General features: G+C 57.3%; 8 protein-coding genes across 26 annotated transcripts in view; 5 read left to right on the top strand and 3 right to left on the bottom strand.

The window, feature by feature from the left end:
- Positions 1-1,251, top strand: part of LOC133351797 (peregrin-like) — a 26,305-nt gene extending 25,054 nt beyond the window's left edge. The window contains exon 13 of the mRNA XM_061567331.1: positions 212-1,251. Within this exon, the coding sequence (XP_061423315.1) occupies positions 212-392 (181 nt within the window). The 3' untranslated portion in view covers positions 393-1,251. The remainder of the gene's footprint in view (positions 1-211) is intronic.
- A 1,503-nt stretch (positions 1,252-2,754) lies between these two features.
- On the top strand, positions 2,755-31,230 carry NCKIPSD (NCK interacting protein with SH3 domain). 4 transcript variants are annotated; one of them, XM_061567154.1, is made up of 15 exons: positions 2,755-3,102; positions 12,898-13,010; positions 14,566-14,776; positions 15,557-15,656; positions 16,839-17,690; positions 20,049-20,257; positions 21,284-21,322; positions 22,439-22,606; positions 23,362-23,448; positions 24,634-24,772; positions 25,710-25,790; positions 26,718-26,846; positions 27,611-27,703; positions 28,273-28,445; positions 29,147-31,230. In XM_061567154.1, exons 1-15 carry the CDS (start codon positions 2,935-2,937, stop codon positions 29,351-29,353), a joined length of 2,769 nt encoding a protein of 922 aa, XP_061423138.1. In that variant the 5' UTR covers positions 2,755-2,934; the 3' UTR covers positions 29,354-31,230. The 4 variants fall into 4 exon arrangements, with proteins under 4 accessions (XP_061423138.1, XP_061423135.1, XP_061423137.1 ...); XM_061567151.1 differs by having other exon boundaries at positions 18,927-20,257; XM_061567153.1 differs by lacking the exon at positions 16,839-17,690 and having other exon boundaries at positions 18,927-20,257.
- On the bottom strand, positions 31,184-46,739 carry HDAC10 (histone deacetylase 10). Of its 2 annotated transcripts, XR_009756216.1 has the most exons (21): positions 46,642-46,739; positions 44,144-44,204; positions 43,267-43,401; positions 41,119-41,215; positions 40,315-40,412; positions 39,345-39,449; positions 38,852-38,920; positions 37,971-38,097; positions 37,147-37,212; positions 36,750-36,809; positions 36,218-36,307; positions 35,188-35,294; positions 34,553-34,623; positions 34,158-34,443; positions 33,663-33,741; positions 33,455-33,540; positions 33,007-33,060; positions 32,576-32,669; positions 32,278-32,469; positions 31,418-31,938; positions 31,184-31,387 (listed from the first exon to the last, which is right to left on the bottom strand). XR_009756216.1 is itself a non-coding variant. In XM_061567155.1 (20 exons), the coding sequence occupies exons 1-20, from the start codon at positions 46,676-46,678 to the stop codon at positions 31,723-31,725; spliced, it is 2,130 nt and encodes a 709-aa protein (XP_061423139.1). In that variant the 5' UTR covers positions 46,679-46,739; the 3' UTR covers positions 31,184-31,722. The 2 variants fall into 2 exon arrangements, 1 of the variants encoding a protein (XP_061423139.1); XM_061567155.1 differs by having other exon boundaries at positions 31,184-31,938.
- A 9,227-nt stretch (positions 46,740-55,966) lies between these two features.
- Positions 55,967-178,126, top strand: LOC133351737 (cadherin EGF LAG seven-pass G-type receptor 2-like). 5 transcript variants are annotated; one of them, XM_061567197.1, is made up of 38 exons: positions 55,967-58,621; positions 62,171-63,389; positions 92,598-93,239; positions 108,576-108,798; positions 121,206-121,321; positions 123,814-123,902; positions 142,110-142,267; positions 145,643-145,806; positions 147,104-147,229; positions 147,947-148,116; positions 148,467-148,652; positions 150,468-150,587; positions 151,307-151,514; positions 151,920-152,061; positions 154,716-154,836; positions 156,386-156,569; positions 157,376-157,477; positions 158,406-158,420; positions 159,172-159,266; positions 159,551-159,760; positions 160,399-160,582; positions 161,349-161,495; positions 161,638-161,935; positions 162,202-162,369; positions 163,412-163,538; positions 164,296-164,496; positions 164,994-165,168; positions 165,566-165,678; positions 168,535-168,614; positions 169,435-169,561; positions 170,008-170,136; positions 170,781-170,905; positions 171,513-171,604; positions 171,960-172,166; positions 172,600-172,721; positions 173,578-173,704; positions 174,990-175,335; positions 176,573-178,126. In XM_061567197.1, exons 1-38 carry the CDS (start codon positions 56,303-56,305, stop codon positions 176,616-176,618), a joined length of 9,423 nt encoding a protein of 3,140 aa, XP_061423181.1. In that variant the 5' UTR covers positions 55,967-56,302; the 3' UTR covers positions 176,619-178,126. The 5 variants fall into 5 exon arrangements, with proteins under 5 accessions (XP_061423181.1, XP_061423177.1, XP_061423180.1 ...); XM_061567193.1 differs by having other exon boundaries at positions 92,598-93,269; XM_061567196.1 differs by having other exon boundaries at positions 92,598-93,269; positions 176,197-178,126.
- A 655-nt stretch (positions 178,127-178,781) lies between these two features.
- On the bottom strand, positions 178,782-184,315 carry LOC133351709 (putative Dol-P-Glc:Glc(2)Man(9)GlcNAc(2)-PP-Dol alpha-1,2-glucosyltransferase). The gene is made up of 4 exons (XM_061567122.1): positions 184,139-184,315; positions 182,518-182,712; positions 181,016-181,255; positions 178,782-180,441 (listed from the first exon to the last, which is right to left on the bottom strand). Exons 1-4 carry the CDS (start codon positions 184,292-184,294, stop codon positions 179,623-179,625), a joined length of 1,410 nt encoding a protein of 469 aa, XP_061423106.1. The 5' UTR covers positions 184,295-184,315; the 3' UTR covers positions 178,782-179,622.
- A 564-nt stretch (positions 184,316-184,879) lies between these two features.
- On the top strand, positions 184,880-190,461 carry TPRKB (TP53RK binding protein). Of its 4 annotated transcripts, none has more exons than XM_061567115.1 (7): positions 184,880-185,127; positions 186,166-186,234; positions 187,367-187,460; positions 187,870-188,088; positions 188,750-188,872; positions 189,334-189,513; positions 190,000-190,461. In XM_061567115.1, exons 4-7 carry the CDS (start codon positions 187,873-187,875, stop codon positions 190,084-190,086), a joined length of 606 nt encoding a protein of 201 aa, XP_061423099.1. In that variant the 5' UTR covers positions 184,880-185,127; positions 186,166-186,234; positions 187,367-187,460; positions 187,870-187,872; the 3' UTR covers positions 190,087-190,461. The 4 variants fall into 4 exon arrangements, with proteins under 4 accessions (XP_061423099.1, XP_061423100.1, XP_061423096.1 ...); XM_061567116.1 differs by having other exon boundaries at positions 184,880-185,145; XM_061567112.1 differs by lacking the exon at positions 187,367-187,460 and having other exon boundaries at positions 184,881-185,127.
- Positions 190,462-197,294: 6,833 nt separating this feature from the next.
- On the top strand, positions 197,295-208,781 carry GTSE1 (G2 and S-phase expressed 1). Of its 3 annotated transcripts, none has more exons than XM_061567090.1 (13): positions 197,295-197,357; positions 198,840-198,910; positions 202,175-202,285; positions 203,325-203,382; positions 204,427-204,601; positions 204,844-205,239; positions 205,364-205,474; positions 205,589-205,736; positions 205,845-206,421; positions 206,534-206,854; positions 207,108-207,342; positions 207,735-207,890; positions 208,414-208,781. In XM_061567090.1, exons 2-13 carry the CDS (start codon positions 198,892-198,894, stop codon positions 208,507-208,509), a joined length of 2,403 nt encoding a protein of 800 aa, XP_061423074.1. In that variant the 5' UTR covers positions 197,295-197,357; positions 198,840-198,891; the 3' UTR covers positions 208,510-208,781. The 3 variants fall into 3 exon arrangements, with proteins under 3 accessions (XP_061423074.1, XP_061423071.1, XP_061423072.1); XM_061567087.1 differs by having other exon boundaries at positions 197,299-197,729; XM_061567088.1 differs by having other exon boundaries at positions 197,299-197,979.
- Positions 208,782-208,957: 176 nt separating this feature from the next.
- KIF21A (kinesin family member 21A) lies at positions 208,958-272,279 on the bottom strand. Of its 6 annotated transcripts, none has more exons than XM_061567163.1 (37): positions 271,944-272,279; positions 255,038-255,260; positions 251,737-251,919; positions 250,764-250,913; positions 249,226-249,360; positions 247,436-247,609; positions 245,896-246,011; positions 245,157-245,352; positions 243,848-244,037; positions 242,742-242,805; positions 241,711-241,956; positions 241,401-241,442; positions 240,149-240,230; positions 239,443-239,566; positions 238,682-238,870; positions 236,907-237,106; positions 236,081-236,188; positions 235,338-235,406; positions 233,744-233,958; positions 233,289-233,442; positions 232,296-232,490; positions 232,002-232,106; positions 231,667-231,832; positions 228,623-228,643; positions 224,847-224,901; positions 224,156-224,216; positions 223,357-223,631; positions 219,794-219,907; positions 219,406-219,534; positions 218,814-218,852; positions 218,012-218,151; positions 217,221-217,401; positions 216,257-216,421; positions 214,858-214,975; positions 214,412-214,582; positions 212,791-212,990; positions 208,958-210,898 (listed from the first exon to the last, which is right to left on the bottom strand). In XM_061567163.1, exons 1-37 carry the CDS (start codon positions 271,979-271,981, stop codon positions 210,805-210,807), a joined length of 5,127 nt encoding a protein of 1,708 aa, XP_061423147.1. In that variant the 5' UTR covers positions 271,982-272,279; the 3' UTR covers positions 208,958-210,804. The 6 variants fall into 6 exon arrangements, with proteins under 6 accessions (XP_061423147.1, XP_061423145.1, XP_061423146.1 ...); XM_061567161.1 differs by having other exon boundaries at positions 219,794-219,910; positions 271,944-272,278; XM_061567162.1 differs by having other exon boundaries at positions 219,794-219,910; positions 233,289-233,439; positions 271,944-272,276.
- Positions 272,280-283,132: the final 10,853 nt, after the last annotated feature.

Genomic DNA, 283,132 nt, shown 5'->3' with positions numbered 1-283,132 from the left:
AACTAGAGGTCTGTCTAGGACACGTGGGTGGACTCACCTGCTCTGGGATATTTATGCATGTGTCCATTACGAGGACAGGGAATTCGAGTGCTGTGTGGCAAGCCCCAATTGCGTGTGACCACGCATGTTTACGTGCATCGACGATGTGTCGGCGTTGAGCCGTGTGGAGCGCACGTACTCAACAGCCCCGTGTGTGCGTCGGCGTTGGCAGGCAGTGGCTCCCACGCTCCAAGCTGATGCCGCTGGGCATCGAGGAGAGCCTGGACAAGCTGAAGATGATGGAGGGCCGCAAGTCCAACATCCGCAAGTCCGTGCAGATCGCCTACGACCGTGCCATGACCCACCGGAGCCGAGTGCAGGGAGAGAACAGTGACTCGAGCGACGTAGAGTGAGCGAGCGCCTTCCTGCGCTCCCCGACCCTGCGTATTTCCCCGCCTTACCTCAATCACTGATGAAAGTGAGCTCTGGCCGCGGCGCCACAGACTTCTGCCCCAGTAGTCGGGGAGGCTGCTCGGTGTGTGGTGGCCTGACTGTGCCGGGGCCCACACCGCTCCCTGGGTCCCACGCGGCAGCATCTCCCGACTACTGCCGCCACCGTCTGCCCGCCTCGCCTGATTTTAATGGACTTCAGCCAGTGAAGCCTGCGGGAGCACAGATGTGTTGTGCCGTCACGGCAACGCCACTTGTACTTGTTGCTGTACAAAGGTGTTTTAAATTCCCGCTTTTACGCGCTCTTTGTTTTCCAAGTGGCGACGCTGTAAAGATGCCTTCTTATGGATGGACTTTGGTTTTACAGAGTGTGTATATTATTCCTCACAGCCCTCTTAAACAGAAGGCGGCGCCCGCGTTATATCTGTGGTATCCGAACTATTCACTTGAACTCTCTGTTTTTTGACACATTGTCTAATGAAAAGTGATGTGACTTTTGTTAAATGTGCATGATCTGGTAAACTGTATTTTTATACCTGCATTATTTTTTACTGTCACCATCTGGCTGTACTCTGTTCTGGTCTTTTATTTTGTGAAGTACTGGGGACCTAAAGTAGAAATGTTAAATGTACTGTTCTGGCAGTCTGTACTTTATATTTATTGTAGAAACGAGTGCTTTGATTGATAGTAATTTTTATAAGGTGCTTGACTAGTTGGAAAGTGGTTTATGGAAATATCTCTATATTTGTTTCATGTTTTATTTCATCACAGTGCAGACTGTCAGTTTTGTTTCAAACCAATAAATGTGATGAAATCGTTTAATTTCGTACAGATGTGTGGTTTGCTCTCCAGCTCGTCTCCTGATATCTACACTTTTGTCAGTGAGATGAATATAAAGTGACTACTGTGCTATTAGTTTTCTATGTGTAGATAAGTGAACGACAGTTCGATAAAATTAAGCAATAACATAGCTGAGATGTTTCCAGTTTGCATTTTTTGTGGGAAGATAAAATATATAAGATATAAATATTAAAAATAAGTCTTTTGGACCGAGGGCCCTGAGAGTTTTGCCCAGTGTTCCAAGGATGGTAGGCTGACGCAAAGAAAAATCATCATGGTTGTCAAGTATCGTTTTAAGAATAACATGTTTAAACTTTTAAGGATTATGTAATAATAAAGTGCCATACATTAAAAGGAGCTCGCCGATTTAAAAAAACACCCGTTGTGGTATTTTCTCCTAGTTGTCTTATCCAAAGCAGTCGTAATTGAGGGCAAAATATTTAAAGTGTAATCGGATACGACAAGAATGGGGATTAAGCTGGGATGTCGTCAATCGATGGGTCATAGCAAAAGCCAATACCAACACCGGTCACAAAACTTGACCCATACCGATGTGTTCATATGGCCAATAAAAGTGATGTATTTCATAACCCACCCGAAATTAGTGGGGTTCTCTCAATTAACTTCTGAACCACATTAAGAAATTGGAACCGCTCAAGTTATGCCACCGCATGTCGTAGCGATGAGTGAAATAGCGTCCGAACTCGTGGATTAAGTGTCGGGGTTTGGTTATTTGGAATCTGGTTATTGTTATGAGTTGTAGAAATTGTTTTAGCAATGGTATTGTGAGTGCTCTAGCAGTTTCAAGTCGGGGTAGGGGAGGTGCGAGTGTTAAGGTTAGTGTTCTTCATACAGTTATGGTTCGTGTTTTATGGATGGAGGTGTCTTGCAGGATTCGTGTTGTGGATAGTTACTTTTAAGGGTGGTATTAGTATAAGTTGTATTGCTCAGGGTATAGTGGTTAATGTTTACGGGTGTATAGGTATTGTAAAATCCGTGATATGGGTATGGTTAGATGGGAGGCCTATCATTGATGTTTAATATTATGGTTTAGGTTGGTGTTAGAGATCGTGTTAGCGCAGTTGTGAGTGTTATTGATAGGGATATTGTTGCGTTCAGTTTCATGTTAGTTTGATCGGTAAGAGTAATATTGGTGTTGAGTTATGGTTAGGGGGTAGTTTCATGGGCTAGCTGGGTAGACTTAACCGTGCGTGACAAGTGCTCTCTGTCGTGTTGGTGTGAGAGCTGTGCTTCGCTTTATTGGAAGTCCTTAATGTGAGAAGCATCGTTGGTGTGGGGTGGGTGTCTGTCTGAGTAACGTGTTCGGCGGACGGCGCTGCGCTAACCACCGCGCCACCGCTCTCAATCTCAAATCTCCCGCGTTCGCGCGCGTGACGTCACCGCGCGAGCCACGCCCTCGCCACCGCGCGGTGGGGGCTGGGGGTTGGGCTGGGTGGGGTCAAAGGTTTCGCTTCCGGCCACTGAGAGGCGGGGGGCAGCAGCAGCAGCAGCGTGAGGAGCGGATCGAGCTGAGCGGTAGCTCCGTGAGACGCGGCGCGGGTGACGAGGACGACGACGAGGACGACAACGAGGAGAGAGAGAGACGAGGTGGAGTGACTGAGAGGAGACTCCGCCGCCGACGACGAGGAGGGAGGCGGCGGCGGGATGTACCGCGCGCTGTACGACTTTCGCTCGGCCGAGGCGAACTCGCTCGCGTTCGCGGCGGGCGAGGCGTTCGTGATCCTGGAGCGCAGCAATCAGTACTGGTGGCTGGCGAGCAAGAGCAGCGGCGACGTGGGATACGTGCCTGTCACCTACATCCGCAGGGACGAGGTGAGGCGGTGACGAGCGGGACGGGAGATGCGCCGAGGGCGAGGTTGGTGACGGTGGTTGTGGTGGGTGACGGTGGTGGTGAAGGTGGTGGTGGTGGTGGGTGAAGGTGGTGGTGGTTGTGGTGGGTGACGGTGGTGGTGGGTGGTGAAGGTGGTGGTGGTGGTGGGTGAAGGTGGTGGTGGTGGTGGTGGGTGAAGGTGGTGGTGGTGGTGGGTGAAGGTGGTGGTGGTGGTGGGTGAAGGTGGTGGTGGTGGTGGGTGAAGGTGGTGGTGGTGGTGGGTGAAGGTGGTGGTGGTGGGGTGAAGGTGGTGGTGGTGGTGGTGAAGGTGGTGTGGTGGTGGGTGAAGGTGGTGGTGGTGGTGGGTGAAGGTGGTGGTGGTGGTGGGTGAAGGTGGTGGTGGTGGTGGGTGAAGGTGGTGGTGGTGGTGGGTGAAGGTGGTGGTGGTGGTGGGTGAAGGTGGTGGTGGTGGTGGGTGAAGGTGGTGGTGGTGGTGGGTGAAGGTGGTGGTGGGGGTGAAGGTGGTGTGGTGGTGGGTGAAGGTGGTGGTGGTGGTGGGTGAGGTGGTGGTGGTGGTGGGTGAAGGTGGTGGTGGGTGAAGGTGGGGTGGGTGGTGGTGTGGTGAAGGTGAAGGTGGTGGTGTGGTGGGGTGAAGGTGGTGGTGGTGGTGGGGTGAAGGTGGTGGTGGTGGTGGTGAAGGTGGTGGTGGTGGGTGAAGGTGGTGGTGGTGGTGGTGGGTGAAGGTGGTGGTGGGTGAAGGTGGTGGTGGGTGAAGGTGGTGGTGGGTGAAGGTTGTGGTGGGTGAAGGTGAAGTGTGGTGGGTGAAGGTGTGGTGGTGGGTGAAGGTGGTGGTGGTGGGTGAAGGTGGGGTGGTGTGAAGGTGGTGGTGGTGGTGGGTGAAGGTGGTGGTGGTGGTGGGTGAAGGTGGTGGTGGTGGTGGGTGAAGGTGGTGGTGGTGGTGAGTGGGTGGTGGTGGGTGAAGGTGGTGGTGGTGGTGGTGAAGGTGGTGGTGGTGGTGGGTGAAGGTGGTGGTGGTGGTGGTGGGTGAAGGTGGTGGTGGTGGTGGGTGAAGGTGGTGGTGGTGGTGGGTGAAGGTGGTGGTGGTGGTGGGTGAAGGTGGTGGTGGTGGTGGGTGAAGGTGGTGGTGGTGGTGGGTGAAGGTGGTGGTGGTGGTGGGTGAAGGTGGTGGTGGTGGTGGGTGAAGGTGGTGGTGGTGGTGGGTGAAGGTGGTGGTGGTGGTGGGTGAAGGTGGTGGTGGTGGTGGGTGAAGGTGGTGGTGGTGGTGGGTGAAGGTGGTGGTGGTGGTGGGTGAAGGTGGTGGTGGTGGTGGGTGAAGGTGGTGGTGGTGGTGGGTGAAGGTGGTGGTGGTGGGTGAAGGTGGTGGTGGTGGGTGAAGGTGGTGGTGGTGGTGGGTGAAGGTGTGGTGGTGGTGGTGGGTGAAGGTGGTGTGGTGGGGTGAATGGGGTGGTGGTGGTGGGTGAAAGGTGGTGGGTGGTGGGTGAAGGTGGTGGTGGTGGGGTGGTGGAGGTGGTGGTGGTGGGGGTGAAGGTGGTGGTGGTGGTGGGTGAAGGTGGTGGTGGGGTGGGTGAAGGTGGTGGTGGTGTGGTGGGTGAGGGTGGTGGTGGTCGGTGAAGGTGGTGGTGGTGGTGGGTGAAGGTGGTGGTGGTGGTGGGTGAAGGTGGTGGTGGTGGGTGAAGGTGGTGGTGGTGGGTGAAGGTGGTGGTGGAAGGGTGAAGGTGGTGGTGGGGTGGGTGAAGGTGGTGAAGGTGGTGGGTGGTGGTGGTGAGGTGGTGCTGGTGGTGGTGGTGGGTGAAGGTGGTGCTGGTGGTGGTGGTGGGTGAAGGTGGTGCTGGTGTGGTGGTGGGTGAAGGTGGTGCTGTGGTGGTGGTGGGTGAAGGTGGTGCTGGTGGTGGTGGTGGGTGAAGGTGGTGCTGGTGGGTGGTCGGTGGGTGAAGGTGGTGCTGGTGGTGGTGCGTGGGTGAAGGTGGTGGTGGGTGAAGGTGTGGTGGTGGGTGAAGGGGTGGTGGTGGTGTGTGAAGGTGGTGGTGGTGGGTGACGTGGTGCTGGTGGTGGACGAAGGTGGTGCTGGTGGTGGACGAGGTGGTGGTGATGGGTGAAGGTGGTGGTGATGGTGGTGGGTGAAGGTGGTGGTGATGGTGGTGGGTGAAGGTGGTGGTGGTGGGTGAAGGTGGTGGTGTGGTGGGTGAAGGTGGTGGTGGTGGGTGAAGGTGGTGGTGGTGGGTGAAGGTGGTGGTGGTGGGTGAAGGTGGTGGTGGTGGGTGAAGGTGGTGGTGGGTGAAGGTGGTGGTGGTGGGTGAAGGTGGTGGTGGTGGTGGTGGGTGAAGGTGGTGGTGGTGGTGGTGGGTGAAGGTGGTGGTGGTGGTGGTGGTGGTGGGTGAAGGTGGTGGTGGTGGTGGTGGGTGAAGGTGGTGGTGGTGGTGGGTGAAGGTGGTGGTGGTGGTGGTGGGTGAAGGTGGTGGTGGTGGTGGGTGAAGGTGGTGGTGGTGGTGGGTGAAGGTGGTGGTGGTGGTGGGTGAAGGTGGTGGTGGTGGTGGTGGGTGAAGGTGGTGGTGGTGGTGGTGGGTGAAGGTGGTGGTGGTGGTGGTGGTGGTGGGTGGTGGTGGTGGTGGTGGTGGGTGAAGGTGGTGGTGGTGGTGGTGGGTGAAGGTGGTGGTGGTGGTGGTGGTGAAGGTGGTGGTGGTGGTGGTGGGTGAAGGTGGTGGTGGTGGTGGTGGGTGAAGGTGGTGGTGGTGGTGGGTGAAGGTGGTGGTGGTGGTGGTGGTGGGTGAAGGTGGTGGTGGTGGTGGTGGTGAAGGTGGTGGTGGTGGTGGTGAAGGTGGTGGTGGTGGTGGTGGGTGAAGGTGGTGGTGGTGGTGGTGGGTGAAGGTGGTGGTGGTGGTGGTGGGTGAAGGTGGTGGTGGTGGTGGTGGGTGAAGGTGGTGGTGGTGGTGGTGGGTGAAGGTGGTGGTGGTGGTGGTGGGTGAAGGTGGTGGTGGTGGTGGTGGGTGAAGGTGGTGGTGGTGGTGGTGGGTGAAGGTGGTGGTGGTGGTGTGGTGGGTGAAGGTGGTGGTGGTGGGTGAAGGTGGTGGTGGTGGTGGTGAAGGTGGTGGTGGTGGTGGTGGGTGAAGGTGGTGGTGGTGGTGGGTGAAGGTGGTGGTGAGGTGGTGGTGGTGAAGGTGGTGGGTGAAGGTGGTGGTGGTGGTGGGTGAAGGTGGTGGTGGTGGTGGTGGGTGAAGGTGGTGGTGGTGGTGGTGGGTGAAGGTGGTGGTGGTGGTGGTGGGTGAAGGTGGTGGTGGTGGTGGTGGGTGAAGGTGGTGGTGGTGGTGGGTGAAGGTGGTGGTGGTGGTGGGTGAAGGTGGTGGTGGTGGTGGTGGGTGAAGGTGGATGAGGAGGCAGTTAACGCGGTGAGGGATGGTGAGGTGAGGGAACGATACGGGTGAATGAGTGGGGGGGGGGTGTGCTGGACTCGGTGAGGGATAACCAGAGGACGAGGTGGGTGAGATGTTCGGCATGGGAGACACTGCTGTAAATAAATAATCATGGTTATGGTTATGATGTGGTAATTGGGATGTCAATGTAGGTGGAAGAGGATGAGTTTGCGGAGGTTGGTGGGGACGAGGTGCATTAGGAGGTGGATTAGTAAGAGGTGGATGAGGTGGACGAGGAGGTGGACGAGGCGGTGGAGGAGCCGGTGAGTGAGGCAGAGCGGAGGCGGTGGATGAATGGGCAATGCGGTGGTGCAGGAAGGAAGCTGGCGGGCCGCGTGATGTTGATGCCCGCTGAGCCGTGTTTACAAAGTCATTCTAGATTTGAAGCTTTCGTGACAAAGCCACTCGGGCCGAGAGACGAGCGGGGCGATGAGATGCTCTACAACCTCCTCTACCACCTCATTTACCGCCTCTCCCATGTTCACTTTACCCGTCTTATTCGCCTCCAAAACATCATCCCCCTTCCAATAGAACCTCGCCCGCCTCATCTACAACCTGATCCCCTTTCTCTTCAACGTCACCTACCTCCTCTACAACCACATCCATCTCGATAACCTCGTCCGCGTCATCCGACACCTCGACAACGTCCTCCCCTGCAACATCATCATCCACTGCCTCTTCTGCTGCGTTCATCCACCACCTTATACACCTCGTCTGCAGCCTCATTGTCCACTTCATCCACAATCGACCATTCACCATCTCTACCTTTTGGGCCACCTACTCCACCACCTCGTCAACCTCGTCAACCTCATCAGACACCTTTTCCTCCATTGCCCGGCCTATGCATTTCACCTGTCCTAGACCCAGACCTAGAGTCCAGACCCTGCCCAAGACCATTTCCCTTTTGCCTAGCTCTCGCTGTTGCCTCCTGTCGGGCCGAAGAAGCCACCACGGGCAATGCAATGTGACATGTGACATGCGGCAGTCGAACCGCCCTTGACACATCTGCATCTGAGCTCCCAAGAGTGGATTAATGGGGTGGTCCGGTCTCTCAGAGGGGGCCACATAGGGGGGGGGGGTGTGGTCAGGGTCCGGGTGTGCAAGGCGTCCAGGAGTGGTGAATTGGGGGGTTGAAGGGGCATCTCCCTCCACCCACTGGGTCTGGTCACGTTCAAACCAGTCACAGGGGTCCTCAGCGGGGACCCTTATTCCTCAGGGGTCCTGAGGTCCCCTCCTCCCAGGGAGTCTGTTAAGTCTGCACGATCGTTTCACCAGCTGTACCTAACGACTGGGATAGAGGATAGGGCACGGCTTACAGTCTCCATGGCAAGGTAATAACTGCGCCCTGTGTGCATTGTAATTATAACCGTCGCGCTTACATGCCAGGCGTTTAAATGCCTCGCAGCTGCGTGCCTTGCAAGCGTATTAAGCTTTGAGATGACAGACGGTGGTGATGCCCACCACTCTCCGCCTGAAATATCCACTGGAAAAAGCGTTCGGCGCTTGATGTGAATAATCCGGCGATCGATGCTTGGCCGGTGCTTGACGTGATACGTAATCCTCTGCGGCATGAAGAGGCAGGCCCCACGCTACCTCAGCCGCTCTTGCTCCGACGGTGTCCGTGGGCAGCAATTCCCTATAGTTGGGATCTGCTAGCCTCGTTGAGTCTCAAGACCCTCATGGCATGAAGTTCCTGCCAGGAGGTTCCTGCCATGGTGGCTTTTTAAACCGCACAGGAGGCGTAGGCGAAAGCTCAGAAAAGGCATGCTGTTGGGCATGGGCAGGGTTTGGACTAACAGAAGGGCTCTTCTCGAGGGAAATTAAACAAACGTTTGTGATGCTGCGTTGGCGGTAGTGCACAAGCACACATTATGTACATTTCACACTTTTGTCAATACCACTGCTGTACATAAGAAAACAAATATTATAGGTGGCTTCTTGGGCAATGACCGTTCTTCGTGAGTGAATAATGGTTGGAGATGGCACCATCGCACCATGGGGGCCTGATATAAATATGGTTTCATAATATTTCTAGCCGCAGTAGGTCATGTAAACAATTTCACGGTAGCCATGTATTGAGTAATAGACCCACAACTCTTCAATCATAATTTTAAAAAATGTCAGAATTAATGTGTTTTGCGTAAACTAATCTTGGCGCATCATCGGGGGCAGGGCGTCACGTGGCAGAGCGCTCGGGTAGAGAAGTGAGCCACGGTCCACAGAGCGGCGAGGGCCGCTGCGTCGCACGGCGCTCTTGGGGCCGCAGCCGCTGTCAGTGCAGATTTACGGCATCGGTAGCCGGGAGGGTGCGTGGGACACGACGATTCCGTGCGACGCTCTTTAACAAGGGGTGGCTCCCGGAGGAGTGCGATGCGCGGCACAGATGAGACAGGACAGAGAGCTCGGACAGGACAGCCTGGGTGAGGTGGACAGTACAGGGAGTACAGTTGAGAGTGTGGGCCAGACCAGAAGTCGGTTATAATTATAATTACGGCAGCATTGATAGCTGAAATTACCATTACATTTACATTGTGATTGACATTCATTACGAACCACACAACAATTACAATGGTGATTGACCCCAGGGTCCATGCGGACACCATAAAGACACGACGCAAAGCCTGAGCGAGGTGATTGGTACAGACAGGACGGACGGTATGAATGAGGCAGACAATCTGACGGAGACAGGGCTGTTCGTGTTGAGTCCTCACTGTCCGCCCAGATCTCCATTGCAGAAGACATCAGCCATCACGTCGGGCTGTCACCCTCTTTAAATATACAGCAGCGTACCAATCTAGCACGGCGTGTAAACAGGGTCTTGCACGGCTCGCTCGTGCCAAACATGTACATACAGGCGCCGCTCATTCAAAGCGGCCTAGCGCCTCTGGGGAGCCAGTGCTTTGAGGTTATCCTGTTATGCATCACAGCTGCTCTAATGCATTCATTGCTGTACCAACCCCGGGAAATTAGCATTTGAAAGAAAGCATAATTTCTTAATTGAGCACGAAAGCCGCTCGAGATGGTGAGCACTGTGATTTTTTTTTTCCGCAGAGCGAATTGAATATTAAGGAGTAAAAACAAACGCGCGAGCGGGGCTGCGGTGCCGCGCGTATTTACGGCGGACTTCACGGAGTGTGGAATCTCAATTGGCCTTGACGCTCACCCGGCCACAGAGAGCCGCAGGGATGGAGGGAGGGGATCTGGTGTCAGAGAGGCCACCCTGGGTTTTGCGTTCCTGTGCCTCCATCGTGCCACGGCTCCACGGGGCCCCGGGCTTGGCGCTGTCCTTCTGTTATTTTTGGTAAAGTGCTGCGACTCTTCTTATTGAATTTGCTGTCAGTCCCCGGCTCTGCGGCCTCGACTTTAACGAGCGGTGAGGATTTACGGCTCTCTGAATGTCCCAGGCACCCTGCGTCTCTGGCTCTGCGTGTGGCCCAAGACTCTGCCTCTTTTATTACTGCACGCTGCACGCCTCTGCAGTGGTTGGGGCAGGGGGTGCGAGAGCACCAGGAATGGCCGCAGCAGAAACATTTTTCCCTGTTCGAACCCGGGCAGATACAAAACAACAACTCCTCAGCGGGCTCTTCGGCACAAGTGGGAAAATCACCAGATTCCACTTCCAAGGACAATAAATCTGGGTGTTAAATAGGAGCGGGGAAACCTAAATCTCCCGCTCCGTCCCTGCGCGTGAATGAGCGCGACCTGCGAGGTTTTCTTGTTCGTGCTGGCGGCGTCGATAAACACTGCTCTCGCCGACGTTCGGAAGGGTTGTAGCGGTCATTGATTTGGCCGATTTGCAGGGCCAGCGTGGGGGTTTGGTGGGGGGGAGCCACGGGGTGGTGGTGGTTGGTGGCGGGGGGCTTGGACTGTCACAGTAATCTGACCCCGGGACAAAAAAACAACTGCGCAGAACGTGTGACATAACTCCACGTGCAACCCCCCACCCCCCTTCCCCGGGTTTCATCAGCGTAATGGAATTGCCCGCGGGAGGGTGCAGGAATAGGGGGGGGGGAGGTTGTGTCAAAACAAGCCGACACCTTATTGTTGCTGCATTCTGCGCCCTCCGTTTGGCTCATTGCGAGCGGTGTTCTTCGTGCGCAAAACCCACTGCTGCTGCGTTATCGCATAAGCGCCGCGTGGCAGCGAATCGTGCGAGCGAGGGAGGGGAGCGGTGATGAATTCCCATCGCTGTGATTTAACCTTGACTCAAATCGGGGACCTGTGCATCATCTTACCGGTTGATTTCTGCTGCATCTATTTTTAACTGGAAAATCGGTTGCCAAATCTTGGCTGTTCTGCGGATGACACAGCTGGCTTGAGGAAATGCAATGATGTGTGGGGCTTCCCTTACAGAACAGTCCATTCGGCAATTAGGACAAAGAGCTAAGCTTGGCACCTCTTTGTTTGTGATTACTCGGCCAGTAAAATCCATTTTCGGTGACAGCTATACAATATATAACTGTCAACAGTTGACTCGGTAAGGCGTTCCTGAAAATATAGAGGACGGTTACAGTGTTAGAGGGGAGCACAGTGACACAGTGGTTAGCACATTGTGCTTTGAACCCGGCTCGAATCTTGGCCACGGCTAAAATCAGTGGTGAGTGATATCTGAACTGATCCTGGTTCTCTCCTTGACCGACCTGCAGTAACCAGTGGTCAAACAAACTGCATGGCTGACAGGTCGTTGGGAGACCTTCATCCGACAGCGAATTGACGAAGGGCTGTACACATTGTTGAAGGACTGGAGTTTTGGAACTCCGTTCCTCAAGACTAACCTCAGGCCTGGTTTACCAGTTTTCATGCGTATGCAGTTTGTGACTATTTAATTTACATTTCAATGGTGGATAAGGATTTGCAAAAATGAAAAGGTGGAATGGAGTGGATCTCGTCATGAGGAATGGAGTTTGATCAGCACTGGTCTAGGCCATTAAATTGATTTTGGGAGCTCAGCAGGAAAGAGTTATTATTCCTTTTTTTTCAGGTCATCCAACCGAAGACAGAAATTCAGATTCCTTGCAGAGACTCATTGCGTTCATCTCCTGTACAGCGTGGAGTGTTGCTCAAAGTGCAGCTGCACTGCAGCGGAGCAGTAAATCACAGTGTTGTACAGCAAGGCCCTCTGGTAATGGGGGATATTATTATTAAGACTCCACAAAACGTTTGGACTTCATGTAGAGAACCTTATTGAAATAAAGTGAATTCCTGCTCAAATGAATGTTGAGGCATCGGTGCTCATCTCCTGTTCACGGCCCTGCAGTGCCAGTGGTGGAAATTCCACATTCCTTTTATTGTGGGCGAGTCTATCCATCGGACAAACAATGTTGACTTTCCTACAAAGCGGTCGCAATTTTATTGACCGTGGAGGGATGATGAGCTGAGTCAACCCTCAACTAGGATTAGGACTCTAGCAACCTTTCGATTGGGAGCCGCTCGCTCCACAACCTGAGCCACCAACGCCGGCTTACCTTTCCTACCTTGAGACACATGGACACACAACGCGCACACGCGTGCCCTCGGTACGAACGTTTGCTCGAGCAGGCATTGCATTCTTGTTTTGCTAAATTCAATCGGAGTGCATCGCTGTATTGTTCCTCTCTGTCTTTTCCAATTCTCTTTGCGTTTTTTTTGCGACGCAAATGAAAATCCATGCGGACGCACGACAAAAAACCAGGATGGCTCCGTTTGATTTTCCAATAGGTCATCTTAATTTAGCAGTGTTCCGCACACGGGTGCGCCGTGTCCACCGTGACCAGCCAGGCACACCGCGACGTGGTCGTGAACGCACAGCGGTTCAGCCACGACGGCGCCTTTAAAATGTGTTTTCCGTGACAGGAGTCAAAATCTGCGTAGAGTGGGACGACGACTAGAGCCGAGTCGAGTGTCTGATGGAAATTCTCTCCCTGCTCACACGAGGATCGCGGCAAAATTCGACGTTCTTATGGTTGGGTGCTTTTCTGTCAACTTATGAGTGCACGGACCGTCGGCTTTTTGGCAATCGACTTCTGGATGTGGGGGGTCTTTGACCTTGACGTCACCATGCTGGTCAGCGCGGTTTGATGAAGGTTGCGTTAGAGGTGGGAGCGCAGAAGTACAGGAAGATGGAAACTGTTTCTGCACTGCCTTCCACTTTCAAACAGGGAAGCCCCGTAGCCTGTAACATCTGTTATCACTCACGGTGGTCGCCCATCCAAGCTCTGTCCACGCTCTACCCTGGGCGGTGACGCGGCCCAGCGGTAACGCACTCGGCGCTTGTTGTCAAGAGGTTCACGGTTCGAATTCACAGGGCGACATAATTAATACTGCACTGTGCCCAGCCCGGCATGCGTGATTGACGTGAGCAGCCCCACCGTGTGCCCCCTCCCCCTTCAGACCGAGAACAAGGATGCGGTCATCCTGTCCATTGACCGCGCCATCGAGGCGATCCACAACATTGCCATGGAGCACAGCGGGAAGTACACGCTCGAGCAGAGGGAGGTGCTGCAGTAAGTACCGCGCACTCACTCGCTCTCACGCACCAACTCACACCCACACACACAAAGACAAACGTGCTCCGTATAGCCGTTAATGGACTGTTGGGCCAAGTGCTGGGGTGTGTGGCCATTACCACGCCCAGCCTCCATTGTCTCCCCAATGCGGATGTTTACAGACCACACGAGGTACTCATTAAAGGCCAAGTCGACCTAGGGGAGGCCCAGGACCAGTTGAAATATCACTCATGTTGGCTGTGAGCGGGAATGGAACTCGGTTCGCCGGGTTCGTATCACAGTTCGCTAACCAGTGCGCCATCGCTCCCAATGCTCACCCGGAATGGCGTGTGTGCCTCTACTATTGCTCAAACACACGCTTACCCATCAACACTTAAATGCAGCAACAACAACAGCCACTATTTTCCACAAAGCGATAGTGACGTAAACACAGCGTTTGTGCCAGGCTAGGTGCACTTTTGAGGCCATCACGTGAAGCTTCGAAGGCTGACTGCTGGCAGGAGGTCCCAGGACAGACCCACGAAAGCTTTAAATCGAAATTTGACTGAGATAACTCACATATGCACCACGTGTGATTCTCATTGTGCCACTTTACAAAATTTTAGCTGCCCAGCACTCTGCTTGTTGTTGTGAGAGTTGCTGCATTGTGTGTACGCGCACATACACATACACTCATGCATGTGTGTCTACATGCCCACTCGTGCAATGACACACAAACATGATTGGCCACTTGCTCGCTCGCACGCATGCAGCAAGCCCACCGCTCACTGGTGCGCGTGAACACACAACCTTGCACTGATGCATGCAATATGCACTCGCTCACACACGCACATCGTACGCTTGCTCGCGCACATTAACACATAGCTGCCCGCTCACGCACGCAGCGAACACTGCACACACGCAGCGAACACTGCACACACGCGCACACCCGCTTGCTCGTACACACATGCACACAGCGCCCCAACACACACACGTGCATACATTTGCATCCAGTTGATCATGAATGCATGCCACATGCCATGCGCTTGTGATCGCACCATGCTACACACACGCACGCTATTAAAGAAAAATGCGCAGGTTAATTGGGGCTTAATTTCTCACTCATTATTTTCTTGGTCATTATTTTCTCAGTCGCTAATTGGTCTGGCGTAGATGGCACGTGACCAGTATCAACTACAGCCACAGCCGTAGAGAGAGAGATGGAGGTTTATAGTGGATGTGATTTTCTGGGTGCGCAAATATTTTTCTGTTTTGCTGACCTGGACACGACCTGGTTGAAGTTAAGCCTCTCGGTGTGCTTTGTTCACCGAATGTGAGAGGATTGTTGATTGCATGCGTGCGTGCGTGTGTTTGACACAGATTACACTAGTGCGCGGTTTGCTGTCCTCACCCATTGAGCGTGACCTAGAAGAAGCACGAGTACGTGCGGATGCGCTGCACTGACTTGACGCTTCTTCCGCACGACACTGCGTTGTCTACCAGGGCCCTCGCGGCGGCTGACACGAAGCCCCCTTGGCGATTCTGTCTGTGCCGTGTCACCCACCCCCCGCAGGAAGCTGATCCACCACCGCAAGGAGACGCTGGCCAAGCAGGGCCAGGCCCGCGCGTCCCAGCGGCCGACCATCCTGACCCCGGCGTCGAGCGAGCACAAGCTGGCCGAGCGAGGGAGCGCACGGGGCTCCGACAGTGGGGGCGGCGGGGCAGGCACAGGCACCCCCTCCGCCGCCGGGTCCCTGGAGGACGACGAACTCAGCCCCTACCAGGTGAGAAGGGGGCCCGGCGGGGGGGGGTGGGGTCCCCGCGTAACGAGGTCATGCGGGGGTCGCGCTTTTGTTCACGCTCCTCTTAATCCGCGATTAAAGACCCTGTACGGAACGAGGCTCGGAGCGCCTCTCCCCTTAATTGGTCGTCGCTCAAGCAACTCTGAGGGCGGAGGTCACGCGAGTGAGAGTGAAGGGACGCCTGTCTGGTAGACGCGTGCTGCTGATTGGGGATTCGCGGGTCGCCGTCTCATCTGCGCCGCCGACGCAACGGTGAGACCGCGTGGCAGCAGCTGTGCGGTGCATCGCAGCGCCATGCAGCGTGGTGCTGTCACGTGGGCGACAGCAGTGGAGGGAGAGGTGGCGGGGTGGCAACCTGGCCCCGAGATAACTCCAGAGGCTCGTGTAGAGAATCTTCGTTAAAACAAGTCAGAGTGGCTTCCTTCTCAAATGAGTCATGGGGCAGTGCTCATCGCCGCCTGTTTGCAGCGTTGAATGCACAACGTTATGCTTGCGATCCCTTACCGATGTACGTGGCCACGACTGCGTTACTCGCGGCAATCATCATCCCTGACGCCGAGGGCACCGAGGGCACCGAGGGCACGTCCAAGCTTGCTCAAATGGTCACTTCTCCATCGCTTCTCCATCATAACTTCTCCATCAACGCTTGTCCCTCTCTTGCTGCCTCTCTCTGCGTCACCACCCCCCTGCTCTGCCGTTCACTGACCCCTGCACGCCACCTCTCTCTCTCTTCTCTCTTCCCCGCGGAATTCTCACGCACAGGTGCCACCCCAGCCACGCCGCGCGGCCCCGGTCGTCCCGGCCCAGCCCGAGAAGACGCGCAGCTACCCGCTCGATAAGCTCACGGACACCAATCAGAACGGTGAGGCCTTCTCCGCCAGCTGCCGGCCACGTCGCGGGCAGGCAGATGGGAAGGAGAACTCGCGATGACTGTCGCCGCAACGCCATCGGCCGAGTGGGAGTGGGGGGGGGGGTGGCTACCTTCGACTCCAGCAGATGCAGCAGGAGCAGCGGCGATAGTAGTGGTAGTGATGGCAACAGCAGCCGCTATGAGTCCATCTTGAGGACAGAAGCAGTCGTCTCTACGTTTCGCTGATGCCTGCAGAGGATGGCCGCGTGTTCAGCTCGATTTTGTTGGTGTGCTGTCAATATGAATAATAACTGTCCGGCCACACCTGTCGGCTCTCTCTTTGGAGCTGGTGGCCTGGCCAAGGCTGAGAGCATCGCTCACCCGTCGGGGTGGGCACCTGCCGCGTGCGTTCAGGGGCGCGTGGATAGGAGTCGCGCCCGCGTCCCTGGTGTCTGCGAGCAGCGCTGCCTCTGCGTGTAGCTCTTTTGTTTTTGTTCCCAGTCTGCAGCGTTGTCCGATTGTGTTGATGGCTTTTCTTATTATCTACAGAGGGTGCTGAATTTGAATTAGGTGCTCGCTGCTGCCCTGCTCCCCCCGCCCCCCCCATCCAGCCCCCCGCTCACACCAGGGAGCTGCTCCACGCTGGGGTGTGACAATTGGGGTGTTTAGAGTTCGTGGAAACGCGCACGCATGCCGAGTGGAGGAATTTTAACGAGGCACCATCACAACCACGATAAAAGCCAGATGCTCGTTAGTGTGAGATAAATCAGTATTATTTATTTTGACATTTAATTGGTAAGTCATTACTGGCATTGCTTGTTGATGTGTTCTGTAAGGCAGTGCTGGTTGATGAGACCGTGTGACAGATTCTGAGATGAATGCCCAAGCTTCAGGATTCTCTTCCTCCATTGTCACCGTTTTTTTCATTATTGAATTTTATTGAATTCTTCCAGTGCACTGGCGGGCAACGCTTCTAAGTTGAGCCATCCATACATCGTCTCTGCACGTGATTTGGATGTGTTCAGCTCCAGCATCGGTGTTTGAATCATGGGGGAGAGTGAAGTGGGAGGTGGAGTTCCCAATTGAATGGTGGAGGAGCCGCGGTTCTGGATTCGCGTTGGCCGTATAACCCTTGTTGTCATGTGCCTCTGCTGCGGCCACCATTGACCCCCCGTTCTGTTTTTCCGCCGGCAGGTGGAGTGGCACTAAAATCCCAGAAATCGCATCCCGCGCCCGCCCCTCCCCCCAGCCCCTCCCGCTCATCCGCGACCTCATCCGCATCGCCCGCCCCATCTCCCTGTGCCACCGCATCCATTTGCTCGAGCAGTGACGTCATCTCGAGGGACGCTGCGGACGAGGTGGCTAGGGGCAGAGGAGAACGGGTGGCGCCCGCGTTTAGCGACGGTTCTCGGTGGACCGCGGGGGGGAGCAGCGGTGGCGGCACCGGGCCCGAGCGGCCGTCGGCAGGCGTGAGCGCCGTGGCCTCGGTCTCATTCTCGGTGGGCGGCGAGGCCGTAGAGCGGCGCCTTCCGTCGCCACCGCTCAGAAACTCCGAGTCGCTCCAGGGCGGCCCGGCGATCCCGGAAGCGCCGACGGAACCGCGCCCGGTCCCGGCGCGGAACGCGGCGGCCTCGCCACCGGCGGGGGACGTTTGGCCCACGCTCTCGGCCTTCGGCGATTCCTCCTCCTCCCCCCCCTCATCCTCCTCCTCCGCCCGTTCGGCACCTCCTTCCGGACTGCCTCCCTCGCTGGCGTCGCAGCGGGACTCGCCCAGACCGCCGCCGGCACCTTCGGAGGCGCGGCGTGACAACTCGCGGCTCTTCCCGGGCGTGGCGAGCGCAGGAAACGGCGCCCGCCGCGGGCCGCCGGGTTTGCTGGCGGGGCTGGAGATGCGCGAGGCCCCGCCGCCTCCGCTGCCGGCACGGGTGACCGCCGCCGCCGGCGCGGGAGTCTCGGGCTCCACCGGGAGGCGGCCGCATTGGAACCCACCAAACTTCACGCAGTTAGTTCAGAAGCTGCTGTCGCCCGAGCGCCGGAAAAGGGCAGGTAACGACGCTGCTCCCGCTGACGGCTGGCGAGGCTTTGCTCCGGGCGAGCGCCTTCCCCCATAACAGCAATAACCGCGACGCTGACGCCGGAGCGCGATGATTCTCCGCGCTTGCTTGTTCGGGTACCGCGAGCCCGCGTGGCTGCGGTGCATTGCAACGAGCTCCAACAACTGAGATCGTTCGGTTGTTGAATTAGACAGAGGAGGGGGTGGGGCGGTGGGGGGGTGGTACGAGGGATGTAGAACTGGTGAGGGAGCGCATTACGGCCTTCGGCGTGCGGTTCGTCATGGGGGGGCTCGCTGGCTGGGCGGGGGGATGGGGGTGGTCCGGCCGCACGGAAGCAATTAACGTCGCCACCTGGAATGCGCGTGGCTCCACTCTCACCTTCAGCTCCCCCCCCCGCCTCTCACCCACTCACCCACTCACCCCACCCTCTCACCTCCTCGCCAAACCCCTTTTCCTGGGCCACGGCACAGCCAGACGGCTCACTTCCGTCGGACCGACGTTTTAATTGCAGCTTTGGATGGAATGAATGACTTGGATTGTAGCTCAGTTGCGGGTGAGCATGGCTCTTTGCTGCTTCATTTTTAAACATTACCAGATGTCTCCAAAGCCGAGTGACGTGAAGCTGGGCCTCTGGGCGTGTCTGTTGGCACGTGGTCCTTAACAAACACTCCCTTGTGTGACCACTCCCCACCACTCCCTCGTGCAACTGTGCAACCGCTTATCCCTGCTGCGCCTGCCTCCTCACTGGAACCCTCGTGCTCCTTGGCTCTCCGCTTGTGTGTGTCTTTGTGTACACCTTTGTGTGTGGGGTGCATGTGTGTGTGTGTGAGCTTGGTGTTGTGCTAGGTCTGTGTGGCGTCTGCAGTGGAAGTGCCACTAACCCAGCCCAGTCCCTCTCTCACTAGCTGCAGGCGCCCCAGCGCTTGCCCTGGCCGCACCCTTCCCACCAACACGGCCTCCACGTTCGGCGTGTTCCCCGAATCCTCCTCCAGGCTCCTCCGCTCCTCCTGGGATGGACGGTCCTCTCCGATTGCCCCCTCCCTCCTGCCATGACTTCCGACGTAGTCCTCCGTTGACTCCTGTTTTCCTGTCTCTCCCCGACCTGTCTCTGCCCCTTCTTTTCTCCCTCCGACAATCCCGCCTCCCTTGTCTCTCCCTCTCCTGTCCATCCTGCCCCCCACGAATCTCCTCGCCTTCCTCGCCGCCCACTGAACCCCCGGCCCTTCAGCCTGCGACGACACACAGGGCAACTCCCTCGCGGGTTCGTCCATCGCCCCCCCTTCCACACGCAATGCCTCCGGCTTCTTCCCCTCGATCTTCGCCGCCTCCACGGCCGGTGCCCCCGCCTCTCGCGCTCGCTCTCGTGACCGCTCCTTCTCTCTCCCCTCCGACGATGACGACGGCGCCGCCGCCGCTGCCACCGTCGCCGCCTCCCCGCGGCGGGAGCAGGAGCGGGCGTCGCAGCGCCACAACGGCACGCTGTTCAGCGAAATAGCCGGCAGGGACTTCCCGCGCGTGCACGCCAAGGACGTGCAGAGCTACAAGGCGGCCGAGAGCGACAGCTCCGACGCGTCCGGCCACTCTACCGGGTCGAACTCGTCTCGCGATGGCAACGAGAAGGTGCCGGCCGACAGCCGGTCGGACGAGAACTCGTGCGGCGACGACGACGACGACGATGATGGTGGTGGCGCCGCCGGTGCCGCCGCTCCCGAGCCCACGCCGGAAAACATGGATGCGGCCGTGGGCCCTGCGGGCGGTGGCAGAGGTGGCGACGCCACGGAGGAGCGGCTGGGCCCCGGTTCGCCGCTCGCTCGGCACGCGACGCCGGAGGTGGCGGCGGCGAACGGCGCCGAGTCCCCTTTGAGACGGAGAGACGCGCTGCTCCGGCGCCTCGACTCGCCGCTCAAGCGTTCAGAGTCGCTGTTTGACCGCTTGGATTCGCCGGTCCGGTCGTGCGGTTCCCCCGTGCGCTGCGCCGACTCCCCCGTGCGCTTCACCGACTCCCCCGCACGCTGCCACGGTTCCCCCGCTCACCGCCCCGGAGGCTCTCAGGCCCAGCGCCCCGCCTTCCCGGCACAGGCCACCAGCGGCGCCGGATCCCCGCTGCGCCGCAGCGTAGAGTCCCCCGGTCAGACGACGCCCGCGGCCTCCCCGCCCGTACGCGGTGACGCGTCGGTCAACGGCGCGAGCGAGCCGCCGTTGGGATCCCCCCCCCCGTCCTCCCCGCCATCGCACGAGGTAGCACGAGCGCAGGTAGGGCGGCGGTCGCCGGAGCGGGCGGAGCCCTCCGTGGCGCCGTCGGATAACGGTCGGGCACGGCTGAGCTCCGTGTCGCCCCCCTCGCCGGCAGCGGAGGACGGCGGCGGAGGAGGAGGCGGCACCGGCGCGGTTCCCCGCACCATGGGCGTGGAGCTGACGGAGCTGGTGCGGCGCAACACGGGGCTGAGCTACGAGCTGTCGCGCGTCGCCATCGGCACCGTGGTCGGGCACATCCGCGACACACTGCCCGACACCGCCGACATCATGGAGGACATCCTCCTGTCGCTGCTCACACAGCAGGTGGGGGGTCAGGGTGGGGCTCGGGAGGCTGGGGGTGAGCGGCACGAGATGAGGGGCTGAGGAAGGGAGGGGTGGTGGACGAGGGAACAGGAAGTGGGGAGTGGCAGCAACAGAGGTACAATTGGATGGAGGCCCCAAGGGTCAAAGGTCAGGGAGTTGGAAATGAAAGCTGAAAGATGAGTGGAGGGTGTGGAGCACGGTAGGGGGGAAGCCCTTTTCCCGACATCTGGACGTTGACACGTCGCATGTCAAGACGCTGAGACCTCCTTTCCCCACCGCTGTGCAGTTCCACTTCTGTGTGACCATCACACGCTCGATTATTCGCCAATTCAGCAGTTGGGTCGGGTCACGTTGTGCAGGGTTCGTGACGACGTTGGATTTTAACCTGACCGAGATTACGCTCGGATAGCCGGACGTGGCGGCTCAGAAGCTGACTTTAAACCCTGCTTTTTATTCCGGTTGGAGCCCTGACACCTCGCACATCTTCAAGCCAATTAATTTGATGCTGGGTGTTGGGAGCCATCTGTCCCTGAGCCCCCGCGCCCTTCGTAGAGGAAACAGATTTTCGCCGAATGGCAACGTGGTGAGGGCTTCTATCATCGATCGCACCTTGAGATGGATGCTGAACACATCTCTAAGGACGCGTTATGTAATGCCCGGCGACCGTTTCTCAGCTTTTTCCGTGAGATATTAAATGCCGCGAGCGCGGCGGATATTCGAAAGTCCTATAAATACGCGCTGTGATGTCAGTTTAAAAATAACAAATTGAAAAGCCAAGGTGACCCCCTCTCCAGCCGCGTACGCCAACGACGCCAACGACGCCAACGACGCCCGCACGAGGCTTGACGATGATGGTGGCCCCTTTGGCCCGATCGCTATCGAACAACAGGCCCCTCAGCTCAGTGGGCCTCGCCCGGAATAAACGGACCCAACTGACTGACGGTGACGAGTGAGGTCAGGGCCGACGGTGGGATCAGTGTCGTGTTGTTCACGCTGAGCTGCCTCGCCGCGGCTTTGGTTTTGTAGGCGGAGGAGGAAGAGGAGGAGAAGGCGCCCAGCGAGGCGGTAAGCCCCTCAACCGTTCTCTCTGCTGTTCCTGCCCTCTCCCAACTAATGTGTGCGGTGTCCCGATGCCTGTGGTATCCTAACGCGTGCAGTCTCCTAACCTGTGCGGTGTGCTCATGTGTGCAGTGTCCCAACATCTGTAGTGCCCTAACATATGCAGTGTCCCAACCTGTGGTGTCTTAACGTGTGCAGTGTCACAACAATTGCGGTGTGCTAATGTGTGCAGTATTCCAACACCTGTCGTGCCCTAACGCGTTCAGTGTGCTAACGCGTGTAGTGCCTTAACGTGTGCAGTGTTCTAACGCGTGCAGTGTTCTAACGCGTGCAGTGTCCAAATAAGTGCCGTATTCTAATCCAAGCCACGTTCTAACGCCGTGCCTTGTCTGAGCGCCTTGGCGAGGCTGCGCTGTTTGCATCCCTAGCATGGAGGGTGAGGTTCAGCCTCTCTTCTCTTCTCCACACTCTGCCTGCCACTAATGACAGCCTGTCGCTGCGTGTGTTCCCTGAGTCGGTTGGACGTTTGACGTGATTCCTCCTCTCTTAACCGCTCCGCTGCTTTTCTCAAATCAGTGATGTGTATTCAAGTGTAATAAGTATGGGAAATAAGTTTTTATACGGAGATTCTATAATCCAAAAAACATGTCACTGAAGACCAGAACAAATATTTATTTATCTATAATTATTTTATTTTCATGGATTTAGGATACAGGGAAATGGAATAAGCACCCGTAAGTGTTTTGTTTGTGCAAGTGGGATGTCTTCGAATTTGTGACTGGGCATACGCAGCGATTACCCCATTAGACTGCGCCGTGGGGAATGTAGTTGATGCACAAACACAGTCTCGGCAATTAACAGTCGAAGCTCTCTCGAGAGGCAACATCCCGTTCGCAAGGTATCAAGTGGCACGCATGCAGCCAACACGTCGTGGCACATACAGCGTGTACCGCGTGCGTCTACACGCAACGTGCAAGACTCTCGCACGTTGATAGACGCGACGCGAGCGGTCATGAAACCCGCAGAGCGGCCGCATCCACGACAGCGGTGGCGTCTGTGAGCACGGCTAGATACACTCCCTTCACCCCCCGCCCCCCACCCGCCCCCCCACCGGCCACCCAGGACCTGCAGGAGCTGCCGGAGGGGCTGGAGTGCCAGGACGTGACTCGGCTCAACGTGATCTTCACGGACCTCGCGCGGCACAAGGACGACGCCCAGCAGCGCAGCTGGGCTCTCCACGAGGACGAGGCCGTGATCTCGAGCTACCTGCAGGAGCTGCTCTCCATCCTGGTCTCGCACGCTCGCTCGCTTGCTCGCTCGCTCTCGATCGATTGAGCACTATCACTCGCCCACAGACCAGAGATCTGGGTGCCTCTGTGAAGGGCTGCTGAGCTGCCAACCTTGTGGCCTCCTGGGTTTAACCTCTGGCAGAATCAAGAATTGACCCCGGGATGTGACCTCATTAACGGATGAAAGGCTCCCCGTGTGCAACAAAGCAATTTGTCTTGTAACTGTCGCGGAGAGGTCAGTGGGCAATGCCAGCGATGGCACGATACGTAACCCTCACTCCTTTTCTTCTGCCAGATCCTATAGTCGCAAACTCAGCGCTCGCTTTCCAAGTCCACCCTTACAGCGTCCCCGCCACCTGGCTTTGGGTCTGCCTCTTAGCCTCCGAACTCCGGGTGCCACTCCGATGCCAGGCCCGTCTACCTGCCCTCCACCCGTGCGACCCTGGTGCCCGCTGTGCACATTACAGGCGAGCGCCGGGTTGGCCAAGGGCACCCACAGGAGGGCAGTAGTGGAACCGATAAACTGTGGAGTTAATTGATTGCGTGAACGAGCGGATATCCCAGCTCTGGACCTCACGGTTATGAGAGTGTCCCCTTCAGAGAGCGTTGCCAGTTACCGTGAACCGTCGCGAGCGGCCCACCCGAGCGGTTCCGGCGTGTCTCCCACCGAGCCGTTGGCGTCGGGTCGAGGCCACGCCGTGGTTACCCCTGGAAGTTGTGGCTACGCTCACACGGTTTTTGCCGTGCGCCCCGCAGACGGACGCCAACCCGGACGTGAGCCGCCGCATGTGCAAGAGGGATGACTGCGAGCCGGTGCTGTCGCTCGTCAGCTACTACCAGATGGTGCGTGGTGGTGAGCGGTGGTTCGGAGGGGTGGGCGTGGGGCTGCACCGGTCAGAGTATTCGTCACCGTCGTCATTGGCATCGTCACGGATTCATTAACGCACTTTAATGTTTGGGTGAGAGCCCGTTGAGTCGTCTCCTTTTCAAGGGAGCCTCAAGTCGAACACGGCAATACAAAAACAAATGTCGATTAAATCCCGATAACCATATTATCATCATTAATGTTCAGTTAATTGGCTGAAAACATCTGAATATATTGAGGATCACAGAGCTTGGGTAATTGTTGGTAGCACCGGTTCCACCGCCTGGCTTCTGCCTTTCTGTTCATCCGTGGCTCCTTGGCGATTGTGAGAGATGCAATTTGTGTGTATATTAATTTCAGCCACATGAGAGTTAAATGAGACTCACCGTGACATTTTCAATGTTAGTGATAGCATGTCAGTGATACAATAACTATCATCAACAGTATCACCACCACCATCGTGTTATTCACAATGCACAGCGCAGGTCTTCATCTGCAACCTGTTAACCTTGGACCAGTGATGTGATTAAATAAACATGCAGTACTAATTAGCAGTGCTTTAATGAGTACCTATGAAGGCTGGGACACCACACTAGGGGGTCCATGGCCTAAAACCCGCCCAGCCGCCTTTGTCTTCCCAGTGCTGATGCTTGCACACCGAACAAAGTGCTTTTTCAGGCTGAGTCGACCTAGGGAAGGCCCAGTATGGTTCAAATAATTTCCACTTACTGGTCTTGAGCGGGAATGAAGCTCGGGTCGCCGGATTCGAAGATCAGCGTGCTAACCACTGTCCCACCGCTCCCTACTATAATATATCAGTACACAATATAACAGACATTGAACATGGTACAAAACGCCACAATCACTGCAATTATATTTGAATTTCTGGAAACGTTACGTCCGACAACATGGCCAACTCCGTACATCAGGGTCAGTTGACTTGAAACATATTTCCTCACCCAGCACACCACATCCAGTATACCTCCCAGTGTGCCAGCAACCCAGAAAATACTCTGTACATGTGGTCAAAACATAATTGTATCGTGCGTGCCCATGCGTTACCGTACCACCGTCGCAATCGTCACCACCACCACTACTGCTGCAGAAGGCAATGAGTGCATTTCATGACCCCGCTGAGCCATTCCCCGTGTCCCCGTGACCAGGAACACCGCGTGTCGCTGCGGCTGCTGCTGCTCAAGGTGTTTGGCGCCATGTGCAGCCTTGACGCCAACATCATCTCGGCGCTGCTCAACTCCGTGCTGCCCATGGAGCTGGCGCGCGACATGCAGACCGACACCAAAGGTCAGCGGCCATGGCCGTGGGTGGCCACGTAGCGCCGGGAACGGCTCGTGTGAAAAGCGTTCGAAGAGCAGAAAAACCCAGATTTGACGATGATTGTGAAGGGGGGCAGAGCACATAAAACCAGCCAGGCCCGAGCCCGACTCCTATCCCCAACCACACAAGCTAATCAGACCACCAAGTCTGACTCGTAAACCCAAAAATGTACCAACCTCTCTCTAAATTCTCATCAAACTACCCAGCAAGACACTAGCCTTACTCCCACCCCTTACCACAGTAGCCAACCTGACCCTAACACTACCCCCATATTAATTACACTCGCCGATCAGATCCTAGCCATATTCCGAACCTCTACAAACGACCCAACCGGACCCGAGTCTTACCTCTTATCACGCTAGACCCACGAGCCTTATCCCAACCCATAACCACACCATCCGACCGACCCTATCACTATCCTTGCCGCTGACGCTAGCACCAGCTCTGCTGGTTAGCCCTGCCGTTTGGCTACTCTCGACACGCACGTTGCCGTAGCTCTGTCGCGGCAGACGCAGGCCCGTGGTGGGGCGGGGGCGTGCTGCGCACACGTGAGCTGGCGCTAGCTCATAACCCTCCCCTCCCGAGCTGCTTGTGGCGTGGGGCGGCAATTCCCAGCATCACAGCGCTAATTTTCACCGAAGAAGCCGCCACGGGCGCGCGCCGTGACTCAAACGCAGTCGTGTTAAACAACCCCCCACCTTCCCAATCCCCGAACGTTAGCGACAAGAGCGTCCCCCGAGGGGGTTGCCATGGCGACGTTGCCAAGGCGACGTGCCGCCGCACCCCGGGGTAGCGGCTCCCGCGAGACGGAAGAGCCTCCGCCCCGCACGCCCCCTTGCGTGCCGGGGCCGCGTGCGTAATTGTGAGCGACCGTCGTGCGCGCGTTGTGTCCGTTGTGCCGCAGAGCACCAGAAGCTGTGCTACTCCACGCTGCTGCTCACCATGGTGTTCAGCATGGGGGAGCCGCTGCCGTACCATCACTACGGTGCGTGGGTGACGCGTGGGAGCTGTGATTTTCGCACCGTTTCTTTGCTCCTCCCAGCGATGGTTATTTTCCTTTTCTAACTTTAGATCCCGATAACAAACATTGCAAGCGCGCCTCTCGGCTCATTCCGGGGCGAATTAGACACAGAGCAAGTTGTTAATTGCGAAAGTGAAGCGACAGTGAAATGCGTTCACGTAATCACCGGTGCGTGTTGAGCGTTTGTAATCGTCGCTACCGCCACACCACGGCAAGATGGAATGCCGGACACACGAGGCTCTCGCCCCCGGGTTCATGGCGCCCGTCCGGTGTGGCACCCGAACCCAGCGAGGGGCTGGTGGTGGCAGCGGCGGTGGCATCGTGAACCCACCGTGACCCCCACGCGCGCACGTTATCCAGTCCATGCGTGCCGGCCCTAATTTCCCAGCCGCTTGTCTTGACCGGTGCAGGCCCAGGAGGTGGCACGTGACGAGTAGTAAGCCACAAACATAGCGACATGTATACTGGGTGTCGTGTGCCGGGTGTGAGAATAATTTCCCGGGTCGCCGACTGGGACAGACCGAGCATAAATAATCACGTCAGCTTTGACCGTGCCACTGCACGGGACTCACTCGCTCAGAGGCGTGAAGACAGACCGACTCGGGGGCGTGGGGGCGAACCACAGAGGAGCGGGAAAGGCAGCCACGCGGCGAGTCGGCATCAATTTCCCCCCAAAGCTCTGCCATCCTCTATACATTAAGGCGTTATCGGCCAATTAGTAAGTGTTTGCATGTGGGGAAAAAAGCTGAGCACCCTGAGAAAACCCATGCATGCGAGAGGACACTTGTACCATACAGATGGAACAGGTGGAGTAAAAAATGTTCTCTACCGCATTCTGAAACGCAAAATGGATCCGTGCGTGCGTGCGCCTGTGCGTGCACGTGGATGCAGATCACCTGAACGAGAGCTTCATGGGCTTCGTGCTGGACGTGACGGAGAACGGGCTGCCGTCCGACACGAGCGACCAGCTCCCCGACCTCATGGTCAACCTGCTGCTGGCGTTCAACCTGCACTTCCAGGGTAACGGCTTCACGCCCACCGCGTTTCCACGTGAAGCCGCTGCGGATTCAAGTCGCGTCCCGAGCGACACGCCTCGGCCCACCCGTCAGGAGCGCTCGTGTTATTGTCGCCACTGCTACATTTTCACGTTCTCCATCCACGAGGACCTCGCTGGCGGGTGGGGGGGGACTAATGCCAATTTATCGGGGGTCTTCTAAACGTGGCCGCGGCTCGAGGCGCCGTGCAGACACGGTGGGCGTGTTTTATAAAGGCAGCCAGCCGGTCTTTGAAAAGAGAAAAAGGTCTCTGGTCTGGACTTGAACGGCTGCAGGGAGTCGACGGCGTGGACGGCTGGGAGAAGGGAGGAGAAGGGATTGACCACGAAGCGTTGGGCTGTTGGGACCCTGCTTGCGTCGTTGCTTGTAAAGCGCTTGGTTTGCTGAAGACAAAACATCGAGGCCCCCAGAGCCGCTTGGGCTCCGACTGACGCTGGGGGTGTGACTTGTGAACATTCTGGACGGTCCGTCCGCTGTGGTCGGGCGTGCGTATGTACAGTATGTATGTTGAACTTCTTTCGCACCGTACACAGTCATCCGTGCTAATCGGAGGTGCGGGGCCCCAGTGCAGTTTTCCCGCAGTCCCTGAAAACTCGATCAAGGTGTTTTATGCAACCAGCTGCTGGCCTCTCACTTGTCTCCACGCGACCGGAGCATCCGAGTGCGATGCCGTAGTAAAACCTGGGCGTGCTTCACCTTCCTGCCCCCCCCCTCCAAATCCCTCCCCAGTTCCGTCCAGCAACGTCATCATGGAGACCCTGGCGCGACGGCTGAACATCAAGACCTTCAGCGAGAAGCTGCTTCTGCTGCTCAACAGAGGAGGTGACGCTCGCCCGCCAGCACCTCTGTGCCACCGGGCCGCCATGGCCACGCGGCACCAGGCGGTGGCGTCGTCAGCGTTACGCCTTCAGTGTTTAGCATCACACACGACGGCGGCCTGGAAGGTTCCCGTGAGGCCTGCGCGTTTCATCGGCCGTCCGTTTTCCAACCGCACGCCACCCTGCAGCCGTTGTTTTAATTAATTCTGTAACACTTGGCGTAAAGAATTTCAGAATGGGGGGCAGGAGGGGCATAACCCTGGTCCTCCCGTACGCGGTGTTTTTATTTGTCTAGCCACTAGATGGCAGCAGCGACTCACGGTGGGTGTGTGTGTGGCCGCAAACAACCCACGTTCAATCACGTGCAATAAATAATACCACAGCAGGAGGGCGGCATGGTCGCTTGGTCCAGAGAATAGCTGGGGTCGGCTATGAAAGGGTTAACTTGACTAAGAGATGACAAATTCCACAGGTCAAGTTGACTAATATCAAATGAACAATTCTGTACCCTCCCTCTACTTCCTCCCCCTCATCCCTCCCCCATCCCCCCCCCCTCCCCTCCGGCTGCCGCAGAGGACCCGGTGGACATGTTTGAGCACGCGCCGCGGCCGCCGCACTCGGTGCTCAAGTTCCTGCAGGACATGTTCTGCGAGCGCGAGACGGCCGCCATTTTCTACCACACGGACATGCTCGTCATGATCGACATCATCGTGCGCCAGCTCTCCGACCTCTCCGCTGGCGACAAGGTCCGCTCGCGCCCAATCCCCCGCCGGGAGAATCCTCGTGCTAGCGGCGTGTGCACGTCGCGATCGCGGGTGGCACGTGGTGCCCGCGTCTTGCCGTCGTCGCGTTCGCGCGGGGCCAACGCACAACGTAGTGCAGAGGTCGCTCACGCAAAACCGCCCCGGTGTTTACATTTCTATCCCAGGGCCCTGAAAACACTTAGCAAAGTTTACCTGGCAGCAATTCGCATAGGCTCCAAGAGTGCTAAGCTTGGGCCGCAGACTCCGGCCTGAGCGAGTTGCAGTCGTTCGGGTTACCGTAGCGATGTTGCGTGTGCTGTTGCAACAGTGCGATGCCTTAAGGCAACGTTCAGCTGTGCGACGGTCGTGTGTTATCAGTCGCGCCTTCTGGATGTGTTGTTAGCTGAGCATCGTGTGTACGCTATGCATGTCGGCTGTTCGTGTTTTATCATGTGCGGTTGGCTGAACAAGTCAGCTGTGCTTGTCTGAGTGTGTTGTCCGAGCATGAGGTGGCTGTTGCCACGACATCCACTGCGTCGACTGCAGGCTTGACCGCGTGTTGACTGTGCATAGGCAGTGCTCGTTGACTACTGGATGACCGTCGACCGCGCTCGTCGACTGTTCCGCAACCGCTGTGCATTTTGAGCGCGTCGGCCGTACTAGACCCGCGCGTCAACGGCTGCTTGTGCGCGTGCCGGCTGCAGATGCGCATGGAGTACCTGTCGCTGATGCTGGCCATCATGCGCAGCACCGACTACGTGCAGCACTCGCACCGCGGCGGAGACCTGCGCGCCTGCTTCCGCCGCATCGCCGCCGAGGAGGGCGGGGAGGGCGACCAGCACTGCTGCATGGACCGCGACATCGTGTGCCAGATCTGCACCGAGTTCCCCGCCTTCGGCGAGAGCGCCTGACGCGCGCCGGAGCGGTGACGCACGCGGCCCCGCGCGTGGCAGCCGGAGGGCAGAGGAAGCGGTTGGGTTTGGTGTGCGGTGAGGCGCGTCGTCACGAGCCCAACGAGCATTGCTGCCAGATTGCGCTCGTGCAAGGTCAACCGGGTCTGGCACACCTCCCCCTCCGCTCCAATCCACACTAATCGCAGCTTCTTCACATCGCAAGGCAGTGCCATCGCTCCTCATCGAGGAACCTCCCTTTGAAATAACCAAACCCTTCCTAGCAGCGTTTGTGTAGTCACCCCACTGCATTCCCACTCAGCAGAAGCCTCCACCGCAGAAAAACTAATTAAAACATATCCTGGGATTCTAACGGCTGTAGGGACCGCCCACACCCCCCCCCCCCAACCTCCCACCGTGCATTCCTAGCAGTCGTCTCGGGGGCACTGGGCCAGGTCTCCCCTCTGGCTGTGGGACAGTGTAAAGTTCGCTGTAGGCCATGGGCCACAGCAGAAACTGGTACCGGCCAAGGTAGCAGAACCCTTAAGTCGGACGGCTTTATTCACGTGGGCCAGATAGCGTGATTAACTTGATAACCCCCACTCTTTTCAAACGGCTAGCGCATTATTCACCAGTATTGGCTGCATGGAGAAGCGCTAAAGCTGTGGTACCGACGAGTGACGTATCTACTCCAGGCTCGTGGGGGCGGTGCAGCGGTGCGAGCGCCGCGGCTCCTCGTGCTGCTTGGTGAGTGAGCGGCAGCATCGAGCCAGACGGACGGTGCCAACAACCCCCTGCGCTCGGTACCGTTAGGGTACGTTCGCCTAAAAGTATTTTGAGCTGTGTGCACTTTTGTTTCGTACTGGGCCGGTCAGTGTTCAGACTTACGGATCTTGGCCGGTAACAAAACCCTCTGTAAAAAATATATCCTTACGCCCTCCGCCCCCCTAGTGCTGCGTCATGTTCCCGCACGTGCGTGTAACGCGCCGCACGGCACGCCGCCAGGCCGACGCACCACCCTTTGAGCTGCAGCTGTGTCGACGGCGGCCGCCGTTTGTTGTTACCCCCCCCCCCCTAGCACGGAGACCCCCTGGCGCCCAGCCGCGTCCCCTGTGCAGATGTCGTCTGGGCCGCCCCGCGCTAAGTGATTTTTATTTGGGAACATTTGATTGGTGGAGGCGGTGTCGCCCAGTCCTCGGTCGTGGCGTGGCACCAACGATCGCAGCGGAGGGCGCCGTCGACCCCGCGCGGGGGCGGCATCGCCGTGCGGCTAGCGGTGCTGAAGGATTGGCACCTGCACGCGAAGGGAGCTGCTCGCCCACCGTGCGGAGTGCGTTGGCCGTGCCAAAACGGTCTTGAAAAACACTGCCGCAGGCCAAATGTGTTTGGGGTTTACGGGACGGTGTATTCGGGCCGACTGGGTGGGACGGTAGCCATGCATGGGGGAATAAAGGCTGCCGAGGGTTAGGGTTCCCGTTTGGCTGCGGCACTGTGCTTCAGAGCGGCGGTGACGAGCGCCACAACTCCAGCTGGGCCTCGTGGGGAATGGGATTCCCCTGAGGATGCGGTATTTTCACTTCCTGTTTATGTACATAGTCCCAGCGCTGCACGACTCGGTGCCAAACAGAGCGCGTTGCATGCTGCATGCAGTGTCCGTTGCTCCTCCCCCCTCGTGGCGTGATAGACATTGAGGCCAAATGCATCCCTCGACTTCACAGCAACGCTTGCTTGGCACAGCGGTTTTGCGCAAAAAACTGAGCGATAACATTTAAAACCGTACCACTACACACGAGCACCGTTGTGCCAAATGTTCTCGGGATGCTTTGTTGAAAAATACAAAGACGATCGCAAGAGTGTATATGTTCTGTAATGAAAATAAACAGTTGGCTTTAAAGGAATGTCCAGCGCACCGCGAGAATGTTTGGATTGGAGACCGGTCCTTCACAGCACTCGCTCACGTGTGGCGATTGTCCACATTCACATTCGCGCCCACACAGCGGCAACAGCCCCCTTTTGCCAATAAGATGCCGAGTGCAGGAGGCCAAAGAACATCGCCTGCAGCCTCGCACACATTCTCACACGTACATGCAGCCTCGCACACTCGCGCAGTCTGAACACTCATCCTCGCAAACATGCAACCACATGCGCTCGCGTGCACAGTGCACACACTGGTTGCGCCGATGTATGCACTGGCATGCATACACGTACAACTTCGACAGTTACGAGATTCCTTCTACTCAGTCGCATCACCAAGTGCATTTTTCAATTTGGAGGGTGCACGTGTGGACACTGTGTTTGGAGAACTTCATTTTTTTGCAGTTAAGAGTTCAAGGGTCGTCTGCCACCCATGGCTCGCCAACCCTTTTTCCTGTGTGGGCGACCGCACCACCTCAGGGAAGCTGCTTTTTGGCGCCGCTGCCGCTGCCCCAGCCGCGCAGCATCGTCCAGCACTCGCCGTGCGCCCGCACGGCGTCACGCAGGTGCCGCAGGTTGGCGGGAGTGGGCGGCGGCGACAGCCGGACGCCCGGTGTCGGCGGAGAGGGTGGGCGACCCTGCAGCGACCGTACGACGCTGCCCAGCGTGGAGCACGAGGGGTCACCGGCCTCCTGCACACGGGAGATGTGGTGCAAAGCACGGCTCGTCACGCCACACCGTGCTACCCTCTGCCACCACGGGCTGCACCCCACCAAACCAACTACACCACATCACACGGCCACACCACACCCTTGGAACGTACCCAACACACACTACACCACATCACACCCCACCGCATTACGCCACGCCACACAGTGCCACGCACTGCCACGCACTGCCACGCACTGTGCCCCAAACCCTAACACTACCATGTTCCAGCACAATCCCAACACGTGGCCACGCCGCACCATGCACACGACACCACTCGTGTTTTGGTTCCCCCGTAAATTTAACTCCAAGCACCCACTCACCGTCACCAGCGCGACCACGCGCCCTGCAGCCAGGGCCTGCAGCAGGAGGGTCACATGACCCATCATCCGAGCCGTCGCTTGGCAACGATCAGAGGCATCGCCCAAGACGAGCAGCAGGAGGTCCGGGCGGAACTCGTAGGCCACGGGCAGGACCAGGTGCAGCAGTGTCCACAGCAGCTCGCCCTCGCCGAGCTACGGGCAGCACAGGCGCGAGTCGGACGCTGTTCAGACGCGGGAACGTTCGCGCTCGCGTGGCCGTTACTGGCGGCTGATGTCGACCGCAGCCGGCGTCTCTCACCTCGGGCCAGCTGATGACGAGGTGGCGCTCGCCGCTCCGTGCCGGTTCCTCCGGCTCTGCCGCGGCGCCCTGCACGTCCAGCACCAGCACGTCCCTGCCCAACAGCGGCATTGTCACCATCGCCCTGGTTTGTCCTCCGCTAGATGAAGGCCTCCCCTCATGATGTAGCACCGGGATGGCCGTTGATGCACTGCCCTCTGTTACCCACGTCGTAGCTCCGCAGCAGCAGCAGCAGCACAACGGCTCCTCGGAGCAAGTCCCCCACATCGCGCCTTATCTCGTCACTTTTCAAAAGCTAAGCAGGGATGAGCTCGGACAATGCTCGAATGGGTGACCACCTCGAGTAGACATTGGCTACTTATAGACAATGCGTAACCACAAGACCCACATCAGCTGAACATTGCAGTCAGCGGCCGGCTGCCTATTCTCACCCTTCATCCGAAACGCTTGCTGGGACGTCCGCTCCAATGGACAGCAGCAGGGTCCTGCACGCACACAGGCACGCACACAGGCACACACACAGGCACGCTCACAGGCACGCACACAGGCACGCACACAGGCACGCTCACAGGCACGCTCACAGGCACGCTCACAGGGACGCACAGGCACGCACGCAGGCACGCACGCAGGCACGCGCAGGCACGCACGCAGGCACGCACGCAGGCACGCTCACAGGCACTCACAGGCACGCACAGGCACGCACGCAGGCACGCACACAGGCACGCACAGGCACGCACACAGGCACGCACGCAGGCACGCACGCAGGCACGCACACAGGCACGCACGCGCCGTCTCCATCACCAGCAAACCGCTCGTCGAGCCATGACGGCTCCATCGTGTGCTCCCTGGCGACCTCGACAGTGAGGCGGCACCGCTCACCGCTTGGCTCCCAGCTGGCGGGCGTAGTTGCTGGCGCAGGTGAGCAGGCCCTGGCTCAGGGGCACGCGGGCCGCCCCGTTTCGGACCTGCGCGGCCGAGCGGGGGGGCAACAGGATCGGCGTTGGCATGGGACGCGCGCACTGAGGTCGCGATCTTCCGCCATTAACGGTGTGCGGGAGGTCGTGAGTGAGGGTCGCGATTACCGTACCTGTCCCCGCAGCACCTGGTCTAGGAGGCCGCAGACTTGTGCGGCCGCCCCCTCGCCCGCCGACTCCGGGGAGGCTCCCCTGCGCGAGCGTCCGCACCGCAACAAACAAAATCAAACGGCGACGTCGCTCTCGACGCGTGGCCACCACGACCCAGGTCTCCCGACACCTCGTGCGCAAAAACCCAATAGTCGTAAGCGCTGCGAGCCGCACCACACAGCACCAGCAGTGGGGGGTGGGGGTAAGAATGTCCCTGCCTCGCATCCCCTCTCAGTCCTGCAACGTGTTTTGCGCTAACTAACTTGCGGTGGTAATTTTTCAAATGTTAGTCCACTCCTTTCGAACGACGCCACTGGACCATTAATGTCCGCCGTGAACCAGATGGTGCGGCCGTAGCGTGATATAGTTAATACACCACGCAGGATTAACCAGGGCAGCCTGCCGGATTCGAACCGCGAACCTCTACCAAAACCTACGGACGCACAAGGGCCCCGTACCTCAACAGAGCCGACAACTGCTCGGCCGAGAGACGTCTCGGCTGCACCGTCGCACATCCAGCCACCTCTGCCGCGCCATCGCTGCCTTCTGGGAAACCCGACACGGCCGTCCGGATTGGCGTCACGGCCACACGGAGGCCGGCCACGTGATCGCGCATCAGCCTATTGAAGTTTGGCGTCCCGATGGCAGCGGTGAGGCTCACGGAGGGATCGGCGAGGTCGGGCTGGTGGTGCCAGGGCAGATCCCCAGAGTCCGCTCCGAATGCGGCGGCCAGCTCCGGCGGATCTACGAAGGCGCACAAAGATCGGTGGTGCGAAGGTGGTCAAGGCAGCGGCAGGGTTAGCGCTGCCCTCTGCGCGAGATGCGGACCAGATGCAGACGAGCGAGGCAATACCTGCGTGGAGCCGGAAGCAGCCCCAGTGCGGCGCGTGTGAGGTCACCAGGTTGTGCACGCTTTCCATGGCGCTGCTCGCAACCCATAGTGTGATAGAGCAGACAACGCGAACATATGCAATAATCCCATGCAACACAATCCCATGCAACACGATCGCACGAAACTAGATTAAACACCATACTACGCAGCATGATCCCGCATGCACAACCTTGTGCAGCTCAATCCCGTTGAACGCGACCGGATGCAACAATCCTATTCAACACAATTCCACAGAAGACATTCCTGTGCATGCGTAGCATGCGTATCGGGGCAATGATTGCTATGTGCGATGTCATTTTCATATTTGGACCCTGACGCCGGCGTGTAATGGCCTACTCTTGCGATTGACGTCACAGGATCTTTGACGTCCGCTGTGAGTGAAGCAGACGGTGCGTGGTATCGTTGCGGTCAATGCACACCGCAGTATTAACCAGGGCGGTCGCCGCCGCATCATTCCAAACTGCGAACCTCCGCAACGAGTGGCGAACACCCAACCGCCAGGCGACGTCTCCGCAGCGCGAAATTCCAAATCTCCCTGCGTCTGCGCTTCACAGCTGAGGGCGGCGGGGGTGGGTGTGCAGGGCCCGTGCGATCACCTGACATGGGGGGCCATGCGGCCGGAGAGTGGGGGCACCGGGTCCCCCAGCATCGTCTGTACTGTGAAGCACACCGACTCGGCGAGCGAGGACAGGTTGTAGCCGCCCTGCGCGATGACACACGGCGCGATGACACACGGCGCGATGACACACGGCGCAAGCGATCGGCACAACACGAGAGGCTGCGTGGGTGCGTGAGGGGGGGTGCGGGGGGGTGCGGGGGGGTGCGGGGGGGTCACGTAGCCCCCTGCAGCAGCCCGTGGTTGCCCATCCAGGTGCTGTCCACTATCGACCCTGCCGCTTAGCGTCCGAGATCCGGCGAGATCCGGCGCTGGTCCGGGCGATCGGGTCATACCCGCGTGCGCGTGCCACGCAGTGGTGTCGGGGGAGCAGTGCACCAAATTGTATTCCGCTCGCACGCTACCCGCCTGCACCAGCCCACGCTGACCGGCGCGGTGAGGTATGGTCAAATCGTCCACACAGTGGATCATCCACAAAGGGGAAAGTCGCGGGGCCACGGATCGCGTCAACATGGCGGTGTTCACACAGCACAGCAACGAGTCGTCGTCACAGGCACGAGTGTCGTCGAATGGGACAGATGGGGTAGATTACTAATATTGTTATCACGACCCTTGTTAATCTTTCGGGAGGGTCCTGCCCAGTGCTCACAGTAGTGAGTGATGGGAGCTGCGTGATCCCAATTGAGTGATGGACCAAACGGTAACCCACTGTGGTCTTCGCTCCTTCAACGGAGGGAGAGCAGCAAAACGACGACACGAACTCTCTCCCTGCTGAAGGCCTCTCGTCGTGGCCTGCAGCAGACCTTGACCTCTAGATCCTGAACCATGCTGCTGCTGCCCTCACATGCAAGAATAGAATTGAGTTACTGAGTGGGTAGAAAATGGCGTTATCCCACTGTGGGATGGATCGCGGCGAGAGCGTCCGGTGTTAATTTGCCTATGCCGCTCGTTAGCCACCCCTCGAGGTCTCCATGGCGACGGTGGGGGGTCACGCCCCCACCCCCCCTCACCTCGAGGACGATGCACAGCCGCCCCCCGGCCAGGCCCCCCAGCAGCTGCGTCAGGTGGGCGAAGCACTCGGGGGTCGCGCTCATCTTGCCCTGAAATGGCACCCCCCCACGTGGAGGTTTCGGCTCAAAATATCGACACTGACGACACACCGGGGGAGGAAGTCAACGACGCGGGTGCATTGTGGCGGCTGCATTGTGGCGGCTGCATTGTGGCGGCTGCATTGTGGCGGGTGCATTGTGGCGGGTGCATTGTGGCGGGTGCATTGTGGCGGGTGCATTGTGGCGGGTGCATTGTGGCGGCTGCATTGTGGCGGCTGCATTGTGGCGGCTGCATTGTGGCGGGTGCATTGTGGCGGGTGCATTGTGGCGGGTGCATTGTGGCGGGTGCATTGTGGCGGGTGCATTGTGGCGGGTGCATTGTGGCGGGTGCATTGTGGCGGGTGCATTGTGGCGGCTGCATTGTGGCGGCTGCATTGTGGCGGGTGCATTGTGGCGGGTGCATTGTGGCGGGTGTCGCGGTGCAGACGCTCACCTCCGGGTCGCCGATAGCGGAGTCGAAACCCGCGGAGACGATCACCAGCTCGGGGTCAAACTACGGCACGCGGCACCACGCAGGACACACAACGCAGCGAGCATCATCATACAGCGGCAGCAACAGCAGAACAGCAGTAACGCTCGACGCTGTAAGAGCCGGGGATTAAATTCAGCCGGCTCTGTCTGGGTCGGCGAGCCCTAACATTTTTCCGCACCCGGCACACCGCATCCACCATACCTCTTGACTACGACTGCGGCTGTGACTATTCGTCACGCGCCACCCACTTCAGTCGACCGGCGGACAACCCAGAAAACACTCGGTGACAAATGACACCGTGGGCGGAGCGGCCGGCGGAGCGACAACGGAGCGATCGGCCGCGAGCGACGGGGCGCACCTCGTAAGCGACGGGCAGCAGCGTGCGCAGGAACGCGTAGAGGTAGTCTCCGTTGCCCATGCCCACCTGCGGCCGGAACGCACACACACGCACGGACGCACACGCGCACACACACACGGATGCACACGCGCACACACCCCGACCAGCACCGTTAGCGAGCCTAACGGGAGCCGCTCGGGGCTCATTGACCTCTCCAGATGGCTCGACGAGTTGATGAAAGTCAATGAGTGGCCACCGATTATATTTGTCGTTTACTCGGCCCATTCGGAAGTTGGCAGCCGCGCCCCCACATCTCTGCCACTCTGAAGGCAGGAAACCCCCCACGAGCCACGCCCTGCGTCCGATGGTGCCAATGATGTCGCCAAGCCCTGCCCATCACCTCCCGTCCAGCGGCACACTTGGGAACAACAAAGGCGACACTTTCTTCACCCAAATAAATGATAAACTATTTTTGATTTTACCAGGCAAGGCCCACTGAGCTACGTAGCTCTATTTCAGAAGCGACCTGGCCACAAATGATAACTCAACGAAGTGGCTTACCATTGTGCAAATTTATTGCAAGGACAAAATACTTTTGTGTTGTCAGCATTTAGTCGAGTGATGAAAACGATCGGTGAAAGTAAAGGCGCAGCCCTACAAGTGCTCGCTTTCGCCACTGCTGGCGAAAGTGTCTCCAACTGAGGGAGCTCTAGGATGACGAGGGTATCTTGGCCTACTCCACCGCGCTGGCAGGACATCTCGGAAGAGATGAGTGGAGCCGATCATCGGTCGAGCGAGCGTATTGACGAAGTAACCGGATTACTGGATCACACACGCACGCACACCTCGTTCCAGGGCAGGTTGAGGTTGAAACCGGTGCCGGGGCCATTCCCCACACAGTCGAATTCGGACTTGCGCAGGTTCGGCCAGAACTTGGCGTGCTCGTAGCGGTGCCACGAGAAGTAGAGAACGCTGCCACCGCAAACGACACAGAGGGGAGAGCACAGCGCCACTAGAGAACGGCGCCAGCAACCACGCCACGATGCGCAACTGTTAAACCTGGGACCAAGTCGTCGGGATTGCACCCGGACTCGCCAGATCTCGGAAGCTAAGCGAGGGATGAGTCTGCATAGTTCCGGGATGAGCGACAACCACTCACGACCCACCTCTGATTAGCACGGTTGGCTACATACGATGCGAAAGTTCAACATCCATACAGGTCGCGATACAGGCTGCTGCTGCTGCTACAGCTGCTGCGGGGCTACATCGTGGGCAGCAGAGGGCAGCACAGAAAAAAACCTACTGTTGTGCTCTGCTTGTGCGCTCCCACGTCCGTGTTCTCCCTCCTTCCTCTCACCTCCCCACGCACGCATCGTGGATGCCGAGATCGGCGTACGTGGACTCGCGGAGTGACGGACGACTGACGTCGCCAGCTCTGCGAAACGTCGCGAGCGCCACGGCTGCTCGCGGCAGTAAACGGTAGGTACGGCCACGTTTACTCACAACAGGTTCACCGTTGTACTGGGCTACGCTCCCACGTCTATGCTCCCCAAGTTCACTAACCCGTGCGGACCAGCGTGGCAAAGCACGGCCGTATGATCCGTGTGGGCCGTACCACGAGGGGGAGGGCGTCACCCAGCAGTGGTTTGGTAGTGGGGCTGCATGCGTCGACGTTTAACCACGAACGTACTTGCGAGTCAGACGGCGGGTGCTGCTTCGCGCATACCTGGGGTCGTCCTCAAAGATGAACTGGGTTCCTTGGCCGTGGTGGATGTCCCAGTCCACGATGAGGATCCTGCACACGCGGCCATGGGAGCGGCTTAGCCGTGCTCGCCCACACTCCCCCACACTCGCTCACTCGCATGTTCTCACGTTCTCACACCCAAAGATCAAAGATCCTCCATATAGCCTCAATAGACTGTTGGGGCAAGTGCTGTTAGCGAGCACCTATGAAGGCCAGAACGGTACACGAGGGGGTGGGTGGCCAGCACCACGCCCGACCGCCTTTGTCTCCCTAGTGGCGATGTTTACACACCGCACCAGGTACTCATTTGAGGCTGAGTCAACCTAGGGGAGGCCCGGGACTGGTTCAGATAATCGTCACCGATGTTGGCCGTGAGCAGGAATCGAACCCGGGTCGCCAGGATTATAGCGCAGCGCGCTAACCGCTACACTATCACACCCACACGCACGAACACACGCATGCTCTCGCCACGCACCGTTGCAGCCCGTGCGTGCGTTTGGCGCGCTCCGCTGCGATGGCCACGTTGTTGAAGATGCAGAATCCGTTTGCCTCGTTCCTCTGGCTGTGGTGGCCAGGGGGTCTGGGTGACAGGGGGGGGTAGGGAGGTGTGAGCGTGAACGTTTTCTATTCATCGGTTAACCATCGCGATCAGCGGTCTGACAATCTCAACGCCTCATCATTGTACGGTCCCCGGCCCTCTTCGCTGCTCAGAGCAGTTCAGTCCAACGCTGTACGACCGAAGCTGCGATCCGCTGGACACAGACAGCAGGACCGGCAAGTGTGGAGAAAGTTGACAGCCGCAGCATCGGTGACTCCCCCACAACCACTCAGGTTAAGGGGGAGATGATGATGATGATGATAAAGACCTCAATCCAGAAGCACTGTGCAAGTCGCCCAAAACTCGTTCGTAGAAGATGAGTGCTTTTGTGCGCGCGTTTGCATTTGGCGTGTGCTTGTACGTGCGTGTACGTGTGTGCGCGCACGTAAGCGCGCGTGTGCGTATGGACTTTAGCGCGCGTCTACACACGTGCGTGTACGTGCATGTACCGACATGTGAGCACATGCGTGTACACCTGCGTGTACGTATGTGCGTCTGTGCGCATGAGGAGCGTGTGCATAGCGCAGCGGTAAACGCACTGCGCTACAAACTCGGCAACTGCTCACGACCAATGGCTGCGACGAATGTGTGACCCGGTCATGGGCCTCTTTGAGGTTGGCTCAGCCTGAGATTAGTACCTGGTGCAGTGTGTGTGTGTGAACATCAGCACTGTTGGAGACAAACCACCCACTTCTTTGCGCGCCGTGGCGGCTTTCATAAGTGCTCGGTAGCAGCACTTGCTCCAATAGCCTGGAAAAGGCTGTTGGAAGGCTGTTGAAAAAGGGTGGGGGGGGGTGGGTTGTCTTCATTTGCATGGGTAAGTGTGTGTGCGTGCGTGCGGACTGACCTCACAAGCGCGACCCCGTTCCTCACCGCGCCTGTGACAACGGCATCCATAAGCTGCAGGGTGGCGCCCAGCGCTAGCCGTGCGCAGGCGTACGTGTCCTGGAGACAGCAACGCAGGGTCCCGCATCAGGGGTCACACACAGACTCCACCACAACCACCGCAAACCACCACCGCCAATGCCGCCACCGCATCCACAACCACCATGATCACCACAATGACCACCACCACCACTTGGCTCAAGTTCAAGTTAATTTATAAGGTATAGCCCTGTGAGCCATTCGGCTCTTGAATCGAGTGCAACTGCAACAAACAAAAACATCCTCCACAATTTAGCGGTTTGTCAGCACTTTGGCGCAAGGCCGGGATGTGTCCCCCCCCCCCCCCCAATATTAAAATATGCTCAAAATGTCCCCCCAACATATTGCTATAAAATAGATTTCTGGTTATATGATTGTGGTTATGGTTGTACTTTCTTAATCCCTAATCTCTGCCATTACATACAATGAAACAAGAAAAGGTAAAAAATTTAAACAGCAATGGAATACAATACACTATTAGATCCCATGTGTTAGTGAATTTTTAAAATATTTTAGGCAGAAAATGGCAGGAAATTATTTTCAAATTTAGATTATTTTCTGGGGGGGGACCCCCACACCCCCTGGAAGATTTGGTCCCCCCCAATGTTGACTCCATGGCTACGGCCTTGCGCCTTGCTTTGGCGAGACGAAACGGAGCACAGTTCCACGCGCGTGCGGTGGGTACGTGGGGATCGCGTGCGACACCAGGGACGCACGCGGAACGTACCGGGTGGAAGAATGCATCCATGGTTTTGTCGGAGAGGGCCTTCAGCTCCTCAAGCGACATCGACACCGTGGACTCCACCAATGCCAGATACTCGGCACTGTAGGGCCATAATAGCATCATCATCGTCGTCATTGTCAGATCGATCTTCAACACCATCATCAACATCGTCAAGAACAAAGATCCCCCGTAATAGCCTTAACAGTGCTCTTAGTGAGGTCCTACGAAGGCCAGCATGGCGCACGAGGGTGTGGGTGGTCAACACCAGGCCCGGCTGCCTTTGTCTCCCTCGTGGAGATGTTTACACACTGTACCAGGTACTCATTTGAGGCTGAGTCGACCTCGGGGAGGCCCACGACCAGTTTAGATAATCGTCACTGGTGTTGACCGTGAGCGGGAATCGAATGCGGGTTGCCGAGTTCGTAGCGCATAGAGACAGCACACTGGGGCTGACGCATGCGGAATGGGGACAGCTGCAGATGAAGGATGGTTCGGTATTGGCTTTGCGGCGTCGCGCGGAAACAAAGCCGGATACCCCTGCCTCAGCGGAAATCTCGCGGTTCGTTATTCACAACAGACTTTTGATGCGGTGGGATGGGGTCACCCAAAATTAGTACCTGGTGGTCCCCACTTCCCTACGGGGTAAGCTGACGCGTGCGGTGCATGACACGAAGCTACTGCACCTTGGACGTCGTAAGATGCAGTTGACCTTGCAGTGAGATTTTTACTGGCCTGGAATGTCGATCGATGTCCAGCACCTGGTCACGGGTTGCACGGAGTGCACGCGCCGGAAGCCCCCATTGCTAAAAATCTCAGACCCCCATTCAGTTCATCACGGTGTCCCGTATCAACGAATTGGTCGCGCTAGATATTCTGGGTCCCTTTTCCGTGTTCACAAAAGGATAACACATTTCTCCTTGTGGGGGTGGAATATTTTACCAGGTGGCCAATGCATTGGCTGTTACCGGACCAGACAGCTGCATCCATTGCGGACGCATTCCTACATGGCTACGTGTTGGACAAGAGTGCACCAGAACAGCTTCTCACTGACCAGGGTAAAAAATATTCATCTAAACTGCTGCGCGAGGTGTGTGACGCATTGAGTACTAAACAGATTAGAACGTCCCCATACCACCCTCAAACGGATAAAATGGTAGAACGCTTGAATAGGACGATAACATCTATGCTCTGTCAAGGAGTGAATGAGGCACAAACGGACTGGGGCTTGTATGTCCCAGGGGTGCTGGCAGCGTACAGGATGGCTCCACATGCCTCTACGGGGTTTTCCCCTTTTTTCTCATGTACGGGCAGGAGCATGAGCCCCCCATAGAGGCTCAACTGGGTACGGCTTCAAAGAAACAAATATGGGACGTATCCGTGCCGCTGCAGGTTACGCTCGGCCGGGTGTCGGAGGCACGTGCTGCGGCGAGGTAAAATACTGCCAGGGCACAAGCCGCTAACGAGAAGAACGCAGGGCGGCACGAGCGTGTGCTTCCTTGAGCTGTCGGTGACATAGAGCGTGGTTGCATTGTCTGCAGGTGCCGCTGCGGACATCACCTAAGTTGCACTGCCCGTGGTGGGGATTGGTCGAGATTGTGGAAGTGAAACGGCCGCAGTGCGTGTGTGTACAGGCGGGCTAGGGCAGTCGTCCAAAGTAATTGTGCGACCCAGGAGGTGCGTTGTGCCGTTGACAGAATGAGACCCTCTGAGTCTCCGAGGCCCACAAGACTCCGCCACGTGCGATGGACCGGCATCAAGGACCCGGCCGAGAACTTTACGACTGCGATTGTCGATTCCTAAGGCCAAGCGTTGTGTTTTTTTTGTGTGTGTACCCCGGTGCGGTTGCTGTTGTTTCGCGTGAGGTGGCTTGCACCACTCACTCGTCATGTGTTGATATATAAGGTAGATGCGTGGGAGACTCGGGGCTGTTGCAGTGGGATCTCCGCCTGATGTCAAGTGAACGTGTCTTCAATAAAGTGCCATCTCAAGAGAAGTGTGTCAAGTCGTCATGACACTGGTGCTGGTGTGGTGCCGGTGTGGTAGACTCACCCTTGTGGTGCTGGTGTGGTGCTGGTGTGGTGAACATACACCTGTTGTGCTGGTGTGGTGCTGGTGTGGTGCTGGTGTGGTGCCGGTGTGGTGGACTCACACCTGTGCACCAGCAGGATGTCCTCGGGCGTGGCGTGGCGAGGCTGCATGAGCAGGCAGCGCTCCGTGAGGCCCCGCTCGGCGAGCCGCTCCGCCACCACGCTCAGCCGCTCCGGGACCTCGATGGCGCACACCGGGCTGAGGAGGGGGGGGGGGGTGGTAAGGAGGGGGGGTGGTTCACATCAAATTATTCATACCCCCCCCCCACCCCGTGATTAGATTCTCACAGTCCTAGCTCTGTGCGGTTTTGTTCTCACCACTTAGCCTAATGGGCTCAATAGCATCTCATTTACCATCGGATGTCGGTCCAGGGGGTTGGCAGTGAAGGGTGTGAGAGCGTGCGACGTTCATCTGAGCCGGTTCTAGGCCTCCACGTGGTCGACTCAGCTTCAAATGAGTTCCTGGTGCGGTGTGTAAACATGGCCACTAGGGAGATAAAGACGGCCAGGCGTGGGGCTGGCCACCTACCCCCCTCGTCTGCTGTCCTGACCTTCGTATATGCGCTCACTTGCCTCAACAGTCTGTGAAATGCAAGTGCGTGCAGACGGAATGTGCGTGTGAGACTGTATGCGAGGTATGGAATGATGGGTCTGTGTGGGAGGAGTATGCGTGAGGGGTGTGTGCGTGTGTGTGGATTGACAGGGAGGGTGTGTGCATGTTTAGGCCAGTCACCTCATCAGTCAACCCATGGTACCTGGGTCTGTCATGTGACCTCCTGTCAGCGAGCCTTCGATGCTTCACGTGGCCTCAAAGTGCAGCTAGCACAAGCACCGTGGTGAGGGGTGTGTATGTTGAGGTGCGTGGAGTGTGTGTGTGTGGATTGAGGGTGTGTGTGGATTGAGGGTGTGTGTGTTTAGGTGTGTGGAAGGTGCAGCCTTACTTGTCCCACAACAGACAATGCTGCATCATCCGTGCATCGTATAGCAGGGCCGTGGCTCCACCTGGGCACAAATAAAGACAAAGATCCCCCAGTATATCCGTAAGTCTCTTGGGGCAAGTGCTGTTAGCGAGCACCCATAAAGGTTGGAACGGCACACGAGGGGTTGGTGGCCAGCCACAGGCCCGGTCGCCTTCGTCACCCTCGTGGCGATGTTTTACACATCGGGCTAGGTACTAATTTGAGGTTGAGTCGACCATGGGGAGGCCCAGCACCGGTTAAGATATTCGTCACCGGTGTTGGCCGTGAGCGGGAATCGAACTCGTGTCGCCGGGTTCGTAGCGCAGCGCGCTAACCGCTACACTACCGCGACCCACACACCTGGGCACACACAGACACAGACACACGCAGGCTTGAGTACCTGCAGGGCAATGTCAAACTCACGTGCTCTGTCAAACATCCTTCATTACACGCATACGCTTGCTATCATTATACATGCTCCCCCACACCGCATCTGGCGGCTGCCAGATTTGTGGCCGCCTAATGATGATGCCCATTTACACTATGAGACCTCATTTACCAGTGGCAAAATATAGTTATATATATAGTAATAGGTTTTCTACCAGTTGAAAGGGTAAAAACCTATGCTTACCCCGAGCTCTCAATACTCTTGATAGTGCACTGCTTTTGAGTTGTACGCCTTTTGGCGTCATCTGGTCCAACACCAATGGAGACTAGGCTCTAAGAAAAGCCGTCTCGGGTGTGGACCAATCAACTTCAAGGACAGTGCAAATCATTATCAGAGTTGTTTTCTTTTTGTTTGCATTTTGACTGCTTGTGTTGTGGTTATTGCAAACATGATGCCTTGTATAAAGGTGTCAGTTTTGTACCAGTTGAAATGGTAAAAACCTATTACTAGATGATGCCCATTGCCATGACTGGCGAAACGTCGTACTCAAGATGGTAAATGTTGTGGCTTTGCTCTCCAACACAACCGGTGGCCCGTTCTGTTTACGTGACACAAACCTTACTAATTGGCCGTGTCGGGTGGTGGCGGGTTGAACGACACATTTATGTATTTACGCGATCTAACCCCAAAAAAGAAACCTCTTACACTGGTCAACACACTTGTTCTGGCATAAGGTATTCCAACGGTTTTAAGGTAATTTTGGGGTTTTTGAGATATCAAATATTCCATTTTCAATAAAAACTGCAGAAGAAAAATATTAAATAAATATGGATATCTACATAAAATGATATTATAAACACACTATCCTAAAAATACAGCACCATATTTTAACACTAAAGCAGTCACTGACTCGCAACAACTTGCAATCATAAGTGACATAGTTAATCTTGGGTAAAATCAATGAAAATGGGGTATGATGGAGCAAATCTGAGATCAGATTTGGAATCAGCACCCTGAAATTAGTCTAAAGCAGCTGCAAAAGTCCAGACCAGAACATTTTTGTTGTTGACCAGTGTTATGGAAACCCCGAATGTCGAAATGAGGTCCAAAGTTGTTGTTGTGTTGACAGCATGCACTGTCAGAGGGCACGCGTGGCTGATGAGATGTGTAAACAAGATCACTCTCATTCCAACAACCCTGCTGCTGCTGCTGCTCGGGCGGCGATGCACATCCAACAACAACAACCAACAACAACAACGCCACGCGTTCCGGGTCCAATGTACACGCGGCGCACACACGCCGCCCATCATTGTGTTGCTTCAGGTCAACAACACACGCGCATCGAGTGTTGTTGACAGACTGCGGGCGTTGTTGTTGTTGCGAGTACCACGCACACAACACGAGAACACAACGCACACAACACGAGAACACAACAACAACAACAACAACACGGGAACACAACAACAAGACAACAAGAACACGGCGACACGACGGTCAACTCACGGACCTTGACACTTTTGGTAAAACTCAGGGCAAGCCACAGCCCCCCACCCCTCACTCTCTCTGTAGTTGGTCAGCCCCCCCCCACCCCCCACACAGCCCCCCCAACCCCCCACACAGCCCCCCCCACCCCCCACACAGCCCCCCCCCACACAGCCCCCCCCACACACAGCCCCCCCACACAGCCACCCCCCCCCACACAGCCCCCCTCACCCCCCACACAGCCGCCCCCCGACACCCCACACAGCCCCCCCCCACACAGCCCCCCCCACACACAGCCCCCCCCACACAGCCACCCCCCCCACACAGTCCCCCCCTCCACAGAGCCCCCCCCCTCCACACAGCCCCCCCTCCACACAGCCCCCCCCTCCACACAGCCCCCCCCCCTCCACACAGCCCCCCCCCCTCCACACAGCCCCCCCCACACAGCCCCCCCCCCACACAGCCCCCCCCCCACACAGCCCCCCCCCCACACAGCCCCCCCCCTCCACACAGCCCCCCCCCACACAGCCCCCCCCCTCCACACAGCCCCCCCCCCCCACACAGCCCCCCCCCTCCACACAGCCCCCCCCGACACCCCCCACCCCCTCACCTGACCCCGGGGACCGGGACCCCAACTCGACCTCCATCGCGCGCGATTCCGGCCGTAAAGAAACTCCGCGGGTGACGTCACTCGCGGAGTTTCGCGATGACGTCACGTCACAGCGTTCAGAACCCGCCGTCAAAAACACCCCCCCCCTCGCGTCTATCGCCCGTGGGTGACGTCACGGCTCGCGGGTGTTGTCGAACGATTGCGTCATTCGCAAGCTTCCGGGTTTCTGACGTCACTCCGCGGGAGACTATTTGGAAGGTGACGTCACGTGTCAGCCACCTGAGTTCAAGTTTCATTTATTTGGAATAAACCTGTGAGCCATTCGGCTCTTGAGTCGGGTGCAACCGCAACAAACTAAATATGAACAGAGAACATCTTAAAGCGACGACGCGCAGCAGAAACATCCTGGATAAACCAGCAAATCTTCCAGAAAAAACCCCCCACCGTGTTACAACGCGGTGTGCAATCTCGGTGGAGATTCCCACGTGGGCAGGGCCCGGACTGGCCATGGGGCAGCAGTCCAGAGGGCGAATGCCCGGGTGGGCCGGGCCATCACGAGGTGGACCGGTCTGTGTGGTGAAATTGCAAATGTGATCAGAGTTAAAAAAAAAAAAATTCACCAAAAAATATTTTATAATCTCGAATGTGTACGCTTAATTTGCTTATGTACGCAGGTCAGTTGACATTAAGTCCTCATAGGGGCCGTCCATAAATGACGTCCGCGATTTTTAACCCCCCCTCTCCAAAACCATATTTCCATTTTGAAAATAAAAAATGCTTCCAATCACTTTAAACTATTGTCATTGTAGTGCGTATTTAATGTGGTGCTGCACTCTGATGTTGTAGGAGAAAACATTTATTAAAAAGGAGGCGTTGGAAAGCTGAAATTTAGCATAAAATGCACTTGAAAATATTCAACGTCTATCTAAAACTGCAGATGTTCAGAATATGATATTGGAATTCTCTTATAATTATAAAATATTAAACGTAATTATAACTTTAAAAAAATGGAAAGTACAATTATCGATTTAAAGCTTTCGTGACTGCAGGGATTAATCTTCTTGGTTCTTTCATTAAAGTCACGTAGAAGGAAAATAATAAAAATAAAACATAATAAAATAATTCTCACGACGTTTCGGCCACAACGCAAGCAGCCGTCTTCAGGTGGAGAACAGGTCTGTCGAGAAGGCAGAGTCTGAATGTCACGCGCCAGGCTTGGAGCGACTATTTATGCTGGGTTGGAGGGGCGAAGAGCGTCTTGACAAAATCATTTGCATATCAAGAGGAATTTAGCATATTTATGGAAAATGCAGATATGCGGTTAGTACTAATTTGTGAAATGCGTAGGATGTTTGGCGAGGGGTTTAAAGTCATTATGCTCATGCATTATGCAGGATTAGCAGTATCAAAGGGAGGGAGTAAGGTTAGAATTAATAAAGGGAAGGAATGTTAATAATATGGGTCGCAGCAACTAATATGCTTATAGACTATACATTGTAATATTACACTATGTATTATTCTACCCAACCAACTGTATACCACACTGCTATATATTCACTATAAAATTACGATACTATATATTACCTTATACATTGTATTAAACATTACACTTTAATACTATTTATTATTATACAATATGCTATACACTATACCATTGACCGTCGCGTGAAAGGTACTAAGAGGAAGCAACGAAATATGTCAATGGGAGAGTGGTGGTAGGAAGCTTGCAGCGGAGCAAAGAATCCATTCCCTGCGGAGATGTCAGTGAGTGGACTGCGGTCTGAAAGTCACCATAAACGTGAACACAATCAGTTAAGATCCGAAATGGTTTATTACGTCCTTCCAATGATTGCTGAGCCAGAAATTGTCTCTGTGTTTGTATATGTGGATCGCTTCATGGACGAATCTCTCATGGTAGCCGGATGGCTTGCAGAGAACCTCTGTCTTGGATAAGTCAATATCATGTGAGTCCACTGAATTGACATAATGCACGGGCATAATGACTTTAAACCCCTCGCCAAACATCCTACGCATTTCACAATTAGTACGAATCGCATATCTGCATTTCCCATAAATATGCTAAATTCCTCTTGATATGCAAATTATTTTGTCAAGACGCTCTTCGCCCCTCCATCCCAGCATAAATAGTCGCTCCAAGCCTGGGGCGTGTCATTCAGACTCTGCCTTCTCGACAGACCTGTTCTCTTCTCGCTTGCGTTGTGGCCGAAACGTCGTGAGAATTATTTTATTATATGTTTATTATTTTATTATTTTCCTTCTACGTGACTTTACCGAAAGAACCAGGAAGAAGTGCAATTATAATAATCATATATTCATTCCACAGAATGAAAATCCCTGGGAGAATCATTAGAATCAAAATGTTGAATAACAATTATTCAAAACATTGACAAAATGTACGCTTCTCCATTCTTCCATGGAGAAGCAAAATGCTCCTTCATGGAATAATTAAAAGTGACCTTAGTAGATTAAAATAGTTAACAATGAAAATTAATCCAAATTAGTGTTGTTACACATCGTCACAAATGTTTGACCCCCCTCCCCCCCTTACCCTTAGGTGCGTGACGTCATTTATGGTAGGCCCCATATTCGGCAGCCCCCAAAGATACATCTTCATCGGCCCATTTGTGTTTTTGTGGGCCAGTCCAAATGGGCCAATGAGATCGCACGGCAATTTGGGCCGCTTTGAAATGCCCTGGGCCGATTTTTTTTTTACTCCGTCCGCCACTGCACGTGGGTGGATGAATGGACGGCTTGTGTCACGTCAGTTTTAAACGTTAGTAGCGCTTATTGTTGCTGGCCGCTCGGCGTTTTGTGGAGGTCTTTCGGCCCGTGTGCAGCAACCGTGATAGCAAAAAAATAATGTGGCAGTGCAGTAAAACCCATTGTCCTGTACTATGGGGCCGTCCATAAATGACGTCACGCGATTTTGGACGATTTTTGGTCCCCCCCCCCCGTCGTCACACAGCGTCACAAAAAGTCAGACCCCCCCCTCAAATATGACGTCACAAAGCTCTACCCCCCCCCCCCAAATAAAACATGCTTCAAATCGATTTAAACTATTGTCATTGTAGTGCGTATTTAATGCGGCTCTGCACTCTGATGTTGCAGGAGAAAACATTTATTAAAAAGTATATTTAATTAAGTAGAACGTCTTGTCTATATTTATTTAAAGTTGCGCATTTTTACGTGACGTCGTATTTCTCAACCCCACCCCCCTTCGTCACACATCATCACAAATGTCTGACCCCCCCCCCCCCCGCAGGTGCGTGACGTCATTTATGGACGGCCCCTATGCGGTATTGTCCATGCTCCCTCCATCAAGAACCCGTACACCTGAGGGCGAGGCCAGGGAGGGGATGAGACGGGGGTCCTGGCCGCGGGTGCACAGCTCTCAGTGTCAATCCACTGCTGGATGAGGGCCTCCCGACGCCGTGCGGGTGGTGGAGGGAAGGGGGTTATCCTGGGACCCATACTTCATCACTCGGGCCCGTGCGGGCTGGTGACAGCGGGGAACCGTAGAAGTACTGTACAACCACAGTGGCCGAGGCAATTCGTCTTGTGCGCGCCAGGTGGCGCCACGCCTTCACTCAGCACCACAGTGGCTCGATATCTTGGATCTCGGAAGCTCAGCGGGGCTTGAGCCTGGTGGCTAATTATGGAAATCCACCCGGTAATAGCAGTCGGGTGTAGGCTTGGGCTGCAAAGTAGACAGGACTTCAACAGATCTTTGAATCTATCTGTGCGGAGTTATCAGTGTTTCCCCGTGGCCGTGTTCCTGATTCTTCCCACACGAATCCAAACTCCTTAGGGGCCGTCCATAAATGACGTCACGCAACCTAGAGGCGGGGGGGGGGGTCAGAGATTTGTGACGATGTGTGACGAAGGGGGGGGGGGGGGTTGAGAAATGTGACGTCACATCAAAATGCGCAATTTTAAATAAATATAGACAACACGTTCTACTTAATTAAATTGACTTTTTAATAAATGTTTTCTGCTACAACATCAGAGTGCAGCGCCACATTAAATACGCACTGCAATCACAATAGTTTAAAGCGATTTGAAGCATGTTTTATATTGGGGGGGGGGGGCAGAGCTTTGTGACGTCATATTTGAGGGGGGTCTGACTTTTTGTGACGCCGTGTAACGATGGGGGGGGGGGGGTCAAAAATCGTCCAAAATCGTCATTTATGGACGGCTCCTTATCCACGCATCTCCGATGTAGCAACAGCGTCCTGCTGCCAGCGAGTGTTGCGCTCATGAATACGTGAAGGGGTCGCAGTCCAGTGCCACACGATCAACTCACATTGTCCGATGCTGCTGCTCCTGCTGCGTTGGCAGTGCGGTGCACAGAGACAACCAACAACCAGACTCAGCACATTTGTCAATTCTAGATTTGAAGCTTTCGTGACTGCAATGATTCACAGATGCCCAGTAGGGGCAGGTAGGGACGTGACAACAACAAACATTACAAAGACATTATTTATTATAGTGCAAAGTACAAGAAAGGCAACCAAATCACACAAAAATATACAAATTCAACTTAACCATACCCGTCCTGCCAGGCAAAGCTAAGGGGCCGTCCATAAATGACGTCACGCGATTTTGGACGATTTTTACCCCCCCCCCTCGCGTCACACGGCGTCACACAAATTCAAACCCCCCCTCAAATATGACGTCACAAAGCTCTGCCCCCCCCCCAAAATAAAACATGCTTCAAATCGCTTTAAACTATTGTCATTGTAGTGCGTATTTAATGTGGCGCTGCACTCTGATGTTGTAGGAGAAGACATTTATTAAAAAGTATATTTAATTAAGTGGAACGTGTTGTCTACATGTATTTAAAGTTGTGCATTTTGATGTGACGTCACCTTTCTCCCCCCCCCTCCTCGTCACACATCGTCACAAATGTCTGACCCCCCCCCCTAGGTGAGTGACGTCATTTATGGACGGCCCCTAAGTGATGTAGTAACTATTTTTCAGAAGCGACCTGGCCACAAATAACAACACTGTGGCCTTACAAGATTATTCGACGTTTCGGAAAATGACCTTTCTTCAGAGCAGAGACACAAATGGGTGATGTGTTGTTGACGACTCAAATGTTATGGTGGTATCAGACGACAGCGAATTTCAATTCCTAATGAACACACCAGGTGGCGCCCCTCAACCAGCAACACAGTCGCCAGCAACGCGCCCGGTGTCCGTGATGACAACGTGGGAGTTCCACGTGCATCTTGTGTAAGGGGCCGTCCATAAATGACGTCACGCACCTAGGGGGGGGGGGGGTTGAGGAATGTGACGTCACATCAAAATGCGCAACTTTTAATAAATATAGACAACACGTTCTACTTAATTAGACTTTTTAATGAATGTTTTCTCCTACAACATCAGAGTTGCAGCGCCACATTAAATACGCACTACAATGACAATAGTTTAAAGCGATTTGAAGCATTTTTTATTTGGGGGGGGGGGGGCAGAGCTTTGTGACGTCATATTTGAGGGGGGTCTGACTTTTTGTGACGCCGTGTAACGAAGGGGGGGGGGGGGTCAAAAATCGTCCAAATCGCGTGACGTCATTTATGGACGGCCCCTAACCAGGTCAGAAGGCAAGAGACCCGGATGAAAGCAAAATCGCACAAATACAAAGTACAGCAACGTAGCGACCAGAATAAAGAAACAACCGAATAGAATTTCGATTTAAAGCTTCCGTGACTGCAGGGATTCATCTTATTGGTTCTTTCGGTAAAGTCACGTAGAATTGAAATAATAAAATAATACAAATAATACAAATAAAACATAATAAAATATTTTTCACGACGTTTTCGGCCACAACGCAAGTAGCCGTCCTCAGGTGGAGAACAGGCCTGTCGAGGAGACAGTCAGACATGTTCTCCACCTGAGGACGGCTACTTGCGTTGTGGCCGAAACGTCTTGAGAATTATGTTTTATTTTTATTATTTTAATTCTACGTGACTTTACCGAAAGAACCAAGAAGATGAACCGAATAGAAATCAGAGCAGACAACCAACGAGAGAGAAAATGAAATGCACTGCAGCAATGTAGCAGAGACCCCCTCCCCTCTAACACACAGAGATCCCCCATCGTAGGCTTCACAGACTGCTGGGGCAAGTGCTGTTAGCGAGTAGCACCTATGAAGGCCGGCACGGTGCAAGAGGGGGCCGGTGGCCAACACTGCGGCGATGTTTACACACCACGCCGGGTACTAGTTTGAGGCCGAGTCGACCTAGGGGAGTCCCAGAATCGTCACCGGTGTTGGGCGTGAGCGGGAATCTAATTCGGGTCGCCGGGTTCGTAGCGCAGCGCGCTAACCACTACACCACCGCTCCCCCCCCCACACACACACAGACACACAGATACACAGACACACAGAAACACAGACACACAGACACACAGATACACAGACACACAGATACACAGACACACAGACACACAGATACACAGACACACAGATACACAGACACACAGATACACAGACACACAGACACACAGATACACAGACACACAGACACACAGATACACAGACACACAGACACACAGACAGACACACAGATACACAGACACACAGATACACAGACAAACAGACACACAGATACACAGATACACAGACCACTCACGCAGACACCGCAGGGAGCCCCGAGATGCAGACGGCAGGGGTCAGTGTTGTCCCAGAGCTGGGCTGGGAAGCATTTCTGCGCGTGCAAGGTGTATATAAAATAATTAATTATTATTATTACAACAATAGAGAAAAGACAAAGATCTCCCCGTATAGCCTTAACAGACTGTAGGGGCAAGTGCGGCTAGCGAGCAGCACCTATGAAGGGGGTGGGTGGCCAGCGCCACGCCCGACCGCCTTTGTCTCCCCAGTGGCGATGTTTACACACCGCACCAGGCACTCATTTGGGGCTGAGTCGACCTGGGGGAGGCCCGGAACCGGTTCAGATAATCGTCACCGGTGTTGGCCGTGAGCAGGAATCGAACCCGTGTCACCGGGTTTGTAGCGCAGCGCGCTAACCACTACACCACCGCTCCCCACAAATGACAACAATAGACACAGACCCAGCGACACACACAGCGACACACACAGCTGAGTGCTGTAAGCGAGCGCCGGATGAAGGCCGGCACGGCGCACCACGAGGTGGTGTGATGTGGACAGTCAACGACGTCCGGCCGCCTTTGTCTCCCCCACCAACCCCACAAAGCGCGCACGTTTACCGGGTCTTCATTTCAGGCTGAGTCGCCCGAGAGGAAGGACCCCGGACCGGTTCAGATAATTATCGCTGTGCCACTGATGCCGGCCGTGAGCGTGAATCGGTGCACCACCGCTCCCCCCTTCACATCTGCGCATACGAATTGACACGCTCTCGTATGGACCCGCACGCGTCTCGTCCACTCGCAGGCGTCTAATAAAGCAGCAGGCTTCAACTTCAACGGTGGCACGTAGAGAACATTAATATGACGTCTAGACCAAGGAGATCGACATAACGCGCGTTCCACGCAGCCACACACACAAAGACAAAGATTCCCCCGTGGAGCCTTAACCGACTGTCGGGGCAAGTGCTGTTAGCGAGCACCTATGAAAGCCGGCACGGTACAGGTTATCAACACCACCACCACGCCCGACCGCCTTTATCTCGCCAGTGGCGATGATTTTACATACCGAACCAGGTACTGTTTTGAGGCTGAGTCGACCTAGGGGAGGACCAGGACCGATTCAGATAATCGTCACCGGTGTTGCTTGTGAGCGGTGCGCGCCCACTGCACCACCGCTCCCCACACGCACACAAAGACGCGACGACACGCACGACTCCACGATCACACACCGCCAACCACCCCCCAGACACACCACCACTTACATACACCCATACACACCACCACTTACATACACCCATACACACCACCACTTACATACACCCATACACACCACCACTTACATACACCCATACACACCACCACTTACATACACCCATACACACCACCACTTACATACACCCATACACACCACCACTTACATACACCCATACACACCACCACTTACATAAACCCATACACACCACCACTTACGTGCACAACGCCCAAGGGCGCCCGTGTTGAGGCTGAGTCGACCTACGGGAGGTCCAGGAGCGGCTCAAATATTCTTCCACTGTCCTATCAACATAAAACACCCCTCGTGCAACCAACACCCCCACGGACACCCAAATCCACCTCCATAGCAACCCGAACCCACTCCACCACAAAGACAAAGCTCCCCCGGACAGGCACAGCAGACTGTTTGGGGCAAGTGCTGTTAGCACGAGGGGATGGGTGGCAAGCACCACGCCCGACCGCCTTTGTCTCCCGAGTGGCGATGTTTAACCACACACCGCACCAGGTACTTGTTTGAGGCTGAGTTGACCTAGGGGAGGCCCAGGACCGGTTCAGACAATTGTCGCCGGTGTGGGCCGTGAGCGGGAATCGAATTCGGGTCGTCGGGTTCGCAGCGCAGCCGATGCCACCGCTCCACCCGACAGCGGACAATCTCACACACACCCACACACCCCATCACCACACAACCCATGACAACCCCCCGACCCTCAACACCTCTACCCCCCACAACCCAATCCTCCCACAACGTTACACCACCCACACCCACCCTCCACCACCACCCATCCCCACCCTACATCATCCACCCACACCTACCCTCCACCACTCACCCTACACCACACCCACCCTACACCACCACCCACACCCACCCTACACCATCACCATCACCCACACCTACCTTCCACCACTCACCCTACACCACCACCCACACCCACCCTACACCACCACCCACCACACCCTACACCACCACCCACACCCACCCTACACCATCACCATCACCCACACCTACCTTCCACCACTCACCCTACACCACCACCCACCACACCCACCCTACACCACCACCCAGCCCACCCTACACCACCACCCACACCCACCCTACACCACCCAGCCCACCCTACACCATCCACCCACACCCACCATACACCATCACTAACCCTACACCACCATCACTAACCCTACACCACCACCCACCCTACAACACCCCCCACACCCACCGTACCCCACCACCCCATCTCACACCCCCACACCCTCTCCGCATTGTTTATGCTAATACTGCGGGGGGCGGGGGGGGGCGAGTAGGGGGAGGGCCGCAAGGAGGGGGGAGGGGCGCGAGCAGGAGGAGGGGGAAGGGGCGCGAGGAGGAGGGGGGAGGGGCTCCCCCCCCGCCTCGCACGCGCTTTGCCATTTTGCGTGGAGAAGAGCGGCAGGAGCGGAGCGGAGAGATCCGCGGCGAGAGAACAGAGAGAGGGAGAGAGAGGAGGGGAGGGGAGAGGGAGGAGAGAGGCAGGCGAGAGGGAGACACGATACGAGGGACAGGGCGCGAGAGAGAACGACGAAGGACGCGAGTAGAAGGACGAGGAGGGAACGAGGAGGAGAGAGAGGAACGAGAGGAGACGCCGCCGGGTGACCGCGCTCCCCCCGCGCTGCTGCTGCTGCTGCGCTCGCTGCCATGGCGAGCAGCGGGGGGCGGTAGCGATGGAGGCGGACGTGGAGGTGCAGGAGGGATCCGTGCGGCGCTAGCGGCCACCTCGCCCCCGCAGACATGGATGCTCTGGTTCTCGCCTGGACTCTGGCGTTCTCGCTCTGCGCTCCGCTCTCTTTGTTAGCCTCCTCCTCATCCTCATCCTCCCCGGGGCCGGGCTGGCGCGACGCGGCCAGCGGAAAGGAGGCGATGGCGCCGCGCTGCGCCCTGCCGCCCGACGGTGCCCCCCTGCTCGTTTACGTGCGCGCCCTGCTGCCCCCGAGGACTGCCCCCCCCGGCGCCGCCAACCGCACCGCGCGCCCGCACGGCCGCGGCTGCGCGCAAGCGAGGACCCCCCTCGCGCACCCCGGCTCCCTCGGGACGGTCCCCTTGGTCGTGCGCGCGTCCGCGCCGCCCTGCGTGGCGCGGGGCCGCCGCTTGCTGAGCCTGAGGGCCGCCCCCTACTCGCCGCAGGGGGAGCCCCCCCCTGGCTCGCCGTCCGAGGGGCCCCCCTGCGAGGCGAGGCGCGTGTCCGGGGACTCGCGCCTCGCCGTGGACGCGGCTAGGGGGGCCGTGTTCGCGCGCCGCGCCCTGTGCCGCGGGACCGCGCGGATCCTGCTTCACGCGCTCTGCCCGGGGCCCCCCGCGGTCCCGGGGTCCCTGGCTTCCCCGGAGTCGGCCCCCGGCTCCCGCGGCGGGGCGCTGCGCCGCCTCCCCGTGCTGCTCTCCCTGCGCGTGGCCGCGCCGTCTCCCGGCGCCGGCGGGGACGGCGAGGCCGAGCCGGAGCGGCCGGCGCCGCCGCCTCCGCGGAGGAGGAGACGGCGGAGGAGACGCGCCCGGGCGGCCAACAGCTACCCGCGCTTCCCGCGGAGTTCGTACGACGTGGTGATGGCCGAGAACCAGCCGCCGGGCACCGCGGTGGTGACGCTGGCGGCCAAGGACCCGGACGAGGGCGACGCGGGCCGCTTGGAGTACTCGATGACGGCGCTGGTGGACAGCCGGTCGGGGGACCTCTTCTCCATCGACAACGCCACGGGCGCCGTGGTGACGACGCGCGCCCTGGACCGCGAGAGCATGGCGCAGCACCAGTTCCGCGTGACGGCGGCCGACTGGGGCTCGCCGCGACGCACGGCCACGTGCGTGCTCACGGTGCGCGTGGCCGACATGAACGACCACGCGCCCGTGTTCGAGCAGAGCGTCTACCGCGACACGATCCGCGAGAACGTGGAGGAGGGCTACCCGGTGCTGCAGCTGCGCGCCACGGACGGCGACTCTGCGGACAACGCAAACATCCTCTACCGCATCGTGCGCGGCGACCAGAGCGTGTTCGAGATGGACACGCGCTCGGGCATGCTCACCACCAAGGGCGTGGTGGACCGCGAGCGCGAGGAGCGCTACACGCTCGTGGTGGAGGCCAACGACCAGGGCAAGGACCCGGGCCCGCGCAGCGCCACGGTCACCGTGGTGATCGGCGTGCTGGACGAGAACGACAACTACCCGCAGTTCGGCGAGAAGCGCTACTCGGCGGAGGTGCGCGAGGACGTGAGGCCGCACAGCTCGGTGCTCGCGGTGGCGGCGACGGACGCGGACAAGGACAACAACGCGCAGGTGCAGTTCAGCATCATCAGCGGCAACAGCCGCGGCCACTTCTCCATGGACGCAATCAGCGGCGTGGTGGAGGTCATTTCGACGCTCGACTACGAGCTGGAGCGCGAGTACACGCTGTGGGTGCGCGCCCAGGACAGCGGGCGGCCCACGCTCTCCAACAACTCGGGCATCGTGACCGTGCACGTGGTGGACGTGAACGACAACGCGCCCATCTTCCTGAGCACGCCATTCCAGACGTCGGTGCTCGAGAACGCGGCTCTCGGCCACTCGGTGCTGCACATCCAGGCCGTGGACGCCGACGCGGGCGAGAACTCGCGCCTCACCTACAGCCTCTCGAACCTGCCCGCCGCCTTCCCCTTCGCCATCAACAACGGCACCGGCTGGATCACCGTCGCCTCGGAGCTGGACCGCGAGGCCGTGGACCGCTACGAGTTCACGGTGGAGGCGCGCGACCACGGCTCTCCCAGCCTCAGCGCCTCGGCCAGCGTGAGCATCACGGTGATAGACGTGAACGACAACAAGCCCGAGTTCACGCACAAAACCTATCACGTGCGTCTCAACGAGGACGCGGCGGTGAGCACCAGCGTGCTCACCGTCACGGCCACCGACCGCGACAGCAACAGCGTCATCTCGTACCAGATCTCGAGCGGCAACACGCGCAGCCGCTTCGCCATGACGAGCCAGAGCGGAGGTGGCCTCGTCACCGTGGCGCTGCCGCTCGACTACAAGCAGGAGCGGAGATACGTGCTCACCATCACCGCGTCGGACGGCACGCTCGCCGACACGGCGCAGGTGAGCGGAGCGAGCGAGCGAGCGAGCGAGGAGTGGGACGCGCCGGTTGCTTCGTTCGTCGTTTGGGGGTCGCGAGGTTCAACGCCATCGCTCGCGGTCTCTTCGCTTCGGCCTTCAGTGACCGCTCTTCTTGCAGTCTCGTCATCATCATCACCACCTCCACCACCACCACCGTTAGGGTTTCGTTTGCCCTGTGGATCATCGACCTCTGGGTGCCGCTCCAATGTCCGTCTCTGTCACCTGCCCTCCTCCACCTTGCGCACCGTGTCCCGTCATCACGACCTCATCCAACGATTCCCAACCTCCAAATTGCTTGACCCTATCCTCCACCCTGAACACGTGTCCCACCCATCACAACCTGCTCGTCTTCTACAGCGCTTTCCTGCCACGGCCCATTCCCACCGGGGGTGATAAAGGTCAAAACGCAAGCAGCTTTGATGCCAGGAGATTAAGCAATTCTGGAAACACCCAAATCAATAGGCGACTAGCAGTAGCACGTTCATGCAGCAGGTTTCGAGTGCGATTCATGTAACCAGCGTGAGAAGGCAAGCGGCGAGGGATGAGTCTCGTTTGTGAGTCATCCGGATCGTCGAAACCACAACAGCAATATAAGCGACCAGAGCGAAACACACCTCGCAGCAGGCTGTTGAACAGTTGTACCTTATAAAGAAAGCAAGACAATAAAGTATTGTAGTATAGTAAGTATTGTAGTATAGTAAGTATTGTAGTGTCGAGTGTGAGATGATTTCACGACGCTGCTGCTGCTGCGTCTGCTGCCGTTGTCAGCGGTGCCAAAGAATCACCAACACCAATAATTCTACACTTTTGTTAATTATGTAAGATAGGCGACGTTTCGGGCAACGGCCCTTCTTCATAGCACGTGAATAGACGCAGTGTAGATGCGAGATGAGCTGTGACGACGAGCGGCTCTCGTATTGTCCACACGAGTACCAGCGGCCCATTCATCGAATCGCTCTCCTGCCACCACCGGTGCATGCCGAACCATCCCAGGTTGCTTACAGTAGTAACCTGGCCCGCCTCGCCCTGCTCATGGCGAGACGGGATGTGTGGGCTCCTCGACGGGGGAGACGTTGAGCCGTCCAACCTCGGTGAGCGGGAGGGCACCTCGTGTGCCCGGAGTGTACCCACCGCCGGCATTTGCTAAGCGAGTTTGAGCCCTGGTTAGTTACTCTTTGGTTATTTCGGTAAAGTCACGTATAAAGATAAAATAATAAATTAAATACTAGCATACGACGCTTCGATTGCAACACAAGCAATCATCATCAGGTATAAATGAAATAGAAACACAAATCTAGTATACTTAGAAATGTAATGTAATACAACAGAGAGTCGGATAACATAATAGCCAACACCCTATTGTTTTATCTCTCTCTCAAATTTAGCATTCTCAGGAAGAACGTAATCAACCAGGTAGGGTGTTGACTGTTATATTATCCGACTCTGTTGTATTACATTACATTTCTAAGTATACTAGACTTGTGTTTCTATTTCATTTATACCTGATGATGATTGCTTGTGTTGCAATCGAAACGTCGTATGCTAGTATTTAATTTATTACTTTATCTTTATACGTGACTTTACCGAAAGAACCAAAGAGTAATTCCTGCAGTCACGAAAGCTCCAAATTAAGTTTGAGCCCTGGTTAGTTCTCTGCAGCACTCGGATTCATTTATTTATTTCCAGTTTTCAGTCGCATTTATTTGGAATAACCCTGTGAGCAATTCGGCTCTTTGGGATGGGAGACAACCCACCTGGCACCGCGTCGGTTGACGCAGCCCTGAGCTGCGGGATGTTCAGTCGCGATAGCAGCTGCGTGGTGCATTGTTGAATGCATCTGTGCGGCGCTTGTGAGTTTCACCCGCCGCTCTCCGAGTTCTGTCCATTTGCCCCCCCCCCCCCCATCTCTCACGAAGCCCACGCCCGCACGTGCACTCGGTGCCATTGGTCAAACATCCCAAAGGAGTCGCAGGGCCATCCACGGAAGGGTTGTCTGGAGGCTTGGTGGCCGAATATTGTGCTGCAGTTGTTAGAGCATCGGGGCCTTTAATCCGTGGGTCTCCACGGCTCAAGTGTCGCCCGGTTCGGGCGAGAATACCGAAACTTGGGCGGGACCCTCCTGAAAAACCAAAGTCTTGAGCTTTCTTTGGGGCAATCGGACTAAACACGTGGAGTGGAATTCGTCACCTGTGCGAGGAGGTGGTCATGGAAGAGTAGGTGGTGGTGGAGATGGACGTGGTGGGTTGTCGTGGAGGTTAATGGTGGAGGTGGTGAGGAGGTGTTCGAGGTTTTGGAGACTCCTCTGCTTGGTGCATCTCGCTCAGTCTGCCACAGCCCTCGTTCTGCTGTTCTCATCCTTGCTCGTGATGGCAGCAGCAGCAGCGGCAATATGGTTCAGGAGCCACACACACACACGCCCATGTCGAGGTCTGCTGGCCACGACGAGAGGGCTTCAAGAGGAGAGAGAGGGAAGCATCTCTCTCCTCTTCCTGCTTAGTAGAAGGAGCGCAGACTACAGAGATTTACGAGACGGTGCACAGTGACGCTGCTGTTGCTGCTGTTGCTGCAGCTGTTGTTGCTGCTGCTGTTGATGCTGCTGTTGTTGCTGCTGTTGCTGCTGCTGTTGCTGCTGCTGCACCCCCCCCCCCCCCACCACGACTAACACCACTAGCACCATCACCGTCCCCCACTTCGCCAAAACTGCAATGGCCAGCGTGGTGATGTAATGATCAAAGGGGAAACCCCGCGAAACCGACACGGCCCGGAGAAGCCTTTCAACCCCGTCAGTGATAGTCCACTACCGCACAGTAACAACGACTAGGGGGGCTGGGCTGTACAGGGGACAAAGGCGCAGCTCTGCAATTACCCGCTGATCCCGCCACTGCTCGCGCCAATGCTGGGGATCTCCAGAGAGCCCCCCCCCACCCCCCTCCGTCCCCCCACCTTCAGAGGGGGAACTTTGGCCTCCTTCGTGTAGGTTGCCCAGGCGTCTTGGGAAGAGTTGGGAGTGCCCACACTTTACCCCACCGCACGCAAGCTGCCGGCCCCACTCACTAGTGGTGCAGTCTACGAATCTATGCTGCTGGCTGGGCAGAAGTGCCGTGGGGGGGGGGGAGATATGGGGGAGGGACGGATTTTAGAAACCTGAAGTGTTGTTTCAACGGCCACGCCAGGAGATCGATGCCTGTAATAACGGAGCAGCATGTATGTACTGTATGTGGAACTTCTTTCGCACCGTACGTAGCCAAACGCGCTAATCGGAGGTGCGGGGGAAGGACAACCGCAACCACCTCCTCTTGTTCCTTACCTCCAAGTTCTTTCCGCCATCCCCCTCCTCCACCTTTGCGCACGCGTCCCACCCATCACAACCTCCAAGTCCCGACCTCCGAGTTGCTTACCCCGCCCTCCAAACTCCACCTTTGCGCACGTGCACCACCTGTCACAAGCCTCCAGGTTGCCTGACCCACCCTTCCTTTCCCACGCTGTGCACACGCGCGCGTGTCGAACACGCGTGCGTGCCGTGCGTTGCAGGTGTTCGTGAACATCACGGACGCGAACACGCACCGGCCCGTGTTCCAGAGCTCGCACTACTCGGTGAGCGTGCACGAGGACCGCCCCGTCGGCAGCACCGTGGTGGTCATCAGCGCCACGGACGAGGACATGGGCGAGAACGCGCGCATCACCTACTTCATGGAGGACAACGTCCCGCAGTTCCGCATCGAGCCCAACAGCGGGGCCATCACCACGCTGGTGGAGCTCGACTACGAAGACCGCCCTACCTACACGCTCGCCATCACCGCCAAGGACAACGGCATCCCGCAGAAGTCCGACACCACCTACGTGGAGATCATGGTGAGCGACGTCAACGACAACGCGCCCAAGTTCCTGCGCGACCACTACCGGGGCTCGGTGCTGGAGGACGCGCCGCCCTTCTCCAGCGTGCTCACCGTGTCGGCCACGGACCGCGACTCGGGCCTCAACGGCCGCGTGCAGTACACGTTCCAGGGCGGCGAGGACGGCGACGGCGACTTCACCGTCGAGTCGACGTCGGGCCTCGTGCGCACCGTGCGCCGTCTCGACCGCGAGAACGTCGCCGTGTACAACCTGCGCGCCTTCGCCGTCGACCGCGGCTCGCCGCCGCTCAGGACGGCCGTGGACGTCGTCGTGACGGTGCTGGACGTCAACGACAACCCGCCCATCTTCGAGCTCGACGAGATCCCCATCTACGTGAAGGAGAACAGCCCCGTGGGCTCCGTGGTGGGGCACGTGACGGCGCGCGACCCCGACGAGGGCCCCAACGCGCAGGTCATGTACCAGATCATCGAGGGCAACATCCCCGAGGTCTTCCAGCTGGACATCTTCTCCGGCGAGCTCACGGTGCTCACCGACCTCGACTACGAGGCGCGCTCCGAGTTCGTGATCGTGGTGCAGGCGACGTCGGCGCCGCTCGTGAGCCGCGCCACCGTGCGCATCCACGTGGAGGACCAGAACGACAACAGCCCCAGCCTCAGCAACTTCGAGATCCTCTTCAACAACTACGTGACCAACAAGTCCAACAGCTTCCCCGTGGGCGTGATCGGCCGCGTGCCCGCGCACGACCCCGACGTGTCCGACCGCCTCACCTACGCCTTCGAGCGGGGCAACGAGTTCAACCTCCTGGTGCTGAACCGCTCGACGGGCGAACTGCGCCTGAGCAGCAAGCTCGACAACAACCGGCGCCTCGTGGCCGTCATGCGCGTCAGCGTCACAGGTGAGGCGCGGGCGAGCCTGTTGTGTGTGTGTGTGAGGGTTTGTGTGGGGTGAGGGTGTGTGGTGTGAGTTTGTGTGGGGTAAGGGTGTGTGGGGTGAGGGTGTGTGGTGTGTGTGGTGAGAGTGTGTGTGGAGTGTGTGTGTGGTGTGGGTGTGTGTGTGGGGTGAGGGTGTGTATGTGGTGTGTGTGGTGAGGGTGTGTGGTGTGTGTGTGTGGCGAGTGTCTGTGTGTGTGGTGTGAGTTTGTGTGGGGTGAGTGTGTGTGTGTGGTGAGGGTGTGGGGTGAGTTTGTATGGTGTGTGTGGTCAGGGTGTGTGTGTGGGGTGAGTGTGTGTGGTGTGTGTGGTGAGTGTCTGTGTGTGTGGTGTGTGTGTGTGTGGCGAGTGTCTGTGTGTGCGTTGAAGGTGGTATTGGCCACCCGTCCCCTCGTGCGCTGTGCCGACCTTCGTGGGTGTTCCCTAACAGCACTTGCCCCAACAGTCTGTCGTGGTGAGAGTGTGTGGTTTGCGTGTGAGGAGAGGGTGCGTGGTGAGGGCTAAGAGATGTGGCACGGGATGACCGCGGGGTCTGCGTTGCGGAAGAGAAGAGCCGCATTGATCTTAACCCAATCACGAACCCTCAGCCTGGACGCAAGGCCCTAGCACTGACCCTAAGCCTCACACTTAGCCCTAACTCTGGCCATACCCCGGACCTTAACCCTAAACTCCAACCCTGACCCTAATGAGATCCTGAACCCTAGCCCTCAATTCTATCCCATCCCTTAACAAGGGGACCCTAGGCCCTAACTTTCGCCCCTAATACTAACACTAGCCCTAACACTGTCCCTAATGGGCCGTCCATAAATGACGTCACGCATCTAGGGGGGGGGTCAGACATTTGTGACGATGTGTGACGGGGGGGGGGGGGGTTGAGAAATGTGACGTCACATCAAAATGCGCAACTCTAATTGTTATAACAACACTCCTACAACATCAGAGTGCAGCGCGACATTAAATACGCATAACGTCATTTATGGACGGCCCCTAACACCAACACTATCCCTAACACTAACACTCGCCCTAACACTAGCGCTAACGCTAGACCCAACACGAGCATTAACAACGATGGCCTCATCTGCCAACTCTCTCCCCTGCTGTTGCCTCGACCGCTGTCCCGTCGCCACGTCCGCGCTGTGCTTCGTTGTTGTGCCGATGTTGTGCCGATGTTGTGTCGATGTTGTGTCGTTGTTGTGTCGTTGTTGTGCCGATGTTGTGTCGATGTTGTGTCGTTGTTGTGCCGATGTTGTGTCGTTGTTGTGCCGATGTTGTGTCGATGTTGTGTCGTTGTTGTGCCGCTGGTGCTGCGGCTCGCGCTGTGAGCGGTGTTGCCAATCGATGCCCGGAGTTGGGGGTCGCCGTGGTGGTGGGGCTGCAGGTGATGATGGTGCGGGGGGAGGAGGGGGCTGTGGGGTCCCCGTGTCTCGGGGTCTCGGGGGTCTGTCTTCAGGACCTTGCCCCCCCCCTCGCCTTATCCCCCCCACGCACACACCACCTCGCAGGGTTTCCGCGTGTCGGAGGTCCGCGCGCGGGGTCCCCCCCAGGGACCCCGCCCGGCCCCCACGTGCCGGGGATTAATCGTGTTTGTTCTGGAGACGCGAACTCAGGAAGACACGGCGCAATTACGCGCGTGGCGCGAGAGGCGGGTCCCCGGTGAGCGATCTGGGTCGAGGGGTCCCCGGTGAGCGACCTGGGTCGAGGTTGCCCGGTGAGCGACCTGGGTCGAGGTTGCCTGGTGAGGTCGAGCGGGCGCGAGCGGGTCCGAGGGGGTCACGAGTTCGCGGCTCCCGTTGTCGTTCGTCCCCGCGTCTCGCCGGTCCCGCGCCGGACAGCTGAAGGGGCTTTTCACTTGTTTATTGGGGTGTTCCTGCGTGTTTACCGGGAGAAGATTACAGAGTGGGGACGCCGGGGCCCCCGGGGGCTTCGGAGCAGAAAGCGGAGACGGCGGAGTGAGTGGGAGCAGGGAGGGAGAGGGGGAGATGCGCTAATTCGTTCTGTGTTCAGTGTTCAGTGTAAATCTGGCCACTTCAGCCCTCACTGCCTCACCACTCACTGCTTCACCACTCACCCCTCACTGCTGCACTCCTCACTACTTCACCTGTTCGTGGGGTGCAGCAGGAGGCGGAGAATAAGTGCTGACCCCGTGATCTCATGACCCCGATAATGACCTCCTTTAGTGGCGGGCGCTGTGTAAACACGCGCTGATAACATCATCGCCATTGCTCCGTCTCTCCCGGGCAGGGAGCGGCCTCCACACTCCTCACTCCGCACTCACTCAGCCACTCTCCCCACACCGCACTCACTCAGCCACTCTCCCCACTTCCCACACCTCACTCACTCAGCCACTCAGCCACTCTCCCCACACCGCACTCACTCAGCCACTCAACCACTCAGCCACTCTCCCCACTCCGCACTCACTCAGCCACTCTCCCCACTCCCCACACCTCACTCACTCAGCCACTCAGCCACACTCCCCACACCGCACTCACTCAGCCACTCAGCCACTCCCCACACCGCACTCACTCAGCCACTCAGCCACTCTCCCCACACCGCACTCACTCAGCCACTCAGCCACTCTCCCCACACCTCACTCACTCAGCCACTCTCCCCACTCCCCACACCGCACTCACTCAGCCACTCAGCCACTCTCCCCACACCACACTCACTCAGCCACTCAACCACTCAGCCACTCTCCCCACTCTGCACTCACTCAGCCACTCAGCCACTCTCCCCACACCTCACTCACTCAGCCACTCAGCCACACTCCCCACACCACACTCACTCAGCCACTCAGCCACTCCCCACACCGCACTCACTCAGCCACTCAGCCACTCTCCCCAGACCTCACTCACTCAGCCACTCTCCCCACTCCCCACACCGCCCTCACTCAGCCACTCAGCCACTCTCCCCACACCGCACTCACTCAGCCACTCTCCCCACTCCCCACACCGCACTCACTCAGCCACTCTCCCCACTCCCCACACCGCACTCACTCAGCCACTCAGCCACTCTCCCCACACCGCACTCACTCAGCCACTCAGCCACTCCGCACACCGCACTCACTCAGCCACTCAGCCACACTCTCCACTCTGCACTTACTCAGCCACTCAGCCACTCTCCCCACACCGCACTCACTCAGCCACTCTCCCCACACCGCACTCACTCAGCCACTCAGCCACTCTCCTCACTCTGGACTCACTCAGCCACTCTCCCCACACCGCACTCACTCAGCCACTCTCCTCACTCTGGACTCACTCAGCCACTCAGCCACTCCTCACACCACACTCACTCAGCCACTCAGCCACTCTCCTCACCTCACTCACTCAGCCACTCTCCTCACTCTGGACTCACTCAGCCACTCAGCCACACCGCACCACAGACTACACTCACTAAACCGCACTCCCACACAGCACTCTCCCTCATATTAGCCGTGACCAGGAATTTAACCCAGGTCGCCAGGTTCTTTACGTGGTGTTCAACCCACAGTGCTCATTACCATACGCACACACAAAGACAAAGGTCCCCCCTATAGCCTTAACGGACTCTTGGGGCAGGTGCTGTTAGCGAGTACCTATGAAGGCCAACACGGCACACGAGGTGGTGGGTGGCCAGCACCAGGCCCGGTCGTCTTTGTTTTCGGAGTGGCGATGTTTACACACCGTGCCAGGTACTCATTGTGGCTGAATCGACCTTGGGGAGGCCCTGGACCGGTTCAGATAATCGTCACTGGTGGTGGAATCAAACTTGGGTCGCCGGGTTCGTAGCGCAGCGTGCTAAATGCTACAATCACACTCCCCTATACACACAAAGACAAAGATCCCCCTATAGCCCTAACAGACTATACACACACACCAACACGCCCAATATAAACTCGACACACACACGCTGACCAAAAACTGCTCCCAGCTACGGTGGCATGGCCATCGTCGTCACGCCGATCAGTCTGCACCGCCAATGAGAGTCGACTACTCGATGCCCCCACGCTCATTTCCAGAGGGTACCACGTGATTCACTACAATTGGCCACGTAGAGCAATTGGACACCGCTGATGTGATACCACGTCAGGTGGCACCGGCAGTGAAATGTCTCGTAAATATCTTATCTGTCGATTTTTAAACAAAAACTGGGGTCTTCAGACAACATTTGTCAAAATGTGATTCACATCATCAGGGCTCCCCGATGGTGTAAACAAATGCGGTCTCCAACTCTTACGATCCAATTCGTCTCTCGTTTGGCCCCTCTTTTTGTGCGCTATGAAGAAGAAGGGCCATTGCCCGAAACGTCGCCTAATGTCTGTTGTTTTTTAAGGCCACGCACAAAGAGCATTGTTATTGACAAGGGACATGTTGAGCTGTTGTTGTTGGTTGTGCGCCACTGCCGCAGCAGCAGCACCAGGTATAATTCGTGTAACAGTGAAATTTCCGCACTTGGCTCACGGACGATCAGAGAACGTGGAGGCTGCCGCTGCTCCCACAGTCGCGCCAAGGCCACTTCGCCTCTCTCTCTCTTCTTTCCCGACACGATTGGCCACCGCTGCCACCGCCGCCGTTTTGAAAATCGCCACTTTGTTATGGAGATTAGGAGAGAAACGGACTCTCATCCAGCCCACCCTCCTGCCTCACCCCCCCTCCCCATGTGATCCTCCCAGCCCCCTTCCCTCCCACCCTCCCTCACCGCCCCACCCTGGCACCGATGGCCACTCATGAGAAACCACTCGCCGAAAACTTCCAGCGGCGGGCCCGGCGTGGGAATGGATGCCCCTTCACCACCCGCTGCCCTCCCATCACTTGCTGCCCCATTACTGCTGCCCCCTTCAGTGCTACTCCCGTCTCTTGCTGCTGCCACGGCCTTCCTTCATGTTTTCCAGCAACGCCGCCGCCACCGGGGTTGAGGGGACCCAGTTTGAGTGGTCAAGGTGACACAGGTTGAGTGACCAAGAGGACCCAGTTTGAGTGGTCAAGGGACCCAGGTTGAGTGGCCAAGGGGATCCAGGTTGAGTGACCAAGGGAACTCAGGTTGAGTGGTCAAAGAGACCCAAGTTAAATGGCCAAGAGGACCCAGGTGTAGTGGCCATGGTGTGTGTTGAGGGGGCACAGCACAGCATGGCTTTGTCCCCCCGTTGTGCAAAATTCATGCAGCAGGCGCCTCCCACTGCCCCCCCGTTTCCCCACATGGCGGTCAGAGCGGCGTGGAGGCTGAGTGGTGGCGACCTGCACAGTCACGGGTGGCTGGAGCTCTGTCTCGGGGGAGGAGGCGTAGTAGGGGAGTTGTACGAGGGAGGGGAGGTGTCCAGCCCCAGATTTACCGTGCAGTGAAGTCCCTCTCGCTCGGCTACTAACTCAGGCCTTGTCAGCAATAAAATGCGGACAACGGCAGAGGCTGCTCGTACCGAGTGAGGTATGGCCGTGGTGGAGCGGGGAGTGGTGTGTGGGCGGTGGGGGGGAGGGGCACCGCCCCCGCGCTAATCAAGGACATATTTCCCACGACGCGTGGGCGAGTGCGTGTCCGTGGGATCTGGCTCTCGTCCCCCCGCACCGCGCATCCTGGCGGACACCTGGGGCTGTCGAGGCCATCGGGGCCCGGACGGTTTGAGCAGCGGGGGCCCCCACACAGTGGGGAATGTGAGGATGTGAGGAGGCGCAGGGGGACCTCTGGGGACCCATGGGACGTGGGGGAGAGTCCTTGAGGTGGCGGCTCGGATCTGGGTTCTATCCTGGGCCTGTCCCCCGAGCGAAGGCCCCCACCCCCACTTCACATTGTGTCCGTTAATCCAGGCGTGGCCGGGGCGCGCGGCCGAGTGGGCGCGCCACGCACTCCCGGCCCGAACGACCGCCGCCGATGCCGCGTCGTTGGTCGCGCCCCGGCATGAGATCCCCTGAATCGTGGCGTGGATTCCACCTCCACCTCCTTGTCACAGTGGCAGCCGTGAGGTCGCGGCAGCCGTGAGGTCGCGGCGGCGCTCAGATGGAGTCCGCGTCGCGCTGTCCCGTGAGGGTTGCCGCCCATCCTGGTTCTCCCCCAGGATCGTTGTCTTCACTTTGATGTGGCAACCGGTGCATCCCGTTTTTTCCGTACCTCGGAGGTAGCAAAACCCTACGCCCGATTTATCTCACTCAGAGGGGCCCGGTCCTTCCTGGGCCTTGCCGTGGAGGGCACGAGAACGTCCCTGCGTGCACACGGATGGTGCCACGGAGGGTTTTCCCGTGCGGAAAGTGGCACAAGGGCCATGCCGCCGTGAGATGCGGCTGCGTTTTTTGATGCCGCGCCGAGCCCCCGAAACTGCCCCTCATCATCGTCCCCTGGCACGAGATCTTACGCTCCGTATCGTTGGCTTAAAATGGAAGTATTTTGCACGATGTTTTTCATAGATAAACCAGATAATTTTTATTTTTGTTCCATTGGAGAAGCCCGCGTCGCTCGCCACCCGGGGAACCCCCTTGCAGATGTAGTGTTCCATCTCGACGGATTATCCAGGTTAGATATCCTAATATAAAAAATTATTCGAATTATGAGCAGAAGTTGCTGCGTTCTGTTTTATTGAAGGCTTCTGGTTGTGGTGTGTGACCACCGTTCCGCTCGGAGAGGGACCCAGGACCGGTTGCATTAAACTCCGAGGTGCGCGGTTGGCTACGTACGGTGCGAAAGATGTTCAACATACATACAGATGTTAAGACCCCAACAGCTCGCTTGGAGAGAGAACCGTGGCCGAAATCCTTTGGGACCACCGTCGCCGACGAACGAGTTGACGGCGGGGACAAAACGACGATCAGGCACCTAGCCCGGCACCAAGCCAGACACCTGGCCTGGCACGGGCCCAAGGCCGTATCGTGTAGAGAGAGAGAGGCTCGTCACCCCCGGAGAGGGATCGCGGCGGCTCTAATGACACTTAATCCGCTGGCCGCGACCGCTCAGTTTTCAAGCCTGTGGGTGTTAGGGACGCGCGGTGCGAGAGTGTGAGAGAGAGTGTGTGTGAGTGAGGGAGTGTGTGTGCTCGCTAACAGCACTTGCCCCTACAGTCTGTTAAGGCTATACGGGGGATCTTTATCTTTGTGAGGGAGTGTGTGTGGTGCCACTGTAGTTTAGCGGTTAGCAAGCTACGCTACGATCAGTGACGATTATTTAAACTGGTCCTGCGTCTCCCTTAGGTCGACTCAGCCTCAAATGAGGACCTGGTGTGGTGTATGAACATCGCCACTAGGGAGACAAAGGCGGCCGGGCGTGGTGTTGGCCACCCACCCCATGTGCGCCGTGCCTGCCTTCATAGGTGCTGCTCGCTAACGGCACTTGCCCCAACAGCCTGTTAGAGGCTATACGGGGGACCTTTGTGCAGTGCACGTGGCGGTGACCACGTGGCGGGGCCTGCAGCGAACTCAGCGACTCGGCGACTCTGCCGGTGCTCGTGGAAGTCGTGACTCACGTCTGTGGAATCTCCGCCTCAGCCACGACCTCCTGCAGACGCCTCGTACACCCGTACCCTAGACCTGAATGCTATACCTGGACCCTATACACCGCACTCTATACACTGCATCCTATACACCGCATCCTATACACTGCATCCTATACACCGCACTCTATACACAGCATCCTATACACCGCATCCTATACACCGCATCCTATACACCGCACCCTATACACAACACCCTATACACTGCATTCTACACCCCGCATCCTATACACCGCATCCTACACATCACAGCACACCCGAAACCCACATCACACACAGTCCACTCCAGCCCACCACACATAGCACCCACGCCACAGCCAACACCCGCAGCCTGCACGTACCCGACACCCACACAGCCCTGTCAACCACACGCGAATGTGAGCCACTCCCCCCCCCCTAAACGACACAGGTGCACCCGCCTGCCCCCACGGACAGATGAAGTGGTAACGGCGTGCTGGCACACGCACGCGCCGACACAAACATTCCCCGTGTGGGCTTTTAACAGACTGTGAGGGCAAGTGCCGTTAGCGAGCAGCACCTATGTAGGGTGGCCGGGCAGCACGCCCTGCCGCCTTTGTCTCCCCAGTGGTGACGTTCACGCACGGCGCGGGGCACTGGACTCATCTGAGGCTGAGTCAACCTAGGGGGAGGCCAAGACCGGGTCGAATAATCGTCACCGGTGTTGGCCATGAGAGCGGGAATCGAACTCGTGTCGCCGGGTTCGTTAGTGCAGAGCGCTCGCCGCTGCACTACGACTCCCACGTTACCCACAAACCCCCGTGCCCTCTTCCGAACGGAGCTTGGCTGTGATCCCATTACTCGAGTAGTAATGGGATTGCCCGAGTAGTAATGGGATTACTCTCCGGCTGATCGGTTCCGTTACTGCACTCATCAGACCACGCGAACGTCGTTCTCTCGTGTTGCCGTTCTACGGGACGCGGTGTGACGGGAGACGGTGTGACGGGGGGCGGTGTGACGGTGTGACGGGAGGCGGTGTGACGGGGGGCGGTGTGACGGGGGGTGGTGTGACGGTGTGATGGGAGGCGGTGTGACAGCAGGCGGTGTGACGGTGTGACGGTGTAACGGGAGGCGGTGTGACGGTGTGACGGGAGGCAGTGTGACAGCAGGCGGTGTGACGGTGTGACGGGGAGGCGGTGTGACGGGGAGGCGGTGTGACGAGAGGCGGTGTGACGGGAGGCGGTGTGACAGCAGGCGGTGTGACGGGTGACGGTGTGACGGGAGGCGGTGTGACGGTGTGACGGGTGACGGTGTGACGGTGTGACGGGGAGGGCGGCACAGCCCGGGACTGATGCCACCCCATGCCACCCCATGCCACAGCGAGCGAGCGATTGAGCAAGCGAGTGATTTGAGCGAGTGATTGAGCGAGCGAGTGATTGAGCGAGTGAGCGAGCGAGCGAGAGAGCAAGTGAACAAGGCATCCATCTCCTCTGAGCTCAGAGGGAGCTGGAGGCATCGTCAGGCGTGGTATGGAATGAGCGGTGTTTTTTCACGATGTGAGCCTTTTGACAGCGATGATGATTGATGGCAATGAGACGATGATGAGGATGATGACAATAACAGTGACGATCATGGTGACGATGATGGTGGTGGGGAGGATTATGACAGTGAGGATGGTGACGATGATGGTGAGGATGATAGTGAGGATGATGGTGGTGAGAATGATAGCGAGGATGATGGTGGTGATAGTGACGATGATGGTGGTGATGATAGTGAGGATGATGACCATGAGGATGATGGTGGTGAGGATGATGATCGTGAGGATGATGGTGGTGAGGATGATGGTGGTGAGGATGATGGTGGTGAGGATGATGGTGGTGAGGATGATGATCTTGAGGATGATGGTGGTGAGGATGATGGTGGTTTGTTGGTGATGGTGATGATGATGATCGTGAGGATGATGGTGGTGATGATAGTGAGGATGATGATCGTGAGGATGATGGTGGTGATGATGGTGGTGATGATGGTGGTGAGGATGATTTTCTCAAGAATGATAGCGAGGATGATGATGATGGTGGTGATGATGGTGATGATGGTGGTGAGGACGATGATCGTGAGGACGATGCTGATGACGGTGACGATCGATGTTGGGAATGCGCGATGACGTCGCGCTCCTGGAATCCGATGCCGCTTATCACAGAGTGGGCGACTGAATGGGGTCGCGACCCCGTTGCCGTGAAGACGGACGGGGGGGAGGGGGGCGTGGGGGGGGGCGTCCCCGCGATCATCGTGGTGGAAGCTCGTGCGAGCCGTGATGGTGCCCTAATAGGGCCTGAGATGGAACTACTTTACTGTACGATGGTGCTGTCGCGGTTGTGTGATGGGGGCTGTGATGTGGCTAAAATAGTGCAGCAACATCCCTTTCTTCCGTGGGGGGGGGGGGGGGCCCAATGAATTCAGCAGAGGAGGGGAAGCGGCATTGTCATGTTGCGTTTGGGTGCCGTGGAATTTGCATCTGGATCCCGTGGTGTTTGATGTATGGGTCCCGTGGTGTTTGCATCTGGGCCGTATCGATCTGCAACACAGATCTCTTTGCGTTCTCGGCTTCATCTTTAAAAACCCAAATCCTTCTCTTCCCTCGCCCTGGGCGGCGGGGAGGAGGAGGGGGGGGTCACCCTGCACCCTTAGAAGCCCTCACTGGAGCCCCCACGCCGCCTCCTGCGGTGTTTACTCAGAGAATGAATAACCCTGGCACGGAGCCGTCTCCAACCCCGGCAGCAAAGTGTGACGGGGGGAGAGAGGGAGGAGGAGGAGGAGGCAGAGAGTCACTTGCCCCGGGGACTTGCAGACTCGCCCCCTCCCTCATCCCTCCACCCACCCACCCCGGCCCCACCACCCCCCGCGGTGACACCACGGTGAGCCCCCCCCCCCCACGACGTTTCGGCCTTTGTTGGGCTTCGTTGGGATGAAACTTGCGGGCGTGCCGCTAATCGGATTTGGTGTCCCAGGAGAGGTTGGGGTCCGTGGTGGGGGGGGCGAGAGGAGATGGAGCCCCCCCCCCCTGCCCGAGTGGAGTGGTTAACGCGCTGCGCTACAAACCCAGCGGACCCGAGTTCGGATTCCCCACCCACGGCCAACGTTTATCTGAACCGATCCTGGGCCTACCCTAGGTCGACTCAGCCTTAAATGAGCAATGCCCGAGGTCGATTCCGCTCAAGGCCGACAACAGTGATCAATTGCTGTACCGGTCCTGGGCCTCGCCTTGGTCGACTCAGTCTCAAATGAGTACCTTGTGCGGTGAACATAACCACTGGGGAGACAAAGGCGGGCGGGCGGGCGAGCGGGCGTGGTGCTGGCCACCCACCCCGTGGTGTTCCGTGTCGGCCTTCACGTGCTACTAACAGCACTTGCCCCAACGAGTCTGTTGAGGCTCCCACGGCAGAGTGGGACGGCTGTGAGGCCGCGTTGAAGCCAGTGGCCCGATGGAGCAGGTGGCCTCCCAGCCACCGTTGGGCACGGAGGTGACGGCGCCCGGATCTCGCTCCAGGGACAGAACGTGGGGCCCCACGGGCTTCTGAACGTCTGTGAGACAAAGAGCTTAATAGCTCATCGGATTCCTCCAGTGGGAATAAACAATTCCGATTGATTCTGGCCCTCGCCCGCTTGGGGGTAGAAGAGACCGGTGTAACCTCGTCGACGTTACGCGCTCCTCGAAGGCCGTGTGGCTGATGGGATTTGTGTAAAAAGAAAATTGTTAATGCGGAGCGACGGGTATGGCAAGGAGACATTTACTCGTTTTGTTTCGTCGCTTTTGTTTACCGCGCTGCGTACGAAAAGAGTTCTTAGTAGAACTCGGGCCCGTTGTCTCCTGGGGTTGGTCCAGTAAAACGAAATATTCTGATTCTGTCTACAAACATTTGGCGGCTCACCGCCTGGACCCTGCTGACGAGGAGGCGCTGAATGTAGAAACCGGTGCAGTTTTGTGTTGAACCAATGCTGCGGAATTCATCTTCTTGGTTCTTTCGGTAAAGTCACGTAGAAGGGAAATAATAAAATAATAAAACATAATAAAATACAATTCTCACGACGTTTCGGCCACAACGCAAGCAGCCGTCCTCAGGTGAAGAACAGGTCTGTCAGAAAGACAGCGTGACTTTACCGAAAGAACCAAGAAGATGAATCCCTGCATTCACGAAAGCTTTAAATCGAAAAAAAAATGCTGCGGAAGTTGATGCTTTTCCAGAAGGCCGTATGCGGCTGATGGTTTGGGTACAAAAAAACAACAGCCAGATACTTTTATCTTTCACGCGGAGGGAGAGATGTGGGAAGGAGGCGAATAGCGTACTGCATGTGTTGCCGTATGCTCCACAACCACGCCAGTGGCAACCTTGCGCTGCCCGGACCGCAGCACTGCCTGTGGGAAATTCTTCCGCTCTGAAGAAGAAAATAGTGCCAACGAGTACTCTCGGGGCAGCCGGTCGACTGGGGTATGTGTCACGTGACCAAAATTTTCTGTTTTGGTAACGTTGTGACCCGCCCCTTTACTGGACATTTGTGGAAAGAAAGAGCTTTATAGCTCATCGGATTCCTCCAGTGTAAATACATACTCTGATATCCACAGCCATAACAGTGGATGTGGCGTGCCGGGTACAGAAACCCACACGTGTGTTGGAGACTCTGCGGCGCCTGGCCAGTCAATCGTCCTTTTCAAACTTGGCTGAAGATGAAGCTCCGGCTCGAGTCAGCCGGTGCCTCTGAACCTGTCCCTCACCCCCTCGAGGTCTTGCCACGTGCGAAGACGCCGTGCCCATTACCCACCCCACCTCCCCCCCGCCGAGTCATCACAACACCATCTGCGATAGGCCGCAGCGCCGTTCTGAACAGCGGCAAGCGAGTTTCACGACGGTGGCCGCCTCCTGTAATTGAGGGTCGTTAACGAGGCAGCCCGTTAGCGGCGAGCCGTGGGCCGCCTGCTGGGTCACCCCTGGGCCTCAGCCACTCCAGCGACTCGCCTCCACGCACCACGTGGCCCGTGGGGATGGGGCGCCACGGTGGCTAGGAGATGTTAACTGCCTCGCCTGGTGTACAGGAGGTCGTGGGTCCCATCCCGACCCTGACGCCTGCTGCTGTCTATGTCATCATCACGGTGGCTAGGAGATGTTGACTGCCTCGCCTGGTGTACAGGAGGTCGTGGGATCGATTCCAATGCGTGTCTCTCTCTCATCATCATCACGGTGGCTAGATGTTGACTGCCTCGCCTGGTGTACAGGAGGTCGTGGGTCCCATCCCGACCCTGACGCCTGCTGCTGTCTATGTCATCATCACGGTGGCTAGGAGATGTTGACTGCCTCGCCTGGTGTACAGGAGGTCGTGGGATCGATTCCAATGCGTGTCTCTCTCTCATCATCATCACGGTGGCTAGATGTTGACTGCCTCGCCTGGTGTACAGGAGGTCGTGGGTCCCATCCCGACCCTGACGCCTGCTGCTGTCTATGTCATCATCACGGTGGCTAGGAGATGTTGACTGCCTCGCCTGGTGTACAGGAGGTCGTGGGATCGATTCCAATGCGTGTATCTCTCTCATCATCATCACGGTGGCTAGGAGATGTTAAATGCCTCGCCTGGTGTACAGGAGGGCATGGGTTCGATCCCGACCCTGACTGACGCCTGCTGCTGTATATTTGGAGTTTGCGTGTTATTTCTCCCCGTGGTCACGTGGCTTTTTATCCGGGCCCTCTGGTTTTCCCCTCCACATTTAGAATCATGCGTTTAGAGTACTTGACTGCTATAGATTTCCACATAAGCCACTTGGTTCAGCTATCATTTGTGGCCAGGTCGCTTCTTAAAGAGAGCTATACAGCTCAGTGGGCCTTAACCGGTAAAATAAAAAACAGTTTAATAGGTTACGGTCACGGTGCCGGGGGTAAGTAGCCGAGGGGGGCCATGTAGGGTAGCCGAGGGGGGCCCGCCCGGCGTGCCAGGCCCGGCATCCCTGGGGTTCGGCGCACCACCCGAACCGCGGCCACCTCGCCCGCCCTCGGTGTTCGTGACGGACCGCCGTGGGTGGCGTGTGGTGCGGCGTGGGCGCCTACACCTGCGCGCGTTGACGGCGCGTGCCGATCCGTGCGTACGAGTCTGTAGCAGGTGTGGGAATCTGACGTGGGCCCGCGAGGTTGTATTTATGGCGCACGGCCGTTAGCGGGCAAACTCCACAGTGGGTGCGGCTCCGGGAAACGGAATTCCCGCTGACCGGGCGGGCACCGCATTGCGGGAGCGGTGATCGCGCGATTTTGTGATTCTCGTCACCGCTCACTCCTCGATTCGCGGGGGTTTCCCACCTTCGTTCTGCTCACCCCGAATTGCTGACTCTTGCACCTGCCAAGCCACACGCACCCCTCCACAACTTTAATTTAAATGTTTCTGAAAATGTTCAGTGGCGGCCTTGGCTCCTGTGAGATATGTCCCCACATGTCTGGCTCCTCTTAAGGTTCGAAGATAGGGTAAGGTGCAGGGCGACATGAAAGACGGCACATCCATTCGTCAAAGGATAACACGATAATCATGAGCGTCGTCGTTGTGGAGAATAAGTGAGCAAACAATCCGCCTCCACACCTGTTATTCTGTGTCCAGTCGGCCGCATGGCCTCCTGTGAGTGCGTAATATCAGCAACATTGATTCGAGACAAGCAAAACTCTGAACCGCCTCCGACGTTCAATTATCTCATCAGCAGTCAGGCTTGTAATCCATGTCGAAACCGGTCGGGGGTTTGTGTGGAACCATTGCTGCTGAAATGATGCACTCCCAGAATGCGGGGACGGAGGCAAATTGTCTGCTTAGTCATTGGTTGAGGGAGGTTTCCTGCAAACTCAGGTGCGAGAGAGAGCGAGAGAGAGAGGGAGCAAACTCAGGTGCAGTGGTGTGGGACGTGTGCCAGCTGGTGGAGGATGGTGTCTGCATGCCCCCGTGTGACCCCCCTGCATGCCCCCGTGTGACCCCCCTGTGTGCCCCCCCCCCACATCCCCCCTTGCCCCCCCCGCCCTGCCGGTTATTTCGCACAGTGCGGGACCCGCCACGAGCACACGGACCCCACCTACCGGGAAGGCCGCCACGACTTGTCAGACTTTTAATCAGCCGGTCATGCCAGCCGCATTTTTCTGGCCGCTTTATTAGAACGTCGAAGCGGTAACCGTGAATTATTAAAGTCACCGTTGTTCCGGCGCCGACAGGAAATTCATTCCGCCGCAACCCACCACAACAAATTCGGCAAAAATGAGGAACCGCCGCCGTTAGCGGCCACCGAGGAGCGGTCGGCCTCGTGATGAAATTAACATCGGGAGCGATTGTGGGTTTTGTTTCGTGACAAAGCGGCCGTCTTTATCACCGGCTCCAGCCGTGACACGGCTTTGTGAGCGGGTCCGGGAGAAAGAGGGATGAGAGGGGAGAGAAAGGGAGAGAGGGATGAGAGAGGGATGAGAGAGGGAGGAGAGAGAGAGAGGGGGGTGAGAGGGCAGCATGCGACGGTTGTGGACACTCCGTTTTGGCTGTTAGGAAAACCAGCCACAATCGCTCAACACAACCGCGCTCCCGTACACATTCACTCGCTAAAAACAGTTGTGCAGCCACAGCGGCTCTCTCTTACACAGTCACACCCACATACACAACTGCACTCCATAACACAACCACACTACCCGAAACAACCAACACCACCGAAACACAAGCGCAATTACGCAGCCACAACACGACTAAGCACTCAAAGGGCGCTGTGGCTGTTGTGATGCCTCTCTATAGGTGGTAGTAGCAGACGTATTATTGTTGTTGTTGCTGCTGCTATTGCGTCGGTGATGGTGGCTGTTGGTGGTGGTGACGGTAGATGTTTGCCGGTCCAAGGTGCGACCCTTGGACCCTAGCCTGCCTCTTGCAGCTCGTTGGATCGGGAACGCCTCTCAACGGCTCTCGCGTTTTAAAGGTCATTGAATCATTAATTTGAATGATTGCTGCTACTATTTGCCACGCTCGTTTACGAGACCAGTTTTTCAGGAGGGTCCTAACAGGTTTTTGGATTTATCCACGAGAAATAAAGATTTTGATTCTGTAGTTTTGCAGTAAGGGGGGGGGGGGCGATGATTGACGCTCTGTGTGTGGTCCCAATTGAGTAATTTGCAGTGCAACTATTTAGCAAATGTCGGCGAAAATGTGGACTTTGGCAAATGCATAACGCAACGTAATCATCCGCGTTGTTGTGGAGAACGCAAATGGGCAGACGACTCGGCAAACTCGCCACGTGCCCGGCCCTCCGCGTAAACACCGCAAAGGCTCCCCTACCAGTCCCATGAGCCACACGGCTTTCTGGGAGTGCGCGATGTCAGCGGCAGTAGCTTGAGGACAAAAAGGAGGGCCCTGCCAGGTTCGTCGGATATAGCAGGAATGCGAATGTGCTGCTGTGTGCGATCTCAGTTGATTCATTTGCGGGTGATTTTTCAGCGGTGGGATGTTATGGCCGATACCGATTTCATCGTGTGGGGTGTTTTGTTGTCGCATTGATTGGACCCGAGCTAACGCTGCTATTTGGCCAGTCCCACCAATTAGTACAGCCGCGTCGGGCCGCTGCGTGGCCCCTCCCCGATGCGGTTCTCTCCGGGTTTGCGCCACCGTGTGCTCGGCGCGATGTGTCCGACGTTTCGCCCCGCGTGCCCGGAGCTTCTTCGGGAACTCAATTCGGTTCTTCGCAGCCACGGCCGCGCAAGCCAACTCGAAGGGAACGCCACAACCCAGAAGGTGACCCCACGTGTCGCTTACAAAACGGAGGCGGTTCGGCTGGCCGTGGCCAAGAGATGCCAGCGCAGTGACGGATTGTCGAATCAATCTGTGCAGAGCTCTGAGTGTTGTCGCACGGTGGGGGTTTTTTTCCCCGGGTTCTCCGATGTGGGCCCCACGCGAAACCGACCCAAACGCTCGTGAATAGACTTGGCCAACGAAACCTCGTGTGGGCAGGGCCCTCGACAAAGCAGAGAGCCGACTTGGGGCTCAGCTGAGGCTTTGCTGGGTAAATAAAGGCCATTGTTGCTACTGTATCGTGAGAGATGTTCCCCCCGCTGCTGCTGTTGAAGAGACGAGGGAGCTGGGCGGGGGGAGGGTGAGAATCCCCCCCTCCCCCACACCCACCCCCCACACACTCCCAGCGCCTCCTGTCACTGACGCGCGCTTTTGTTTGGTCGAATAAAGGCGGAATGAAAGGAGTCGAGGAGGCTGCTGCTGCTTCTGCTGCTTCTGCTGCGAGGTGCCGCTCGCTCCTTGCAGCCTCGCTCGCCCAGATGTCGCTCACGCCGGCCACACAAGAGTCCGATGGGACGCGGCGTTCGTTAAAACGGGACCTGCTGATGACGCTCAGCAAAGTGGAAGCCCGTGTCGGGGTTTTGTCTGATTTAAACAATCGTCGCTGGCGATGGTTGTTCTTGGAGCCGCCTCCCCCCCCGACAACCCCGGCTGATGGACGGACGTGTGGCGCTGTCACCATCCGATAGCGGAGTGAGCACCCACTCACCCACTCACTCACCCACTCACTCACCCACTCACTCACTCACCCACTCACTCACCCACTCACCCACTCACTCACCCACTCACTCACCCACTCACTCACTCACCCCCACCCACCCACTCACTCACTCACTCACCCACCCACTCACTCACCCACTCACCCACTCACTCACCCACCCACTCACTCACTCACCCACTCACCCACTCACTCACTCACCCATTCACCCACTCACTCACATGGCCGTCGGTCGTGAGATCGGTGAACCGAGTGGCAGCCCAAAGGGAGACGAGGGCTAGACGAGTGCTCACGCCGCTGGAGACGGAATTCGGATGAACTGAGCTCGTGCCCGCGGAACTATGAGGGGTGGCTGACCGGCTTTGGGATGCCTGAATCCAGCAGTGGATAGATCAGAGCCAATTGATGAAGGCTGTCGTCATGGGAACTTCACGTTCCCACCACCACCACCATCACCCCTCGCTCCTTTCCCCCAGCCGCTCCCCTCTGTCTCCCAGCCCCATGTGCTGTGATCACTCGGCCAGGAGGAACACGGGGAGGTCCCCCCTTAGAGGAGCCCTGCCTGGACCCCCTCTACGCGGGCTCCCTGACCCCCCCCTCACCACGCCCCCACCCTCGTGTGTCCTGTGTCTTGGTCAACCCTACATGGCTGCACAGGAATGCGTCCTAAGTTTAGCTCCGGATACGGGCAGCAGGCGCATCCCAGTCAAGACCTCCCGTGAAGCACGTGTGGTGTCTAAAGCACGTGTGGTGTCACGTGTGGTGCCTAAAGCACGTGTGGTGTCACGTGTGGTGTCTAAAGCACGTGTGGTGTCACGTGTGGTGCCTAAAGCACGTGTGGTGTCACGTGTGGTGCCTAAAGCACGTGTGGTGTCACGTGTGGTGTCTAAAGCACGTGTGGTGTCACGTGTGGTGTCTAAAGCACGTGTGGTGTCACGTGTGGTGTCTAAAGCACGTGTGGTGTCACGTGTGGTGCCTAAAGCACGTGTGGTGTCACGTGTGGTGCCTAAAGCACGTGCGCGTGTGTGGGAGCGGTGGCGCACTGCGCTGCGAACCCTGCCATCTCAGTTGAATTCCCGCTCACGCCCAACACGGGTGACGATTCTGGGACTCCCCTAGGTCGACTCAGCCTCAAATGAGTACCTGATGTGGTTTGTAAACATCACCACGAAGGAGACAAAGGCGGCCGGGCGTGGTGCTGGCCACTCATCCCCTCGTGTGCCGTGCCGGCCTTCATAGGTGCTGCTCGCTAACAGCACTTGCCCCAACAGTCTGTTAAGGCTACACGGGGGATCTTTGTCTTGTGGGCAACAAACCCGGCGACTTCAGGTTGATTCCTTTTCACGGTTAACATCAGTGGCACGTTGCATTAGAAACCTGTTTCTGGGCCCTCCACTAGGTCAACTAAGCCTTAACTAAATTCCCGATGCGGTGTTTGAATACTGTATCAGCAATTGTCAACAAAGGCGGGCGGGTGCGGTGCAGCAAGTCCACTCTCCCACCCAGGCGAGCGCCGTGGCGGCCCCAATAGGCGCTCGCTAACTGCACCTCTCCGCCCCCAATCCTCTGCATGTCCACACGTCGTAGACGTGAGCCACCTCGGTCTCTCCCTCGGTCCCTCGCCGTAAGAATTCGCCCCCGGTGCGGCCAAGGGGAGAGGAAACTCAAGCTGAGATCTCGGGGGTCAGGAGCTCCACGCGCATTCTTCTCTCCCGGGGCGTGGGGTGGGAGGGGGTGGGGGTGGGAGGGAGGGGGATGGTGTGGGAGGGAGGGGGATGGTGGGGGTGGGAGGGGGTGGGGGTGGGAGGGAGGGGGATGGTGGGGGTGGGAGGGACGGGGTGGTGGAGGTGGGAGGGAGGGGGGGGTGGAGGTGGGAGGGAGGGGGTGGTGGAGATGGGAGGGAGGGGGTGGTGGAGGTGGGAGGGAGGGGGTGGAGGTGGGAGGGAGGGGGTGATGGGGGTGGGAGGGAGGGGGTGGTGGAGGTGGGAGGGAGGGGGCGTGGGGTGGGAGGGGGTGGAGGTGGGAGGGAGGGAGGTGGTGGGGGTGAGAGGGAGGGGGTGGGAGGGAGGTGGGTGGTGGGGGTAAGAGGGAGGGGGTGGTGGGGGGTGGTGGGGGTAAGAGGGAGGGTCGCGGGCAGGGGGGAGGGTGCAAGGGTCGGGGGTGAGAGGCAGTGAGGTAGCGTGTTCGTGTCTGGGAACTGGCGTCTGAGATCGGCTGACAGTCATTGATTGGTACCGCGATCTGGTGCCAGTTTTGCGTGGAACTTTATGACACACGAGACTGCACAGTTTATATAATAGACCTGTGCTGACTTCGAGATATGCCCGGGGTTTGGCCGTGGAGAGAGAGGGGCAAGGGTCCACATATCCATCCATCGCCGCCGTGTCGCAGGGGACCAGGACCCTAATCCTAAACAAAGCTGCGTCTGGAAATGCTGGAGAGGTGGTGGTAATTATCGGGTTGGCAGTGGTGGTTTTGGCGACTGACGGTGGTGGCAGTAAGGGGGAGGGGGGGGTTCTCTCTGCGTTGGGGTCTGGTGGGGGCCTCGTGGTGTGGCTGGCCCTGTACCAGCTCCCGCCACACCAGTCCACCCCGATCCAGTATCCGCCACCTCTACCCCCCTCCTCCACCCCCCTCCTCCTCCTCCTCGTGACCGATTGCACAACACGCAGTGGGCGAGGGGGCTTGGGCAAAGACGCGGCTCCCAGAGCCTCGCCAGCTTCACCCCCGTCTCGGCGAACACTCGTGACTCACCTTTGCTCACCTGCGCCCTCCCGTACTCACCTGTGCGCTCCGTACTCTTGGTTAGTGGGACTAGTGCGGCGGTGGCTGGAGAGTGGCTGGGGTTTAGCAACACGCAAAGCTTGACGTCAGCATTGCATGTGTACTAAAGCTCTCGGCCTTAGCCAGACCACCAGCTCAGAAGAGCTGAGGCGTATGGCAGCAAGGGGACGTTAAGGACTGCGATGCACTGATGAGTCCCAATGAGGACGAAGCCGGTCGACTTCTACAGCTGTCTGTGTGTTTTGTTTCGCCGCTGCTGCGGGTGCTGAGGACGGCCACATTCTCTCAATTCTCCCGAGTTCGCTGGTTCTAAACGACAACACGGCCACACGTGCAGTTCTGTTGATATAGTGGTCTGGATAAAGCCGAGAGCTCTTGTTCATGCAACGCTGCGCACCTGTGTGTGTGTGTGTGTTGTTCATTCTCTTTGTTTCCAGCCTGTACACATATTTCAGTCACAGGTCTCTGTTTCTATGCGAGTCTATGGGTCTGAGTGCATGGGTCTCTATGCGAATGTATAGGTTTCTATGTGACTCTCTCTGTGCCAGTCTGTATGTCTCTATGGGTCTCTACGTGAGTCTATGGGTCTCTACGTGAGTCTATGGGTCTCTGTGAGTCTATGGGTCTCTGTGAGTCTATGGGTCTCTGTGAGTCTATGGGTCTCTGTGAATCTATGGGTCTCTGTGAGTCTATGGGTCTCTGTGAGTCTATGGGTCTCTGTGAGTCTATGGGTCTCTACGTGAGTCTATGGGTCTCTGTGAGTCTATGGGAGACTGAGAGGCAGGCAGTCTTCGGCAAGAGAGAATAGAGGACGGTGCCGAGGCTCAATTTTTTACAGCGGCAGGGAGTCGACAGCATGGGCGGCTGGGTAAATGGAGAGCCCCGGTCTGTGGGTCGTGGGGTGCAGAGCAGCAGCGGGTTGAGCCCGCACGCACGCGCTGCCTCGTGGGCAGCAGTCGTCCTCTCTGCGGTGTCCTCACCGCCCCGGGTCCCCAGTTCTGTCCGGCTCCTGGCTCCCAGGGGGCTCCCAGGGCCCTCCCCGGTCTCGCTGGGTGTTCAGTGGTGGCGGTGGTAGTGGGGTCGGTGTATCGATCCCCACGCTCGCGATTCCGCGTGTCAAGAATCGCAGTTTTCCCCGACTTATGCAAACGACATGCACACGACACGCGAACGTTACCTTTCAGATGATGGAGGGAACAAATTTGAACAAACGAGACACGCGCGAAACAACCGTCAACAATGGAACCGAGAGAAACAAAGAGACTCGATTCCCGACTCGCGTGGGGTTAGTGGAGGGCCGCGTGAATCATTGCCGCTCCTCCAGCCTCCGAGCACCTCGTCGGGGACCCCTGAGATCGTCTCATTGAAGCCACTCGCTCGAGTGGCGCGAGGCGAAGGGGAGGCGGAGGGAGGCCAGTGGCGGATGAAGCTAGTGCGGGGCATGTAGCGTATGTTGTTATCAAGGGGCCCCAAATAAATAAATACGTAAGTATTAAAACATATTTTTTTTTTACTTGCACAGTAAAGTAAATGTTTTTTTTTCATTTGCTATACAGCCGGATAATACGACAAATCGCTAACCTTAAACACCCAGTCGTTCATAAAAGTTGAAGGCGGTATAGTACTATAGTAATAGAGCAAGTGCAGAATCACTGAACCGGAATTGATCGCTTGAAAGCATTTAGCGCGGGGCCCTTGAAAGTGCGGGGCCTGTAGCTACATATTTAGTAACTACTACACGTGTAGTAACTACTACACGTGTAGTAGCTACTTGTGCTACGAGGATAATCCGGCACTGCCGGTGAGGGGTACAGTCGAGGTGTTTAATTGAACCGGCCAATGCTGTCCCCTGGCCCCCTTGGGGTTTCCCGGCCTCCCCATGGTATAACCCCTGTAACTCGGCAGATTTTTATTTTATTTTACCAGTTGTAAGGCCCACCGGGCTATACACTGTAGTTCTTTTTTCAGAAGCGAACTGGCCACAAATGATAGCTCAACGAAGTGGCTTATCACGTGGAAATTTACAGCAGCCAAATAGTCCTAAACGCGCGCTTCTAAATGTGGAGGGAAAAAAACGGAGGACCCGGAGAAAAATCGATGCGACCACGGGGAGAGAGAAAACACACAAACTCCAATGGAACCCACGACCTCCTGTATACCAGGCGAGGTAGTTAACATCTCGCCACCGTGGCGCCCTTCAGGCCTGGCGCCTTGGGTTACCTGGCCTCCCCTGGCCTGCCACGCTCCTTCCTGGTCTCTGAGGTCTCGGGGCTTGGATCCCAAATTAGGGGTGCACCAGAGGTCGCAAACGGGTTTTGATTCCTTACCCGTACCCGTACCCGGCCGCACCAGGGTCGCAAACGGCTATCCGTACCCGTACCCGGCCGGGTACGGGTGGCCGGGTATCGGGTAGGGTACGGGTATCGGGTACCCGGTTGCGACCTCTGGGGTGCACCCACGAAGGCGCGACGCACTCGACCAGGGGTCAGGAACCTGCGGCTCATTAAGGAACTGCTTCAGTCTTGATTTGAAGCTTTCGTGACTGCAAGAATCCATCCTCTTTGGTTCTTTCGGTAAATACTCTTTGGTTGTTTCGGTAAAGTCACGTAGGTAAAAATATAAAATAAATGAAAAAATAAATGAAAAAACAACTAAATTAAATCACGATTTAATTTAGTTGTTTTTTTAATTTATTTACCTTGCAGTCGCGAAAACTTCAAATCTTTCGGTAAAGTCACGTATTTTATATCTACGTGACTTTACCGAAAGAGCCAAAGAGTAAGCAACTGCTTATTCACGTTACGCACATGTATTGCGGCTCTTGAAATATTGATGTTTTTGTTTGTTACCGAATTCTCAAAGAAAATCTCTTTTTATTATTTCGCTTGGCGACCTCGTGCTCTCGCCTCTTTAAGTCCCCTTGTTTCCTTAGGGCCCAGGTGGCCCCCAGGGCAGCCCTTGGCCTGTGCCGTGTTGTTCTGTGCCGACATCGTGCTGGCTGACAGACGGTGACGTGGACTCGTGTGTGTGTGTGTGTGGGGGGGAGGTACGGCCCTGATAAGCCAGCAGACGCTACAGTTTTACTGCTCTATAAACTCGCAATGATGGCACACAGACTCAGCTCTGTCGAGACACAATGCAGCTCCTGTTTGTAGGGTTTTTGTTGTTCTACGCGGGTTTTAAGCGAGATTAACAAACACGCTTTAACAAACGCCGTCCCAAACTAAGCAAGCATTCGCTCCGGTTAAAGAGTTCAATATATTACCACACTCCGCTGCATAATGTACATGGCTTCATGATCATCAGCCGCGGTTAATCCACTGCTCAATGAATGTGCTGCCAGCCCCGTCGTGCCCCCAGCCACCACCTCCCGTGCCCCCCCCCTCCACCCCCACGGGCCCCCCGCGTGTGTTTGTGTTGCTGATTCCGTACGCGTGGGCTCCCGATCCCCGCTTGACTCGTTCCTTCTGGCTGAGTGGACCCGGTGGGAGGGCGGCGCAGGGAAGGGAGGGAATGTTCCTTGATGAACGCTTTTTTTTGCCAGCAAGTTAAATGCCGTACGAACAGGCGTCAAGGTTTTGCGAAGTGGGATTGAGCGAAACGGCGTAATTAAAGCAACACATGCATTTTGTATTTCCTGACAATCATTAAATAACAAAAGGCCTTATAATTATCAAGTTGTGTAAAGCGGGGACTACCATTAGACTGGCGTGTCGCTAAACGCTTTCCGGAGTGACGGCACGGCGCTGAAGGCGGTGACGCAGCCAAGGCGGTGTTGTGCATTGGCCGTTTGCGTTGCGAAGGTTCGGGGTTCAAATCCAGCGGGCCGCCCTGATTAATACCGCGACGCGGATATTAACCATAAACATTACCGTTGTACTACCGGTTTAACACGTAGGTTTCCCGACCAATATCCATGACAAAGAGGTTTAGTTTTGGGTTACATCACGTAAAAATAAATGTTTCGTTAACCCACCACCACCACTACCCGACACAGCCAATTAGTAAGGTTTGTCACGTAAACAAAACGTGCCAATTAGTTGATACTTGGGCACACCGGTGGTGTGTTAGAGAGCGCTGTGGGTTGGACAGTCGCAAGCGCCGTCTGCATCACTCGAAATGAACGTTAAAGATCCCCGTGACGTCATTCTCAAGGAGGGCCGTTTGTGTGCCGGGCGTCGCGGTCCAAATTTGCAGAATGGCTCAGCAAATAACTCGCTTGGGAGCTACATTGCAATAGTAGCCCCTCCTACTGAGAAAAAAAAAACTGGGCAGGACCCTCCTGAGAAGAGAGTAATGAGCCTCTATAAACTGGAAAAAAAACGTTTTGTTTTAGCAGGTAAGGCCCACTGACTTATATAGCTCTTTTTCAGAAGCGACCTGGCCACAAATGATAGACAGCTCAATGAAGTGGCTTATCATGTGGACATTTATAGCAGCCGAATGCTAGAAACGCGTGTTTCCAAATGTGGAGGGAAAAAACCGGTAGGCCCGGAGAAAAATCCACACGACCACGTGGGGAGAGAGACACGCAAATTCCAAATGTAGAGGCGCCAGGGTCGGGATCGAACCCATGACCTCCCCTAGACCGGGCGAGGTAGTTCACGTCTCGCCACCGAGACTCGGTGAGGCTTTCCTGGGAGACCAGCTCCCGTCGTCATAATGTCTCGCGGTGTCACTGTCGACATCGCCATTACCACGGCCACAATGATTGACTTTATCGCTCATTTGGATGGTTTCTTGTGGAACTGAAGGCACGTGTGTCATGCAGCGCCGTGGCTTGTAAAGTCGCGGCGCTTCGACGACAACTTGTGTTGAGCGAACTGGAGTGCAAGGGACTTAACGGAGAATCACTGTGCGTTTTGGAAATACAGCAAATCACGTACGTGATAAAAAAATATATATATATACCGTGACATCATTCAGTTAGGGGCCATCCATTGAGTAGGTACGCAAAAATCTGTAAAAATTTTACCCCCCCCCTCCCTCTACTCACGCGGACTTTTGACCCCCCCCTCACCTGCGTACATTCGCCTGACGCACCCCTCCCCCGAATCCTATAGAACGGCCGATATTTAATCCACGCAGAAACGATCAAGGATTAATAATAGTCACGTGTTTAAGCAGACAGATAGCCCACCGCCGGACTATCTAACTCATTTGAAGGCCAATGTAGACAATTTATTATCGTACGCATTTGTGTTAACCCCCCCCCTCCATGCGTACGTACTAAATTGATGGCCCTTTAGGGTCATGGGAAACTCCCCCCCCCTCGCCCCCTAATATCGCCGCAATCCCCACACAGGGGCAAGCCGATGTCACCGACACCAGATGAGCTGACGCCGCTTCTTTAAAAGTGACATCACCTGCATTAGCCCCTCTCGCTGCCATCCTTAGCCGCAGGTTTGCGTCTCACCTGGGGCTGTGATTGGTCGGCGAGGAGGGGGATGGGGAGAGGAGCGAGGCGGCTGCCGGGATTGGTCCGTTTGAACGAACACACGTGGGGGCAGCTCACACCTGCACCCACAGCGAGGGGAGGCTGGGTTGTTTCCTTGACACAGGTGTGTCTGTGTGTCTGTGTGTGACTGTGTGTGTCTGTGTGTGTGACTGTGTGTGACTGTGTGTGTGACTGTGTGTGTCTGTGTGTGTGTCTGTGTGTGTGACTGTGTGTGGGACTGTGTGGTTGACTGTGTGTCTGTGTGTGTGTCTGTGTGTGTGACTGTGTCTGTGTAGGGGAGCGGTGGTGTAGCGGTTAGCGCGCTGCGCTATGAACCTGGCGACCCGGGTTCGATTCCCGCTCACGGCTAACACCAGTGACGATTATCTGAACCGGTCTTGGGCCTCCCCTAGGTCGACTCAGCCTTAAATGAGTACCTGGTGCGGTGTGTAAACATCGCCACTAGGGAGACAAAGGCGGTCGGGCGTGGTGCTGGCCACCCCAACCCCTCGTGTACCGTTCCAGCCTTCATAGGTGCTCGCTAACAGCACTTGCCCCTACAGTCTGTTAAGGCTATATGGGGGATATTTGTCTATCTTTGTTAACATTAGTACTGGACTGGGGGATACAAAGGCGGTCAGGCGTGGTGTTGACCATCTACCGCCTCGTGTGCTGTGCCTGCCTTCGTTCGGTGCTGGCTAATAGCTATACGGTAGTGTATATTTGTCTTTGGGGCCGTCCATAAATGACGTCACGCGATTTTTGACCCCCCCCCCCCTTAGTCACACGGCGTCAGAAAAAGTCAGACCCCCCCTCAAATATGACGTCACGAAGCTCTGCCCCCCCCCCCCCCCCACAAAAATAAAACATGCTTCAAATCGCTTTAAACTATTGTCATTGTAGTACGTATTTGATGTGCCGCTACACTCTGATGTTGTAGGAGAAAACATTTATTAAAAAGTCTATTTCATTAAGTAGAACGTGTTCATCTTCTTGGTTCTTTCGGTAAAGTCACGTAGAAGGGAAGTAATAAAATAATAAAAATAAAACAATACAATTATTCTCACGACGTTTCGGCCACAACGCAAGCAGCCGTCCTCAGGTGAAAACCAGGTCCGTCGAGGCGACAGAGTCTGAATGAAACAGCACATGTGTTGTCTATATTTAATTAAAGTTGCGCATTTTGATGTGACGTCACATTTCTCACCCCCCCCCCCCTCGTCACACATCGTCACAAATGCCTGACCCCCCCCCCCTAGGTGTGTGACGTCATTTATGGACGGCCCCTTTGTTAGCACCTGCCCCAACAGTCTGCTGTAGGCTCTACGGGAAATCGTCGTCTTGTTTGGAGGGGGTGTCTGTGTGTGTGTTTGCCCAACAGCCCGTTAAGGCTACACGGAGGATCTTTGTGTGTGTGTGGGGGTTGTGTAAGTGTGTGTGTGTGGGGAGCGGTGGCGCAGTGGTTAGAGCGCTGTGCGACGAACCCGGCGAACTGGGTTCGATTTCCGCTCACGGCCTCCCCTAGGTGTACTCAGCCTTAAATGAGTACCTGGTGCGGTGTGTAAAAGTCGCCACTGGGGAGACAAAGGCGGTCTCGGGCGTGATGCTGGCAACCCACCCCCTTGTGTGCCTTTCCAGCTTTCATAGGTGCTCGATAACAGCACTTGCCCCCTAAAGTCTGTTAAGGCTACACGGGGGGTCTTTGTATGTTGTGTGTGGTAGTGCAGTGGTTAATGCACGGCACTACTAACCCAGCGACCCGCTCACGGCTAACATCAGTGGTCAACACCTGAACCGGTCCTGAGCCAACCCTAGGTCGACTCAGCCTTAAATGAGCGTGTCAAAATCAGCACCGGGGAGACAAAGGCGGCCGGGCGTGGTTCATAGGTGCTGGCTCATTGCACCTGGCCCACCAGTCTGTTTAAAAAGGCTACACGGGAACCTTTTCCTTTGTGGTGTGTGTGTGCTGCACTACGTTATACTGCTGCGTGCACGTGCACGTGTGGGGAGCGGTGGTGTAGCGGTTAGCGGCGACCAAAGTTCGATTCCCGCTCACGGCCAACAACAGTGACGATTATCTGAACCGGTCCTGGGCCTCCCCTAGGTCGACTCAGACTCAAATGAGCACTGTACCAGGTGCGGTGCGTAAAAACATCGCCACTGGGGAGACAAAGGCGGTCGGGCGTAGTGCTGGCCACCCATGTGTACCGTTCCGGTGCTCGTTCACAGCACTTGCCCCTACAGTCTGCTAAGGCTATACGGGGGATCTTTGTCTTTGTGTGCGTGACGCCACTGTGCCACGCCGCCTCGTTTGTTATTCCGCTCTCGTCGTCCGTGCCGTGCGCTGCTGCTGCTGCCGCCGTATTATTATTATAGCACGTCGGCCTTGGTGGTGGTGGTGGTGGTCCCTCCCTGCCCCCCACCCTCACCCACCCCTGCTGCCCCCCTTCGCCTGTCCTCCCTGCTGCCCCCCCTGCCCCCTCCCTGCTGCCCCCCCTCGCCTGCCCTCCCTGCTGCCCCCCCTCGCCTGCCCTCTCTGCCCCCCCCCCTGCTGTCCCCCGTGCCCCCCCTTCCCCCTCTATCCTCTCTGCCCCCCCCTCGCCTGCTCAACCCCCGCCCCCCCTCCCCACTCTCCCCTGCCCACCCCCCATTGGCCCCCTCTTGCCCCCCACCCCCTCTCCACCCCTCATCAGCGAGGCCGGCAATGAAGAAGTGGGAGCTGCATGTTAAACATCGCTGCTCGGAGCGCGGCACACCCGGTGCCCTGCTCGTCAGCTATAGCCTTGCACACCGTCACGTGACGGCCTCAACGTGCACCTAGCCTGGCGCAAGCTCTGTGGGACATCACGGCCACGTAGTGGAGAATGGCGCTTTTTGTGTACATGGGCGTTGTGGGGGGGGGGGGGGGGTAGTTGTAGTGGCTAGCGCACTGCACAACGAACCCAGAGACACGAATTCGATTTCTGCTCCTGGCCAACATCAGTGGTGGATATCTGAGCCGGTGCTGGGCCTCCATGAGGTCAGCTCGGCCTCGTGTGAGCATCTGGCGTGGTGTGCAAACATCAGCACTGAGGAGAGACAAAGGTGGTTGGGCGTGGTGCCGGCCACTCCGTACTCTCATAGGTGCTCTCTCTCGGGCTTTGTAGGTGCTCGCTAAGAAGCACTTGCGCCAACAGTTTGTGTAGGCTGTACGGGGGATCTTTGTGTGTGCGTGCGTGGTGCATGCAGTGATAGCCGTGCTCGCTAGAATTGTTTGACTTGATTTGGCCGCCATCGTGAGCTTCGCTCATCTCAGCCAATCAACGACATCGCCGAACATTGCCATGGCATCCCAGCAGCGGGTTGCACATGTCCCTATCCCCTTCCCTGTCTCCTCTCCTCTCTCCCATCTCTCTGCTGCTCCCTCTCCTGTCCCCTCTTCCCAGTCTCATGTCCCCTCCACTTTCCCTTTCCCCGTCTCCTCTCTCCTTGTCCCCTCCTGCCCTCTCTGCCCTGTACCCTATCCTCTCTCCTGACCCCACGTCTGCCCGCTGAGCCGCCCGGTTCTGCCTGCCGGGTCGCGTATGGCTTGACGGTCGGTAAGACTGACCACCCGTGGCTGCCCTTGCCCCGCTGTGTGCGCGGGGTCGCTGTGGCTGTATTTCTACGTGTGTGTGTGTGTGCGTGTGCATGTTGCCCTATGTGTGCGTGTCCGTGTGCTCCTGGCACGAGCCCTGCTATCCAGCACTTAGTGGTGGCGAATGGCAGCTGTTTTGTTGCTGTATGTATGTTGAAATTCATTCGCACCGTACGTAGCCAACCGTGCAAATCAGAGGAGCTGTCGTTGTTGTAGGCAAACTGTGTCACTTCCTGGCCGCGTTCCTTGCACCGTCAACGGTTGCCCACATTCCGTTCATCCCCAACGACGAACCTCGTGCCTCTAACTGCGCGCCCTGTGCACCTGCGTACCGTAATGCAACGTACCGCCGTTAACTGTGCGCTCTGTGCCCCCCCTCCCGCAGACGGCGTGCACAGCGTGAGCGCGCAGTGTGTGCTGCGCGTCGCCATCATCACAGACGACATGCTCACTAACAGCATCACCGTGCGGCTGGAGAACATGTCGCAGGAGCGCTTCCTCTCGCCACTGCTCAGCCTTTTCCTGGACGGCGTGTCGGCCGTGCTGTCCACGCCCAAGGACGACATCTTCGTGTTCAACGTGCAGAACGACACGGACGTGCGCGCCACGCGCATCCTCAACGTCAGCTTCTCGGCGCTGCTGCCGGGCGGCGGGCACGGCCAGTACTTCTCGTCGGAGGAGCTGCAGGAGCAGGTGTACCTCAACCGCTCGCTGCTCGCGCGCATCCTCGACCAGCGCGTGCTGCCCTTCGACGACAACATCTGCCTGCGCGAGCCGTGTGAGAACTACATGAAGTGCGTGTCGGTGCAGCGCTTCGACAGCTCGGCGCCGTTCATCTCGTCCAGCACCGTGCTGTTCCGCCCCATCCACCCGGTGCACGGCCTGCGCTGCCGCTGCCCGCCGGGCTTTACCGGCGACTACTGCGAGACCGAGATCAACCTGTGCTACTCCAACCCCTGCGGCAGCAACGGCAGCTGCCTGCGGCGGGAGGGCGGCTACACTTGCGTGTGCCAGGACGACTACACGGGTGAGCGAGCCGTTGGCGATGATCTGCCGGGTGCGTGAGTAATGTTGAGTTGCCGGCCGTCACACGTGGTCGTTGAGCTGTGGCCGCCGCGGTGTTGCCGAGATCACCGTCTGAATGTTTTGATGGTCACGCTGCCCGCAACCATCACGCGTACCAGCCTTCTAACCGCCGACAACCTCATTCAATCACAATCCTCACCGTACCTACCAGCTTCACCAGAACCACGACCATCACCATTACCACAACCCCCCCACTCACAATTCTCACTCATATATACAAACCACATCCCTAACCTTTGTCCTACAACCTTCACCCTGAATACAATCCTAGGCCCTAACCACAACCTTCACCCTGAATACAATCCTAGGCCCTAACCACAACCCTCGCCTTGATACAATCCTAGGCCCTAACCACAACCTTCATCCTGGCTACAATCCTAGGCCCAAACCACAACCCTCACCTTCCTACAACCCCACCCACCCAATGACTGGATCACTGGGTGGGGGGGGGGTTCGCTTGCCCTGACGGTCTTCACGCCTCCCCATGATGATGCTCCTCAGCAGGACACGATCAGTTTGCGTGTGGTTTGGCTATTCCGTTGACCATGTCCGTACTTTACTTCACATGGAGCTACTCACACGAGTAGAAGGTAATGGTGCAGCCTCTGCAATTGCTGGCTCACGCCACTGCTTGGCAGTAGGGCCTCTGCTACAGCGACCTCTAAAGTTGTATTTAGTCTACTCTTCCACGTTGACCAGACAGATGTGTTGGAAGAGGTGGCATAGCATTTTAGCAGTTATGATTTCTGTATGTGGCCAACCACATTGACTTATACGAGAACCATTATTTAATTGATTGGGGTTATCTCGTGATTCACTCATATTGACTGTATAAAGAAACCATTTAGAAAGGTGCGATGAGAATATGTGGCTGCTATAAATTTCTACACGATAAGCCACTTTGCCGAGCTATTATTTGTGATGGCCAGTCGCTTCTGAATAAGAGCGATACAGCTCAGTGGGCCTCACCTGGTCAAATAAAACATAGTTCATAGTTTTAATCGGCACGACTAAAGTTGTGCCACCTTAGGTGGCATGAGTTATTCATAAGGCGGTCACCGATACCCTCCAGTTCACATTCCAAGGCGGAGCGTGTCAGTGACCACCTATGAAAACCATATTTCATGTACATAGCAAAAATCTAGTTTTCTGTCCTGGCCCATGGACCACCTCTGCTGATGTGGCTGCGTGCCTGCGTGTGTTTGAGCACATGAGGGTCGGTGTGTGTGTGTACACGTGCGTGTGATTGAGTGTACACTGCGCCCTCGTGTACGTGCTATGGGTGTGGGAGTGTACACACGCACGCGCGTGTTGCGTGTGTGCTCCTCCGTGACCCCTGTGTGTGGATCCATGAATCTTGTGCGGACAGCTGCGTGCGCTGATCTGTAATTCCTTCACGGCAGCTGCATGGGATGGTCCCCTTGACCCCTCCACCCACGCACACACACACCTAATACGTACAAAGACAAAGATCTCCCGTATAGCCCATTAGCAAACTTGCGGCAAGGGCTGTTAGCGAGCACCTATGTAGGCCGGCACAGCACACAATGTGGGCTGGGTGGCAAACACCACGCCCGGCAGCCTTGGTCTCCCCATTGGATAATGTTTACACACTGCATTCGTTACTCATTTAAGGCTGAGTCGACCTAGGTGAGGCACAGGACCAGTTTAACTATTCGAATTTGGGCCGACGGGTTGGTAGCGGAGAATGCTAACCACTGCACGACTGCTCCCCATCATACTTGCACACACACACACAGACACACAGACAGACAGACGTGTGTATGTGTGTGAGCGTGTGTATGTGTGTGAGCGTGTGTATGTGTGTGAGCGTGTGTATGTGTGTGAGCGTGTGTGGGCACCTGTTCCACATGTCCACTACCTGTCGGAGCTGGGCGGAGGGGAGGATGTCAAGCCAGCTGAGCTGGCTAGCTCGGGTGTGTGGTGACTTGTGGTGTGGTGAGAGAGAGAGACGTAGTGTGGTGAGTGTGTGTAGGGTAGGGTATGGTAGCATGGTGCTGGCCTTCATAGGTGCGTATTCATAGCGCTTGCTCCAACAGTGTGTTAAGGCTATAGGAGTGGCTTTTGTCTTCCCGGAAAGTGTTTGGTGTGTGAGACATGAGGAAAGGGAGTAGCTGCGCAGCGTTTAATGCGCTGTGCTACGAACCTGGCGATCCGAGTTCGATTCCCGCTCATAGCCAACATCAGTGACGATTAGCTGAACCGGTCTTGGGTCTCCCCTAGGTCGACCGAGCCTCAAATGAGTACCTCAATTGGAGTGTAAACATAGCCACTGGGGAGACAAAGGCGGCCGGGCGTGGTGCTGGCCACCAACCCCTCGTTGTGCTGTGCCAGCCAGCCTTCATAGGTGCTGTTCGCTAACAGAACTTGCCAAGCAGTCTGTTAAAGGCTATATGGGGGGTCTTTGTATTTGTTGTTGTGTGAGATAATGAGTGAGTGAGTGTATGTTCATGTTTACATGGGTGATGATGACTGTTGGAGATGCCAATGTCAAAACAAAGGCCTGTGTAGGAGTGCAGGGGTCAGATGTCATGAGGCAGGTGGGGCAAGGGTTTGGGTTAATTTAAGTGTTAGAGCCAGATTTGGTTTGGAGTAGTGTTAGGGTGACATTTGGTGTTTGGTTGAGGCTAGGTTATTAGTGTTGGGGTTCTGGCTAGGGCTAGTGTTGGGGTTAGGGTGAATGTTGGGGTTAGGGTTGGTATTGGGGTTCGGGTTAGTATTGTAGCTACTGTGTTGTGGCTCATGTTAAGGTTGGGGTTACTGTGTTGGGGGCTACTGTGTTGGGGCTACGGATAGTGTTCGTTTTGGGGATACTGTGTTCGGGCTAATATTGATATTGGGGCTACTTTTTTGGGGCTAGTGTTAGTGTTGGGGCTACTGTGTTGGTGTTGGGGCTAGTGTGTTGGTGTTGGGGCTACTCTGCTTGGGGCTAGTGTGTTGGGGATAGTGTGTTGGTGTTGGGGCTACTCTGCTTGGGGCTAGTGTGTTGTCGTTGGGGACGCCCCTGTGTAGCCCCTGGCTCTCGTTCCGATTGCTCTCCGATGGCGCCGTTTGTTTGCGCTGCGGTTTCTGCTCTTTAGCCCCTGGGAGAGCAACTCGCAATCGCGACGCGATACGGGCTCGGGCGCTCCTTCCGGCGCGGCGAGGGGACGTTTTCCCTGACTTCCCGGCGCTCCGAGACATGCGGTGGGCATGCTCCTGCGCCGGTAGACCCGCAACGGTGCGACGCTGGCGGACTGGTGGTGCAATCCAATCCATGGAGGCGCCGCGAGCGGGGAAGAAGAGGAGAGAGTCCCCACGTGCTCCCAGGGGTTTGTTTAATGGGACCTGCGACAGCCATTATGATTTTGCCGTAATTGAATTCCTCTTCACTCGAGTCGAACGCGTTGAGCCGCCATCAGAGCACCTCGATGAAGCCCCCCTCCTCCTCCTTCTCGTCGTGCCGGGGAGGAGGCGGCGGCGGTGTTGATCGTTCCGTGGCCTCGCCGCAAATTAAACGGCGTTCGAGTGATCTCAGCAGATTTCGGCTTCAATAAGATTACGGGGGGGGGGGGGGGGGGCCGAGTGGCGGATCTCGGCGTGAATCGCACGGCGAAGAGGGAGGAAGAGAGAGGAGTGCGTGAGTCGGTGCCTGGGTCGGTAGACGTGGAGACAAGGAGAGGGTTGTGAGTGTGTGAATCATTAGATACACACAGAGGCAGAGGTATGTGTGTCTGTGCGTTATTAGACGTACACACGGAGGGGTTGTATGATACAACAGTTAGCGATATGGTTTATTGTAACATGCACAGCAGCCTTTCGCGAGCAATATGATTGATATTTGATTTCGGGGTCAGATGGCCACGTGAGTAAAATGTGTGTCGTACACCCTCCTCCACCCGACACAGTCATTTATCAAAGTTGTCACGTGATGTACACTCATTCCAATGTATTACCACTAATGCTGTTGGAGAGCGATCATGATGATCACACTCCAGCAAGCTGTTGAAGCAGTAAAGACATTGGAACATTTGTTCATCACGTGACAACTTTATTAATTTGCTGTGCCGGGTGGAGGAGGGTGTACGACACACACATAATTCATCCGGCGATCTCCAAAATCTTAGGCTCGATGTGATTGACTATTTTTGGACAAAAGCTCTTTGCGCAGAGCCTCCCAGGGCGTTTGGGCCCTCGGCCAAATCAATCTAGCTCAACCAAGAAGCCGGCTCAAGCACAGCACGTTTAACATTTTGATTTAGAAAGTTCGGTTGTTGCCAGCAGTGTCCGTGATGTGATTCGGGAGTAGTGTTGCCTCAGCAAGCAGAAGCTACGGCAGATCAAGGCTCCCTCGCACCGCTACCGCTGTGGCGAGGTGTTAACTACCTCGCCTGGTCTACAGGAGGTCGTGGATTCAACCCCGACCCTGACGCCTGCTGCTGCTGTATATTTGGAGTTTGCGTGCCTCTCTCTCCATCATCATCATCACGGTGGCTAGGAGATGTTGACTACCTCGCCTGGTATACAGGAGATCGTGGATTCAATCCCGACCCTGACGTCTGCTGCTGTATATTTGGAGTTTGCGTGTCTCTCTCTCCATCATCATCATCATCATCACGGTGGCTAGGATATGTCAACTACCTCGCCTGGTCTACAGGAGGTCGTGGATTCAATCCCGACCCTGACGCCTGCTGCTGTATATTTGGAGTTTGCGTGTCTCTCTCTCCATCACCATCATCATCACGGTGGCTAGGAGATGTTAATTACCTCGCCAGGTCTACAGGAGGTCGTGGATTCAATCCCGACCCTGACGCCTGCTGCTGCTGCTGTATATTTGGAGTTTGCGTGTCTCTCTCCCTGTGATCGTGTGGATTTTTCTCCGGACCCTCCGGTTGTTCCCTCCACATTTAGAATCAACGTGCGTTTAGACTGTTTGGCTGCTATAAATTTCCACATCAGCCACTTCGTTCAACTATCATTTGCGGCCAGGTCGCTTCTTAAAAAGATCGACACAGCTCAGGGGCCCTTACCTGGTAAAATAAAAATTGTTTAGTTTCTCGTTTAGTTTTATAGGAATTAGCGCCACGACCACCATCTCGGGGGGGAGGGGGGCAGCATGAGGCATCAGCAGTCGCTGTGAATGCGAAGGCCCGGGGACCACGGAGGGGTTTAGAATCCGTAAGCAGAATAACGCAAAAAAATGTATCAATCCTGAATGTGAGGGAAAGGCAGTGCGGCGATTTAAGCCGCGGAGTAAATGCAACGATGGGAAAGAAGCGCGTGAGAGTCGAACCGGGAAGGTCGGTGTGCATCGGTCAACATCTACACACGGGCTGTGGGTGAGGAGACAGGGCACGGGTTGTGGGTGAGGAGACAGGGGCACGGGTTGTGAGTGAGGAGACAGGGGCACGGGTTGTGGATGAGGAGACAGGGGCACGGGCTGTGGGTGAGGAGACAGGGCACGGGTTGTGGGTGAGGAGACAGGGCACGGGTTGTGGGTGAGGAGACAGGAGCACGGGTTGTGGGTGAGGAGACAGGAGCACGGGTTGTGAGTGAGGAGACAGGAGCACGGGTTGTGGGTGAGGAGACAGGGCACGGATTGTGGGTGAGGAGACAGGGGCACGGGTTGTGGGTGAGGAGACAGGAGCACGGGTTGTGAGTGAGGAGACAGGGCACGGGTTGTGAGTGAGGAGACAGGGGCACGGGTTGTGAGTGAGGAGACAGGAGCACGGGTTGTGAGTGAGGAGACAGGGGCACGGGTTGTGGGTGAGGAGACAGGAGCACGGGTTGTGGGTGAGGAGACAGGAGCACGGGTTGTGAGTGAGGAGACAGGGGCACGGGTTGTGGGTGAGGAGACAGGGGCACGGGTTGTGGGTGAGGAGACAGGGGCACGGGTTGTGGGTGAGGAGACAGGGGCACGGGTTGTGGGTGAGGAGACAGGGCACGGGTTGTGGGTGAGGAGACAGGGGCACGGGTTGTGAGTGAGGAGACAGGGGCACGGGTTGTGAGTGAGGAGACAGGGGCACGGGTTGTGGGTGAGGAGACAGGGGCACGGGTTGTGAGTGAGGAGACGGCACGGGTTGTGGGTGAGGAGACAGGGGCACGGGTTGTGGGTGAGGAGACAGGGGCACGGGTTGTGAGTGAGGAGACAGGGCACGGGTTGTGGGTGAGGAGACAGGGCACGGGTTGTGGGTGAGGAGACAGGGGCACGGGTTGTGGGTGAGGAGACAGGGGCACGGGTTGTGGGTGAGGAGACAGGGGCACGGGTTGTGGGTGAGGAGACAGGGGCACGGGTTGTGAGTGAGGAGACGGCACGGGTTGTGGGTGAGGAGACAGGGCACGGGTTGTGGGTGAGGAGACAGGGGCACGGGTTGTGGGTGAGGAGACAGGGGCACGGGTTGTGAGTGAGGAGACAGGGGCACGGGTTGTGGGTGAGGAGACAGGGGCACGGGTTGTGAGTGAGGAGACGGCACGGGTTGTGGGTGAGGAGACAGGGCACGGGTTGTGAGTGAGGAGACAGGGGCACGGGTTGTGGGTGAGGAGACAGGGCACGGGTTGTGAGTGAGGAGACAGGGCACGGGTTGTGGGTGAGGAGACAGGGCACGGGTTGTGGGTGAGGAGACAGGGGCACGGGTTGTGAGTGAGGAGACAGGGCACGGGTTGTGGGTGAGGAGACAGGGGCACGGGTTGTGGGTGAGGAGACAGGGGCACGGGTTGTGGGTGAGGAGACAGGGGCACGGGTTGTGAGTGAGGAGACAGGGCACGGGTTGTGAGTGAGGAGACGGCACGGGTTGTGGGTGAGGAGACAGGGGCACGGGTTGTGGGTGAGGAGACAGGGGCACGGGTTGTGAGTGAGGAGACAGGGCACGGGTTGTGGGTGAGGAGACAGGGCACGGGTTGTGGGTGAGGAGACAGGGGCACGGGTTGTGAGTGAGGAGACAGGGGCACGGGTTGTGAGTGAGGAGACAGGGGCACGGGTTGTGGGTGAGGAGACAGGGGCACGGGTTGTGGGTGAGGAGACAGGCGCACGGGTTGTGGGTGAGGAGACAGGGCACGGGTTGTGGGTGAGGAGACAGGGCACGGGTTGTGAGTGAGGAGACAGGGCACGGGTTGTGAGTGAGGAGACAGGGGCACGGGTTGTGGGTGAGGAGACAGGGGCACGGGTTGTGGGTGAGGAGACAGGGGCACGGGTTGTGGGTGAGGAGACAGGGGCACGGTTTGTGGGTGAGGAGACAGGGGCACGGGTTGTGAGTGAGGAGACAGGGGCACGGGTTGTGGGTGAGGAGACAGGGGCACGGGTTGTGGGTGAGGAGACGGGGCACGGGTTGTGGGTGAGGAGACAGGGCACGGGTTGTGGGTGAGGAGACAGGGGCACGGGTTGTGGGTGAGGAGACAGGGGCACGGGTTGTGGGTGAGGAGACAGGGGCACGGGTTGTGAGTGAGGAGACAGGGGCACGGGTTGTGGGTGAGGAGACAGGGGCACGGGTTGTGGGTGAGGAGACAGGGGCACGGGTTGTGAGTGAGGAGACAGGGCACGGGTTGTGGGTGAGGAGACAGGGGCACGGGTTGTGGGTGAGGAGACAGGGGCACGGGTTGTGGGTGAGGAGACAGGGGCACGGGTTGTGGGTGAGACAGGGCACGGGTTGTGGGTGAGGAGACAGGGGCACGGGTTGTGGGTGAGGAGACAGGGGCACGGGTTGTGGGTGAGGAGACAGGGGCACGGGTTGTGGGTGAGGAGACAGGGGCACGGGTTGTGGGTGAGGAGACAGGGGCACGGGTTGTGAGTGAGGAGACAGGGGCACGGGTTGTGGGTGAGGAGACAGGGGCACGGGTTGTGGGTGAGGAGACAGGGGCACGGGTTGTGGGTGAGGAGACAGGGGCACGGGTTGTGAGTGAGGAGACAGGGCACGGGTTGTGGGTGAGGAGACAGGGGCACGGGTTGTGGGTGAGGAGACAGGGGCACGGGTTGTGGGTGAGGAGACAGGGCACGGGTTGTGGGTGAGGAGACAGGGCACGGGTTGTGGGTGAGGAGACAGGGGCACGGGTTGTGGGTGAGGAGACAGGGCACGGGTTGTGGGTGAGGAGACAGGGGCACATGTTGTGGGTGAGGAGACAGGGCACGGGTTGTGAGTGAGGAGACGTCACGGGTTGTGAGTGAGGAGACATTGGCTTGCACGCGCTCAGCGCGGCACAGTGCGGCGGCGACTGAAGCGGGGGGGGGGAAGAGGAGACGAGGGGAGGGGGGAGTGGGGGGGGGGCGGGCGAGATGCGACAATCAACGGCGATCCCCTCGGCACCGCACACCGCGGCACACCCGGCCCAGCGCGATGACCAATCGCGGTGGAGCGAGCACCGGCGTCTCCATGGCGACCCGTTAACGAAATGCGGGGAGGGCCGGGTGGTCGTGGGGGGTGGTGGGGGGGGGCGGTGGTGGGGGGGGGGCGGTGGTGGGGGGGGGGCGGTCGTGGGGGGGGGCGGTGGGGGGGCGTGCAGTGATGGCTGATGCGGCCCTTTTGTGTGTTTTATTCATCTGCCGGGGTGTGGCGTTGCCGCTCGGGGTTACCTGGGAACGGGATTCACGCCCCCCCACCACCACCACATCCACCACATCCACCCCCCGTTCTCACTTGGACTCGTCCGGACGAGTCGTCAGTGGGGAGGAGGGATCCGATGTGCCGGTGGATGCTGCTGCTGCTCTCTTCCTCTCGAGCTCGGCCCCCCTCGGGGGAGTTCCCTTCTCGCCGGCTGCCTCCTCCTCCTCCTCCACCCACCCGCGGTGCGGTGCGGTGTCGCCGGTTCCTCGCTGGCGGCCTCAGGGTCGAGACTCTCAATGCTGAGGCTCACTGAGCCCACATTGCCCCACGCTGAGCATTACTGATTCTCACCGATCCTCACCCATCCACACTGAGCATTACTGATCCTCACTGATCCACACTGAGCATTCTCGATCCTCACCAATCCACACTGGACCTCACCGATCCTCACCAATCCTCACTGAGCATTACTGATCCTCGCAAATAATTATCAATTCTCACCAATCCTCACTGATCAACGCTGGACATTACCGATCCTCACCGATCCACTCCTAGCCACGTGTAGTGTACCGCCCAAACCTCCACTCCGCATAGAGTAGCGGATCCAATGTTTTATAGGAATTAAAGGAGCTGGAAATGTTGAAACTGCCCCCCACCCCCCCACACGTTTATAGACCGGCCTCGAGCCCCCGTGTGGCCGCATGGGAACCACCGCCACTGCTGCTGCCCCTGTGACGCGGCTCTCGGCTTGTGTCGACGGAGCAAACCTAATTGCGGCACGGCTCCTAATGAACACCTCAGGGGGGCCGGCGAGTGGGGGGGGCATCACCGTTCCGCCGCTCGCTTGGGGCCAATCCCTGTACCCCCGCCGGCTACCGTGCCCGCTACGAGGGGAGCCCGTGCCCGCTACGAGGGGAGCCCGTGCCCGCTACGAGGGGGGCCCGTGCCCGCTACGAGGGGGGCCCGTGCCCGCTACGAGGGGGGCCCGTGCCCACTACGAGGGGGGCCCGTGCCCGCTACGAGGGGGGCCCGTGCCCGCTACGAGCGGGGCCCGTGCGCGCTACGAGGGGGGCCCGTGCCCGCTACGAGGGGGGCCCGTGCCCGCTACGAGGGGGGCCCGTGCCCGCTACAAGGGGGGCCCGTGCGCGCTACGAGGGGGGCCCGTTCCCGCTACGAGGGGGGCCCGTGCGCGCTACGAGGGGGGCCCGTGCCCGCTACGAGGGGGGCCCGTGCCCGCTACGAGGGGGGCCCGTGCGCGCTACGAGGGGGGCCCGTTCCCGCTACGAGGGGGGCCCGTGCGCGCTACGAGGGGGGCCCGTGCCCGCTACGAGGGGGGCCCGTGCCCGCTACGAGGGGGGCCCGTGCCCGCTACGAGCGGGGCCCGTGCCCTGGAGGCACAGCTCCCAGCGGGCACAGCTCCTGGCAGCGGCACTTGCCGCGCGTGTTCCTGCACGGGGAGCGGTAGCGTAGTGGTTACTACCGTGCTTCGTTACGAACCCGGCGACCCGAGGTCGATTCCGCTCAAGGCCGACAACAGTGATCAATTGCTGTACCGGTCCTGGGCCTCGCCTTGGTCGACTCAGCCTCAAATGAGTACCTTGTGCGGTGAACATAACCACTGGGGAGACAAAGGCGGCCGGGCGTGGTGCTGGCCACTCGCTCCGTCATGTGCCGGCCTTCATAGGTGCTCACTAACAGCACTTACCCCAAAAGTCTGTTAAGGCTACACGGGGGATCTTTGTCTTTGTCACTGTTTGACCTTGTCCCCTGACCTCCGACGAGCAGAGAGCCATTCACACTTCATGTGACGACCTGAAAGTGCACCTAGCCTGGCACAAGCGCTGTGGTGACATCACCTCCACTTGGTGGCGAATGGTGATGGTTACTGCTGTTGGTTTGTGCATTTGCGTGTACGTGTATGTGTGCACCTGTGTGTGTTTTGTTCTTCTGTGTGTGTGTGTACAGCTGTGTGGGTTAGTTTGGAGCGGTAGTGTAAGTGGTTAGTGCCCTGCTCTCCAAACCCGGCGTCCTGAGTTTGATTCCCGCTGAACCTAGTCCTGGGCCTCCCCTAGGTCGACTCAGCCTCAAATGAGTACCTGGGGTGCGGTGTACACATCGCCACTTGGGAGACAAAGGCGGTCAGGCGTGGTGCTAGCCACCCACCCCCTTACATGCCGTGTCGGCCTTCATAGGTGATCGCTAACAGCACTTGCCCCAAAAGCATGTGGACGCTATAGGAGGGATCTTTGTTGGTATGTATATATGTGTGTTGGTGTGTATGTATGCGTGTGTCTGTATATCTTGGGAGCAGTAGTGTAGCGGTTAGCGTGCTGCACTACAAACCCGGCGACCCAAGTTCAATTCCCGTTCACGGGCAACACCAGTGACAATTATCTAAACCGGTTCCGAACCTCCCCTAGGTCTACTCAGACTTAAATGAGTACCTGGTGTGGTGTGCAAACATCGCCACTCGGGAGACAAATGTGGCCAGGCATGGTGCTGGCCACCCCATCGCGTGCCATCCCGGCCTTCACAGGTGCTCGCTAACAGCACTTGTCCCACAGTCTGTTAAAGCTATACAGGAAATATTTCTCTTTGCTTTTTGTCAATATACGTGTGTATGTATAGGTATGTGTGTGTGTTGGTATGTGTGTTGATGTATGTGTGGACGTGTGTTGGTGTGTATGTGTGTGTGTCGGTATGTGTGTATGTGAGTTTGTTCGGGCTCTGCGCTGTGATCCTCGTCATCTGGGTTCAATTCTGGGCCAAGATGCGTGACATCCGTTCAAGTGGCAGCGGCTTAACCTGTCTCGGGCTTCCCCTGTACGTTTCTCCTCGTCCTTCCACGACCACCGCGCACTGCGCGTAAACAACACCAGGACTCGGGAGGGGGAGATGAAGACAGCCGGGTGCCGTGCTCTGTCTACACCGCCCCGTTTATGCCCCGTGCGCCGACGTTTAAGAGGCACTTGCTGACGTCACTTCCCGCAGTGTGGCTGCACGTTGGCATCTTTGTGCGCCCGTGCCGGGTCTCTAACGTAGGCACCGGTTTGCATGGAAGTCGACGGTGCTCATCTTATGGACAGACTCTCCCCCCGCCATAGGAACGTGCAACTTCCACAGTCACTGGAACTTCCACGGTTAACATCTCGGCACCGTGGCACCATGGGGTGCCACAAGCGGCAGAGTGGGGTGCCAAGGTGTTCACTGCCTCGCCTTGTCTACAGGAGGTCGTGGGTTCTGTCCCGACCCTGACGCCTGGATATGCCGACTTTGCATGTTCTCCCCGTGGTCGCGTGGATTTTTCCCCAATTCCTCCAGTTTTTTCCTCCACATTTAGAAACATGTGTTTTAGAGCATTTGGCTGATATAAATTTCCACATGATAAGCCACTTTATTGAGGTATAATTTGTGCCCAGGTCGCTTCTGAAAAAGAGCTACATAGCTCAGTGGGCCTTACGTGGCAATATAAAAAGAGTTTGTAGTTTAGGTTACTGAACGGGAGATGGGCATTGATGCCTCGACGCTCGTTTGAGCAGCAGGAGCCCACTCCGTCACTCGTCGGCTGCTGGTAGTGATGCCCTTGTTGGCTCCGGGGGCACCGGCGTCACCACCACCACAGCAGGCAGAGAGTGCCAACTCCGTGTTCCTGGCGCCTGCTGCCTCCACCACGAACGAAAACGAGGGCTTTAGCGCCGCCGCTGAATGCTCGACAGAAATCCCGGGGAGATTAACATTCAGCGGAGGGCTTTGATGGCGCTGCACGGCGCCGCGATGCTTAGGAGGCACGGTTAAACGGAAGTGCATTACGCGCTAATCTGCAGGGGGGGGGGGGACGCTTCGCCGCCGCGTCAGGTGACATAGGTACGTCGCCCGAATCCCATTAATTTCCCCCCCCCCCGGCTTACACGCGCTTACGAGCCGATAGCGCTCGAGGAGCCACGCTCGTCCAGCCCGCGCACGGGACGAGGTGGGCGAGCGCGGTGCCCAGCGCCACGCTCGCCCACCTGGATACCTGGATACCGCTTCGTGGGGAAGTTTAGTGGTTTTATGCTAGATATAGGCTGACTCCTGCCATAGGAATGTGGAATTTACACTTCCAGCTTCGGACAATTCTGCTCATTCTCACTCGTATGCTCACTCTCCCCACTCACTCTTCCAACTCTAATCACTTGACTCCGCACTCGCTCCCCCCTGGCTCTCCCTCTCGCGAGGAGTGACTTCTGCCATCTGCCTTGGCGCTGTTCATCCCTGGCCAGGGTCCAGGCCTCACCGCCATTGACTCCCGACCTCCCTATCACATCCCCCCCCTCCTCCCTCCCCACCCCTCATTCCCCCTCCCCCTCCATTCCACCCATTCCCCCGCGGCGCTCGGCCCAGCCAGTTTACTCAGCTCCCATCCGAACACAAATCTCATTCGTGGAGATTTATGCTCCGGTGGTGACGGCTGCCAACAGCCAGGGAGATGGATGGCCGCGGCGCTGCCGACTCCGGGAACGGCCCAGGAGCGCACGCGCTCTGTGCCGGCACGTGCTACGCGGCTTATGGAACGGGCCCGAAGGGAGCTCTGACCATGGCACGAGCGCACGGATACAGGGTCGGAGGAAGATCCGAGATGCCGGCACGCAGGGATGACGAGTGGTGGCGAGAGATCTCACTTCCGGCCTCCCATCGTCTCTCAAAGAAGACGGGTTCGTGTTGTGTAATTCAAGAGACAAGGACGAGTCTCATTTGCAAGAGCGACCTGGGGCTTTAGGTCTGCCAGTAGGGGGTGATGATTGTTGCTGCGTGTTGAATCGAGATTCATTAATTTGCAATGACATCACAAAATCTTTAACGTCCACTGTGAAGCAGCGCGTAGTATCATCGCGGTTATTGAGCACCGCGGTAATAATCGGGGTGGCCGCTGGATTCGAGCCAAGAACCTCGGCAGCGAGAGGCAAACGCGCCGCCGCTGAGCCGCGTCCCTGCTCCTTTGATGGAAGAGGGAACTGAAGAGGAAGAAGAAGAGAGACGCGACGCGAGCTGCATCTCGTTCGTCAGTTGTGCGTTCTTTCACGGTTTTCGCTCGTTCAGGTTGATTCAACCGCCCCGCACCGTCCGTTGGGACCCCGCGTGGGAACTCGGCAAGGCGCTCGTGTCTGCAGCCACAGCATGGATATCACGCGAGGTTCCCTGTTCCCACATTGGCTTTAGGTTATAGTTTTATGGCCAAAATCCTCAGCGTAAAACCTCCACCAGCCGACGAGGTTGGCACGTTTACACGGATATGATTATTTCCACGCGGCCCACGTATCGATGAGAGCGATACAGCCTCTACTCCTCCGACTCCTTCTACTCCTCCTCGCCGGTGGCTCGAGGCTTTTCCGCAACCGAGCTCAACATCGTGATGGTTCTTGACGCCTATCGGGCCGCGCGCGTCCTCGGTCGCTGGACCCCATCGCCTGGAACTTTCCACCGCTGACGCAAACTGAAGAGTTAGAAGCACCTCTCTCTCAAAAACCAAACGTGAGCTCAAATCTCAGCCATTCTTCGCGGGGCTCCGCGGCCCCCACGTGTCTCGTCGTCACGACGATGCCCTCGCGTCTTCTTGGACGGCGCGACCCTGGAGGGGGCCACGTGACGCCAGATCGCGGGGTCACACGGGTTCTTTTTTTGCGCTGGCTATGGACGAGGAGCAGGAGGAGGTTGAGTTAGGGTTGGATTGGCAATGCCGTGCGTTGTGCGCGGCGGGTGCACGTGGGGTGGTCCATTTGGGACCCACCAGGAGGTCGAAGTCTCAGCCCTGATGCAGCGTGTCCGCGTGCGTCCGCGCATCCGCCCACGTGCGCGCACGTGTGTGCATGCGTGTTTGTTTTATTCTGCGCTCAAAGTACACCTAGCCTGGCACAAGCACCTTGATGACGTCACCACCACTTAGTGGCAAATGTCAGTGTTTCCAAGTGTTTGCATGTCCATGTGTGTCTGCGTGTGTGTCTGTGTCTGCGCGTGTGTCTGCTTGTAACTAATTAGGGTCCCCTGCTTCTCCCCCCCACCTCCCTTGCAGGTTGAGGATTTGTCACGATTTCCCGGTTGCAATTCCATTCAAATCTCTTTTCGTCTTGTTACATTGTGGTGCAGCCTCTAGTGGCTGCAGGATGATACACGAACGAATCGCAGCACACGTAGAGTTGTTTTCGTGCACCTCTGCCAACACGGCAGCATCGTCAGAGAATCAGAGCGTAGGATTCTGTATCATCGTTCACGCGGATGCATGCACGTACGCATGCTCATTGATTTCGTTCGATGTGCGTATGCCTATGTGCTTGTAGGTGTGTATGTATAATTTAGCTTTCACGAGAAAACCGTTCACACGCACGTGTGCCTATGCTTCCGTGTGGTAGTGCAGTGGTTAGCGCGTTGCGCTATGAACCCGGCGACGAATATTTGAACCGGTTCTGGGCCTCCCCTAGGTCGACTCGGCCTCAAATGAGTACCTGGTGTGGGGTATAAACATCGCCACTGGGGAGAAAAAGGTGTCGTGCCGGCCTACTCGCTAACAGCACTTGCTGCGACAGTCTGTTCAGGCTATAAGGGGGATCTTTGTGTGTCCTTGGTGTGTGCATTTGAGTGTGCACATTCACTCGTTTATAATTCACCTTTCACAGAATAATTTTTTTAACTTGCACGCTCGTGCGTCTGTGTCTCCTTTTGTGCGCCCCCCCCATCTCCATCTCCCTTCCCTCCCCACGCGCGACGCACAGGCGAGCACTGCGAAGTGAACGTGCGCTCCGGCCGCTGCGTTCCCGGCGTGTGCCGGAACGGCGGAACCTGCGTGAACCTCCTGGCCGGCGGCTTCAAGTGCGAGTGCCCGTCCGGCGGCTACGAGTGGCCGTACTGCGAGGTGACGGCGCGCAGCTTCCCACCCCAGTCCTTCGTCACGTTCCGCGGCCTGCGCCAGCGCTTCCGCATGACCGTCACCCTCACGTAAGTCGGCGCCACCCCCCCCGGACCACCCTCCCCCTGAGCCCCCCCCCCCCGCCTCCCCCCCCACCACTCCGCGTGGCACTCAGCACGAGCGTGCGTCCGGTACCGTCGATGACCCCCAGCTCCTGATCTCGAATGACCGCCTGCTGAACTACGGCTCTTTAACTCCTCTGGTTGGCAAATGTTCCAACTAACCCTTGGCTCCTGACCTTCAACCCCTATCTACTCACCTATGATCTCTATCTCCTGACCTTCAACCCTGGCTGCTGACCTGTAACCTTTCACTCCTGATCTGTAACCTTTAACTCCTGGCTTATAACCCTTCACCTCCATGTGCACTACTGACTCTCGCCGCTCTCCTCCAACCTTCGCTTGAAGTTTGATGGCAGCTTGATGCTGGGACTTGCGGCAACGTGAAACCCCGACTCGGACATCGATCCGAGTGGAGAGGAGGCCATGTCCCCGAGTGACGTTAATCAGTGGCAGGCAAAAAAGGCTGTCCAGGCCCGGACGCCTGTGGTGATGAGCTCAGCGTTGTTGGCGCTATTGCTGGAGACGTTAGGAATTGGAATTTTGCGAACAATGGTGCGCTGTCTGCGAGCGACGCTAATCTTAGAATAGAATGCGACAACAACGAACCGAATCGGCGTGAAATTACATTCTCGGGGAGCGCCAGCGCCGCTGCCGCCGCCGCCGCCGTGCGTCTGTGATGCCGCGAGCCCCGGCGATTTGAGTGCCGCCTGGCGGCGACCGCGCCGGGCTCAGGGCACGGCGGCCATGACAGCACCGACCTCCTCGCCATGCGACCTCCTCGCCATGCGTCCACCGCTCGTCCCGCGGGTCGGGTACGCGGCCCGGCCTTGTGCCGTGCCGTTTGAGAGCAAGGGCCGGCCAGTCCGGTCTCGGCCAAAGCTACCGATGCTCGCCAAGCCCCGTGCGGCCACGGGGCCCTAGCCCGGGTCAGGCTGCGTGGCCTGTGCTGCTCAGCAGAGTTGGTGGTGACTGGAATGGGGGCGGCCGTGGGCCGGCTGATGAATTGGTGTTGGTGGAACTCAGTCAAACCAGGTCCACTTGGGTGGTGGGCGGTAGTGGAGTTGGGAGACGTGGGGAGGAGCGGCTTGGGAAGGTTGGTTTTGGGGGGGGGGGGTCAGAGTACCCCCCCCCCCCACCCCCCGCACAGTACATGATTGGGGCTTACACGGGTTGATGAGTGCGGGGAGCGATGTCACGTGGGGTAGGGGAGTCTCAGTGAGTGTGTGTAAGTTCGCTTTCATAGGGGCTCGCTAGAAACACTTGATCCAACAGTCTGTTAATCGCATAAGCAGGGAACCTTTGTATAAGTAGTTGTGTGTGAGTGTGTGTGAGTATGTGTGTCAATGGGTATAAGTTCATGTTTCAAGTGTATTTTGTGTAACCCGGCGAGAACTTAAGAGACCAGGAAGTCTCATTTGCAAGGGTGACCTGGGTCACGAAATTGACAAAAGGAATAACAAACAAAAGAAATCTGTACAAAAACAATTGCATCACATGATGAGGAATTGGAAATATTGCACAAGCACAAATGGACATTTACATCAAAGCTGAACATTAATTCCCTGCTGCGCAAATCTGCTGGTGCAGATGCCCTCCGTATTGAGCACAGCACAAATTACAAAACTAAGCTACGTAAACATGAAACAGATTTAAGGTAACTTTATCACTACTATTTAAACAAACAAGGACATATGTGTGAGAGTCTGAGCACATGCGGGTGAGCGAGTGTGTGTGTGTGCTGGCCTTCATAGGTGCTCGGTAACAACACTTGCCCCAACAGTCTGTTCAGGCTATCGGGGGGATCTTTCTCTGCGTGTGGGGAGTGGTGATGCCGTGATTAGCGCACCGCGCTACAAACCCGGTTACCCGAGTTCGATTCCCGCTCACGGGCCAACATTGATGACGAATATCTGAACTGGTCATGGGCCTCCCCTAGTTCTATTCAGCCTTAAATGAGTTCCTCGTGCGGTATGTGAACATCAGTCCCGGGGAGACAAAGGTGGTGGCCGGGCGTGATGCTAGCCACCCACTCCCACATGTTCCGTGCCCGCCTTAATTGGTGCTCACGAACAGCACTTGCCCCACAAGAGCCTGCAAAAGGCTATCCGGGGGACCTTTGTCTTAGTGTGTGAGTGAACGTGTGAGAGCGTGTGAGAGCGTGTGAGTTGGTGAGTCACCTGAGAAAATTGAAATATGAAGTTGGCCTGGGTTTCTTTGCGGATGCTCACCCATTCCTGGTGTGGTGTGCGAGCGTCCTGCAATCAGAGAGACAAAGGCGGCCGGGCACGGTGTTGGACTGCACCATCCAGTCGAGTACCTTGCCAGCCTTAGCATGCGTTGGCTAACAAAGCAGCACTTCTCCCAACAGTTTTCAAGGTTAATTTGGGGATCTTTATCTTTGCCCGTGTGAGTGTGTGTCTTTGTGTTATTGTGAGCGTGTTTGTGCGTTCGTGGGTGTCGCCTTTTTTTGCGTAACAGCACGTGTGTACCTTTGCGCATGTGTGTGTGTTCGTGCGTTTGTGTCAGTCGAGGAGCGGTAGTGTCGTGATTTGCGTGCTACGCTATGAGCTTGATGATCCGGCCAACGCCAGTGACGATTATCTGAACCGATACTGGGCCTCCCCTCGGTCGACCCAGACTTACATGAGTACCTGGTGCGATGTGTAAGCGTGGTGCTAGCCAACCACCTCTTCGTGTTTCATTCCGGACTTCATCGGTGCTCGCTAACAGCACTTGCCCCAACAGTCTGTTGAAGGCTATATGGGGGATCTTTGTCTTTGTTTTACATTGGTGTGACCGTGCGACAGTGAGCGTGGTGCATACTCGCACGCTTGCGTGTACGTCCGTGTGTTTTTGTGTGTTGCGCTCGCGTTTGCGTAAGAGTACCTGTGTGCGTGTGGGGGAGCCTTGTGCATGACTGCACGTGCTTGCGGTTGGAATCCGACATGGCCCAGGGTGACAGGGGGGGCGGCCGTCACCACCGCGCCTGTCATACGCTCCTTTTCTCTTCATTACCGACTCGTCACTACTGGGTTACGAGTGGGTGGTGTGAGTGTGGCCCGGGGAGATCGGCACGGTGACGGCTCTCTCAGCCGGACTCGCGCGGACTCGCGCGCACCACGCTCGCAGCTCACGGAGTTAACTCAGGGACTCACAACGCACAGACTAACAGCTTGTGGCTCACAGCTCACTGCCCCAGACTCATGCTTTCAGGCTCATGCAGCCATCTGGAGTGAACCATCTGGAGTGAAAAAAAGTGTATAAGTACAAGTTGCAAAAGTACATCAATTCCTGCCGATGTTTCAACAAGACACGGGATAGAGAAGGGTCCCCTTTAAGGGGATGTCACCGGACTTTCACGGCTGGCATCTTACCCACGCGAGGGGACCCAGCTTGTACGCGCCCTGATTAGAGCGTCCGTCACGGGTCACTCAAACCGAACGTTGCAACTCTCACAGCTGGAAATTGGCAAATTACGTGAAAAACCACATTGTGTGTGCAGTCACCGGTGACCGATCGGGCTGACATCATCATATCCTCGCCACACTCGGGAACGCGGTTTAATCACTGCGGTTGAGAACCCGGTTTAATCACTGCGGTTGGGCTGCTAAAACCCGGATTCGAGTCCAGGATCTCAGCGGTGGCGGCTCCGTGTCTCCGGCCCGGCCATCATTACGAGTCCCCCACCACCCGGCCTCCTCTCTCCGTTTCACCGTCAGCGTGGCGGCGGCGGCGACGTCCCACCCGCCCGCCCGCCGTGTCGCTGCTGGGTTTGAGCTGCGGGTCCTCCAGTCCTCGCTCACGGTGATTGGGCATCGGTGGGGGGGGGGGGGGGATCCGTCGCGAACCGCGGCCTCGTCGTCCCAGAGGGGAAGGGGGACGTCGGTGAGGGCCGCACCTTAACGAACGCCAGCGGCGAGGCTCGGACTTTGCACGCTCGGCTAATGTTTAACCCCACCGCGCGTATTGATTCGGCTCAACAGGGGGTGGGTGGGTCGTGAATTACCTGAGGAGCCTCGGCCGGACGCCAGGTGCAGGGGCGGTGTGTTTACCCGCTTCTCCAGCTCCCAATGGGGGAGGGAGGCTCCCAAACCTCTCCCGTACCGTACGACCGACCAGGGATTGCAATTAGCGAGTGTTTGCAAACTCTGAACAGTTTCATAAATAATTATGGGGAGGGGGTGATGGGCGGCCACCACTGAACTTGGCTCCACCTGTGGTTTGTGGGAGTTATGTCATGATTTCTTGATTTATTTTCAACACCATTGCTGGCCCCAAAACGTCGGGCGGCTAGCAACGATCAGCACTATTATCAAATTTGCAATGGATAAGAGTGCGAAACGTTTGCTGAATTGAGCAAAGCTATTGTTATAAGAGCTTGTGGAGAAAAGATACGTCGCCGACGTGAGGAGGGAGTTTCACAGTGGAGCAGAGCGAGGGGAGGAGAGAGGGAAGTTTTGTAACCTGCGGTGTGGCGCGCGGGTGCGTGGGTGAGTGAGTGGGTTAGTGGATTAGCGAGTGGATGTGTGAGTTGTTGTGGCCTCCAGTGTGGTGGTGGTGGTGGCGGTGGCGGCGGCGGAGATGAAACAGTCAACACGGGTGGAAGGATCAAGGAGTGAAATTCACGGGAACGCTAACCGTGGTTGGAGCGATACGAGAGCGATAGGTGGGCGACTTCATCGCTTGAGATAGCGATGATGGCGACGATGGATGTGATTGCTCCCACTGCAACGGACATTGATGCAGCAGCCATCATGACGCAGCCGTCGCGATGTAGCCATCATAGCACAATAACTATAATCATGGCCGCGCGCGGTCATCTATCACTGCCAGCACAGTCCCGTAATTGCTATTAGTTCAGCCGCAGTCTCTCGCTCTGCTCATCACCGCAAGCTCCTCCTCGCCTTACTCCCTCCTCCTCCTCTTCCTCCCCGCTGCCCCTGTCGCCCCGAGCTCCTTCGCCCGGTCGCTCCGGCGAAGTTGAAACCTCTCGGCCATGGTAGCCGCCACCGCCACCGTCACCGCCAACCGCACGCGCTCTCGGAAAATTCCCGTCCGACCAGATGCGGGGTCTCGGGCGCTCAGATCGCGTTTCAGGGTGCGGGGGGCGGCTGGGTGGGAGTGGGGGGGCGAGAGGGGGGAGATGGAGCTGGCACTGGCGCCAGTTGCGGCTGAGGAGCCTTGAGCTGCCTCCATCACCGGGGGGGGGGGCCGGACTGACGAAACCTGGCAGGGGCCCAGGGCCACACGGGACCGGTAGTGGTGGTGGGGAGATTGTGGGGGGCGTGGGGGGTGAGGTGTTGTGGGGGTCCACCCTACCCCCCCAGGTGTACTCCTCGCGCTCGCCCTCTCACCGCGCGCCCCCACCCTGCGGAGACGAGTGAGAGTGACACGAGGAGAAGGAGGGGGGTGGTGTGATCGGGGTGGCCCTGTGTCCTCACTCGGAGCCTCTCACTTCGGTGACAAACGTAGCCCTCGTCGGGACCCCACCCTCCCCTCCTGCCCACCCCTCCCTCCCATCTTCTGAGCTTCTCCCCCAGCTCCATAGTAACCGCACCCCTGCGCCCCCCCTGGCTCTTTGTGATTGTAATGTGAAGGATGGGATTTGGCCAGGGGACAGTGGGGGTGGGGTAAGAGTGGGGGAAGAGGGTGGGGGGGCTTAGTCGGTACAAATTAGCCGGCGTAGTAGGAGATGGGGTCAAAGGTCAGCTCTCCCTGCGATGGGCGCCACTCGGAGTGGCGGTTCCCCAAGATTCAAACTCACGCGGCTCCTCTCCCGTCCCCCCCGCTGCCGGGGACACCCCCCCTGCCCCCCCACGGCTCCGTCGCTCTCCCTGTCCCTCCCCGCATCTCCCCCCCTCCCTCTCTCCCCATCGCTCGCACCTCCGCCGTGGCGGAGCGGCACCTGCTCGGCCAGAGTGGCCCTCGCCACCGCTCGCCGCAGTGCCACAGTGCCAGCGCAGCTTCTCCCCCCCCCACCACCACCCCGGACCCCGAGCCTTGTGAGACGTCTCCCCATCGCCTCGCCTCTCTGGGCTCTCTCTCTCTTCCTCGCCGTGTCTTCCTGCGTTCCCCCCTCGCCCCTCCCCAACCCCCAGTTGCCTTTCTCCCGCACTGCTTTTGTGTTGGGGGGGGGGGGGCGCTTTTTTGTTGTTGTTGTTGTGAGGAGCCTCGGCCTGGAATGCGGGCGGCAGGGTAATGCGGGGTAATGTGTCACGCCGGCCTTTCATGCTGTCCCGTGCGCGCAGAGGGGAGGGGGGAGAGGGGGGAGGAGGAGAGGGAGGGCGGAAGAACATGGGGAGGGAGGGAGGGAGGCTGGGGGCACGGCCCTCTAAGGTGTGCTCTTGCGTAAATCCCCTAGTGGGAGGTGGGGGGACCTGGGCAGGGGTGGGCAGCTCACGAGCGAGGGGGAGGGGGCGGTAGTGGAGGGAGGGAGGGTGGCAGCCTTGGAAACTCCTTTCAGAAAGGAACACAAAGATGAATCTGCGAGCGGTGTACGGTTCAGGGAAGAGGCGTCACGTTCTGCATCCTAACGATCAAAAGCTCGGCTTTAACGAGCGTGGAGCTGTGCGAGCCAAGGCCCTTTCTGTCCGGGCTTCTGCACGGGGCTACACTTGCCGTCCCCGCGGGGAGAGGTTTCTGTGATCGTCCGCACCCCCCCCCCCACCGCCCATTTCAGAGATTCGGAAACGGCGGCAACGCTCGGTTATTTTTCATTTCGAGCGAAACCTCGGAGGAACGGAGACACTTTTGGTTTTTTCCATTATCTGCGCGCGGCGGTCAGCGTCCACCCCGTGGGGAGTGGGGACGACTCGTCGCGTCTCCTGCCAACGCTCGTGACGGGAGACGCGGGTGGACGACTGAGCACGGGGAGGTTGAGTCTGGTGAAGTCAGCCGTGGCTTCTCTGGGTCTCTCCTTTATCAAACACAAATACTGAGCACAGGCCCAGCAGCAAACAGCACTGTTTTCATGGTTGTGATAGATAAGGGTGTAACACGCTTCTTTAATTCGAGCAAGGTTGTTAAAAGAGCTTGGCAAAAGAGACGACGCGAGGTTTTCGAAGTAGAGCAGTGAGAGGAAGAGAAGTGTTGTGACCTGTTGTGGGAGAGCGAGTGAGTGAGTACGTGGGTGAGTGAGTGGGTTCATGGGTGAGTGCGTGGGCTTGTGGGTGAGTGAGTGGGTTCGTGGGTGATTGAGTAGCTGAGTGGGTGAGTGAGTTAGTGCGTGGGTGCAGGAGTGGGTGAGTGGGTGATTGAGTTTGTTGTTGTGACCTGCAGTGTGATCGTGGTTGAACACTGTCGTGGTGATGGTGGAGGATGAGATAACACAATCAGTGTCGGGTAGAGACCGAGTCCTCAACATTGGTGGAGGAATCAATGGGTGAAGTTCATGGGAGCAGTGACCATGCTGGTGAGTGAGTGGCCGGAGTGAATGAGGGGTCTGGCTGTCGTATGGGTGGCTGTCCTGTGATGAACCCAGTGTGGGGAGCAGCAGCGTGCGGGTTTGGGGGGGGGGGCGACATCTCCTTGGGGTGTTTTCGCCAAATCCGTGGCAATATCCCCGCATCCTTGCACCTGCACCCCCGATTCTCCCAGGAGGACCCCCGCATCGGAGGGAGTCCGAGCTGCCCGCTTGCCGTCTGCCCTTGCGGGGGCACTGGAGAGGACCTTTGCCAATAAGCATCTGGCACTTGACCAGCATTGGTTCAAAGCAACGCCTGACTCTGCCGATGAGACACTGAATGTTGAAACCGGTCCAGAGTTTTAATCTTAATTGAACCGATGCTGTTGGTGCAATAATGCACTCTCAGAAGGAAGCCGTGTGGCTGATGGAATGTGCAAGTTGATTACATTGTATTCATGTAGAGGGAGAGATTTGTGAAGCAGACAAGTTGCCGCTTGTTTATTTTGTCACCTCAAATTAAATCGGGAGATTAAGTGGAGCCGCCACTGATTGGTGGCAGCAGCCGCTACACACGAACGTGGACCTGGGACGGCTAGACAGACCGGTGGGTCGGCGGGTTGGTGAGTGGGTGAGTGGGTGGGTTGTTGGGTTGGTGGGTGAGTGGGTGGGTTGGTGAGTGAGTGGGTTGGTGGGTTGGTGGGTTGGTGAGTGGGTGAGTGGGTGGGTTGTTGGGTTGGTGAGTGGGTGAGTGGGTGGGTTGTTGGGTTGGTGAGTGGGTGAGTGGGTGGGTTGTTGGGTTGGTGGGTGGGTTGGTGCGTGGGTGAGTGGGTGAGTGGGTGGGTTGTTGGGTTGGTGGGTGGGTGGGTTGGTGAGTGGGTGAGTGGGTGGGTTGTTGGGTTGGTGGGTGGGTGAGTGGGTGAGTGGGTGGGTTGTTGGGTTGGTGGGTGGGTGAGTGGGTGAGTGGGTGGGTTGTTGGTTTGGTGGGTGGGTGGGTTGGTGCGTGGGTGAGCGGATGGGTGGATTGGTGGCTGAGTGGGTTGATGGATGAGCGAATGGTTGGGTTGGTGGGTGAGCGGATGGGTGGGTTTGCAGCTGCGTGGGTTGGTGGGCGAGCGGGCGAGCGAGTGGTAGTGGTGGTCGCGGTGTGCCCCAGTGCCCATAGATCTGCGTAATCTCGCACGCGCAGGCGGTGAGCGGTGCGGGGCGCAGCTGCGTGAGGCTCCGTAATAACCAGGCTGTCACACACACGGGCACGCGGCACACACTCGCCACACCGGCCCAGGGGACCACACACACACACGGCTATAGATACAGACGCAAATATAGACACACACAGATAAGCCCAGATACACACGAAGATATAGATACAGATGCACAGATATACAAAGATAAAGATTACCCCGTGCAGTCTCTAACAGGATTTTGGGGCAAGTTCTGTTAGCGAGCACCTATGAAGGCCGACACGGCACACGAGGGGGTGGTGTGGCCACCACGACGCATTGCAACATTTGTTTCCCCAGCGGTAACTTGGTATTCATTTCAGGCTGAGTCGACCTAGGGGAGGCCCAGGAATGGTTTGGATATTCGTAAGTGATGTTGGCCAAGAGCCGGAACCGAACACAGGTCTCTGGGTTGGTAGCACGGTGCGCTAACCGCTGCACCACCACTCCCCACAGGCACACACCTTACCTGGGCATTGCCCCCCCCACACTCCATCCCCATCACCCGCGGACCATCCTTTAACCATCACCACAATCCTGCCTCAGGCCCACAGCCTGTCTCGCTTCATCTCCTCTGTGCTGCTGCTGTTTCCATGTGTGTTCGTCCCTGCGTATCGGTGTCTGTGTCTCCCCGTGTCTCTCTGCGTGTCACGAGTGTCCCCGTGTGTCTCTCTGCGTGTCATCATCTCTATGTGCGGTTGTCTCTACGTGTCAGCGTGTCCCTGTGTCGTGAGCGCACTGGACTACAAACTCGGCGAACCGGATACGATTCACACGACCAAAAACAGTAACGAATATTTGAACTGGTCCTGTGCCTCCCCAAGGTCGACTCGGCCTTAATGAGTATCTGCTGCAATGTGTAAATATAAGCACTTGGGGAGACAAAGGCACCCAAATGTGTGACGTTCCTGCTTTAATAGGTGGTCGTTGACAGCACTTTCCCGGGCAATATTTGTTTTTGTGTCTCTCTCCCCGTGTGGCCTCGTGCGTCTCTCCGGCTGTCGGTCTCCCCGTGCGTCTGCGTGCCCCTCGCGTCCGTGTCCCCGGGCGTCAGCGTTCATCTCTTGCTTGTCAATTCCTCGTGTGTCTCGTGTCTCCTTGTTGTTGTCTCTGTCCCGCTGTCCCAGCTGTGAGCCCCCTTGCAGGAGCTGCTGCTGCTGCTGCATGCGGGATTAGCATCCCCTCACTCTCCCCTTTGTTCCTCGCTTCTAAGAGGCCGGGGGATGCGGTGGGGGTCGGCGTGGAACACTCGGGGCTCGGCGAGGCGGGGGGGGGGGTTCGTGGGGGGCATGGGCCAGGGGGCACTTGGCACCGCACGAGGTGTGGGCTGGGAGGGGGAGGGGTGTGGGGTATAAGCGGTGAAGGGGTCCCCCGCAGGAAGCAGCGGGGGGGGGGTTCACAGTGGTGGTTGGGACCGGAGCGAGTCGGGATGATGCGGGGGGGCTGGGGGGGAGCAAACTGGTCTGGTAGAATGGGGTGGGTGGGGGGCTGGAGGGGTAGCCATGAGATGTCTCCGCTGCTCCAGCGGTTGCCGTGACACCTGAGGGGTCGGCCAGGGTTCGCACAAAGGCAGATCTGCTCGGCCGATCAGCCCCCGTCCGCTCCGATCGGCGTTGTCGCGACGGCCCAACAGCACAGCCCTGCCCCAGGCCGCGCGGCCGCGAGCATTCATCCGTGCGTGCGTGTGTCCTTCCGTTCGTCTGTCTGTGCGTGCGTCTGACAGGTCCTCTTGTCCGTGGGTGCGTTTACGTGCGCCGTTCCTCTCTCTCTTCCGTTGGTTGCGCCGTCTGTGCGTACGTCTGTGCATCCCGATGTCCACAATCCGTCTGTCCGTGCATCTGTGAGCCTGTCTCTCTATTCATCCGTTCGCTCGTCTTGTCCATCCGCCCGTCCACGGGTCTGTCCGTACGTACACGCGTGTGTCCGGTTATCCTTCCGTCCATCTGCCTCCTGTCCATCACGCGGTGCGTGTGTGCGTGCTCGCGTGCGGCGTGAAGGGACAACGCACGCGCTGGCCCCCGGGGCCCGCGGGAGGAGTTGCCGAGAGAGGCGGACGGATTCTTCTTGTCACTCCGGCGCTCCGTGCGAACGGTCGTGACGACGTCTGCCGTCCACGCGGGGCGCGGAGGGGGGGGGGGCATCGGCTGGGCTGCCGGTAGCGCGAGCTCTGCCTTCACTTGTGGTCGGGGCGGGGTATGAGGATGGGCGGGCGCGCGGGTGGGAGTGATGATGGCGCGAGGGGACAGGACCCGGAGAATCTGTGACAGCGAAACCTCCAGACAAAACACGCCCGTCATTCTGTCTGTACCTGCGCGACCGTCCTTTCGTCCGTCTGCCTCCGTGTGTGTGTCTTATTACGTGATTGCGCCTGGCTGTCTGTCATTAGGCCTGTATGACTGTCTCTTTTTATTCCGTGTTATATTAGATATGCAGTCTCGCTCTGTGTATATCTGTCTGTGTCTATGTATGTCGGTGTGTTCACCCATCTGTGATTCAGTGTAGTCATATATATATATGTGCACGTGTGTCGCTCCATGTGCATTTGTATCCACGTTTCAATCTGTGTCTCTGTGTTTTTGTGGTGTCCACGCGTTCGTGTACGTGGCTACGTCTTTGCGTCCACGTTTTTGTCTTCATCTCTCCATCCATCCCTGTGACCCGGTGTCCACATGTCTCTGTGTTCTCGTGTCCCGGTCCCTATGTGTCCCCGTATCCCTGTGTCATCATCTCACCCCACGTCTCTCTGTTGTCCCCGCGTCTCCGCGCACAATCTCTCCACCGCGCCGCGGGGGGTCACGTGGCCGCACGAGCAAAGCGTCAGAGCGACATTTTTACACAAACATGGCAGCAGAGCCACGCTCGGCACCGGAGTTCAGTTGCGAGGCCGCCGCTCGCGGGTCGGCACCGCGGCGCTGCCACCGCTGCCACCACCGGGACGTGGGAAGCAGAACGCCGCATTTACGGTCCAAGCCGCGTTGGTGATGGCTCCACACCCGCAGCTAGGTGTACGTGTGGAGCGACGCTCGCTCCCATCGCAGCTCCTAGTTGCTGGATTTGGGGGGGGGGGGGGGGTGGGCTTAGGTTTCACCTATAACCTCTTGCTCGCCCCCTCCCCGTTCGCTTGTCACTGAAAATGGCGTTGATTTTGGCGGCGTGCGTGATGGAGAGACGTTGCCGAGTGCTGGGGGCGTATCGGCATAACGGCACAATGATTCGTGGAGAGACGCGCACGCTCGTTATTATGCGCGTACAATTGTGCTCGTGAGAATATTGACTGTGGACGATTTATGCAAATCGTATGCAGATTAAATGCTGATGTGACATTTAGGCTAACGGAGCGAACCGAACTGTACAAACGAGCCAACCGTACAGATGTGACGGCAAGAACAACGGCGAAGGAGGTGTGGTCATTGCGTCGAGTGACCGCCGGCCAAAGTCGTGACAAGTCATCGAGTTCACTGTCTCTCCATCCGTTACGATATCTCTCCAGGAAGATCCCTCCAGATTGGAGCATCTCTCATTTGCACGGACAAGAGAATCGTTTATTGAGTCCTTGAGCCAGGCTGGGCCAGGATCTGGCCAGGAAACAGGCTGAGCCTCAGTGCTTTGTGGGTTCAGCCTGTGTCCCCGTGTGTCCCTATGTGTTCCCGTGTACCCATACTGACCCGTGTGTCTCCAAGTATACCTGTGCCACGTGCTTACGTGTGCCGTGCTGACCAGCGTGTCCCCGCGTGTCCCCACGTGTCCAGGTTCGCCACCAAGGAGCGGAGCGGCCTGCTGCTCTACAACGGCCGCTTCAACGAGAAGCATGACTTCATGGCGCTCGAGATCGTGGACGAGCAGATCCAGCTCACCTTCTCTGCAGGTGAGGATGCCGGCACGCCAGGGTACCAGCACGCTGGCGCACCGGGGCACCCGCACACCGAACCCCCACGCCCCCCCCACACCGTCACACCGTCACACCGTCATGCCGCGACACAGGCAAACTGTGATAATATCTCGTTCTTCCGCATCCCCCCTCTACTCCAGACGGAGATGGAGCTTGACCGTGATCATTTGACTGAGATGGATGGATAATGAGAGATGACTAGGTCATTGGATAGAGATGTACAGAGCCGGATAGAGATTATTGGTAATGGATAGCCATTGTCGACATTTGGGGTTTGCAATTTGATTCAAGAATTGTTATATATTTATTTTTTAAAATTGTAAATGGTAGCGCCCCTAGTGGCTGCAGGGGTCACATGACCCCATCCTTACGAACGCACGATTCAATTCAAGCAGAATAATCTATTTGATTGGATGGTTCAAGAGATGGCTGGAGATAAAACCTCATTCCGCCATTGCGTGTTAACCGCTCAGGGACGACTCCTCTTGCGGCTCTATTTTTGTCCCGTAAACCGTGGGCGGCTGTGAAGGTGCGGTGAGGACACGGTGCGGTGATGGTGTGGTGATGGTGCGGTGATGATGTAGTGATGGTTCTGGTGATGGTGGGATTATAGTCTTGACGATGGAATGGTGATGCCGCAGTGACGGTACGGTGCTCGTGCGTTCATGGTGCGGTACTGATGTGGTGACACTGGTGGTGGTGCAGTGCTGAAGCGGTGATAGTTTGATGATGGTGGTGGTTGCGCGGTGTGGATGTTGCGATGGTGCGGTGCCAACGACCGTGGAGGGTGCGGTACGGCCTCCCCCGTGTGCCGGGATGGGCCCTGGCGTTGCCGCGGCGGTTGCGAAGGCGCGGGCTCTGGCACGCGCTCCTCCATTATTGGATTTCTCTTCTCGTTGCGGTGATTTCTCTGCCTCGTAAAAACCAGGCACCTGCTGCTGGTGGGGGGCGAGAGAGAGCGGAGAGATTAAAGAGTGGGAGGGAGGGAGAGAGGGAAGAGAAGAGAGAGTGGAGAGAGAGTAGATATGGCAGCCACCAACTTAATCGGAACTGTGACCCTGCTAAGCACGGCGCTTGCTCTCACAGCGGCTGCTGCTCATAAGAAGGCCACGCGGGCGGTCACCGCAGCCACGGTGGCGAGATGTTATCTCCCTCTCTTGGTATGCAGGAGGTTGTGGGTTCGATCCCGACCCTGACGCCTGTATATTTGGAGTTTGCAAGTTCTCCCCGTGGTCGCGTGGATTTTTCTCCGGGTCCTCTGGTTAATCCCTCCACATTTAGAATCAACATGCGTTTTACAGTATTTGGCTGCGATAACTTTCCACGTCAAAAGCCACTTCGTTGAGCTGTCATTTTTGGCCAGGTTGCTTGTGATAAAGAGCTTCATAGCTCATTGGGCCTTACCTGGTAAAATAAAAGTAGTTGAAGTAGTTTAGTTAACGGATCCACATTCCGCCGACAGCTCCGTCCCTGATTTTTATTACAGCCCCTCGGTCCCTTGCGGAAGAGCGGCGAAGGTGGCGGCGGTCGGGCTGGCCGTCTCTGCCCCGCCATCAATAACGTGCTCCCTTAATCCTCTCCCTCCCTGTGCGACGGAGCGGCCCCCCGTCTCACACTGGGGTAGGATTTTACGACTCTTGAGATGAAAATGAAGGGGACGCGCGCACGTGTGCGAGTGGCGGCGCGGTCGACTGCGTTAAATCAGCGGTTGTGGCAGCGATGACTTTTTTTCTCATTCGCGCTGCGAAGTTTTGTTCGGCGCCGATGCCCGACATTTCTCTGCGCGCGCCGGCATCTAGCTCAGGAACGCGACAGAACTCGGAAACACGTCGGGAGAAATATATACGGCGCAGCTGCGAAAAAGCCGCGCGGTGGTAAATCAGCAGCGCTGCCGGCCCAGTTTAGGAGGGAGGATGGCTGCCTCGGGTGCCCGTGAGCTGTTCCTCTCCCATCGGCCGCGTGCACTATTTATGAGCGACGCTGCGAAGTTGGCGGTGGTGGTGGTGGCGCTGCGGCAGTCAGGTCCCCCGGCACAGCCCGTTGCTACGGATACCGCAACTGCAGTACTCCAGAGGAAGTCGGAGCATCATAGCTGTGGAGGAATTATTTTGAAGTTGTGGGACAATTCATCACGGGGGTTGCGGGGGGGGGCGGAGGCATGTGAAGTAGCTGGGGGGGGGGGGGGGTTTGGGTAGGGGGTGCCAAAGAAAAGTAATAATTGAGGGGGTGCGGCATAATCTGGTTCTTATCATCATCACCATCCTCCCCCCCAGCACCCAGAGCTTGCGGAGGTACAGCTGCTTCTCCCGCCCTCGTGCCCTTCCCTGCGCCGCTGGGCCGTCGCGTTCCACTCGCGAGTCCGTGAAGTCGCCGAGTCGTCGTCGTGTGTTCGGTAATGGCGGCCGCTGCTGCCGCTCGGCCCTCGTATGATCGCTTGCGTGTCCGGCGGCGCATGTCTCTCCGCGCAGGGGAGAAGTCGACGCTGGTGACGCCGTACGTGCCGGGAGGCGTGAGCGACGGCCAGTGGCACACGGTGCAGGTGCACTACTACAATCGGGTGAGTCCCCGCCGGCGCGGCCACATGCACGCGCATACGCACACACGTGCCGTCACGCCCGGCCACATCTCGCCCGGCCAGGTGAGTCCGACGGCCGCTCTAAGGACCCACCTCTGACGCAGGTGAGACACCAAATGTCAAAACTGCTGCAGAGTTTTGCTTTAGTTCAATAAGGCCTGCTGATGAAGATGCACTCCCAGAACGCCATGCTGCCCGATGGGTCGAGTGTAATAATGATTGATTGAACAGGGGCAAGAGTTTGGACGTTCACGCAGCGCATCGCTCGCGCTCTGTGCGTGGTGCGGCAGCGCGCTCCGCGACCGAAGGGGCGGACGTGCCGGATCGCCGAGCCCTCGTCTCGCGGGGCAGGGCCGTCATGATTGCTTTGCGGGGGCCGTGGGGGAGAGGGGCCACGGAGGTCAGGGGCCGTCGATCGCTGTTGTGACTCAAATTTATCGATACCGAGTGGGGCCCGGTGAGGCATCGGCACGGTGGTGGCGGCAGCGGCGGCCATATCTCGGCAATCGATAACCGCGCTGAAGCGGCCGTCGTTGGAGCCCGTGCTCTCCGCCCTCACTCGGCTCTTCGCATCCGTAATCGCTCAGCGCTGATTGATAACGCAGGAGGCAGTGCCACCGCCGCCCGGTGTCTCGCTCTCTTCCCCGGCGATTGTGGCGAGCGAGTGAATGAGCGAGCGAGTGAATGAGCGAGCGAGTGAATGAGCGAGCGAGTGAGTGAGCGAGCGAGTGAGCGCGCGTGGTGGCAGATCGGCCGCGCCGTGTTTGTTGTGCCGGGCATGAGCCGCGTTTGGGTATCGGGTGACGCTCGCAGCGTTCCCCACGCCTGCTTGTTTCAAATCCGAGAACCACAAACCTTCGGGGAGCGAGCGCCGTCTGGGCGTGGGGGTCGGGTTGAGACGAGGGCCCATCCTTGTCCGTCGCGGGGTTGATGATGACGGCGCCCCGCCTGAGTAGCGGGACCCACCATATGGCACTGGCGCTCGCCCACGCTCGCCCACGCTCGCCCACGCCCGTCTCCGCCCGGGCTATGAGATCACCGCGCGATCGACAACGTGCCACATTAGCGGCGAATATCTAAACCGGTCATCGGCCTCCGCCTAGGTGCACTCGGCCTCAAATGAGTATCCTGCTGCAGGTGTATACAACGTCAGCACCGGGGGGACGCAAAGGCGACCGGGTGCCATGTTGGCCACATTCATGCCCCAAACAGCCTGTTTGAGGGCTACACGGGGGAGGGGGGTGGTGGAATCTTTGTCTTTGTAGGGTTGTAACGCGCGCGTGCGTGGTGTTGTGTGGCGATGGAGATGGCGGTAGCGGTGGCAGGCAGCTCCGCAGGAACGAGCCGAGCTTTGTCTGCAGGATGGGACGGTCGTGGTGCAAACGTGCGACTCTCGCGACGAGCTCTTTGTTATTTAAACGCGAGCCCGTGGCTTTGTGCCACAGCCTGGGTTCTCACCGCTGGGCGCTTGTGCTGGGTGCTGTGGGAGGCTACGGCTGGGTGCTGTGGGAGGCTACGTCTGGGTGCTGTGGGAGACTTCGCCTGGGTGCTGTGGGAGGCTATGGCTGGGTGCTGGTTCCTGCTGGAGTTTGAGAGCTGGGTGTCCCGTGACTTGAGCTCTGCTCTGGAAAAGCATTGTTTGAATAATGGCACGAGCATGCTGGAAGTTGGACCTGCGTGCTGGATTGTGGGACCCGGAGTTAGTGTTTGATGTTAGTGCGTGATGTTAGTTCAGGGTGTTACTGCAGGCCATCGGTGCAGGGTGTTGGTGCAGGGTGTTGGTGCAGGGTGTTGGTGCAGGGTGTTAGGGCAAGGCATTAATTATGGTGGTAATTTGTGGCATCAGTGCGTGACGTTAGTGCAGGTTGTTGGTGCGGGATGCTGCGGGAAAGCTGCTGGGTGCTATCGGTGGTGATGCACCGATGGTGCTGGCTGCTGTTGTTGGCTGCTGTTGTTGGGTGCTGTTGTTGGGTGTTGTTGTTGGGTGTTGTTGTTGGGTGTTGGCGTTGGGTGTTGGTGTTGGGTGTTGGTGCGAGAGACGAGAGGCGTTGGAGGTTGGGTGCTCGACTGCGTTGTGTGTGGTTGGAGCTGGCGTTAAGGCCGTTGTTAATGTTTCCGCGGTCGTGCTGCCATTCGGCTCTCCCACGAAGTGTTTTTGTGCCTGTGGCCGCGTGCTGTGCGGGCGGCGCGATGACCGACGTTTCGGGCGGCGCGATGCTCGACGTTTTGCTCCACGCGCCGTAGAAGATAGCGGAGGACCTCCTGGCACGCGGGTCGAATCGTCAGGACGTCACCGTCGAACAACACGCGGCCCGAGAGCACGGCGGCCTCGGGGCCCCCCCCCTGCCCCCCCGCCACCTGCACCTCGTTGCCCGTGTCGTTGGCATTCCTCCCGCGCTCTCTGAAGAAAGGAGCCTTTGTGGCCATTGTGTGTCCGCTTCAAGGAGAAGCAACACCACCCAGGCCCCTCCCCCTGATCCCCCCCCCCCCCCCCACCACTTAACCGCCAACTCCACCTCCTGCCCACGGAGACCCCCGCTAGAAGGAGTGGGGGGTGGACGCTGGGTGCCCCCCCCCCCTCTTAGTTACGGTGGATGCGTCGCTCCGCCCAGGTGCCCCCCCACCCCACCCTCCCTCCCCCCCTACCCCAACCCCTCCCCCTCAACCACTCCCCTTCTGCACTTCCCCCCCCTCCACCCAAACTATCTCAAGTGCCCCTCACTGCGGGGGTCTCACATGACTGCTCAGTGCAGCCTTCGCTGAGCAAACACGCGTGGCTACATGCGCCATACGGGCGCACGCACGAGCTGTGCGCGCGAGCCGCGCTTGTGTCACACTGGGTTTCCACCGCTCATTCATTCATTCGTACGGGACGAGCCTCCATGAGCCCCCAAGGCTCGTCCGCAGGAGGTTCCTGCCAGATTTTTCGCAGCCGTTGGCGATGTTGCCGCCGCGATCCCGATTGGGTGACTTGCAGGTGACCTTTCATCAGTGTGGATGCTCGGCCGATGACGGTTACGTTAGGGCTGAACGATTCATCGATTTCAAATCGAAATGGCAATTTTAAACAATGCGATTGGCAAATCGCAAAGGCTGCGATTTTTTGCGATTTGAAAAGTCCTATTACAGTACTTTGTTATTGGAATTGTTTATTTTTGTATTATTATATATTTATTTAATTAACTTAACAATTGTTCTATGTTTGTTTGTTCTACTTCAATTAATTTTTTTATAAATACATGTTGGAAGCAATTAATATATTTTAAGTTCTCATCCTTGCATTAGAATATATAGAGCAGTTCATATTTTGATGGTATCCTGTGATAATGCTCCATCACATGTTTTAAATCTGTTACACAGTGAATATTGAACTGAAGCTTGACTGAATTTTTTTTATCGCAAATCAAATCGCAATATCTGTCAGAAAAATCGCAATTAGATATTTTCCCCAAATCGTTCAGTTCTCGGTTACGTCGCGCGTTTCATCTTGGTCATGATGTCTGGACGGTCCCTTCCTAAGAAACGACTCCCTTCGTGTGTGGGAGGAAACCCGCAGCGCCCCGAGAAAGCCCATCGCTGCACAGCTCCGCACGGCGCGGGTTCGCGGTCCCGTGGCCGCCGACTGCTCCCTTGGCCACCCCGAGTTCCTTAAATGCGCGCGAGATTCAACTCGGGATGCGCTGCCACGCGGTGTGCGGGGGGGGGGGGGGCGGGCGTGTGCGGGCACGCCCCCCGCGTGCCTCGGGGCACGAGCGCCGCTCTGTCAGTTCGAACGTTCGCCGCCGCACGCTCCCCCGAGTCCAGTCGGATGCGCCGCGCGGATCACACACACGGCAAGTCTGCTGCCAAGCCGGCTCAAGACATGAGGATGGATCTCGTATGCCGGTAGATGGGTCCGGGTGGTTATCCTATAGACCTGTCACCCACCATAGGAATGTGGAATTTTCAAGGCCACTGGCTCTGCGGGGCTGTAAACGGGAGATGGGCAGTCGGAGGTAACGTGCCGCACAGCGTCGCGGTTTTCGCGCCGAGCAATAACTCCAGGCACCTGGGTTCGATTCCCAGCCTGGGGCAACATCAGTGGGATATATGAAGCCTGTTCTGGCCCTTTTCTCGGTCAACTCGGCCTTCGATAGCAAATGTTTGAATGAGCACCGGGGCTCCCGTAGGTACACTCAGCCTTAAATGCAGTGTTTAAGCACCAGCACTGGGGGAGACACAAAGGCAGCCGAGTGTGTTGCTGGCCACAACACGCCCTCGTGTGCTGTGCTTGCCTTAATAGGCGCTCGCTAACAGAACTCCCACACAGTCTACAAGGCCGCACATGAGAGTTCAGTGCCAATTCAGTCATCATCATCAGCCATGATCAATCCACTGCTGGATCAAGGCCCCTCCAAGCCACCGCCTCCGTCTGGCACAATCGTGCCGTGCGACAGTCCTCCTAGCGCCTGCAACACAGACGCCGACTCCACCGCTCCATCTCTGCGGTGGTGGTCTGCCTGGTCCTGGTTGCCGGTTGTTGTCGATATTCAGCGGTTGTTGCTGGTTGTTGCTGGCTGTTGCTCGTAGTTGTTGGTTGTTGCTGGCGATCGGTTGCTATTGCCATGCCGTCAGCGCCACAGGGAGGTCTGTGCCGACTCCACCTCCATTAAAACTCACCCCCCCATTCCCCCATCCTTACACCTCCCCCATCACCACCCCCCCCCCGACACTCCCCCCCCCAACCCAACACCCCACGCCCATTAATCTCCTTCCCGGAATAAAACCCCCAGCCGAACACAGAGAAAGAGAGCAAGGGGGCAGGGGATCCGTGACCTTTTAACCTCCACAGCGCCCAGCGCCCCCCGTAAACGAGCGCGGCTCGAGTCTCCGCCACGGCGGGGCCTGTGCCGCGACCGGCCATTGTCCTCCGACCGCGCTACCGCTGCGACCCCTCGGCCCGGTGGCCGGCACGCTGGGCCAGGGGGGTCGCAGCCCCCCAACCCCCCCCCCGGGTCTCCCACAAAGCATCGCCATGAAGGGAAGCGTCAAGGCTTTCATTTTTTCACATGCGAGAGACAAATATGGGAAGGAGGCGCACCATCTGCGTAATCATTGTGTTACTCGTGTTACCCACAATGTCCGCTATCGATTATTTTCCCACAATGCCTAGCGAGCAGCGGGGGCAGCGGCCGTGGGTTTAGGGGCAGCACCGGGCACCGCAGCCGCCCCTCTGCTCGCACCGCTGAGGCGCTGTCGTCACCGTCATCGTCGTCGTCACGGGCTCCGAATCCCACCACATCGTCTCAACCACTCGGGGCGACTGCTCCCCCCCCAACCTCGCCCCCCGTTTTGGTAACGTCGCGCTCCGTTCCCATGCACCGTGGCGAGGAGCGTTGTTACCGGTGCGCGACCGCGCTGTGAGGACGGTTCTACAGAAAGAGATGGGGGGGGGGGTGTGGGGTGGGGGGGGCACGAAAGTTTTTTAATGAAGCGTGGGGGTGCGGGCATTGAGATGGTAATGGTGGGCGGGCAGGGCCGCCCAGCGGCGGAGCGAGCCCTCGCCGACGCCATTGTCTCGGCTGCCCCTCTTTGTGTCCTCCTGCTCGAGTCCCTCCGCTGGTTGCCACGGCGACGCCAGCCCCTGCCATTGGGTCTCCCGTGGCGACCGATCTGTGATGTCATCGCTGAGGAATCCGTGGCCCGGGAGGGGGGGGGAGAGGGGGGCGTTGGGGGGTGGTTTGCGAGCGGCCGTCATTCACACCCTTGCGTCGATCCCCCCACGCCGACCTACAACCTTTCCCAGCCTCACCGTCCCCCCCCCTTTCCCCTCCAGAGGCATCACTAGAGGGGTTGGGGGGGGGGGGGCGAGGCCTGGACCTGCCAGGCTGTCGCGGTGATGCCGGGATGAGTGCGAGCGCTGTCATCGGCTCCCGCTGCGGTCGTGGGATGCGATTGTGAGATTCAGCAATTCTCGCCGCTCCTGCTGCACGCGATGGAGAGAGAGAGGGGGGGAAGAGAGGGGAGGGGGAAGAGGTAGAGTGGGAGAGGAGGGAAAGAGGGAGAGGAGGTAGAGTGGGAGAGGAGGGAGAGGAGGGAGAGAGCCGTGGGTCACTCAGCCATATCTGAGAGCAAACAGGAAAATTATAGAGAAGGGGCCTTGGCAATAAAGTAACGTATTTACCCAGGAAAAAACTCAATTGTCAGGTTTCCATCCAAGTTTCATACCCAGAAAATTAAATCGACAAATTCCAAAATGAAAACTCGACTCGGGTCAGTTCCCCTGGGCGGGAGAGGTGACCGTGGGACGCGGCCGCCGAGTCTCAAGGCTGCTGCTCCTCGATGCTGCCGCGGTGCGACGGTTTGCCACGCCGGTTCGATGCTGTCTCCTGGCGCGGCAGTTTGCGACAATGGTGCGGCTCTCTCAAATCCCCAGCCCACTGCCTCCGTCCGCCCGGCCGACCGAGCCAGCGCACGCGGGCACCGCCGGCGGTTAGTCTACGATGGGTACGCCGCGTGCGGTGGTGGTAGGGGTACGGTGTTGCAGACACCCGCCTCTACCCACGCGGGTCCGGTCGACGTGGACGAACCGAGCGGAGGCCCTTCCGCGTGCAGCGGACTCTCGGGTTCGCGCCTCCGGGCGCCGCTCTCCTGCCTTGCGGAGCCAAGTGCTCGTTGGTGGAGATTAGGCCGTGGGCCGGACCAGACTTCGGTGCCACCCAAGATGGCAACATATTCGTCGAACCGGTCTATAGATGTGGCCAATTAGAATCCACTACGCGATGGCCCCCCACTCATTTGAAGTGCGTATCGCGTGATTCACCACTATTGGCCGGATTGAGAAGCTGGACCCTGCTGAAGTGATGTCACCTCGGGTGGCACCGGCAAGTATAAAATACCTAGTCTGGTCTCGTGGACTAATCGGCCAAACTTCCAGATGCATCAGAATCCTTCGGGAGAAGAGCATTGAGACTCGGCGAGTCTGTTCTGGGGTCGATAGAGGACTCGTTCTTTATAATTCTTGTAATTATTCACTGCACTGCGCACCATGGCCAGCGCGAGTTCCGGCCCGTGCGTCTGTGCGTCTGTGGGAAAGGCCGGCCCCCGCGTGGTAGCGGACGACGGATTAAGCTGGAATTCCACTCCGTTTACCAAATGCACCGCTGCTCGCGATATAAACTTAAAACGGTGTCGCCTTACCGCGCGAAAGATGAGCCGGGTGATAGGGGCCTGGTGGGTGGGGTGGTGGGGAGGGGACGGAGCGGGAAGGGGGATCGCTAGAGGATGACGAGCGAGCGACTCTGCCCCAGAGGTCTCTATAGTTCCGCAGCTCCACGGTGTATCTCGGGCAGTTTGACCGGTCACGTGGCTCCGTGCTGGTGCCCCTCACTGTGGAGTGGCTAGGAATGGCCTGTGGCTCCACTGTGGAGCAGGGAATGTTTGAGCTGAGCAGAAGCAGCAGTAGCAGCAGTAGTTGAAGCAGCAGAAGCAACAGCAGAAGCAGCAACAGCAATGGAAGTAGAAACGGCATAGCAACAGAGCAGCAACAGCATAAACAGTAGAAGCACCAACAGTAGCAGCAGTAGAAACAGTAGAATCAGCAGCAACAGCATAAACAGTAGAAGCACCAACAGTAGCAGCAGCAGTAGAAACAGCAGCAGCACATGAGGGTGAGAACACTGCTTTATCTGAGCATTATCGCTGCTGCTTCTCTCTGCATCAGTGGGGGGGGGGGGGGGGCAGAGGTGGAGGCAGGGGGCCCTGGGGATGGAGATTTGCATGGTGCTTCCTCCCTGTGCTGCGCGGATTTGTCTCGTGGCTTTGAAAGCTGCAGAAGCCCCGAGCGGATCCTGCAGGGGTTGTCTTATATCGGCGATGTCAGATGCTTGGAATATTTCGAGAGGGCCCTACCAGCTAATGCACTTATTCAGGTCAAGGCTGCCTAAGCCCCTCTAAGCCGCCGCAAACATTTAAGAGCCGAGAAAGAGGGTTTCCTTTCACCGGGGGCGGCGGCGACGGAGGAGGATGCACAGGGGATGGTGCTGGCGCACATCTCTACCAGCAGAGAGGCAAAGGTCCCCCGTATAGCTGTGAACAGACTGTTGGGTAAAGTGCTGTTCGCTGGGACACCTAAAAAGGCCGACACGGCAAACACACATACACACGTGCGCACACACACGCACGTCACCTAAACCAGTGGTTCTCAAGATTTTTGGAACCGCAGCCTCCCCCGTCGCTGCCCCACGTTGTGCGTTTGTCTTTAGTAGCCGTAATGAGGCGCCGAAGTTCAACATTCAGTTTTTCTGCTGCACGGTACCCACGCCGCAGTCTGCGCCCCTCCCAGTCCCTGCCCGCCACCCACCCCCGACAGAAGCGCTGACCTAGACGTGCACTCGCGCACGTCAACATTCCGGAGAGCGTGAGAGAGAGACCGGAGAAACCACAAAGCGGATTCACGGACGCTGGAACGCAGCGGGCCACGCGCGCGGAAGCGAGCGATCCCGCAGGATCCTCCTCCTCGACCCCGCGTTCCTCCACGCGCCCGCGACGCTGATCCACGACGCTCTCAACTGCCAACCCCCCCTCCCAACACCTGGGCTCAGGTGCAGCGATTATAGTATTGGCTGATAATTACTCGAGTCCAAATCCCCCCTGAAATTCCTCGACGGCGGTGGCAACAGCGATGGTGGCGGCGGCGGCGGGTTCTGCGACATTGAGGAGGACGCGTCCGTTCGGTACTCGCGTGTCCAACCGACCTGCCGCGACACGTGGATCGGCAGCGTGGGAGCGTGGGCCGTGGGCGGAGCGAACACCAACGGCGGGCAAAGCGAAGCGCGCGAAGGAGAATGGCGGAGAGGCAAGGGGTTGAACCGTGCGCAGAGACGGCTTCGAGGAGGCCTTCACTCAGCAGTGGATCGATCATGGCTCATCGCAATTACGGCGGGTTTAATCCGTTGAACACGTGTAAACCGGCGCGTGAGCAGGCTCTCCGCTCGGCCTCTTCATCAGAATCTAGGGCAGGGTAACATGATGGAGGGATGGTTTACAGCACTGCACAACGAAGGATGGCACCGGCACGCGGAAGCCTTCATTCAGTGGTAGACCGACCGTGGCTTTGGACGACAACGATGACGATCAGATAAACAAGCTCTGCGCACGCTGGCAGCCAGGCTCATTTCACCCGGACCTCAACCCCGTCACTGAGATTTGGCGCGACGCTCCCCCCATGCTCGTTCACTGCTGACACCCGATCCCCGGCACCGCGCCGATCCCTAATCCCCCCCTACACCCCGCTCACCACAGTCCCCCCAAATCCACCTCCTGGCCACTTTCACCTGGCAGCAGACAACGGCAGCGATGGTTCCCTTCTCCTGCTGCAGCTTCGGCGACGCATCGCAGGTCCTCATGTCCGCTGTAGGACGGTCGCAATGCGGTCGACATTTTTTAAAATGTATTCATCGGCTTGGGTTTCGGTCGGTGATGATGCGTGGAGTTGGACGTGGCCTTTAGCGAGGCGGCCCTCACCCCCCCTCCCCCCCCAGCCGCGTGGGGTCCCCTGGCCGCGCAAGGTACCCTGGACCCCTGGTTCCAGTGGTCACGCGGGGTCCCAGTCGTTGCGATGCTTGAGCTCGGCAGCTCATGCCTGAATTGCGCGTCGATACGCAAAGAAAAGTTTTAATCGACTTCGAGAAAACGTGCCATGTGGTTTCCCCGCACGTATCGCTGAAGATAATTTTCTCGCAAATAAGGGGAACAGCCCGGAACGTGGATAGACAAACGTGGACTCAACAACAGCTGGCGGGTGATTTACGAGCCCGTTTTGCGAGTATGTTTTGGAAATATTAAGATTTCCTTTTTCATCAATATCTAGAGAAGTTTTTTTTTTTACTGGTCTGGGAGTGTTTATCCGTCCCAGATCTGGCGCCGCTGTGGCCAGATTGGCCTTTCTTGCTGGCATTGTCACGATTAGCATGGTTGGCTACGTACAGTGCGAAAGAAGTTCAACATACATAGACACATACGTCAGGCCCTCAACCGAGCATCCGTTGCACGGTTGTGTTCTGGTCCGGTTAAAATCTTGGGATGGGGGACCACCAGGGCTTGCCTGCCTGATGTCCTAGGCCAAGGTGATGGGACTGTGAGTTGTGGCCAGGAGACGGCGGGGCTGAGTGTCGCCCTCGTAAGTTGTGTGGTTAGCTCCCTCACTGAGCCAATCCCTCGTGAACTCCAAGGCGTTCCTTGCCACGCGCGCAGCAAACGCGTAACGATGCATTTCGTATTGACAACCAGAACCTGTTGCTCAGTTGTGCGGAACACACGATTCGATTAAAAACACAACATACGGTTGTGTTTTTAATCGAATCGTTCAAAACATCCTTAACGTTGCCGGAGCCTACTAAGTTACAAGAGCCTTTGGACCCGGTGAGGCTGTGCTGGGTAAAATAATGGACGTCGTAATTCTAGAATTTACGTCGGTTGCATTAAACGACGCGGGTTAAATGATCTCTTCTTAATTCACCTTTGTAAATATCGGCAAACGAAATGGTTTCTGCTGAGATGTATAATTCATCCGGCCACGGACACCCACGGAATAATCATTTCTCTTTTTCGTCGCACTGACAAAATGGCCTCCACAGAAAGAGCTCACAATCCTGGCAGAGACCTTTGCCGAAAACCACAGCTACACGAAGTCCCCCTGCGATAATTGAGGCGCGCCCGGGTCTCCCACACGCGCGTAGTAAGAAGAATAAGAATAAAAAGCGGTAATGGCCAAAGCGGCAATCATGGTGGATTAGCGCAGGCCTTGGCAGGCTGCTCTCGGGAGACCGACCTCCCCACCGCCGATGCCAGGGTGCCCCACGCTCCGACACGGCCACCACGCGGAACCCTCGCCACTCCAGTTTGCCACCTCTGCTGGTTTTTCCCCAGGATTGCCGTACTCTGGTTGAGGAGGTAGCTGCCGTCCCTGGAAATCTGTCGGTCGTCCCGTGACATTGAAAGTTCTGGTGTTTGTCAGTTGCACAGGAATAACAATACTGTAGTAGTCGTAGTAATAATGATAGGAATGCACCGCTCTCCTCTCTTCTGTTGTGAGATATTTCTCCTCTTCTTCTCGTGATATGTCCCAGCGTTGTTTTATTTGACAACAGAGGTGGCAGCCATACCCACCACGCAGGAGAGGCATCCCACGCAGAGAAAAGCCGTAGGATGCAAACGAACCCAATTGTACAATAGGCCAAGGTGGGCTTGGTGATAGAAAAACACTCAGAGCATTCCTGCTGCTCAAATGAGCATTGAGCCATTGGTGCTTGTCTCCCGTTTACAGTCCTGCAGAGCCAGCGGTGGAAATTCTACATTCCTATGTTGGGGGCCAGTCTACCCATAGGACAACAAATTGTTGACTCGTCTTATCGATCGTGGAGAGATGATGATGATGATGGCTGAGTTAATCCGCAAGCAGGATTTGAGCTCGCAAGCATCCTACAGCAAGCCGCTCTCTCCACTGCTGAGCCACCACCCGGCCGGCTGACGATTAAAAAGGGGATTTTAAAGCGGAGCAATGTAAAAATAACGTTTAATGCGAAATCAACATCTGTAAATCCTCAGTTTGCCCGTTAACGGCGCTCCATCCCTCGGTTGTTGCCATTGGCAACGACCCAGGAAACCTCATTTCAGCCACTGACCGAGCTGAGGGACGGACACGAGATTTATATTAAGCGTGCGCGCGTGCGTCTGTGGCCGTTCCTGTGAGCGCGCCACAGCTCGCCGCCACTGCCGGTTTGCGCGACAGCCGGGGATTAATGGTCGCTCTAACGGGAAGGCTTTGGACGCCACCTCCTGCGCCCGGGCCCGAGCGGCGCTGCACAGCGCCCTCCCGCCCCCGCGTCGCCGGGATGATGGGGGGGTTCTTGTGGTCCACACAGTCGGTTAAAATCTTGTCACGTTTCACATTAACGCTTTTTAAATGTATTATATGTGGCTGCATCCTCTTCCTGTACCGGAGACCGGCCAATCGGGAGATTTACAGGGTTTGTAATACAAACGTTCGCTAATTTATATAACAATGAAGAGATACAGAGCAGGAAATAACATCGGGCATGAATGAGAGAGCGATGCATACACGGAGAGTATGGGAGATGGCGATTCGATCCATTTGCTGGGAATCCGTCCGGATATTCATTTCCTGAAGGTCTCGGTACGTGGAACGAATCGTCGGACATCGTGCCGGACAATGCATGGTGCCACTCGGAAACGCACCGTGAGCTGCGATGCAGCACAACCGACAAAACTTACGCAGCCATACACGAACTACCTGCTTTACACGATATCACGTGATGTACAGCCCGAGATAAATCCACTGCTGGATGAAAGCAGCTCCCCCAAACTTTCTCCCCTGATGGGCACCCGACTCAACAAGCGGCTGCTGCTGCTGCTGCTCCTGCTCCGTAGAAAAAGATCTCCCGCGATCCTCGCGTCCAGCGACCAAAGCCACGTTCCACCAACGGTGTCCACGGCCCCCGGGCACCCCCCCCCCCCCCGCCGAAGTTTTTTACGCTCCCTTGCGCCGCGGAATCGACGCAGACGGCGAGGGGACAGGGGAATTGGCGCACGCGTTGCCCGAGGTGGCGTCGATCCTCGCCCTCGCGGTGGTCGTCGACCCCCAGCAGCGCCTGCTGCGCCACGGCGATCGCCGCCTGCGCCCGCCGCCTGCGCCCGTTGCCCGCGCTGGGCAGAGTCGCCGCCCCGTGTGTGGCACGGACAGCCCGTGATGCATCGCAGGAAGATGAAGAGGAAGAAGATTTCTCGCCATGCCAGGAGAGGGGAGAACTGCACAGTCCATGCAGTCAACGTGATTTTCCGTCGCGAAAATGAGCATTGGGGGCATTTGGCGCTCATTGCCTGGTTTTGGACCTGCAGAGCCAGTGACCTTGGAAATTCCACATTCCTATGGGGGGGGGGGCAGTCTATTGAGAGGACATCCGCTGTTGACTTATATTATTGACCCAGGAAGGGATGATGGGCTCAATCATCTCCCCCAATCAGGATTTGCGATCCGCTTGCTCTACCGCTGAGCCACCACCAGGCATTGTCTTGTGTCTTATTAATATGCAACTGGCAGAAAACTGAACCCTCGCACTAGGTCATGGAGAGATGGCCTCTGCCAGGCCTGAAGGAGGCCCTTGGGTCCGAGCGCGCTCGTGTCGGTTATGAACAATCATTTAATTTACGCTTGTTCGTTAAAAGCCGCCGCGGTGATTTGCTCTTTAGCACTAAATAGTAATTTAATTGATTGAAAAAGAAAAAAAATCACTACGCTTGCGCTGACGAGGTCGGACACAAAATCAAAGCGGGAGAGCCTGCTCGTCGCACAGCTGTTGAATTTTGATTCGTTACCAGAGGGTAGTCCAACACGAGCTAATGTGACGGGTACCCTGGGGGGGGGGGGGGGGGGGTCTGCGCCCACTCGTCAAGGGCCGGGGCGCTCGGCCGGAGGGGAGGAGAGGGCCTTGCCATCTCGTCCTCGTTTTCTATTCAGGGTCGTTGAGGAGCTGCCTCTTGTTGATGAGGTAGCTGCTGTCCTGGGAAATCTGTCGGTCTTCTCGGGGACAGTCTCGGTCGTTTGTCACGTAATAATAATGATAATCATTTGCCACTCAAGACAATGTTTTTTCGTGCGACAAGAACTCAACGCGTTTATCAATAATTCCGCTTTCATGGCCCACTGCACGGTAGAACGGCCATTGCCAAAACACCGCCTTTTAGGTATTCTAAATCCCCTTGCCATTTGTGAGTTAATTGTGTTTAACCCGGGATGTAGTTCTCCCCTCTTCCGGTATTGTCGTTATATCCCAAAACATTTTTTTTTGGCAGGGGGTAGCGAATCCAGCCGTGTGTCTCGGTGATGTACGTGCTCGTCACCATGGTGACCATGCAGCTGGCTACCCTACACCCCCTCCCCTCTCCCCCAACCCCTCTGCTTGGATTCAGAACGAACATGTCCGCCGCGAACCCCGTGAGCGTTGCCACGGCAACCGCTTGCGAGAGGCCTCGGCCCAGCCCGGCGATGGGACGCGGCGGGGAAGATAAACCGACGATACCGCGAGGAACTTATCGGATGCGCGCAGCGTGCGCGTTCAGCGGAATATTTCATGAGCGCGCCCCCTCACCCCCAGCGTGACCGCCGGGGGATTCCCGTCACCGCGATAATTCGGGTGGCCGTGGGCAGGAGCCACCGTCGCGCACTGCTGCGGCAAACGGCCAAAACGATTGGCGGACGTCCTCCTGGCTTCGTGCGTGAGGAGGAGGTGGAGAAGGAGGAGGTGGAGAAGGAGGAGGTGGAGGAGGAGGTGGAGAAGGAGGAGGAGGAGAGGGGGGGGGGACGTTGGGGACGTTTAACCCCAACGTGCCCTCGCCGGCGTCCCCACAAAATATTATTGTTGCTCTTGGCCGGGAAGCCGGCGAGCCTGTCTGGCCATCGGGCCCGCCCGCCCGCCCGCCCGCCCTGGGCAAATAGAGGGAAACAAACGCCGTGGCGGCGGTGCACAGGTTAATAAAAGGGAAACGAGAAAAAACGAACAACGGGTGTGGGTTTTTTTTCTCAGAGTGGACAGAAAGGAACTCGCACGTCACCCAACGGCCGCTGTAGAATGTGGCGCATGCGTGTGTGCATCTCGGTGCGTGCATCTCAGTGTGTGTGTCTGTGCAGTGCGCCTGGCGTTGACCCGTGCACGTCTGTGCATGTGCCAAGTGTGCGAGTAGGGAGCGGCAGCGTAGTGGTTAGCGCGCTGCGCTACGTACCCAGCGACCCGAGTTCGATTCCTGTTCACAGTCAACACTGGTGACGGACATATAAACTGGTCCTCGGCCTCCGCTAGGTCGACTGAGTCTTAAATTAGTTACCTGGGGTGGTGTTTAAATATCAGCACTGGGGAGATAAAGGCAGCCACTTGTGCGCTGTATTGGTCTTCATCGTTGTTCGCTAACACCACTTTCTAGTTTGCTGTCCTTCCCCCTCGCACCTTCGCTTCAAATGATTGGCTACCTACGGTGCGAAAGATGTTCAGCGTACATATTTACTTGTCTCAACAACCTGTTTTAGGCTGCACGGGGGATCTTTGTGCGTGCGTGAGTGGGCACGGTGGTGGCTTTCATCCGGTGGAATTGCAGGGTCTGGATTTCGCTGGTGACAAAATTTACAGCCTCCCCGGGTCCGCGCCATGGCCCCCATCTCAATCATGCAGGGCGAGAGGCCCCTGAGGGGCCAGAAAGGCGAACTGGATGCTTAGGAGGAGAAAAAATAAAAGCCAGGAGAGGAGGGACAGGGTGCCTGAGAGAGGAGAGAGAAGCAGCAGGATGTCTGACAGGGGAACGGCAGCGTGTATGGGGAGACTACAGTGAGAGGCTGGGAGAGGAGAGTTGAGCGAAGGTCTGTGAGGAGGGGGAGGGCGTTGGCCAGGAGACGGGAGGCGCTGGGCGTGAAGTGTTTTGCCCGTCGTATAATGAAACTGAAGAGCGCGGTGGGGAGAAGGAAATTACAACTTCTGTAAAATAATACGAGCGGGGAAGTGCTTCCATAACCGAATAAAAGAAACAAAACACTCCGAGGAATGTTCCCTCATCCTGCCAAGAAGCGCGGGTTTCCCAGGACGGCTCAACTCCCCCGGTCGGTCAAGAGAAGCCGAAGCTGTGCAGGTCGGCCGGGGTCAGGGGTCACGGGGACACGGGGCTGGCGCTCGCTCCGTCTGGCTCGGCGTCCAAGTGGCACCGTCCCAGAATCCCCTGGAGGGGCCGCTGGTGCTGGTAATTAGTGGTGGCAGTGAGTTCCGGTGGTGAGTGGTGGCCGGTGGTTGTGACTATCGGTGTTGTGGCGAGCTTTGTGGTTAGCGGTGAGTGACAGAGGAGCGGCTGCGTTAGTGTCCTGTGCATCTGAAGAGGTAGTTGCAAGGGCTGTTATTGGAGACGTTTGTGGTGATTGGTGGTTGCCGTGAGTGCTGTCCTTGGTCGTGAGTGATGGCAGTGGCGGGTAATTTATTGGCCTGTTGGCTAATGCTGTGGTTAGTAGTGAGTGCTGGTGGTGAGGACGGTGAATGCGGCCGTGTTGGTACGGCTGTCCCTGACTTGCGTGGGCCACGCCGTGGTAAGGCCGCCGTCTCCGCAGTGAAAACAAAACCCTCGCCGCCGCCGCTGCCGCCCAGACCGCCGCGTTCTCGGATAAATAAACGATACCCACGTAACGTGGGCAGTCGCCGTCGTGCCCGAACGCTGCGGGGTCAGTGCCTGAACAGCGCGCGGGCGTGACCCGAGTGCACGGTGGAGAGGTCGTGGCTCGCGGCAGATTCGTTATTGAACGCAGCGCACGGGCAAGTCGACGGTGGTTGTCCCGTGGAGATGCTAGTGCCCCACAATGGGAACGTGGAATTTCCACCGCGGGCTCAGGGCTGTAAATAGGATACGGAGCGCCAGCGCCTCTCAGTGCTCATTTGAGTGGTGGGAAATCGCCTTGACTTTTGACCGCGCGTCATTTGGCACAATGTCCGACGTTTCGCTCCGTGCCGCCGGGAACCTCAGGAAAGGGAGAGGCTCCGAGCGGCGCGTGGCCGCGCGCAGTCGGCGGAGACGGAGGGAGGTGCGGCACGGGCGTCCCGCGCCGCATTCCTCGGCCTTCTTCCCCTCTCCTGTTGACAAAAGCCACTTGGCCTGCCTCATAATGGCCCGTGTGTCAGGGCCCCATGTTGCCCGCCCCTCTGCTTGTTATGTTTTCCGCGTATAAATTTACACTCGCGGGTTTCGTGAGGGGGCGGCGGCGACGGGCGCCCTTTCGCGGCGCCCTTTGTGTGGCTTTAAAGGCTTATCTGAGATTGCTTCCCCTCTTAACGGCGTCTTCATTACGCGCCGCACAATAAAGGAATCATTTTTTTGTTCCCAAGAAGCCGACAATGGTGCGAACGGACGCCGCCGCCGCACCGCCCGCCGCGCGCTTCGGCCCCAATTAGGATGTGCGGGGAGCTGCTAGCGGCGGCCGCTCTGCGTGAACCCCGCGACGCGACCGCCCACCCCCCCCCCCGCGGCGTGCTGGCCGGCGTCACGTCCACGCGGCACGCGATCCCTGGCTCGGCACAATTGCGGTGCGCCGGGTATTTCACTCGTGGCGAATACACCTGGGCCATGCGACTTCCCCCCCTCCCTGCTGCTCCTGTGCCAGATGTGACCAGGGCCTATTTTCGGCTGGAACTTTCATCACGGTCGGTGACCCTGAAAATGTTTTTTCGCAAACTGGCACATCGCATCCAGTAAACCTGTCGCTGTGGCTGCGAGGCTACTTTGTCAAGTGCTTGCCACCACCTTTCCAGGATTTATAAATGTAGAATGCCTCCGGCGAGGAACGAATCCCAGCACATGACCTGAGTTGTCGCCTCACGTCCGTGCCGGCCCAGGCCTCGCAGCGGTGGCGCCGGGGGTTTTTCTCGCCGGGGCGGAGGAGGAGACGGCGCGCGGGGGGGGGGGGGGAAGCGCCTGCTCCTGCCGCGCGGTAACGGACGTCCTTTGTGGGGCCGTCACGAAGCGTTAGCGAGAGCCGCCGGGCGGCCGCCGGGCGAGTCACACGGGGTCCAGCGGCGGTGGGGGCGGGCGGGGGACAGCGAGGGACAGGGGAGGGGCCCCCGGGACAAGAGGCACCCGCGCGACAATTCTGGATAAACCGGGTCCTGATCGTCGCACTCTTTGGCTATTTTTAACTGGCCAGGCGGCCCCGGTGGTGACCGCACACGCCACTGAGTTACGTCGCGCCAGCTGCAATCCTGCTGCTGCATCCCACTCATGGTGCAGGCACGCACGCGTGTGTGTGTGCGTGCGTGCGTGTTCATGCATGTGTGTACATGTGTAGTGGGGAGCGGTAGTGTAGCAGTTAATGCACTGCGCTATGAACCCGGCAACCCGGGTTCGATTCCTGCTCACGGCCAACACCAGTGACGATTATCTGAACTGGTCGTGGGCATCTCCTAGGCCGAATCATCCTCAAATGAGTACCTGGTGCGGTGCACGGTAAACATAATCAAAGGCGACCAGGCATTGCGCTGGCCCCCCCACACCCGCCGGCGTGACGTTCCGGCCTTCGTAGGTGCTCGCTTCACAGCACCAGCCCCACCATTCTATCGAGTCGACGTTGGGTGATCTTTATCTCTGCGCTGTGCGTGCGCGTCTCTCCGGCAGCCGAACATGGGCCAGGCGGGGCTGGTGCGGGGCCCGTCGGAGGAGAAGGTGGCCGTCGTGTCGGTGGACGACTGCGACACCTCCGTCGCCGTCAAGTTCGGCTCCGTCATCGGAAACTACTCGTGCGCCGCCCAGGGACGGCAGACCGGCTCCAAGAAGTGAGTTTACATCGCGGGTCACGGGGCAGCACGGGGGGCAGCACGTGGGCGGCATGGGGGCAGCACATGGCAGCACGGGGCACCTGCGATTACCACGGTTGGCTACGTATGGTGCAAAAGAAGTTCGACATACATACGTACGGTGGCAGCACATGGCAGCATGGATGCAGAACGTGGCAGTATGGGGACAGAATAGGCAGTACAAGCTACTTTCAGGGCTAAGCAGCTGCTGAGAGCGGAGTACGTTGGGTGGCTGGAGGCAGGGGTGGCTCGGTTTGCTCGTTGAGTCATCCTCAGAGCCCGTCCCATCTATAAGTAACCCCCGGATTGATCGCCGCTACCCTGACCCGGCGAGAGCCAGCGGGGAGCCGCAGAGAGCCGGGACCCCCCACGTCGCCGGTGTGTGTGGAGCGGTGATGCAGTGATGCAGTGGTTAGCGCACTGTGCACTCTGAAACCGGCAGCCAGAGTTCGATTACCACTCTTGGCCAGTAAGAGTGGCGACTCAGCCTCAAATGAGTACCTGGTGTAGTGTGTAAACATCAGCACTGAGGAGACAAAGGTGGCCAGGCATGGGGTCGTGCTCGCCTTAATAGGTGCTTACTCAGAACACTTGCCCCACCAATCTTGATTTGAAGCTTTCGTGACTGCAGGAATCCATACTCTTTGGTTCTTTCGGTAAAGTCACGTAGGTCTAAAATTAAATAAATCACGACGTTTCGGGCGCAACACAAGCGTCCGTCATCAGGTGGGCAAGCATGGTCTGCTGCTGAAGCAGACTGTTTAAAAAGGTTTCAAATGGGCGTAGCCCAAGGGTCATAAAGAAGTGGCTGGGGCTAGTGATGTTAATGTGAGAAATTAGCATATAACTGTAAGATAGGAAAGCGGCCTCCTCAACGAGGGCACGGAAGTGGCTATGTTCATGTGAGAGATTAGCATGATGTTAATGTGAGAAATTAGAGGATCATTGGAAGGACGTTATTAAGCAGGTAAAGTTTTAACTGACTGTGATGTTTCCATCCTAGCTGCCTATGTTAGCTGTTATTTCGACTCTCTGTGTGTGTCTCTCTCTCTATGCCTCTCTCTTAGATCTCTCATGCTCACATGTCTTTTGGATTGCACTCTCATGCCTTTGGATTGCACTCTCATGCTCCCAGGCCCTTTGAATTACACCCCTTGGGTTGCACTCCCTCGTCGAGGAGCCCGCTCTCCTCCTATCTTACAGCTACATGCTAATTTCTCACATTAACATCACTAGCCCCGGCCACTTGTTTATGACCCTTGGGCTACGCCCATTTCAAACCTTTTAAAAGAGTCTGCCTCAGCAGCAGCACACCACGCTTTCTTCCCACCTGATGACGGACGCTTGTGTTGCACCCGAAACGTCGTGATTTATTTTATTTTAAACTTGCCCCACCAGTTCGTGTGTTTGTGGTGGACACCAGTTGGCTTAGTGGACAGCACAGGTGGTGCATCTGCCAGTCGTCTCAGTCAGTCAGCCCATGTCCTGTGACCTCATGCCAGCAGTGAACCTTCCACACTTTGCGTGACGAACTTAAAGTGCACCTCGACTGGCACAAGCGCCGCGGTGACGTCGCCGCCACTTGGTGGCGAATGGCGGCTATTATCGGTTGTTGTGGAAAATAGTTTGGTTGTGAATCTTGAGGCCCCTGGCTGCCCCAGGCCCTCACTCCACCGTCCTGCCGGCCCGGTTAAGCGCTCCCTTTCTTCTTGTCGAGTTAATGATCGTTTGTGGGCCTTGGTGAGTCGCTCGTGGAGAACGCCGGGCTCCGTCCCGAGCGGCGGCACGTCTCCGCGATGACGAACCGTGGTTAATGTTAAGCAGCGCGTGCCGCGTGCAACGGAGCGACGGCGTCGTGGCTCCGAGCGTGCGAAGCGGAGCCGGTTCCGCGCACCGTGCCGCGGAATGTATCCGTGTGGGCGGGAGAAGCATCGCGCTCGGACCACGCTCCTCGGCCTTGCCTCTCTCACCGTCGTAACCATCGTCGTTAGCCTAGATCAATCCACCGCTGGATGAAGGCCTCCCCTCGTCTTCACCACCTCTCGCGATCGCACGACGTACGTGACGGTATGCCCCGTGACTGTACACGAGCGGTGTGCAAAAAATAAGCACGTGGGAGTAAGTCTATCGGCGAGTGGCTTGTAGTGGTGGGGTAAAGTGTGGGTACCCTCCATTTCTGCCCGGCGTGGCCCAAGCAAAATCCCGCGTTCGTATAGAGTGGGCACGCTTGGCTGCGTCTGGAGAGGCCGTGGTGAGGGCGGGGGTACAGAGGGAGGGAGGAGTATAACGCAACCACGCCGTTATTACCACCCTGCCTGGGGCCAATCTTTGGCTTAAGGATAATGAATGTACAGTGTATGAATATTGTATGGATGTGTGACGGGGGTGGGCAGGTGGGGGGCGGTGGGGGGGCTGCGGCTGTCTCGGCGCAAGCGGCGTGATTCTCCGGCGGAGCGGAGCGAGCGAACGCTGGCCGAGTGCCCGCGCTGCGGAGCCGCGGGGTTGATGAGTGGTGCGGGGGGTCAGGGGTCAGGGTCGCGAGGCTGCTCGCTGGGCCGTGTAATTAGAGGCCGGGATGGGCCTCGCCGCTCTTCCCACGGCCGCCGTTCTTCGCTGGGGCCTCTCCCGCCCGCCCCTCCGCCCGTGCGCCCCCTTCTTGTTCGCCCCACGGCCTGCGAAAGTGAAAAGCACGACAGGCGATTTAAAACCCAGCGCCGCGTTTTCTGTTCTGTATCTTTATTGAGCGAGGCGTCGTTAGGAATCGATTTTGTTTGCTAACGATGACTAAAGCTGACGCTCTGACGAGGCTGGCTGGGGCGGCTGTGCCGACTGGGGGCGATGGTGACGGGATCGCGAGAGTGTCGGGTGGCCTGAGCGGGTGGCCGTGTCGCCGATGGATCTGTGTGTGTCCGTGTGCGTGTGAGGAGCAGTGGTGCAGTGGTTAGTGCACTGTGCTAGGAATCCAGTGATAGGCCTCCCCTAGGTCGGCTCAGCCTCGAATGAGTACCTGGTACGGTGTGTAATCGTCAGCACTGGGGAGCCAAATGCGGCTGAGCGTGGTGTTGGTCACTCACCTCGTCGTGTGCCCCAACAGCCTTAAAACCTTCGTGGGGCAAATTTGTCTTTGTGTGTATCTCTATGTGTCTGCGCATGCCTGTGCATCTGTGCATATGCAACTGTATGGATGTGTGCGTCTGTCTGCCCATGTATCTTTGTGTGTGTACATGTGTGTGTATTTGTCGCTCTATGCATTTGTGCTTGCACGCGCATTACGTGCGTCAACACGCGTCCGTGTGCACGTGCCTACGTGCGTGTGTGTGTATTTGTGACGCGCGTCCGTGTGCGTGTCCCTAGATCCCTGGACCTGACGGGGCCGCTGCTGCTGGGCGGGGTGCCCAACCTGCCCGAGGAGTTCCCCGTGCGGAGCCGCCAGTTTGTCGGCTGCATGCGCGACCTGCAGGTCGACAGCCGGCGCGTCGACATGGCCGGCTTCATCGCCAACAACGGCACGCTGCCCGGTGAGCGGTTTCCCCCGCGCCCCCTCCCCAAACCCACCGCAGGATACCGCCGCCTGCGCTACCGGGACCTTGGGCCCATCGGTCACGGCGCTGCGTCGCCCCTTGGACGGCCCGGCGAGCTGAACGACGTGGCGTCGCGTCCAGTTGAAGCGCGAGCCGAAGATTTAGCGATGTTGATTTTGCGTTAAATGTTACTTTTACATCACTCCGCTTTAATATGTCCTTTTAAAACCATCAGCCGCCCGGGTGGTGGCTCAGCGGTAGAGCGAGTGGCTCAAATCATGGTTGGGCATTAGCTAAGCCATCATCCCTCCACGGTCAATAAAATTAGCACCATTTTGTGGTCCTATGGATATACTTACTCCTGTCCTAGTACTTTGGAATTTGCATCGCTGGCTCAGAACTGTAAACAAGATCTGAGCGCCAATGCTTCACTGTAACTCGTTTGAGTTGTTCTCTTAGTCTGCTTGATCACTCACGCATTCCGTGGCCTCTCTATTATTAACGTTGGTGTGAGCGGTGCACAATCTCCCCCACCCCCAGAAAAGAATAATGATTAGCTCGGCCAATCGGTGAACTCAGTAAATCTGTGTATATACAGTACCCGTGTGTGGTCGTCCTCGGCGCCCTGCTGTCGCTAGCGGGGCGACCGAATGACCACGGTGTGGCCTGCGACGATGATTCCCGTCCACTCCCGGTCATCGTCCACACAAGCTGGGATCAGTGTTGTTGTCATCACCACCCTCGTTGTTGTCAATGAGGGTGGCGGCAGCGGCGCAGTGGCGGCACTCGCGCCTCGCAACAAGAAGGGCCTGGGTTTGATTCCCGACTCCGGTGCCTTGCCTGTGTGTGGAGTTTGTCAGTGTTTGGTTCTGCCACCCACCTCTTCGTGTGCCGTGTCGGCCTTCATAGGTGCTCACTAACAGCACTTGCCCCAACAGTCTGTTGAGGCTATAGGAGGACCTTTGTCTTTGTATGTGAGTGAGTGTGTTGCGTTTGTACCTACTCCCCCTGTTCTGCGTGGGTTTCCTCGGCTTCCATAGCTCAATCGACACACGCACACTGTGGAACTGGTATTGGCCAAACATCCTGATGGTTGAAAAATTACACCGAAAATCATTCCATTAGAATCGCACGCAGCAGCAGCAGCAGCGCCCCCTACTGGGAACAAAACTTGGCAAGACCCTCCTGAAAGAGAGTCTTGAGACTCGGTTGAGGCTTTCCAGGGTGAGCGAGCGCAGTGACGATGACGACGACGATGATGACGACGTTGCCGGTCGTCGTGTCTCCTCCGCAGGCTGCTCCGCCAAGAAGGACTTCTGCGTGGGGGACCCATGCGGCAACGGCGGCACCTGCGCCAACCGCTGGGAGTCCTACAGCTGCGAGTGCCGCCTCGGCTTCGGCGGCAAGAACTGCAGCCAAGGTAGGGGCCCGGCGCCGGCTCCTCGTGCAGACGGAGATGCGCGTCGCTCGTGGCGCAGCGGCCGATGTAGCTGGCGCCGTAACCGCTTCCGTCGCCGGTTCTGCGGGTTTAGCCGCAAGAGTGGCCGTCATCTTGTTGACTGGATTTCCTGAGTGCACGTGCTCGTGTTTGCGAGCAACCGCGCTTGGTTTTTACGAGCTCAGTAAAAGCTCCGACGCCGGCAAGCGACGGTCACGCCGCCCTGCCCGCCGGCGTGTTTCCAGCCCGGCTCATCGCCCGTGGGAATGGGCGGCCAAACCCTGGCTCTGTCGGTCTCCATCTGCCCACATCGAGTGTACCACCCGACCCGCCCCGCATGGCCTCGTGGGGGTCGGTCGTGGAGGTGTCGTCGTGTCGGCCTTTCCTCTTCTAAGTTTGGCCTTGCGCGCGGCAGAGGTGTCGTGGTGCTTGGCGAAGATTCTGATGGTGTTCCCATGTCCCCCTGTCCTGTGTCCCTGTGCCTCACTGTCTTCGTCTACCCCCCTGTCCCCATCCCCGTGTCCATGTTTCTCCCTTCCGTGTCCCCGTGTCTGTCTCCCGTGTCCCCGTGTCTCTCTCCCGTGTCCCCGTGCCTCAATGTCCACATCTCCCCCCATGTCCCCCGTGTCTCGGTGTCTCCGTGCCTCACTCTTCCCATCTCTCCCCGTATCTCCCTGTGCCCCCCGTGTCTCTGTGCAGTGATGAGCAGCCCGCTGCGGTTCCTGGGCAACAGCCGCGTGTCGTGGGAGCTGCGGCCTGATGTGGCGATCTCGTCGCCGTGGTTCATCGGCCTCATGTTCCGCACGCGGCAGAGCAACGCCACTCTGCTGCATGCCAGCGCCGGCCAGTACACCTCTATCAGCCTGCAGGTGAGGCTATATGGGGGACCTTTGTCTGTGTGTGGCCACATATGTACGTGCGTGCGCTTCCTTCGTACACCCATATGTGCGTCCACGTGCGCGTGTGCCCGAGTGCGAGTGCCGCTGTCTCCGAGCTCGTCCCACACGTGCCTTTGCGTGCGTGCGCTCAGGCGCCCGTGCGTCTCCGTTTGTCTCCGTGTTCCTGTGTTCCCTTGCGTCGCCGCGTGTTGCCATCTGTCCCTGCATGTGCTCACACGTACCCGTGCGTCTCATTTCCTCGTGTCTCGGCGTCCCTACGTCCCTATGCCCACGTGTCCTCATGTCCCCGTGCCTCCGTGTCTCCGTCCCCGTGAGCGCAGGTGGAGGACGGCACGCTGGTGCTGGGGGTCCAGCGTGGCAGCGGCCGCTCGGAGCTGCTGCACCTCGGCACCGTGACGGTCAACGACGGCGACTGGCACAGCCTGCAGGTGGAGCTGCGGGACGAGCGGCGCGGCAAGGAAGTGCGCCACGTGGGGGTGCTGTCGCTCGACCACGGCCTCTACCAGGTGAGCGCGCCATGCCGGGCCACCCGTGCTTCCGTCCCACCCCCGTCGTCGCCACCGCGCAGCGGCGCCCGCACCTGTGATGCGTCCAGGCGACGGGTGAGGCGCGGCCCTGCGATGGCCGGCTCACGCCGCTGCTGGCGGAAGCGCCCTCCGCCGGAGCAAAGTCGACGGTGGTGTTTGCGCGACTCTGTCACGTTCACCAGACATGTCCATGTACTCACGCTTTACCCCACCACACGCGACCGGCCGGTCGACGGACTTTGGTTGTTCCCTGTGTCCCCCTACCCGTGGTTACGTCGCTGGGTGGACAGAACAGACTCGGGCTTTATTATTTCAGCTGGCAAGGCCCCATTGAGCTGAGCAGCTCTGTTACGAGAACGACCGTAGCCCAAGACCATCGGCATTGGCATCAGTTAGAGGACATCACGGTTTCATGGAGTTACAGAGATCTAGAGTTGCATGGAGATCCATAGTTACATGGAGATCCATAGTTACGTAGACCTGGGCAGTGGTGGCAGCTTCCAGAAACTGCAAGGTGGAGGGAATGTGCAAACTAACCAGAGCAGCAAGAAGAAGCAAACTAACAACAAGTTGTTTACACGAAACCCACGGCAGAACTCAACCGCAAGCAGGGTGAACAGTGAACAAGGGTGATCACACACAAATCAACAGCGGTGTCAATAATCCCGTCACGGAAGTCCGCGTAAACAAACCGACCGTGCCGGCACAGCCTCGGACGTAGCGGAGCTGGGCCAAGCAGTGTCCCCAGCGATAGCGGCGGAGGCGGCCCCGCAGCACGGCGCCGACTCGCCCGCGGAGAGGAGGGGGCCGCGAAACGTCGACGTTGGTCGTGAGGACGTCAGATCTCCGTGCAGAAATGTGAACGACGCAAGAGTCATAGCGGACACCTGCAAGAGGAAACGTTCACAAAAACAAAGCTGACAGCCTCACGTTCTCCAGAGCTGGAGTTTAGTCAAGTTACAAATTGGTGTAAAGGTTAATATTCTTGGTTCTTTCAGGTAAAGTCATGTAGAAGGGAAATAATAAAATAATATAAATATAAAACAATAAAAATAAATTTCTTTCTGTGGATTTCACACCTGATGATGATTGCTTGTGTTGCAGTCGAAACAGTCGTGATAATTTTAATGTTTTATATTTATATTATTTTATTATTTCCCTTCTACGTGACTTTGCCGAAAGAACCAAGAATATGAATCCCTGCAGTCATGAAAGCTTTAAATCAAATTGGTGCAAAGGTTATTTGTGCTGCAGCCATTGGTGACCGCGCCAAGACCATGAACTCACTGCACTCCAGAACCCAGTTTCATCACAACTCATTCTGTGTGAGTCTCCGTGGGTTTCTATGTGAGTCTATGGCTCCTCTCTATGTGAGAATGGTCTACATGCGAGTCGATGTGTCTCTATCGGTCTCGATGTGATTCATTGGTGACCGGGTGCACCCGAGAAGCCGGGTTAATCCCAGGCGATGGCGGAAACCCGGATTGGAATCTAGGATCTCGGCGGTGCCGGATCTGCGCTTTGACCTTGGAGCCTCCCGGCCTCCTCCTCCACGCTGAGTTAATGTTGCGCGTGACCTACATCGCCAAATGCTGCCCCAGAACCCTGGCCAATAGAGCTGCTGCTGCCGCTGCTGCTGCCACTACTGCTGCTGCTAAACAAAGGGAGGTGTTCCTGCTCCCGTGATGAGTCCGGGAGACCGCGAAGGATCGCGCTCACGCTGCGGTCACCGTCTCTCCCCCCCACACCCCGCCCCTCGCCCCTCGCCCCTCCAACTCCGTCGCGTCGTCTCAGAACTCGGGGGAGCTGGGTGGGGGTCTCCACGGCCTCAAGCTCAAGTCCGTGCACGTAGGGGGGCTGCTCGGCGCGGCGGGGGGCGACAGCGTCCAGCATGGCTTCCGGGGCTGCATGCAGGTGAGCGTCACCGCCAGCGCTTCCTCGCGTCCGTCTGGCTCGCGGGGTTCAGCCGGCTGGCTGCAGGGGCTTGCGCCTGACCCGTACGAGTGGTGCCGGGGTCCCTGCCCCCCTGGCCCCCCCATCCCCCCCGCCCCCCCATCCCCCCCGCCCCCCCCCGTGTGTTTGTAGTCTCGAAGGCCCCTCGCCTCCCTCGCCTCCCTCGCCAGGGTCGTGTCCCCGGAGACGGGGACTCGTAACGACGCAGGCCGATTGGCGATGCGGCCAAGTTGATCGCGCCTTTCGCCGCCTGTTGCACGGTTTTTTGTGGTTCGAATCCAGCGGCTGCCCTGGTTAACACTGCGGTGGTGTCGGTATTGACTGGAAAAGTACTACTCCTGTAACGCACCGTCTGCTTCACGCACAGTAGACGTTGAAGATCCCGTGACGCCGTTCAGAGAAGAGTAGGCCATTGTGTGCTGGCGTCACGGTCCACATTTGCCACGTTTGACAAATTACCACGTGTTGGGAAACACGCAGCAGCAATCATTGCACCTCTTACGCAAAAAACCTAGCAGGACCCTCCTGAAAAGGAGTCTTGAGACTCGGTGACCTTTTCCTGGGTAAACGAGCGGACAAGTGCAACCAGCAGGGACGTGGGTTAGGGGTGAAGGGTTAAAGGTTTAAAGGGTTGAGGGTGAGCGCGGGTGCCTGTGTCCCCCCCACCCTCCGGCCCGCAGGGTGTGCGCATGGGCGACACGCTGTTCGGCACGGTGCTGCCGAGCCTGGCGGAGCCGCAGGGGGCGGCGGTGGGCGCCACCTCGGCCGTGCGCCGGGTGAGGGTGGAGAGCGGCTGCTCGCTGCCCGACCCCTGCGACTCGAGCCCCTGCCCCCCCAACAGCTACTGCAACGACGACTGGGACAGCTTCTCCTGCGTGTGCGAGCCGGGTGAGCAACAGCCACCCACTCGGTCACTCACCCGGTCGCTCGGTCGACATCGTGCGCTCGTAACCGCTCGCTCGCGTAACAATGAACATTCTCGGTCCAACGCTGCACGCGCACGCCTCGCCAAAATTTACACACGCGCACACCAACACACACACCTTTCTGAAGAGATGCTGCGACTCTAAGACCTGTTCTTCACCTGAGGACGGCTGCTTGCGTTGTGGCCGAAACGTCGTGAGAATTGTATTTTATTATGTTTTATTTTTTAATTTTATTATTTCCATTCTACGTGACTTTACCGAAAGAACCAAGAAGACACACAACACTTGCACGCACACGCGCTCGTCGCCCCCGCCCCGTGCTGCACGCTCACACTCGCACCCTCTTCGCCCCGTGCCGCGTGCGCAGGCTACTACGGGCAGTCGTGCACGGACGCTTGCAGCCTCAACCCGTGTGAGAACCAGTCGAGCTGCCGGCGCAAGCCCAGCTCGTCACACGGCTACACCTGCGAGTGCGGGGATGGCTTCTTCGGGCAGTACTGCGAGTCCAGGTGAGCGAGCGAGGGTTCAGGTGTGAGTCACCGAGCGCAGTACAGGTGAGTGAGAGAGTCGCTGAGTAGAGGCGTGTGTGAGTGTGGGGAGCGGTGGTGCAGTGGTCCTCCCCATGTCAACTCAAATGAGTCCCTGGGGAGACAGGCATCCGGGCGTGGTGCTGGCTACCCACCCCCTTGTGTGCCATGCTGGCCTTCAGAGTTTCTCCCTAACAGCACTTGCCTTAATAGTCTATTAAGGCTATACGGGGGATCTTTGTCTTTGTGGGTACAGGGTGTGTGTGTACAGGGTACAGGGTGTTTGTGTGGGTATAGGCTGTGTGTTTGTGTGCATGTGGGTGCTGCATCCAGGCTGTGTGTGTGTGTGTGCATACCTGTGTGTGGGTACAGGCTGTGTGTGGGTACAGACTGTGTGTGGGTACAGACTGTGTGTGTGTGTGGGGCTACAGGCTGTGTGCATAACTATAAGCATGTGCGGGTTCCGTGCCCATTTTGTGTCTGCGTGGGCACACATGGCGCGCGTCCGTTCCTGCGACGCACGCGCGGCAACGCGCCGCGGTCTCCCGTTACCCAAAACCCTGCTCGCCCGGCACCGCCAAACGGGAGGCGAATCTTTGTCCCCTGGCTGCTGCCGCCGGCAAACTCGGGGACACCAGCCCGCGTCGCACCTCCGCCAGCGGGAGCGCGGCGTGCTGCACGGCTCGCGGGCGCTGCGGGGGGTCTCCACTGCTGCTCTTTTTGGCTTGCGGCTGCCACCCCTCCCTCCCTCCCCGCGCACTCGAAGCGCGATTCGTCGGCCTCCGTGTGGAAGCACGAGGTGCTGCGTTGGCAGCGGGATTACACGCAAATTGAGCGTGAATCCGCACAGAAAGGTCGCGCGCCCCCAGTACGCACACGGCTCTTCTCCTTCGGCTCGCGCAGCCCGGCTCGCCGCGAGGAATGCCGTCTCGCTGGGCGGCGGCCGTCGCGGTGGAGGACAATGCGTGCGTGCGAGGGGCGGCCGAGCGTGGCCGGGAGAGGGCCACACCACGCTGGCACGGTCACGGCTCGCCTGGCCCCACGGCACGCTCGCTCACTCGCTCCCTTGCCCGTCCGCCCCCTTCGCTCGTTACGCGCCCGTTTATTACTCGCTCGCCACCCGGTGCTTGTGTCTGTGTGAGCGAGCGCCTGAGAGTGCGGTGGGAGTGTTCGTGTGTTTTCACGCGTGCGTGCGTGTGTCTGGAGCGGTTTTGTAGCGGTAAGTGCACTGCGATACGAACCTGGTGACCCGAGTTCGATTCCTGCAAACAACAAATCATAACTGGTTCTGGGCTTCCTCTAGGTCGACTCAGCTTTAGATGAATGGTGCAGTGGTTAACATCAGCACATTGTTGGCCAGCTCACCCCCTCGTGTGTCATACTTCATAGGTGCTACATGAATAGCACTTGCCATGACAGTCTATACAGGCTATATGGGGGGTGTTTGTCTTTGTGTGTGCGCGTGTTCCTGGCGCATTGAGGAGAGAGATGCTCCAGTAGCTAATAACAATCAGTTGTTACAAGCGGTGGATGACAGGACGGGTTCTGCAGGATTTGAAGGATGCCCTGGTGGGGGTCCCCCTTTTGAAGAACCAGGTAGTTGTGGTGATGTCATGCAGACAATCGCCACCCTCCCCCAGCAGTTCGCTTGGGAGGTCAGCCCTGCCCGGTGCTTTACCTGCTCTCAGGCTCAGGATCGTTCTTCACACTGCAGCAGATGTCACGTCAGCTACTCCCTCGCTGTGTGTGCATGCGACCGCATGTACATGTGGACATGTGTGTGTGGAGAGTGATATTGCAGTAGTTAGTGCACTGCGCTACGAACCCGACGACCCGAGTTCAATTCCCGCTCGCAGCCAACATCGGCAACAAATGTTTGGACCGGTTCTGCGTCTCCCCGAGATAGACTCGGCTTTCGGTTTGGACCTGGTGCAGTGTGCAAACATCAGCACTGGGGAGAGAAGGGCAGCCGGGCGTGGTGCTGGCCACCCCGCCCCTCGTGTGTTGTGCAGGCCTTCATGGGTGCTCGCCAACAGCACTTGCCCCAACAGTCTGTAAAGGCTACACGAGGGATCTTTTTTTATCGTACATATGAGTGGTGTGTGTGTGTGAGGAGTTCGGGAGTGTATGTCGTGTTTGTTGTGTACATTGTGGGGGTGCTCGCTTGCTCCATCCTCTGCCTGCACTGCACGCCGTGTCAGTGAAACACAGCAGCGCCTTCCTTCGTCAGATCCCTGCGCTGTAAGAACCATGGCGCTAACACCAAGTGCGTTGAGTTGATGATTAAAATATCGCTGGGACGAGACGGTGCGGGGGTGAACCCGGCACGGAGAGTGACCTCCACGTATCGCGGCGAAGTGGCCGGGTGGTGTCACATTCCTCGCGCGTCCGTTTCTGCGCGCGCACGGGCCCCGTACACGCGTATGTGCATGCATCCCGCTCTGCATGTGTACATGTGTGGCACGTGCCCACGTCATGATAACGTCACCGCGGCCGTTGTTGTTGCTGTTGTGCGCCCGTCCTTGCGTCCGTGTGTCCTTGCGTCTGCGAGTATCTCGCGGTGGCTGTGCCGCGGGATCGCCGTGACTCGGGCCGTGTGTCCACCCCCCCACCCCCCTTCGCTGCTGCTCCCCCAGGGCCGACCAGCCGTGCCCCAAGGGCTGGTGGGGAAATAAAATCTGCGGGCCGTGCAACTGCGACTCGAGTCGCGGCTTCGACTCGGACTGCAACAAGAGCACGGGGCAGTGCAGCTGCATGGTGAGCGGCGGTGACGCGCGGGCGCAGTCGCGAGCACGCTGGGTACTGGCGCTGCCAATTCCTGCGGCAGCGCGGTCGTTTGAGAAGCACGGCCACCGTCGCCGTGAGTTCTTTCTCAGCAGGGGGCGGCGATTGCGACGTTAGAATAAACACCTCCTCATTCGAGGCCCACACATCGCACCTCCTCCTGGCTTTGACGTTTGTCGTCGTCCTCCTCGAAGACGCTGGTGGTGGAACCGTCATCCACACCAGAACATCATCACCAGGCTGATGCTGCACCACATCTCCTTCACGAATGAAAAATTCAAGACAAAGCCACAGTGGTCCGATTATGGCCATGCTAACAGAAACTATGGACCACGTGGTAAACCACTGTAGTAGAGGAGGAATAACAAAACTACACAGACCTCTATAACCGAAGCCCTCTCGTCTTGGCGAGCAGACCCTGACATTGACCATCGAGCTCCCGAACATACTGCTGCTATCACGCGCAAGAATAGAATAGACTTGCCATGTGTATTCCCAATTCGTACACCTTTGCAGAAGCGATATTCCATCTCTTTATGCAGCGCCTTATCCCAAGGTGCTTTACAGCAATTATACCATTGTAAATGAGATGATAACGTTTGAGATAAAGCGTGGGTTTTTTTCAGAGTGGTAGTGTAGTTATGTTCACGTCAATAATGAACATTGAGTAAATTGCGTTGTTCATTTAAAAATGTGGCAAATTTGTACCGTGATGCCGGCGAAAGATGTCACTGGCTCTTTAACATCCACAAGGGCCGGGGAAGGGCTCTTGCCCTGCTGCCCTAGAGTCCCCCAAAAACTGCTATGTTGTTGATATTTACCAGAGAGTATGCAATGAGTGGTATTTTTTATTATTCGTGCTGAGCCCTGTGTAACCAGCTTGGAATTTCACAACCCCCTCCCCCACCCTGGGAAGTTTCCAGATCCGCCTGTAAGGTGCTACCAATCTGGGCGGGTACTGGCACTGCTACCACCTCTCCCCCCAGCTCCCCCTGCCTACCCGGCTGCCTTTTAAATTCCTTCCTTCATTTAAGATCTCCCCTTTTTCGCGCGTGGTTTATTAACCGTGCGCGAGTTGCCGCTGTATTTCTCCGTTACCTGCTGCTGCCAGTGTTGCTTGAGTGGTGCGTGACTTGAATGTAGTGTTCCTCCAACGTCGTTCGCTGATTTATTTTCTGCTGTAACGTCCCCCGTGGGTCATTCTTGTAAAACAGCTCACAGCTAAATGTTTCTTCTAAGCTGAACTAAAATTATTTATTTACCAGGAAAAATCCCTTTTTCAGAGGCGTATATCACCATACGTGGGACTTTATAGAAGCAGCCAAATTAACTAAACACACGTTTCTAAATGTGAAGGACCTGGAGAAAAGTCCACGTGACAGCCACGTGGAGAGAACAAATATACAACAGGCATCGTCAGGGTTCGGGATCGAACCCACGGCCTGCTGCGTAACGGGCGAGAGGGAAGCAATGTCTCCTCGCCACCGCCAATTAAATCTAAATCGCCTGGATCTCCCCGCAGGCAAACCACTACCGCCCCAACGGCAGCGAGAGCTGCTTCCCGTGCAAGTGCTACGTGACGGGGGCGCTGTCGCGCACGTGCGACGGGGAGACGGGGCAGTGCCCATGCAAGCCAGGGGTCGTCGGACAGCAGTGCGACCTCTGCGACAACCCCTTCGCGGAGGTCGCCGCGTCCGGATGCGAGGGTACGCACGCACAAACCGTCGGCATCATCGCAGCAGAATCATGAGAGCGGACCGGGAAGACAATAGCCCTCGCTCGGCCTTATCTAGACCACTCGTTTAGCAGAACTGAACGTGTTGCCGAGGGGTCGTCCCAAGAACGGCTGGCAGCAGCTGCTGCGAAACAAAGACAAAGCCGTAGCAGTCGACCGGGTTCGTCCTCATTAGCACTCATCGCTGCAGCACAGTCGGCAAATGCTGCTGCAGTATGCCTCCAATAAAATGGGCACACACTCAGTTCTTTGGAGCCGGTGGTCTGGATAAAGGCTGAGAGAATTTTGCACGCGCAAATGCGTACACCCGCACTATGAAGGAATGTGCTCATACAAACACTTACATACACTAACACACATGCACACACGTACATACCCACTGCATTTACGCACACATGACACACGTGCATATGCTGACACGTGCGCACTCCGTCACACACTGCTGTCGCCAGCCGTATGCGCGTACCTACACATGCACACGCGGCCGTTTTCACGCACCTGTGCCCACGGGCCCGTGCTCAATGTTGCATCGGATCGCTCACGAGATTTCGTCCGTGCATAGTTCTGGATGTGTATTAGCAGTGCTCTTTGGGCCACCATTGGAACAGAGCTTTTTAGCTCAATTGGGGCCTTAGCTGATATAAACCAACTGACCACTTCCCCCCCCCCACCCACTTCTCCCCCCCCCACTTCTCCCTGCCGCCCCCCCCACTTCTCCCTGCCGCCCCCCCCACTTCTCCCTGCCGCCCCCCCCCCGCCCCCCACCTCGCCATGTAGTTTACTACGACGGGTGCCCAAGGGCCATGGCTGCGGACATCTGGTGGCCACGCACCAAGTTCGGGCTCCCGGCGGCCGTGCCCTGCCCCAAGGACTCCTTCGGTAACCTCACTCTCACACAAACACAGGCAAAGGTCCCCCCCTATAGACTTTGCAAGGCTGTGGGGGGGGGGGGGGGCGAGGCAAGTGCTGTTAGCGAGGCACACTATGACGATCAGCACGGCGCAACACGAAAGGGTGGTGTGGTTAGCGACCACGCCTGGCCGCCTTTGTCTCCCGAGTGACGTTGTTTTACACACAACGTAGCAGAGGCACCAAAATAGGTTCTAATTTATGTAACCGATGTTGGCTGTCAGTAGGACTTGAACTTGGGTCACCTGTTTGTAGTGCAGTGTGCTAATCAAGGCGCCACTGCTCCCCACAGACACACAGATGAATCCATGCATGCGCAGACACACTGTACAAAGACCCCCCCCTATAGCCTGAACAGAATGTTGGGGTAAGTTCTTTTAGCGAGCACTTATGCAGGCCGGCACGGCACACGAGGGGGTGGTTGGCCAACACCACGCCAGGCCACCTTTTTCTCCCTCGTGGCGATGTTTACATATCGCACCAGCTACACATTTTTTAGGCTGAGTCGTCCTTGGGGTGACCCAAGACCGGTTCAGATAATTGTCACTACTGTTGACTGTAAACAGGAATTGGAGCTCGGGTAGCTGGGTTCGTAGCGCAGTGCGCGAGCCACTCCACGACCACTCCCCACACACACGTCCACACTCGCTCACATGCGGAGATCCACACTCGCGGACCCACACACCTGAGCCTGTTTAACACATAGGCTTTCGCGACCAATATCAACCACAATAGAGGTCAACACAGGTGACACCCGAGCCTCCCCTCTACTCCTACACACAGACGGAGGGGGACACCGTGCCCACACCTCCCTTCCGCAGCCAGTGCCCCAGCATCGCACCCTCCCCCGTTGTAACCTCCCTCCCCCCCCCGTTTTTCTTGCTGCCTCTGCTGTCAGACAAGAGGCCGATAGGTGAGTGTCTCCTCCTCCTCACGATGCTCTTCCGTGTCCCTGTGTCCCCACGTCTCTGTGTCCCCGTGTCCCCGTGTCCCCGTGTCCGTGTGTGCTTAAGTCCCGGCATCCCTATGTCCTCATGTCACTGTGTCGCCGTGTCCTCATGTCCTTGTGTCTCCGTGTCCTCATCTCTGTGGCTACAGCCTGGGTCGAGGCTAGAGGCAGGGGCAGGGCAGAGGTGAGAGTTTGGGTCACGGTCAGGGTTTTATGTCCTTTGCTTAGACCTAGAAGCCAGTGCCGTCTCGTCTTCCAAACCCCCGAACGTAACAGGATCTCGCTGCATGGATCGTTGTCATCATCTCGATTCGGCTGATTTAGTGAAGCCGCTGTGAACTCTGTCCACGTGAAAACACGAATGGTTAATTCCCCACAGCATTGCAAATCGTACCCCACACCTCGCGGAAGTGGTTGATGACGCCGCTTTCACCATTTAATTCATGACGGTTGTGTTAAAGCAATTCCTCTGATACCTCATGACCCCAGCGCAGCGACAATGCAACTCCAACCCAAGCCCTGCTCACGCCCTCCGACGGGCCGCCTCACCTCGCAACCCTTGCTCGTGTGACCCTTCAACTCCTGCCCGTAGCACCTTGCCCGGCGACCCGTGACACTCCCACCTCGTTCCCAGCGACCTATGCCCCCGTGACCTTCTGTCCCTGTGACCCCTGAATCCCCCGCTGGTCGTTGACGGGCTGCGCTTGTGCCGCAGGCACGGCGGTGCGGCACTGCGACGACGACAAGGGCTGGCTGCCGCCGAACCTCTACAACTGCACGTCCGTCACCTACACCGCCCTCAAGGAGACGGTGAGTGAGCGGGGAGCGCGACCCTGACCTCGACCTGACCCTGACCTCGTTGCTCTGCTCTCAGACACTGTGGGTGGAGCTCCGTAAATGATCCCCAAACGACTGCAGAGTTTCACTCTGCTCTTCGACTGAGCTCACGGGATCCCCTCTCTCGCTTCCTTCCTCTGTTTCCCTTGAGTGGGTGGGTGGGTGAGTGGGTGATTGTGTCAACCTCACGCCACCGCTGGTCGATTTCACGCGATGGCAGCGTGTCCCCGCGTGCGTGTGCGTGTGCGTGCGCGTAGCTGGAGCGACTGGAGCGGAACGAGACGCGCATGATCCCCGAGCTGTCGCGCCGGCTCGCGCACCAGCTGCACAACGCCACGCGCCACACGGCGCGCCCCTTCGGCAGCGACGTGCGCGTCGCGTACCAGCTGGCGGCGCGCGTCCTCACCTTCGAGAGCGACCAGAATGGCTTCAACCTCTCCGCCACGCAGGACACGCTCTTCACTGAGGTGAGGGGGAGGTGCCACCAGGTGACCCTGGGTGACCCTGGGTGACTGTCAATGTCTGCCCTGGGTCGGCATGGCCTATTCACCCCTCGTGACGATGTCTCACAAACCGCACGGTCCTGGATTGCCAGGTAACTAGCTGGTTGACTGACTGGCTACATGACTAGCTAGCTGACTTGTTAGCTGACTGAGCAGATGAGCCACTCACTTTCTTTCCTGACTCGATAACTGACCAACTTGTTGGCTCGATAACTCACTGGATGGTCAACTAGTGTGCTGAATGGCTAACTTCTCAACTGGCTAACCACCGATCTATTTAGCTGACCGACAGGCTGACAAATTGACCGATTGCCACGAGTCAGACTATTTGACCAAGCGGCTGACTAGCTGACCCAGCTAACTGGATTACTGGCTAACCAATTGACTGGCTGACCAACAGACTGCCCGCCTGAAAATGTCCTGTCTGACCCTAATGACTGACCATTCGACCAGCTGACTAATTACCTGGCTGACCGGCAAACTGGTTTGCCGCCTAAACAACCGACCGACCAGACCGACCACGTGATCAGCCAACCGACGAGCCAGCTGATGGGTGGACTGACCGGCGAGCTGATTGGCCGATGACGCGTGCTTCTTGCCAGAACATGGTCCACACGGGCAGTGCACTGCTGGAGCCGCGGCACCGCGAGCTCTGGGAGCAGCTGCAGCGGGCGGAGGGCGGCACGGCGCGCCTGCTGCGCCTCTACGAGGAGTACGCGCAGGCGCTGGCGCGCAACATGATGACCATCTACCTCAAACCATTCGCCATCGTCACGCCCAACCTCGGTACGCCGATCGCCGCTGCCCCCCCCCCGCCCCCATCTTTGTCTGCTTCCTTCCAGCCTTGGCGGAGGCCCACACTTGTTTACCCAGAAAAGCCTCACCGAGTCTCAGGGCTCTCTTTCATGAGGGTCCTGCCGAGTTTACACCATTAGAGGGTGGCGACGTTGCCGTGTGCGGTCCCGATCGAGTCATTTGAAGGTAATTCTTTGGCTCAACATTGTTTGCCCAATACCGATGACCTTGGTGACTGAATGACCGAATTGCTGATGATCATGATAAACTAAAACTGAATTATTTTTTATTTTACCAGGCAAGACCCACTGAGCTATATAGCTCTTTTTCAGAAGCGACCTTGCCACAAATGATAGCTCAATGAAGTGGCTTATGTGGAAATTTACAGCAGCCAACTACTGATGAGCCAGTGCCAAGCTCCACCACGCCGGTTCTGCTGGGAAGCTGCGTGCGCCCATCTGCCCGAGGAAGCACTGCTGATGAGGACATCGCTGTCAAATCCCAGTCGCCTCGCCCGTTACAATTTCACTTTCCGCAGAACCCCGTCCGCCGACTCACGTGGCCACCTGATGCTGCCCCTCCCTGCCCCGCCCCCCCCACCGTCCCCATGCCCCCCCACCCCCCCACCGTCCCCATGCCCCCCCACCCCCCCACCGTCCCCATGCCCCCCCACCCCCCCACCCTCCCCATGCCCCCCCACCGCCATGCGGCGGCCTTGCCTTCCTCATTGGCGGTCGCCCTGTTACCCCCCCGGCAGTGCTGAGCGTGGAACGGGTGGACAAGCACAACTTCACAGGCGACAAGTTCCCGCGCTACCACGCGGCGTTCTTCCGCGGACACACGCCCTGGGACACGCAGACGCGCGCCCTGGTGCCCGAGTCCATCTTCCTCCCGCCCGTCAAACGTACGCAACGCACGCGCGTGCGCGCTCGCGGACAAACCGGCACGCGCGCAAACACAATAATCACGCGGGCGTGTTCGAGACGTGCGTTAGACGCGGGTGCGTTAGCCGCGTGAGCGTTGACCGCTTGCCGTTGCTCGCGCAGCCTCGGAGCGGCTCGGCTCGCAGCGCGGGGGCGGCGCCAACCGCAAGACGGCAGGGGTGGCGCCACGGCCCTCTCCGACGCCCGGCCCGGATGACGAGGTCGACGCGACGGCTCCACCCGGGGCTCCCGCCGCCGACGGCGCAGGCGGCGCCGTGGCAGCCGCGTCGCCGGCAGAGGTGGCGCGCCGGCGCCGGCACCAGCAGGAAGATGCGCCGCACGCCGTGCTCGCCACGCTCGTCTTCCGCTCGCTGGGGGAACTGCTGCCTCAGCACTACGACTCGGACCGGCGCAGCTTGCGGTGAGCGGAGAGATGGCACACGTGTGATGGGGGGGGGGCAGTGGGTTGCGGGCGACTCGGTGTTGATGGGACGGTAGCGGGCGACTACGTGGCTGGGACAGGAGCGGATGACGGCTTGACGTAATGGGAAGACGGTGGACAATTCGGTGTCCATTGGACGATGGGGCACGATCGGGTGCGGGGGCGATGGCTGGGCGATCCCTCGGTGTGTGGGCGAGCGTAACCTCGCGGCGTCGCCCCCCCCCTCCCCACTTCCCCCGGCGCAGGCTGCCCAAGCGACCGGTGATCAACGCGCCGGTGCTGAGCGTGACGGTGTTCAGCGAGACGGAGCTGAGCCGCCACTCGCTCGAGCCGCCGGTGCTGCTCGAGTTCCGACTGCAGGAGACGCACAACCGCAGCAAGCCCATCTGTGTGTTCTGGAACCACTCCATCCCGTACGTACACGCACACACGCACACCCATGTGCAGACACACGGGTACATGTACACGCACACACAAGCACAACCGCAGCAAGCCCATCTGTGTGTTCTGGAACCACTCCATCCCGTACGTACACGCACACACGCACACCCACGTGCAGACACACGGGTACATGTACACGCACACACACCCACGTACAGACACCCGGGTACATGTACACGCACACACAAACACAACCGCAGCAAGCCCATCTGTGTGTTCTGGAACCACTCCATCCCGTACGTACATGCACACACACACACACACCCACGTACAGACACACGGGTACATGTACACACACACACCCACGTACAGACACCCGGGTACATGTACACGCACACACAAGCACAACCGCAGCAAGCCCATCTGCCTGTTCTGGAATTACTCCATCTCTCATATGTATTCGCAGTGACCCAAAGATCCCCTGTATAGCCTGCAACAGACTGTTGGGGCAAGTGCTGTTAGCGAGCACCTATGAATGTCTGCATAGCACACGAGGGGCTGGGTGGCCAGCACCACCGCCCTTCCCTCTCCCCGGAACCTGTTCAGATAATCGTCACCTGTGTTGCCCATGAGCAGGAATTAAACTCGGGTCGCCGGGTTCGTAGAGAGGTGTCTTAGACGCTACGCTACCGCTCCCCTCACAGACACACACTCAAAACAACAGCCGCCGTTCATGACGAAACGGCGGTGACGTCACGACGGCGCTTGTGCACTTCGAGGCCACACGTTCACACGTGAATGTACGCACTCGCACACGTGCACAGACGCATGCACACTGATCGGTGTGTCTTGCCGTACGTGTTCGCGGGCCTCTCGTCGGTCAGCTCAGCCTTAAACGAGTACCCGGTGCGGCGCGTATACATCGGCATCGACAAAGGAGGCAGGGAGCGAGGCTTTGCCGCCCCCACCCGCTCGTCGTGCGTGCCGTGCCAGCCTTGGTGCGTGCTCGCTGACAGCACTTGCCCCAGCAGTCTGTTGAGGCTACAGCGGGAGGCCTTTGTCTGTGTGGTGCAGGGTGAGTGGCGAGGGCGGGTGGTCGGCGCGGGGCTGCGAGCTGCACAGCAGGAACAGCACCCACATCACCTGCCGGTGCAACCACATGTCCAGCTACGCCCTGCTCATGGACATGTCCAACAGAGAGGTTGGTCACGCCACAACCCCAGCCACGTATCACAACCACAACCACGCGCAAGAACAACAGCCTTCACCGCGCACTCCTGCACCGGCGAGCACAACGTTTAAGCGCACACGACCACAACCAAGCGTGGCTACGGTCGACCACAACCGCAACCTGCAGTGTCAACCATGATCTTCACACAGCCGCAATCGCAACAAATACAGTAGCGTCCATCGTGCACAACCGCAGTCTCGACCGCGAACGCGAGCACGAACCTCCTCCGCACAAACGCAACCGCAACTATAGGCAACTGCGGTTACACACGGCCGCTACGCATCCACAACTTCACACAACCACAGCCCGGACCACAATTTTTCCACTCTTCGCAATCACAACGACAGACACGCACGCAACCACTGCACAAGCACCATCTGCATCAAAGGCAAAGATCCCCCCGTGTAGCCTTGACAGGCTGTAGGGGCAAGTGCTGTTAGCGAGCACCTATGAAGGTCGGCACGGCACACGAGGGGGTGGGTGGCCAGCGTCACGCCCGACCGCCTTTGTCTCCCCAGTGGCGATGTTTTCACACCGCACCACGTACTCAATTACCTGCATCGCCCACACACACACACAACCTCCGCCTAACGACAACAACAACAAACGACAGTGCATACAAATCACAACCCTAACCCCGAGCTCCACCCCGTCTCTCCACTCCGCCTGCGCCTCCCCCTGCCCCCCCTTTCCCCTCCCCGCCACCGTGCACCCGCCGTGGACGCAGCTGGAGAACGAGTGGATGCTGACGGTGGTGACGTACGCGGCGGTGAGCGTGTCGCTGCTCTTCCTGCTCGTCGCGTTCCTCGTGCTGCTCTGCCTGCGCTCGCTCCGCTCCAACCGCTGCACCATCCACAAGAACCTCATCGTCGCCATCTTCTTCTCCGAGCTCATCTTCCTCATTGGCATCAACCAGACCGAGAACCAGGTCGGCCCCGGGGGACGGAGAGCGCGGAGGGGGGGTCGTAGGGTGTGAGGGTCGGGGGCCGAGGGTCGAGAGGGCACGGAGTTAGAGGGGGGCGTGGGGTCCACGCGAAACTAACGGGCAATTCACTGTGTGTCATGTGATTTGAATAAAGATGGGCAATTACTTTGGGTTCTGTCATTCAGATGTCAGATGTCAGTTAGAAGCCACAGGTGTGACTTCAATTACTTAGGGATAAGCGTGGGGGGGGATTCTTTGTATTTTGAGTGTATGAGGATAAATGTGGTGTGAGTGTAAATTTGTGAGTGTAGAATTATGAGGGTAGATGTGTAAATGTACGCATGTACAGTACGTACGTGCGTGTAGCTTTGTGCGTGCGTGCTGTCGCCCCCCTCGCCCCCCCCCTCCCCCGTAACTCTCGCGCGTCCGTGTGTCCGTGCCCCCGTGTGTCCGTGCCCCCGTGTGTCCGTGCCCCCATGTGTCCGCGCGCGCGCGTGCAGTTTGCGTGCACGGTGATCGCCATCCTGCTGCACTACTTCTTCATGTGCACGTTTGCGTGGATGTTCGTCGAGGGCCTGCACGTCTACCGCATGCTCACCGAGATGCGCAACATCAACCACGGCCACATGCGCTTCTACTACTCCACGGGCTGGGGCGTCCCCGCCGTCATCACCGGTACCGCTCGCGACGCCGCTCGCCGCCACCACCGCCTCGCTTCGTTCGCTGCCGTCGTCTCGCACGCACGCGGGTGGCTTTGTCTACCTGTGCACCGCACTCCTCTAACCACGTCGTGTCCTCTCCCTCCCTCCCTCTCTCTCCCCGTGTCCCCCCTCTTCTCTCCCTCCCTCTCCCCGTGTCCCCCCTCTCCCTCCCTCTCCCTGTCTTACTTATATCTCCCCGTGTTCTGTCCTTCCCTCTCCCCATGCAAACCGTCTCCATGTTTCCTCTCCCGCTCTCTCCCCGTCCCTCATCCTCTCCCCATCTCCCTGTATTCCTCCCTGTCCACGTGTCCTTCCATCTCCCCGTGTTTTCTCCCCCCCCTCTGTCCCGTTCCTCTCCCTGCGGGCCCCAGGCCTGGCTGTGGGCCTGGACCCCGAGGGCTACGGGAACCCCGACTTCTGCTGGCTCTCCGTGCACGACACCCTCATCTGGAGCTTCGCTGGGCCCGTCTGCTTCGTCGCGCTGGTACCGCTCACCACCAGCCTCACCCTCACCGTCAGCCTCACCACCAGCCTCACCACCAGCCTCACCGTCAGCCTCACCATCAGCCTCACCCTCACCGTCAGCCTCACCGTCAGCCTCACCGTCAGCCTCACCACCAGCCTCACCGTCAGCCTCACCGTCAGCCTCACCGTCAGCCTCACCACCAGCCTCACCGTCAGCCTCACCGTCAGCCTCACCCTCACCGTCAGCCTCACCGCCAGCCTCACCGTCAGCCTCACCGTCAGCCTCACCCTCACCGTCAGCCTCACCGCCAGCCTCACCGTCAGCCTCACCACCAGCCTCACCGTCAGCCTCACCGTCAGCCTCACCGTCAGCCTCACCACCAGCCTCACCGTCAGCCTCACCGTCAGCCTCACCATCAGCCTCACCACCAGCCTCACCGTCAGCCTCACCGTCAGCCTCACCATCAGCCTCACCGTCAGCCTCACCGTCAGCCTCACCGTCAGCCTCACCGTCAGCCTCACCACCAGCCTCACCGTCAGCCTCACCGTCAGCCTCACCATCAGCCTCACCACCAGCCTCACCGTCAGCCTCACCGTCAGCCTCACCATCAGCCTCACCACCAGCCTCACCGTCAGCCTCACCGTCAGCCTCACCGTCAGCCTCACCGTCAGCCTCACCACCAGCCTCACCGTCAGCCTCACCGTCAGCCTCACCGTCAGCCTCACCGTCAGCCTCACCATCAGCCTCACCGTCAGCCTCACCATCAGCCTCACCACCAGCCTCACCATCAGCCTCACCATCAGCCTCACCATCAGCCTCACCGTCAGCCTCACCGTCAGCCTCACCACCAGCCTCACCGTCAGCCTCACCGTCAGCCTCACCACCAGCCTCACCACCAGCCTCACCATCAGCCTCACCATCAGCCTCACCGTCAGCCTCACCGTCAGCCTCACCGTCAGCCTCACCGTCAGCCTCACCGTCAGCCTCACCACCAGCCTCACCATCAGCCTCACCATCAGCCTCACCGTCAGCCTCACCGTCAGCCTCACCGTCAGCCTCACCGTCAGCCTCACCGTCAGCCTCACCGTCAGCCTCACCACCAGCCTCACCGTCAGCCTCACCGTCAGCCTCACCACCAGCCTCACCACCAGCCTCACCATCAGCCTCACCACCAGCCTCACCGTCAGCCTCACCGTCAGCCTCACCACCAGCCTCACCACCAGCCTCACCGTCAGCCTCACCGTCAGCCTCACCACCAGCCTCACCACCAGCCTCACCGTCAGCCTCACCATCAGCCTCACCACCAGCCTCACCACCAGCCTCACCGTCAGCCTCACCATCAGCCTCACCACCAGCCTCACCACCAGCCTCACCGTCAGCCTCACCGTCAGCCTCACCATCAGCCTCACCACCAGCCTCACCACCAGCCTCACCGTCAGCCTCACCATCAGCCTCACCACCAGCCTCACCGTCAGCCTCACCGTCAGCCTCACCACCAGCCTCACCACCAGCCTCACCGTCAGCCTCACCATCAGCCTCACCATCAGCCTCACCACCAGCCTCACCGTCAGCCTCACCGTCAGCCTCACCGTCAGCCCTCACCATCAGCCTCACCATCAGCCTCACCATCAGCCTCACCGTCAGCCTCACCACCAGCCTCACCGTCAGCCTCACCGTCAGCCTCACCATCAGCCTCACCGTCAGCCTCACCACCAGCCTCACCGTCAGCCTCACCACCAGCCTCACCGTCAGCCTCACCGTCAGCCTCACCATCAGCCTCACCATCAGCCTCACCACCAGCCTCACCGTCAGCCTCACCACCAGCCTCACCGTCAGCCTCACCGTCAGCCTCACCATCAGCCTCACCGTCAGCCTCACCGTCAGCCTCACCATCAGCCTCACCATCAGCCTCACCACCAGCCTCACCGTCAGCCTCACCGTCAGCCTCACCATCAGCCTCACCGTCAGCCTCACCATCAGCCTCACCGTCAGCCTCACCACCAGCCTCACCGTCAGCCTCACCATCAGCCTCACCATCAGCCTCACCGTCAGCCTCACCACCAGCCTCACCGTCAGCCTCACCACCAGCCTCACCATCAGCCTCACCACCAGCCTCACCGTCAGCCTCACCATCAGCCTCACCATCAGCCTCACCGTCAGCCTCACCACCAGCCTCACCGTCAGCCTCACCACCAGCCTCACCATCAGCCTCACCGTCAGCCTCACCGTCAGCCTCACCACCAGCCTCACCGTCAGCCTCACCACCAGCCTCACCATCAGCCTCACCGTCAGCCTCACCGTCAGCCTCACCACCAGCCTCACCGTCAGCCTCACCATCAGCCTCACCATCAGCCTCACCACCAGCCTCACCGTCAGCCTCACCACCAGCCTCACCATCAGCCTCACCGTCAGCCTCACCACCAGCCTCACCGTCAGCCTCACCACCAGCCTCACCATCAGCCTCACCGTCAGCCTCACCGTCAGCCTCACCACCAGCCTCACCGTCAGCCTCACCACCAGCCTCACCATCAGCCTCACCGTATTCAGCCTCACCACCAGCCTCACCGTCAGCTACCATCAGCCTCACCGTCAGCCTCACCATCAGCCTCACCATCAGCTTCGTCGTCAGCCTCACCCTCACCTTCACCTTCACCCTCACCTTCACCCTCACCTTCACCCTCACCTTCACCCTCACCTTCGTCGTCATCGCCATCGTCGCCACCCTCACCCTCACCTTCGTCGCGCTGGTACCGCTCACCGTCAGCCTCACCATCAGCCTCACCATCAGCCTCACCATCAGCCTCACCCTCACCCTCACCTTCGTCGTCATCGCCATCGTCGCCAGCCTCACCCTCACCCTGTCTCTGTCTGCAGATGAACATCATCATCTTCATCATGGCCGCCCGCGAGTCGTGTGCAGCCTCTAGGCGAGGCCTCAAGAACCCCTACACTATGTGAGTCTCACTTACACACTCCGCGTCTACACACACCGCCACTCCGCGTGCACACTACACCTTGCGTGTACACACACTGCCACTCCGCGTGTACACAACGCCCCGCGTGTACACACACCGCCACTCCGCGTGTACACACCGCCACTCCGCGTGTACACACACCCTGTGTGTACACACACCGCCACTCCGCGTGTACACACACCACTACTCCGCGTGTACACACACCCTGTGTGTATACACACCGCCACTCCGCGTGTACACACCGCCACTCCGCGTGTACACACACCACTACTCCGCGTGTACACACACCCTGTGTGTACACACACCGCCACTCCGCGTGTACACACCGCCACTCCGTGTGTACACACCGCCACTCCGCGTGTACACACACCCTGTGTGTACACACCGCCACTCTGCGTGTACACGCACCCTGCGTGTACACACACCACCACTCCGCGTGTACACACCGCCACTCCGCGTGTACACACACCCTGCGTGTACACACACCGCCACTCCGCGTGTACACACACCACCACTCCGCGTATACACAACACCCTGCGTGTACACACACCCTGCGTGTACACACACCGCCACTCCGCGTGTACACACCGCCCTGCGTGTACACACACCGCCACTCTGCGTGTACACAGCGCCACTCTGTGTGTACGCACACCCTGCGTGTACACACCGCCACTCCGTGTACACACACCGCCACTCTGCGTGTACACAGCGCCCTGCGTGTACACACACCCTGCGTGTACACACACCCTGCGTGTACACACACCCTGCGTGTACACAACTCCCCGCGTGCCGCCCACAGGGCCGACCTGCGCACGGCCTTCCTGCTGCTGCTGCTTGTCAGCACGACGTGGCTGCTCGGGCTGCTCGCCGTCAACAACCACCTCATCATCTTCCACTACCTCTTCGCCATCTTCAACAGCCTGCAGGTGAGGCGGCCGGGGGGTGGGGGGGGGGGCGTTTGGGTCGAATAAACGAGATCGAAAGCCGAGCATGAGTGAGGTGGAGGTGGGTGAGGTGGAAGGTGAGGGGGAGGTGGGTGAGGTGGAGGGTGAGGGGGAGGTGGGTGAGGGTGGCGGGTGAGGTGGGTGAGGTGGAGGGCGGTGTGTAAGGTCTGTGAGGGTGGCAGGTGAGCGGGAGGTGGATGAGGGTGGCGGGTGAGGGTGAGGTGGGTGAGGTGGAGGGTGGTCGGTAAGGTGGGTGAGGATGGCGGGTGACTTTGAGGTGGGTGAGAGGATGAGGGGAGGGTGAGGGGCTCTTGTGTTCTGTGGTGATGACACCTGCATCTGCCTTTCTCTCTGCCCCTCTGTGTCTCTCTCTGCCTCTCTCTGCCCCTCTCTGTCTCTCTCTGCCTGCGTCTCTGTGCATCTCGCAGGGTTTCTTCATTCTGCTGTTCCACTGCATCCTGGACCCCGAGGTGCGCGAGGCGTGGCGCTTCTCCTGCTTCGGCAAGAAGCGCCAGGGAGACGACACGGGCATCACCACCAAGACCTCGCTGCTCTCGGTGCGCGCGGGGTCACGCGGGGTCACACGGGGTCGCATGGGGTCACACTGAGCTGTGTGAGGTTACATGGAGCAGCTGTACTGCTGGTGGCCGTGATGGTTGTAGGATGCTCATGGAAGCAGTGCGCTGATCTTGATGGTGTTGTTGGCCATGATGTTGGTGGTGGTGATGATGACAGTGTTGATGATGATGGTGGTGATGGTGGTGTTGATGTTAATGATGATGGTGGTGATGGTGGTGGTGACTTGCCGACGACTGATATCAGCGGTGTCAAGATCGGCCTCTATGGAGGAGGCTCGTGAAAGACGCTACTGGACAGTTGGAGGCATTCGCCCTCCAGCAACAACGGAGGGCAGAAGAGTGACGCTCACAATAGTGAGCGGAGCGCCGGGCGGCTAAAATGCAGGAAGTTGGCACAGTAGGGGGTACAGCTGGGGCATCTACCAGTCATCTCAGTCAGCCAACCCATGGCACCTGAGTCTGTCCCGAGACCTCCTGTCAGCGAGCTTTCGACACTTCACGTGGCCTCGAAGTGCACCTGGCCTGGCACAGGCGCCGTGGTCACCGTCACTTAGTGGCGAATGGCGGGTGTTGCTATTGGCGGTGGCGATGGTGATGTTAACGTTTACGGCGTGGGACTGCAGCGCTCGCTCGCCTACAACAACGCGTCGGCGTACGAGGACGGAACTCCGCACCGCATCAACATCGGCACCTCCACCGTGTCCTCCGTCAGCACCGGGCGCTCCGCCAAGAGCTTTACCAGCCACAGGTGGGCAGCGGAGACACACGGGGGGCGGGGGGGGGTCTCTTCTGCTCCCCCTCGCCCGCCAACCCACCCACCCCCCACCAACCTGCCCGACCGTCGCCAGCACTCGCGGCGCACCTGCGTTATAGCGACGATCCAAGTGGGATCACACACGGCGGTCACCGCCCACAACGGGCAGACGAATGCCCACATTGTGGCATGCAGGGACAACTGGCACGGGGGGGGGGGGGTGCGGGGGTGCGGGGGTGCGGGGGGGGTGCCCCTTGCACTGTGGTGAGACGAGATGTTAGGGGAGGCGCTCCCGAGTTGCCGAGGCGTTAAGCGAGCGTCGCTGCTCTCGTGCGAAGCTAATTGTGATGAAGAATACGAATAATTAACCGTAATTATAGTTGAAGACGAGAAGGCGTTGAGTTGATTGTCACGTCCATGACGCATGCAAGTCCTGGCGGTGCAAAGGTTCTAATCTTTTTAAATTATCTGGTCATGAAAGCCTGTGCGCTAATTAATAACAAAGATAATGCTTAACGATGATGCGTGGGTAACGCCCCACCCCCACCCCGCCCTTCCCTTCCTCCCCACCTGGCCCCCCCTCCCTGGGACGACGCTGCAGGGACGATCTGAAGCACAGCGCGCCGGGGGCCCAGGCCGGCGCCACGGAGTTTGACTCGTCGCTGTTCCACAACCTCAAGGGCGACCAGGACGGTGAGGAGAGGTCACGTCGTTGGCTGGGGGGGTCACGGGCAGGACCCCATTTTACAAGTGTGGGGGGGTTAGGTGATGTGTTGATGGTGAGGGGGGTGACGGAGTTGAGGTGACGTGACTCTACGAATGTTCCGCTGAGTGTAGCTGTGTGGAGGAGCTGTAGCTGAAGGGACACGGGGAGGCTGAGTGTAGCTGTGTGGAGGAGCTGTAGCTGACGGGACGCGGGGAGACTGAGTGTAGCTGTGTGGAGGAGCTGTAGCCGAGGGGACACGAGGAGTCTGAGTGTAGCTGTGTGGAGGAGCTGTAGCCGAGGGGACGGGACACGAGGTGACTGTGTCCTGTGATGAACGTGCAGAGCCGGACTCGGACTCGGACAGCGAGCTGTCGCTGGACGAGGAGCACAGCATCTCACTGGCGTCGACGCACTCGTCGGACAGTGAGGAGGAGGAGGAGGAGGACGGGAGGGGCTACGGCGGCGAGCGCGCCTGGGACACGACGCCGGCGCCGGCGCACAACAGCAGCAAGGGCAACGGGGAGAAGCTCGTGCACAGCACGCCCAAGGGTGAGAGCGGGGCGCGGGCCATGGGAGGGTGAGCGAGTCGATGACTGAGAGACAGAGTGAGTGAGAAAGGGAATGAGTGGGTGGGTGGGTGAGTGAGAGAGCAAATGGGTGAACGGGCGAGTGCGTGAGAGTGCGCGCGGGTGGGTGCACGCTCAACGGAGAGGGGAGGGCGGGAGGATCGACCACGGAGTGGAGGCAAGTTGGCCTCCCTCGAGCATGCAAACAGCGAAGTCCTTGCTTTTGCGAACATACCGCGGCACTCGCCCTCATCGGTCGTGGAGCACTGCAGTCGAGTAACAGGCCGGGCCGCACAAAGCCCTGCATCGCTGTGGGGGAGGGGAGGATGACTGGTTATACGGCGAGCGACGCTGCTGCTGCTGGTAGCGAGAGGGTTTACACACGCGCGTGTGTGTATGTGTATGCACGTGTGCAGTGGAGTACGAGTTGGGCCGCGTGAAGCCGTACTGGCCGGGCGAGTTCGTGACAACGGCGAGTGAGAGCGAGGGACCCGCGGGCGGAGGAGGCACGGGCGAGCGTCTCCGCATCGAGACCAAGGTGGTGGGGGGGGGGCGGTACAGCTGCACTGCCTATGGCAAGCGCCAGTGGTGGCGTTCAAGTGGTGGTGGTGTTGTTGCGACGGTCTTTCCGCTTTGTTGAAGTGATCGCTTTGCTGATGAGTTGCCACGTTGTTGCTTGACGAGGTTGCTGCGACCGTAATGTATCCATGTTGTAACCACGTTATTCATAATATTATTCTGCTTGTTTACCCGGGAAACCCTCATGAGTCTCCTGGCTCCTCTTCAGGGGGATCCTGTATGGGGCGATGACTGCCGCTGTGTTTCCCAATTGAGTGATTTGCGGAGTAATTTTACAGGTTTGGAAAATTTCGAACCATCATGCCGGCACACAATGGCCTACTATTGCGAATGACATTGCGGACTTTACAGTTAATATGCACCAGAGTATTAACCAGGGCAGCCGCTGGAATCGAACCATGAACCTCTGTAACAAGTGGCAAGCGTGCGACCGCGAGGCCACATCATGTTGCCAAGTAGATGTTCTTGTTGACTTTCATGTTTTTATCGCGACTCAAGCGTGAGCCCGGTACAACGCGCCGGTGTTCAATAGGAAAGGGACAAAAACAACAAGGGGACGTTCCCGATTGGTGCGTCAAGAACATTTTTACGAGGGGTCAAATTGGGCCCGCTGCCCCAACCAAGTGGGGACCCCGCGTCGGACGGGGGGGGGGGGCGAGGGGGGAGAAGAAAGGGGGGGGGAGAGATAACCAGCATATTAAGGAGAGACCAGGGATAGGGGGGTGCTGTTGTTGTTATCGCTGTGTTCATGATGTTGGTATCGTTGATGTTGCTGTCATGATGTTGTTGACGCCGCTGTTGTTGCCGTGCACCAGGTGAACATCGAGCCGCACCCCGAGGGCTCGGTGCCGGATGGCCTCAAGCTCAACGGGGACGGCGTGGTGGGGGGGGCACGCGACGCCGCACCCACGCCCGTTCCCGCACAAACGGAGATCCGCAAAGGTGCGGTGCTCACACGCAAAACACACGCAGCACACACGCAGCACGCATGCACACACGCAGCACACACGCAGCACACATGCATGCACGCAGCACGCACGCAGCACACACGCAGCACACACGCAGCACACACGCAACACGCAGCACACACGCAACACGCAGCACACACGCAGCATGCATGCACGCAGCACACACGCAACACGCATGCACGCACGCACGCACGCAGCACACACGCAGCACACACGCAGCACACACGCAACACACACGCAGCACACACGCAGCACACACGCAGCACGCAGCACACACGCAGCACACACGCAGCACGCAGCACACACGCAGCACACACGCAGCACGCAGCACACACGCAATACGCAGCACACACGCAGCACACATGCAATACGCAGCACACAGCACACACGCAGCACACACGCAGCACGCAGCACACACGCAACACGCAGCACACAGCACACACGCAGCACACAGCACACACGCAGCACACACGCAGCACGCAGCACACACGCAATACGCAGCACACACGCAGCACGCAGCACACACGCAGCACACACGCAACACACACGCAACACGCAGCACACACGCAAGCACACACGCAGCACACACGCAACATGCATGCACGCACGCTCCTCTCGCCCTCTCGGTACCCGTTCATGACCAACAGCGGTGACAGGAATCTGAGCCGGTCCTGGGCCTCCGCAAGGTCACCTCATCCTTAAATGAGTGCCCAGTGCAGTGTGTGAACATCAACACTCGGGAGAATAAGGCGGCTGGGCGAAGTGGAGGCCACCCACCCCCTCATGTGTCGTGCCGGCCATAGGTGCTACTCGCGAACAACACTTGCCCAACAGTATGTTGAGGCTATACGGGGGACCTTTGTCTTTGTAGGTCCTTGCACGTTTGTGTACGTGCACGAAAGTGTGCCGGGCGGCTAAAAACGCAGCAAGTTGGCACAGTGAGCAGCACGGGTGGTTCATCTGCCAGTCATCTCAGTCAACCCATGGCAACTGGGTTTGTTCTGTGGTCTCAAATTGTACCAAGCTTGGCACAAACGCTCCTGTGAGATCACCACCTGTTATTATTGTGTGCGTGCGCATCTCTGCGTGTCTGTGTGCGCACGCGCGTGAACCTACGGGTACGCGTGTGCCGCACTGGGGAAACAAAGAAGAGCGTGCATCATGCCGGGTGGCCTTCGCAGGCGGTCTCCATTAGCGACGGCCCCAAAGGGTCTGCGTCACGCGGGGGGGAGGGGTTTAATCGCCACCCGTTTGCGCAGGAATCCTGAAGAACCGAGTGCCGTACCCCACGCACCCCTCGGCGGAGCGACGCACCGAGGGCCTCAATGCCATCAACCGCATCCACACGGAGCTGGCCGGCTCTCGGCACGGGGGCGGCGGGCGCACGCGGGCGCCCTCTGCGGGCTCCAGCGAGGGCAGCCGCACGGGCACCGGCTGCTCTTCCTCAAAGTTCTCGAGCCGGCAGTCGTCACGCGAACGTCTCAACGGCATCAACCGCATCCCCATGAGCGTCACCGGCGGCAGCGCTGGGAACACCGCGGCAGCCACGGGCGCCGGGGCCGGCCACCCCAATGCCGGCCAGCCCGATGACTCTTCCGACTCGGAGTGAGTGTCTCTGAGTGAGTGAGACAGAGTCAGAGTGAGAGTCAGAGAGTGACAGAATGAGTGAATAACTCCTGAGTGCATGACTCGGAGGGACTCAGGGATGGATAACTCGCAGTGAGCGAGCAATTTTGTGGAAGTGAACGAGCTAGTTGGTCGCAGTGACTCGAAATGTGTGATGTGGAGGGAGTGGGTCTGCCGGTGAGTGAGTGACTCGGTGAGTGTGTTGGTCAGTGATTCAGAGTGAGACAGCGAGTGTGACTCAACGGCTTGCAGTGTTGTGACCGGGTTTGCGCCACCGACCATAACGAACGGTGAAACGGGGATCTCCATGTCGGCACTCGGGAGAACACGAGGTCGCCGAGAGGGTGACCTCGGAGTGCGGGCATTTCCCCTGCGGATAAAAGGGAACGAATGAGGAATGGATGAACGAACCAGTGTAATTGATATTTTCTCTCCGTCACTTCGCTTCCTCGAGATTGGCTATAGATGTCCGGGGCAGCACACGATCCCCTGCCATGCGAACTCCCACCTCCCCCTTTTGTGCCACATGCGACCCTTGACCCCCCCCCCCCCCCCCCCCACTGGTGATGGCCACATCTCACGCCGCACCGCCTACTGCTTGCGCTCGATGTCTCGCTCGGGCCGATTGATCACCTTTCGTTTGCGTGAAGTTAACCGATTCCACCGTCCCCTTCTTGTTGTCATCAACTCATTCCATTCCACAGATTTCTATTGCGTAAATATTTTCAGTGAGTGCGTTTTATTTTGTTTTTTGTCGTCGTTGTGCTCTGTTGTCCCATTTTTGTTTGCGCGAGCTCACCCTGCATGGTGTCGCCCGCTCCATTCCACCCCCACCCGCAGTGGCAGCAATGAGACCTCCATCTGAGCAGGCGCCCGGACCGTGGCGGCACCATCGCTTCCTGTGATGTCATTGCCTGCGCCGCCCACCCCCCCACCACTACCACGCGCGCCCTCCCCTGGCCTGGCGCGTGAGAGACGAGGTCAGAGGGAGCGGAGCGGCGGCGGCGTTTGTACCGCGCGCGCCTACTCCCGCGCTCCTTCCGCTCGGCGGGGGATCACTCCTCCCGCCCCCCTCCCCCCCCCCCCGATCCGCTAAGCCCCTGCGGCTCGTGGGGGGGGGGGGGCACCACGTGCCAAAGGAAAATGCCCGGCGCGGGGGCGAAAGGTGAGTTGGCTCCGCGTGGCCGAGACGTCATCACGTTGTGCCTGTGCACAGAGTGCCCGGGACCAGCTGCTCGGCGCGGGGGAAAGACGTCAGCTGACACGGCGCGGAGCCTGTGGACCTTCCACTGCCTAGCAATCGTCGCCTAAGCAGCGGACGCTGCCACCGCAGAAGTGGCGGCGGTGGCGCCGCCGTGGAGGGCGGAGGCCTCGAGACGGCGCCGGTTCGCTCGCCTGCCCGCCTGCCCGCTCTCGCCGCCGAGAGGCCGGGTGGAGCAGCACGGGAGCGCAAGTGTTTTGCCGCGGCGGCGGCGGCGGCACAAGTGCAGCTCCCACCCCTCTCCTCCTCCGCAGCGATGGGAACTGCCAGGACAGACGCAGCCCTCGGAACAGGGTGCACTCTTCCGATTGGTTGATACATATCACATGACTACGGCGGACTGAACTGATGAGTCGCATCAGCAGGCATTCTGGGAAATCTTCCAACGCGTCGCCTTTTTTTCCAAACAGGGAGAACTGTTATATTTGTAGATACTTTCTATCATCGTTTCTAATGTCGTCGGCAGGCGAGGTCTCATTTGTACATTGGTTTATTTTGTACTGATTTTTATTAACTTGATTTCTGTCGTCGTCGTTGTTGAATAGCATGAGAATTGATTTCGTTTTTTTTTTCTAAAGTCTAATTTAAGCTGCACACGATGAGACTTGAATGTGGCTGTGGAAGTCAGCGTCTCCCCGCCCTCCCCCCCCCCCCCCAACATCGTCTCCAGAGACAAGAGTACATCAGTCGGACACTGTTATGACCCCGACTGTCAGTCCGACACTGTTAAACCTAGAATCAGTCCAACACTGTTGAGGCTTGAGAGTCAGTCACTGTTAAAATTCACTCCGACTGCCACTAGTGCCCCCTCTCGCTGCAGGCAGTCGGTGTAGCGAAGCACTCTGCAACCCGCGCTCCATCGGAGGGGGGGCAGCGGCGCTCACGCTGCAGATAACTCCCCCCCCCCCCGCCCCACTAATTTCGCTCAGCTTGCGTTTTTCAGCAACGCCGCACACCCCCCGCACCGCCCCAGCTGTGCCGTAGCGGTTGCGCCCAGGGGAGGCACGAGGGCCAGCGTTGGGCAACGCAGAGAAGCACTGGGAAGAAGCATGGGAGAGTGCGGGCAGCCACCCCCCCCCCCCCCAGACGACTCCTGGGAGTTTGTATATTTGGCTGTGGGCGAGGAATGCGCCGTAGAGTTCCCTCCCCTGGGGCCATTCACATTCACATCTTCTGTGAGAATTTTTTGTTTTCATTTCTCCTGTTTCACGGAACGAATATTAAATGGATGTCAACATTTCCTGTCTGTAAGCTAGAGCCTGGTTTTTTTCACTGGATGTATTTATTGATGTGTAGGACGTAGCGAAGAGGTCTTTACGTGAACAGCAGCCTTTTCTACACTGCGTGTGTTGGGGCTCGGCACCCCCAGACACTGCCGCGGCGGCAGGCAGCGTGACGCGGCCGATTAATTCAAAAGGGAAGGTTTCTCACCGAAGGACGATGGCGTTTTCGCTTCCCCTGTTTTGACATCGACTTTTGTGGACTTTATTAAAAACAAAGTGAAAACTGCGCGTACGCGTGGTGGCCGCGCGTTTTGTCGACGAGGTGCACGCGAGGGGCGGGGTGGTGGGGGTTTGTGTGTGCAGCCTCACTCTGTCGGCCCACGTCTCTCACCCAACAGCTCGTCGCTTCCCCCTCAAGGCAAATGTTTGTTCATATGGTTGTTTCGATTTAAAGCTTTCGTGACTGCAGGGATTCATCTTCTTGGTTCTTTCGGTAAAGTCACGTAGAAGGGAAATAATAAAATAATAAAAATAAAACATAATAAAATACTATTCTCACGACGTTTCGGCCACAACGCAAGCAGCCGTCCTCAGGTGAAGAATAGGTCTGTCGGAAAGTCGCTGTCCGACAGACCTGTTCTTCACCTGAGGACGGCTGCTTGCGTTGTGGCCGAAACGTCGTGAGAATAGTATTTTATTATGTTTTATTTTTATTATTTTATTATTTCCCTTCTACGTGACTTTACCGAAAGAACCAAGAAGACATGGTTGTTATCGACATGATTCGGTTTCAGATACCGATGCGCAGCGTGTCGGTGACCGCCTATGAATATAATATTTAACGCGAAAACTGAAACCTAGTTTTATGATGAAAGTCATTCGGATCGTGGTTGTTCCCAGTCGCCCTGCAGACGTCGGCGTCTGCAGGGCGACACTCGGGAGCTTCACAGAGAACACAACTCCTTCTTGTGAACAAGCCCAGACCAACTGGGTGAGGAAGACGGAACCAGGACACTGAACGCCCACCCGCAACTGCACCTCTCATCCATCACCTGTCCTGTAACACGACAGCCAAAGTCATTCTGTAGCCGAGCGCTTGGCAGAACTGCGACAATATTCAACAATGCGAGCGACGCGTGGTACGGGGAACAAATATTTATTAATTAAAGCAGCAGTGCGAAACACTTCCTTCCCACAGCTGTCAAAATAAGAGCTGCCATTACATTCACAAAATGTACAAGCGCATCAAGTACAAAACAATTGGGTGCCGATTGTGCAGACATTCCCGTCACGTCTCCCCACTCTGGGTTCGTGCGTCGCTGCTAAGACCACAATGCACCAGGGGTATTTTACAGTAGTCGCCACCGGCAACATAACGACGAGCAGCTGTGGCAACTTGGTTCGTAAATGGTACATGGTTACCATCGAGTTCTGTCTAAGCCAATGAAAGCAGAGTTTGATTAACACTGATTGGCCTACAGAGCCACGTAATCTTGGGTAGTGGTGTTATTTTAGTGATCACATTGTTTAGATTTGTGCTATGAAGAAGAGCTATAGGCCAAAACGTCACCTATTTGTTATTGATTAATGTGTTGGGTTTTTTGCTCAGATTCGGGAGCTACCAACATCTTTGTAAATACAGAACATGAACTGATTGAGGAATGAACGATCATGATTACAGGCAACATTTGCCCTGCAAATTTTCCCGACTGTAGAATTGCTAGGAATGCCACGATCGTCACTCATCACCTCCCACCCCCCCACGGTCCCCAGCGCCACGCGTCACCACATGAATCTCTGCAGGTCGGCGCTGTCGGGCCACTGGAATGTTCGGTGCAGGAACAGATGGACGGTCGCTAGGTTCACGGCCAGGTGCAGGGCGGCCTCCACGAGCAGATGGGGCACAGGGGGCACGGGCGCGTTGAGCCGCAGCACCAGGTAGGGCAGGATGAAGTAGCGCAACTCCAGCAGCCGCTGCGGCACCGTTGCTGCCATCACGCACACCGCGAACCCCGCGCGCCAGAACGGGGACTTGGCGCGCAGAGCCTCACTCAGCACCCAGCCGGCGAATAGGTAGGCAGGCACCGGCAGGAATCGCGCCAGCGCTTGCCGCCCCAGCGCGCGCCGCCACAAGTAGAAGGTGTAGTGGCGGTTGTCGGCGAGGAGGTAGGGGTGCACGTAGGTGAAGCGCCACACCAGCAGGCAGCCGAGCGCCGTCAGGGCGAGCGCTGCCACTGGATGCCGGCGGAGGGCGAGCGCGGAGTCGCGAAGGCGAGTAGGCGAGAGGAGCAGGTGTGAACTGAACGCCAGTGTAAAAACGAGGAAGTAGAAGAGCTGCGGGAAGTGTAGGCAGGCCTGGTGGCTGGCGCGGTCGCCCAGAACAATGCCGTCATTGGCAACCACGAAAGCCAGGAAGGCGCCGAGCGGCAGCGCGTATGGCCAGGCTGGTGCCAGCGCGCGCCACATTGACTCCGGGGAACGCAACCACTGCAGCCCGAAGCGCAGCAACTGCAGCCAGCTCTGCCACAGGGATGGGGACCGCCGGTCGCTCGGGCTCGCGTCCTTCTTGCTGTGCTGCTCCTCCCAGGCCTTGTCCAGTTCCTATCCACGCACGTACACAGACCCCCCATTTAGCCGTAACAGACTGTAGGGGCAAGTGCTGTTAGCGAGCACCTATGAAAGCCGGCACGACACACAAGGGGGTGAGTGGACAACACCACGCCCGGCCGCCTTTGTCTCCCGAGTGACGATGTTTACACATCAGGTACTCATATGAGGTTTAGTCGACCTAGGGGAGGCCCGGGACCAGTTCAGATAATCGCCACTGATGTTGGCCGTGAGCGGGAATCGAACCCGGGTCACAAGGTTCATAGCACAGCTATGAACATTCATATTCTCTCGGGAGAATATTTGAGAGATGTGGAAAATCACAGACCAGCAGGAGGAAGGCATCCATAACCAGTGCTGACAATTTCCCAAGCTTTGTGGCCCGACACATTGCGATGTTTGATGTTTAATACACGTGGGAGGAAACTGGAGTACTCGGAAAAAACCCACACATGCAAGGAGGGGGGGGGGGGGGGGGTAACAACTAAGAAGTATTTTTGACAATCGGTGTTTTAATGAGCAGGAGTGTTTTTGTGGCACTGTGGCTCTCACGAGCAAGAGGCCCCACCTGGCAGACGACGGTGCCAGCGTAGAAGGCGACCCACACCACGTTGGTCTGGCGGAAGCAGAGGGCGAGCAGCGACACGAGCGCGGCGGCGCCATGGCGACCGTGCGCACACATGAGGTACGCGAGCAGCGCCAGGAAGGTGGAGCCGGCGTCCGTGTAGTAGAGGAATGAGAAAAAGTAGAGCACGGGCAGCAGCGCTAGTGACAACGCCTGCAGCAGCTGATGTGGCGTTGACAGCTTCTGCACGAGGGGGTCAGCAGGAGACCGGGGTCAAGTGTAATTAAAAAAGCATCGATTGCAATTCACTACGGGTTTCACAATTATGACTGTGATTGTGGTGGGTGGAGGTGGGGGAGGAAGTGGTTGGAATTTCTGCGAAATAATAACTGACGGCCACATGCTTTATCCTTAGTACATGCGCTTTGGGATACTGTGGCATTTAAGTACTAAAAAAACGTAAATCATTATGAAATCATTGTTGTTTGGGTTGGATCACGTAAGTATACAGCCAAATGGTGTTGTACATCCTGCTCCACCCGACACAGCCAAACAATTAAAGTTGTCACATGGACAAAACGTGCAGATTGATATTGTTTGCAGCAAGCTGTTGAATAACAAGCAATGCTATTGTGACCATCCTTATAATAACCTTCAATTGTCAGTCAAAGCATTTGAGCAGTTTCCATGGGGTCGACCGAGGGCTCAGTCTAACCAGAATGACCAAGGGACAAAGAGAATCGACTATGAGCTATGCACAACTTTCGACATTTCACTGCAGCAAAAAGAACATGAAATCACCAAATATATTACCTAATAGCACCACTAGAGAGCAGCAGTGAGCAGGTAGTGGTGGTGAGGGATTTTGGAGGCTTCAGGTCTCCAATAAACACATTCCTGCGGAGGGAGCTGGTAGGAACGTTGGGTTGCTCGGTCAATGGCCAGGGTCAACGGCGGTGTGGTGTATTCCGCAAATATGGCCGACTGCGAGGGCGGGCACAAGCCGGCGTAAGTAGGTTAAACGTTGAGTTTTATAAGGGCACCACGGGGTGACCAGCCCCTCCCCACCCCTCCCACCCCCACCTTCCCCACCCAGCTCCTCCCCTCCCCACCCAGCCCCTCCCCACCCTCCCCTCTCCACCCAGCCCCACCCCTCCCATTTTTGGATGCACGACGCACGGACACAATAATCCCCTGTGGGCTGGTGTAACCAGGAGGTTCCTACCAGTATAATGCAGTGTCAGTAGAGATTGTAGAATGACCCCCATCTATTTGTCACTGTGAGAATGTGCTTGTACATTTTACGCGCAAGTTTTCCCAGCCACTTGTAATTCGCATGTGGGTTATCACAATGGGCTACATGTCGAGCATCTCTCTCAAGCTACAATGTGTGGTGAAAGCTTCAGAGTAGAAATGCCAAACACGCAGCACAACCTTGAAAACCGCAATTGAATTTGCTTGTAAGTCGCGGCTTAGGTGTAAATCGCCGTAAACGCCTCGCTCACCGTGTCACTGTGAAGGCGGCATGTGAGCAGGTAGAGTGTGTAGAAGTTTCCGAGGCTGAAGAGGAGGCTCGTTAGACGGAGGAGCGTAGGAGAGCAGCGCTCTGAGGGAGGCAGCCCCAGCATCCAGCCAAGTGGGGAGAGGAGGCCCAGGGAGAATGCATACAATCCCGGTGGCGTCGTGATCTTCGGGTCCCACTGCACGGGCAGAGGTTACACGTTATTAGCATGAGTTTGGTCACTGCATTTACGTCATAGTTACCCGTGACTGCTACACCTGTCAACATGTATTCCTATCGGGAAATAGTTGTCAGGTCCATACGGCATACAGCCGTTTCAATACGGGCAAAAATAAAATAAATGTTGTCTATTTGTTTGTGTTTGGCCCTTGTGATGGGACTCTGTAGGATGAACGTTGAGATGTATAAGGGCATGAGGTGACCAATAAGGTCTGAATTGGTGTGTAATAAGGTAGGCACTGAAAAGGGGTTGACAGGTATGCACCTCTTTCTACTACACCTCGCACTGGAGAAATATCGAAGTCTCTCACCAAACCAATTTATGCCCCAGATCGCCTTCGTAGAAGAGAATTGCAGGCTCGGTGGGTTCCCACTCGGTTAACGAAAACTGAAGTCAGCGAAGCTCGGCCGCGCCCTCTGCTGGGCAGAGTGCAGGCTCGACGGCTGAATGAATGGGAACCCGACTTATTTGGGGGGAAGACGGAAGTGGTGGGATAGCAGGGCAGTACACAATTTATATTTATGCAGCAGTGTGACACGAGGGTTGGCTGTTGGGTAACGATACGACCCTCGCCGCAGTGTCGATTACAATCTATATTTATTTTCGCCTCTTACTGCCACGTGTCATTCTGTTAACGTAAAGGTAAAATCAGCGGGGCCATCATTAGTAATGCACAATCTCTTGCTGGATAAAGTATTCCCCAACCCGCTGCCATCTCTTGCGATCCTATAACTAGTGAGAAGTCAGTGGTTAGCGCAATGCGGCCACGACTAACATAACTCGCGGGTCATGTTTGAACTGTGCCTCGGTTCCACCCATCATCGATCCACTCTGAGAAGCGCTGAGTCAAACAATACGTGAGGATGCCTTCATCCAGCAGCAGAGTGGCAAAGGGCTGAAAATGTACAGAAGCATCTTCTTGGTTCTTTCGGTAAAGTCACGTAGAAGGGAAGTAATAAAATAATAAAAATAAAACATAAAATAATAAAAATAAAACATAAAATAATTCTCACGACGTTTCGGCCACAACGCAAGCAGCCTTCCTCAGGTGAAGACCAGGTCTGTCGGGGAGACAGCGTCTGAATGTACAGAAGCAGCTAATTGATACGGGGGGGTACGTAGGGCTGTTTATTTCCCCCGTAATAAACAGCAGCATCCCTCTAACCGTCCTTATGCCCGCCAATCAACGTCAGCCTCGCAGGGTGGCTGGAAAGCACACGTCCGTTCAAGAAAACGGGGTTATCTGCGGATAAACGCGGCGTGTAAGAAAAACACGGGCAGCACCCCCCTCGTCCCACCACTCGCCGCGGGAGGCCCTGCCGCAGGCTTCCCGCGAAGTCGCTAGGCAAGGGCGGTCACTCTCCGTGCGAGCAGCGCTCCGCACCTCGAGGAAGGAGCCGTTGCAGTACTTCTGCGCTTGCGGGACGTGGAAGATCTCGTCCATGTAGGGCTCGGGCTGGGAGCCGCTCATGGCGCTGAAGATCGCGGCCGAGATGCCGAGGTAGGCGGCGGCGGCCGTGGCGACGCAGAGCGCGGCCATGACGGGCGACCTCTGACCCGTGACGTCATGTCGCGGGTGCAGAGTGAACAGCTGGGGGGGGGGGGGAGGGGGCAACTCTGCTGCTGCCGAGACACTCAATGTGGGAGACGAGACACCGTGTTGCTCGTGCTGCTGGAATAACGGCACCCCCCCCCCCACAAGGATAACCGCGGACAAATGACGTCACGGCGTGACGCATTTCGAACGCGTGACATTGCGGTATCGGTGACGTCACGCAACGGGTACGTGATGCGAACATTTCCACAGATTGTTTGTGATGGTGCCGCTGCATCGGCGAGTAAGCGCACAAGCGCAAACAACAAAAACGCACTCCCGACACACAAACGTTTCGGGCAATGACCCTTCTTCAGCGCAAGTGACGTCACGAGCGGTTGGGCGACGTGACGTCACGAGCTGTTGAGCGGCGTGACGTCATGATATTTTTTGGCTGGGGGTGGCGTGACGTCACGAGATGTTTGGTGGCGTGACGTCACGAGCGGTTTGGTGGCGTGACGTCACGAGCGATCGGGGGGCGTGACGTCACGAGCTGTTGGGCGACGTGACGTCACGAGCAGTTTGGCGGCGTGACGTCACGAGCGATCGGGGGGACGTGACGTCACGAGCTGTTTGGCGTCTCGTTCTGTGCGGGTGGAGGAGGCGATGGAGTCTCGGGGATAATAGAAAGAAGTCGTCCTCCCCTCGCACGAGGCGCGTGTGCTGGAGGTCTCCACGGAGCCCAGAGCCTTCGTCGCCAGGAGCCTCAGCGGCAGGTTGGGGGGGCGGCTTGCCGGGGGGCCGGAGCGCGGCTCCAGGAGAGAGCGGGCGGAGCGCGGGTGAGGAGCTCATTCAAGGTTCACTCACTCGCTGTTCACTCATTCGCGGTTCACTCATTAAAGGTTCACTCATTCACTGTTCACTCATTCGCTGTTCACTCACTCGCTGTTCACTCACTCAAGGTTCACTCGTTCGCTGTTCACTCGTTCGCTGTTCACTCGTTCGCTGTTCACTCGTTCGCTGTTCACTCGTTCGCTGTTCACTCGTTCGCTGTTCACTCGTTCGCTGTTCACTCGTTCGCTGTTCACTCGTTCGCTGTTCACTCGTTCGCTGTTCACTCGTTCGCTGTTCACTCGTTCGCTGTTCACTCGTTCGCTGTTCACTCGTTCGCTGTTCACTCACTGTTCACTCATTCACGGTTCCCTTACTCACTGTTCACTCATTCACTGTTCACTCATTCACGGTTCACTCATTCACGGTTCCCTTACTCACTGTTCACTCATTCACGGTTCACTCATTCACGGTTCACTCATTCAATGTTCACTCATTCACGGTTCACTCACTCCCCGTACACGTGGCTAACCGTGCTAATCGGAGGTGCAACACATAGAAAGTGACCTCGTGCTGACTGTAGCCCCATTTCTGACGGCATCCCTCGCCCCTTATCTCCTTAAATCCACCACCAATCGCTAACCCCCAACCCTAAATCCATTCCCAACTTCTTGGTTCTTTCGGTAAAGTCACGTAGAAGGGAAGTAATAAAATAATAATAATAAAACATAATAAAATAATTCTCACGACGTTTCGGCTACAACACAAGCAGCCGTCTTCAGGTGAAGAATGAGACACTGCCAAGCTAGGAGCTTATATATAAGCTGGGTTGGAGGTGGAAGAAGAGCGCCTTAGCAAAAAGAATGTGCATATCAAGAGGAATTTAGCATATTCATGGGAAATGCGTAGGAGGTAGGCGGGGGGGGGGTTCAAAGTCATATTATGCCCATGCATTATGCAGGATCAGCACAACCCGACCCTTGACTACGAATCACATCCCCGGTACTCTGATTTGCTGCAGGAATGTTGTTTTTCTTCTTCTTCAGGAAACGTTCGTTTCTTGGCGGCGAGAAGTAGAAACATCAGCAGCAGAAAAGTCATCGGCAGTAAAAGAAGTAAGTAACATTAAACAAAAAAATTTTAAACATGCTTTAATGAAATGTACCCTACTAGTAATGGCAGAACTCCACGACTCCAGGAGGTGGCCCCGAAGCTTGCCATAACTTAAGGGGCCGTGGTCATTTACAGCCAACGTCAGTTGAGCGTAGACAATTAGAGCCAAGCCGAAACATAACATATACAAATTAATGTTTTAAAATATATGCTTTTATTGTTTATGATAGAATATAGTATTGTCATCAGTATGACGTAAATATACCAAGTTTGCAGTCGATACCACATTGGGAAGTGGGTTAAAAATGAGTTACAAGATTTGAGGATACAACAACAACAACAGAGTGAGTTAAATAAAATCGCGTAATAATCATCATCAGTGTTGACTGGGGTTGTCACCTCACCGGTTTTGACCCGGAGTTTGATCCGGAGTTGTCAAGTACACTCGTTTGGCATCAATATTCAGGTGGCGAGAGTTGTTTGGTATTGAGGTCTGGTGACATTCTGTCTGGAGTGTTGAACCGTATCTACTTGATTATACTGCACAGTTTCATACTCTTTGTTTTTGTTTCGGTAAAGTCACGTAGGTAAAAAATAAAATAAATGAAAACAAATCAATAAAGTTTATTTAGTTGTTTTCATTTATTTCATTTTTTACCTATGTGACTTTAGCGAAAAAACCAAAGAGTATGAATCCTTGCAAGTCACGAAAGCTTCAAATCTGGAACTACTGCACGGTGTTGATAGACCCAAGCCAGCGGGGAAATGTGTCCGGATTTTTTCTGTGGAAAGGGTGGCAACTCCACTCAATCGCACCGACGTATTCCTTCACTCATTCATATGCCAATCAATTAAGTAACTCACCCATTCACTCACACACTCGGTTTGCCACCTGCCTGGGAACTGGCATCTCTTATCTGTGTTCGGGTGATAGGAATTGCTTTGTTCCGAGATCTGGTGGCGTTGTGTTGTTGAACTCCATCACAATAAGCTGTGCAGTGTTGATAAACCTCAGCCAGGGGTCAGCAAGCTGCGGCTCCGGAGCCGCATGCGGCTGTATATGGACTTCTTAGTGACGTGTGTGTGTATGCATTCGTGTGTGTATGTGTGTGTATATGTGTGTGTATGCATCAGCCAGTCATCTCGGTCATCTCAGTCGACCCGTGGCATCTGGGTCTGCCCCGTGACCTCCTGCCAGCGGGCGTTTGACACTTCACGTGGCCTCAAGGTGCACATGGCCTGGCACAAGCGTCGTGGTGACCTCACCGCCACTTAGTGGCGAATGGCGGTTGTTGTTGTATGTATGTGGGGAGCGATAGTGTAGTGATTAGCGCGCTGCGCTATGAACCCGGCGACACGGGTTCGATTCCCGCTCACGGCCAACACCAGTGGTGACGATTATCTGAACCGGTCCTGGGCCTCCCCTAGGTCGACTCAGCCTCAAATGAGTATCTGGTGCGTTGTGTAAACATCGCCACTAGGGAGACAAAGGCGGTCGGGCGTGGCGCTGGCCTCCCACCCCCTCGTGTACCGTTCCAGCCTTCATAGGTGCTCGCTAACAGCACTTTACCGTACAGTCTGTTGAGGCTATACGGGGGATCTTTGTATGTGTGTGTGTATGTATTCATCATGCATAGACGATGACCCTCGTGGTAGCGAAGCAAGATCAAATGGAAGCCCGCGTGGAGGAGCGGCTGGGAGGGATGGGCCTGGAGGGCGCCGACTGCTGGCCCCTGGAGCGATTGCCGGGGTGGCACGTCTCCCTGCTGCTCTTCCGCGCCGTCCAAAACGCGGCCGAGCTCCGGCTCAAGGCCGTGAGCGGGGCCCTGCCGGGGGCCGTGATCAGCGCCGCCGTGGTGAGTCCGTGTGAACCGCACGGCCGCGACACGCGAAGCCGCACGGCAACCGGATCACCGCACGGGAACCGCACAGCAATTACCACACACTTGGCAATCATACGACCACACGGCACCCGCTTACCAACCGCTTGGCGACCACGCACGGCAACCTCACGACGGCCGCAGGTCAACCGTATTTCATCCACGCAGCAGCAACAGTTCACCACATGGTAGCCGAACAGCAACCGTCACAGCATCCATCACCCGCACAGTGACCACGACGACTAAAAAGCGATCACAGACCACATGGCAAGCGCATCACCACACGGAAACCACATCACCACTCAACCGCCCAACAGCAACCACTTTTGAATGTAATACTATTTAATGTCTTTAAATGTTTAGTGTTCCATGTAAATCAAAGTTTTACCACATTGCGAATATATAGACGCGGCGTGCTGCTGTTTTAAATCTCCCGCCACGCGTTTACTGCAAATTGCTTTGTTTCCCAGGTCTCCCTCAACAAAGATATGTCACCTGGTTCTAAATAAAGACTACTCCTGCTGCTGCTGCTGCTCAGCCACCACCTAGCCATGCCCCACACCCACAGGGCAACCACACACGCGGGGATCACTGCGACGTCGTTGCTACCCCCCCCCCCCGCCGCCCCCCCCCACAGGTGCTGGATCCGTTCCAGGTGCTCGTAGCGGCACACAAGGCCGTGCACCTGCACCGTCTGGGCAAACTCAAGACCAAGGCGCTGCACTCCGAGGTCATCTACAACCTCTCTCCCAGCAACAACGTGAGTCCCTCACGGCGTCGTGACAGGGCCTTCCCTCCTCTCACCATTGCCGGAACATGCAGAGTGTTGCTCTTAATCAAATACTCACTCGGAGTTCTTGAGTTTTCCCGAAGACGTTTGCCGGAGTTTAAAGCGATCTGACGTCGTTGTCCACTCGCTCACTTTACTCGTGAGCATCGTTCTTCAGCTCACCAGTGAGCTGAGCTGACACAACACGTGGCCAAATCTAACAATCGATGAATCACAAGAGGTGTGTTGTTAGTTTAACACTTAGTCGTTGAGCCCGCCACCACCCGACACAGCCATTTAGTAAGGTTTATCACGGAAACGTAACGTGCCCATTAGTTACTACTTGAACACACCGGTGTGTTGGAGATTCAACCCACAACATCGGGGGATCTTTGTGTTGGTGTTGTTTTGGAGATTTACATCTTCAAAACGTTCTGCGCAACCGGCGGCAGATCTCGGATGCGTTCCGGAGGTTCGGCGTGGCGGACGGAGATACGGCGGTGCTGGTGGTGCTGGTGGAGGAGGAGGGTGCGGAGCGCGTGGACCCGGCCTCGGTGGAGGCACACGTGGACGGGCAGCGCGTGCCCGCCAGCGAGCTGTCGGCCCTCGCGGACCTCGCCCGCGTACGCAAGGTGGGGCTGAATCCCGATCGCAAACTCACTGCCGCTCGCAAACACCGACGCAAGTGTGGGGGGGCGGGCGGTCGCTGGTGGCGTGTGTGTTACCGTGTGTACCTTGGGGAAATGTTCTGCATCTATCGTGGAGAGTGGTAGTGTAGTGGTTAGCACACACAGCTACTAACCTGGCGACCCGAGTTTGATTCCTGTTCAGGGCCAAGACCAGTCACAAATATCTGAACTGGGCCTGGGTTTCTCCTACATTGTGCTGTGTGTAAGCATTGCCACCGGGGAGACAAAGGCGGCTGGGTGCGTCCCATCCACCCACCCCCTCGTGCGCCGTGCCGGCCTTCATAGGTGCTCGCTAACAGCCCCAATAGTCTCTTAAGGCTACGTGCGGGATCTTTGTGTTTGTTTTTCAGTGCTCATCCTGCTGTGTTAACACGTGTGTGTTTGTGTGCGTGTGTGTTGGTGTGCGTGTGTGTTGGTGTGTGTGTACAGACGTACAAGGTAGCGGCAGAGGAGGAGCGACTGGGGACGCTGCTTGACGCCGTGGTGTTCCGCATGGCCGCCAAGGAGGGGCAGTAGGGTGGTCACAGCGCGGGGGGGGCAGCTTCGTCTCACGCGGCATCGCGTGGGGAGGGAGGTTTTTTGTCGCGAGCCGCTCGGCTCGGCTCATTCCGGCTCCGCCGATGGGAGTTGAGAAGCAGTTCTGCGACGTCATTAAGCGGGGCTGTTTCTCTCGGACACAATGAGGTGCGCCAGTAGTTGTAGGCGTTCCGAATTTAAATGTCTTCTTCTCGTGATCTGACGAATTTTGACATCGGGATCCGATTGCCGCGTTCCCCCCTTGACACTCGCGTGACACGCGACTCGGCACGGCATACGCGGTGCAGCGACGCACTCTTGACGTGCTCGGTTTGCTGTACCGAAACTCGTGAATTAAATGAGTGAGACTTTGGAGATGGTTTGTGGGTTATTGCCGGGGTTTTTCTTCGTGTGGGGGTACGGGGTATTGGCTGAGCACCATTGGCACGACCGCTGCACAGCGAACGTCGTGTGTAATGCCAAGGCGTCAGGACCGTCGGGTCGTCTGAGAAATGCGTGCGAGGGCGTTCAGCAGAACCGCGGCGGGCGCCAAGTAGTTGGAGCACAGCGCACCCTGGCTTGCAGGCCTCGGTCACGCACACACACGCACACACGCACACGCGCACATGCCCGTCGTCAATATCCACTGTTATTGCCAAGACACAGAGATCTCCCAGTGAAGCGAATGCCTCGAGGCAGCTTCAAGTGTCAGCATTGTTTATGGGACGTCGGTGAGAGGTGGTGTAAAGTGCCGCTTTTAATAGGCAAGTAAATACTTTCTGCTGGTCTGTGCCTCTGTGCCACGTCTGGGTGGTGAGCACCAGGCCTGGGAGGAACCCCTCCTCCCCTTGCGCTCCGCTTGGTCGTAACGGCACTGTTGCTGTTTGTTGTCCAAATGTGGCACCGATGTGGGTTGTTGGGTCTTGCCAGAAGTGGTTGGTGCTGGGCGCCAGCAGCGGTTGTCATCGCGTGCTGGTGTCATTGATTCCCAGTGGCGGTTGTCGGTGGTGGTTGGGAATTTTCCAAATTCCGTGGTTGCCGGTGGTGACGATGCCGGCGGTTACGCGACCCACAGCAGGTAGAGGAGGAGCAGGGCCGCCATGACCACCGTCGCGGCCACGACGGCCGCCGTGGCCGGCGAGGGCCACTCATCGGCGACGCGTGGTTTCCATCGGCACGGGGCGACACCGCATGCTTGGCCGCTCCTCCGGGGCCGAAGCAGCACCCTGCTCACACGGGGGGACAGGGAGGGTGAAGTTTGGGAGCCACACCACGAGGTCGCGCCAACGGCACCGCGCAAACTCCCGTGCATGCGACGCCCGTGCGCGTGTGCTTCTGCTGCACCTTCTGGCTGCATTCATGTCGCCTCTTGCACAGCCATGGCTCCTCCGTTCTTTGTCGACAAAGTGAAAGCGACGCTCGCGACTCGAACAGTTCCTCGCTCAGCTCCCAGGAGGAGTGGGCGCCAGCGGGACGTGGCGCCGACAGATGCAGCCGCCGCTGTCGTTCCCGCGGCGAAGACGCGAACTCGTGAGCGCGTCTGGGCCAGGCGCGGCTGGCAAACGTGGTGAGGCAGCCCTCTCAATTTGTCTTTCAGGCTTCAGAACAAACAAACTGACAGCAGCCCAGCCACGCAGCGTCTGGTTGGCGTGTGAGCGGAGAGCGGACGCCTGCGAGGGAGGAGGCGCCGTGGAGGGAGGGGATGAGTGCTGGGGCAGGATGGAGGGAAAAGCTGCGCTCAGGAAATGCATATTGTGGAAAATCTCGTTTTAGCCAAAGGATATGCGTCAGTGAGGCAGCATTTTTGCTTTGGCTGTAAAACTTGAGGCAAGAGGGAGGAGCGGGCTGGTGCGGTGTCTGCGTGAGTGGGTAGTGTCTGGAAGCCGGAGTCTCTGCTGGTGGTGGCTCAGAGCCCATCTCGCAGGCAGCTCTTGTGCCACCAGGAAGGGCCACGGCCATCGTGGACAGCAGCTATGAGAGGGTGGGATCGCTGCCTGTGTCCTTGCTGTGATGCTGCTGTGTGCGTGAGATCGCTACACCTGTGAGATAACCGGGCGAGATCGCTGTGTCTGTAAGAGCGATGTAGCTGTGTCTGTGAGACATTTGTGCCCGTGACAATAAATAGGCAGGTAATCCGTCTCCTTTCCATGGCCTCTCCACGTAAAACAAATATTGCTTACGCAACCTATCATTCGCACGTCCTCCTGGGAGTGCATTTCAGCCGCATCGATTGAAGACAAGCCAACTGGATTGGCTTTGCCATACAGCGCATCATCAGCAGTCGAGCTTGCATTCAATGCTGGTGAACTGGCGATCGTACAGGCCCTCTTACGATTATGATGTGAGGCCTAAGTTTGACGTAGCATCTGTGAGATAGGAATATTTGCAAGCTCGCTGTGTGTGCCATCGCCGAGTGAGATAGACGTCTCTGTGAGCTCAATGTAGCTATACTCTTTGTTTTTTTGGTAAAGTCACGTATGTAAAAAATAAATTAAATCACGACGTTTCGTAGGCAACACAAGCTTCCGTCTTCAGGTGGCACCGTCACAGCAAAATTACCTACGTGACTTTACCGAAAAAACCAAAGAGTATGGACTCAATGTAGCTGTGATAACTGCGTGAGATCGCTGTGTCTGAGCTCAATGTCACTGATATCTGTGTGTATGTGAGCATTTCGCTGGCTATTTGAGGCCTCTGCGAGCTGAGCTCGACTTGGCTGTGCCTGGCTCCTCTGTGAGCCAGCTCAATGCCTGGAATGTCGTGTTTCACTCTACTCCGAGGAATTCGACAGGAGAACGATGATAATCTATTACGGGGCATGGAATGCAGCTAAGAATAATACATACTGTATGAATGAATAATTATTATTATGCTTGTGTGGGAGGGTTTCCCTTGAGGAGTTGTAGGGATAACGTGCTCGTAACCGTCGCGTGGTGGACATTGGCAATGACCAAAACAAAGCCCTTACTTTTTATGCAACCCTAACAAATTTCCAGTTTGCTTTATACAAAATATTATATCTTGACATAAATGCAATGATTTTTCCACAAAATCTGATTTTAAAAACGCACGAGAGATGACCTTTTTTGCAAAAACCTAAACGCTGCAGGAAATTCGAGGGAACATTTTGAATTCCTTTACACCCCCCCTCGCCTGCCCCCCTTTTGCCCAGGAAAAGTATATTCGCTTTTCATCATCTCGATTGCTGGCAAAAAAGTGTCCAAAAAAAATAACACACACGCAAATGTTGTGAGGCTCCCTTCCCGTGGACGTCGAGGCCAGGAGAAGGCGGTAAGTACATCAAGCGGACTAATCGCGAAGTGTCCCATCTGTATGGCATATAGCGTTGCCTCCCTCGCACGCGCATTTTTTTTTCATCTCTCTCTGTTAAGGTTTTATTCCACACGTACACTCATTCATTGTCAGAAAATATCTTGACTGCAGGGATCCAAACTCTTTGCTTCTTTCGGTAAAGTCACGTAGGTATTAAAGTAAAATAAATTAAATCACGACGTTTCGGGCGCAACACAAGCGTCCGTCATCAGGTAGGACAAGCACAGCAACAAACTATTGCTGTAATTGTTTCTTGCTGCGGTTGTCCCACCTGATGACGGACGCTTGTGTTGCGCCCGAAACGTCGTGATTTAATTTACTTTATTCTATACCTACGTGACTTTACCGAAAGAACCAAAGAGTATAGAAAATATCTTAATCGGAATATTAATACTGCGGGAGGAATCCGATGAGGTTTACAGCTCTTTATAACAGATGTCCAATTGGGGCGGGTCAGAAAGTTACAACAACAAACAATACAAAAACACGATAGGAGTGCAAAGTATGGGAAAAGTAAGCAAAGCACTTTGAAAATATATAAATAAAACTAAACAAGTTTTTTTTTCTTCACAGGTGAAATCAACTGAACTTATTTTTCAGAAGCGACCTGGCCACAAATGACAGCTCAGCGAAGTGCCTTATCACGTGGAAAATCTATAGCAGCCAAATAATCTAAATAATCTTAACGCATGTTTCTAATATATGGAGGACCGCAGAGCGTGGCCAATTGCTGGCTGCTGCCTTCCCGCTCAGTAATTGTGCGATATGCAATTTGCATGAAGGACGCTATATATGTGTTGAGGAGTTCCCACGGACGCACTCGGAGACGGAGGTAATTTAAGGGCTTTCGCCAAGGGTTTATTAAAGACTTCACAAATACACACAAGGGTGTAACAACTCCCAGGGGCTAGGGGTCCTACTCTGAGTCCGGGTCCCTGCCGGCTAGCTCCGGTCTCTCTCTCTCGTGTCGGATCGGGGACTGCCGACTCCACCGACCGGAGAGAAGCACCTCTACGGCTACCACCGGCTTCTCCCCAGACTCACTATTCGATCCCTCTCTCTACCCCTGGTTCTCTCTTCACCCTTCTTACTCTACCTGTTCCCACAGTGACCCCGCTTTCGTCACGGGGTCTCCCTTAAATACTCTAGGAGACGTGACGTCATCGAGCCGCCCAGCACGCATGACGTCACGTTCCGTGCCGTTATCACACTGGACGGCACACACGACGTCACGTCCCCATATTACTCCTCTACATATGTATTTAAAACTAAGAACGCGTTATCATTTTATTTTAAACTGACAATCTTTGATGCATGCACAGTTTACGGTCACTGCGCTTCTGCGGCCGTCTGGAACGCTCTCCCTTCGATATTAGGAAGCCACCGGAGGTATGCACTTTGCAATCCAGATTGAAAACTAATTTCTTTAAAACTGTTGGTTGTGTTAAGTTGTTTGTCTCGATTTAAAGCTTTCGTGACTGCAGGGATTCATCTTCTTGGTTCTTTCGGTAAATAAAACATAATAAAATAATATATTAAATAATATATTATTTAATATATTATTGTTTTATTTTTATTACTTTATTATTTCCCTTCTACGTGACTTTACCGAAAGAACCAAGAAGAAGTTGTTTGTCCTTCCCCCGCACCTCCGATTAGCGCGGTTGGCTACGCTACGGTGCGAAAGAAGTTTAGCGTACATATACTGCGCGTACCACGATTATATAAACTCAAACACGACAGTGTGTGGCATTGGGTTGATGCTTTTATTTACAAGCTTGAGGGATAAATCAACTCGCCCGCGTTGTGTTTTCCCGTTGTAAATCAACCAGAAGGTCCGAAATGATTTAACTTCATCAGCGTCAGCATCAGCCCACAATCAATCCACTGCTGGATGAATGCCTCTCCCCAAATCCCAACCCGGCGATGCAACTGAACGGCATCTAACGGAGCCTGCGTCCGCCTGTGGGCAAGACACGTGGGAGTAAACTGAGATTTGTCACGAATTAATTGTTAAGTTAATTCATTGTTAAACTGGGAGTTGTTACGAATTAATTGTCAAGTTAATTCATTGTTAAACTGGGAGTTGTTACGAAACACATTCCTGCGGAGGGAGCTGGTAGGAACGTTGGGTTGCTCGGTCAATGGCCTGCAGGGTCAACGGCGGCGTGGTGTATTCCGCAAATATGGCCGACTGTGAGGGCGGGCACAAGCCGGCGTGAGTAGGTTAAACGTTGAGTTTTATAAGGGCACCACGGGGTGACCAGCACCTCCCCACCCCTTTCACCCCCCACCCAGCCCCCCCTCCACCCACCCCACCCAGCCCCTCCCCACCCAGCCCACCCTCCCCTCCCCACCCAGCCCCACCCCTTCCACCCCCCACCCAGCCCCTCCCCACCCACCCCACCCAGCCCCTCCCCACCCTCCCCACCCAGCCCCACCCCTTCCACCCCCCACCCAGCCCCTCCTCACCCTCGCCACCCAGCCCCTCTCCACCCAGCCCCTCCCCACCCTCCCCACCCAGCCCCTCCCCACCCTCCCCTCCCCACCCAGCCCATCCATTCCCAGCCACCCCCTCCCTGCACGACGGACACCAGAAGGTTCCTACAGTATTGTCAAGTGAATTCATTGTTAAACTGAGAGTTGTTACGAATTAATTGGCAAGTTAATTCATTGTTAATGTTCTTAGGTTTTTTCGGTAAAGTCACGTAGGTAAAAATTTTAAATTAATAAAAGTAAAATAAAATAAAAATCACGACGTTTTGACAAAAAACGAGTGTAGACAGAAAAAAGTACACTAAATACACAGGCAGATAGTGTACTTTTTTCTGTCTACACTCGTTTTTTGTCGTTCTTATGTTCTGCTCTGTCTGTGTCTCCGTTCCTTTTGTTTTATGTTTTGTCTTTCTTTGGAATTTTCACACTTAAATTCTAACTTAGCAATCTTTGAAATACGTAATCGACCAGGCTATGCGTTAATTATGTGTTGGCCGACTCTCTGTGTTGTATTACATAACATTTCGATATTTTGCTAGGTTATTTAATTTAGTGTGTTCTTTCTCCCTCTCTCCTAATGTTCAAACTTGCTTACTTTACTACGCGTTTTCCGCACTCATTGACATGTTAATTAATATGAATAATAATCATTTAATTAATTTGGATAATTTTGTAATTACATTTTTATTTGGCTGTCTCGCTCGCCACGCTAAGTTGGTATCCGACTGGGTCTAAATAATAATCACCCAGCTTTATTGGTGGGTAACTATACCCTTTGGGTTTTTCGGTAAAAAAACAATATCACGACGTTTCGATCCCAACACAAGCCAATCGTCATCAGGCAGAAAAAAATATAATCCAGCAGTTCCACTGATTATTATTTATAATCCACTGCCGGATTATATTTTTTCCGCCTGAGAATGACAGCTTGTGTTGTGATCGAAACGTCGTGATTTATTTTATGTGAAACCTACGTGACTTTACCGAAAGAACTAAAGAATATGAATTGCTGCAGTTACGAGAGCTTCAAGTCAATGGCATTTAAAAAATAATAGATACATAATAGACACATAATATAAATAAAATAAATAAAAAATTAATATTTTATTTCTAAAATAATTATTTTATTTCTATTAATAATTATTAAAATAAATATTTTATTTCTATGATTTTTATTATTTATTTTTATTTTTACCTACGTGACTTTACCGAAAAAACCCAAGAGTATGAATCCTTGCAGTCAGGAAAGCTTCAAATGTATAATTTAAATATTTACCGCATCCAATGGGTATAAATAGCCGGCCAATCACAGCCCTCGGGTGACGTCACGCGGCGGCCGGTTGGGGCCGTTGGCCAATGGGGCGCGTCGGCGCGCACCACGTGGTTAGATTTGAATGTGCGGCTCGCGGAGGGAACGCGCAGCGCCTCGCGCGACACTCACAGTGAGACCTCGACAACAACAACATCAACAACAACATCATCAACATCATCATCAACAACAACATCATCAACAACATCACGAACAGTGGCAACAACATCGTCATCCTCAAGTGCGACACCATCACCACGATCATCCCCATCGGTGAAATCTGCACCACCACCGCCACCATCATCACCACCATCACCGCTACCACCATCACCACTACCACCAGCACCACCACCATCACCACCACCACCAGCACCACCGCCACCACCACCACCGCCACCACCATCATCACCGCCACCAGCACCACCACCATCATCACCGCCAACATCATCACCACCGCTACCACCATCATCACCGCCACCGCCGCCCTCGTGATGCCTACGCCAGGGTGAGTGTGGGCCCGGCCCAGCCACGCAGTCGTCACAGTCCCTCGTGTGACAAGAGGCACAGCACTCGCGGCCACCATCAGTGGCCTGCCGATTGATATCAGGAGCGGCCCAGGGCAGCGCACGTGGCGCGGTGTAAAGGCACCGGGAGACACAAAGACGGCCCGGCCTGCTGGTGGGAGCTTCACCGCCGTCTTAAGGGCCATGGGCGGGCAAACACAATAGCAACGAGAGACATTTACATCCAGTTCGGTAAGAGACGCTCAACGTTTGCAGAGCGGCACCGCTAAGGGCCCACAGCGGTGCTGACGCACGTGTTGACTTCTTAGCAGAGAGTCGCAGTGGCAGGGACGCTCTGCCACGTGGTGCAGTGTGCGTGGTGTGCGCTTTGCCCAAGACGGGCACGGCACCAGCGGTGTCAACATCGGCCTTGGTGGAGGAGGCTCGTCAAGGACGCTGCCACTGGGACCAATTGGATGCAGCAGCAACGGGAGGACGGATGAGCGACGCTCACAACAACGAGCGGAGCGCCGGGTGGATAAAACGCGATTGAGTTGGCACAGGTGGTGCAATCTGGCCAGGTGGCATGTCAACCCATGGCACCTGGGTCTGTACAGTGAGCTGCCAGCGAGCCTACGACCACTTCACGTGGCCTCCCCAAAGTGCCCCTCGCCTGGGATGTCGTCACCGCCACTTGGTGACAAACAGCGGGGGTTGTTGTTGTTGTTGACTATATCGTGTTGTTTAAGTTCGTGATTGTACGTGTGACTCTGTGGGCAGTGGTTAGCCCACTCCGAACCCGGCGAGCCGAGTTTGGTTCCCGCTCACCGACATCAACATTGACACTTATTTGAATCGGTTCTGAGCCTCCCCTAGATCGATTCGGCCTCAAATGAGTACCCAATGCAGTGTGAAAACATCGACACATGTGGTCGGGCGTGGTGCTGGCCACCCACCTTCCTTGTGTGCCGTGCCGGCCTTCATAGGTGCTCGCAAACAGCACTTGCCCCAACAGTCTGTTGCCTTGACACTTGTGTGACGACTCATGTGTGATTGTATGTGTGGCTGTACCTCAAGTCCATTGATCTCATCTGCGTTCTCCTCCACTGCAGCTTCGCTTCCCCAGAGGCATCTTCGCCACGCCGGTGCCGCCCGGGTGGAGCCATGAAGTTAAAGGGACAAGGTGAGACCCAGGGTCTCACCAAAGAGGTCCGGCCACACCACCCTCACCTCATCAACTGGTCACAACACCGGGTTAGGGGCCTGTGTTCCATGGGGCCTGGGCAGAGCGGTGGGTGGTCGTGCATTTACCACTTGATTCGTGGTTCAAGCAGAGCGGCTGCCCTGGTTAATACTGCGGCGTATTAACATATTACGTGTCTCCTCAACAGAGGTTAAACACCGCATGGCGTTATTTGAAAAACAGTAGGCCACGTGTGCCTGCTTCACGGTTAACACTGTCCAAATTTCAAAATCACTTGCTAATTATTTTGAAAGTACAGTGCAACACAGACCCCCTACTCACCGTGAAACTGCTGCAAACTGCAGTGGTCTGTAAACAGGGGGGTGGTCGTGTCGGCGGCTATGCACTGGAGGCGAGAGGGTTGGGTGGGTCACATGTTGTTGCGAAACTCTCTTCCCGTGGGCGTTGAGCTGCCGTTCCCTGGCTCTCGAGGAAAAGGCAGTACAGCAAGTGGACTAATCGTGATCTGTTTCCATCTGTACGGGGATAGTGTTGCCCCCTCACATGTGTGGATTTTCTTGTGTGCTCCAGTTTCCTTTCACTTGTATAATAAAAAAATATATAATGCAATACGCTCATAAAAAAGTGCTTCAACTCATTGCAGCTTATTCTTAGGTTTTTTTCGGTAAAGTCACGTAGGTAAAACATCAAAAATAATAAAAACAAATAAAATAAAACAAAAATCACGACGTTTCGGAGGCAACACAAGTCTCCGTCATCAGGTAGGACCGTCATCAGGTGGGACCGTCCGGCTGTGACGGTCCCACCTAATGACGGAGACTTGTGTTGCCTCCGAAACGTCGTGATTTTTGTTTTATTTTATTTATTTGTATTATTTTTGATGTTTTACCTACGTGACTTTACCGAAAAAACCTAAGAATATGAATCCTTGCAGTCACGAAAGCTTCAAATGTAGAATCATTGCAGCTTTCCTGGATAAATAATAATTATTGTAATTATGACGCGAATACCAAATGTACGAATGATTGATTTCAAATTAAACAGCACAACGTGAAGTTTCCATAGAGCCAGGGGAGAGCTCATTGAGACGCAAATCTACGTTTCGAGATGTCCGTGCGGTATAAATATTCTGGCGCGCAAAAACAAACTCAAACATTTACAGGATGGGAAAAGGGAGAGAAAAAAACCTTTCTGGGCAAAGCGAACACAAATAAGAGGCGAAAGCAAACACAAAAGCATTCGCTCACGTCTGCACTTGTCCCTCAAATGAAGTGGAGAGGTCGAGTGCTCTGGTAAATGCTGGCTCCCTCACCCCGGAGGGCAACGGCCTTCTACAAAAAAAGGTCACGAAGATGATTACATTTGGTAGCGGTTTAACTTTATTCCTTCCAATATACCCGAGGTGACAGGACTTGAGCCGTACACATTTCTCATTTCGGTCGATAAAATGCTGTCGCTGTGATTCGCTCTTATTGGCTGTGTAGATGAAGTTGTACCGCTAGCGTGTTGTCACCCGAGGTGGCACAAGCGATCAGCAGCCCTGGGCCACGGCTGTCACGGTTGCGCTGTGCAGTGGAACCCCAGGGTAGCGGCTCACAGGAGGAGGGGTGAAGGTAGGGAGGACCTTTCTTTAAGATGAAGTCCCTCTCTGCGTCGTTCTACTCGCTGGTGTAGTGTCTGTGACCTCTGATGAAGATATTCCGGTCTGTGAAGAGAACACTCCTGTAATACCGTGCTCACGGCCACTTGAACATCATGACTTGTCCACCTTAGTCTCTGTCTACCTCTAATCCCTTTCTTACATTACCAAACATTGTCACGGTTACAGCGCAGCGGTAACAATTGTGCCTCGCAGCAAGAAAATCTCGGGTTCGATTCCCAACTCGGGTGGTTTTTCTGTTTGGATTTTCTATGTTCTCACCCTGCTTTGCTTGGGTTTCCTCCGCGTTCTCTGGCTTTATCACATAGACAATATTTTAAAAAAGCACTATGTAATTGGTGTTGTCCAAAACATCCCGATGCTGAAAGATTTCCTGAAAATTACAGAATTTGGATTGCGCACAGCAGCAACATCGCCGTCTACTGCGAAAAACTTAGCCGGACGCTCCTGAACAAGAGTCTTGAGACTCTTGTGAGCTTTTCCTGGCTAAACAAGCATTACAAATATAATTACCACCAGTTTCTCCAGGTTTTCCCCACCACGCCTATTGCTACGTGTTCCAAATTCTAAATGTATCTATGTTGAACCTCTTTTGCACCGTACGTAGCCAACCGTTTCTCCTTTTCGCTTACGGTGCACAGAAGAGCAGTCGCGGTGATCTCTTGTAGTTCACCCTTTTCCTGGTTCTTCCTGCTGTCCACACCATACGCGGTAGCCATCTCCAGCACCACGGATCCACAGCTGTGAGCCCCCCCCCCACCCCACCCCTTCCTATTGGCTGCATTGATCACGATAACCACGCTTGCGAGGATGAAATGAAGTTCGATTTCCATCTGGTGGTGTCGGGACATGGGCTTCGCTTGCCTCGCCGTGAACGTGCCGCTTGCAGGCGCCTCTTCAGCCCGTGTCTGTTGTGATGAGAGCTGAACTTGGAAGCACTTGCAGGGCGCTCGTGGCACCCGAGTGAAACGAAAGGGGAGGAGTGTGTTGGCAGAACCGCCGGCGCATGACTCGCACAGCTCTCGCTGACGTTTTGGCCAATGACTTATTCAGAACAGGTAGGGAAGCCTCGTTAACCAAGTTTTATTTGGAACCCAAACTATGAAGACACGACTGTACAACTTCACACTGTTTGTTGTGGCCTCCAACTGTAAATCGATCAATCGATGCCCTTAAGAGCCAACGCTGACCTCCTGTGGTTTGATCTTCCACGAAGCTCATGGTGCACCCTAAATCGCATCCGCACAAACCACGGTAGATGCGGATGCCTGATGCACAAATGGAAAATGAAAAACTCTCCAGTAGTGTGCGACTGTGGTCATCCAGAACGGACGATACGACGCATTGCCCGGTCCACAAATACAAAGGGACATCACCGCGATGCAACTCCGCTGCTGCTGGCACGGTTATCTGGCTTGACCACCCGAATGTGAAATTGTTGTTGTTGTTGCTCTCCATCAGCCATACGAAAGAAGAAGCCGACTCCCAAGCATTGAGCAGCTGTGCGTTGCGCTGTTGTAAGGCAGCGCAGCGAGTGGGCTTTGCGACGTGACTCGTGACACCAACCCCCTGACCCCCCACAGGCTGTCTGCTGGACATCACCAACTCCCCGGTCACTGCCTCCACCACACCACTCGGCACCAAGGTCTGGGGTCCGGGTTCCAAGGCGCCCGCAGGGCCCGGGCGGGCCGAGGGTAAGGCAGGGGGCTCCCTTGCAGGCACCGGAACGTTGCATTGATTTAAAGATGAATCGCGATCCGCTCGGACGATCGTGTCGGTGAAAATCTATTCGTTTTACCGTGTATGCAAATGATGCATAAATGTTACCTTCATGATAATGGTACGATAGTCTATTCGTTAGGGCTAACGGAACAAACAAGGTGGGCAAATAAGAGGAAACATACGAGATGGTACAAATGTGTATGTATGTAGAACTTACTTTGCACCGTACGTAGCCAACCGTGCTAATAGGAGGTGCAGAGGAAGGACAACAAACTAACACACAAAAAGCTATTCTAAAGAAATTCGTTTCAATCTAGATTTAAAAGTGCATAGCTCCAGTGGCTTCATAATGTGAAGCACAACACAATCGATGCAAGCAGCACGAATGAGACGTAGGTTTCATGCCACGAATCTCAACGAGTTTAACACGTAGGCTTTCGTGACCAATATTATTTATAATCAACGTTTTTGGGTTTAGATCGCGTTATTTATAAATGTGTCGTAACCCTCCACCACCCGACACGGCCAATCAGTAAAAAAGTGTCACGTTGACAATAGACAAATAGTTCACTGCTTTAGCCCACCGGTGTGTTGAAGCGTGAAACCACAACATTTACAGTTTTTGAGTAGCACGACGTTTCGCTGGTAATTGCATCCAGCATCATCGGGCAATTCGCCAGAATGGTGAGGCTCTGCTCTTGCTCCCGTTCTTATATAGAGCAGCAGCAGGGTGACGTCATCATTAACTCATCAACTCATCAGGTGCAACGATTTGAGGCGGGGGGGGGGGTATTGTAATTATATACTAGATTCGTGAAACCACGGTGGGTGGGGAAGTGTGAGGGCGAGTCACTAGACGCCGACTCCCAGATGCTCGGGGAGGGTTAACGGGAAGCCGGACGATTGGTGATCATCATCATCACCGCCGCGCGAGCCGTGTCATCCCACACCGGCACCAACGAGGCGGAACCAACGGGATCTTGGCAAATGCCCGCGTCGTCTCTCTTGCAGAGCAAGCATTCATCACGGACGAGACCTTCGACTTTGACTTTGTGCTGTCGCCGACCAGGTGAGCGGAGGGCACACAGCAACAGACTGAGTAGGTGAGACAGGACGCACCTGCGGGGTGACGACCAGTTTTGAGAACGCCCCTGTGCAGTGAATATTGTATACAGCTCGTTAGGGATTACTGTGGAGCATTATGGCTGAAAGCAAGGCAGTGGTAGCACTCATGCCTCGCATCAAGAAGAAGCCTGGGCTTGATTCCCGACTTGGGCACCTTTCTGTGTGGAGTTCGTTATTTCTCCACCTGTCCTGCAAGGGTTTACTCCGGGTTCTTCGGTTTCCTCCAATAGCAAAACAAACCACCTACAATGTCATCGGCATTGGCTAGACAACATGCCAATGCTGAAACATTACCCGCACATTACTCTGTTTGGATAAAACGTAACATCGCCCCTTGCTGCGAAAACTCGGCAGGACCCTCCTGAAAGAGAGTCTTGAGACTCGGTGAGGCTTTCCTGGTGAACAAGCATCATGATAATAATGAAGCACATAATAAACAGAACTCTGTTCTTCTGCATCTCCACGAATAAAAATGTCTTCATTCCTTTACCAGTGGCAAAATATAGTAATAGATTTTACCATTTCAACTGGTACAACACTGGTAAAGGAGGTCTCATAGTGTAAATGCTTACCCCGAGCTCTCAATATTCTGATAGTGCGCTGTCTTTGAGTTGTACGCCTTTTGGCGTCATCTGGTCCAACACCAATGGAGACTAGGCTCTAAGAAAAGCTGTCTCGGGTGTGGACCAATCAACTTCAAGGACAGTGCATATCATTATCATCATCAGAGTTGTTTCTTTTTGTTTGCATTTGACTGCTTGTGTTGTGGTTATTGCAAACATGATGCCTTGTATAAAGGTGTCAGTTTTTGTACCAGTTGAAAGGGTAAAAACCTATTACTAGGTCTTCATTCCGTCGATCGATCGGCTTTCAGGACAAATGTTGCTTAGTGCTGTTGGTCTGGAAAGCCGAGAGGCCGCTGGTGTGAGGACGCGTAGTGTTTGTGCCGCGGCCTCGCGGTCCCGTAACCCCGGAGTGCTGCCCTTAGTCAGGAGAGGGGGGACGAGGGGGACGTGGAGGAGGAGGAGGACGACGACGACGAGGTGTTCTTCGGGCCGATGGGCCACCGGGAGAAGTGCATCGTGGTGGGCAAGGGGCTGCAGCAGCAGGACCTGGGCCCCGAGCCACACTGGAGTCCCCTGAGCGGAGACAAGTTTGTGCAGGTGCCCCCTCCCCACCCTGACGATCCCTCCCCACCTTAACGATCCCTCCCCACCTTGACGAGCCTATCGCTCATCCTGCTTAAAGAGCTGTAACCATTCCTGAGCGTCACGTCCACCGCAGTCCACGCCAGTCTACGTACGAACACCCCGGCCACAACCAAACCATGGCTCTGTCCTCGATGCGCGTGGGTGCGGGCGAGTGACATTGGATCCCTCTCCCTTCTCCCCCCTCACTCCATCAGGTCTGCAAGGAGGCGACGCTGCTGGCGCTGCACATGGAGAAGGCGAGCATCGCCGGGGAGGCCCCCGCGGCGGGTCACGTCGCTCGGTCGAGCAGAAGCAAGGCCAGGGCCAGGGTGGTGGAGAGGTTCGTGGAGGAGTCTTGCTCCAAGCTCAAGCTAACGGCCCAGCCCCAGCCTCGCACCCCCCGCCAGGAAACCTCTCTGCCGCGAGGACCGGCGCCCGGGACCGGCGATTGTCCAGACTCTGACCGTCGAGTGGCCGGGGATGGCGAGGAGGGGGAGGTGAGCGGAGCCAGCCCCGAATCGGAACGGCCACAACCGCAGCCGTCGACCAACGCGACACGCGCCGGCGCTCTGCAACTACCGTCGTGCACCTCGGCAGTCACGGCAACGCAGGTAACGCAGGTAACGCAGGTAGCGCGTGATACTCGTGCGCGTCCGTGCGTCCTCGGCGACCTCGCACGACCGCCGTGGCGACCTGACCGTCCACTTCCTGACGAGCGCTTGTCTCCCGGCGCAGGCGAGCGACGACGGCGGAGAGGAGAGGCCTCTCCTCAGCTGCCCCGTGTTGGAGGACGACACATTGGACGCGCCGGCGCTGTCGAGCCTGCCCCTTCCCAGCCGCACCAAGGTGCCCCCCCCTTCCCACTCGACCCGCTCGGAGACTCGTTACGTTTGTAAAGAAGGCCGTGACGGCCGTTCCGACCGTGCCGTGGCCGTCCAACTCGTGCGCTTTCTCCCGCAGCTGCGGCGAGCGCTGGGACTCAGGCCGCCGGCCCCCGTGGGAGGGACGCGGCCCCCGCCGGGGCAGCAGAAGGTCTCGTCCTCGTCCTCCTCTGGCTCGTGCTCCTCGCTGCTCGGCCTCGGCTCGAGCCGCCGAGCCTCCCCCCGCGGTGAGTCGCCGCGGTGGGCCGGGCGCCGCACGGCGCCGTCCCGCGCCGTCTTCCCGCACGGACGAGCCCCGCCGCGGCAGGCGCTGACGCCGCCGTTTCTCTCCGCAGGTTCCGCCGCCGCCGCCACCGGCGGCGGGCGCCTACGGGGCGCGCTTCGACTGCCGACGGGCCATCCGGTCCAACCGGGGGGACTCCCCCGCCCGTTGTCCCTCTCCGGTCAGCAGGCGCCGGCGTCCAAGAGCCATCCCGCGAGGAGGGCGACGTCCGCGCTTCCCAGCGGGCGCGCGGGCTCCGCGTCGGAGGGCTCGGCCATCGCGGGCGGCGAGCGGGTGCCGACCGCGGGCCGGCCGGCCCGACGCGGGCCCCAACTGGACGGCGGGAGGGCGGCGGCGGGAGGGGAAGGCCGGGGGACGCCGGTTGCGCCGAGCGGAACCGGGAACGTCGCCCGCGCCGTCGGGACGGGCTCCGCTCGTCACCCCGCGACGCCCAGCAAGGAGGGGGGGCGCGGGTCGGCAGCCGCGTTGTCCGGTGACGCCGTCTCGGGGGAAGCGCGGGGCGTATGCCGAGCGGGCAAACCGCGTGGCGTCGCAGCTGGCGTCGCAGCTGGCGGCAAACTCCCAGAGGCGGGGACGCCCGTGAAGCTGCTGCGGGGACAGAGGCTCTCGGCCCTCGGCTCGACGGACAGGTGAGATGCAGCTGCACATCTTCCGCATTTCCCATAAACTCTAGATTGCCAGGGCGTGGCCAGGGTGTGCCAGGGTCAATCTCTGTAGCCGTATTATTTCCCCATTCTCCAGGCCACCGGCCGTGTTTGTGACTCCATCAAAGCCGCCCCCCCGCTCCGCGATGCCGACGCCTGTGGCGGGGTCACGGGGGGGGGCGGTGGTGCCGCCGGGGTCGACGCCGGCGTCCGCAACTCGCCGGCGCTCGTGTATCCCGGCCATCACGCCGATCCGCACGCCGGCCTCGCTGAGACCCCGGCGCGACCCAGACGGCATCGCCGCCGCCGTCGCCGTCGCCGTGCGAGCGGACGCCGAGGGGAAGGCCACGGACACGCGAGCTCCCTCCCAGCTCTTGTTCTCCCCGCCAGCCACGGAGAGTCTGCACGCAACCACGAGGTGGGAACCCAGCGAGAGATGTAACCCATGTGACCCTGTAGCACACACAGCTGTCTAGCCATGCCCAAGCCCAGGAGGGCCCAGACCTCTGTCTTGAGTGGTGTTGGCACGGAGAGTGAGCACAACGAAGGCCCCGGCTGTACCTTGCCTGATTTGACATCCCAGCCTCTGACGACGAGCCCTCGCCGTGGCCGTTGGCGTCGCGGTGCCGTTCACGCGTTTGCGCCGTCGCTCACGCCGATGTTGGGTGCAGGGGGGGGGGGCGCCCCTCTTCGTGTCGCCGCAGCTCCCGTACCGGCGCCAGCGCACCGCTGATTAGCCCCGTGGGGGTGGAGCGTCGCGTCGCGAAGGGAGCAGTCCCCGTTGAGGCGTCTTCGTCGATCGTCTCCCTGAGCCCGGACAGCGACGTCCCCCTCCAGAACGTGGTCGTCAACCTGTTTGGAACCGCGACGGCGCTGGAGCAGCTGGAGTCGTTGCTTCCTGCGGAGGTGAGCAGCGGCGTTCGACCGCATCGCGCCGTTCCCACAGGCGGACCGTGCGAGGGGCGGCGGTGGCCAACTCCGTGCAGTAGACAGTTGCCGAACCTTCGAGTTGCCATGCTTGCAAAATGGACAGTTGGCAAGCATGGCACGTATAAACGGGATAAGGGGTCCTTGACGCCGCACCCCCCTGAATCGCTCTCAAAGGTGCATGATGATCTCGTCCCAGAGCGTCGCGAGGTTTGTCGCTCGTTGCGTTTGACGAAAGTTTGTTGCTCAGGAAGGCGCCAAGAGTCGCGAGACCTAGCGATGATGGAATCGCTGATTTGGCAATGCTGGTTGGGGGGCCATGGTGGTGGTGGATGGCGGCGTTGTTGATGGCGGCGTTTGTGCTGTTCCAGACCTTTGCCTCGCAAGGGGAAGCGAGCGGTGACCTCCTGCGTGGGTTTGCGGCTGAGAAGTCGACCCAGGCGGAGGAGCGACCCCTCATCGACCTCTCCGACAGCCCCGAGGCTCGAGATGGAGGCGGCGGCGGCGGCAGTGGCAGTTCCAAGGAGGCAAGTGGCAAATTGGAGATCAAATCCCGGAAAAATGTCCGCACCCAGCACACCACATCCAGTAAACAGCACTCACGATATGGGGCTGCGGCCACCACTGGTCACGTGCCACCTCCTCTAATCGGCCAGCGATCTGGAAGATCAGGTCCTGGGTGCACGAGTGGCAGGCATGCGAGGACGCGTGGAGTCGTTGCCTCAGATCAGTTCGTACACTCACGACACAAGCACAGAATTATGCTTGCGGCAATTGTTTTGTACGATGATTTGCTCACTAAACGTTAATGCCATTAAAATAGGGATATTACAAACAATACAAACTGAGGTTGCAAAATCGAGACTAACAGATAGAATTGATGGATTCTATAAACGATTATTGATAAATCCACACTCAATTGGCGCACCCCCAGAATGAAGCCCCTGGCGGGTTTAGCGATGTGGCCTCCTCGCGCTGTGGCCCTGGCATTTGGTGTCGACCCACGGGAGAATCCGCGGTGACGGTCAGCGTGTCGCTTTTGCTTTGCAGCTCATCGACCTGAGCTCCCCGCTCATCAATCTGGGTCAGAAGTCATCGGCGGAGTGCCTCCTGATCAACATCGACTCCCCGCTGCTCAAGTTCTGAGCGTGCGGGCCAGGGCCCCACCGTCTCGACTCCCTCCTGCCCGCCCGCCTGCTACTGTACCCCCATTGCGGCGGGCCTGGGCTGGAATTGGCACTGTATCCTGCTAGGTGGAAGAAAAAAATCTGCAGTCTCTTAAAGGTGAAGAAAGTGTCTTATTGATGTTTATATTGGTGGTGTCTCCTTGTCTACTCATCTCTCTAGCCGTGTTATAATGTCTTGCATGTCATTATTTTAGTTGTGTGTTTAGTTTTTAAAAAAAGAGCCAATTAAAGTTGATTGAATATGATTGGGCGAGTGTGGTGTTGAGGTGTGCTGCAGGATGCGCGTGTGGGGAGGCTGATGTGAGATGACCAGGAGACTGGGGGTGGGGATTTTGCTCCTGGAGGCTCCGTCGCAAAGCACCTCGCACCACCATGCTCGACTCAAGGACACGCGGTGACACGGCACATCATCGTGCAGCTCAACATTTATTTTAAACAGACTGCGGATTATTATTTACAACTAAAAACAAACGGCTACACAATCATTTACGTTAGAACCCTCAAATAAATACACACCTAGGGAGCAAGGGAAACCTGAAGCGGAGGGAACACGGTCCTTTTAAATAAAACAAAGCTTCCACACGCTGCTCACATTCAAGTCTCCGCACACAACTGCCGCCACGCTCGCACCCGTGCAGCAGCAGGGCTCATTCACAAATCCAGCATATTACTTCTTGCTCTGGCTGTGAGTCTCGTGCCTGCCTAATCCAGTAGGCATGCACGGACAATAATGCCACGAGAAAATAAAGCCCTGGATTACACAGGCACACGGACATCTGAAATCGCAGGGAGAGTAGGGCCTAGAAATTCCTATGCCAACAGTGCACTGGGGGCAGGTCAACACTGACAGGGGGTGGACACTGGCCGGTTCGCAACGAGCGCAAGGCCGCGTGTAGTCACAGGTGCGACACGATGCCGGCCGCGCAAGCGTGTCGGCAACCATGCAAACTCGCAAAAAAACAACTTCCAGCACAACAAACGCTAAGGCGGTGCGCAACTCAAAACACAGCGAAACGCACGGTGAAATGTCGTTCGTGGGTTCAACCACGGTTCAAGCGCGGCACTCACAATTCTTGTCTCGCCTGCCCTGAGGTGGCAAAACTCTGGTCCTTCCAATTCACTCCCAACGGACAACACAAGTGAACTCTTTGGTAAGCTGCGCTGCCTTCTGGGAGTGCGACACTTCAGCAATCCCGGAAGGTCGTGCGGCCGATGGGTTGTGTAAGGAATACTTTTACTCACCGTTAATGGCCACACAGGAACTGAAACCACGAAAGTTCTGCTACCCCGGGTGGCACCGACAAGTGAGACGCCTACGTCTGGGCTCGTGGGGACGGACGAGCCCTAAGGCCGATCGACGATGTCACGCGTGGACACCTTGGCAGGACACTCCGAGCGCTGGACGTGGCTCTGCAGGACCAGGCGCGACACGGGGTCACTTAGCAGCAAATGGGAAGCGAAGTAACGACTCGCAGGACGTAGCTCTGCGGGCTGGCTCACGGAGTTAGCAGCAGAGAGTGCAGGGGGGTTTCCAGTTTTCTCGGCGCGGCTGCGGCGCTCGGGGCTGCGGAGCCCGGCGGTGCCAGCCGGCCACCTCGCCCCACGCGGGCGACGAGTGGTGTGGCTCGTACCAGGGTGACGTGCTTGTGTAAATGTGTCTTGATATATGTGTGTGTGCACATTATTGTATGTTTGAGTGTGCGTGCATGCATATATATCTGTATATACCTGTGTGCTCAACATCACTTGCCTTGAGTGTGTATGTGGAGAGCAGTAGCGGAACCGTTAGTGCACTGCGTTACAAGCCCGGCGACCTGAGTTAGATTTCTGCTCATGGCCAACAACAGTGATGATTATCTGAAACAGTTCTGAGCCTGCCCGAGGTTGACTCAGTCTCAAATGAGTACTTTGTGTGAAAACATCGCCATTGGGAAGGCAAAGACGGCTGGGCGTGGTGCTGGCCACCCACCCCCTCGTACTGTGCCGGCCACTTTCCCCAACAGATAGTTAAGGCTATATGGGGGAACTTTGTATGTATGTGCGCAAGTCTGTGCGTGTGTGCACATAGTGCTCTGTTGTTGGTCACTTGACATTTGCAGCCCTTGGGGCCACGTGTGTGTGAGCATATGCATGTAAACGTGCATGTGTACACATGTGTACACATGCGCATGTATGTGTATACGTGTGCACGTGCGTGTGTATATACGTGTGCACGTGCGTGTGTATACACGCGTGCATGCCTGCGTGCGGGGTTCTAGCTGCCGCCGCCCTCCTCTGCCGCGTCTGCGCCCTCGTTGCTGTGGGAGTCCAGCGCCACGCGAGCTCTCCACATCCGCACCGTGCGGTCACTGTGGAGCACAGACGCCCGTGTCACAACACAGCGGCACAACTCCACTCGCCCAAAGCGAGCGTCTCACGGGAGGACATGGTGGGGGGCCAGGGTCGCCTGGCATTAAGGAGTGATTGTGGGCCTGGTGGGATGGCAGTAGCGTGGCTGGCCTGGCCCCTGGTGCAAGAAAGAAATGGGCTCCACCCCCTTGCCCCTCGTTCACTCACTTCGTAACCCAGAACCTAGGCCCCTGCAGCTCGTGGGCCCCTGTGCAGTTGCACCGCCTGCACACTCGACGTCTGCACCACCACTGCTGGAAGGGCAGGTGAGTCGATATCCCCCACAGCTCCCACGCAGCGCGGTGCGACATGAGTGAGCGCGTGCGCCGATCCATCTCCTGATACCGCTGTGTGCTGCGGACTTCCCTGACTGGTCGGTGGCACAAAACAACCCAGCGAGGATTTTCCCCCGATGCAATTCCTATACAAACTTGGCGTAAAACAATGGAGAACCCCCATCACTGCAGGTGTTGAATGCTGCTGGGCCATGGTTGGTCTTGTGGCCCCACCGCAGGCGAGGTTCCCGGGCGGGGGTCCTCGAGACGTCCCGAGTTTATCTTCGCCAACGCCATCGGGAGCCTCCTGATAACGACCTTGCCGCATCGGCCTCGGGGGCCAGCGCTGCGCGCTAGTCATCTCTCAAGCGACGGCCGACGGGAGCCACGCGCACGACCACCGATAAAACATGCCTGCCGCCGTAAGTCAAGAGGTGTGGGCGCAGAGACTCCCGCTGCGGCGGGGTCAGGTGCGGGTCGCGATAATGAGGGCGATTGCCAAAGAGGCGAGGGAACCAGTCGGTGTTTAGGCATCGCAGCTCTGCTGGGCTCTGATGCCGCCGGAGTCTGATGCTGCTGGCCCTGAACCGAGGGCCTTGACGGATGTGTAGCCTACAGATCAACTGCAAACACTATCCTCGATAAACTAAATCCTCTATCTAAGATTAGCTCTAAGATTCGCCTTAGATGTCCCCCTTAGAGATCGCATCAATGCAACCTTCATTCTAAAGCTGATCTCGCCCCGACGGACCTATGTAGAGACCTACACTGGGCGATCTTCATCGACAAAGCACTGAATTCTAATGAGTTCAGGATTAAATGACATTCTCCATCCTTAGCCGGACGGACCTCTGTGCCTGGTGAAAATTCCTAGATCCTCCTCTCGGCGCCGTGCTGCAAGACCGCCTCCGCCGCTATCGCTGGGGGTGCTGCTTGGCCCAGCTCCGCTACGTCCGAGGCTGTGCGGGCACGGTCGGTTTGCTTACGCGGACGTCCGTGATGGGATTATTGACACCGCTGTTGATGTGTGTGTGATCACCCTTGCTCACTGTTCACCCTGCTTGCGGTTGAGTTCTGCGTGGGTTTCGTGTAAACAACTTGTTGTTAGTTTGCTTCTTCTTGTTCTTGTTGCTCTGGTTAGTTTGCACATTCCCTCCACCTTGCAGTTTCTGGAAGCTGCCACCACTGCCCAGGTCTACGTAACTATGGATCTCCATGTAACTATTTATCTCTATGTAACTATGGATCTACATGTAACTATTTATCTCTATGTAACTATGGATCTCTATGTAACTATGGATCTCTATGTAACTATGGATCTCTATGTAACTATGGATCTCTATGCAACTCTGGATCTCTATGTAACTATGGATATCTAACTCCATGAAACCGTGACGTCCTGTAACTGACGCCAATGCCGATGGTCTTGGGCTACGGTCGTTCTCGTAACAGAGCTGCTCGGCTCAATGGGGTCTTGCCAGCTGAAATGATAAAGCCTGAGTCTGTTGTAAAATGGCTATAGATATAGATTAGGTTAGCGGTGCGGTGCAGTGAGCTGCGTGGTGAATGGCACTCACTTGGAGGCGGTGAAGATGGAGGAGGAGTTGGTGCAGATGGCATTGATGGGGCTGTCGTGGCCGCGCAGCTCGGCGCGCAGCGCGAACGGTTCCACGTTCCACAGCTTGAGCACGCCGGCACGGCACGCGCTCAGCAGCACCGGCTGGCCCGGCACCGCGCCCAGCGCGCACACCCAGTCCTTGTGCGCGTTCGGGATTTGCTGCAGAGACGTCGCAAACACACGGAGAGAGAGTGACCTCCATTCTCTTTGGTTCTTTCGCTAAAGTCACGAGGACAGGGTGAGTGTGGGTGTGTCCTCGTTTCTCCCCCACCCTCCTCAGCAATATAATCCCTTGTCAGTCATCTCTTTGGCATACCTCAGCAACTGTTTTCGCTGTTGGTTGTCCCTACCTGATGACGGACGCTTGTGTTGCGCCCGAAACGTCGTGATTTAATTTAGTAATTTTTATTTGTATTCTTTTTATTTTCACCTATGTGATTTTACCGAAAGAACCAAAGAGTATGGATCCCTGCAGTCACGAAAACTTCAAATCTAGAATTAAGAGTGATCTCCCTTAAGGCGACCCCCGACCCCCAACGCGTGAGAACTCGTCACTGGCGGCCGGAGCCCCGACGCAACTCCAGGATCTCGGTGGCGATGGCTCGGCACTGACCACCTGGCCTCCCGGTCGCCTCCCCTTGGACTACGACCGGCCTCCCGGCGCGGCGTCGGTGCGGCTGCTCGCATGAGAGGGCCGTGGGACGCAGGCTCGAACGCCCGATGGCGGCTCGGTGTCTGACACGGCCATTATGAGCCTTCCTCGCGACCCCACGGGGAGCAGGAATCGTTGTGAGCGAGCGACGACGCACACAGACGAGGCACGCAAGGCAGTGGGTGGCCGGCTCCACGCCCGGCCGCCTCTGTCTCCCGAGTGACGATGTTTATACACTGCACGAGGTACTCATTTGAGGCTGAGGAGGCCCAGCACCGGTTCAGATAAAAGTCACTGGTGTTGGCCGTGGGCCGGCAGCGAACTCGGATTTGTAGCGCAGTGGACTAACCACTGCACTGCTGCTCCCCATGCATACAGCCCCTGCCCTAACCCTCACCACTGTAACAGTGGTGGCGACAGGGTGGCCTGTGCTCCAGCACTGGAGGCAGCAGCGAGGGTTGATGGATCACACACGGATATTGCGTGGCCATCGAGAAAGAGCCGTACCCTGGCTCGCCAGGCGAAGGCGGTACAGCAAAAGTGTGGATTCCACCTGTTCCGTGTGTGCGGGATAGAGTGTTTCCCCCTTGCACATGTGGGTTTTCTCCGAGTGCTCCAGTTTCCTCCCACACGTAAACACTCGTCAATGTGCTGCTAAGACCTTCATATATAAAGGACCGCAGAGCTTGGGTAATGGTTGGGAGGGCCGGCTCGCTGCCTGGCTGCTGCCTTCCCGCTCGACCGTGATTCCTCCTCAGCGCCTCTTGAGTCGTCCTCTCTACGCGAGCGCCGAGCGGATTCCGTGCGGCGGCGCCGTGTTACCAGTTCACATTGTCACGATGGTCATAGCCCAGCCGGTGTCTGTGGTTCGAAAGCCTGTTTCTCTGAGCCGGACGGCCTCGTCACCGTGGAAGCCCGCAGCGCCCACCTGCAGGAGCTCCTGCTTGTTGAGGTCCCACTTCTTGATTCCGTTGTCGCGGGAGCCGCTGAAGAGGACGTCCCCGATGACGGCGAGCGACTCGATTCCGTCATAGTGCGGCGGCTCCATGCTCCGTGTCGGTCCAACCGTGCCCAGCGCTCCCTCCGACACTTCGAAGACCTGGCGGGCGTGCACAAAGATCCCCCATAGAACCTTCACCAGACCGTTGGGGCAAGTGCTGTTAGCGAGCATGTCCGTGTGTCTTTCTACGTACGCGACGGCACACCCACACAAGCGTTGCAGGTGTATGCGACAGTGTGCACGCACACACTGCATGTGAGTATGTATGCGACCACAAAGACGTAGGTCACCCGCACGCGTGCTGCGTGAGTGACTGCATGCACACGCAGTACGTGCTCAAGCACCATAAGTCACTGGCGTGGCGAGCGCCGTACCCGGATGTAGTGGTCCTTGGAGCCGGTGATCACTTTGCTCGTGCTGTCGGCGTTATAGTCCACGGTGAGGGTCATGACGGGGCCTGTGTGTCCGCTCAGCTTCCCCGTCGACTGGAACCTGGAGACGTGGCAACACGCGCTCGCTCAGCGACCGACGCTCTCGTAACCCCACCTCCTTCGCCTCCTCACCAGCAGTGAAGAATCGAGGTGCCACTATCAGGATGACCTCAGATGGTCGTTGTCCGTACCATGCACCCCCCTTCCATGCACCCCACGCGTTGAAGTCACATCACCCGGGAATTGAGCCTGGATAGTTCCTGAAAGGGCTACCAATACAGTAAAACCTTGGATTGCGAGCATAATTCGTTCCGGAAACGTGTTTGTAATCCAAAGCACTCGTGTATCAGTTGTGATCACGTGACGCTCGGCAGACAAAGCGTATACACGTACTACTCGTATTGCAAGACCTCGCTCGTTTATCAAATTAATATTTATTAAAAAATTTAGCTCGTCTTGCAAAACACTCGCAGACCAAGTTACTCGCAATCCATGGTTTTACTGTATGCGTAAACCAGGTGTTGGTTGGTCACTGTGGAGCATAGGACAGAGCAGTAAAACCCAATGTTTTACTGCAGTAAACTCCCAGGTCCATGCTCTACCACGCCCACCAACCCGCACCAATCGGCACGGTGTGTTTTCTCTGGGCGTTCTGCTTTCTCTTCCCACACGTATCGTCACTTGTAGAGGACTGCACAGCTTGGGGGGGGGGGGGGGAGGAATTTGGCACCGGCTCTCTGCCTGACTGCCGCTTCCTTCCCACTTGTCCGTGGTTTATTCTCGCGTCTCCGAGTCCTCTATCTCTCTAAGCGAGCGAGCGAACACTGCGGCAGTGGCTGCGTGGCACAAGTTGATATTACTATCATCATCCATCACCACAAAATAAGCCCACGTGTGTGTGCGAGTGTGTGTAAACATCGCCACTCGTGAGACAAAGGCGGCCGGGCGTGGTGCTGGCCACTCACCCCCTCATGTGCCACGTTGGCCTTCGTAGGTCCTCGCTAAGAGCACTTTCCCCAACAATCTGTTAATCGTATAGGGGGGGATGTTTGGGTGGAGGTGCTTCGCTAAGAGCACTTGCCCCAAAAGTCTGTGAAGGCTATAGGGGGGATCTGTGTACGTGTGTGTGTAGGTGTTCACCTGGCACAAGCGTCGTGGTGACGTCACCGCCACTTAGTGGCAAATGGCATTTGTTGTTGTTGTTCGCAAACAGCACTTGCCCCAAAGTTCTGCTAAGTCCCAATGGGGAAATGTGTATTTGTGTGTTGGTGCTCACTGATAGCACTTGCCTCAAAAGTCTGTCAAGGCTATATGAGGGATCTTTGTCTTTGTGCGTGCTCACCGTTTGAGGTCCCACATGCGCACGAAGTTGCTCGCGGCGGCGTAGAGGAAGGCGCCATTGTGGCTGAGCATGATCTGGTTGATCTGACTCTCGCCGGCCGGGAAGGTGACCGTGCGATTCGACACACTGGCGCACTGGTCTCCCATGGTGACCTGTCCCGATGACCTGCGGACGCCCGTTGTATGAAGACAAAGAGCCGAGTAAGGCTGGCGCGACGCGAGAGTTCGCGCACGGTGAACCGTTGTCTCCCTGCGCTGATGTTTACGCACCACACCAGGTGCTCATCTAAGGCTGAGTTGACCTAGGGGAGGCCCACGATCGGTTCAGACATTACTCGCCACAGATGTTGGCCTCGAATGAGTGCCAGGTACGGTGTGTGTATAAAACATCAGCACTGGGGAGACAAAGGCAGCCGGGTGTGGTACCAGCCACCGACTCCCCTCGTATGCTGTGTTGGCCTTCACAGGTGCATACAAACACCACTTTCCATAACAGCCTGTTAAGGCTACCGGGAGGGCCTTTTACTTTGTTCATACATTAGCAACTGTTGTACCCGTGGCAAAGCAAGGGGAGGGCAGAGTAAAGGATGTAATGTATGGGGAAAAAGGAACGGAAAGAGGGAAGAGAAAGAGTGGGAGATACGAGGACAAGGATGAAAAATGAGCGGAGAAACGGAAGCAATGAGTCAGGGGAGATGAGGACGGGAGGAGGAAGAGGCTGCACCAGGGCCTCGACGCTGCTGCACAGAGGAGCAGCGTCCGTTTTCACAGCGGAGAGAGGGGAGCGATTCCGAGTGGAGGTGGCCACGTAGAAGTCACGCGATTCACACGAGAGGCTTGCGCTCATCTAGACAGAGAGGTGTGTCCACACATTCACACGGCACGTGGAGGTTGGAGTGGCTGAGGCGCGCCCGCGGACGTACGGCCCCGTGCGAGTGGCGACACTCGGCGCGGCGGGGACTCACGTGAGCGTGCGGATGCACTTGGCCGAGTCGCGGATGTCCCACACCTTGACGTACGACATGGAGACGGTGAACACGAGGCCCGAGTCGCCGCAGTACTTGACGGACACCACGTTGTTGGGGTGGCCGCCCAGCGACATGATTTCCTGACCCGTCACCAGGTTCCACACCTTGCACGTGCGGTCTGCTCCGCGCACACGCGCACGCGACGTCACTCGGTGATCTGTCCCAAGGGCAAAGGTCGCAACCGGGTACCCGATACCCGTACCCTACCCGATACCCGGCTACCCGTACCCGGCCAGGTACGGGTACCCGTTTGCGACCCAGGTGCGGCCGGGTACGGGTACGGGTAAGGAATCAAAACCCGTTTGCGACCTCTGCCCAAGGGTAGCGCGTTCGCCTCTTGCTGGAGCGGTTCGTATCTAGCGGCCTCCCTGGTCATTACTGCAGTGCGTAATAAACGATACTACGCACCGTCTGCTTTACTCGCAGTGGACGTTAAAGGTCGCGTGATGTCAGTCGCAAGGGGAGGCCATTGTGTGCTGGCATCAAGGTCCAAGATTAGCCAAATTCACCCAGCAATGATCTCCCCCTACTGGCAGCAGGCTGACGCCCCATGTCACTCTTGCAACCAAGACTCATCCTGGTCCCTTGGGTTCTCACCTGGTCACACAAACCCCCGCTGTGTCAACTCCACCCTCACATCCACTCACGCGGTTCATGCGCAAGAGCACGGGGCACGCGGACCACGAGACGGCGTGGAGCAGCGCGCGGAGCGCACGGAGCGCACTCACCCTTGGCGCCGGTGAAGAGGAGGTCGTCGGTAGCGTCTAGGCACAGCACGGCCTTGGTGTGCCCCTCGGCCACGTGCAGGCACTGCAGCGCTTGCGAGCGGTTCCCACGCCCGGTGCCGCTGTACGGGTTGATGACGCCCCTGGCGGCACGGAATGGCACGCGCCGTCACTCGCGTCGGCGCGCCGTGGCTCCGGCCGCCCTCGTGGCGGCGGGGGGGGGAGACCACCTCCCACCATCTCGTGCGCCGATCGCTTAGGCAACTACTCCGATATCTGAGCGGAGCTCCGCCTCGGGCGCTCTACGATTGATCCACAGAGGGCACGGCGGCGACTACAACGCGCGGCCACGCCGCGAGAAGCGGATCGGCCCGAGAGGTCGACCGGGATGTGAAACTGGATCGGCGTGCGCTCGGATCCACCGGTTTCTCGTCGGCGGGTTCGCGTTGTAAAATCGCGGCGCCCGTCGCAGCGTTAGCGCAGGCCCCGCGGTCAGCGGCGCGCCCTCCCGAGCGACAAAGCCATGCAAGGACACCCAGAGCAAATTAAAAATGAACGCGTTAATGCGCGCGGCACACACGGTGAGTCACACGTGACGTGGCGCCCAGGTTGCCCCCCCCCCCGGCAGAGGGGGGGGAGGGGGGCGGAGCGGCGGCGGTGGCGGTGGGAGCCCAGCGAGCGCCGTGCGGCAGCGTAAATCACCAAGTGACACGTGGATTGGAGCGGGAGAGAAATGAAATGAAGGGGGGGCAGAATAAACACGACAACACCAATCCAGAAATAGGGTGGGAAGAGAACTCAATACCTGCGGAACTCTGGGTAGGAAGAGTCACTGTCATCTGACCTGGGAGAGGAAAGCATGACGCAACAGATAGGTACAGTCACGAGTAGAACTGGAAGGCCCAGACCGTGGGGAGGTAAGGCGGGCAAGTACAACGGCACTCCGTCTCACGTGACGCCGACATCTCTTGCCGTGCCGGCACCACCGCGGCAACAAGTCCCCCTTCTCTCACGCCAGCCTCGCACAGCGGTGACACGAACAGTTGGGGACGGACACGGAGCGTCGCGAGCTGACGCTGCTACCCAGTCCACCCACCCCCACACACGCTGACCCCACCGCTATGGACAGTTGCTGCACCGAGGTTCACACAGTTTAGTGGCTTGGAGATGGACCCCGGGACACTGAGGGTACTGTGGTACCGAGTCACCAGGGCACCGAGCCACCGGGGCACCGGGGCATTGGGGCACGAGGGTCCCGAGGTATCGGGACACGTGGCATAGCAGAGTACCAGCTGGGAAGTAGGTCACTAAGACACCGGCCTGCGCCGGCCACACTAACTCCACCACGCCATAGGGCGGCGAGGCGTGCGCGTGTGCGGGGCGTGGCACCGACTCACTTGTCGTGCGCGGGCGAGGACGGCGCCTGGGCGCTCGTCAGCCGCGAAAAGACGTTCTTGTCGGTGCGCGCACGAGGCGGGGGTGACGGCGGCGGAGTGATGCTCGCCTCCGACGTTCCCGAGTCGGACCTGCGCCGACCCCCGACGCGCACAGGGGCACGCGCACAACACCAACTGCATGAGCGCGGGAGTCGAGAGCGTCGCGAGCTGGCGCCCCTAGCCGATACTGGCACGCGCTGTTGCCAAGGCTGGAAAAATGTAGCGGCTTAGAAGCCGATAGCGGGGCAACGGGTCACCAGTACACCCGGTCACCCGTGGTACTACCAGGTCGCCGGGGCACCGAGACACGTCGGCGCCTCATGGTAACACGCGGCCGGCGCGCACTCACTGCTTCTGGTCGCGCTTGGCTCGGTCGGCGTTCTTGTCAAGCGTCTTGCGCCTGCCGAGGAGCGGCGACGGCTCGGTGCTCCTCCTCTCCGAGCCACTGGACGGCGTTCTGCTGCTGCTGTGCGCAACAAGAGGACATCGTCAGAGCCGGCGTCCGCAGACGCTGAGGGCGGGAACCGTGCTCGCCTCGGCGGCCGGGCGCCCGCTGGCCCAAGCCAGGCTTCTTCGGCGACTGCGGGCAGCGGCGGCGGCAAGCGGCTGTCGGCATGCTGCACGCGGATACGCCTGCGCTCCCCGCCCCCCACACACAACCATGCACCTTGCTCCCTGCTCCCTGCGTGCTCCACAAGGTCCCAGTGCCACCATAGCTGCCCAACGACGGCGGCGGCAAGAAAACGCGAACGGCAACGCGGAGTTAAACACCAGCAGCGGCGGCAGCAGCGGCAGCAGCCAGCACCCGATGTGAACCCGTGGTGTCTCACGCGGGCAGTCGCATAGCAAATGGGTGTGCAGGCGGTGTGACTGCAATGCGGCTCCCAAGCTAGAGAGAGGCCCAGGTGCGGGACTAAGAAGAGGGACCCATGCTTCCCACGCTGCGCGCAGGCTCCGAGGAAGCGTCACGTGCGTGAACATCGCAGCGTTCAAGCATCGTGGGGCGCCCGCGATTATCGGGTTAATTTGCGAGCAGGACCGCATTTTGACGACCGCAATTATAAATCATCCAAGGCAATTATCTTAATAAGTGAACGACGGGCTGGTAATTGGGAAATGCGTGGCTGTAAATGTAATTTGCTTGTGATTATAATGCAGTCCAAAGCGTGCGGCGCCGTTAATAACCGCACACGCCGCGAGCGACAAGGATGCGCAGCGTGTCCCGTCGCGCAGGGCCACGCGGTGCACGCTCCCGCGCGGAGGCACGAGGAGAGGCAACACCTGTGGCAGCGCACAACGGCCACCCCCTCCCGCCCGGTCCCCGGGGCCGCCGCCGCCGCCGGCCTCCTCCACCCGGGGGGGTCCCGCACGCCACGGCCGCCCCTGTCCAACCACCCCATGCCAGGAGGCCAGGGCTTCCCGGGTCCGCAGGTGCCGCTCCTCCTCCGCCGTCGCCTCCATGCCTCTGCCGGCTAGCGCCCGACGCATGGCCCGCTCGGGGGAGTTAAAAGTGAGCTCAAGACTCGGGTGAAAGTTAGTGGCGGACGCGACCCAATGCGCCACCCGACGGCTCCAGGTGCCGTAGGTACGCCCCCGGGGGCTGTGTGGCCATCGGCCGCCCCACACGGGGCGGGAGGCCGAGTTGATATAAAGTAGACTCGAGAGCTGCGGTCAGACGCGCTATTAGGGCACTCAGCGGAGCGGTTCATTTGTAAAAACACAGACCGAGAACACTCTTCAGTGAGCTAATTATGTAAATTGTGATTCACAAGGAGTTTCTGTGTCAGATCGTCGCATATGTTCTGATCAAAATGTTTCCCCTAGAGCCCTCCACTACCCAGCGGCAGAGCCAATTGAGTCGTCCCGTCGTGGCCAACGGCGCCGATCGATTTTGTTTTTCAGCAAAGCCAGCGGGGGTGGAGGAGGGGAAGGGGGAGGTACGCTCAAAAGCCCAAGCAACATTTTTGACAACTTTGTCCGACGTTTCGCTGGAGATCCCACGAAGCATCGTCGTAAGGCGTTAACGATATTACGAATCGTAATATTGGTGGCGAACGCCTTCGTGTGACATGATAACTGTGTTTCAGGAGGAAGTGACTCCTTGTGGCGATAGTCCTTCTACAGCACAGTGGGGCGCTCTGTAGCAGCGAGCGCCGACGCCGTCACATCGCTCCCGGTACTTGTAATGCGACGTCTCCACGGAGACCTTCCCGTGGCTACGGTCCCCCCCCCCCCCCCCCCCCCCCCCGCTTTCTCACGAGCGAGGCTCCACACAGCGCTCGTCGCTCACCTGCTGTTCACAACCTTGCAGACCCCAGCGGTGGAAATTCTACATTCCTAAGACGGGGAATCACCGTAACTCAATTTACTGACCCCCCGCCCGCCCCCCCGAGGGATGGTGAGTCGAGCCAATCCTAACCCAGCCCCGGATTTAACGTCGCAACCTTCCGATTGGGCACCGCTGGTCGAGCGCTGCGTTGGCCGCCCGGGTGCCCGGCACGCGGCCTCGGTGTGCATCGGCAGCGGCCGTCTGTGCCTTGGGCTGCCTCGTCCTGGACGGTGCCGCGGCGGTGTCGGTGTGCGCCGGCCCGGTAGCGGAAACCAGCAACGCAACTTCCCCCCCCCCCCCCCCCCCCCCGTGGGTTCCTCCACCTGTATGGAGGTCTCGCTCTACTGGACCCGACCGTGTCATCTCGCCACACTGTGTTTACTCACCACGCTGCGAGTCACCACCCACTCACCCACCCACTGAGTTATCCACTCATTCACTCGCAACTCACTTACCCACTCACCCACCCACTAACCTTACTCATTCACCCACTCACCTACTCACCCACTTACTCACTTACTCACCCACTTACTTACTCACCCACCCACTCACCTTACTCATTCACCCAACCACTCACTCACCTACTCACCCACTCACTCAACCACCCACCCACCACGCTGCAGGTCACACTTCCCTTTCTGCTTCTTCCCTTACACTGCTCCACTGTGAAACGCCACGTACACACACTCACGATACACACTCACCATACACACCATATACACTCACCACACACTCACCACACACACTGACCATACAGGCCATCACTGCGGCCAGCAATGGAGGATTCACCCATGACGGTTGAGAGAATAATTTCACCCTTGTTTTTCGCTCGCAACAGGAAACACGTGGCGGTAATAAAGGCAACACTCCGAGTGACGTGCGCTCGCAGGAGGGAAACTCATTGTCCAGAATTCGCGGCGGCGGCGACGACGACGAGAGTTATAAAGTAACGTCGCGCGATCACGGTGCAGGTGCAGAGCGGGTCGCCCGGGCCCATGAGCCCAGCCCCCGTGGTCTCGCCAAGACCGTTCTCGCGCCAGGGCTGGGGCCTGGCGCCGTCTGCGGTATGAGACGGACGAGGAACGACCGAAAACACGGAGAGCGCGTTCACTTCTTCTCCTCCGGATGCGCGTCCATCATCGGCACCACGCCGATGCCCGTTAAACGCGTCGCTCAACGCGCCCGCCTGCCACGTTAACCAACGGCTCCGATTCTCCCGCAATGAGACGCGGCCAGTGCCGCCGCATCAAGGATCTGTCAGTATCCCCGTGGATTTAAAGCTCACACAGGTGGCGGCAAAAACACTTTCTCCAACGAACTCGGGTGGCGCATACAGAGAACACAAACACAGACAACACGCGCACATAGGGGCATGTGCCCCGAGCTTTAGTGATGACCTTGGGAGAGTTGGTGTGGTGTGGTGGAACAGCCGGAGAGGTGGTGCGGAGTGAGTTGAATCTGTTGTGAGTTGAGTCTGTAGTGAGTTTGTCTGCAGTGAGCGAGTTGTGTCTGCAGTTTTTTGGAGTCTGTAGTGAGTGAGTCGAGTCAGTGTCAATAGTACGTTTGGCCAGTCCGCTACTCACTGGCCGTTCCCCTGTCGCGGGGACTGGCACGAGGCCTCCCATGCGGCGCCGGCGTTGCCGGAGGGGCTGGCGACGTGCGGGCCACGCGGCTCGTCGCCGTTCTCCTGCAGCTCCACCACGGGCAGCAGCAGCGCGAGGGCGCCGCCGCTGCCGGTCCGCGCCGCCGCCACGCCCGTCCCTCCCGGCGCCACCGCCGCGTCCGGGGCGAGCGAGGGCGCGGGGCACTCGCTGCCAGCGTACAGCATGTCCTTCTGCGTGGCTGCCCGCCGCCGAGCCTAAGCCACGCAGACCCGCGGAGTGGGGGGGGGGGCGCTGCAAGTCAAGGCTCTGACGCTCGGCAAAATAAACGTGAGAGCGGTCGGGCGACGAAGAGGTCAGGGTGCGGCGCCGTCACCGCTGCCGAGATCCTACTGCTGACACTTCTCAAATGCAGCAGGTTGATGGTCTTGGCCTGGTCACCCCTACCAATGAGCGGCGAACTGCTGGGCCGCGTCACCGCCTAACCTTTGCGTGGCTCCGTTCGTCACGTCCCTTGCTGCTGGCTGATTTAACGTTTCTCCCACAACTCTGCGTTACATTCAATAATATTCACCAGCGTGGAGCGGTTGCGCCGTGGTTGGCACATTACGCAATGAACCCGGCGACCCGAGTTGGATTCTCCGCGGCTAAAGCCAGCGGCGACCGTTAACATCTGAACTTGTCCGAGGCACACACCGCCCCTTCGCCAATTATCACCGACCGGCACGGTGGGATACGGTCGAACGTTCACGTACGTGGTCATCACGTGTTTGCTTTGTACCTTGTCTCTGGGTTTGCCCTCGCCCGGAGCGCTGCCTCTGGACGTCTCCAAGCCCTGCAGTCTGCAGCGGTGCACAGCAGCAGCGCCCAGCGGTTCAGAGCAGCAGCGCCCAGCGTCGCATGCGGCAAAGCCAGCGGCACAGCGGACAGTGATCAGCGCCACTTCAGCAACGCGAGCTGCATTATTTCCGCGTTTATTTAGAAATGTACACCAGCTGCGTGCGCGAGTGTGTGTCTTCGACCGGAGTGTAGCGGTTAGCGCATTGCGCTACGAACCCGGCGATCCGGGGTTCGATTCCCGCTCAAGGCCAACATCAGTCGCGATTATCTGAACCGGTCCTGGGCCTCACCTAGGTCAACTCAGCCTCAAATGAGTACCTGATGTGGTGTTTAAAGATCAGCACTAGGGAGAGAAAGGGGGCCGGGCATGGCGCTGGCCACCGCTGGGCCTTGGCTCTACAGGTGACTGAGCACACACAAATGAGAAACGGCGATGTTGCCAGGTATAAAAAAAAGATTCCCCTCCGGTACCCCGCGAGCACGGCGAGGACGCCTGCGGTGACAGACTCGTAGCGTGGCTGCAGGCCCACACGAAATCGAGTCTTGGGCTGTGCCCGGCCTGTGGACCGTTGGTTCTGCGCCCACGCCGTGGTGGTTTAACGTGAGAGTGTGCGGTGCGGTATGGTGCTCACACAGCCGTGCCCGCGGTGGGATGCACCAACTCGTCCTCGCTGCTGTCCTCCGCATCTGCAGCCGACACAACCGCACGTTTGGGGGGAGTGGAGTGGGGTGGGGGGGGCGACGCGTCAAGCGGATCGCGGCGCCGCCGCGGCGCCATCGCTCCCACGAGAAAGCACTGCCGCCGGGCCCCGTCGGCTGCGCTGCCTTCGCCGCGAGCTTCCTCAACGACGCGTCTATCCTGCTTTGCGCTCAACCCTGAACCAGACTCCACGCTCGCCGGGAAACGTGGTTCGGCACCGAGCCCGGCGCCGAACTGAAGTGGGCGCCCTGCACAGCAGTTGGCCCTCGCCGCTGCTAGGAGGTCAGATCAATCAGACTTGGCCCTGGCGCAAGCAGTGAAGCGGGGTCCCCCCGTCCGATTTCCCCCTTCCTCCAGCCCGTGAGGCGGGTTCGAGATTCATCGCAACAGCACGGCTCTGGCTGTGCAGATCGTTCACGACGTTGGCATCGCATCGTGGGTCCAGGACGGGAGCCGGGCAAAGAGAAGGCGATAAACGGTGAGGCCCCCCTCCCCTCGCTCTACTCGGTGACCATCAAACTGTAAATCGTGCTTTGCAGCCCTTTACGCTACGCTGCGGCAAGCTCGGCCATTATGCATGCGGCGAGCGATCATAGCCTGCGACAGCCCTGAATGTGGAGATTTACGGGCGAATCTGGGACCTCGCCAGCGCTGGCGTGAACACGATAATCACCGCACGAGCGCCGGCGTCGCGTGCCATCGCCGGACCGGCGAGGAACCGCCACCTGCAGGAGCCGGTGCGAGCCCCCCCTCTCTGCCCGTGTGTGCGGTAAGCGATACGGCTCCCCTATCTTTAACCGAATTACACAACCCCGTACGTGACCACGGTTGGCAGTGCTTCCTCGAAGTCGGACGGCCCTGCGGAGAATACCGATTCAAGAATTTACAGTGTGCCGACGGCATCGGATTGCATCGTTAAGAGAGAGACGTTCACTTGGGCAGCACGGCCTGGTAGAGAGCCAGGGTAGAGGAAGAGGGCTGCCCACTGGGTTAGCTGAGAGGAGGATGTGTTACTGTGGGGTTGGACAGGACAGCCGGAACAGGGACGACAGTGTACATCCTCACGAGGCATTTCCATGCTTGAACGCGTGGTGTGAGTGCACGTGCGTGTGTGTGTGTGCGTCTGCGTGCTTGCGAGACAGTTATTTTTGTCTCATAGGTGTCCTCAGTCGGGTTACAGATATGCCGCTGCCACAGCAGCAGCAGCCGAACCCCCAGGGTGGACCCCTGGGCTGTGCGTCATGCAGGTGAGTACATCAGGCAAAGTTACGCACGTTCAGCTCACGCACATGGAGGGGGGCCTCCAACCCGAAGCCTGACCCCCAAAACAAACGCAGAATCTGCCCTGCATTTGGCGCGGTGCAGGCGAAGCCTTCACTAGGCCGCAGATCAGCTATGCCAACTCCACGATTTTGTCGCCAAATCCAGTGACCTTTTCGGTTTTCCGAGTGGCAAAATATCGTCAAAGCATCTGGTGGCAAAGTTAGCGACTTTCTAGGACGAGGACGCAATGCAGATTTAGGGGCGATCCCAGGTTCACGTTCAGGATCCCGTATCGGTGCACCGTGAGTAATGCTTGGCGCATTCTCTCGTGACGGTAACATTACAGGTTCTGCATGGCAACGTCTCGCGACGTTCTGAGGTTCGCTTGGCGACTATCCGCTTTACGGAGTTGGCAACGCTGCTGCACCTGCACGCTCACATGCGTGCATCAGCCACAGGGTGTTGTGGGGGTGTTGTGGGGGTGGCAGGTACGGTTGGAGTCCCCCCCCATCTCCGTGCGCACTCAATCGCCGCTTAGCAGGGTTATGGTTGCACGAGCGTGGAGGGGCGCGGTCTCGGGTCCTCCCAGGGCGAGCACAACTCCTCCGCCGGTAAAGCTTTGTCAATTTCACGCGGAGGCTTTCGCAGGCCGCTCGTTGTCCAAGTGCGGCCCTCCTGGCCGGTCCGCGTGTCGAGCAGTTCCTCTCTCAAGCTTTCGGCACACGCTACCGTGGGCATGTTAATCATGATAATAATTCTAGATTTGAAGCTTTCGTGACTGCAAGGATTCATATTCTTAGGTTTTTTCCGGTAAAGTCACGTAGGTAAAAAATAAAAATTAGTAAAAGTAAAATAAAAAGTAAAATAAAAATAAATTTTTATTTTACTTTTATTAATTTTAATGTTTTACCTACGTGACTTTACGGAAAAAACCTAAGAACATGATAATAATGTCAACTGGTAATACTGCGCTGCTGCCGCCACTACCGCCGCTGCGTTCGCTCACTCTCGTAGAGAGACGACGACTCAAGAGGCGCAAGGAGGAACCGCAGACGAGCAGGAAAGGCAACCAGCCGTTGAGCAGCAGCCAAATTTCCTGTCCTCAAGGTCTGCGCTTTCTATATATTAAGGTGTTATTGGCCAATTCGTGAGTGTTTTCACGTGGGCAGGTTGCCAGAGCACCCGGAAAAATACCTACGCATGCGAGGCGGGGGGGTGGACAACCCTCTATCTCATCCAGGCGAGCCAGAGTGTGGCTCCTCCTTGATGCTCACGGGAAGGGCGTATCACAACATTCGTGTGATCCACGAACCCTCGCCTCCACAGCACTGGGTTGCAGGCCGCGTGCGATGTAGCTACCGCCGCCCGGCTTCCGGAGTTGAATCACCTCGCAACTCCTGCGTGGTCATAGCTTGAGAAAGGGCGCGATCGACACGCGGTCTAACCCAGGGAGACCACCGTGCTTTGCGTGGCTCCATCGACGCGGGCCCCTCGCTGCGATCAAACAAAAATCTAGACGGACGACGAAGCCAAGGGGCTCGTGCTGCCCTGTGGATGCGTGCCGTCGTAAGACTCTCCCACAACGTTCCAAACTTTGTTAATGAATAGAAAAAATTACTTTAAAGCCACGGCCCAGAGCTTCCGTCATACCGCCCTAATTGATGCCTTTGCCATAACGCTGCGTTAAATCACGTGGCAGTGACGTCATCACGGTGATGTTGATCAAGTGCCATCATGACATGCTCAGTATAATAATACGGGTTATTATTTCGCTTGTTTACCTGGGAAAGCTTCCTGGATGACTGGATATCTGTGAAAAAGATATTCATGGCTAATCAGATGACTCCAGTATAAATACATAATCTCGTTCTGAGCCTCGCCGAGTCTCCACTCAATTTTAAGAGGGTCCTGCCAAGTTTTCGCAGTAGGGGGCGATGTTGATTTATGAATTTGGAGGTGATATTTTAGCACTGGGATGTTTTGTCCAATATCAGTTACATTGTACATGGGTTTTTTTTTTGCTCTGGGAGGAAACCCACGCAGAACTGGGGGGAGACATATAAACTCGACACAGAGAGGCACCCGACTGGGGAATCGAACCCAGGCTCTCCTCGCTGCGAGACACGAGCGTTACCACCCCGTGACCCTGCCGCTTACAATACACAAGTGGCTTTATCCACGAACAAAGTTTGGAACTCGAGTCGGATATCCGGGACGCCTAGCCCAAGCACTCATCTCGAAGATGAGAATCGTCCTTTGTAAGGGTCGCGACTTCCTTGAGCGGTGGGGAGTTGTGCTTTTGTCGCGGGAGGACGGAGAGACAGCGCCCCCCGCCCCCCAACCCCCACGGGGGGGGGCAGCGGCGACGCAGTCAAGCGGGGTTGCCACATGCAGCCATGCCGTCCGTGTCGCAGCTCTGTTACACAAGAGCGCCGCCTTACTTACCCAAGTCTAAGTTACGCAGCTCTGTGTGACAGGAACACACGGGGGGGACAAGCACACGCTCAAATCACATTGCACTGCACGCTGGGACGAAAGCTCGCACGCCAATCACATCGCACGGTACTGCAATGCAAGCCCACGCACCGTTCAGATTGCACAACACCGCACACTGGATGCAAGCTCACGCACCAATCGGACCGCACGGCACTGCACGCTGCAAGCTGGCGCTCCAGGAGCCTGGAGGACAGGAGCCAATGGGAAAGACACCAGGAGCGTCCGCAACTATTGGTCGACCGGTTCACGACATGCTGTTTCTCCACGCACCCCGAAGCTGCTCCCCCAGCCCTTTTCTAACGGAACAGATACGAACTCGCGCCTTGTGTTCCGAGCGGGCCAATACCAGTTCAAATCGTTAGTGAGAACGTGTTATTCTAAGATTTCGACGAGGCTCTCCGTCACAGCACTCCGCATTACGACGCCGTCTCAGAGTGTGTCTGTGCACTTCGATTGGCGCAGGTGCTGGGGGGAGGGCAGGGAGGCGGACGACCAATCAGCAGCAGCCGCAGCAGCTCACACCGAGCCGCCACCTCCATACAGCCACAAACGACATCACGCAGGGCGCCAACCCAGCTCCCAAGCGTCACCCACACCGAGCCCAGAGCATGCGCACCACCACCACCAGCAGCACGCTCCGCAGAGCCGCACCCGCGCAACCCTCGCCGCCACCGCCGCCGCCGCACATCCTGAGTCACGTGACTCATTTACCCAGGAAAGCTCCATCGAGTCTCAAGACTCTTTTTTCAGGAGGGTCCTGCCAAGTATTTCGCAGTAGGTTGGCGATACTGCTGTAGGTAATCTCAATTAAGTAATCTGCAGGTAATTTTAGCATTTTTATGTCTGGCCAATACCAGTTACATTGTACGCTTTGTTTAGCTACGGGAGGAAACTGGAGAACCCAGAAAGAACCCACGCAGCACAGGCGCCTGAGTCGGGAATGGAGCCCGGGCACGACTTGCCACGAGGCACGAGTGTCACCACTGCTGCGTGCTGGTAGACTGGGGTAGGTAGTACGCGACCAGGAGTAGCCACGGCCAAAGTTGGAGGTACACCGAACGTGGTGTGCCGGACGTGGATATATTTTCCGTGTCACAGACCCAGACACAAGTCTGAAACGAATCCCTTGGCAACGGGGCAGGCGTGGATCGATTGACCCCACCCCCCCCCCCCAGACAGCGATGCTACAAGATCCGTCACGATGCGGAGCAGCGATTCAACGATGACCTTCGTCCCGATGATGTTCGAGTTGCACTCTCTCATGGGCGACACGAGTCTCATCGGTATTGTCCCTATCCACTTGATTGTCCGTATCAATTGCATGGTTTGCACTGTCCGTCTCGCGTGTTCCGTTCCGCGTGTTCCGTCCCGTTTGCTCCGTTAGCCCGAATGTGGATTATCGTGAAATTTCGTAAATCGCGTGCACAATTCGTCTTTAATCAGAATTACACGACGATTAGCGGGTAACCCTGCTCTACAAGGCACGCGGCAGGCAGAGCCCACAGCCCACAGCGTCTGTGCACACGCACGACCGGCGTACAAAAACCGCAGTCGTCCACGGACGGAGTTTACAAACAGTCACATCAGGGGTGGCGATGGCGTCGGCACCGCGGCGGTTGAGATTTCTTTCTGCTAATCTCGCGCAGCAACGTGAACGTGGTTTCCCCCACGGAGCCAGTTTGAGTGGCTCAGCTCTCCGGTGTCACCCACGTCCCGGCAGGGAGCGGCGGGTGATTTATGAACCAGGCAGGCAACGAGGGTGCCGTCAGCGGGGCGACACCACCGCGTGGTTTCCCGCGTGGGAGGCTCGCTCGCGCACGCGGGAGACGCTTGTCGGCTCGCCACGCAGGGTTAATGCGAGCACCTGCCTGCGACTCGCACGTCCTTCGCGTTGCGCTGCATGCAAAGTGATTTATTGCCGTGACATTAGCGCCGACGCAGGGCTGGGACTGTTCGACATTTAACGCACGGTTTCATAATATCACCGTGGAATTATGGGAAGGAAAATTACGTTGGGCCGGCCGAGTACTGGGTGTACACCGAGCCAAGCAACACAAACGCACACACAGCTGCACGGCTGTGAGTTCTCCAATCCGCGCTCTGCTGCGTCGAGCTACGGATTTTTTAACTTTCTTACCGCACTCCGAGATTCAACGTTCATGAAATCTGAAGAAATAAATCGCACTGAAATTTTTGCTTCCAAATTCGGAACGCGGCGAGAAGGGTTTGGGGACGAGCAGCCTGCCGTCCGAATCGTTAGCGCGGTCCACGCAACCCAGCGCTGTCCAACCGAGGCGGGGGCCGAGTGCGCCCAGGGTCACCGCGCCGTCGCCTCGGCACAGCGGCGGCGCTCGCCAGCCCTGATCCCTGCTGGACTGGAACCACGGCTGCACCCTCGATTGCCCGCGGGTGTGCGAATGCGTTTTGTGCGTGCGTGCGTGCGGGTTTGTGCACGTGAAGAGCAGTGGTGCAGTGGTTCGTGGACCACTACAAACTCGGTGACCTGGGTTCAATTCTCAACCACGGCTAACACCAGTGGTGGTGATTATATGAACCTGCTCTAGGTCTAATCTTGATTTGAAGCTTTCGTAACTGCAGGAATCTATACTCTTTGGTTCTTTTGGTAAAGTCACGTGGGTATAAAATTATTATTATTATTTTCTACCTCCGTGACTTTACCGAAAGAACCAAAGAGTATCTGCTCTAGGTCTCCCCGAAGTCAACTCAGCCTTCGGGGCGTGGTGTATAAACACCGGCAGCAGGGAGGCAGAGGCTGCTGGGCCCGGTTTTTTCTAGCACACACCACCACCCTCTCGTGTGCTGTGCCGACACGGGGGGGGGAGATCCGCGTCGCTGTGTCCGCGTGTGTGTGTGTGTGAGTGTGAGTGTGTGAGTGTGTGAGTGTGTGAGTGTGTGAGTGTGTGAGTGTGTGAGTGTGTGAGTGTGTGAGTGTGTGAGTGTGTCCGTGTGTGTGTGAGTGTGTGTGTGGGCACCTTGCAGCGCGTTCCCCAGCAGCGCCTCCAGTTCGGGGTTCACCTCGGCTTTCTCCTTGAGCATGTGAAAGAGCAGCTGGCTCTGCGTGAAGCTGTTGATCTCCGTCTGCTTCAGCTTCCCTTCCAGCACCTTCACCTGAGACTCGTTCTGCGCCGCCAGCAAGCCCTGGCGGGGCGCGGGTGGCCGGAGGGCCAATCAGCTCAAGTGGGAGGAGCGGGAGAAGGGTCGTATCTGCGCAGATTATACCTGCTGGGGTCATATCTGCTGGAGAATGTATGGAGGGGAGTAGAGTGAGATGAGCGCGGAGAGGTAGGAGAGGCGTGGAGGCACCGACCTTGCTGATGGTGATGGAGAGGAAGTGCTCCAGCAGGTACCGCGCCTCCGTGAGCGAGCACGAGCCGATGATGGCGACCGTGTTCGTGTTCTCGCTCTCGTCCTCCTGGGCGCCAACCACACGACGGGGACGTTCACACGCGCGTCCCGCCCACGCGTGCGTCCGCGCGTGCGTGCGGGTGCGTGTGTGCCGCCCACGCGTGCGTGCGGGTGCGTGTGTGCCGCCCACCGGTGCGTGCGTGTGTGCGGGTGCGTGTGTGCCGCGAGGGCCACCGTCGCCGCGAGGGAGCCTCACCTTGGCCTCCTCCATCTGCATGATGTTGGCCTGGCAGTCCGAGATGCTCTCGTTGATGTAGTCGATGTTCGCCGTCAGGTTCTCCAGGTCCTCGCCCAACGTCGCCAGCATCTGCGCGTCCTCGGGGCCGGCCTCGAGCAGCCGATCGCGTCGCCGGCTCAGCCGGTCCCACTGCCGCGTCAGCTCCTCGCGTTGCTATGGGGGGGGGGCAGGGGTGGGAGTGGGGGCGAGGGGCACCAGCGTATTAAACCGCTGCCTACGCGACTCTTCCGTACAAACGGGAGAATACTAGGTCCCCCCCCCCCCCCTTCCCGAGATGAACACGCACGGCCCGTTTGTCAATGCGTGGAGGTCATAGTGAAGTTGCTCGTCTGAGCACTACCAGTAACTGGCTGAAAACGTCCGAATATATAGGGGACTGCAGAGCTTGAGCAATTGTTGGCACAGGGTTTACTGCCTGGCTTCTTTCTTTCCCCCTCATCTGTGGTTCCTCCTGGTGCCTCCGAGTCATCCTTTCTCTCTAGGTGAGCGATTGAGCGGATGTTTCGGTGGCAGTACATTACAAGTTGACATTATTATTATCCAGGCTCCGAGATGTGATGGGTCTTAGGCCCTATTGAACGGTTACAATGATGTACACATCAACAGGGCACTGAATGCCAAAACCAATTCAAACAGGACAAGCGTTGAAACTGACCAAGCAATTCAAACTATTAAAATACCATACATTGCGGGAGAAACTGATAAACTGCAGCGCTTCTTTAACACGTTTAATTTCATCTTCATTTTGATTTAAAGCTTTCGTGACTGCAGGGATTCATAGTCTTGGTTCTTTCGGTAAAGTCACGTAGAAAGGAAATTTTTATTGTTTTATATCAATATTATTTTATTATTTCCCTTCTACGTGACTTTACCGAAAGAACCAAGAATATGTTAAATTTCACTTCTCAGACTATCACCATCTGAAAGTCCTCTTCCGGACCCGCCACACACCTTGAGCAGCCGGTTCATGTCGGCCTCCATGTTGGTGATGGTCATCTTGCGCATGACGACGTCGGTGATGCGCCGCTCCAGAGTCTGCCACTTGACGCGCGCCGAGCGCGACGAGTAACTGCTCACGCCCTTGCGCAAGTGCTTCTTCCTGCTGCTGGAGAGGGGGTACACGGGGGACACACACGGGGTGAGAGATGGAACAAGCGCCGTTGCCGGTTCATGACGCAAACGACGCAGCACGGCTCAGCAGCCTGGTGTAGGCCGGCCACGTATAACCGAGGGATGAAGCGAGTTTCTCATTCCAGGAAGACAGAATCGACGCTGCGACCTCTGGATCGCAGGTCCAGCGTGCCACCCGCACACGTGAATATTACGTCAACGACTCGCTAGACACGTGTCTACGCTGCAGGGGAGGGACCGCCCCGCGAGTTCGGTACCCGCCGCCCAGCGTTCACCTCGCCGTGGCGGAGGCTGCGCTGGCGGTGGCCGTTTGCTGCCGCGCGCTGAGCACGCGGCCCCGCGACGGTGCCGTGGCGGCGGCGGCGGCGGCGGCGTCCTGGTCGGAGGAGCCCGTGGTGGCCGAGACGTCCACCCCAGAGTCGCCCACCACGTGAAGACGCCGGCTCACCTTGCCGGAGACCGGCTTGGCGATCCGCCGTAGCGCCGTCACCTGTCGGGACACCACCGCAACGCCGCCGCATTAAACGCCGCCGCATTAAACGCCGCTGGTTTCCGGCACAGAGCCCCCCTTCCCCCACCATGTCGCTCCCACAGCTCCTAGAGCACGCACCCACGCACGGCGCGTCTGCCAATCCACTGCTGGATGGGGGCTTCCCCGCGCCGCGCAGGTCGGGCGGGTTGCTTGATCGTACTTCACCATGCTGGCCGGTTGCGGGGAGCATAGAAGTGCAGTGGAACAATAGATTTTTGCTCTGCCCCCTCTGCTGTCCGCCATGAAACCCCGCAGGCTTACGGCGACCTGAACTGAACAAGCACGGGTGGTGGTCCATCCGAACGATGTCCAAGCTCAAACCCTTGCTGAGCTTTTTGGGATATGACGAGATCGGGCGCGCGCAAGAGAGAGCGACACGCTTCGCTGTGAGGCTCCGGGTCCCGTGATGCCAAGACGGAGGTTGTGAACCTCACGAGGCCCTCACCTGGCTCAGCCAAAGACGTCGGACTGCCGGAGACCCAGCGGCGGCAATGTGAGACGCATCGCTATGTGTGGTGCTAACCCAGCACACCTGCAATGATGGACCAACTTTGTGCCAATGTTGGGCCAATTTTGTGCCAACTTTTGGGCCGATGTTTTATGCTTGCTGGAAAGGCAATCAGCCTTGCTTCATGATTAATTTACGTCCATTATGTAACCAGGAAATGGACCATTATGTTATATTATCCTTTTAGCATTACCAATATTATTTTGCTTGATTACCCAGCAAGTCTCGTTAATCAGGAGGGTCCTGCCAAGTCTTCGCAGTAGGGGGTGTGATGATGGCTACTGCGTGTGTATTCTAAATAAGTCATTTGTGCTGTAATTGTTGTGCAAAATGGCAAATTTGGACCACGGCAATTGCACGCAATGGCCTCCGCTTCCGAATAGCATCACGGGTATCTTAAACGAGCAATGTCAAGCGGTGGATTTCAACTCCCACGTACTTCTGCAGCAAGCGCCGAAAGCGCGACTGCTATGTTAAGGTGCAGAGGGGGTCTGGGTGCAGGGAGGGGTCTGGGTGCAGGGGGGGGTCTGGGTGCAGGGGGGGTTTGGGTGCAGAGGGGGTCTGGGTGCAGAGGAGGTCTGGGTGCAGAGGGGGTCTGGGTGCAGAGGAGGTCTGGGTGCAGGGAGGGGTCTGGGTGCAGAGGGGGTCTGGGTGCAGGGGGGATTTGGGTGCTGCACGGCGGTCCTGGGTGACCACTGAGAAGGGGCGGGTTGTATTGTTTCACTTCACGCCGACACCCGCGGCCTGCACCGCGGGGCCCACGGCGCGCGGGGGCGCCACACGGCCGTGGGGACGAACGCCGAGCGACTTAATGAATGAGAGCAGAGACCTCCTCGGTTTTCCTCCGCAGGATGAGGTCCTGCTGTCGCTTCTGGGCCTCCAGAGATTTGATGTGATACTGAAACAGAAAGCGGCCACAACAGTGAGCACGGCCTTAACAGCGGAATCCTTCCGTACAGATCAGCCGCAATCATAATAATAATAATAATGACGTGGCACGTGCATTATTCGCGCTTTCATTCTCGTGGCGCAGGGCGATCGTCACGGAGGAAAGCGCCGCTGCGTTTGACGCGCAGCGGTTAGGGGACGATGTTGCTAAGGGGTCTCACCGAGGGCACCCCCAGTGGCAGCTCTCCCTGCCAGGAGGTCACGACAAATGCTCCTCTACGTGTAATCCAAACCGAGTAATTTGCAGTGTCATTTTTCAAATTCGGTGAATTTGGATCGTGATGTCGACACGCAATGGCCGACACCGTTTCGAATGAGGTCGCGGGATCATTAACGTCCGCAGTCAAGCAGACGGCGCGTGGCGTTCTACGGTTGATGCGCACCGCAGCGATAACGAGAGGCTATGAAGCCAATGCCCGAAACGTCGGCAATTTCTAAAATAAAAATATTTGAAGGCCAGATACACGCGGTGTTGTTATTGCTTTGTTCACTGATTGTGCACCACTGCCAACGCAGTAGCAGCAGCAAATAATTGAACGAGAGTGGCCTGTCGGCTTCCAACCACGCATATGTAAATGACCACACCGACCCCTGCGTGTGTCAGAGACTGCCCCCACCACCCACCTCCTGCTTGCGCTGGTCCTTCTTGAGCTGCGCGATCTCCCTGTTGCGCCTCATCTCCACCGCGCGGGTCTTCTCCTGCTCCTCCCGCATCTGCTTCATCAGCCGTACCTGCGCGGTCACCACGCGGGGAGTTACCACGCGCGCCACCAACTCCACCAACACAGTCCCACCAGCAGGACGTCGCCAACACTCGCACACACCCAGGCACACCACTACAGTCCCAACAGCAGCACACTGCCTTCACGCACACAGAGAATTAACCAATATTCACACACCCAGATGCACCCAGAAACCCCACGACAGATCCACGAACACACTGCTAACACACACACACCCGGCCACTACCAACAGACACACAGTGGCATCCAGACAATCCACGCTCACACACCCAGACAGACCACTACTTACGCACCAGCTGCGCAACAGCCAACAGACGCGCGCTGTCATGCGCACCGCATTAGCGATGTCTGCGGGGGCAGCAGCAATCCTTGCTGCGCACCTACAGGGGGCACGCACGGACCATCTTTCTCCCGAGCGCGACCGTGGCGTCGTTATTACCACCACGCTCGTTCACGCAGGGGAGCCTCGCCGAGTCCCGAGACTCTTTTTCAGGAGGCTCCTGCCGAGCGTTCGCAACAGCGGACAGACGGTTGCTGCTGTGCGTTTAACCAACTGAGTAATTCGCGGCGATTTTTTAAGTCCACTCCGATGCTGTGTGGTATTTTTTGTGGTTAATACACACCGCAGTATTAACCAGGCCGGCCAGCCGGATTCAAACCCCGCCCCTGCAACAAGCGCACGTCCCGAGCTTCGTTTGCCCCCTTACCTTTGTCTTCTTCATCTCGGCCACCTCCTGCTGGAGCTTCTTGAGCTGGCGCTCGTACTGCGACTGGTTCTTGAGCATGCGCGCGTGCTCCTTCTGCGCCACATGGAGCTTCTGCAGCTCCTTGTTCATGACCTGCAGCCGCTTCTCGTACTCCACGCGCACCTTGTTGGCCTTGTCCTCCGTGTGGCTCTCCATGGAGCCTGCATTGAGCGCACGAGCGAGCGAGCGGAGCGCTCCTTCAGCACGGCCGCCGCGACTTCCCGCACCAGACGCCGACCTCGCCGATCCGAGCGATTTTGTTGCTTGATGGAGCAACGACATTCTGTCCAAGCGACTAGCGATAAACGACTGTTTGGGATAATAATAATAATATCAACGTGGACTCACCACCGCACAGTCATTGTTCGCTCTCGTAGAGAGAGAAAGACTCAACAGGCGCCAGGAAGAGGAACTACAAATAAGCGGGAAAGGCAACAGCCACGCGGTGAGCTGGTGCTACCAACCTTTGTGGTCCTCGATATATTAAGATGTTTCCAGCCAATTAAGAGTCATTTACATCTGGGCAAGAAGCTCGCGCACCCAGAGAACACTCCTGGGTTGCAAGTGTAATGACGCTCTATCCCATACGATAGGGCAGACGAAAGATACGTCCACATTTTTGTTGTACCACCTTCTCCTGGCAAGCCAGGGAACGGCTCCTCCTCGATGCCCACGCGGAAGGGAGTCTCACAACATCCGTGTGCAATCCGCAAACCCTCGCCGCCTCCACAGTGGTGGATTACAGGCCATGTGCAGCGTAGGCGCCACCACCGCCTGGCTTGGGGCGATTCCATAGCGAATCTATGGAGGATCCCGCGTCAGCTCGCCGCGTGTAATGCTCGGCAATTAGTCTCACGGCGCTAGGACGTCTCTCTAGGCGACCCTTTCGAGGTTCATTCGGGCGAAGGAGTTGAAAACGGCGCTCTGAGCCCGCAGTGCTGATAAAGGCATGAAGCGAAGTAACGTACGCCGCTCGCGGACCGAATCGAGTTGCGCCGCTAAGGGGATGATGGTTGGGTGATGGCGCACGGTCTATTGTGTGAGCGGCCGTGTAGGGTTTGCCGTTTCGGCAGGAGACGCACAGCACGAGCATTGACCATTAAATACAAAACAAGCCGGAGTTTCACAACTGCCGCCGCCAGAACTGCTGGCTCTACACTGCGAGCACATGCACACGCACCGACCCCCCAATAGCCGTTACAAGCCTGTTAGGGGCAAGCGGCGTTGCCGAGTAGCACCTATGAAGGCCAATAGGGCACACGACAAGAGAGGGGGGTGGGTGGCCAGCACCATGTCTCCCTAGGGCTGATGTTTGACACACCGCAATAGGTTCTTAATTGGAGGCCGAGTCAACCAAGGGGAGGCCCAGGATTGGTTCAAATATTCGTCAGCAGTGTTGGCCACGAGCGGGAACTTAACTCCGGTCGCCGGGGTTCTGCACTACCGCTCCCCTAACACACGCAGGGACGCACGCAACATACACGCACGCAATTCCACACCGTGGCCAGCCCTCGTTTAAAGTTGCTGCACCACTGCACACGTTAGTGCCCGGCTCACAAGCTCCTCTCCTCCTGGCCGACGGCAACAATTTTTTTCTTCTCCTCGGCGCGCGGGCGGCACAGCGGGGCTCGTCCCACACTCATTTAAAATTTCCGCAAGAGCGGCGTCAGCGGCTGATGGAGGCAGCGGTCGGGGGCGGGGGGCCGCGGGGGGGGGGGGGGGGGCGTCGCACGCACCCAGGTTGTGCAGCACGCGGTCGCGCTCGAGCTGCGTGTTGCGGATCTTGTTCTGCAGCGTCGAGAGCTTCTCCTCGTACTGCTGCTTGAGCGTGTGCAGCCGGCGCTGGCTGTTCTCCAGCTCGTCGATCAGCTTCTGCTTGATGGCGATCTCGCACGTGATGTCCGCCAGGTCCGCCTGGTAGTTGGCTGGGCGGGACACAAAAACAAAGACGTATATCCCTCGTGTAGCATTTAGCAGACCAGTCGGGGCAAGTGCCGTGGGTGAGCAGCACCTATGGGGTGGGTGGTCAACACCACGCCCGGCCGCCTTTGTCTCCCCAGTGGCGATGATTACACACAGCAGCAGGTTCTTATTTGAAGCAGAGTTCACCTCAAGGAGGCCAAGGACCGGTTCACATAATCGTCACTGGTGTTGATGGCCGTGAGCGGGAATCGAACTCGGCTCGCCGGGTTCGAAGCACAGCATGCTAACCGCTGCGCCACCGCTCACCCAACGCCGCTCGCTCACAAAGTACGGGAGTACGCGTCACGAGCGAGCGTAGGTTGAGGCGGGCGGCCTCGCGGCAGCGCCTGGCGCTCCCAGCGAAGCTTCCCACCAGAGAAGCGCTTTGCGTGGCCGAGGGAACGGCAGCGTATTGTGGCCCAGCCAGGGCCTAGCACCCACCAGCTTCTATTCACCAGTCTGACTTTGTGATTTTTGCAACTGGCGAGGGAGGGAACGTCAGATGCGGGTGAGGAGCCGGCAGAGGGAGAGTCACCTTTCTCTTCCAGCTCCGAGTCAGACTCATCGGAGCTGTCGCTGGAGTCCAGGTCCTCCTCCTCTTCCTCCTCCGCCTCCTCCTTCTCCCCGTTCTCATGATCGCTCTCCTCCGCCTCCTCCTCCTGCCCGAGTACACGCACGCACGCACGCGAGCACAGATGCACAAAGACAAAGATCCCATGTATAGCTTCAACAGACAGTACCTGGTGCTAATAAGGCTGAGTCACCCGAGGGGAAGCCCTGGACTGGTTCAGATAGAGCAATTCGCAGCGATTTTTCCCAGATGGATCGCGCCGCCGCCGTGTCCATAGCTCAGCTATGAACATATACAGTCACATACACGCAGTCGCACAAAGCTAGTCTCTCACACACACACACAGTGACATACAGGGCAGCGTCACGCACGCCTGCCCCGCGAGCTGGCATCGCTCCACCTCCCTCCCCCCATCCCCCATCCCGTCCCACGCGGGCGCTGGCCCCAACCCACTTCATCACACGCTTCTCCAGGCCAAGTTCGAGGCTCGGCGAGCCAACTCAATTAACCGGCGCGGGTTTTAATCAGCGCTGTCTTCTCGTGACTCGTCAAGGCACCTCGACTCGAGAGAACCGGTGCTGGGCAGGCAAACCGCGAAGGGTGTTGGTGGCGGCGATGGCGGCGGCGGCGGTAGTGCAGGTGTCACACGGTGGGCCGGCGGGGCACTCACCGCCTCGCGGTTGTCACGCGTCCTCTCGTCGTGCTCGCCTTCCCGTTTCTCCGTGTCGCCCGCGTCGCCTCGCTTCTCCAGGCTGCGGGGCAAAACGACGAATGCGCGGTTACGCCGGGGCCTCGACGGAGAGACACAGCAGGCCCGTCGCAGGGGGGCCACGGGGGCAAGGCCACGCACAGGCCGTGCGGGGCGGCCCGCGCAGGCTTGGCTCGGCGGCCCACTGGGGGCCACGCTAGGCGGCCCACGTGGGTTGTGGCACGGTCCCAGTCAAAGCCACTGCATGAAAAAGCATGCAGCCACAACAACACGACAAACGTTAACGAGTATCAATTTGCATCGCGGTTCAATTTCCCAATCGCCGCCCTGGTTAATACTGCGGTTGTATTAACCGTGAAATCCTAAGCGCCATCCGGTTCACTCCCGCAATGTCATTTGCGAGACTAGGCCAATGCATGCCGGCATCACGGTCCAAATTTGCCCAAGTTGAAATATTACCGCGAAATTACCCAATTGAGAGGTACGGAGCGATCGTCTGCCCCCTCTTACTACGAAAACTTGGCAGGACCCTCCTGAGAAAGAGCCTTGTGAGAAACTCGGTGAGGCTTTCCGAGGTAAACGAGGGCAATAATAAAAAGTCGTTTTATTTCTTGAAGATGACTGAATGATGCCACGTGCATCAAGGATGGATAACAATGAGGGCTTCACTTCAGCCGGGTTTGACAAGGTCAGCGACTCAGAAACGACTTCTCTACCCGGCACCCCTCATCCATAACATGTCTCACTATGGCCTGTGGGGCTACTCCCAATCACCTGCCACCAACCCCGGTCAGCCGGTGACCGGGAAATTATTCGGTGAGAAATCAAACGCCGAGTTCAATTGCCGAGCGGTGAGGAGGAACGTGCCGAGCGAGTGGCGTTATAAAGCAGAGGAGTGGAACTCGGATCGGATCGCAGCCAGAGGGGTCGGCTCGTGACCCGGCGTGCACTGCACGCGACGGTCGCGGGGGCTCCGCTCCACTCCGCGACTACTCCGGGCCACGCCTTCCATCCAAACCGCTACGGCGCCTGACGCGAATCTCAAACGGCTAAGTGCGCTTTCGTGAGGCAAACAAAAGCGGCGCGGCGCTGGGCCGCGAGGAACCCACTGGGCGGGGCTACGGTCGGGATCCTCACACGCCAACGCATGACGACGCACGCGCAGCGCGGCGCAGGAGAAGCACAAACACAACGGGGGCGGTTGATAGCAAACCTCCGCGCCGACAGACGGCCGTGTCTTCCTTCCTTCTTTAGCCTTGGGCGAGACAAACATAGCAGACGCACATTGAGAACGCCGCACGTCGCCCCCTGAGGGCTTCGATAAATGGACGCCGTTTCCCCAAAGGCGCCTCTCCACCGCCGCCACTCACGAGAATGGGAGAGCCGCGACGACGACCGCACGTTACGTACAATCGAGCGGCCAAATCCCACAAGTGACCCCAGCAGTGAGGAACGGGGGAAAGGTCAAAGCCTCCCCAGCTGCCCTGCAACAGGAATATCGGTGGCCGCCAGCAGACACCGACCTGATCTTCCTCTGCTTCTTCTCCTTCTTCTTGAGCTTCTCCAGGTCTTTGCGAGCCACCTCCAGGACCTCCTGCATCTCCCGGTCGGGCGTCACTCCGTAGGGCCTCGCCACGGCCCCCGAGGGGGCCCCCAGGGAGGCAGCGGGCGACGCGGCTCCGCCGAACATGGGCGAGCGCGAGGTGGACACGCGGGTCAGCTCCCGGCGCAGCGAGCCATTCATTGCCTCGCTCTCCAGGAGCTTGGCCCTGGTGAGGACACGCAACACATCAGCGCGCGACGTTCTACCACAGCGACACACGACACGCCGGCAAGCAGCCACGGCCACACCACGAGCGACAAATCCAAATGCAACACGTGACGCGTCAACACACCACACACAACGCGTCAACACACAACACATCAACACAACAACACGTGAACACGCACAACACAAGCAAAATACCGACACCACCTAACATCACATCACATACAAGTTTCCCGCACCACGCATCGACCAATAACACCACACCCCACTCCGTGCACACAACCACAGACCACCATACACAGAGACTTACCAGCACACGCCACATGCCACCACAGGCCACTACACAGCATTGTCAATACACCACCATCACCACATCCGTGACTTTTGCCATCACAAGGTGGCGACAGTGACAGGCACAGTTGACGGCCCCCAAAAGCCCGAACCTCTCCTCCTCCTCTAGCTTGCTCGGGAGGCCATGCGGGACGAGCCTCGTGGTTTAAAAACATTCCACCACCGCAACCTCTGCTTCTCCGTTTCAACCAAGGCATTCGCATGAACACCTTGGGCTCCGCGCAGCTCCTGCACACGGGAATCGAGTGGCTCGCATTGGTAGTCCGAGCGCGCGTTTTAACCGGGAGCTCGCTTCATCGTTCGCTCTCTCGCTCGCCCGCCCGCTCGCTGCTCGCCGCTCTGAAGCCAACGTGCCGCGGGGGACCTGCTTTGTTGTGGGAGAGTGCGTGCTGCGGGCAGAGCCGCTCGGGCAGTGAGGGTTTAGGGATGGCCGACCTGAGGTCCTCTATCTCCTTGATGTAGCTCTGGATCATGGACCCAATTTCCTCGCTGCCGTCACCTACGCACCGGGAGAGAAGACAAAACGGGGGACGCAGGAGCACGGCCATCAGAGAGGCGGAAGCCTTTCAACAATTCCGTCCCAATTAGGATCAACCCCAACACCCCCCCCTCCCCCGCCAACACCCGTAACACCCACCCACCTGCCATGCACCCCATTCCCCCCCCCCCCCATTCACCCCTGAAACGCCAGCTGAGCGGGCACCGACAGCGCTGAATATAAATTAGGGTACAAACAAACGTACCATGTAAACCGCGTGCTGGGATGAAGAGCCATTGCCTGAAACGTCACCTTTTGTTTTGTTTTTAAGGCTACACGCACGCAGCATTGTTATTGAATGCCGAGTTGTTGTGGTTGTTGTTGGTTGTACTTGTGCACCACTGCCAACTCAGCAGCAGCACCACGGCACACTGTGCACAATGTGACCGGTACTGGCCATGCTTTCAAATTACTCAATTGGGATCGCGCACACAGCAACGTTGTCCCCCTACTAGCAAAAACTTGGCAGGTCCCAGCCTGAAATGAGTCTTGAGACTCGGTGAGGCACGGGGGGCGACGATTTCTGCGTTTCCCAGCTGAGAAATTTGGGAAATTTTTTCAAATACGAACTGCATCGCTAGCACAATTGCCTACTCTTCTGCGAGTGATGTCACACATCTTTAACGTCCACTGTGAAGCAGACGGAGCGTGAGGTTATGGCCCTGAATGTCAAATGGCCAGCAACAATGAGCTCTTATCAAAGTTGTAATGGATTAGTGGTTGGCGCGTTTGTTGAATTGAGCCAGGTTGTTAATATGAGAGCCTGGGAACAGAGACGATGATGGGTGGCAGAATAGCCGCCACCACCACTCGGGGATGATGATGACGATGTGAATGATGGCTACAAATCTGACAAAATCATCAGCAGCACAAACCCACACCTGCGGCCACGTGGAGCAACACCGCTCCCAGTCACTCCACCACGGCAGGGTGCAACGTGGGTGCATGGGTGCGTGGGTGCGTGGGTGCGTGCGTGTGCCCGTGTACGCCGGTGCTGCCTTGCCTGCACCGGCCAGCGCATGGCTGGCGTGCTGCGTGAGCACGTGGGCAATGCGCGCGTTGAGGGCGTCGATCGTCTCCTGCATGGCCTTGATGCGCATGCGCAGGTTCCCGTTCTCCGCCTGCAGCATGGCGTTCTCCTGCACCATGTCGTTGAGGCTCTCCACGCCGTCCTCCCCGACCAGGCGCTTGCCCTGGAGAGAGGGGGGGGAGTGAGAGAGTGTGAGTGATAGAGAGAGGGAGGGAGAGAAAGGGAGAGAAAGTGAGAAAAAGGGAAAGACAGGAAGGGGGAGAGAGAGAGAGAAACGAGAGGGACCGCGTCCCTCGGCTCTTCGCACCGGGTGATGCTCACCGCACCCCCCCCCCCCCCCCGCACGCTCCTGTGCTGCCCGTCTTCACCAACCCGCAACAAGCAGCGTGGTGAAGTATGGTCAAATAACCTCCACCGCGACCCGTACGGCATGGGTCGAGGCTTCTAATCTAGCAGCTTGTTGGCTGAACCGGCGGATGCAGTCGCCCTGTCAGGCCCCTGGCGATGGCTCGTGTTGGTGTTGAAGGAGACTAAAATCGTTTGCGATCGCGTGTTTCATCTCCAGCGAGGAGCGCGTTTCCCGTCACAGTTGAGAGACGCCCCGTGGGAAGATGAGGAGGGGGGGGGTGCTCCCGGGGGGGGGGCATTACCCGGTAAGGGGGGGGGGAGCTGTGTTTCTGCATTTGGGACGGTTCATAGTCTGTCCATCTCATTCCCATCGTCATCATCATCATCATCAGCCAGGCTCGATGCACTGCTGGATGAAGGCCTCCCCGAGCCGTCGCGATCGTTGAAGAGCCCCGGACGCCACTGCAAACGAGCGGTTCCACCTCCAGAGTTTTTCCAGGTGAAATATTTTGCTGGGTTCACGGTGGTGGGTGCAGGGTGTTGGGTGCAGGGTGCTGGGTTCACGGTGGTGGGTGCAGGGTCTATGGTACTACGACGTGCCCTCCGACGTGCCCTCCCCTTCACTCACAGTGGGCGTCAGAGGTCCCGTGACGTCATTGGAAACAAGCAGGCCATCGTGTGCCGGCGTCACGGTCCACAATCGCCAATTTAAAATTACACCGCAAATGACTTGTACGGTGCGAAAGAAGTTTAACATACATTCACACATACATTTGGGATTAGACACAGCAGATATCATCACCCCCTACCGCAAAAACGTGGCAGGATCCTCTTGTAAAAGAGTCGTGAGACTAAAGCGAGGCTTTACTGGGCATCGTCTTAATCATGATCATCATGACCACCGTCGTCATGACGATGAGGCACCTCCACCCACCGTTTTGTACTCCATGAGCTCCATCTGGATGCGTGCGATCTCGGCGCGCAGCGCGCCGATCTGCTGGCTCGTCTTGTCCTGGTTCACCATCACGCGGTTCTTGATGTTGCGCGCGCGGTTCGCGTACTTCAGGGTGTTCAGCGTCTCCATGAAGTCCCGGTCGGATGGGCTCACGCACGCGATCATAAGCGTTCGGCTGCACACAACGGCCACAACAGCCACCATTAAGTTAGGTGTGGAAGCCTCTTGCAGCTGACGGGTCACGGGACAGACCCAGGTGTTGTGGATTGACTGAGATGACTGACGGATGCACTGCTAATGCTGCCCGCTGTGCCAAATTTCCGGGTTTTAACTGCCCGGCGCTCCACTAATTGTTGCGAGCGTCGCTTCTCTGCCCTAACACCGCTGGTACCAGTCGTCAGCAAGTCCACTCAGCTCCAGATCCTCCTGGACCGCATCAGCCCACCTCTTCTCTATCCCATACCGCACCTGCTTAGCCCCCTCTATTCAACCTAAGGCTGCTTGAGAACTAAGTGGCTGGGCATGCAGCTGACATAACAGTGTGTGTGTGGTTACACAAAGACACTCTGTATAACATTTAACAGTCTGTTGGGGCAAGTGCTATTAGCGAGTACCTATGAAGACCGGTACGACACACGAGGGGGTGGGTGGCCAGCACCACGCCCGGCCGCCAGGTGCTGATTTGAGGCTGAGTCAACCGAGGAGTGGTGGCCGCTACCTGTTTCCCCCGAGAGAGTCCTGTAGCAGGCGTGTGAGCTTCGAGTCGCGGTACGGAACGTGCGTCGCCTTCTTGCTCTGGTCGCCCAGCGCGCTGATCACGTTTCCCAGCGCCAGCTACACACGCGCGCACGCAAGCGGCGGTCAGCACCAGGGACATCGGCATGGCCACGCGCCGGCCGGCCAGCGACCCTCACACCGACCGCGCCCTGGACGCCCTGTTGAGGTCTCAGTCTACCAGACACTGCCGATTGTGTTATTTCATGCACACCGTTTCATCCAACACCACAGCGCAGGTCACGAGCACACTCACTCACCCACTCACTCACTCACCCATTCACTCACTTACTCACCCACTCATTCACCCACTCACTCACTCACTCATCCACGCATGAACTCACTCACTCACTCACCCACTCACTCAATTACCCACTCTTTCACGAACACAATCAATCACTCACCCACTCACTCACAACACTGCAGGTCACAACAATTCCCTTTCTGCTTCTTCCATCGCACTGCTCCACGGTGGAATTCCCTCCTGCATTGTCTCTTTTTCCAAGCTCTTACAACAACAATAACTTGGCTCAATTCCAGAAACTCTTATCCATTACAACTTTGATAACAGTACTATTACTAACTATTTTTTTTACAAAGTAATGCCCATTGAGCTATATAGCTCTTTTGAAGAAGTGACCTGGCCAAGAATTATAGCTCAAATAAGTGGCTCATCACGTGGAAATTTATAGCAGCCAAATACTCTAAACGCATCTTTCTAAATGTTGAGGGAAAAACCGGAGGGGCCTGAGAAAAATCCACGTGACCACGGGGAGAACATGCAAACCCCAAATATATAGGCGTCAGGGTCGGGATCGAACGCACACCCTCCTGTATTCCAAGCGAGGTAGTCAACATCTTGCCAAGAGTGTTGCTGGCCACTTGATGTTCAAGGCCCTTGGGCCTCTGGTCAGTAACTGTGTCCGTCTCTCCGCTTGACCAGTGGATGTTCAAGACCCCGTGACATTGTTCTAAAGGAATCGGCCCCTGTGTGCCGACGTCACGCTCCATATTTGCCATATATACAAGGACTGTTTTCTTGGAATTTCTCTTACTTGATACAGCTATCGTGCTGTGACGGTTCCACCTGAAGACGGAGGCTTGTGTTGCCTCCGAAACGTCGGGATTTTTATTTTTATTTTACTTTTATTAATTTAAATTTAAATTTTTTACCTACGTGACTTTACCGAAAAAACCTAAGAATATATTTTAAAATGTACACCGCCAATCACTCAACTGAGATCACACACAGTAACCACCTCTCCCCTCTCTATTGCGAAACTACCGCAGCCTGCGTCTGTGAACCACAGCCCTGCGCTGTGAGAACGGAGCGAATGCCAGACGCAGTGCTGATGAGCTCCAGTTGGAGATGAAGCTGAAAAAGCACGTGGACCGCGCCCATCGCGTCGGCAAGCACGCAACACGGAGACGGCAACAGACCGACGGGGACGCGGGCGAGACGGTGCCGCGGGAGCCCTACGCACCAGGCCGCAGTTGATGGAGATGCCCTCTTTGGCGCGGTCCCCCGTCGCGCCCGTGCGCTTGAGGCGCTCGGAGCCCGCCAGGTCCACAAAGTGGAACTTTGCGGTGAGCACCTCGAGCTCGTTCATGGGGGCAGAGGAGGAGGCCTCCACGCTGTTGCTGTATTCCTCCGCGTCCTGCAAAAACACGCCGCGGGCGTGAGTGTGCATGTGCGGTCCCGTCAACTACCACCACCCACCCACACCACGGCCGTGGTCTTCTTTCCACGGCTGGCACCGTAGCCATGGCATAACTTCCCATGTCTGGCAACGTAGCCGTGCCGTCGTTTGCCACGGCTGGATTGTAGAAGTACCACGGCTCACGCCGACTGCCCACTTCAGTTACAACACAACCGCAGCACCTCGAGGCACTGTTGTGCGGAGGCAGTGACGGGCGTAGGGAATGGCGCCCCGCGGGTGAACAACCACGCGTGCCGTCGTCGCGCTCTCCGTGCAAGCCGGGCCCTTACGAGAGATCGGCGCCGACAGGTGAGTGACAGCACAATCAGAATATTAATACTAGAGCGACGTGCATCGCTGTGAAACTCTGGGTCCGGTTGATGCTGATCACAGGGGTCGCCATGAGGTCGCGCTGCTACAAACCATTCCTGTCGATTCTCGTGTTTTTTTTTTCTCTATCAGGCCGACTGCTAGTTAGCCTTCACGCTTGCTTTTGCATCAAACAGATTATATCACCTGATGACGCTGCTGCTGCGTCGGCAGTGGTGCACAAGCACAGTTAACACCTCAACACTTCCCATGTAAAATACGCTGCATCCTTGAAGGCACAAGTATACAATGGCAAGCGACGTTTGAGGCAATGACCCTTCTTCACAGCACAAACAGGCCAGAGAGGCAGCGTGTTCTCTATATTCTGAAGAATGTTCGCAGAGTGACATTATATACACATATTTTTTTGTTCAAATAAAACGTGTGTACTTTTATAAGTCTGCAGTTTTTTGTGGTGATTTGTGGACGGTTCAGTGGCGTCACGGGGATTCGCACGCCACTGAACGAGTCGCGCAGCCATGAGCAGAAACATCATCTCCCATCGCCGCACAGCGACGAGCATTCAAGCGTCTCTGCGACCGCGTCTCCGCGTTGGAACGTAAACCTCGGTGATCGCGCTGGCAGAGATGAATAGCGGTGACGCGCCGCCACTACTGACGGGAAGCGACGGAGCGGCGCGTTTCTTTTATAGCTGTAACGGACGCACTGCTCTGGCCGTTGAAGCTGTCAGCGGAAACCGCGATGAGTGGGCCCCATTCCCACCTGGCCTATCATGGAGCGAGGCTCACAGAGGCCGGACCGGCCCGGCTTCGACATGCTGTTGACATGCCATCAACCATTCTGCACCGGAAGAAGGCCGCATTCCGGTCAAACTGCCGGAGGCAGCGGCAATCGGCCAATATTTCCCCTCGACAGCAACACACATGGCGCCCGCCCATGTGCTGCCCTTTCAAACCCTCAAATGTTGCCATGAGTTGGAAGCGATTGCTGGGGTCCCGCATGAGCGAGCGCGCGGCGTCGTGGGCGGTGGGCGTGTGAACGTTTGCCCCTGGGCTTGCCGGGCGGTTCGACACGGTTCCCTGAGTCCAGCGAAACTAATACCGCCTAATCCTAAAAGTCACCTCTTCCCCTGCTGCTCACGCATGGACGTGAGCATTACAAACAGATGCGCAGTGCGTACAGAAGCCAGGCATGTGAATGGAACAGGGGCGGAGGTGAGGGACGGCGTTGCCGGGGTGGTTTACCTGTGGTTTGGAGCGGCACACACGCTGTTGGCAGATGTGCACGGTGAAAATGGCGTGCGAGCGAGAGCTCTGCACATTCATCTGCGTGCTGGCGGTTGTGCGCGACAGGGCGCCTAGCTTCAGGCACTGGATCATCTGTGTGTGCACACGCGCACACACGACAACAAACAACAACAAAGATCCCCCGAATAGTCTTAACAGACTGTTGGGGCAAGTGCTGTTTGCGAGCACCTATAAAGGCTGGCACGGCACACGAGGGGGTGGGTGGCCAACACCACACCCGGCCACCTTTGTCTCCCTAGTGGCGATGTTTACACATCGCACCGGGTACTAATTTGAGGCTGAGTTGACCTACGGGAGGCCCAGGACCGGTTCAGATAATCGTCACCGGTGTTGGCCGTGAGCGGGAATCGAACCCGGGTCGCCAGGTTTGTAGCGCAGCGTGGCGCTAACCACTACACGACCGCTCCACACACACATACACGTGCATTGTCCTCGTAAGCATGGTCTACACCCACCGCGATCTGCCACTTTAATCCCAGGGACTAACAGTGCTGTCGTGAAAGCCCAAATTAAATATTAAACGCGTCACTCTCCCAATCTCTCACGCATGGCGGCGGTGGCGGTGGGGGCTCTCTGGCCGGGGAACGCGAGTGCCACTCAACGAAGCCGTGTGAAAGAGCTGCCAAGGTCTCCCTGTCGTATCCACTCAAGAAAACATCGACCGCCAAGCGAAACCCGCCTCGTCCCTCCCTCGCCGTACCGCGATCACGGCAATCAACAATATTTACGCTGCGCCTATTAAGCCGCGATTGTAAATCACAGGCAGCTGCGCGTTCCGCGTTCCGGTTGCGCCACATTCCGCGAGACCGCAGGATTAAGTTGGAGGCATCAAATAGCAGAAGTCACAACGAGACGAGACGGGGGGCCAGGGATGAGCAGGAGACGCCGCGACCGGTAATCTCTCAGCCGCCGCTCCTCCCACGCGTTCGGTGGGAGAACACCCTCTTGACAAACACATCTCCCCTTATCTCGCCTCCTGGCAGGATGAGAACATTCTGCACCGCGTGGCCTTCTTCTTACGAGCTGTGTCATTATCTGAGCCGTGTAATTATCTTCGGAAAAACACAGCTCGCGAACGGAGTAAATAAGCTCAAGCATGCTCTGCCACTGCCCCCCCCCCTCCCCACTGCATCCCCTCCCCCAGAGCGATTGTTTTGACTGACAAATGAAACGTGACAACGCCGGAACTTGTAACAAATGTCTCGCTCTCCCACTCCGCGAGCAAGTGGCCGTGATGCATGGGCCACGCCGAACCGAGCCGCAACCTCACTCGTTGCCCCCACCCCCCCGCCCCCCCCCCCCCCCCCCCCCCACCCTCAGGCACGAATGGGAACGGCGTGACCGGACAGGGCCCGTGCGCCACGTACGACCGCAAGCGGGGCCATCGCACGGGAGGCCACCCCGAGGCCCTCTCCGCCCGCCCACCCCCTTCCTGAGCTCCCCCGAACGCGACGAGGTCAAAAGGCACAACCGACCTCTTCCTCCGTGGCGACGGCGCGCGTGGTCACGCCCACTGTGTAGATGCTGCCCGCCGCGTCCTCGTGGATCTTGATGCTGGACTTGCGGTTGCGGGACTCGACGTCTCGCGTCCCGTCAAACAGGTCCAGCACCTCCTCGTTGTACAGCTGCGGACACACGAGATCCAATACAACAAGCACGTCGCTCCAACACGCGCTCTTCGTGGCGCCAATCTTATGTCCTCGGTCGGTTTGTGTGTTGTTATTTCATAATCAATTACTTAGGAGAGTCACGCAAGTGTGCAGGGCCCTGCTGCTGATGTTTGGCTGACCCCGGTTGTAGTGTGCATGCGTTTAGCTATGGGAGGAAACCGGAGAACCCGGAGGAAATCCATGCAAAACAGGGAAAAATCATACATCCTCCACTCAACAACAACCGCCATTCGCCACTAAGTGGCGGTGACGTCACCACGACACTTGTGCCAGGCCAAGTGCACCTTGAGGCCACGTGAAGTGTCCTCCACTCACACACTCACTCACTCACACCCCGCAGCATAGAGGGAGAATGTACAAACGACAAAGACGAAGATCCCCCGTAAAACCTCAACACACTGTTGGGGCAAGTATTGTGAGCGAGCACCTATGAAGGCTGGCACGGCACACGAGGGAGTAGGTGGCCAGCACTATACCTAGCCACCTTTGTCTCCCTAATGGTGAAGTTTACACATCGTACTAAGTACTCATTTGGGGCTCAGTAGACCTAGCGGAGGTCCAGGACCGGTACAGATAATCGTTACTGGTGAGTGGGAATTGAACTTGGGTCATCTGGTTTGTAGCGCAGCGCGCGAACCGCTACGCGACCGCTCCCCACGCACTCAATCGCACTCGGCAGATAAGTGGGAAAACACCCAACTCCACACACAAGAAGGCGCTCGAGATGGGAATCGAAGCGAGGAGCTCGGCACTGCGAGGCACCGCCCAAGGTGGTCACCTCGAGGAACTGGGCGCTGATCTTGAAGTCGGGCGGTGGAAGGTTGTTTTGCAGGGCCTCCTGGCGGCGCTGCTCGATGCCGGCGTAGAGGTGGGCGACGGCGCGGGGGATGATGCCGTGCTCCTCCTCCTGCACCGCCACGTCGAAGCCCGTGCCCATCGTGTACGTCTTGCCCGAGCCCGTCTGCACCACACACAGCGCAAGCCCGGTACCGCTCACCATGTCACGTCACCACGTCTCCCTCACTGCATCTCCTTGCCACGTCTCCCTCACCGCGTCACTCTCACCGCATTAACCTAAATTTCACCTTGCTGACCTCACCTCTCAACACTTCTCACTCGCCCTCACCGTGTCTCCCTCACCATGCATCTCCCTTATCACGCGTCTCCCTCACCAAGTATCTCTCTCGCGAGCGACCCATGGCACGAGGGGCCGGGCGACGTCCCCCCCCGCTAATCCCCCCAGGGTGGGCGGCGAGCAGACAGGCGAGGGCCCGCTCCACGGTAGCAGCGGCGACCTCCCACCCGGGAGGGCGGCGGGCCCACCTCCCTCCCACCCTCCCCGGGCGGATGCCTCGCGCCGTGACAGGACAGGAGCATCGTCGCTTTTAGGGCGAGAAGAATTTTGAATGCCGCGGGCGCGCTCGCTCGCTCTCGCTCTCTCTCTCCCGCACCCGAGCCATTACGCTCGTGGGGATTTGTAAGATTTTCATTCTCAAGCTCTCGCCGGTGTTGTGACGCAGAAGGGCGAGGACACGGCTCACCGTGGCGGCGCGACGATGGCAGCGGAGCATCGGCGGCCAGGGTGCGGCTCGCACCTCCCAGGAGGTCACGGCGTTGACAAGTTTGTGCTAATTTTTTTGTTGTTTACGTAACGGGAGGAAGCCCAAGTTAGTGAATGCGTGCAAAGGCCGCACGGAGGGCTGCGTGAGCCCACTTGGTATGCTGCCACCGCGCAGCCCTCGCTGCTGCTGGGTTAACGCTGCGGGGGCGCATCTATCGACGGCACTGAAGGCCGGTCACTGTTCACAACGAGTATCACTGCTGCTGCTGCTGCTGCTGTTTATGTTCAACCGGAATACAGCCGGCTCGGCGGTATAGTGAGTGGCTCGGACGATGAAGTTTGTGAGTTCACATCCCACGAAGCAGTACTGATCTTATCGACCCCTGGACGGAGGGATGATGGGCTAAGTCGAGTACCGCAACCAGGATTTGAACTTGCGACCGCGCGAATGTGAGCAACTCGCTCCGCCGCTGTGAGTCACCTCACCGGGAAGTGCTGGCTGTAGTGGTAGCACGCTTGCCCGCGAGGTGACGTCCTCATGGCTAACGCACGCCAATAACCATCATTATTTCCTATCGTCACAATCATTTTCTTATAACAGGGTCGCAGAGGGGAGCGAAACGGACGCCCGTTTGCACAATGCGTTTAATCGGAACAGGATGAGAGCTCCCGGAACAGGGATGAGGCGAGGGCCACTCTTCCGATTAATAACACGAGCAGCAGCAGGCAGCACACAGCGAGAGAGCGAGCGAGTGACTGTGCCGGGCGGGTTCAATCGAGATAATGGGCACGGCAGGGAGCGGTTATCGATGGCTCCATCGACCACGCGGTCAGCGCTTGGCAGCAGCGAGCGCACGCTCCAGCATGGCGCAGAGGCCGCCTTCATCCCCACCGCCTCCAACACCCCCACCCCAACCATCGCTCCCACCGCCCCCCACCGCACCCACAGTCCCCACCCCACCCATCGCTCCCACCGCCCCCCGCCGCACCCGCAGTCCCCACCGACCCCACTGCCCCGACCGTCTCCATTGCCCCCACCGCCGTACGACTCTAACCCCCGGGGAAAAAATCCATAGCGCTTATCTCATAGATACGGTCCACCTCGCCTAACAGCGAGTTTGACGCTTGAGAAACAAAATATTAGTTGAAGAGTAGCGCCAGGGAGTACCACCATTACAGCACTTTGGCCGTGTCACCCGGCATGTTCGTAGCAAAATAAAAAAATGGCGATGCTGCTGTTGCTGCTGCGACAGTAATGACACGAAACTCATGCAGCCGTGGCGCTGCGGGAAACACGCGTCCATGACAGGCGACGTGTCGGGCAAGTGGCCCCTTCCTCACAGCAAAGGGGCCGGTCGGAGACTGCACCATGCACCACGGCGCCCTGGCAGGAAGTTTCATTTTAAGAAATATTCCAGAGGACGCGTTCAAGCGAGGCCATTCCGTGTAATGTGACTCTGCCCAAATGCAGCCCATTCGGAATCGCGTGGCATCGCACACGGTCGCACACCATCGAATGCTATCGCAAGCTGTGCAATGTGATCTCCAATGCCTCCACTTGCCTAATCTCGTAGCTCAGAAATTACATTTACATCGCTGCCTGCTTTGCTCACGAACACAACTCACAATGCGGTTACACGAATGTTCCGAGTTCGTCCAGATTCGTTCCAGTTTAATGCCCCTTCAGGTGTCCCGGGTGGCCCTGCACAGGGCCGACGATGTCTCGCGCATCTCCATCAGTTCGTTAGGGGCGTTGGCTGTGCACGCGGCCTGTAGCCCAGCACTGTGGAGGTGGCGACGGTTGGTGGATCACTGCACGAATATCGCGGAACTCCTTTCCCGTGGGTGGGCCTACGAGGAGGTGCCATACCGCGGCTCTCCAGGAGAAAGCGCAAGAGCAGAGTGCGGACTAACATCGTCCGTCCCTTCTGTATGGGATAGAGCGTGAAACGTCTCGCACGCGTGGGTTTTCTCCAGGTACTCCGGCTTCCTCCCACACATATAAACAAATGATTAATTGGCTGGCAACGTCTGAGGAAAAGAGAGGAGCGCAGAGCTTGGGCAGTCATTGGTGGTGCTGGCTCCTCACTGCCCGGCTGCTGATGCTGCTGCCGCCTTCCCACTCGTCTGTGGTTCCTCGGCGATTTTGAGAAATGCAATCGGCATGAACGCTACCGCCGCTGCCGCTGTGTATAATACTACACGTGACGATCACGATCGTCATTCATTCAAGACGAAGGCTTAAATGAGGGGGAGCACATACAAACTCACTCGCATACATTCACTGACACTGCAAAACAGGGAGAGAACATACAAAAACTCACTCACTCACACTCACCCACGCTCTGGAGAACAGGAGGAAACCACATACACAAACTCCACACGGAAAGTCGGCAATCGAACCTGGGTGGCTCTAGCTGCGAGGGCACAAGCTTTATCCACTCCGCCACCGGCCAGAAACTAAACGGAGCATCTATCCACGGGCGCGGCGTGAGTGGCGGAGTGAGTGGCGGCTGACCTGGCCGTAGGCGAACACGGTGGCGTTGTAGCCCTCCAAGCAGCCCTCGATGAGCTGCTGTACGCAGCACGCGTACATCTCCTGCTGCGTCGAGTTCATGTCCAGGACGTAGTCGAACGTGAAGGCCTTGTCCTTGCCCAACACCACCTGGGGCTCGCCGGGGGTCAAGTACGTGCAGATGTGGCATCCCTCGATCTTCTCCTTGGCCAGCTGGGGACGAATCCTGCCACCGGGAGTGCGCATACAGGAAGACAACGGCGTCACCGCGCGTCCGGGACATGGGTGAATGTGCGGTGACGCGCCCACCGAGAGACAGAGAGGTCGCGCCACCTGTCCAGGCCAAGAAGGTGGCGACGTCACCGTGGCCCGAGCCACCGATGCCATCGCAGCACCTCAGAGGTCGCAAACGGGTTTTGATTCCTTACCCGTACCTGGCCGCACCAGGGTCGCTAACGGGTACCCGATTGCGACCTCTGGGATGAAGCCATGTTGCAGGCATGGGTGGGTTGATTCTAGGAACTTGAATTGTGAGAAGAGACAAGACGCTGGGAAATGAGTGACAAACAGTTACTCACCAGTGACTCACGGCCTACCCGTACCCGTACCTGGCCGCACCAGGGTCGCAAACGGGTACCCGTACCCGTACCCGGCCGGGTACGGGTAGCCGGGTATCGGGTAGGGTACGGGTATCGGGTAGGGTACGGGTATCGGGTACCCGATTGCGACCTCTGCCGCACCTACTCACCCTCCTCGCCTTCCTCGCCATCATCGCCTCCTGCCCCTGCGCCAGATATCGCAGCTGCTGCACCGGAGAGACACAGCGACCTCCCGAGGTCTGGCCGGGCGGTCTGTCACAAACTCGCCAACCACTTTATCCGCTCACAAATAGACCCAGTCAAACACAAACGAAATCACCCACCCACTCTATCACTCACTTATTCACTCACGAAGGCACACACTCACTCATGAAACCAAACACTCGCTCACCTACTCACCCAATCACTCCATCACTCACTCACTATCTAAACTCACCCTCTCACTGACCCATCTACCCACCCACAGACTCACCCATGAACCGAAACACCCACCCGTTTGGTCACCCACTCATTTGTCCACTCACCAACTCACTCACACGGCCGCCACACAATTGCCTGATCTTCTCTGAAAGAGATCACGGGGATCTTTAACGTCCACTGTGAGCGAAGCGGATGGCCACGACGCCCGGGGGTTGAAGGCACCAACACTTGCATCCACATGTCGAGGTGTGTTCGGTTCAACACGCGGACGGGCCACGCCTCCCGAGTGGCCGCTACACTTTCTGAGCCCCACTGTCCCAACTGTGGACGCTGTAACAATGATGATGTCAACTTGTAATGCGCCACCACTGCCGCACAAGCGATCACTCGCAATCATTGAGAAAGAACGGCTCAGACGCATGAGGAGGAACCTCAAACGAACAGGAAGGCAGAGCTGGCGCCCACAATGGTCCAAGCTCTGTAATTCTCGATAATTTAACGCGTTATCGGATCAATTAGCCAGTGTTTATATGTGTGAAGAAGCATGGAGTACCCAGAGAAAACCCATGCATGCGAAGGAGCAACACTCTATCCCAGACAAACGGAACAGGTGGAGTTCATATTCTTGCTCTACCGTATTATCCTACTGTTTGGGTCTTTTGGTAAAGTCGCGTAGATAGAAAATTAATAAAAAATCACGACGATCGATCGCAACCCAAGCATTATCCTGACGAACCAGGGAATGGCAGGCAACTTAATGCCCATGGGAAGTTACGCAACATCTGTGCAATCCACCAACCCTGGCTGCTGCCTCCCCAGTACTGAATTACAGGCTACGCCATGCCACGCGCAGCGGAGCCACCACCGCGGGCGGTCCCAGCAGTGGCCACGGCACCAACTATCAACAACAAACTCCCGGTTCAATTTCGCGAGCAGATAAGAGGCCACGTGGCCAAGGGGCCCGGGGACAGGGCCTCGCGTCCGCACAAACCTAATCATCGCTCTACATACACGCCAAGGGTGGAGCTGGTCGCCCGGTCTGCGCGGCCTCAGCGCGGCCCAATGGCAGGATGCACACGGGGTGTCTCGGGAAGCCGCCGGTTTGTTTAAAGAGGCCCTTCACGAAAACGGACGAGGTGTGTGTGTGTGTGCATCATCTCTTCAACGCGCAGTCTCGCCGCCGAGCGCCTGCTACGCCCCACGACACAGAGGCCCCTAATCCTCTTTCCTCCTCCTATTAACGCAAACCATCTGCTTACACCTTGCCTACAGGATTAGTTTTTGCCATTAAATCCACTGACCCAGTAACAAACCCTGGGTTAAATGCATAATCTACTGCACGCATTCACAGAGGACCCCAATTATGTGCAGTGGCGCGGCGATGACTCTCACGGCTCAGGTTGCCCTTGCAAAACGAGCGACTCTTTCAAGCATCTCCCCATGGGTTGATTCCATCTATTGGTGAAATTGTGGCGATCCAACAAGTCCACCTCCCCCCCCCGTAGGCCACCGGTGCGTTTTACAGGCACAGAGGCGGACGTTAGCTCCGAGTTAGGATGCAAAGAGCCTCGCAAGGGCGGTGTGACATCACGCACCCTCTCAGCCAATGAGCGCACGCGTCGCGATCTTCAATCGAGTTTGCAGGAACGTACGGCATCGACTCTTCTGATTGGCCGAACTTTGGCAGCTCCCTCACGACGATGTGGCCTGGGCTGCTAACAGGCCGTTCAATAGAAAAGCAATCTGGAGCACTCTGATAACATAATTGGACAATGCACCTCATGGGTCAGAGGCAGACACTGCTTCCCTTCAGAGGTGGCTAAACTCAGCAGTAACGATTTACAGTGGGCAATGCATAAGAACAGGTCCATGGCTCAAGCTCCCGCCCGGTCACAGACCATCCCGCAAATGTTCTCTGAGCAGCAATCGAGCCGACCGAAAGACAAGACTCTCCGAGACACAAAGAGATGCGGATTAGTGGGACCACAGATAGCTTAGCATAGGATCACGGCGAGAGGACAGTAACCAAGAAATTAGTGAAATAAGAGCAATATGAAAAGGTCAGAGACCTGGAGAGGCCCAGATTAGTGACCACATGTACATATTAGAAGGTAATGCTGCTATGCTATCAGTACACTGTTTACCCAGGAAAGCCTCAAGACTCGTTTTGCAGGAGGCTCCTGCCAAGTTTTCGTATAAAAACACACAACTCTTATAACCCAGGTTATCAGGGGTGGTTCCCAAATGACGAATGTGCCGGGTTATATTTGGCAAATCTGGACCGCGGCACCGCCGGCACACAATGGCCTACTCTTCTTCGGATGATGTCACGGGACCTCTAACGCCCACTGTGAGTGAATTGGAGGGCGCATCTTGGTATTTTACAGTTCATACTCATGCAGCAGTATTAACCATGGCGGCCTGCCGGGCTCGAACCGCCAACCTCTGCAACGAGCGGTGATCGCGCTCCGTAACATCAGCACACGTCACATGACGTCACACTGGGATTGAAAGCCCACACCGATTGTAGGTACACTTAACTGGTGCACGCTCGGTGCGTCGGGCCAAGCTACTCCGAGTTGCTAGGATCGGCGGCGCCATCGCCACGGGCCTACTGGAGATGTGTGCACGTGCGGCCCTCGTAGAATGAGGCGGCGGCTGTAAGAAGAGCAGGTGGAGGATGAGGAGTTGGCCTACTAAAGGAGATGTGCGCACGTGTGTGTGGCCATTTAGAATCTTTGTTATTAACGGAGAATGGCAGCGCGGTGGTTAGCACACTTCCCTATCAACCCCAACTGATCTTGGGTCTCCCATAGGTCAACTCAGCCTGAAACGAGTTCCTGATACGGTGTGTTAACATCAGCACTGGGGAGCCAAAGGCGGCTGGGTGTGGTGTTGACCAACCAACTCTTCGTGTGCCGTGCCGGCCTTCGTAGGTGCTCACTCACAGCACTTGCTCCAACAGCCTGTTAAAGGCTAAACGGGGAATCTTTGTCTTTGTTACTATGAACTGGGCAGCACCTGTAAGGAGAGGGGGAGGGAGGACGAAGTGAGCGTCTATCCAGGGGGCATCAGCTGACCCCCGTGAGCCCTGACCTCGCGAACCCTGACCTCGCGATGGCCCCCGCGTGCACACACAGGTACAGTGCGCACACACGGGCAGGGCAACATACGTCCGTCCGGCATCTGGCCTCCTCCTCCCTCCTCCTGCTGCCCTGTCACTGCATGAGCTAGAGGTGACGGGACAGGCGCACGACACCAGAGGGTGGGGGCCGGGGGGCGGAGCTGGCACCGCCGTGGTGTCGCACCGCATACGCCGCGCGTCTCCGCCGTCTAAATATAATAGCGCTGCCTTTTATTCCTCCAGAAGAGGCTCGCTAGGCCTCGAAACTCTCTATCTCTCTCTCTGGAGGCTCAAGCATCGAGATATTTGGGTCAAGTCTTATATTTTTGCACGCGGAAGGAAACCGGAGTTGGTCTGGAGGAAAACCGCACCGTGCGTGCGCGCGCGAAAAGGCCGCACGGACTGGTGCGTCAGCCCGCTTGCTGTGCTGCCCTCTCTTGGTCACCACGTGGCCCCAGCTGCTGCTGGGTTTACGCTGCGGGGCGCATTCGTTGACGGCACTGAAGGCGGCGTGGCTCGCGTTCCCGTTTGGAGGTTAACTTGGCCCGTCGTCTTGGCACCCTCTGGGATCGATAAAATAAGCACCACTTTTTGCTGATATCAAATGGTTGTTATCACGAATAGCTCGTCCCCTGTCGTAGGCATGCGGAAATTCCTCCACGATCTCTGCAGTGCTGTAAACGGGAGATGAGCACCAATACGTCCATGCTCATTTGAGCTCCAGGACCTCACTTTGACTGTGACGATTATTTCTCCCCCCCCCCCGTCTTCAGAACAGGCCCAATGCAACACACGGACTCTTCCACTCCGCCACCGCCCCGGATGCCGTGGCGTGGCTACAACATTAACAATACAACCGTAGCCCTGCCAACGCTGCTGCTTTCTTCAAACGCCAGACGAAAGAAGAAGATTTTAGGATCCGGGAGAGGGGGTGGGGGGAGTGCCCTGAATATAGTATAAGGGGCGGGGGGGGGTCCACTGCTTAAAGACCAAGCTCTGTGGGGGACAGTGGATAAAGTCACAAGGCTCCATTACAGATCTAAGCTATCTGCACTGCTACCTCCACCCCCACCTCCCACCACGGTTCACTAGCACTGCAGGATGAGTCAAGACGTAATCGCCGAGCCGCAGGGGCCCTCCCCGTCAGATGACGCAGCGTCAATCAGTGCAGCGCGATGGGGGGAGGTGGGGGGGGGGGTGACGAGGAGCAGCTTTTCGAGCAGATGGAGCGTGAGCCAGTGCTCCCCACCTCGCCGGGGCACCGGTGCCACCCCGTGTGAGACGCACAGAGGACACGGGCCTGAGGCCACCATCACAAACAATCCTGCCGGTCGCTGGTCGCAAACCGCCACTCCACCCCCAGCGTGGGGCGGCCACTCACAATTGGCTTTGCGGATTTACTGGGCATGGCGATGAGAGAGTGTGTGCGAGGGGGATTTAAAATTTCACCCGCTAATTTTACTCCGACGGCGCTATCGGTGCCATCTCGTATATATACGGATCTCTCACGTGGAACAGTGCAACCCCGAGCGTTAGACAACGGTCCCACACAAGTGGGTATCACGTAACTACCGCCGAGAAACCTTCTACAAGGAGCCTCTGGTCTACACAGTGGGGGGCGACACTTTACCACCTGCTTGCTCGCTCTACGACCGAGTAAGTTTTTGTCTCATGACAGTCAAACCGCAATATTTAATTCTCACGGCTGGAATTTTAGGCGAGGTTAAATACAGAACAAATGAAACGTGTCGGTTTTGTTGTGCCAGTCATCGGTGACCAGGATGAGGCGATTCGGCTCCCTGGACTCGAGAAACCAGTTTAACCGTAGGCGGCTGCCTGGGTTCAGTACCAGGATCTCGAAAGTGGTGCCGGGTCGGTGCTCCCTCCTCCGAGCCATCCGGCCTCCTCACTGTGTGTCTTAACATCTGCGTCATTGCGTGTTAATGTGTGCGCCAACGCACAGGGAGTGGTAGTGCAGTGGTCAGCGCACTGCGATACAAACCTGGTGGCCCGAGTTCGCTTCCCGCTCGCGGGCACCAACATCGCTCACGAAAATCTGCGTCGTACTCGGGCCTCCCCCCTCGATCGATGTAAACGACCACCTGGTGCGGTGTGTAAAACATCACCGCTGGAGATACAAAGGGTGTGGTGCCAGCCACACCACCCCCCAAAATTGCGCCGTGCTGGCCCTCACAGATGCTCGCTAACAGCACGTGCCCAAAGGGTCCGTTAAAGTTACGCGGAGGAATCTCTTGTCTTTATCGTGACAAATGTTTGGCAACAGTGGGGAAACTTTACCAGGGGCGGGGTTTCCAATTTGCTGCAGCGCTGCGTTTCAGGGCAGCGTGATTCTGCACCGCAGCCACAGGTCACGCCAATACACCACCACGTGCACCGCGCCCGATAACGCACTTCCATTCCCCGCCTTTTAGCCCATCCCATCAGCCCCCAACGTATCCCATCACTACTCCTGACAGCTCGAGTGTGTGGCCTACGCAACTGTTTATCAGTCCGTAGCGATGTTGAGCGCGTCAGGCGCCGTTGGCTCACACCCAGCCCCTTCGCACCCAGCCCCCTCACACCCAGCCCCCTCGCACCCAGCCCCCTCACACCCAGCCCCCTCGCACCCAGCCTCACACCCAGCCTCACACCCAGCCCCCTCGCACCCAGCCCCTTCGCACCCAGCCTCACACCCAGCTCCCTTGCACCCAGCCTCACACCCAGCCCCCTCACACCCAGCCTCACACCCAGCCTCACACCCAGCCCCCTCGCACCCAGCCCCTTTGCACCCAGCCTCACACCCAGCCCCCTCGCACCCAGCCCTCTCGCACCCAGCCTCACACCCAGCCCCCTCGCACCCAGCCCCCTCGCACCCAGCCTCACACCCAGCCGCCTCACGGTCTGCCCCTTCACACCCTGCCACCTCGAACCCTGCCGCCTCGCACCCTGCCTCACACACAAGCCTCACACACAAGCCTCACAGCCGTCTACTGCATGCACCGCATCGCTCCAAAAACCGAACCAGAGAATTATCTGATACAACGCCATCAGATGCGTGTGTGTCTACGTGTGTAGCGGGGTAAGGAGCGCACGGGACACTTCATGAGGGTGGTCTTCCGTTTGAGATGAGGACGTGTCCACGTAGAGTTTGTTCAAGAGTTGGGTGTCTGGGCCAAACTCCAGCGCCACCGGCAACTCGCCGGAGGACAGTAGAGGAGTCGCTGCTTTGTATGTCTGTTGAACTTCTTTCGCACCGTACTTAGCCAACCTTAGCTCCGTGACGTGGACTTGGCCACGCGTAGAGGCTGCAGTGAAACACAGCGATGATAAACTTGATATTTCAGATGATTGCACTGATGCAACCCACCCGCCAAAGTCCTGGCCGCGATATTTTGCAAGAGCACTTTGCTTCACGCTGCACTTCCCCACCCGCAGACGCAGTGGCACGAGCAGCCGGATTCCCTGACAGCCGCGGCGTGCGACGCAGAAGCATCGCAAGCACGCTCTCCACTTTCTTGTGCCACAATAATAATAATAACGATGATAAGAGACAGTCATCTTCCTAGAGCGAGAGAATAAACACTCCAAGCGCTCTACCCGCCCCGCGCACCGATTACAGGATAAACAAAGAACGCGGCTGTGAGGGTCCGCCAGCAGATTTATAATAGCAGGGGCTATTTTAACCACAAGCCACTCGCAAGTTTATTTTCGTCACGTTCGGTGTGCCGTGACTGAACGCCCGCGCGCTCGCCGTTTTAAAACAAGCGCTTATCACCGCCGTAGCGCTCGGCTGGAAATACGGGAAATCAGTTTAGGCGAACCGCAAAAATTACCGCCTGCCTTATCGGCCCCATGCATCCTCGTCGCCAGCAACCCGCTGGCATCGCGACGTGTGTGTCCCCGTCACGACGAAGGTGGCGGCCGTGAGTCTGCCTCTCGACACGGAAGCGGGTTCCTGTGCGATCGGACGCACGTATGGGTTAAGTGGACCCTGTGCAACCGCCTGTCGCCTGATGAAGAAGCTGGTTGTAATTACTGGCGAAACGTTGTGCTCAAGTTTGTAAATGTTGTGGTTTTGCTGTACTGGTAAAGAATTGGCGCGTTCTGTTTACGTGACAAACCTTACTAATTGGCTGTGTCAAGTGGTGGTGGGTTTAACGACACATTTAGAAATTTACGCGTTCTAACCCAAAAAAAAACCTGTATTATGGACGATATTATCACTCACAAGTAAAAATGTGCGTTGTGTCAGGTGGGGACCTGACACAACTGATCAATATAAAGTTGTCACATAAACAAACGCTGCCAATTTATCAGTGCTGCTGGAGAGCACCCATTCACGTTTAACAATTGAGTGCAGACGTTTCGCCGGTCGTGACAGCCAGCATCGGCAGGCAGTGGACAGACATTTACGACGCACATTTTACTTACGCGATCTGACCCCAAAATGCAATTGTGAGTCAAGAGTTATGATATTGATTAACCACCACGCACACACAGTGGCCGTCACAGAGCCCCTTTCAACGCACGCTGCGTCACTATGAGTTAAAAAAAAAACCCAACGCAGTTCCTAGCCGGAGAGAATACTCAAAACGCGTGCCCAAAATCTCCGTAACACACAGGTAATTCACACTCCACCAGCTCTAACCTAATTAGAGGCGCTGTTTAATTAAAACCAACTGAGCCTAATTAATAGCCTGCACATGTTGAAATTGCCCTTGATGTGCAATCCTTTCAGATGGTTGAGTCACAACCTTCATCTGCCCGTTCTCACGAGTTGTCCCGTCTCTGCACCTCGAGTGCGGACGGATGGCCATGAGCTCACGGCTTTTGTTCCGAGAGCGGCACTTGACACGCAAGGGCATTTTATAGGAACATATTTTCGTCGTTTTTTTCCGCAACACCATCGTGACTGGGCAACCGGCGTCACGCCACGACACAACGAACCCAGTCGGGTATCTCGCAGATCAACACCACGCGCGCGTTGTGTTTAGCGAACGCTGCACGTTAGAGGACATCGTAGAGTTACCTCCGAGATGGCTTCCCCACCATATGTCCTTTCACTGACGGTTAACGTTCATCACGTGACAGTCAAAACAATAAGCTCCAGTCTCAGAGCAATCAAGCTGATGAGCCAAAGCCTACGTGTTCACTGTATCCATAGCACTTCTTGCAATGGGTTTAATTTTTTGTGCAGTCATCGGTGTCTGGGCAAAGAGCATCAACTCATTAATTTCGAGAACCCGGTTTGATTCTTTGGGTTTATATGCGAGTCCATGGCTCTCTGTGTAAGTCACTGGTGACCATCAACTTACGACACTCGGAGAACCCGGTTTGACCACAGCTTGGTCTACGCGAGTCTCGGAGTCTCTTGTGCGAGCCTACAGTTCTCCACGCGAGTCAGTGACGACTGAGGCTGAGTCCACCGGCTCGCTGGACCCGAGAACCCAGCACCTCGGCGGTGGCGACCCTCCAGCGCTCTGACCTCTTGAGCCACCCGGCCGCCTGTACGCAGGAGGAAGTGAAACGCGGCACGTGCGCACGTGCGGTGGATGTGGTGGGACTCTTTGCCATCGTCGCCTGAACCCCCTTCTTCTACAACCCCCCCATCAACCCCCCGCCCATCGCTGCATCTCAGTCTATTCTGAAATCCACCCGGAACTGGAGGCCTCTGGTGTTCTGACGTCGCTCGCGTTAAATTCGCTCGTGATAAGCCCCAACTCCACCCCCAACGCGTTCGAGCAAAAGGTCCTGGCGATGATGATTTCGCACGGCCAATGAAGAGCGAGGAATTAGAGGAGAGCAGTTTAATGCCCACTCTTAATCACCGCCGCCACGCGGGCGTGGGCGTCTGTGTGGTGGTGGTGGTGTCGAGAGGGCCACAGCCACTGCTTCCCCTGCAACGTGCAGAGATACACTACAGCACAAGGGCCGGACACACGTACATACAGTACACAGCGTGGTGAAGTATGGTCAAATAACTCGCCCAAGACGCCCCCCCTCCTCCCCCGGTACAGCACGGGGAGCTACCCCATCCATCAGTGTATCGCGTACATTGACACATGTACATCTGTGTGGCCATACTTATTATGCTGGACATGCATAATATCCATACACAGACGTACTGCACACATGATGGGTAGGGGTGTATAAAGATCCCCTTCCCCACGTAAAGCCTTAACAGACTGTTGGGGCAAGTGATGTAAGCGAGCACCTATGAAGGCCGGCACGCCACACGAGGGGGTGGGTGGCCAGCACCACACCCGACCGCCTTTGTCTCCCCCATGGCAATGTGTACACGTCACACCAGCTGGAGGGGAGGGCCAGCACCGGTTCAAATATTCGCCACAGTGATTGGCCGTGAGCAGAACTTGAGCTCGGAGTCACTGGGCACGTAGCAAAGCACGGCTCCTCGTGTTTCCAGAACACAAACACACGCACCACTATCTTCCCCCGAGGCTCGGGAGAGTTAATTGTACCCGCGAACACAGTACAGCAAACACAATGGGCACAACACAATGCACAGTAAACCGTAAGGCATTTATTATGTAGGAGGCTGAGCAGACGTAGTGCCTCTCCCCCCTCTCTCTGAACCAGAGAGAGGGGGGGGGGGTCCCTATGGAGCAATGTGCCATCTTAACAGAACACACAACAAGGGCGTCAATACCACTCCCTTGCGCGTGTGTGTTATATTAGAATGAGACGTTTCGGGCAATGGTCCTTATTCAGAGCACTTTTGTGCTTTCTGCTCGTCCGAATGGCCAATACGGTCGGCATCGTATGCTCAGTGGGAATCGATTACACGTACAGTGCTATGGTTACACGTCATGTAAATGCGTGTTGGTGTATTTATGAGACTGTGTACACTCGTGTGCGTGTCTGTTTATTCCTGACCACACGGGTGATGGAGACGACCTTTATACCACTGCCTACTGTATAAAGGGTGTTTATGTGAGCGTGAGATTAAAGCGTTGTTGTGCGTAAACACAGACTGCACCACAAACAAACCCCTTTTGAACAGTCCGTTGGTAGCAACTTGCTGGTAGTGTTAGCAAACACCGATTAAAGGCCGGCACGACACGCCATTCGGGGAGGTGGTGAATGTGGCCAGCACCACGGCTGGTCGCCTTTGTCGCTCCACATACTGATGATGTTTAACGCACTCTACCAGGTACTCATTTAAGGTAGAGTTCATTTGCGTGTGTAAACACACACACACACGCACATGCGCACTGTATACACAACACGCTCACAACACGTACGCGAGTGTACGTACGACACATGCAATGTTGTGCAGCACATTAATACACAAACACACACAACACACGTACACGCACTCATGAACAACCACGGCTGCCCTGGAAACATTCGCGCTGTGCACCACGCGCACTGTACACAATAGGCCACGCCGTGCGTGTGTGTGGGTGGTGTACAGTGTGTACTGTAAGCGGCAGGGTTTCTGGCGTGTGCGCATGTGTACACGTGTTTGTGTGTACGCGTGTCAACACGTATTTGTACGATGTCGACGTGTGTGTGCTTAGTGTGCGCGCGCGCAAACACATGTGCGTGCAAGTGTGTACGTATCGACACGTGCGTGTGTGTATATTGTGTGTGTGCGTGTGTGTACAACACACGTGCGCCAGTGTGCATATCCCGGCTATCGTCAAGGTGACACCTGCCAACTAAACTTTCTCGGCCACATTGTGGCGGCGGCTTGAATGGCATTAATAATTCACCGGCCCCGCCAGGGCCCCGACACGGGGCCAAGGGCAGCGGTTAGGGCGCAGTGCGGCAGCGTCCAAGGGGGCGGCATGCTGGGGGTACTGTGGGGTCTGAGCCAAAGCACCACAGAACCATGGACACCCACCCAGCACCATGGACAAGTGACACCATGGACACCCATCAACTTCACACCATAGAACCCAGCACCATAGAAGCCAGCACCATGAACACCCAGCAACGTCATCCACTATGCACCCAGCACCATGGCCACCCATCAACTTCACACTCCATGCCCCCAGCACCACGGACACCCATCAACTTCACACTCCATGCCCCCAGCACCACGGACACCCATCAACTTCACACTCCATGCCCCCAGCACCACGGACACCCATCAACTTCACACTCCATGCACCCATCACCATGGCCACCCGTTAACTTCACACTCCATGCACCCATCACCATGGCCACCCGTCAACTTCACACTCCATGCACCCATCACCATGGACACCCATCAACTTCACACTCCATGCCCCCATCACCATGGACACCCATCAACTTCACACTCCATGCACCCATCACCATGGCCACCCGTTAACTTCACACTCCATGCACCCATCACCATGGCCACCCGTTAACTTCACACTCCATGCCCCCATCACCATGGCCACCCGTCAACTTCACACTCCATGCACCCATCACCATGGACACCCATCAACTTCACACTACATGCACCCAGCACCATGGACACCCATCAACTTCACACTCCATGCCCCCAGCACCACGGACACCCATCAACTTCACACTCCATGCCCCCAGCACCACGGACACCCATCAACTTCACACTCCATGCACCCAGCACCATGACCACCCATCAACTTCACACTCCATGCACCCAGCACCACGGACACTCATCAACTTCACACTCCATGCACCCAGCACCACGGACACCCATCAACTTCACACTCCTTGCACCCAGCACCACGGCCACCCGTCAACTTCACACTCCATGCACCCAGCACCACGGCCACCCATCAACTTCACACTCCATGCCCCCAGCACCACGGACACCCATCAACTTCACACTCCATGCACCCAGCACCACGGCCACCCGTCAACTTCACACTCCATGCACCCAGCACCACGGACACCCATCAACTTCACACTCCATGCACCCAGCACCACGGCCACCCGTCAACTTCACACTCCATGCACCCAGCACCATGGACACCCATCAACTTCACACTCCATGCACCCAGCACCACGGCCACCCGTCAACTTCACACTCCATGCACCCAGCACCACGGACACCCATCAACTTCACACTCCATGCACCCAGCACCACGGACACCCATCAACTTCACACTCCATGCACCCAGCACCACGGCCACCCGTCAACTTCACACTCCATGCACCCAGCACCACGGACACCCATCAACTTCACACTCCATGCACCCAGCACCATGGACACCCATCAACTTCACACTCCATGCACCCAGCACCACGGACACCCATCAACTTCACACTCCATGCACCCAGCACCACGGCCACCCATCAACTTCACACTCCATGCACCCAGCACCACGGACACCCATCAACTTCACACTCCATGCACCCAGCACCACGGCCACCCATCAACTTCACACTCCATGCACCCAGCACCACGGACACCCATCAACTTCACACTCTATGCCCCCAGCACCACGGACACCCATCAACTTCACACTCCATGCCCCCAGCACCACGGCCACCCATCAACTTCACACTCCATGCACCCAGCACCATGGCCACCCATCAACTTCACACTCCATGCACCCATCCCCACGGACACCCATCAACTTCACACTCCATGCCCCCATCACCACGAACACCCATCAACTTCACACTCCATGCCCCCAGCACCACGGACACCCGTAAACTTCACACTCCATGCACCCAGCACCATGGCCACCCGTCAACTTCACACTCCATGCACCCAGCACCATGAACACCCATCAACTTCACACTCCATGCCCCCATCACCATGGCCACCCGTCAACTTCACACTCCATGCACCCAGCACCATGAACACCCATCAACTTCACACTCCATGCACCCAGCACCACGGACACCCATCAACTTCACACTCCATGCCCCAATCACTATGGCCACCCGTCAACTTCAGACTCCATGCACCCAGCACCACGGACACCCATCAACTTCACACTCCATGCACCCAGCACCATGAACACCCATCAACTTCACACTCCATGCACCCAGCACCACGGACACCCATCAACTTCACACTCCATGCCCCCATCACCATTGACACCCGTCAACTTCACACTCCATGCACCCAGCACCACGGACACCCATCAACTTCACACTCCATGCACCCAGCACCACGGACACCCATCAACTTCAGACTCCATGCACCCAGCACCATGAACACCCATCAACTTCACACTCCATGCACCCAGCACCACGGACACCCATCAACTTCACACTCCATGCCCCCATCACCATTGACACCCGTCAACTTCACACTCCATGCACCCAGCACCACGGACACCCATCAACTTCACACTCCATGCACCCAGCACCACGGACACCCATCAACTTCACACTCCATGCACCCAGCACCATGAACACCCATCAACTTCACACTCCATGCACCCAGCACCACGGACACCCATCAACTTCACACTCCATGCACCCAGCACCATGAACACCCATCAACTTCACACTCCATGCACCCAGCACCACGGACACCCATCAACTTCACACTCCATGCACCCAGCACCATGAACACCCATCAACTTCACACTCCATGCACCCAGCACCATGAACACCCATCAACTTCACACTCCATGCACCCAGCACCACGGACACCCATCAACTTCACACTCCATGCACCCAGCACCACGGACACCCATCAACTTCACACTCCATGCACCCAGCACCATGAACACCCATCAACTTCACACTCCATGCACCCAGCACCACGGACACCCATCAACTTCACACTCCATGCACCCAGCACCACGGATACCCATCAACTTCACACTCCATGCACCCAGCACCATGAACACCCATCAACTTCACACTCCATGCACCCAGCACCACGGACACCCATCAACTTCACACTCCATGCACCCAGCACCACGGACACCCATCAACTTCACACTCCATGCACCCAGCACCATGAACGCCCATCAACTTCACACTCCATGCACCCAGCACCACGGACACCCATCAACTTCACACTCCATGCACCCAGCACCATGAACACCCATCAACTTCACACTCCATGCACCCAGCACCACGGACACCCATCAACTTCACACTCCATGCACCCAGCACCATGAACACCCATCAACTTCACACTCCATGCACCCAGCACCATGAACACCCATCAACTTCACACTCCATGCACCCAGCACCACGGACACCCATCAACTTCACACTCCATGCACCCAGCACCACGGACACCCATTAACTTCACACTCCATGCACCCTGCACCATGAACACCCATCAACTTCACACTCCATGCACCCAGCACCACGGACACCCATCAACTTCACACTCCATGCACCCAGTACCACGGATACCCATCAACTTCACACTCCATGCACCCAGCACCATGAACACCCATCAACTTCACACTCCATGCACCCAGCACCACGGACACCCATCAACTTCACACTCCATGCACCCAGCACCACGGACACCCATCAACTTCACACTCCATGCACCCAGCACCATGAACACCCATCAACTTCACACTCCATGCACCCAGCACCACGGACACCCATCAACTTCACACTCCATGCACCCAGCACCACGGCCACCCATCAACTTCACACTCCATGCACCCAGCACCACGGACACCCATCAACTTCACACTCCATGCACCCAGCACCACGGACACCCATCAACTTCACACTCCATGCACCCAGCACCATGAACACCCATCAACTTCACACTCCATGCACCCAGCACCACGGACACCCATCAACTTCACACTCCATGCACCCAGCACCATGAACACCCATCAACTTCACACTCCATGCACCCAGCACCACGGACACCCATCAACTTCACACTCCATGCACCCAGCACCATGAACACCCATCAACTTCACACTCCATGCACCCAGCACCATGAACACCCATCAACTTCACACTCCATGCACCCAGCACCACGGACACCCATCAACTTCACACTCCATGCACCCAGCACCACGGACACCCATCAACTTCACACTCCATGCACCCAGCACCATGAACACCCATCAACTTCACACTCCATGCACCCAGCACCACGGACACCCATCAACTTCACACTCCATGCACCCAGCACCACGGATACCCATCAACTTCACACTCCATGCACCCAGCACCATGAACACCCATCAACTTCACACTCCATGCACCCAGCACCACGGACACCCATCAACTTCACACTCCATGCACCCAGCACCACGGACACCCATCAACTTCACACTCCATGCACCCAGCACCATGAACACCCATCAACTTCACACTCCATGCACCCAGCACCACGGACACCCATCAACTTCACACTCCATGCACCCAGCACCACGGCCACCCATCAACTTCACACTCCATGCACCCAGCACCACGGACACCCATCAACTTCACACTCCATGCACCCAGCACCACGGACACCCATCAACTTCACACTCCATGTACCCAGCACCATGGCCACCCATCAACTTCACACTCCATGCACCCAGCACCATGGCCACCCATCAACTTCACACTCCATGCACCCAGCACCACGGACACCCATCAACTTCACACTCCATGCACCCAGCACCACGGACACCCAGCACCACAGCCCCCAGCACCATGCCCCCAGCACCACGGCCTCCAGCACCACGGACACCCATCACCATGCCACCAGCACCATGTACACCCATCACCACGGACACCATCACCATGTACACCCATCACCACGGACACCATCACCATGTACACCCAGCACCACGGACACCATCACCATGTACACCCAGCACCACGGCCGCGATGCGGCTATTACCTCAGGCTGACCCGGACGCTGCCGTCGTCTGCCGCCATGGAGCCACGGAGACGAAGAGGCGCCGCCTCCTCTTCCTCCACCTCGTCAGCTCCTCCTGTCACCTCGTCACGTCACCACCTCCCCCCTTACCACCCCATCATCCTCCACCTCCTCCTACCCTCGTCACCCACTCGTCAACCCGCGTCTGCGTTGCCTCCTCCCCTGTCAAACCTTCTCGACCGCTACCCCACCTCGTCTCCTCCTCCTCCTCTCTCCCTCCCTCCTATGCTCGCCTGTGACCCACCGCTCGCCCCACTTCTCGCCCACTCGCCCTCCACCTCGTCACCACCACCACCTCCTCCACCTCCACCTTTGCTCCCCACTCAGCTCGTCAGTGACCCACTCGCGACTCGCCCCGATCACTCCTCCTCGACCTCCTCCTCCCTCTCGTCTCGTGGGCCCCGGGTGGCCCCTCCCCTCCAGCTCCTCGTCACGTGACCACATCGTCTCCCCCCCCCACCACTCGAGCCCCGCCCCTCGCTTCGGCGTGCGCGCGCGCGCGCACTCTCTAACCCAGCCACGTGACGTCGCAACCAGCAGCGTCCAATCGCGTGCGAGCTCGGGCCTCGCCGTCCAATTCTCATTGGACGCTGAGCCGGCACGGCGGCCAATGGGGGCGGGGGGGCGGGGCGAGGGTCCGTGCCCGGCGGTGCGTGGCGCGTGATTGGTTGTAGATTGGAGGGCAGCAACACGTGGGGCGGTGCAGCGTGGGTGGCAGTGTCGTGGGTCGGTGTAGATGTGGGGTCGGTGTAGATGTGGGGCGGTGTAGATGTGGGGTCGGGGTCGTTGTGAGTCGGTGTAGATGTGGGGCGGTGTAGATGTGGGTCGGTGGGGGCGGTGTAGTTGTGCGGCGGTGTAGTTGTGGGTGGGTGTTGCCGTGGGTCGGGGTCGTCGTGGGTCGGTGTAGACGTGGGGTCGGTGTAGTCGTGGGGTCGGTGTAGTCGTGGGGCGGTGTAGTTGTGGGTGGTGCAGGATGGGGTTGGTGGCAGTGTAGTTGTGGGTGGTGCAGGATGGGGTGGGTGGCAGTGTAGTTGTGGGTGGTGCAGGATGGGGTGGGTGGCAGTGTAGTTGTGGGTGGTGCAGGATGGGGTGGGTGGCAGTGTAGTTGTGGGTGGTGCAGGATGGGGTGGGTGGCAGTGTAGTTGTGGGTGGTGCAGGATGGGGTGGGTGGCAGTGTAGTTGTGGGTGGTGCAGGATAGGCTGGTGGCAGTGTAGTTGTGGGTTGGTGCAGTTTGGGGTGGTGCAGTGTAGTTGTGGGCGGTGCAGTGTAGGGATGTGCAGTGTAGTTGTGGTGCCGTGCAGTCTGGGCCGTGTAGAGTGGTGCAGTGTTGGGCGTTTTCGTGTGGGGCGGTGCAGTGTGGGACGGTGTAGCGTGGTGCAGTGCACAGTCGGGGGTTTTGGTGTTGGGCGGTGCCTTGTGGTGCAGAATGGGACGATGCGGTGCAGGGCCGTGCAGTGTGGTGCTGTGTAGGGCGGTACAGAGTGATGCTGAGTAGGGTGGTGCAGTGTGAAGCAGTCTAGGGTGATGCAGAGTGATGCAGATTGATTCTGTGTAGGGCGGTGCAGAGTGATGCAGAGTGATGCTTTGTAGGCGGTACAGTGTGATGCAGTGTAGGGTGGTGCAGTGAAGGGGAGTGCAACGCAGGGCGTTGCAGCGCAGGATGATGCAGAGTTGTGCAATGCATGGCAGTGTAGCGTGATACAATGCATGGCGGTGGATGACGGTGCAGAGTGGTGCAGTGCAGTGTGATGCTGTGTTGGGTGGTGCAGAGTGTTGCTGTGTTGGGTGGTGCAGAGTGATGCAATGAAGGGTTGTGCTGTGTGATGCTGTGTATGATGGTGCAGTGTGATGCAGTGTTGGGTGGTGCAGTGTGATGCAATGAAGGGTAGTGCAGTGTTATGCAGTGTTGGGTGGTACAGGTGGTGCTGTGTAGGGTGGTGCAGGTGGTGCTGTGTTGGGTGGTGCAGTGTGATGCAGTGTTGGGTGGTGCAGGTGGTGCTGTGTTGGGTGGTGCAGTGTGATGCAGTGTTGGGTGGTGCAGGTGGTGCTATGTTGGGTGGTGCAGTGTGATGCAGTGTTGGGTGGTGCAGGTGGTGCTGTGTAGGGTGGTGCAGTGTGGTGCTGTGTAGGGTGGTGCAGTGTGGTGCTGTGTAGGGTGGTGCAGTGTGGTGCTGTGTAGGGTGGTGCAGTGTGGTGCTGTGTAGGGTGGTGCAGTGTGGTGCTGTGTAGGGTGGTGCAGTGTGGTGCTGTGTAGGGTGGTGCAGTGTGGTGCTGTGTAGGGTGGTGCAGTGTGGTGCTGTGTAGGGTGGTGCAGTGTGGTGCTGTGTAGGGTGGTGCAGTGTGGTGCTGAGTAGGGTGGTGCGGTGTGGTGCTGAGTAGGGTGGTGCAGTGTGCTGCTGAGTAGGGTGGTGCAGTGTGGTGCTGAGTAGGGTGGTGCAGTGTGGTGCAGTGTTGGGTGGTGCAGTGTGGTGCTGAGTAGGGTGGTGCGGTGTGGTGCTGAGTAGGGTGGTGCAGTGTGCTGCTGAGTAGGGTGGTGCAGTGTGGTGCTGAGTAGGGTGGTGCAGTGTGGTGCAGTGTTGGGTGGTGCAGTGTGGGGCAGTGTTGGGTGGTGCAGTGTGATGCAGTGTTGGGTGGTGCAGGTGGTGCTGTGTTGGGTGGTGCAGTGTGGTGCTGAGTAGGGTGGTGCAGTGTGGTGCTGAGTAGGGTGGTGCAGTGTGGTGCAGTGTTGGGTGGTGCAGTGTGGTGCAGTGTTGGGTGGTGCAGTGTGATGCTGTGTATGATGGTGCAGGTGGTGCTGATTAGGGTGGTGCAGTGTGGTGCTGAGTAGGGTGGTGCAGTGTGGTGCTGTGTTGGGTGGTGCAGTGTGATGCTGTGTTGGGTGGTGCAGTGTGGTGCTGTGTTGGGTGGTGCAGTGTTGGGTGGTGCAGTGTGATGCTGTGTTGGGTGGTGCAGTGTGGTGCATTGTGGTGCTGTGTTGGGTGGTGCAGTGTGATGCTGTGTAGGGTGGTGCAGTGTGGTGCTGTGTAGGGTGGTGCAGTGTAGGGTGGTCCAGTGTGGTGCTGAGTAGGGTGGTGCAGTGTGGTGCTGTGTTGGGTGGTGCAGTGTGATGCTGTGTAGGGTGGTGCAGTGTGGTGCTGTGTAGGGTGGTGCAGTGTGGTGCAGTGTTGGGTGGTGCAGTGTGGTGCTGAGTAGGGTGGTGCAGTGTAGGGTGGTGCAGTGTGGTGCTGAGTAGGGTGGTGCAGTGTGGTGCTGTGTTGGGTGGTGCAGTGTGGTGCTGTGGAGGGTGGTGCAGTGTGGTGCTGTGTAGGGTGGTGCAGTGTTGGGTGGTGCAGTGTGGTGCTGTGTAGGGTGGTGCAGTGTGGTGCTGTGTAGGGTGGTGCAGTGTAGTCCAGGGTGGTGCAGTGTATGGTGATGCAATGCAGGGCGGTGCAATGCAGGGCGGTGCAATGCAGGGCGGTGCAATGCAGGGCGGTGCAATGCAGGGCGGTGCAATGCAGGGCGGTGCAATGCAGGGCGGTGCAGAGTAGTACAGGGCGGTGCAGAGTGCTGCACCCGCGCCCCCTTGTGGGCTGAGTGTGATTGGCAGGCTGCCACTCGCACTAACAACGCTGGGGAGGGGGGGGAGATGCAGACGGGGGAATTAATTCGTTTGTCGATTCATGAAGTCGCTCCTTTTGTTCCGGTCGCGTGTTACTCAATCGAGTGACGAGATCTGTTGCAGTGACTTTGCACAGTGGTTCTGTCACCTCGCATCCCGGGCTCGGTCTCTGGTGCAAAGTGGTGCACTGCTCACTGAGAGATATCCACATGGACACGACTTCATGTCCAGACACGGTACCAACATTACAATATCAATACCCTTTGTCAACATCACCAGCAATCAGGGTCCATCCACTGCTGGATGAAGGCCTCCCTCCCCACGCCACCGCCGCCACTTCTCACGATCCTGCGATGTCGCGATCCACACAGCACCTGCTCCACACACGAGGAGCTGATTGTCATGATCGCTTCATCTCCTACCGGTGGTAGTCGTCTCGGACGCCGCGTTCCATTCCTTGGCTGTTATTGTTTTTGACCGTCGGCCCTGATCGTCAGTTTAACACGTAGTAGTAGGAGGCTTTCGCGACCAATATCATCCATAATATATGTTTTTTTGGGGGGGGTTAGATCGCATTAATATATACATGTGTCGTTAAACCCGCCACCACCCGACACAGCCAATTAGTGATGGTTTGTCACGTAAACAGAACGTGCCAATTCGTCACTAGTACAGCACTAAGCGGTGTGCTGGAGAGCAAATCCACATTTGTCACCGACTCAGATTGTCAATGCTGCTGTACTAGTACCGAATTGGCACGTTCTGTTTACGTGATAAACCTTCACTAATTGGCTGTGTCGGGTGGTGGCGGGTTTAACGACACATTTATATATTTACTCGATCTAACCTCAAAACATATTATGGATAATCTTCATTTCTGGCCGTGACGCCTCGTGGCCAAGGCCCACTGACGTTTGCCCGTGAACATCTGGCAGGCGACCAGCATTGGTTCAAGCAACGCCTGACACTGAATGTCTGTATGTTGAACTTCTTTCGCACCGTACGTAGCCAATCGTGCTCATCGGACGTGCGCAATGTCGAGTTTGGCTTCCGAAATGTTTCAGTCCCAGAAGACGGTGTGGCTCATGGGATGTGTAGACAACTACTTGCATGCACATATTGTTTAACTGATAAGCTCATATTTCATTCGCGTTTCCATCACTCTGTTGATTCGTTTGATTTTAACGTCATCTATTTTTTATTATTTTTTATTGTTTAATATTACTATTATTTTATTATTTCCCTTCTACGTGACTTTACCGAAAGAACCAAGAATATTAATATCTATCCACTCATCTTCTTGGTTCTTTCGGTAAAGTCACGTAGAATGGAAGTATGTCTTCTCGACAGACCTGTTCTTCACCTGAGGACGGCTGCTTGCGTTGTGGCCGAAACGTCGTGAGAATTATTTTGTTATGTTGTATTTTTATTATTTTATTATTTCCATTCTACGTGACTTTACTGAAAGAACCAAGAAGATGAATCCCTGCAGTCACGAAAGCTTTAAATCGAAATCGATCCACTCCTTCATTCACAACACAGTGGTCACGCAGCTTCGAACGCACCGCGTCGCATCACGCGGGGGTTGGTGGCTCACTCGGGGATCATCATGATGCGTTCGACTCCCCAAACCCGCTAGGGCGGCGAAACGACGAGGAGATGCCAGTACAGCAAGTGGGCTCTTAAAAAAACAGGACTGCAAATGGTTTCTTGATGAATACAAAAAAAAGTTGAGAGTCAGTGATGACTTATTATTATATGTAATAGACGCACCGCATCTGAAGCCCCTTATCGGAACCGTGCCTCCTGTCCCGTGCATGTCCCCCGCATCTCCCGCGTCCCTTGCCTGTCGTCTCCTCTGTCCCCCCCACCCCCCCCGTGTCTTCCGCGCGTGCCCCGTGTGTCCGCGGCGCTCCACCCTCGCCTTGCTCGCCACGTCTTCGCCACCACCCACGGCCGCCCTGCGTGACCGATTGACTTTAGTGTTTGACCCGGATCCTGGACCGTGGGGACTCGCCCCCCCCCCTCTCTCTCCCCCACCATCTCGCACAGCCACCGCTCCGCGAAGAGAATGTCTCAATGTCTGATTGATTGGTGATTGATGTTGGCGGCGTGGAGAACACGTGCCCGCCGCGCGCGATATCATCGCCCTGAGGTGCGGGTGGGGGCACGGGCCGCGAGTCTGGGGGGGGGGGTCCCACTCCTTTCACCTGGTCGGGGGGGGGGGGCTATCACCCCCCTCTCTCCCCCCACCGTCTTCCCTTGAAGGTCAGCTGTGTAGGGCGTGGAGATGCCTCTTTGGAGTGAACAACACCAAGGGGATGGTCGCTCATAGATCGACACGAGCTATAAGTATCGTGGTGGTGCTCGTGGTGGCGGTTATGATGGTGGTGGTGGTGGTGATGATGGTGGTGGTGATGATGGTTGTGATGAGCATGGTCGTGGTGGTGATGAGGATGATGCCACCACCATCATCTGTGTTTGTCGCGATGGTGAACAGACACACGGACGATAATGAATATGCTAATGATGCGAAGATTAATGTAAGTGGGCCCCCCGCGTTTCCCTTGCTGGAGGGGGGGGGGGGGGTGCGCCCAGCAGGGAGCTGGGGGGGGGGGCAGCGTCTGTAAGCGATCTGAGATGAGGCTGGGGGCGTCACGCGGCGCTCATCTCAGCGTTGCCCCCCGCGGGGCGAGCGAGCCCCATTAGCGCGCCCAGATTAGAACCGCGGGGGGGGGGGGGACTCATGCCCACCACCACCTAGACAAAGATCCCCCCATTTAACCTTAACAGACGTTTTGGTACAAGTGCTATCTGCCAGCACCTATGAAGGCCCGCACAGCATACTAGGGGGTGGGTGGCCAGCACCACGTCCGGCCACCTTTGTTTCCCCAATGGCGATGTTTACACACCGCACCAGGTACTCATTTGAGACTGAGTCGACCTAGGGGAGGCCCGTGCCCGCTTCAGATAATCGTCACTGGTGTTGGCCGTGAGCGGGAATGCAACTCGTAGCGCGGTGAGCTAACTGCTACGCCACCGCTCCTCATTACCTCCACCACCCTCACCCCCATCGTCAACTCACGCCCCCCCCCATACCCACGCCCATATAGTTTGAGTGTTGAGTTTGTTAATCGCCTTGGACTAAGACGCTGTATAAAAATGGTGCATTGCCACACGGACGACCCAGTTTAGCAAGTTTCCCGGATATTTTACAGAGAGATACATGACGCATCTGCACAGTAACAGCAGCAGCAGCAGCAGCAATATCAGAATCTGTCTTCATCCTGGAGAAATCCGGTGAGCCATGAAACTCGCTTTCACAGATGTCCAGTAGGGCCACAGCAAGGCAACACACAGTCCCTCAATAAAACATTAACATTGCAGAGAACGGATTACAGAGTACTTGATGAATATTTCACAACTAACAGACGAGGTATTTAATGGTCGTAAAAACACCATGCAAAGATAGAATGTGTCGAGTTTGTTGTCCTTCCCCCGCACCACTGATTAGCACGATCCGTTACGTACGGTGCAAAAGAAGTTCAACATATGTGAGAGCAAGAGGCGCCACAAAAAAACTAAACTCTGTGTGTTGGTCTAACAGGGACAAAGAGGGCGAGTGCAGGGGGCGAACCAATCTGTTGACGAGCGGGGATTCAAGAAATATGGTGGACCAACGCGGAGACACTTTTTAAACACATTCCTGCGGAGGGAACTGGTAGGAACGTTGGGTTGCTCGGTCAATGGCCAGGGTCAACCGCAAATATGGCCGACTGTGAGGGCGGGCACAAGCCGGTGTGAGTAGGTTAAACGTTGAGTTTTATAAGGGCACCACGGGGTGACCAGCCCCTCCCCACCCAGCCCCACCCTCCCCACCCAGCCCCTCCCAACCTCTCCTCCCTACCCAGCCCCTCCCCACCTCCCCACCCAGCCCCTCCCTGCCCTCCCCACCCCACCCAGCCCCTCCCCACCCTCCCCTCTCCACCCAGCCCCATCCCTCACATTTTTGGATGCACGACGGACGGATGGACGGACACAATAATCCCCTGTTGGCTGGTGTAACCAGGAGGTTCCTAACAGTAAAACTCTACCTATTACAGCTCATAGTTCTGCTTTCGGTTGTCCGCTTAACGTTCTGTGGACTTTTGGCCTGTATAAACACTTGACACAAGCAATCAATTACCAGCTCCGGGGTTCCTCACGCCTGCTTGGCCCGGGGGTGGGAGGCGGGTATAGGCCCCGATAATTGAGGGGCTCTGAACCGGCTCCAGGTGCGGAGCCGCTAATTCTGTAATTGGCGTGAGCTCATGATCACACCTTGACGACCCCCCAGGTGAGGAGCGTCACGTGAGTAGCGCCACTTGAAATGAACCCTGGCGAGTCGAACCCTGGCGAGTCGAACCACGTGATTTGAACTCTGGCGAGTGATTGTGGATGCGGTCCCCTGGGACGGGAATGGGGCCCAGTGCTTCGTGCACCCCTAAGAGGGAGTCGCGCCACAATCCCCCACCCTCGCTCCCCGGGGCCCCAGAAGAGGGAGAGAGGGGGGGGCTGTGTCCGTTCCGCCACACCCCACCATTGACTACGAAGCCACCACTGCGATAAACATGCACTCGCTTAAGGATGAGAAATGATGCGGATGGGAGAGAGTTCATAGATCATTCACATCCGATTAGCACGGTTGGCTACGTACGGTGCATCTATGTACGTTGACATTATTTCGCACCGTACGCAACCAACCGTGCTAATCGGAGGTGCGAAAGAAGTTCAACATACACACTGTCCATCCCATCCTCGATCAGAAAAAAAAGCCATCAGCATTTATCGTCGCCTCGTCACCGTCTCATTCCATCGTCCACCCGAGGACTCGTCCCGTGTGCCTGGCTACGGGGTCACAACGACCCCCACTTGGTGTAGACGACGCGCGCGAGCGGGTGAGCGAACGGGTGGGTGAGGCAGTGCCCTGGCCGCGTGCGTGTGTGCGTGTGTGGGACGTCCTCGCGGAGGAGTCTTGCTCATTTCCCTAATAAAGAAACCCTCGAGGTCACTTTAAACGAGCGGAGGAGCCGCAGTGAATTCTAAACACGCGGACCTCACCACCAGGGCCTCGTGCGTCACGTGTCATGCGGCAGAAGCCCTCGACACCCCCCCCCCCCCAGTTTCGCTAATTTAATTTGCGCCGCGTGAACGGAGCGTGGGGGGGGTGTTCTCGCCTTGTCCTCTCCTCCACCACCCCTACTCCCCCATCCCCCCCACCTTTGTCTCTCTCTAAAAGGCGGCGATGCCAGCCTCCGAAAGCTGTTATCGGCTAACGCTGCCGCGTTGGCAGTGACGCATAAGCACGATGGCAACACAATTCAACACGTTCGTCAATAACACCGCGGGTGCCCTTAGCTATGTAATGGGCGACGTTTCGGGCAACGGGCCTTCTTCACAGCACATAAACATGCTCAGAAAAAAATCACCGGCAAATTACGCAATGAGCACGGTTGGATATGTACGGTGCTAATAAGGTCCCCCGTACAGCCTGTAACAGACTGTTGGGGCAAGTGCTGTTAGAGAGCACCTATGAAGGCCGGCACGGCACACAAGGGGGTGAGTGGCCAGCACCACGCCCGGCCGCCTTTATCTCCCCAGTGACAATATTTCCACACCCCACCGGGTACTTAATTGTGGCTGAGTTGACCTAGGGGAGGCCCAGGACCGGTTCAGATAATCGCCACTGGTGTTGGCCGTGAGCGGGAATACGAACTCTGGGGTCGCAACGCAGCGCGCTAACTGCTACCCGATCGCACAATTGTGATCACACACAGCAGCAGTAGCTGTGTGTGTGGTCGCAATTGCCAAAACTCTATTGAGAGTCGGTGAGGCTTTCCTGGGTAAAACATTCATTGGCTACCACATTCTGATTAGCTCCCCCCCCCCCTCTCCTCCCCCCTCAACTTGCTTTTAAGGGATTACATCTTGAATCATTGCCTCACTCGATGCAGCTAATCCGGCTGTGACGGTCCCACCTGATGACGGAGACTTGTGTTGCCTTCGAAACGTCGTGATTTTTTATTTTATTTTATTTTCATTAATTTTGATGTTTTACCTACGTGACTTTACCGAAAAACCTAAGAATGTAATCATACACATCACATCGATGGCCTCTCTTTGTGCTGCGAAAGGGGGCCATTGCGCGAAACGTCGCCTTATTATATATTGATTCTCATATTTGAAGGCCACACAGGGTGGCATTGACGGACGTGTTTGCTACGCTGAGCGCTCACGCGTGTAATGACAGGTGGGGGGAGGGGGGGGGGACCACGTGGTGGCGTGGAGACCCCCCCCCCACCCCACTTTTCACAGGCCACACAGCCGCGCCGCCACCTCCTCCGTCACTCACTGACTCTGCCCGCGTGTGGAGAACGCGCACAGCCCTCGTGCTCTATCCACTGTTCGACGATGATATCCCCACGCCATGCTGGTCCTGGGGGTGATGTTTTAATTTCTTAAACATTTACTTGATCTAGAAACCACTACTGAGTCGTAGCGTCATGTGGCATTGGGTTTTTATTTTAAGATATTTTCAGTCAATTCATGAGCGTGTTTTATTATTATACACGTGGGAGAAACTCGACGCCTTGCACGAGGGGCAACACGCTATCCCCCTACAGATGGAATAAACAGATGGCGATGATTCTACTTGCTGTACTGCCTTCTCCTATGGCGAGCCAGGATATGTGGCACCTCCTCGACGCACACGGGAAGGAAGTTTCACAACATCGGTGCGACCCATGAACCCTCGCCTCCACAGCGCTTGGAGTCAAAGGCCACGCGCAGCGTAAGCCACTTCTGCTCATTACGCTGGTTTGTGCAGGAAAGGCTCAATCGAGTCTCGAGAGATTCTTGTCAGGAGGGTCCTGCCAAGTTCTCACAGCAGGGGGCGGGCGACGATCGCTTCGTGTGTTCCCCAATTGAGTCGTTCGCCGTGTGATGTTTTCAAATTTGTGAGCCGGGAATCGAGCGCTCGTCGCGTGGTTTCATAGATCAGTGAAAGCTGACAGTGGCGACACTAAGGACTCAATTGCGTGCTCCGACCTCTTTCAAAGCGTGTGTTCAGCGTGGAAGAGTAGGCCAAATACACGCTCTAGATCTCCCTCGAGTGGGCAGGCCCTTTCCGCCAGCAATGTCGTGAGCCAGATATTACGGGGCTGTGCCTTTATCCGTTTGCTGCCACTGCCCTTGGATTTGTCGTCTCGGCGGCTATGCTCAGTATTGTGCTATGATCAGTATTGTGCCGCCGGGAAAGACAAAGGTGGGTGTGGTGGGGGTGACCGGGGACTGTCTCCCCGCGGGGGGGCGCTCTTTCTCAGCCCGGGGTGCTTCCAATCAGGAACCTCGCGCCGTGGGAGGTGCGGGGGGTGACGACACCCCCCACCCCCATCTGTCCGTCCCCCCTCCCCGTTCTCGCGTCTCTCCCTGCTGCCACTCTGTAATGAATCTTCGTTATTGGTGATTGGGGGGGCGGGGGTGATTGGAGGGTTGGGTGGAAGCGGTGAGCAG

This window comes from Lethenteron reissneri, chromosome 38, assembly GCF_015708825.2.
Source record: "Lethenteron reissneri isolate LAM-NWPU_2019-01 chromosome 38, ASM1570882v1, whole genome shotgun sequence".
In the NCBI taxonomy this organism is placed as follows: Eukaryota; Metazoa; Chordata; class Hyperoartia; order Petromyzontiformes; family Petromyzontidae; genus Lethenteron; species Lethenteron reissneri.
Note: the sequence above shows the minus strand (reverse complement) of the source record. Positions and strands in the feature narration are given on the sequence as shown.

Coding starts and splice junctions, on each gene's coding strand:
- NCKIPSD (XM_061567151.1), top strand. CDS start 2,935: ATGTACCGCGCGCTGTACGACTTTCGCTCGGCCGAGGCGAACTCGCTC. Junction 3,103..12,897: donor CCTACATCCGCAGGGACGAG/GTGAGGCGGTGA, acceptor CTCCCCCTTCAG/ACCGAGAACAAGGATGCGGT. Junction 21,323..22,438: donor AGAAGGCGCCCAGCGAGGCG/GTAAGCCCCTCA, acceptor CCGGCCACCCAG/GACCTGCAGGAGCTGCCGGA.
- HDAC10 (XM_061567155.1), bottom strand. CDS start 46,678: ATGGAGGTCGAGTTGGGGTCCCGGTCCCCGGGGTCAG. Junction 36,308..36,749: donor CCGCTATCGGCGACCCGGAG/GTGAGCGTCTGC, acceptor GTGCCATTTCAG/GGCAAGATGAGCGCGACCCC. Junction 33,061..33,454: donor CGCCAGCTGGGAGCCAAGCG/GTGAGCGGTGCC, acceptor GTGTGCGTGCAG/GACCCTGCTGCTGTCCATTG.
- LOC133351737 (XM_061567193.1), top strand. CDS start 56,303: ATGGATGCTCTGGTTCTCGCCTGGACTCTGGCGTTCTCGCTCTGCGCT. Junction 142,268..145,642: donor CGGCAGACCGGCTCCAAGAA/GTGAGTTTACAT, acceptor GCGTGTCCCTAG/ATCCCTGGACCTGACGGGGC. Junction 151,515..151,919: donor CTCCTGCGTGTGCGAGCCGG/GTGAGCAACAGC, acceptor CCGCGTGCGCAG/GCTACTACGGGCAGTCGTGC.
- LOC133351709 (XM_061567122.1), bottom strand. CDS start 184,294: ATGGCCGCGCTCTGCGTCGCCACGGCCGCCGCCGCCTACCTCGGCATC. Junction 181,256..182,517: donor GCCGCCTTCACAGTGACACG/GTGAGCGAGGCG, acceptor CCCCTCGTGCAG/AAGCTGTCAACGCCACATCA. Junction 180,442..181,015: donor CTGGCACCGTCGTCTGCCAG/GTGGGGCCTCTT, acceptor GTGCGTGGATAG/GAACTGGACAAGGCCTGGGA.
- TPRKB (XM_061567115.1), top strand. CDS start 187,873: ATGACCCTCGTGGTAGCGAAGCAAGATCAAATGGAAGCCCGCGTGGAG. Junction 188,089..188,749: donor CCGTGATCAGCGCCGCCGTG/GTGAGTCCGTGT, acceptor CCCCCCCCACAG/GTGCTGGATCCGTTCCAGGT. Junction 188,873..189,333: donor ACCTCTCTCCCAGCAACAAC/GTGAGTCCCTCA, acceptor AACCGGCGGCAG/ATCTCGGATGCGTTCCGGAG.
- GTSE1 (XM_061567087.1), top strand. Junction 205,737..205,844: donor CCGCCGAGCCTCCCCCCGCG/GTGAGTCGCCGC, acceptor TTCTCTCCGCAG/GTTCCGCCGCCGCCGCCACC. Junction 206,855..207,107: donor AGTCTGCACGCAACCACGAG/GTGGGAACCCAG, acceptor TGTTGGGTGCAG/GGGGGGGGGGCGCCCCTCTT.
- KIF21A (XM_061567161.1), bottom strand. CDS start 271,981: ATGGCGGCAGACGACGGCAGCGTCCGGGTCAGCCTGAG. Junction 233,959..235,337: donor TGCGGAGGAAAACCGAGGAG/GTCTCTGCTCTC, acceptor GTGTCCCGACAG/GTGACGGCGCTACGGCGGAT. Junction 214,583..214,857: donor CCAAGGACCACTACATCCGG/GTACGGCGCTCG, acceptor CACGCCCGCCAG/GTCTTCGAAGTGTCGGAGGG.